This window comes from Corvus moneduloides, chromosome 6, assembly GCF_009650955.1.
Source record: "Corvus moneduloides isolate bCorMon1 chromosome 6, bCorMon1.pri, whole genome shotgun sequence".
Taxonomy (NCBI): Eukaryota; Metazoa; Chordata; class Aves; order Passeriformes; family Corvidae; genus Corvus; species Corvus moneduloides.
In genome coordinates this window covers 50,885,346-51,136,777 of record NC_045481.1, presented here as the reverse complement: position 1 = coordinate 51,136,777, position 251,432 = coordinate 50,885,346, and the positions used below count along the sequence as shown (strand labels likewise).

The 251,432-nt window shown below is 39.3% G+C and overlaps 3 protein-coding genes across 6 annotated transcripts; 2 read left to right on the top strand and 1 right to left on the bottom strand.

Moving 5' to 3' along the window:
• Positions 1-3,354: 3,354 nt before the first annotated feature.
• LOC116445488 (vitamin D 25-hydroxylase) lies at positions 3,355-9,313 on the bottom strand. The gene is made up of 5 exons (XM_032112106.1): positions 9,053-9,313; positions 6,906-7,047; positions 5,985-6,617; positions 4,652-4,981; positions 3,355-4,044 (listed from the first exon to the last, which is right to left on the bottom strand). Exons 1-5 carry the CDS (start codon positions 9,311-9,313, stop codon positions 3,869-3,871), a joined length of 1,542 nt encoding a protein of 513 aa, XP_031967997.1. The 3' UTR covers positions 3,355-3,868.
• Positions 9,314-18,463: 9,150 nt separating this feature from the next.
• CALCB (calcitonin related polypeptide beta) lies at positions 18,464-23,714 on the top strand. 3 transcript variants are annotated; one of them, XM_032113296.1, is made up of 5 exons: positions 18,464-18,568; positions 19,535-19,630; positions 19,893-20,024; positions 22,753-22,937; positions 23,245-23,714. In XM_032113296.1, exons 2-4 carry the CDS (start codon positions 19,545-19,547, stop codon positions 22,910-22,912), a joined length of 378 nt encoding a protein of 125 aa, XP_031969187.1. In that variant the 5' UTR covers positions 18,464-18,568; positions 19,535-19,544; the 3' UTR covers positions 22,913-22,937; positions 23,245-23,714. The 3 variants fall into 3 exon arrangements, with proteins under 3 accessions (XP_031969187.1, XP_031969186.1, XP_031969185.1); XM_032113295.1 differs by having other exon boundaries at positions 22,750-22,937; XM_032113294.1 differs by lacking the exons at positions 22,753-22,937; positions 23,245-23,714 and adding an exon at positions 20,821-21,366.
• A 17,336-nt stretch (positions 23,715-41,050) lies between these two features.
• On the top strand, positions 41,051-172,467 carry INSC (INSC spindle orientation adaptor protein). 2 transcript variants are annotated; one of them, XM_032113159.1, is made up of 15 exons: positions 41,051-41,329; positions 46,749-47,198; positions 47,285-47,469; positions 81,662-81,755; positions 112,865-113,210; positions 113,713-113,765; positions 115,372-115,495; positions 117,691-117,804; positions 122,964-123,089; positions 151,602-151,773; positions 153,922-154,100; positions 164,990-165,056; positions 166,899-167,054; positions 167,709-167,785; positions 169,141-172,467. In XM_032113159.1, the coding sequence occupies exons 4-15, from the start codon at positions 81,703-81,705 to the stop codon at positions 169,267-169,269; spliced, it is 1,596 nt and encodes a 531-aa protein (XP_031969050.1). In that variant the 5' UTR covers positions 41,051-41,329; positions 46,749-47,198; positions 47,285-47,469; positions 81,662-81,702; the 3' UTR covers positions 169,270-172,467. The 2 variants fall into 2 exon arrangements, with proteins under 2 accessions (XP_031969050.1, XP_031969051.1); XM_032113160.1 differs by lacking the exons at positions 46,749-47,198; positions 47,285-47,469.
• The last annotated feature ends 78,965 nt before the right edge of the window (positions 172,468-251,432 follow it).

The following is a 251,432-nucleotide window of genomic DNA, read 5'->3' as shown; positions in this document are numbered from 1 at the left end:
AGGGATAATCTAGAACTGGGAGAATCTGCTGATGCTCAATTTATATTGTTATGAAAGGACAGAATAAGGCAGCAGTTTTCCAGAGCCATAGTTTAATTTGATCTTGATTAGACAGAGGGTTTGAATTATCAGGCCCGGTGCCAAAAAACACCTGGGAAAACTTGCTGGTTTGGAAACTCATGTCTGCACCTTCACAGAGCAATTTGTACAGAGAGTTCCTCTTTCAACCTCCTACTGAATAGTCCTCTGAACTTGGCCACGTTACCTTTTTTCATCAGTCTATCTCTCTCAACCAAAGACAAATTTTGATCTGGTATCTTCACCATTATGATTTTTCCCCCCCTTGTTTATCCCAAATCCTTGTTTTCATATCCAATGCATTACTACAAAATTTACACAATCTAATTTTCACTCATTTTTCAAAGGGATTTCGCTATTTTTTACTGTCTTTTTCTCTGAGCTTGCTAATTTTCTCATGAACTCACTATCTTCATGACAACATAATCTGCCTCATCTACTCTCTAGTGCTTGCACAAACCCTTAAGCTCAATTCAGGCTAAAAAAATGCAGATTAGTCATTATTTTCACTAATCAGACAGCCTGACTTTTAATTAGATTAATAATCTGTGTAGCAGAACAACACATTAAATCAAGAAAAGACCTGTTTGCTATGTGAGCTCAGGCTGCTTTAGCACTGGAACAGTTAACAGAAGTTCTCTAAATAGTTACTAGCTCCCAGTTAAAACACTTTTCTGTGTACATAACATCAAACATGTTATATTATAATCACTGGCTATAATGTTCTCCTTTTTACTTCTTTCTGTGTCATCATCCCTTTCTGAAGAGAAATTGAGATCTGGCACATGAGAAATTTTTCAAGGAAAAAAATGTAGCTACATCCTTTTATATAGTCTGAGTTAGGTGAATTACTTCAAGTAAGCACTGACAAACTAAAAAAACAAAGCATTAGTAAAATTCTCTAGGTTATTCTCTCACAACACATTCTGGATACACATAAAAGTATATCACAGTAAGATTAAACCATTTGCTTTCAGAGAAGCAGTAATGTTTCTTGAACTTTTATGAAATCTCCCTTTGTATAGTTAATTTCTGAATTCATTAATTAATGAACGTTCCTGCACTCATTAGGTTCACACTTAGGATGTGTTCACCAGTATCACTGGAACTGCTGGGAGCTCAGGAAATTAAGTGGTAAGGAGTGAGCTTTTTCTTCAGCATTTATTCAGTGTCATATATGACATGCTTATAGTGCTCCCTTTTCAGTCTTTGGGGACGCTGACATGGCTAAAAACAACCCAAAAACTTAAAGGTAAGGATAGAGATTTGGAAAGGAGGATTTAAGACACTCTGGTGGTACTACTGCAGCTCCTGCAGCAGTGTTAAGGAGATACACTGGTTAATATATCAACCTTTAATCCCCAAACAACGTTAAATAGCAGCCAGCTGCTATCTATCCTAGATATTTCAGCTGGAAATATCTGAACATCCCACCAGGAAATTCTGAACATCTGGCTGGCTACTGATGTTCGTTACTGATCAATGTTGATACAGTGGAGAAATTCCAGAGGACTAGAAAAAACTACTATTATGTCAATATTTCAAATTATTAAATTGGATCATTAGGATAATTCTAAGTCAGAGGGAAAAAAATGAAAAAGTTGATGGAGAATGAAACATGTAAATATGACTAATACTGATACAGATTTATAGAAAAGACAGTTTGTCAAATGTATTTGATTGCTTAAACGAGACCATAAGTTGGCAGATAATGGTAAAAGTTTGGATTGATATTCTGAGGCTTTTATAAGGCATTTTGATTTAGAAACCAGAACGACATATAATCAATATGGTTCTCATTAAATGGATTAAAGACTAGTCAGGAGTTAGATCTCAAAATACCTCAGCAAAAGGGAATTATAGCTGGTCAGCTGCATTTTGAGCATGGGTGCCTGCAAGAACTGCTTCTTGATGTTTGTTAATCTCCCCCCCCACTTCAATTGGCACTGTTAGAATCACATTTTAACCAAAGGATGGCCTAGAGTTCTTGCAACCCAGAAAGCAAGACTGGGTATTAACATAACTCTGGCTGTCTGATCTAAGAGCACAGGGTTGGGAACAGAATTGCCATGAGTCCAAAACTGCAGCGCTGAACTCTTCAGGGCTGCTTCATACTGAAGGCACCCAAGTTCAGTAGATTCCACAATTTTTCCTTGTGCACATTTCACAAGCACACAACACCTACTTGGTATCCAGAAAAACCGTGACCACGACTCCTAATCCCACTGTCTGCCAACATCTTAGGAGTGGCTTATTCACAGCTTTCATGGTGTACCCAATGCACAGCAATGAAGTTTGCCTCCTTCCTCTCTTTTCTGAGTCTTAAAATCTTCTCTGCAAAAGGCACTTAGTCGTTCAGGAGGTGGAGTAGCCTGCCCAGCCCCTTCAGAGCAACATGGACATGTGTTAGAGCTGCTCTCTCTGAGACATGGGTAAATTAACCTGGACCTGCTGCATCTAACAGGCTGTTAATGAGTGGACTGGTATTAGCTCTCTTTGCTTTTTCTCTTTTGCTGTTTCAAAAGAAAGGAAGTATTTCTCCTCAGTATAGGCTGAAAACATCAGGTCAGCAGAGAAACACCAATTCCTGCCTTTCAACTTTCCTGCAGCTCCAAGTTTTGCAGCACTATCTGTCCAAAAATCCAGGGCAAACACTCAGCCCTGTCCTTAAATAGCTGCTTGCTCAGTGCATGCTTTGTTCTGAACCCTGTCCTGAGGCCCTCTCTCCTCACACAGTGGGCACTAAACATACTGTGTTCGAAGTTCCAGCTTCTCCTGCAGGGTCTGCAGACACAAGTCTTTATCTACCAATAACCACAAAGCAGGAGCTGGCAAGAATAATAAATGAAGCTGCCAGAAGTCAAGTGTAGACCTTACACCTAAAATTTGTGCTTAAAATTAATTTAAAATGTTTCTCCCCATCCTATTGAGCTTGTCCCGCCCAGAAATCTCTCCTCTGGCCAGAAGGGCGGGCAGATTATTTTCTTTACCCATAGTATAGTTGCATGTGACTCTGGTAACACAAATACTGGATTTTTCAGACTATTTAAGCAGAGATTAATCATTACATAGTACTTTGTATTGGGAGCCAGCAGAGCACAGGTGTTTGGAAATGCAATATACTGGAGAAAAAAAGCCCAGTGATTGTCAGGAGTATGGCAATACTTGAACACTTTATGTATGGTGCTAAGTGAGAAGCAAGCCATAAAAGATCTTAAAAGTGAATTCACAGTTATCTGGTTCACTAGAAAATTATGACCAGCTGGGAAGATAGGGCAAGGAGAAAGAAGGATTAAAATGCTTTAATAGACAAACTGTTTTTCAAGGCTGGAAAATACAGTTTATTCTTGGTTACAGATATTTAAATAGATACCTTTTAAACCCCTGTTAGCTATGAAAATTTAATGGAGAATTACAAAGAATGGCTTAGCTGGAATAATGTAAATGGTATTTCCACGGATGAATTCAAGCATAAACATTTTAAACCATATTCTCCATGCTTATGAAAATATCCTTTCAAAGTAAAATGGCTTGCTAAGTAATTAAATATTTAGAAACTGTATCAGAAGGTAGATTCAAAATAGTCTTCTGGAGTGAAAACATCAGTTTCACACAGGATGTGTTCCACACCTTTGGTTCAGGTTTGGTTTTTTAGTGTGAAAACCACGTAAAAAGAAACTATTAGTCCTTTAAATTTTTGTTATTCTGACTTGAATAGAAGGAAGGCAAAGTGGATCCTGAGCTGTAGCTTGGAGCACTGTGCTCCACCTGCCCATCTCAACCCTTCCCTTCATCGCCTTTCGGCGCAGATGAGGTACGGCTGTGGTTGTAAGGTCATCCCTAATCTTGGCTTGAGCTCTGGGATCACTCCATGAGGAAAATGCAGGTGAAATCGTTGTAGCAACGAGGTGAAAAACAGAAACATTTCCATTCGAGCCAGCTGTTCTCCAAGACAATGTCTTCTTCCTGGATTGAAAAAAGGGTTTTAAAAAGATTTAAGGTATCTTCAGTTGCATTTTTGCTCTTATGATGAATAGGAATGGCCATTTCTGTGTTCTAAGAGTGCTGTGTGAACCTGGTCGTAGTATTTTGTAAGAAGGTTAGGTGATAACTTACAGTAAGAAACTGATTTTAGAGAATTTGTTGCTCACAAATGCCACTGGAACTTATTCTGTCAAATTGATTTAGATACACTTGTTACCTACTGTAACTTGTCTTGAAGTGCCAATCTAGACAGAAAATGCTTTAAAAAATGATGCTGTGAATTTCAGCCTTTTTCCCTACTATATTCTTAATTACATCTACTGCCAGTCATTATAAACTGGCAATTATAACAACTCTATAAGGTGGATTTTTACTAGTTTATATAAAATACTGAGCTCATCTATATAAAAGATGTCATGCTAAAATTTGTTTTCTCTGGAGCGCATGATATTGAATATCTTTAAATTGAATTATATTGAATATCTTTAAATCAGAACTGAGGACATCATTCTGTCCATTTATTGCCATCCTTTACACGTTACACATCTCTGGATTTGTGAAAAGCAACAGTGGAAGGAATTGCTCTTACCGAGTGAAAATGGAATAAATGCATCTTTCTTGACAAACTGCCCATTACTGTCCAAAAATCTCTCAGGAGAAAACACTTCTGGATTGCTCCAGTATTTTTCATCAAAGTGAACAGAGTAGAGGTTTGTAATGACTGTGGTGCCTTCAGGAATCGTGTAACCACGCACAACAGTGTCTTTGGAAGTTGCATGGAAAATCCCTAGGGGGACTATGTTACAGAACCTCAGAACCTCGTGTAGAACAGCCTCAGTGTAGGGCATCTTGCACTTCTCTTCTAAGGTGGGCATTTTGTTTGGGCCAACGACAAGATCGATTTCTTTTTGAACTTGCCCTGTTAGGAATAAAAGCTGAGGTTTATTTTGTAATAGCCTTTACGTTTCAATTTAAGCTAAAGAATTCGTGTATACATGCTTTTAATAGAATACTGAAACATGAAATACCTTATATGAAAACCAGCAGCCCACAAGCTTTTAAATTTAGACTCTTTATTTCTAGCCACAGGTAGTGTTATTATCCCCATTCTGAAACAATGGTGAAATTGATATTAGAGCAATATTTTTCGGGTCAAAGCACCAGTAGTAACTTTCCAAGTTATCTGGGCTGCTCTTCCTCCAAATCCTGGAAGTCTCAACTGAACCAAGCACTGCTAAGGTTTTGGCAGGAAAAGTGAAGTGGAGGCAGTGAAAGCAGAAACATGACTAGAATCACTTCTACAATCCAAACTTCTACACAAAATGTCTGGGCTGACACTCAGACATCTACTGCTGTCTTACTTCAGAATGACTGTAACACATCCTTTTATTTTTAAATGCCATTAATGCTCTTCCAAAAGTGTAAGTATTCCTGCCTATAATATGTAAATCTGTTGTGAACTGGGGCACTTAAGATAAAAAGAAATTGTACTTAAATTGTTAACCACAACCTGATTTACATTTTTGCTGACACTTGTACGTTTTTAATTTAGTTTATTACTTTCATATTTAATTACATTTTCTTATTATTTATTAACTACATAGATTAGTATATCTGCCAACAACAGATCATGCATCACAATGCTAAACTTAAATATATTAGAAATACTTAAAAATATTAAAACTTTATAAAAATGTATTCAGAAAATAGTATGTTAACATTTTCTCATGACACTTGACTTTTGATATCCTCTTTGTCTGCATTTAAAACAAGCTTTCCACCTCTGTCCATAGTATATTTGATAAATGATACAATAGAATAATATATAGAAACTTTTTTTTGGTGATGACTATGGGTCAATGCACCATTTTAAATTTGCAATAGGAAAGTGTATCAGTTCCTCAAAATGTCAGATTTCTTACCTTGAATGTTTGGATAAAGAGCCATAAATAACACTGCCCATCTTAAAACGTTTGTTGTGGTTTCTGTCCCAGCTATGATGAGTTCTCCAACAGAGAAAATTAAATTTTCTCTTGAATACGTAGACTCTGGGTCACTTCCATTGCAATCCATCTCATCTAAATATGCATCTACGAAATGTCGAGGTGACTGAGGCTTCCTATTTTCAGAGACACGTTCAATAAGCTCATGAAGAAACTCATAGACTTCAGCTGCATTTTTAAACAGCTGCCGGTGTTTCCCAAATGGCAAGATACCAATCCAAGGAAAAGCATTATATAAAAATACAGAAGCACTAGCAGCTAATTCAATGTTTTCACTAAAAATCTCAATCATGTGTTGAAATTCAGTATCTTCGTATGTGAAACGTTCTCCAAAAATAATCAAATTAGTAATGTTTGAAACAGCATTTGTTATCAAGTGCTTAAGATCAAATGGTCTGCCTTTGTATGTATCAATGGCATCAAGAAAAAAGAGAGATTCTTCTGAAATTTTGTGTTCAAAGGACCTTTGACCATATCCAAAAATTCGAAAGGTATTTACAGCTAATTTGCGGTGTTCTGTCCATCCTCTGCCATATTTACTGTTCAGTAAGCCTGAAAAAATATTTTGACATGGTATTTTATGCAATGCTTTGTTTTCCTTCCCCCATAAGACAATAAAATCATTTAACAAGATAAAAAATGGGATAAAATATTTCAGACATCTTGCTATGGAACACAGTCCACAAGTGACAATCCTTTCCAAATAATATCTTTAAAGAAGCATCAAGTATTTTATGAAAGGACATCAAGTAGCGAAAACGGCTAAAGCAGATATTTCATGTGATTTGTTCATCTATGGGACAAAAATTACATTTTTATACGAAAGACACTAGCACTCACCTCCCATGTTTGTCAGCTTCTTGAACAAGGGAAGAGAGGGCCTGTCTGCAAAAATTTCACTTTGATGGACAAGGCACTCCTTGACTGCGTCATAGCCATTCAGCACAACAGCAGATATACCCCCGAGATCAAGGCTGAAGATCTTTGGGGGGAAAGGAAAGGAATAAAAAGTGTCAAATGCTATTACACCCCAATCTGGAGAACAAGGAATGAAAAAGTGAAACAACACTAAACACCAATGCAAAATGCAGAGTTGAATAACCTTCAGCAGGGCATACAGGTGACCAGAGGTGGGACAGCTGTGGCATTACACAGGAGAGTCTGTTGTGGGCTAATTTGTTCTGTCAAAAGATAAAGTAAATTAGCCCACACTACATTCTGTGCTTTGCTGTGCACCTAAAGCAACCAGCTCTCCAATCTAAGGACTGGGGACACTTTCATATAGTCCTTGGAGAGCAGTGAGAGCTGTGGTGACAGCCAACAACTGAGAGCAGAGCCCAGCTAGGCCCAGCTCCTCCTTCCTCAAGTGGTTAGCCCTGGATGCTTTGCAGAAAAGTACAATACAGCCTGCAGAAGGCAGATACAGGATAAAAGAAAAAAAAAATTAAAATCTGAATCTGCATTTTAAAAATTAAAACTGAGGCTAAACTCAGGACTGAAATCTTAGATCCCTTTCCATACATTCCCTCAGGATTATAAATCTGTATTTTTACCGATACAAATCTCTAGATTTTTCTTCACGTCAAAGCTGTTGACCTCCACAACATGAAATTGTGTTAGCCTAATGATACATTCTGTGACAACTGGGGTTGACACCCAAAGAATTGTCAGGTGCTGGAACAGGCTGCCCAGGGAAGTGGTAGAGTCACCATCCCTGGAGGTATTTAAAAGCTGTGTAGATGTGGCACTTGGGGACATGGTTTAATGCTGGGTTAACAGTTGGACTTGATGATCTTAAGGGTCTTCTCCAACCTAAATGATTCTATGAGTCTATGACTATTTTATTTTAGCAAACTTGGTATTTTCACTGTTATAATGGTTCTTCTTTTTTATGTGACAAGAAGACACTCCAAATATAATTCTGCTCACATCTGTGAGTTTTGTATACTTTGATCTAGTTTATTTATCTTTATTACTATGATATACATTATTAAAACAAAAATAAAGCCCCTTTGATTGTATTTTTCCACAGTCCCCCAAATCCTCATATGCTGTTTCCAAGTTCCATCAAATTCTCCGGGATCCTTTCTGAGAGCAGCTGACTAATCTCCATACAGCATTCCAGGCAAGTAGAAAGCTTGGTTTATTTGACAACACATTTTCCTTTCTATTTCTGATCTGTTTGTCCTAGTATTTTGCTTGAATAACATTTACCGTTTTTTTTTCTTTTTTTTCTATTACCAAAATACACATTACATCTAGTTTGGAGTCAAGTTTTATGAAGCTTGTAAGAGGAGATTGGCAGCTTAAAACTGGCTGATGAAAAGAAATATCCGATATAGAAGAAAGTAAAAAAACCCAAAACCAACAACAACAAAAAACCACCAAAAACCAAAACCAAAAAAAAAAAAAAAAAAAAACCATTTTTACATAGTTACACTAACACACTGTATCTCAAATATTCCGCTGAAAGTACTTTCACTGAGTGTAACAGATAACACCTATTACACTCACTGAAAGTACTGACGGTACTGAAGGTGTTTTCAGCGAAAATTTATTATTTATCCCAGTGCCCGCTCACTGACTGTTGTAATTTATCACTTTTAAGCCCAGGACTTGTGGATATGGAACAAGGGAATTCCATTTGCGGCAAGACACCGGTTTCAGCATTGCAGCGAAGTAAAAGAACTAAGCGCAGGAGCCTGAGAGAGCGGCAGAGAGGTGGGAACCCTTCTGTCCCGGTGCTCGGTCCGGGCTGGCCGCAGCAGCGGTTCCGCCAGAGCCCCGCGCTCCCGCTCCCGTTACGGGCGGGGCGCTCCGCCCTCCACCTGCGCCCGGGGCTGCCGCGGCCACCGGGAGCCGCTCGGGCCGGGCCGGGCCGGGGCAGGGCAGGGCGGCACATCCCCCCGGCCGGCTGCTCGCCCCCGGGCTGCGCTGCCCGGCCCTCCCCGCTCCTGCCGCGCCGCGGGGCCCCGGGGCGGCGGTACCTGCCCGTGGATCTGGCTCTGCCGCCGCATGTAGACGTGCGGCTGCTCCGCGCCCAGCGCGGGGATGTTGCCGAGCAGCGGCAGCCCCGCGGGACCGGGCGGGAAGCCGGGCGGCCGCCGCTGCTTCAGCAGCTGCCGCACCACGGCCGTGAGGAGCAGCACCAGCGCCGCCGCCAGCAGCAGGAGCCAGGTGCCGCTGCCCGCTGTCGCTGTCGCTGTCGCCGCGTCCGGGCGCGGCCCCGGCTCCGCCGCCGCCCGCATCGGCCCCGCCGCCGCCGCTTCCTCCTCCCGTCCCCGTCCCGCCGCCCGCCTGGCGCCGCGGATTGGCCCGCGGAGGCTCCGCCCGCCGCGTCAGGAGCGCTTCTGCTTCTCCGCTGGTTTGCTGGGTTTTCCAGGAATAATAGTCAGAGTTGGTCCCGCGGGGTTTGTGGAGCGTGTAAACCCGCCGCCGGCTTCACGCTCCGACCTCGGCAGCTGAGGGAAGGAACCAGCGATTCTTTGCTCCTTGTTAGGTCTCTGGGGAATCTCAAATCCACAGTTTCGAGATGTCTTTCCCAGAGACGCTTCAGGCTGGGGGAGCCTCGGGCCAATGAACCCCGCTGTGATTCCCGCTGGCAGATGTGTGCCTTAGAGGTTCCTGGTGCTAGGTGGGCGGGGGGCAGCTCCCCGTGGCCAGAGCCAGCCACGGCCAGGCCGGGAGCAGCAGCAGGAAAGGGCCCGGCGTCCCCGCGCTCGCAGGCAGCGCGGCGGGGAACGTCCCCGGCCGTGGGACCAAGCAGCTCGGAGATCGCATCCATGGCGTGCAAAGGTTGTTGTTACCTAGCGGGATGATGGCTCAGGAAGGAGGGCTTGCGCTGCACGAGAGACCGAGATCGGTGAGGCAGAGGGCAGAGAGCAGCGTTGCTGCGCCACGTGGCGTTCTTGGCAAAACGCTCCATAAGCAAACCCAGATTTGCTTCCACTCACACTGGTTTTGCTATTACATTGCTACTATTTTACAGGCAATTCGAGGCGTAACAGGAGCATTCCTGGCCCATTACAATTTCTATGCCATGTGTTTCTAACTGGAAATGTCTTTCTTGTTGAATTAATATCTGTACTTAGATTTTTAAGAACATTGATAAGATCTAAACAGATAAGGAATTTATGCTGATGGAGTTCGTTAATAACCTGTGTCAATGCCAGCATCCTATATCAAAAATCTTACGAAGTTTGTCAGAATACAAAGAAGTGGCTTGAGCCCTGCTGGAGGTTTGTTTTTTTCATTCTTCCAAGTTATTTCCTCATCCTTTCTTCCAGTATGATACTGCTTGGTGTCTTAACAAAATTACTTGGGCCTGAACTGCAAAAAATGTCGGTATTTTCAATGTCAGGGCCTAAAGAATTTTCACCAAAGGACAGGAGATTCAGAACCTCAGCTTGGCTCCAGCCAGAGGAAGAATGAGGAGAAATTGCCAAGGAGTAAAGTAAGACATGCACACGCTCAAGTGTCTGAGGAAACACATTGCTGTGGTTTATTTTTACTTCTTATATTCTATATTCTATTATTCAAGTGTGTAATACCCAAAGTTGTAGATGGTCATGATTTCCACTGCATCTATGTAAGAAAAGAAAGGCGATTAACGGTTTTGGCAGCAAGCATTTTGAAGGGGAAAAACAACGCAAAAGTAGCATAGGAAAGACCCAAAAAGAGGGAGAAAAAAAGATACAGAAAAAAAGACACAGCAGAAAAGTCCAAATATTTGACTAAAAAGGAAAGAATAGACTTGGGGGGGGGGGAAGCCAACAATATTTGACACTTATCTTCAAGCAGAGGAGAGAACAGTCAAAACTGACCTTACCATAGTGTTTGAGCCGTGGGATGGAGAAGAGATGGTAACAGAGGAAGAGAAACTGAAGAGCATGATTGCAGGAAAATGAAATCCATTTTGGTCAAGCCAAATGCTAAAAGGTGGTGAATCAACCAAGATTAATGATCTGAGATCCTCTAAAAGATGCGTGATTAAATGGAGGTAAAAAGCAGCAGCATGGACAAAGATGACTGAAACTTGTCAAAAGTAAGAGATAAATAAACCCTTGAGGACAGATGAAATCACCTAAGAATGCAGGTTTAGGGATGCATGACTCCAGTTTCTGTCCAAGGGCAGGATTCCTTGCCAGTTTCTGATTGATCTTTTTATTTTTAAATTTTTTTTCATTCATTCATTCCTTCAGAAGTGTGTGGGCAGCTTGTGCTGAATTGCTTCTTTGGGGATGTTTTACTCATCTTAATCATGGATGATCAAATGAGCAAACTCATAGGATGAATAAAGGGGTTTTTTTTATTTCAATTATAAAAATGATGGCTGAGTAAAAAAACCCATTAAAGCATATATCTTTATTAAATTCTAAAACATTCTAGTAATCAAGTTTTACAATTACTTTGCACTGGAAATTCTGTAAGCAGAAGTTGGAGTAACAGGAAATGATTGTGTTCCTGTCCACTCAAGAAAATCAGAAAGCAATTATTTGGCTTTGTATTCTTTTGCTACACATACTTATATATAGCTTTGACTTTTGAAGAAATATACTGACAGGTGTGGCTGGTCTTTTAGTAGCAATGTTATGATCTTGATGATAACTCTGGGGAGAAAAATTAAGTTGTTTCCAAGTTCCATTAAATATCTCACAAACTTGGATTTAGCTGTAAGTTTGAAACAGGCTCTGGTTTTCTTATTCTTCAGAGCTGACATTGTAGCTGCACTTCTGGAAAACAAGGTAAACCTTTATCAGGTTAAAGTGTTTTCCATTCCTATAGTAATGTCTCTTGTCCAGTGAAATCATGACATTATTTATAAAATGCAGGGAAACAACTTCTTTATAGACAGATTTGTAACGATTTTGCTCCTTGCCTTTGATGGTGGGTCAGGGAAAAGAGGGAGATCTGTACAGATGTATGTAAAACAGGCATGCTTGTCATGAAAGAAATTAATTTCATAAGCCCACTGACAAGTTGAGAGTCATGTGCAGATGTTACCTATTACACTCACAAAGCTCTTTTTAACCTATGTCATCATAGTGAATGATCAACTTCCATGTTACAATTATCTCCTGGGCTAATCCTGTAATGATGTTGGTGCTTTACGGATTATCTAAAACACAAAAACACATCTGATGTTTTCCCTTGTGAATTTGGTGATTGACTGCTGAGAAAAAACCCACCTTTTCCTTCAGTCACATCCTTTTCCTTCATCGCAGTCCTACTCTGCCTAAACATTTCATGTCTGTCAAGCAGACTCAGAAAGCTAAGAGACTGGCTTAACTTCAAAAATAGTTTTGGCATGTTGTATTTTCTGGTTCTTTCAGAGTGTACTTAGGTCAATTCTATGCATAAATTTAGAAATTTATCTTTTTAATTGATGGTCTCGTATGACTATCGGTTCCCAGAAACTCTGCTGAAAGTAAATTAGCAAATATGTTGTAATAGCCTTTGCCTTCACATACTGTTTACCAGCACTGAAAGGAGAGAGATCTTTTTTAGCCCCAAATTTCACTGATGGCAGAGGCTAAATCAGTGCTTTAGGACCTAACAATGTCAGGACAAGTGCATGGCTGTGGGAGGGACTGAGGAAAATACTGAGTTACCCTGTGGCTTCATCACACCTCAGTACTGGCAAGACAAAGAATGAAATGATGACATGAGGACTTCCACTCTTCTTACATCCTGTAAATAACAAGCAAGGATTAACGTGAGGACTTGAGAAACAGTTTCTCACCCTATTTTTGCTGACATGCTCTGACAATACATAAGATAGTATCACAGCACTTGTGCAAGCAACGAAATCAAAGTTTTATAACCGTGCTATTGCTTAACAGGATTATTTTTCTGTTCTGCAGTTGTTTTTTCAACTCTCATTTTACCTGCAGAATGCAAAAAACTGAAGTCCAAATGGGTGCTGATTTTGAAACATTTTCAGAGTGAGATTTTCCTCTGTAGTGCATCCCCTCAGTGTTACCCTGGTAAAGCTGCAAGTCTGACCCTGCCTCTGTTTGTTCAGTGTGGGGGGTTTTCCTTGTCAGCCTGCTGGAGGTGTAGCTTGGGACAGAGCTGGAATTTTGCCAGTTGTAGAGGGTGGGAATGTGTTTCCAGGTGGCAGGAGATGGCTGGAGCCTCTGTAGACCTGCTTGGAGGCTGAACTGTGCAAACGCAGCACAGAAGATGACAAAGCTATAGCAAACTTCCTTGTGGTCTGCCCCTTCTGCCTGGCCAAGCAAACCTCAGTGCAGGACAGTGTGGCCCAGTCTGGTTTAAAGGATTATTCCAAACTGGATTTTGAATATATCTGGGGAAATTGCCACAAAACCTACAGAGGCTTTTGGGTTTTTTGTGCAATAAGAAGGTTTCAAGGAGATTAAACCAATGCAACACTGATCTGCTGTTTAAAATGTCTTTCATAAATCAGTCTTGGAGCTTTTCTAAGGCATTTTGGAGGAAAATTTGCTTCTAGAGTGATTCATAGATTTTTCACTAATTAGTTCAACAGCAATTCCACTTACTCAAAAGTAGGCACTGAAGCAGCCTAAATCCAGATTTAATGTCCATTGAAAAGGAAATGCTTTAGTGTTGGGATTTATATCAGTATTCTGGTTCTCAGGAAAGTACTGCATTTTTATAAAAAAGCTTTCCTTTTTGGGCCAAATTCAAATGAAGCTGTGAGATAGATAGGTACAATGTTATTTGTGTGGATAAGCTTGGTGTGAGCTCATGCTAAATCTGAATGTGGTTTTTCAGAGACTATGGGAGCAGGATTGAGGAAATAATTTGACCAATTAGGGATGTAAGTTTTGCAAATCCAAATGCCTACAATAGTTACAGTGTAGGTTTCAGAGTTTAAGCCACTCTCCAGCTGTTCAAATTATGGTCACAGAAACTGGAGGTGAAAGATATGAAGGGAACAAATGAAATGGATTATGTTCCTTCCCCAGAGCATCTCACCTATATTTGTCCCTCCTGACAGATGTTAGAGTAACATGCCATAAAATCCTCCACTGAAAGAGGTGCCATAACTGCAATGCAACCCATTCTTGCATGTCATTAATCTCAGTTGCAGAAAGCTCTTCTCATGTGTGGTGTATCCTTTGTTGCCCTTCAAGACTATATATATATATAATATAGCACCAGATTGCAGATTGTTATTGTTTCATGGCAAGTAGTTATATTTTTGTTACCACCTTTCTCCATAGTCTTTCCTTCTGTTATGTTTCCTTGATCTTTGTTTCCCTAAATAGTTTTATAGGATCTCTGATAACTCTTACTGGCATTTTTTGGACTTTCTCAAACTTGCCCAAGTCTTTTTGATCTAGATCTTAGCAGCAGCAAGTAGAGTGTAAGGATTACCTCCCAGGCCTCAAACAAGATACTCCTGCTGACATACAGCTTGCTTTTACAGCAGCACACCACCATTAACTCTGGCGTAGTGTATTTCATTTTCTGCAGAAGAAGTTACATTGAAATGTTAGAATGTTAGCTCTGCTCACCTTGCCCTACATGGCTTGTAGAGTCTTCTTAGGGAGCAGTGTTTGCTGGCTCTTCATGGAGACAGGATCCTGGATCAGAAAGACCAGGCATCCACCAAAAACCCAGAGAAGTGACTCCCCCAGGAGAAAGAGCATGTGATTTTTACAGCTGGCTTTATCATGAATAGTCTTTACCTGAAAAATCTTGATTAGTTGTTATGAAGAACAAACTCAGAGAGAGCAGAGACCTGAATCACGCTCACCTCCCTCATGGAGAACCTACTGTGTTTGTGGATCGTGGCCTCATCACTGTCTCCCCTTTAATTTTTGTAGGGTCCACCTTTCTCTGATATGAACTATGGGAATGGAGATTTTATCTGTGCAGCTCACAGTCTTGTCTTTCTTGAAGAATTACATTTTAGTATTGAACAAAAATTGCACCATACGATACAAATGTGATATTTTTGTTTACCATCGTGTCAGTTTGTAGCATTGAAGAACTTCACTGCAGTGTCTGTGGCTTCTTGGCATAATGGCAAAATTTACGGTAGGAAAAATAGTCATACTTTTAAATGTATTTGTTAAATTATATCAAAGAGTGTAATTTTGTAAGAAGTTGCATCTGGTGTAGAGAAAGTCACTTTAAAATAGCCCAGATTTTTCTTATCCTCTACAAATTAAAACAAATTTATTTGAAAATGAAATTCATTTTACTTGGAGCTGGAGGTTGCATTAGATCATCTGATTTCTTAAATTAAAAAAAAAAAAAAATCCAGTAATTCTGTGGCTTTTTATTTAATCTGCTTTGAACCTATACCCAGCACTGAAAAAGGCAGAACAAGTCCCTGGAACAGATTGTTTCAGTAAATGTCTCTCTTTTTTAGTGCAGTGCTGCAAAGTACCCCTCTGTGCTAGATTTTCCACGAACACTTAACCTCTAGTTTTGGATTTATTAAGCAACACAAGAACGTCATCCTGTGAAAATCCTGTATCTTTTTTACAGCTTCAAAACTAGACAAACTGGTCAACTGGCCTTCTTCTCCATCTCATGTACAAGAGAAGAGAGATTTGCAAAAAGAAAATAAATTTGGGGAGACTAGATGACATATAGCTAAGCGGGGGGGGAAGTAGGACAAGCGTTCCAGCTGGGACTCCCTCCATTAGCGCTGGCTAGGAGCAGCCAAAGTGCCTGCCAACATCCAAGTGCTACATCATCTCTACGTGCACAAGAGTGGATCTATTGGCATTCGTACCTGTTGGTTTAAATTTACACTCCTTCCTGTGAAAGCTTAAAGTAGAAATGTTGGCATCTGAAATCCTGTAATCACCGCATCCCACAGGCTCCAGCCCGGGACCGAGCCACACTGGCAGGAGAAGGGCTTGAGATGACTGGAATCAACCACAAGGCAAAATTTAGCTTTATCCTCCTCAAAGGAGGACACTGAAATACCCTATTACAATAGAATCGTCTGGAATTTTATTGTTTTAACTTTGAACACGGGAATATTCTGTGTGGACAAGGAGTAAATAATTCCCCAAAGGAAATGGGAACGATGAACTGTTAGTAGAGAAAAAGAAGAGCGGAGTTAGAGAGAAATATCAGTCTAGCAGCCTAGTCATTTGAGTTCCTAAATTTTATTTCTGTTGGTGTAACTGTATAAATCACATTAAAACAGTAAAAGCAAAGCCGAGCCGCTCCTTTAGGTACTGCCTAATATTTGTAAATGCATCCTCAGAAAAGCTACCTTAAAACCAGAACACGAGTCGTGAAAACGGAAGAGGTTTTAAATCAAATACTTTGACTCCTTCTCCCTGGGGATTCCCTTGGTGAGCATACGTGCGAGGGAGCTGCTGTTTAAAACGAACTTTCAAATTTGGCAGAGCTGGGGGGGGAGGAGGAAGCCTTCCAGGGAGCATCCCTTCTGCCACCCTCTCGACGGCTGCAGCTCGTGAAGGGCTACGAAGACGTGTTAGGGGGAAAAAAAAAAAAAAAAATTCAACCTCAAAATCGCCTCAAACAGTGGTTTGGGTTTTCACCTGGAAAAAAGCAGAACCCAGACCCCGAGAGGGTTTTGCAATTGTCGTTCTGCAAAACGAGGGCGGCAAAGCGCCGCAGCGCCCGCCGGTGGCCGCCCCCGCGCTGGGAGGGGAGGGGGCCGGGGCATCCCGAAAGGCGGATGGCGATGGACACAGCAATCCCTCCCCGGACGGCAGCCACTCGCGGGTGCTTTCTGTATGTCCGTGGGTTTTCTTCAAACTTCCCACCTAAAATCTCATCAACAAAACATCACCCGCCCCGCGGCTCTCGCAAAATTTATCCACCTCCCGCTGAACACACGGCTCCTGCCGCCGGAGTGACCCTGTCATTGGCGGCTGCAAAAACATGAACGAGGAGCCGCCGGGATGTTCCCAGGAAAGCTCCCTGTCCATCTGAACAGCGAAACGCGCCATCCAGCCACGCTGGTCACCTGCTCCCTGCGCGGCCGCGCAGTGTGAGCGCCGTGTGAGCGCAGTGTGCGCGGGGCTCTGCTCGCCGCCGTGTCGCCGCCGGGGACGGCGACAGCGGCATAGGCGTCTCTCACCGCTGCCGCCGGCGGTGCCCGCAGCCGCCGGGAACTGGGAAGCGATGCAGGGGAGCGAGGGCAGGGGCGGGGATGGGCGGAGCCGCGTCGTACCGGGGGTCCCGGGGACGGTCCGGGGCCCTGCGCATCCCCGCCCGGCCGTCGCCAGCCCGTGTGCCGCGGGGCTGCCGCTGCCGCCGCGCTCGGCAAACGCCCAGCGACTTCGGGCGGGCAGGAAAGGCGCTCCCGGTCTCCCGGGAGGCGGTGGAAGCGCTCTCTGCGCCCAGGCACTGCAGAGCATCTCGCCCGGGCTGCTTCTCCCCCTCCCCACGCCCGCTCCGGGCGGCAGCGCTGTTGTGTCCCTCCCCCGTGTCGCGTCTCCCTGCGGTCGCCCCCGCCGGGCCGGTGCTTGCTGCGCCTGGGCAAACACCCGTCTGGGCAAATACCCGCCTGGGCAAACATCCTGAGCGGGCAGGTGCGGCGGCGGCCGCCGTGACAGAGGGCCCTTGGCGGGTGATGCATGGGCGGAGGGCAGCTGCCCGGTAATCCCCGCCGGCGGCGCTCAGCGCCGGGCAGCGCGGGGGCGAGCCCCCCTCCCCAGGCGCCTCTTCCGTGCGCGGAAAGGCGCTGCACCTGCCCCTGAAGTTGTGTGATGGAGACGGTGGTGATGCTGATGGTTTCCTCTAGGAGTGCGGAGTTACTCCGCGGCCCCGGCCCGGGGGCGGTGCGGGCGCCCGGCAGGGCAGACCGCGGGAGCCGCTCACTGCCTCCATGGGGCTGCTCGCAGGTGTCACTCGTCCCTCGCCCCGGGGAGGAGCGGCGGGTGCCGGCGCCAGCGCTCTCTCCTCTGCGGGGGAACCGAGGGGGCTCTGGTGTGCTCCCTTCGGGCAGCGATCAGCACTGTCGTCCGCCCTGCCCCTGTCCCGCCGCACATCCCGCCCGTGCCCGCCAGCGCGGAACCCCCGCCACCCACCCACACGCGGCTGCTGTCGGGGCGCCGGGAGAGCACCGCGTACACCCGGCTCCGCGCCGGAGCCGTGGCGGCGGCCGGGGGAATTCCCGGGGAGGGTGGGCCCCGCTCTGCAATGCGGTCCCACTGCTGCAGAGGTCGCCACGCGTGAGCGGTGCCGCGGGGGCGCGGCGGGAGCGGCCCCCCCGCCCCTCCGTGCGCAGCGCCCCAGCCGCGCCTCGCCCCGCGCCGCGGCTTTTTTTGTGAATGGGACGCTCAAGGAGCGGGCCATGACGTCACCGCCGGGCCCAATTGGCGCCCAATGGCGGAGCGGGCCCCGTCGGGCGGCCGGCGCGGGGATTGGCTGGAGGGCGCGCGCGGGCGCCCACGCAGGCGGCGGCGGCGGCAGGTATAAAGGGGGCGGCGGGCAGTGCGTGACACCGCGGATCGGCGGCGACACCGGCACCGCGCCCGCTCCTCCGGCCGCGCTCCGCTCCGCACCGCACCCCGGTAAGCGCCGCGCCGGCCGCGGCTTCTTGCGCGGGGCGGGTCCCGGCAGCGCCGCGTCCCTGCCAGAGCGCGGGGCCCTGGTACCTCCATTCATATGCTCGTGTACGCGGGGTAGCGAGAGCCGAGGCGGGGGGGACAGTCCTTCCCCGGTCGGTCACTTCCTTACCCCGCCGATGCGACGTGGTGTGTCCGGCCAGGACGAAGTGCTGCGGCAAAGGTCACGGCCAGAGCGCCCCGGGGAGCCTCGGGGAAGCGGGGCGTCCTTTGGAAGGAGGCTCGCAGCTCCCGTCGAGTATTGGGAGCTGGCAAAAATGAGGATGATGTGGTGGTTATGATGTGCTCCTTGGAGTCCAAGACACTGACGCTGTGAGAGAGCTGTATCTCAGATCTTCAATAACAGCAAATTTTACAGGTTTTGTGCTTATGACTGATTTTTAACTTATCCTCTTCTCTGGTTTCAGAGTAGAAATATTTATTGAAATTAAACTACTTAATTCTTAAAGTGTAATCTGAACTGGGGTGTTAGTGTGCTGGCTGGCAAGAAGCAAGCAGCTTCAGGTAAAGTGCTAAGGGGGCACTTCTTTCTTAAACATGTTAAACACTTACTGTTTTTCCTTTTGATTTGTATCTGTCCGTGTCAGACACACTGTCTGAGACATTGTGTGCAGTTGTTACCGGAACGTATTTTCTGCCAGTTTGAGGAAAGGTGCTTTAAGTTGACTGCAAACAGCTGCATGTCTGAAAAGCCACATTTTTCTGCCCTGTAATAGTGCTAAGCTACCATAAAATTTTGAGAAAATGAAAGCATAATAGCAATAATCAAAATAAACAAAAAGGTGAACTTAAAATGTAAAGCTCTTCATATTTGTGCTACTTGTGGCTAGGAAGCAATGACCTCTTTAGTGGAACTTGCAGGATTGAGAAGGTTGGAAAACAGCCATTGCTTGATGTACCTCTTTGTTGTAGAGAGGAAATCATGGTTATGCTGAAGATTTCACCTTTCCTTGCTGTTTATGCCTTGGTTGTGTGCCAGCTGGACAGCTTCCAGGCAGCCCCAGTCAGGTAAGAAGCTGGTCCTGTTGCTGAGTGCTCTGTCTGAATGCTATGAAAACGCTTAATATTCTTTAGAGGTCTGTGAGGGAAACAGACCACAGTGAAGGAGAAAGGTGGCTGCTTTTTGTGCTGTGGCTTTTTGATCCCACCTATGAGTGCCTAACGGTGCGCATGAGGGGAGCGCAGCGGGCTTTGCGTCACACTGTGGAAGGCACTGTCAGTGACATGCAGGAGTGCCTGTCAAACCCCTGTTTTCCTTGCCTCTGCCCAGACCTGGCTTGGAGTCCATAACGGATCGAGTGACTCTCAGTGATTATGAAGCTCGGAGGTTATTAAATGCGCTGGTGAAAGAGTTCATACAGATGACAGCAGAAGAGCTGGAGCAAGCCTCTGAGGGGAACAGGTAAGGACTGCAGTCCTGGGCAGCAGAAAAGCAATGTGGGAGTGTTATGTGTTTGATATTTAGCCAAAGTCATCTGAGAAGACCCTCTGCAGGTCAAGGTCTTTTTATTTTCTTGGGGTTATGGCTAACTGGTAAAGGATGATACTGCAGAGACATCCTAGTGTTGGTGTCAAGAGAATGGCTTCCACCTAGTTAACCTGCCTCTGTCTCTTCTGAAAGTGGAGGGCGATTTGAGCTTGAATGAGTGGGTTGTGTTAAAATATGGCAGCAAAAGGTACGTCTTCCCAGTGGGAGTGTTAGGGGATTACTCAGTCACTCTTGGATTCTCTGTTGTGCAAGTGCATGCTGTTGTAAGGCATGGAAAGTCCCTGGCAGGAGGGATGTGTTCCTCCCCGATGCACGCAGCGCCACTCTCCCTTGGACCAAAGGCATGCAGGAGCACTTGCATTATCCTAACAGGATTTGCATTGCAATGCATGGGGATGGATGAGGCACTGAACAGCATGCGGAATATAGGGGAGGTTCAACTTCCTGACCTCTGACTATATGGGCATCCAAAAGGCTAATGGACTTGCTTGTCAACAAAATTGGATTCATTAACAAATAGTGTTTTCCTTCTGACTGCTTATGTATGAACTTGCCTTGCATGGAATGTGATGCTGAGAGTTTGGATTTATTTTGAATGAATTTTTAAGTCTCCTAACAGTAGATTTTTATGTAGGGAAGAAATGCATGAATGTGCATGTTTGAGGTTACTCTTCCTTTGGGCATGTTTTTATTTTTTTCCCCCCTGCAGCCTGGATAGACCCATTTCCAAACGCTGTGCCAGTCTGAGTACTTGTGTGCTGGGCAAACTGTCTCAAGAATTGCACAAATTGCAAACTTACCCTCGCACTGACGTCGGGGCTGGAACTCCTGGCAAGAAGCGGAATGTGCTGAGTGACCTGGAACATGAACGCTATGCAAACTATGGGGAACCCCTAGGAAACAACTAGACATGCTTATTTCTCCCCCTCTACCTTTTTTAACCTGATGCATGTGGATCTAACTTTGATTGCTAACTTTGCTGTGTTCTTTTGGTTCTGTTTTCGACAGAGAATGTTTGAGATGGACCTAATGGTAGGAAGACAGAGAACATAACATGCATACCAAGCTAGGGGAGAAAAAATAAATAAAAATGATCAGCACTGCCTTGACATTCCAAATGATTTTCTTAGACACTGATTAAAAAAAAAAATTGAAACAGGGTTCTTCATTTCTGGCTGCTAAATGTACAAGTAGATTCTTTCTTTTGTGCTTGCCCATGCACTTGTTCAATAAACCTATTTTTCTATAAGGATTAGATCTGCTTGGTTTAAGAGTTTGTTTTAGAATGTGAGATTTCTAGGTGAGGCTAGAAACATTTTACAACTTAATGTTCAGGAGAGGCAATGCTAGTAACTTCTAGAAAAGTTGAAAGAGAGCTTAGAAGTCAAAGTTCTACGTATACATTGATATGTACTGCTGTAATCAGGCATGCATGCAATCCTGTTGGTAGGGACCCTGAGAAGCAAAGAAATCAGGAAGACTCATACATATTCATTCAAACAAACTAGAAATGTAATCCTGTTTAAAACTGGGTACTGAACATGTCCAGGTAAGAATTTTGTGGTTTTTTTTCTTTTCTTATTTTACAATAGGTCTTTGCACTATATTTGAAACATATGTACCTTTAAAATATTTGTGACGATTTACAATTCACCTACATTATGTTGTCTTGAATTAAGAGCCAAACCCAGATTTCTTTACAGTTCTGTTGCAGCACTGCATCTATCTTTTAATCAGAGGCCTCTTTCAAAAACTTGGCATAGATGTTAAAAACATTACTCTTCATTGTTAACATTAATAAACTGCCTTGTGATGCTTAGCTGAGAAAAATCCCTCCTACTGCAAGAAAAAAATCATTGCTTTAGTAGAAAACTCTTTAAGCAAGGATTGTGTGAATGCATATTCCTTGCAGGTCCCCATCTGGCACAATTGTTAGCTGTAGGCTGAATTGTGAGCACACAACTAATGCTGTCAAAGTCTGAAGTGCTCCACGGTGAAGTGCTGTAGTAGAAAGAGGTCTCTACTACTGCAGGAAAGAGAGGTTCTCCCATTCCCACTAAGTTCCTGGAAGCAGTTTGTGTGTTTGTGTGGTTCAGCTCTGAAAGCAGCTGGTCAGCTGCTGAGCAGGTACAGCCCTGTCATAGTCACTGACAAAGCTCCTGTAGTCATCAGTGATGCTGCAATTCCATTTGTTTTCTGGCTGTTAGGGAGCACAGGTGTTGGAGTGAGAAGTGAAGACTGTGTCTGCTACTGCCTTTCAGGAGCACCTCAAGCTAAATACAAATGTGAGCTTTTGGAGGAAGCAGGGATTGTTTAAGTGCTCCAGACCTGAACCTCCTCAGCTTCTCTGTGGCCATAATGCCTGGCTGGAGGCAAGGCAGTAGCCCAGGTGCTGCTGAAAATCTGGCCTGGATTTAGTCTTCAGTCCAGCTGCTTCTGTAAAGTGAGCCTGACACTGAGAAAACCATAAAGAGGCATCTTTAACAGATGTAAGCTGTGCACACGGAAGGCGCAAATGCCTTCTGCACAGCCAGCCTGCTTTTAATCCTACAGAAGAGTCTTTGCTCGTCATAGTGATGTTCCACTGCGTGCAGGGTTCATGCTGTGGGATCTAACTCTTCCTTTTCCTCCTGAAAAGCAGTGTAACAGCACAGAAGAGGGCCTGCAACACAGCCACCTGTGTGACCCACCGCCTGGCAGACTTCCTGAGCAGGTCAGGGGCAGTGGGCAAGAACAACTTTGTCCCAACCAATGTGGGCTCCAAGGCCTTCGGCAGGCGAAGAAGAAGCATCCAGATATAAGAAGCTGAATGGTGATGTGAACACGGTAAGTACATGGCACCAAACAGAACCTGTGGCATCACCAAAACTTTAGTTTTGCTGGGGGAATAACAGAGCTGCATGGGTAACGTCTGAGAAGGCAGGCCAAGTAACAGTGTAAAAAGAAAAGAGATGTTACAAATAGAATAAAGACACCTAGACTGTGAAGAAGAGCTTTTGGAGATGTTGTGCTTAGGTAACTACCTTCACTGTGCATTAACTAAGCACAACAATTTGTTTGGAATTCTTTGCTTGTTTTAGCACTAACATTTCATTATCAACATATCAGTAAACTCTGGTTTTCTTTCTTACAGATCTTGAAACTGAAAACTCGACTTTAATTTCTAATGGAAGCAACTCTTCTTCATAAACCAAGACCGCCAAAAAGATTAATTTTTCATCCTACTATTGAAAATGTTTTATTTAATACAAATGAAAACACTTCTGTTATGTATAGTAAAAGAGGATCTAGTTATTAAAGTTAAATTATTGTATATTCTTTTTATATGCAACTCTATTTCAAATAAAATGTGACGGCATCTATTATTTATTTATCTTCCAGCTTATGTGATCCATGCTACTTATCCTGGCCCTACTGCCAAATCTCGGGGATTATACTAAACTGCTGCCTGGCAAGGCATATGAGTATTATACAGTGTGCTGTGCCTTGATGTAAAACACTTAACTATCCTGATTGTACAGTATGTTTAAAAAAAAAAAAGAAATCACTTCAATATTGTATTATTTGTGAATTTACGCAAAATTAAAAAAAGTATTTTAGATACACTTGGATTGAGAAACTGATTTTTCATTTGGACACGCTTATGGATACATGTGGCACTAAGCCAACATCATGGCAGATCAGCTAGTCCATTGATCTGCTCCAGCCTTATTAACTATAAATACTAGGGTTTGAGTCAAAAGTTCAGGACAGAAAGAATAGCTGCTTTTTATATATATTAAAAAACCCCAACTGAACCAAGAGACACTACTTTGACTTCTGCAAGAAAAATAAAAAGAAGCCACAGATACATTTAGTAAAAAGATGGAGATAAATTTAATCATGTGTAGTTTAAGACTAAATATTTTTATACAGGCTGTAGTTCAGATGAAATGGCCTGACATCTGCTGTAGATTTTTGTGTAAGGTCAAAAAAGTGAATTCGAAAGGAAGGGAAAGAGAAGCTACGGAAATGTACATTTCTTTGAAGCAATCCTGAGGCAGAGTCTATTTAGGGATCAGGGATAAATAATTAGAGTGAGTGCAGAAGAGGGTAGCTGGATGCATTCCATGGACTTATAAGTGGTGCTGCCAACTTCCTTCTCAAAGCTGCTGCTGTTTCAGTTTAGTAGCTGAGTCAGATATTTGTTTAGATTTGTTTCGTGCTTTACAGCCTGACCCTAAAATCTGCTTCATCAGTTCAGATGAATCCCAGAATGGGTGAGGGAAGAGGCCACAGTGGTCATCTGCTCCCACCTCCCTGCTCCAGCAGGGTCATCCTAAAGCACACGACGCAGGATTGCATCCAGAGGGTTCTGGAATATCTCCAGTGAGGGAGACTCCACCCTGCTGTGCAAAGCAGAGGTGGGGGTTCTCACGATGTCTCTGCGTGTCTCTGCTGCAGGTGTAATGCAAAAGGGGACCTTGGCCAGCCTGGTGGAGACAGTGATGCTGCCTGGTGACAGTGCTTCCAGACCATGCTTGTTCCTGGCTGTGGGTTCACTCCTTGGGGAACACCAGCTCCGGTAAGTCAGTGTACAAAGCAGGCCTTGTAGGAGATGAACCCAAGGATCTGCTTGGGTTAGGCCAAATTGCCAGTTTTGGAGCCTGTAAGCATTTGTTCCCATGTTTCAGGTATTTTTCCCCATTTTTCTTTACACAAAGTGGGGGTCATATGCTGGGATCACCTGGCTACCTCACCTTTCCCTGTCACTGCAGGTCCTCTTTCCCTGCCACTGCACCTTGTCTCTTTTGTTTCTTATTACAGCACTTAATGGCTTAATCTCCAAGATAAAATGCAAGCACAGTTTTTGGGGTGAATACTTACAATTTAGTGATTCATATTCAACAAGAAGCCAGGCAATGCTCATAGGCCCCTCCTGGCTTTAATGTCTAAATTGTCAAGCAGTTTATTTTTCCGTTTCTAGCCATTCTCTGCTGAGACACACCTGAGGCTCTGTGTAATTGAATGATAGCTGTAGTGTCCATCTAGTTTAAAATCTATTAGCCTTTCTTTTCAGTTTAACAAAGTTATGCATTTTTCTGTCAGACAAAGGGATTTCCTCAGACCAACATTGTACAAAAACCTAACAAGTAAAACATTCTAGTAACCTTGGTGCTGGCTTTTACATTGTCCTGGGTGTAGGAAATTTGGGTGAAACTTTTGATACATGGTTTTTGTGTTGATTTTTGTTTTCTTTTTCCTTAGGAAGAACTAGCTACTTTCCTGTTTCAAGATCTATTCCTGTTCTATCTTCTGTCTCATTTCTCCTGAGAATCTGTCTGCACATCAATGCAATACACTTAGCAGTACATATCCCTGTAAAGGATAGAGGGCTGAGCACTGTGGAAGCAAGGGTGAATACAAAAAACCTTTTCCATGATGTGAAGGGAGAGAAGCCCTTCACCACAAAAACGGAGCTGCTCAGAGCTTTAGAAGAAGCAGATTGTTACTGAAACTAGAGAAAAGCAGAGTTGTAAGCAGTAATATTTTAAATAAAAATTTTTAAATTTTAAGGTAGTAAGCATAGTAGAAAGAATTGCAAAGCTGCTAGAAGGTTGCTTTTACTGACTGTGAACAAGTGGAAGAAATTGCTTCCATTTTTAAAAGGTACTGTTCTGGGTAATATTACCCAAAATTTTCAGCTCTCAAGTAAACCCCAAACTTCCACCCAGGAGAAAATCTATTTTGGAATCAGCATTTAAAAAGGAAAAGTGTGGTTTCTAATGTACTTGTCTTTCCATTTTGATTACACTGCCATTCTAAGAATATTTGAAGCTGGTGGAAAGTATAACATTGGTGCAGTATACCTGAGTGGCACCAAACCCAAATTACTTAGTATTCTGTATTCATGCACGAGTGTCTATGTTCTTGTTGATGAGGCAATGTCAGCCTGACTATAGTTTGGTTCTAACATTTTTAGATGTTTGTCTGTGTGTGTTTTCTTTAACCACTATGTTTTTTTAAAATCTGTGGGCAAATGAAGTCTTGGGAGAGTGCTTTGCAAGTAAAGGCAAAAGTGGAAGAAATTTCTGAGAAGGAAAAGAATATTATCAGAGGATAATTTATTGTAGACTGTTCTCATGTAACTAGAGTTTTGGGGTTTGAATTTGCCAATTGTTTTCCAGTGGTTTGGATTTTCAGTGCCAATATGGACACATGCATCACTGAGGGCCCATGAAAGGTTATGAATTTTGCCCAATCCTCTGCTCTGAGCTCATGGGGGGATAAAAAAGCCCCATCTTGTGGCCAGTGAATAAGCACAGTGAGAGCACGGCATCCAGGGATCCCTCAGATGCTTTTGCCTTGCAGGTGGGTGCAGCTTCCAGCTGGATGTGAACAGGGTACGCAACCTGGGCTGGTGACAGGAGGCAAACTCCTGCTCTTGTCAGGAGCCCCCAGAGGCACTGTGCAGGGCTGTGGTGCCACTGGGGGGTATCAGGCAGTCCTGGGGCAGCTGGTGTGGTACCAGGTGATGAAGAACAGGAGCTGAAACCGGTATGTGTCCTCATGGACCTTTGCAGCTGCCAAAACAGAGATGCAGGAGCTCTTCAGCTGTGTGCTTTTTCCCAGGAGACAGGTGGTGTTCTGCTTCTAGATCTGACTCAGTTTTTGGTTCAGGATTGGTCACCAGGACATTGCTGCACGTCTTGATAGAGCATCATTTTGAAATAATCCAAGCGGACTTCCACCGTGGCAATTTTTTTTTCTTCTTCTGTTAGTGAAATTTAATTCATCTTCCTGAAAGCTTCCATTATCTGCAGTGTGAGAAAGGAGCAGAGCTAATGTTATTGCTTCTGACACTGAACACTGCCAAAAGCAACTTATATCAGGCAGTAGTAAATTTTGGTATTGGTTGTCTAATCCAGCATTGTCATGTCTAATCAGCAGATTGAACATCTCTAAGAGGTGAAGAGTTTAAAACATGCTGGAGAGTTCAGGCCTGTGCATTTTTCTAGACTGAAATGTCTCAGAACAGGTGAATACTTGTTAGAGATAAACTGGGTGCTTTAAACCTGGCTTCGCCCAGGCTGAGCACTGGCAGCTTGGTTCCAAACTGGTCACAATCACTGCCTCTGACAGTCAGCTGAAGGCTGCCCTGGCAGCTCAAAGGGCTCTGCATGGTGCACACATCTGCTGTCTCTTTACTGTTCTAAAAGGCACCACATCCTTCCCCTATTCTCCACTTTGGATGCTCCTTATGCCTTCTAAAATTGTTCTTTTCTGCAGGTAATGTCCAAGTAGTATAGTACCCCTCTTTTTTTTTTTCCCCACAGAAAGAAAATAATTCCCATTTCCAAATTACCCCTAACGTTGTCATACTTTCTCTGTGAACTTTCCAATCTCTGTGAGATTTCTGATTCAATGGAGTAATCAGAATCATTGCAACATTTATCTTTTCTTTCTATTCTTGGCTTCACCACAGCTCTTATTTTCACCAATTACTCTTTTGGCTGGGGCTGAGCTGTGATGCCAGCTAAATTATTGGTTTCACCTCCACGAAAGCAAATAATTGCCTTCAAGTCTGACTGCTAAGCCACGAGGGCTTTAAACATGGAACAATGTGTGATTCCGAACCGTGGGCGCAGAGGCAGCGATGAGGGGGAGCTGCCTGCCAGCCACCCCGGGCGTCTCCCTGAGAGGCCACCTATCCCACTAGAGCACAGAAAGGAGGTGGACAGGACAGCCAGGTTAGTGTTTTTGGTCACTAGCTCCTGTCCTCCTGCAGCAGCTGTGACCCAGAATGCTGGGCATGTTGGAGAGTGCCTCCTCCTCCTCCTTCTCTGCCAGGGTTGATGGAGACAGCAGGCTCCTGGCAGGACCTGTGGAGCCATGGAAAGAGGAGCCCACACTGTAGCAGGTTTGGTGGCAGGACTTGTGACCCCACGAGGGACCCACGCTGGAGCAGCCCCTTCCTGAAGGACTGCAGTCTGTGGAAAGGGACCAATGCTGGAGCAGTTCATGAAATGCAGCCATGGGAAAGACTCACACTGGAGAAGTTCCTGGAGGACTTTCTCCTGCTGGAGGGAACCCACACTGGTGCAGGGGAGGAGTGTGAGGAGTCCTCCCCAGGTAGAGAAAGGAGCTGCAGAAGCAGCGTGCGATACACTGACCACAGCCCTCATTCCCCATCACCCTGCACTGCTGGGGGAGAACGTAGAGAAATTGGGGGTAAAGTTAAGCCTGGGAAGAAGAGAGGTGGGAGGGAGGTGTTTTTAAGACTTGGTTTTTCTTATTATTTCACTGTGATTTGTTTGTAATAAATTAAACTGATTTCCACAAGTTTAGTCTGCTTTGCCCATGACGGTGAGTGCTGAGTGATCTCTCCCTCTTCTTATCTCATCCCATGAGCCTTTCATTATATTTTCCCTTCCATGCCCAGCTGAGGATAGAGAGTGACAGAGTGAATGAATTTGGTGGGTACCTGGAGTCTAGCCAGGGTCAACCCACCACACTAAAGGAACATTATCACATGGCTATTTGGACCCTTTATAGTTTCTTTGCAGCTTTGCAAACACTTTGAATGTACAAATATATTGTGTCAGACACATTAATTTGCATATTATTCTGCTGACGTGCTTGAAAGACTGTTACAGGTCTACACTGTCTCTTGTGGAGGGAGCCAATTATTCTAGTTAGCATATGTTCCTAAAATAGTTGAATAAATAGTTTGTAATTCCATTTGTAGCTCATTAAATGACCGTGATTTTATATGGAATAATGTCATAGTTGTTATTTGTGGTGGATAGGAATGGCCTGTTGCTGGAAATGAATCCCAAGAAGGTGCATCAGGGGAAGGATGACAGTCCTTGTAGTTCAAGCAAATTTTATCTATGGAACAGGCTGAGGGGAACTTCTTAGCATGTCAATCCTGCTAGAGAGGCAGAAGAAGACAATGTTGCCAGCGTCATTCCTGTGTGTGTACATTTTCCAAGGAAGGTTTTACTCCTTGTTAATGCAGTCCCTCTTTATCATTCCGTAGTTAAAGATACTATCTAAGAGTTAAATTAGTTATGGAAATGAATATTGATTTGTGTTCTTAATGTAATAGAAGTAGAGAATTACATAGAAAAAGGAAATAGTTTTGATCTTCAGATACTGGAAATACAGAGTTTTAATGAAAACTGCCATAGTCTTTGTTTAAAATGCCTACAGATAAGCAGATGAGAGACCAAGCCATTTGAAGCACTTTATGTACATTGAAAGTAAAGTCAGCCTTTTTTCATAAAGTCTGTGCTGTGGCTTTCTCTAGTTTTATCTTATTCTTGGTAAGGTTATACACTTCAGTGTACAAAAGGTTTGTTTGCATTATGTGAAGCTTCCATTTGCTTCTTTTCCATGGCTTAGGTTCTCAGAAGAAACAAAACGTCTTTATTGCACCTTGTTCTGATAAACAGTGGCAGAGCTATGTGTTACCTTGCTTGCCATGTCAAAACACTGGATTTATAACTGTGTGTTCTAAAACTACATGCATTTAGTATTAACTTACTGAAGTGCCTTTGTGACTGCAGTTTTTGATAGGATTTGTGTCCCTGTTCTGTTATTCCAGTGACTTTCTCAACAAAACTTTCATTGCTTATTTGTTATCGCTTGTTAGATTTGCAGAAGCTGCACTTCATAGGCTGCCACTGGTGCCACTGCAGTGATGTGGCAGGTAGGATTGGAGGTAAAGCCTCTACTCTTAAAGAGGCTTGTAATTTGGGAGGTGAAAGTGAAAAACACTTCTAGTTCAGGTGCTTTTGATGATATGTCAAGATAAAAGTAACTTGGGTTGTCTCTCACAGCCAGCCAGCTTCAAGCTGATCATGCTCCATCAGCCTCCTAAACACCAAGAAAACTGCTGTCTCCATCAGGCTGTGGGTTCTCTATGGACACCAGGATTATCTTTTCTTTTGGGTGATTTCCCTCCCCAGCCAGCAGTTATTCTCTTATCAGAAGTTCAACCTGAAACCTGCTGGGCGTCACAAAGTACAGCCCTCAGCCCACCATTTGTGCATCAAGTGCTTTTTGCTGTATACCATCTAGTGACTTTATTTAGTATCCCTTATGTCTCACAACTCACCTTTTCCTCAATATTGCTATTTCCAGTTCGGTTGGCATTTCTCTGGTGAGCTGAATCTCCTTTAAAGCACACACAGAGGACTCTAAATTGATACAAATATAGTGTGTACCTTTAAATCCCGTTTATATCACCACTGAAATGCCTGTAAGGTAAACAAGGATCTAGACTAACATTTCTATGTCTTTATTTCAGTCTCAGGTTAAAGTTATATCCAGGAGCAAGAGAGGAAAAGGCGTTTCACTTTCTGTTTTAGCAAGTTTTTAGTGACTGCATAGAAATGAGAACTCTATAAACCTGCTCAAGTTGAGAGTGATTGGTAAATACATCTTCTAGAAGCTAGAGGGCACAGGAGCCACAGAAAGCCTCTGGTATAACTCAGTTACCAGGAGGTGTGAGTGAGTCAGAGTAACTTTTGCTTCTTTTCACATAGAATGGCACTTGCTACTCAAGTTCAAACTGATTTTGTTCTCTTTCTGAAGAGAAGTGACTGAAAATCAGAATTGTCTTTCTGGATTTTTATTGGTCTTGCAGATGGTCTAAAGGAAAATCAATTATTCGTATTGCTATTGATATAGGTGAAGTTGCCAATATATGCTTTCCATTTTTAATCCAGATTAGTTCAGTAATAAGATAATTTTCTGCAGGAGATCCTGCCATTAATAGAGAACTGTTTTAATGGAAAAGGTCAGACCTGAGTTCATGGGCATAGGAGTGTTGCTATCAAGCCTAATAACCACACATTTCAGATTTTCAGTTGTCTAGCTGGTCTGGTGGAAGTATTTGATAACTTTTCTCACCCTTACAGAGTGTTTCTGTGACAGTCCTGATGTATTTTATGTTACAAGCCAAGTGTCTACCAGTGCAATACCTGCATGAGAAGGACACTTTGTGGTACAGACCAATCCGTATTTTGTTTGCATTTTGAAATAAAGTTCACAGGGCTTACCAAGTGTGTAAGTGGAACAGAATATCCTGATCTGCTCTTTGGAAGACCTCCCCAAATTCCAGTGTGCTTTGTTTTCAGTTCCAAGTAAGCCAGTGAGAGAACTGCCAGTCTGCAAAGGATACATGTATGCAGTAATTTATGCTGAGTTTCTCAGGGCAGTTGACTTCCTCACTTAAACAGAAAATCAGAGGTACTATGAGTTTGTAGGGCTCCAGCAACACAGAAAAGATTCCTTCCAGCCTTTGGGGATTCTACATTTTCCACAGGCTTTATGCCTAAAGCCAGATGGGTGCTGAACCATGGGATGATATTCCAGCAAACAAAACAGCACTGGTGGAGTAATGAAACTGCTAAATTATTCATTGGGTCCTGAATGATGCAGGGAGCGTTTTCTTAGTAAACAGCCCTGAAGACTAGAGCAGTGCCAGGCACAGCCCTGCCTGTGCTGTGCACCTGGCCTGTTTTCCCAGGAAGGCACCTGCAAAAATCCATTTCTTTGCATAAATGGACTGGAACAATCATGTTTATCAGCTGTCAACCAAACTCGTCTTGGAATTAATGACTCATCTTGGAATAGTCAATCTAATTAAAAAAAAAAAAAAAACCACTTAAGTGCATGCTCAAGTGCCATGGACATAAAAGCATGTTTGAATACTTTGCTGCAAAGCAATGGACTTCTACACATTTTTAAAGAGAAGCACATCTTCAGGCTTGTTGCCTGAAATCTGATGCTGCCTTGTAGTAGTCTCCCATAGCTACAAAAACACAGAATACATCACCCAGGTTCCATCAACTGGTTCCAAAAAAAGAGTATTTTATACCAGCAACATAATTTTAGGCCACGAAGCATTTTCCCAGCTGGCCTTTGGAAGCTGAGGAACAGCACAGCCTCATCCCAAAGTAGGTATCTTGAGGTACTTAACTCCCACTGCTGTCATGGTTTAAGAATGACCAGGGATATGTTAATATGAGTAGGAAATTTAAAGGAGGGTGTCCAGCATGGGCAGAGAAGCTGGAGTGGAGAAAATTATGGTGGTGAGACCAACTGTGTCTATAAAACTAAACTGGTCTTTCAAATAAAAAATATTGGGAGGTTTAATTTTGGATGATGCTGAGAAGGAGTGTCTGCTGAAGCCTGCCAGTAGTAATGGTGTGTGAAGCAGTGCTTTGCTCTACAGCTCTGGAGGAAAGATTACATTGGGTAGGGGGAAGGAAGAAACCTCTTTGTGGAATGAATTTGTAATCCAAGCCTCTTGCCTTCCCGAAAGCAAATTAGTTTTCCAAAATCCCACTATAAACTTTGGAGGAAGCAATAAATGTGCAATATTAGCTCATGATAGTCTGGTTGCTGGTATCCACTCATGGCAGAGAAGCACTGGCAAGGAGAATCATGCTGTCACTTCAGATTTGTGCTGGGCTTGAACATGGTAGTGATGACAGGTGCTATGAGAAAATCCAAGAGCAAAATAGTGGGTAATACCACAGGGTCTGAGAAACACGAGTTATAAAATGCTGTTCTTTGGGTGCCATCTGTACTGTCTGCTCAGTGAGGCAGAATCCTGCAAAAAAATAAAAATAAAAATAGAGTATGAGCATATAAGCAGGGCTGCATTTTGAACTGGGCGGTAATGAGCCAAGGAAAGGCTGGTGCACTCAAGCTTTCCCCTGTGTGACTTTGCATGTAATACAATGTCTTTTAACATTATATTAATATAAAATCCTAGTATATAGTAATACACAGACTAATTTAACTCAGCTGATGTTCCATTTTAGATGTCTGGCTTGCTTCTGATGGTGGTTACTGCTAAGAGCTGTCATACTAGTTGAAATTTATCAGGGACAAGGTACAGAGTTTGGTTCATCATCAAGTGTCATAGAATAATTTCTTTTTTTCAATCTGTAATGTTTTAAAAAAATATAATTTACAATTTATTAGAACATTTGTCTTGTTCATTAAAGAGGAAGTAAAGCTTATTAGGATGTCCTGTAATCTTAGAATAAAATGCAGCAAATTAATCTCATACTTTATCATAAGGATCCAAAAAAGTTATTTGTTTTGCTACTGGGCATCAAATCATATGGCTGTTGGAGAAGGTGACTCTGCTTAAAGGCATTTTTTTTCCTGATAGTAATTTGTGGGAGACTGAGACATAGCTTGTCCTACCAATGCAGGTTTAAATTTAATACAATATTATCAACTTCATGCAGTATAGGGCTGCTGTCTTTGCCTTTCCTATAGGTGTGCATCCCACCTTTGACAGCTCTGTTTGGTGAGACCATGTTGCTAGACAGAGGCACGGAAAAGTTTTACAGTTGTTTCCCTGAAATTGTACATAATTTTGTGCTGCCACTGCAAGAGGCCTCCCCTTTCCTGCCTGCTGACTGGGGCTATCTGCCGTGTTTGGCACTTTATTCTCTGAGCTTGACCTGCAGGAGATCATAATTTATAGGGTGTGGACAAAAAAATGCTGCTAGCAAGGATTTTCTTGCTATTTTCTAAGTCTGTGAGAGACTTTTCTCTCTCACAGAAGAGGTAGCAGAGTATGTAAACAACCAAGCCACCTGCAACCTTGAAAAGTCTTGTTTATGGTATAGTAGAAAAATATTTTGACAATGGATGTTTTAGGATTTTAGCCAATCACCCCAAGGGGTGGCTGATCCTTTGTCCAATTAGACTATGAAGAAAAAAGTCTATAAAAGAGTTTGTAAAATAATTAAATCAATCAATCTTGCTGCACAATTCCTGCCTGCTGGATCTTCTCTCCTCCTCCTCCCTACGGCTGCAGGACACGGTGGTATACCCTAGGGCCTAGGCCTGCTGTAATAATAGGGAGAAGGGAAAACAATGGGAAACCATTCACTCTAAAAAGTTAAATACTCGTGACTTCTCCTGCACAACGGGCTTGAAATTTTTGACTTGATCTTTTGTGATATCTTTGCCTATAGGGCTGAAATAGGATGAAGTTCAGTTCCTGCTTGTCTGAACTTTTCACACTCTCGCTGGCTGTTTTCTGTATGTTATTCCCTATCCAGTCCAGATGTTTCTGCACATGAGCCACACAGCCATTCAGCTTGTTTCTTTTGGAAGGCAAAGCCTTGATTTTGTCTTGTGATGGAGGACAGCATTAGAACGTGGAGAGTACCCATTTTTTGTGGAAGGACTTCAGCAGCTTTGACATTCCTGCATGATTGGATGTGGTTACTGCTCAACTGCTGCTTCCAAGCTGGCCTCAGCAGAGGCTGTGTGATTTCTGTAGTGTTTCTTTGGCCTGTTTTGGGTGCCCTGTTATGTGTTCCTGAGACTGTAATTTGAGCTTGTGGAAATCCCACGGGAATGGTCCTTGGGTCACTGGCCCTCCTCTCAGCCTGTGCTCCACTGGTTCCGCCTGCAGCCTGCACTCCCAAGGGACCTTGATGTCTTAAACCCAAATTTGGATCTGTTCCTCCTTTGAAACATATGTTTACTTGTAGTATTTCTAAGAAAAGATTATGTGAAAAACTGGTTGATCACTCTTCAGGCCAGATTTCTAAACTAGCTCTGCATGAGCAGGTCTCACTAGAATGACAGAGCCTGGCTGAGTGCTGCAGTCATACATGAGACAAAATTTTGAAGGAAGATTTATCAGAAAGCTGACTTTGGGCTATCTTGGCAAGACCCTGATTAAACATCTTGTTTTGGGACACAGTGCTTGTATGGGTGGGAAGAGTGTATGGAAACCTGGCCTTCCTCACAGAGCTCTTGGCCTAGGCCAAGCTGTCTGGGAAGTGAGAAGCTGGGTTTCCTCTGACTTTCTCTATGTGTAACACATTTTACATTATTGAGTTGCTGGAATAAATCCGTGAGGGAGGCAGAAGAGGAGAAAGGAAGTTCGTGTTTTCTAGTCAGAAGATTAAGAACAAACTTCAGTGGTGATAGTATGGGGATTTTGGTGCATGCCTTGCTGTAGGCACTGCCCAGTTACTGCCAGGGGCAACACAAAGCAAAGGCTGAGCAGAGGCTGAGAGCACACAGCAGTGAGAATATATAACAAATGAAATGAGAAAAGATAAACCAGAAAGGGCTGAAATCCAAACCTTAAATTCAAAGAGCAAAGATTCTGCTTCTTCTCCCCCTTTCAAGTTTTTGGGAAGTCACTTTTGACTTTTCACTAAAAGGTGTATGGAGGAAGAAATGTGTCCTAATCTTAAGAATTTGGTATGCTGTTTAATCTGCATTGGATTGTTGGGGTTTAACCCAGCAGGCAGATAAACACCACACAGCCACTCATGTTCTCTCCCCCCACCGCCAGTGGGATGGGGGACACAGTTGGGAAACAAGAGTAAAATTCATGGTTTGAGATAAAGACAGCTCAGTAGGAGAGAAATGGAAGGGAAAATAACAACAATAATAATGATGATAAAAGAATTAGAATATACAAAACAAGAGATGCAGGATGCAACCACATCCAGTAGCCAGGAAAAGAATATTGGTGGTACCAGTAGGAGTGTTAAGGAGCATTGGTATCTATGCCAGTGCTCACTGAACGGTTTGAGCACTTACAATGAGAATAATTAATACCAGTTTCCTGAGAAGGTGGTGGAATTTGCCAAGCATCCAAAAAACAACCAGACCATTTTCAGGTCCTGATTATTTCCTGATGAACTGCTTGACCCCAAGGGCCTATAGCAGCCATGACAGTCTGCCTTTGCAAAGCCCCTTAGAATAGCTCCATTCAAATACAGACATAATTACACCTCTCCTCACAATATTATATTTCAAATATCTTCCCAGTAATCAGAATCACTGCAGTGTGTGAGGGGTGAAGAGCCCCTTTATCCTTACAGCAGAAAGCGCATGAACTGTTATGAGCTAAAGAAGGTTTGTAATGGGAAAGGCTAATAGAAAAGGCTTTGAGGCATCATCATAGTCACAAAAAAGGCATGAGGAAATCTGAGAGCGAGTGACAATGCTGCCCCTTTACCAGAAAATGCCCCGATGGTGTGTGAGTGAGAACAAGAATCCTCTGCCTCCCCCACAGAAAATCACAGCTACAGAGGAGTTGTTGTATATTTCTGTTTGTTCCCATGGTTTTAATCTTCTAACTTACTCTAATTATTCCTATTCAAGGCTGATTTATGTTTGGCAACTTTATGTTAAAAGAAGTTCCCTTCAACAGAACAACACATGCTTGCAGGCAGGATGGGGGGAATACGATGTGTTCAGATGCAGTGTGAGGCAGTTATTTGGCCAAGAAAATCTCTCTGACACTGCCTGTGCAGGCAGATTTTTCCTTACTTGCAGTAGGCCCTCGGTTTTCTGTCTCCCCTTGATGAAGAGCAGCAATGTTGACCTCATAAGGGATCCCTTCCAGTTTGTTTCCCAGGGCTTTTTTGGTACTAATACATAGTTGGTTTTTTTAACAACTGTATGCTTTTTGCATGAGCAGTACATAACACAATAGGAAATCCATAAGAAGTTTCCACCAGCTGTGCTGTGTTATGCTGCAGCATTTGGAGCTCTGCTTTCCAGAATGGAGCACGAGTTTTTGTCAGCCGTCCTCACACTCACACTGGGATGGTCACTTCACAGGAGGGAGTGGGACACACCTGACAGCTGTGTAACCAGGAAAGTCTGAAAAATTCCAATGTGTCGTAGATGCTAAGTGTCTACAAGTTGTACCAAAACTGGCTTCCTACTAAGGGAAACGTGAGGAATTGGCTGCTCTCTCTTTTTTTTTCAGGAACTGCCTGTCATCTGGAAATGAGCTTGAGGGGCCTATTAGAAGGAAGCAGGGGAGCCATAATGGGTGTAATCTGGCACATGGCAAGGAACTGAGAACAGAAAGTTTAATAAACCTCACTGAAATCTCTGGGAAAACAACCTCTGCTTGTTCTGCTGCCTGTACAGAGATGTGGATTTACAGTTCCTCCTCAGTGGGAACAGGTGTCAGCTGGGGAGGTGACCATTTTTCCAGATAAAAAGCAACCAGTAGTAGTGAATTGGTCATGAGACAGACAATGGGATCACAGAGCAAACAAGGAGCTGGGCTAGAAGAGGAGCCTGAAGTTATGGCCAACCACCCCCAAAGGCATTGCTTTGAATTGCAGAAGGTGACTGATGTGCCCACTGTCACCTACACACGAAGATATACAAGCATATGAATCCTGGGGAAAGAAGTGTGGTAAATTGTATTTAAAATGGAGGAGTGAGTGAGCTCTACACTCATAAGTGTTACTTCAAGAAACTTTACTGAAACAGTCTCCAAAGTCTGTGGACTGCAACCATACACAGTGAACAAAGTGTGCTGGTTTGACTGAAAACCTGTAATTTGTTAGATTAGCAGTCTGCAGAGATACAGTTTAGCACTAAGTGAGGGTTGCTAACTGAAAAAAAAAGAGAAATAGATAATGATTTGTCTAATTATAGGCAGGGTTTATTTAAAGTGGAGATTGGTCTGCTTTAAAAAAAATGTAGTAGTGAGTAGATGTATTATGTGCCCAGTGCATTTATTGTTGGAAGCATGGGATTCCTACATGGGGTATCGTTTATTTCCTTCTAAAATGTATAAGAAGAAATGCACTTCTTGATACCAAATTGTCTTATCTTTGAAGAAGTATAGGTGACCCCAGGTTACATCTATGGTGCTATCAAAGTAGCATTTGTCTTAATGAAGGAGATTTTACATGCCCTATGGCCGTTGGTGTTTCTGAGGGGAGTAACAAGGATTTTGATGGTTTCTCTGTGAAAAGTGTACTGGATCTGCATGACAAAATGAGTGAGATGAAGCTGTATCTCTGTGGAAGCCATGCAGGGGTGTTTTCCTCATCCCACTTGGTCTCCATGAATCCTGGGGAATGAAGTGTGGTAAATGACAAATTCCTGCTGGATTTTTTCCCCCCAGTTTTCATTAACCTCTGAATAGATATTATTTTAATTAAAATAATCTTGACAGCACCTATGAAAAAGATGTGGGGGTTGTAACAGCAATTAAGTGTGTTGTCAAAGATGATAAGCAGCCTGGTATCACAGGAAGGAAATTAACACTCTGACCAATAATGGAACAGTAATCTTAATCCAGTGCTTTTTGCCTCTCAGGAACTCTTTAAAATGGATGGATTTTGGAGGCCAGGCAATTTTAGAATAAGACAGTTAAGCAATCAGTGCCATAAAACATCTCCATTTTAAAAGTCAATGTCATAGTGGTGTAATAGTGGCTGATGGCCAGCCAGCAAGAATTGTGATGTTAATTAGACATTAATAATGCAAGGCCTTGATGATTTTCCTATATTTTGGATATCAGAATGATTGGGAATTGTATTCAACATCAGGTGCCGGTGGTGGAGCTTAACAGTGATCTGCATCAATGCCAGGTGTCTGTTTGGGCTGTCCACTGCAGAGAGAAGGCATGGGAATGCTGGCAGCCTTTCTCTGCTGTGAGGAACATAAGGTTTGAGGGCCTTGCTTTCTAGGTTATGTCACCACAAGTCTTTTATTACTTAGGAGCTGCTCTGAGCACATAATTCACGGGTCTTTTGGTAAATTGCAAGCTCTCTAAATTATAGGATTTTGCTTGTCTTAAGAGCACCATACATCCTCAAGATGACTGGCATCACATTGGGGTAAGCAGAATTAAAATCAAACTCTCTGTGCTGGCCCAGGTTGGGAGGCACTGTCCTCTCCCCAGGAGGTGCAGGTGGAGCTGCTGTGGGTGCAAGGACAGGATTGCTCTGCCCCACACACTCACAGGGGCCTGGAGAGAAAGGCTGCCCAGGAAGGAGAAAGCTGTAAAAACAGCCACAGTTTTGCTATGGGAGAGGATGGCAAGGGGTTGAACTAAATATTGGACTCGGAACCTTGGAAGAAGAGGACTGGGACTAGTCCATCAGTAGGTGCTGGAGCAGATATGGGCAGGCTTGTAGGATATGGAATGGATGAAGCTGTGCTTATTCATGAAGTCTGAGGTAAAAAGGAGACAGAAGAAAGTTTATGGTTTATGGTTTCCTGGGTACCCCTGTGGCACTTCCTGAGGTAGATGCGTCTCTACCTGTCACCGGTGAAGGATTTCCAGGTATCCTGTATCTAAGAATTAAATGGAGAAATCCAATCCTATGTCAGCAAGGAAAGGGCTGAAAAGTTTCATAGAGACCCTGCCTTGTCCTTATCCTGCCTTCCCAGGTATAATTCAAGAAGAACTATGCCTTGGCATCCAGGGCTCATTTTACCCTTCTGCTGCACCCCTGTTCTCCAGCTTATGCTTCTTTCCTTCACATTTTTTTTGTCCCACTCTGAGCAAACATGAGAATTCAAGAATGGAATGATAGCATGTCATGTTCCTGGTTAGAGAAACCTGCACTGTAATGTGCCTGAGATGTTTCAAAGGGAAGGAACTTCCTCATCCTGCTGAAGCTTTAATAGCCCTTTGTCATTTCTGGTAACGTGTGGGTAGCAATCTAGAATGTGCACCCTGTGCATCTACACAGAGGTTTTTTTAACTCCCTTTTTCATCCCTAAAACAAAACCAAATCTCTTCAGTTAGTTGAAAGCTGCATCTCAGAAGACCTGTGATTTGCTGAAGAAGATAATAAGTAACAAGATGTTAAAGAAAGAGCTTATTCCTTGTTTGCTTTGCAGTGTGAAAAGACTGGATCCTGTTACTCTAGAGACTACTTCAAAATGTAGTGTGAGAAAATTCCTATCCCAAGGACATTTACATTGTAAGAGAAATTAAAAAATCCAAGCAAAAAAGCAACATGTAAGTTAAGAACCAGGGAACAGGGGGACAACAAGGGCTTATTTTCTTCTCTGTTAAAATATGTATTGTTTGTTCCTTGCAACCCTCCAACTTACTACTGCATGTGGATGAAGGCTTTAGCCTGAGGGATGATGACAGCCAGGACCAGCTCACTTCTTGGACTAAATCAGGAGGGAGATTTCTTTAGGAGCAGTGTGTAAGGTAGCCCAGCAGGCAGCTGTGGCTGGAGATGCCCTAAGACTGAGGCTGGGCAGGACCTTGAGACAGGGACTCAGACCTGCAAAGAAGACTAAAAATCAGTCCATAATGGAAAAGGGCAGTGATGGAGAACATCAGAGGAGGATGGATGAGAGCAGAATAGCAGCCCCTGTGAAAGGGACAGTGGATGAGGAAGTTGGAGCAGAGAGCAGAAGGCAGCAAGGACAAAAGTCCAGCCTCCTCGATGATGACAGAGTTTTGGGGAATTGAACTAAAAGCTTCCCTTGTGAGGAAAGTTCAGATCTGAAGAGCTCCATGGATCAGTCATGATGTACACTGAGTTTCAGAGTCAGCTTCCAGACTGAATGTACATGGGAAATGGCCATACTTTCTTACTGATAGAAGAAGAGTAAAAATTAAATGCAATAGAAGCCAAACATAATTTCCAAAATATTTTCCTACTTTACAAAGCCAGAAGTTTAGAAGGTTTATTTTGTAAGACAGCAATAGGCAAAATGTGAAGTACTTCTCAGGAAACACCTGTGTCGTGTAAAACCAGTAACATACCAGACATAACATGGGTGGTAAACCAAATTTTTAGTGCTCTGCATTATATCATTAAATTTCTTTACTAAAATTATTTGATTAAAAAATATCAGCCTACGTCTGTTGAAACTGTCTTAGTGTCTCAGTACTGACAACAATCTTCTTTTAAAAGAAAAGGTTTTTACAACTTTCTTCCAGTAAAACACATCTGGATTTTTAACCTCATTGAAAGTTTTTAATGAGCTTTTATATCAGACTGTATTGTAATGGAATTGCTATTTATCTCCAAATTTATCCAGTTCCTCCTTTCTGGACTATCTTACATTTATCAGGGTCTTTAATTACATTCCTCTACTAGCTGACCACTACAAAAATTGAAATCCTCACCACAAATCTGTAAAAATGTTTCCACTTGCATTGGGAGACAAAAATAGAATAATTCCATGTCTTTTTGGACGGATGCCTAGCTGAAACTATGCAGGGTTTGACTGACAAGAGGATGTAGTCTTTGCTGAGAGAACTTTCTTTAAGGTCCTTTCTGTTCTTCAGGAACATTTAAGTAGATGAATGAAGAGAGGATTTATGCTAGTTTCCCTTCATTTTTGTTAACTCTGCTTGCTTTTTTGTAACTTTTGTCTCCTGCAACAAAATCTTTTCAGCTCTTCGGGCTTACTGAATATATAATCACAAGCTGGTAAGTAGTAACTTCAGAGAGTTTTGGTTTGAAATGGCACTCTATTCTTTTGTGTACAGCTGTGGTAGAGGAATAAAACCCCTTTGTGCAGATAAGAAAAAGCAGAATTATTTAAATGCTCAGTATTTGCCAGGGTTATAACTGTAAAGTGTAGTCTTTCAGTGGTGAATAAATACAGTTAACACAGAACTCAGCCTGCGAATGCAGTGGAGAGACTTTACTTGGGTAAGTTGGGAATTATTTTGCATCTGAGTGAGCTCTCCTCACTGTGCTGCACAGCACGTTATCCTTTTCCAGGGGAATGTGGATGGGAGCTTACCAAGCACAGCAGGTAATTGGCTGCTTCAGTTGGAAAAGCAGAGAAAGGGTATTTGTTGGTATATACAACAAGAAAATGAGGAGAAATGGTAATTGCTATTGGGTGATAATATTTGTCCATAGTCCTCTGAGGTGTCTGTGAGATTAAACCCATAGAGGCACTTAGTAAAGGCAGTGAGTGTGTTAAATGTGAAGTATAGGCAGTTGAGCAACTTTTGCTGTCAGTGCATTTTAGGCTGGAACTTTCATATGCTTTGAATATAAGAGAGGAGGTGAATGTGTGTGTGATAACACGGCTTTTTTGAATGATTTCTTCTGCTGTTCAGGGCTTGTGTTTCTGTATCTCAGTGTACATTTTTGTGTTGCTACTTTATTTGGAATGATACCTTCATTTTATGTGAATGGTCTTATCTGATGCCTGTGGAAAGTGAACATAGCTCAGCCTTTAGGAACTTTTTTCTGTATTTATAAACCTTGCATACGCTGTGGCAAGTATTTCCTCTTGGAAAGGAAAAGTTATTACTGGGTTAGGTACTTTTTCTCAGTTGCACATGTGGCAGTTTCTACAGGCAGACTAAAAAAAAAAAGCTGTAATGGTATATGTATGGCTTTTGTTTAAAGTGGTTTATGTCCAGATAGGGTGGGGAAGTGTGTTGGCAGTGTAAAGACAGATGTACCAGGTTCCTCCTAAAACAGGGCCCTTTTCATGGAAACCTCTTTGTTCTCTGCTTTTTCTCTCCCTTCTTTCTTTAACTAAATGGAGCATGTGGTTTAAAGTCAAGGCTGATAGATACAAGAATAACATAAAATCTAACTTAATTTTCATAATATTGTGTAAAACCCCACATATCTGGGGTTTGATATTCCAAAAATCTGTCCCTGTGGGTAAATATGTATGATGAATCTCCCTGGAGCTGACTGACACAAGAATATAATATTTACCTCAAAAATGTTTGCAGTTTTATGTTGCAGGATTCCAGTCCTTGGACAGTTTGATTTTAATTTGTTTCTTGAAAATCTCACCAGGAAAAATGTATACTTTGTTGGATGTTGAAATTGTGCTGCATGTGTAGAAAGAGACAAAAATGAAATATTTAATGGGTTTGGTAGGTCTACCTGGCTGTATGTAGGGAGGATACTTGGAAGACTGAAAAACAGATTATGCGTTTTTAGCATTTTACTACCTGTAACAAACAAAGGTTTGTTTCCTCCCCTTTGGTAAAGATGGAAAAGTGTTTCTTTTCTTCTTTTGTACACCCCTGTACTCTTTGAGGTGGCTTTAACTTTTCATCAGTGTCATATGAGGTAAAATGCCTATTAAAGCATTAAGGAAAATGGGGTTAAGACATGCACTGTCTAATAAAAGAAATTAGTATTTTTTGGCAGTCATCCTTTGGCCTGTGTGATTTTTTTCCAGAGGGCACTGACATTGCTCCTAGTTTCTTCAGGACTGTCATTCTGTGTGTGGACATGTTTTTTACCCATTGACCTTTTTTATTTATTTTCTCGAATGCCAAATACTTAATGTGTCATTTCTGGCAGAAAGTTCTGGTGATCAAAGAGGAAACAAAATTAGCTTGAAGCAAGTTGCTGGAAAGGCACACACAGGATGGCACAGCCATAGAAAGTTCTTTATTTTTCCTGCAGGAATTGCGTACCAGTCCTCATACCAACTTAATGAACACAGGAGGAAGCACATACTTTCCTGGGCCTGGAAAGCAAATGTGGTCTCAGAGTGCAAGGTTTACTACCAGGATAATCAGCTAGAGTGGAGCAAGCGACCGCCTGCCAACTTTCTTTTGCCTCCTGTGTACCTGGCCCAATTAACTCCATTCTTCATTCTTCAGTCATCTCCCCAGGTAGCTACCTGGTCTTAATGGGCCATAAAACCCATGGCACTGGCCCATATGGAAATGTTTCAGGGTGTAGGGGGTGTCTTAGCCCTTTGTAGGGGTCTCTGAGACTGTCAGGGGCAACAGTGCTGTCCAAAAGGAAATTCAGAGGATGTACCTGTGCACTGGATTACTGGAAGAGTCTCTTTGGGTAACACAGGTCATGAGATGAAGGCTGGATTAGTTTGGGAGAGCCACACAGAGGACCCAGTGGAGTAACTTCAGCTAAGCACAAAGGGAAGAACTTCAGCTGGGATTAGATACGGTTGTTCTTATCTCTTAAACAAGATTTCTTCTTTGCTTCTGCCTGCCTGCCTGCCTCCCAGGAGGGGGGATTAACCCTAACTTTTCTAATTGGACTTGTAAATGGATTGTGCTTAGTTACAGCAGCTCAGTTCTTTCCCTGCCATGGCCCCTGTGCTTCCTGGACTCCAACCCTCCATCTGCAGAGGTCCATGGGGTGGGAGGTAGCAGGGAGCAGATGGTCTGGTGAAAGACATTCATTCTGCAGACTTCAGATTCCAAAGACAAAGCCCTAGAAAGGCCTGAACTTCTGCAGGTGAAGCTCCGCAGGGAGAGAAAGCATGTCATGCTGTGATCCCAGCAGAAGGAAAGAGATCCACAGCTTTTGGGTAGGCTCATGCTTGAAAACATTTTAGCAGGCTTGTGACCTTTAAAAGAGATTAGAGCTAGCTATTAGTTTATTTTTACCTCCAATATTCAATTGAGTGGGCGCTCTATATTAGCTGTGAATAGTATGCAAGTGCTATTTCACAGAAACTGTGTAGAGCTAAGGAATGTATTTGATTATCTATAACTACTCCTTGGGGTCTTCCATGGAGATGTGCTTAAGATCAGGATATAATCCAGAGCATCAGAATTGAAACTATTGATTGAAACTGGAGCAGATCACTGGGACTCTGCAAAAAATTAGGGCTAAGCCAAACTTTTCTCAGATCCTGCCTTTCTTTTCATATTTCTGAGTGTACCCTTGGAATCCAGTTGCTCTCATGAGGACTGAGAATTGGAAAGGTGGATTTCTGACTCATATTTTTCTGGGAAAATTGAGACATATTGGGATAAGACACCTGCTCTGTGTCACTCTAAGTCACCTAGGAAATTTAGAACATTTTGTGAATTTAAACCTGCCTACCTCTCCTGTCATACAGAAAAAACCTGTGGAATCAAATTTACTTCTCAAACATTCTTATTTTTACACCTTCATCCTCAGTTAGCTCAAGTGACAAAAATCTTGTTTTGGTGGTTGTGAGCTCTTTCATGTGGAGCTGCACATGATAATTTCTGATACCAGAATTACAGCTTATCAAAATTGCAATAATTCAGAGTTACTGAGATTTTTTTTCCCCCCAGATCTAACAGAGACCAGGGAAAAGCTACTTCTAGAGAAATTATGCTGTTTTTAAATGCTCACATTGCCAGACACCGCATCCTGGCAGAGTGCCAGTGTAGTCAGTAGAGTCACATAAATTTGTCCTTGGTCAGGAAAAGCCCTCATAATTTTAAGTAAGTCATATCTACATGAAATAATACTAAAATCTGTGAACTTGTATCATACAAGCATGCCTGGAGAGGGATGAGATTAAAACTGGAGATGCTGGTACCTGTCAGATTAATTTAGTGACCTCGATTTGCAAATCCGAAGTCACTGACTTCTAGAATTCTTAGGGTAAACTAAAATGGTGATGGGTCTCTGAGAGCCAGAAACTGCTCACTCTGATGCTTTTCGTATTCTTGGTTAGGAAGGAGTTAAAACCAGTGCTGGACGTGAACTGAAATATTCAGAGTAAGAGTTTTCCAGAGGGGGCGGTGCTGATTGAGGGTGGACTTAGCACTTTCTGCTGTTTTCTTGCTCTCAAACTGTGAAAGGTGTAACAAACCCACTGGCTGTGAGGGCTCCCATGGAATGGCTCACAAAAAAGTAATTTGGTATTGGCCTAGTTCAAGAATTCTCAAAAAAAGTCAGCCCTGGCTTTGAGCTGGAGCACAGTCCCTGGTGGCTGACAGCCATCCTGCCTTGCCCATGCCAGGCTGTCAGGCTGTCCAGCTCAGGTCCATGGGGAGCAGCACCCAAATCCTTGATTTGACTTTGTGTGTTAGCTGGGACAGAGATATGCTGCCCTGCTCAGTGCAGAGGAGCAGGGCTAGTTAAAATGTTTCACTGCTGTAATTTCAGCAGAGAAAACATGAAAAGGAATAAAAATCAGATCATCTGGGCAGCATGGGCTCTATCTCCCATTAGGGATTTGCCACAGGAAGACAGTGCACCTTGTCTGAGGCAGGAATTCTGACTCTGGCCAGGGTTTAAACCCCCATTTCTTTCCATAGCTATGCACCAGATACACCCCCTCTCACCAGCTTTGTGTCTCCCCTTGTGAGGATGCAATCTTGCTTCTCCAGGCAGCAGCTGCCAAGGTCCCAGTGCTGCAGGGAGGTCATTTCCAGGGCTAGACCCGGAGAGGCAAAAGCAGGAGTACTGAACAAACCTTGGCAAAAACTGATCATCCCTTGGTTAAAGTCTTTATTCCTCTGGCCTGCTGAAGGTCTGCTAAGGGAGCCAGAGCACTCATGAAGATCTGCAGCTGCCTGTGTGTGCCTGGTTAAAACTCACTCAGGCAGTATGGCTGTGTCTGTTGTCTCATCCACTCTAAAATATGTCGTCCCATGTTAATGATCCTTGTCACATATGTCAGAAGTGATGTATGATTAATAAATAAGAATATTTCATGTGTTGCCTTTGATACTGCGTCAGTCAGACAGTGACAGGGCGCAAGCTGTGCTCACAGAGCCCTTACTGCAGGCGGAAACTGCACTGGGGTCCTCACTGCAGCACACCGAGCTGGTGACGAGGCATAAAAACTTGCATTCAAAAAGTGTCTTGGAAATATTTCTTGGGAACAGAACATATTACAAGTAGTGTATTTCCAACGTGCGAGGGCCACTTTAGTAATAGCTTTTCTGTTAGCTAATTTCTGTCCTTAGGAGGAAGTGGCTTCCTTCCTCTCTTCATCTAACTCCTTTGCTGTTGACCTTCACCTGTATGACTCGCTCCCTGAAATCCTCTCGGGAGGATCAGTGTCAGTTCTAATAAGCCAGCTGTCACTTTACACCAAACAGAAAGTAAGTGTTTCATTTGTTAAATGGGCCAGGAGAACCCAGTGGCTTTTCCTACCATCCTCATTTTTTTCTAGGGGAAAGCGTTTTGCTTTGACGTGACTGAAAGTGCATAAAGCGGATTTGAAGCTGCAGATTTAAGTGTCTTGAATGAAGACTGCCATGTAAGGCTTTTCTTTATTTATCAGTTGTACTGAAACACGATCAGCCTTACAGCGCAGGGTCTGGGCACAATGAGTTTTCTTGTGTTTCCAGGCAGAAGATAAGGGATACGCCATGAAAGGAACACACTGGGAATGTCTTTCCTTTAGAAAGCTGCACAGGAAGACACAGGAAAAGCAAGATTGTTACACTGAGCTCTTGGCTGCCAACGCGGGGTGCAACACTGCTTCTTGTTGGGAGTTTTGCCATTGACTTGATTACGAGCAGGACAGCTTTCCTCTGTCACAGCTGTTTATTTGTTGCTCCCCTTCCACTGCTTTTTGGTGCTGACAAGCACAACCTGTGCCTTTTCCCAGCTTGCACAGGTGGGTTATATTCACACCACTAAGCTTGGAAAGTATTTGAGAGTGGAAGTTAAGGGGAGTACTTTTTTTTTGTGCCTTTTACACAGAAGCTGGTGTCTGAATTCAGCAACTTGTGGAGCACAGGCTTTAAATGGTGCTTGACAAATGGGAAATTAGTGTATGTCACTGACTGACCACGACCGTGGAGAGCACCTTGAGACAGGAAGAGAAAGTGGCAGCTCCAACGTATGAGAGAAAGGCCATGGTTTATCTCTGTGAACCTGGAGGTTGTGTAAGTATGGCTGCTTCTGGGGATTTGATTCTGTGGTGGGGATTTTGAAGCTGAAAACAGGGCTGTGTGTGGAGCTAGATGATGACAGTGAAACATTACCTGCTGGCTCTGCAGTTAAGCTCTGTGAAGCCAGCCCCTCTTTGCAGGAGAGGCAAGGCTGCTTGGCCATGCTCCTGAGGGCAGTGGCTGCTTGGCTCTCAGGGCAGCTCAGAACCTTTCGTTCAGTATTGTTTGGAGGTACAGCATTGCAGTAACATCCCACAGGCTCTCCTTTCCCTGTGCACAGCCTCCCAGGAGCTCTTCAAATTCTGTTGTCACTGCTGTTCCACAGGAGCCTTTGCCAACAGAGGCTAAGGGACAGCAAGCTGTTTAGTGCGTGTTACAGGAGGCTGCCCAAGCTTTACCCTGGATTTCCTTCCTGGCTGCAGAAGTGGGGAGGACAACTTGCCTCTTGCTCCTCTGGGCATTTAGCTTGTCCTTGTCTCATGATCTGCATAGGCTGGAGGCTCAGGGCCAAAATCTTTCTTCATTAGCACTCTGATTTATACTCTAAACTAAGTGTTTGCAGTAACTGAAATAGACATCTGAGAATGATTTCAAGATACTTAAATCTAGTTAAGTATCCAATGTACCTTCCCTCAGGCTGAGTGAGCTTTGAAACTGTGTATGTATGACAAATATACATCTGTCTTCTTTGTGTCTTCCCTTCTGTGGGGAAAGGCCTTTAAAAGTTCAAACCTAAACCCCTGTGCTTGGCCCTGCTCTGCAATGAGCATCTGTAAATTGCGAAGAGGAGGTTTTGGCTTTGTTTGTTCAGATTTTATGTTGGATTTTTTCTTGGATGTGTCTGCTGGATGTGTTCCTAAGGCTATGACTTGCAGAGAGTGGTGAATCTGCTATCTAGTAGTGTTTTTTCTTGTGTTTTTGTTTTTCCCCTTGGTCCACTTCAAAAAACTACAAAATGGCGCTACCTAATCTTTAGAAAAAACCTAAACAACCTACCACCAAAACTTCTGTCCATAGCAATACTGCACCCTAAAAAAATACCCTGTAGCCACTAAGCCACACAGCTTTGAATAATTCACTTTCTCAAAGACAGCTGAAGTTTGTGGCTTTTCAAGTGAATGGAACTGGAGCCCACAGAATCATTGTCTGTTCAAGCCATTGCCCAGGTGGGAAGCGGTGCTGGGTAATGAGCCAAAACTTTCTATATAAAAAGAAAAAAGGATAGCTTCATTTTCAAGAGGTCTAGGATTGGATTTATTTTAAATAAAAGTGTGTTTATAAGTGTATGACTATACAAACATATATGGAAACAACAACAGATAATCAGCCTGAAAAATGCGTAAGCAACAGATGTCTTTCAGCATGTGCCACTTGGATGTAAACCTAGAAACACACAGCAGGTTCTTTTGTGGTTAGATTTCATCATGTAAGGGAAGTCAAGTAATTCATAGTCTTGGTGTAATTCCTTGCTGTTGTATTTGGAAAATAGGCAACACACAATTCAAAAGATGGTTCAGACTTTTTATCTTTGATAAAACTTGGTCCCTGTCATTCCCTGTGGATGTGAGGAGAGTTGTTACTTAGGAAAGTACAGTGTTCCCTTGTGTAGGTACAAGGCTCTGCTGCCAGTTAATTCAGTATGCTCTGAGAGTACTGAAACTGGGCCACTGAACACTTGTTGATGTTTAATCAAATTGTGATTTATGGACTCAGACTTTCTTCTGAACTTTATATTACTTAGAGCCTAAGTGACAGTTTCTGTCCTAGAACAAGAAGCCCATTTTGATGTGATATAGCACATTTTTCATACAGTGAGCCTATCCATTGCAGAATTTTGTCTTGTCCCAGGTGTAGGGGTTTTACTACTTGTAGTCTGCATATATGAATTAATAAAAATATAGGTGTCCTTCTTATTAACTTGTGGTCTAGATGTGGATTTAAGGCTTTATAATCTTGGACATTAAAAAAACGCCTTGGAGGAGAGGATTTAAAACATCAGCATCCTCAAATTGTCTCTGAAAATATTCTCAATGTTTTTGGCTGGAACACCACCTTACTCTCATCATTTACATTAGCCTTTCTACAAGCCAGTTGTGAGAAAGCTTTCCCGGACAGAAAACTACCTTTCTCTGTTCCATATGTTAAGGATTAACTGGCCTAGTAACTTTAGGAATGCATTTCCCTTTCCTAACTGTATTCTTCAGAAAAATGCTGTAGGTAGGAATCCATAGCAATCACTGAGTATGATGATCCTGAATGTCCTGCTGCAGGGGCACTACCTGTGCAAAAGAGTACAGCTCTTGGGAAATGAGTTACCACAAGAAAAGAAACAAAACCAAGCCTCAGCTGGCTGGACAGTCAATACTGGATGATTTGGTGGGCAAATCTAAATCACTGCTTTTTTAGTCCAGTGTAATTTTGAAATTAGTAATGTGTTTGAAGCTGGGATAAATCTTCAGTATGCTTCCTGGTAAAGTGTCCTCTAAGCTTTCACTGCTATTTTTTTGTCCTCTATAAATGGAGAGGCAATGAACTGCCTATGAAATGCAGAATTTGGAGACAAAATTGTGATTATGTTCTATATGTGCAATATGTGCTTTGCACTTAGAAGCTGCAACTGAACTTGTAATGAATGACCTATTGTCGTAACAAGGGATGCATATTTGCATTGAATCCCATTTAGCGTTTGGTTTTCTATGCTTTGGAAGGTGGGGTGATTTTTAATTGGTTTTTTTTTCTGCTCAACTAGAAATAGGTGTGCATGTTAGCTGGGTTTATTTTTAGGGATGAATGGAGTATGAAAAAAGAAGCTTGCCTCAGAATTACTGTGTGAGTGGAAAATGTTAGGTGTATGTTAGGATTAATACAGCCAACACCTGTGAGAGCTGTTTCAGTCAAACAGCAGATGGTGTAAATTCCTTAGTAAATAATTTGGAGTTAGTATTCCTCTTCTGAGTAGTATGAATCTGTCCTCTCCCCCACTTTCTTCTTTTAAGCCCTCCAAATCTGCTTTCCTTTTCTGTCTCTAAAATGATCCCCAAGCCCTCACTCTCTGTTGATCCAAAAAAGAGTACAACTTCCCGTTGAGACCTTTGGAATAGCTGTGTGCAGTAAAGATTATCTCCTGTTGGACCTGTTAATCTGCAGCAAAAGTTTTGATTTATGAAATTATTTTCACGATATTCTGCAGGACCCAGCACAAGTTGCAGAAAGGTCAATGATGAAAAAGGCCTGGGTACTACACACAGGTCCAAAACAATGTAACAGTAAATTGCAGTGCTGGTAAGTGTCTTGTTGGTTTGAAGGGTGGCAATGTGACAAAAATAGAGTCATTGTCTCAGTCTGAGTGTCATGGAGAGGGTTTTGTGCAGATATGAAAGCAAAGAGAGGAAATGCTGTAAATTTTCAGTACTACTATGAAGTCTTTTACTCACCTGTTAGTGTTGCTTGTTCATAATAAAGTACAAAAGTGGTGAAACAGTTTGGTCATAGTTATGAATGTGCCACTGCTGCATTTTTTTAAAAACAAAAATAGGGCAAATACGAAAAATAGGGAGGACAGAGGTGTTGAATCTCTTTCAGTTTGATCATTTAAATTTCTAATGCTTCTGGATCTTCCATGCTCCCATCATGGTGATGAGTGGAAGTCAAACCACCACTTTAATTCTGATGCTGATCTGGGCATGGCAATAATCAAGATGAGGTTTGATGTAGATTGACAGAAATGTTCTGGTTGCAGCACAAGTCCTTGTCCAAACTAAAGTCAAAGGTGGATGGCTGCTCTCTGGGCGCTGAGGATTTTGTTTTGTTACTGGATGAATAGATGAGAGAGGAATTTAGTTTCTTTATGAAGTTTCTTCATTCAGTTGTCTTTAGGGAGCTATTTTAAGACAAAGAAGAAAAGCAAAAGCCTTGTTCTAGAGGTGAAAAGAACAGTGGAACTTCAGAATCCTATAAACTGCTTTTTAAAAATGATCCTACTCATAGACTGCATGAAGTGAACACTATTTTTGCCTCTTTTGAGTTATAACTTTTAGTGAGAATGCAGCTGCCTGCTGTGCAGTGCTCAAGAGCAGTGCCAGAGCTCATGGACTAGTGCTCTGTCCCACCTCCCACTAAAACCCCACATGCACAGAAAAATGACCTCGTGGCAGGATGTGATCCAGATAATATCACTGGATTCAAGAATATTCTTTTCCTTCTCGTAGTTCCTGGGTGGTTTCCATGGATAAACATGCCATCTAAATGAGGTACTTATAAAAATGTGCATTTTCCTAGAGTGAGGTTATTTCACAAACACCTGGTGGCAGATTTTGGAGTTATTTCTGTGCAGAGGCTGGCAATAATGCCTCAAGGACAGACAGAAGAACAGTTTTAGATTTAATCAGGTTCCCTATACCTTGAGTTCCTCTTCATGGTTTCTGCCTTTATGATTCTAGTCGACAGCTCTTGCACTTAATGAGATAATTTTGGCTTTTCTCTTGAATCTCGCATTTTTTTGGATCCAGCTAGGAAGTCTCATTATTTGTTTCTATTTTCAGCAGAAAACGGAAACTGTCCCTCTCAAAACTGGAGCACAACAAACTACATCATAAAATAGTAGTAAATAAAACTTATTATAAACCAAACAAAAACTTTGTATAGTATTGCGAATCTCTGTACCATTTTGTCAAAGGCAGACCACAGCTTAATTGAGCTTTCAAAATAGAAAAAATAAATTAATCAAATCTATTTCTATGGAAAATAAATGAGGCACTTCTTATCGCATGAATAAATTGTTCCTTTAGAATATTGTTTTGTACCATTATGGCTTCAAGTACCATTTATGTTGTCTGCTAATGAAAGGTGTCTGTAGCAGCTAACACACCAGGTATGGAAAGGGCTCAAAATTCCCAATTCCTTTCAAAAGTGAATACAGTGTGTCAGAAAGGAGAGGAGAAGGGGGAAAAGAGTAAGGAGCTAGAACTCTTTAATAACAAGAACTAACCTGGGGAGAAAAGTTCCTATAAAAGTATAATGCATAAAGACTTTTTCACACTGCCTCAAGTTTTTGTTAAAAATGTATTCAAGATTTATAAAGATTTTTTCGATTTAAAATACTTTTTTTTTCCTTCTCTCTCCCCTCTAACAGTGTAGGTACCTCCAAAATAAGTTGAAGGAATGGGCACAGTGGTAATTGGTTTGAAGAAAATGAGACAGGGAGGCAAAAATTGAAAAATATTGCTAAAGAGGGATTTGCTTTAAGGAGGCAACTGACCCATCTCAGTGTTTTAAAAGTATTATTTGAGCTTTCAGGCTGTATTAGCTCAATGGCTTTATTAGTTGTTGCATATACTAGATATAAGTAACTATAACTCTAGATTTTGGAGAAATACTGACGTGCAACTCTATTTGCCAAATCGATATGTTCATTACTTGTTGCGGATTTGATTCCACAAACGAAGTGCCCATGGGTGGTGATGAGATCATATCTGAAATACCAGACGAATTCTGTCATGGCTCCAGGTCTCTGCAAAGCAATGCCTGACTCCCTTTGACCTGGCTGATGGCTGGTATTTCTGGAAAGAATATTTAAGTTTGTGGATGTTCATCTTTTATTTATTTTTTTTTTTCCCCTTCCCAGAAAGCCCAAAGGCCCCCAGGGCAGGGTCTTCTTGGAGGGGAGACCTGTAGTTTGGCTTGGCTCAACCTCTGATTTATTGAGGCTGAACTGCTTCACAGTTTCCAGTAAAAAACAAAAAAACACATTTGTGTCAAAGATTTTTTATTTTTATTTTGATTGCTGTGGAGTTTAACTGCCTCAAACTGGGGCCAGCCTTTGTTCTGTCTTGCAGTTAAGTAACTCGGGCATTTATGATAGCCTGCAATTACTGTACAAACTATCATTTTTCCCTTTCAAAAGTTAACATTTCTCCATGCTTGCAGCATTATCTCAGATACCACAATTATGTGCATCCTCAGGAGGAGGAAATGGCTGTGGCACATCACATACTGTGGTGTGGTGAGTGTAGGGAAGTGTATTTTGGGGGTTTCTCTGATAAGTGTTCTTGTGGAGCCAGGTTTTCATAAGTGTCTGATGAGAAAAGTTAGTTCACAGCACATACTGTAATGCCTTTCCGAGGAAGGTTTGTGGCTATTCATTCTTAAGTGATTTAAACATATAGGTAGGAAGGGTAAATACAAGGTAAATTACAGCAAAAATAAACTAGTGAATACCCAAAGCCTCATGTAGTCTGAGGCACACATGAGAACGTGATCCAGGAGTCAAGAAAGACCAAAAAGTGTTTCTAAGTAGGCAATGGTCTCAAACATTTGAAATTAAATCCAATGTGCAAGGAAACCACTTCCTACAGGAACTGCTGAAAGAGCAGGTTGGCTGTGGCAGGCCTGGGAAAACAGTGCTGTGCTTGATTTGTTTGTTCTGATTTGCTCTTTGGCTTCCTGGAATTTTTGGAGTTCAAGCTCAAATATGTGGTACCTACAAGCAAAGCAAGAATAAATCCCTACCTTGCCTTTTTGTCAGGGGTTTGCTATTTATTTTTTCAGGCAATCTGCGTATGACACAGAGCACGTGGGAAGGCAGGGATTTTCGTCATTGGTCTCAGATGAGCTGAGTTCCTGATGGCTTCAGTGCTCTGGAAACTGAGGGATATTTGCAGATGGATTTGGATTTATAAGATGTGCTGCAAAAATAGATGCAATTTTAACGAAACCTTTCACAAGAGGCATATAAATTCTTCTGCCTTTTGCCAATGTATTAACTAGGGATGTTGAAAAGTTGTGTCAGTCTCTCCTTTGCAAGAAGTTGTGGGGGAGAACTATGTTACAGCCTTTAAGTATGACAGCTTTCTATTCTTGTAGAGCTAATCTGTCAAGTCAATTTTTTCATGACCAACTTTTTACAGGTATGTAGATTAATTGTTTATTATATAAATGTAGTCCAAGGTCACTGTTAGTTTATTTTTCTTTAACATTAACATAGAAGTAAGTGTAACCTGTTCTAATGCTTTGATGGTTTGATGTACTAGGATGGCCAAATACTTCAGTTTTTCTTTTTGCTCTTTCATCACTTTGAGACAGCTGGTAAACACTTGCTTCATTCTGCATAAAGGATGGAATCAGCTGTGTTTATTGTTGAACAATGTAGTGTTGATTTGGTGAAGAAGAGATTAAAAAGACCCAGGGAAATACAATCCCAAAGCTTGGCTGACATCACTGTTTGGCAGCCCATTTAATATAGGAAGCCTTGTCTCCTCCTCAGAGTTCTTTGGAGTTCAGGAGAGGCCTGTCTTGTATTCACTCTGCTTGTCCTGGTCTGATCCATGGCTTTGCTCTTGTCTGGTGGAGGGAAGGCTGCAAAACCTTCCTGCTGCAGCATCACTACCTAAGGCCTTCTCTCCCAAAGACCACACACTGCATTTTATGTGGCTTCTGCTGTAATAAATCACATAAAGCAGCCCCTCATACAGGGCTTGTAAAAGCTGACTTTTTGTTTTGTCTAAATGGTGGTCTGAATAGTGCCTGTACTCCATGCACCTGTCGGGTATTAATAGGAGAAAAACAGGATACAGTTTAAAACTTATATTTTATAATGGTGTCCATTTTAGTGTTGCCATGGAAGGTGACACCACCTTGAAAAGAGAGATTTACTCTGATTTTAGTTTGTGTGGGTAATGATATGCTCACATGAGAAGTAATTAAATGCACAATGGTTTCTTAATATATTTATAAAAAAATAGTGGATGGCCAGTTAGGTAAATTAATCACAAAATGATGAAAAGTCTAGTAGAAATCTAATTATGAGTGAAAATAGATTCAGTTCTGCAGATGTGGGCAACAGAGCTGGTGTAGGGTAGGGAGCACAAGTCCTGTGAGGAATGGCTGAGGGAGCTGGGAGGAGGCTCAGGGGAGACCTTTTTGCTCTTTGCAACCACCTGAGAAGAGATGTGGGATTGGTCTCTTCTCTCAGGCAACTAATGACAAGATGAGAAGAAATGGCTTCAGGCTGCAGCAGGGGAGGTTCAAGCTGAACATCAGGAGAATTTCTTCACTGAAATGGTTGAGTGTTTGGAATGGGTGGAGTTGCTATCCCTGGAAGTGTTGAAGAAATGACTGATGTGGCTCTTAGTGCTATGGTCTAGTTGACAATGTGGTGATCGATCAAGGGTTGGACTTCATGATCTTGGAGGTGTTTTCCAACCTTGATGATTCTATGAAATATCTGTAGTCCCTTTAATATCTTGGATGGATAAAAGCTCTCTTGGTGCCATCAGAAAGGTTTTCTGCTTGATAAACTTAGCACAAGTGTCTGATGTCTCAGTTTGACAGTAACCTTGCTTGTTTGAGCAGGCAGTGTGATATCAGGGAGGGCAGTAACCTTCAATGTGTTACTAAAACAATCAGATTTTGCCTTTCTGCACAAGTACACAGCGTGTGTAGAGTGAACAAAGCCCTCCTCTGCCTTTTACTCTCAGTTTAATCTGCTAAGAAAGATGAGGCACGGCCTTTAATGAGCCCAAGAAGTAGCTATGCTCATTCTCATACCCCTTTAAAACAAAAAGTAGCCAGATGTGGCTCTGATTCTTATGGTAGTTGGGTGCAGTCTCTCCTTGGACTGTGAGCACTATTTTGTAGTGTTGCCCTCAAGTATTACGCAAATGGATCAAAACCAGTAATACAGTAAATACACTAAATATAAATATACTAAATACACTAAATATATACACTAAAATATAAGGAAATAGTGGGAAAACACTCGTTGTTTATGGTTTGTCCAAAATACTCTGCTGAAGTAAAAAAGTGATGCAGAATGGGTCTTCAGTGAGATTGTTTAAATGTTGAGCAGGTGGCCAAAGTTCTGTGCAAGTCAGCTCAGTTGACAGGGATCCATCACAGTTCAGAGCTGATCAGTATCAGTTCACAAGCTGAAAATACTGGTATGAAACTTGTTGTGTCTCACTGTATGTGGCTGTAACTTATACTTTTCTGCAACGGCACCTTGAAAGTCCAGCCTTTAAAGTGCCACTAGAAATTATAGGTAGTAATGTCATTAGATCCAGGTAGGTTTTTTAACACTGCAGTATCAAAGGAATATTCCCTGGTCCAACAAAACTTTGGTGAGGAATGAAGTGCTTGTGTTGACAAGAAGTTGGTAGGTTCACTTGATAAAGAATATCTTTTTTCTTTCTATTTTAATTAAAATGAGGGATACAATTTTACATCCTACCATATTGTTTTCCTAGTAAACTGCCTTTCAAATCACAGTGTGAGTTTTCAATTTTGATGTTCAAAATACCCATTTGTGCCAGTAATTTCTGTATGGGGAGCAGAAGCTGACTGATTAAGTTGCATATGCTTGTGAGCCACCATGCTGTGTCACCCCCACAGTGTGCTGACACAGTGTTCATGTGTTTGAACAGTCTTTTCCCACAGATATGTAGCTCTTGCATCACCTCTTTTTACTAAAAACAGGACAGTATGTGCACAGACTCTTTAGGATATTGGTAAAGAATGAAACAAACTTGCATATAACCAAAAGCAGCCTTTATTTTCCACCCTTGTTCTCTTTTCTTGGTTTTCCTTTCTTTTTTTTCCTAAATGATAAACTAATTTTTATCTGAGCTTGAGTTGTGATATCATTGTTCCTTGTTCAACTTGTTATTCACAAATCCTCTCCACTTGTGTTATTTTTTTCTACATGAATCCATGTTGTCATTTGCAAGACCATCGTTTGCCTACAACTACATTATTTTTGGTACTGCTTCTTCATTGAGACATATGTCTAAAGACTCAGTGGCTGTGTATTTTGTTTTGAATTTGAAAGCTGTGAAAGGTCTGTACAGCCCATTTCTGTGTCTTTTACTTTATCATTGGAAATAGATTGCCAGCTACAATCTGTATGTATTTAATTTGTCAAAAAAAAAGTGTTGGCCAAATTTTCACATTTTAGACTTATTCAATTTACCTTAATGGTCTTTAACTGAGAGTTATGTTCACACAGTAGAGGATAAAATAGACTGAAATTTTTTCTCAGAGCTATTAAATTTTTTCCACTTGATGAGTTCCCATCTAGTCCAGAAAATACAGGTTTTTGAGTGTGTCCAGTGTCCCTATCAATTCTGGCAGCAGAGAGCTAGATTGCTTAGGGTTTTTGGAAGATAAAGGAATAGTGCAAAGCAAGGAATGTGAAGAGGAATGTGGTTATTTCTGCATGGCAGAAACTTGCTTTATTTGACAAAGAACATGCTTAAGCCTTAATGAAATGGTTTGGCTTTAAGCACACACTCTGTATCTTCCTGGCTAGACGTGTATTTTGCAGAATCAGGGTGTGAGTGACTCACTGGGCTGCACAAGAACCAGTGACAGAATGGAACTTGTGCTCTAAGCAGAGAAATCCCATGTCATGGAAAGCATGTCACTTCCACATGAGCTACTGGGGGCAATAGCTTCCATGTAGACCTTAAGGTAGGTGGGCTATGCAGCCATCCTCTCTGAGGCATTAAAACAACATTCTGAATCTAAGCTATTGCATGAGGGGCATGTTCTATTCAGTATTGCTGTTACTAGGAGTTTCTGTACCAGATTTCTCTTGAATGTCTTCAAGAGTTGTGTCAAAGCCTTAGAAACCTTGGTACTCTAAGCATTTCAATGGTGAAACAGCAGCTGTGCTGAGACAAGCCAGAGGTAGCACATGCACAAACCGTGGGGTGTCTGGGGGAGTTAAAGGCAAGTGTCAAAGGACAACACAACCGATTTCAGTGAAGACTCACAAGCAGCTTGTCTGGGAAGTGCTGAGGCTGCTGGCCCTAATGTAGCAAAACATTTCAACAGGTGTCAGGTTTTAAGCATGTCAGATTTTTCATTTTGTTTCATATGAGCATCCTTAAGTAGTTTGCTGGATTGGGATCCTGGCAGGACTGAAACCTTAAATATCTTTGCACATTAAGCAGCATAAGTTATAGCAAGAATTTCTTTGAATTTGCAGCTTTTTAAAAAATTCTGTAAGATGGTTATACTGTTTCCCTATTGGTAGTTCCTGCTTCTTTTGGTGCTTGAAAGAATTCACTGGGTTTTATAATATTTAAGAGTCTACATTTTCTTCCTACTAGATATGCAAACATGTTTAAAGAGCTTGGAAAAAAAAGAGAGACCAATCAATAAACCCTGCAAAACTAATACTGATGAAAAATACACCTCTTGCACAGCTTTGAGGCTGTCCAGAGAAAAAATTGCAGTCTTGTCAAACAAGCCATCACAGAGAAGCACTCATTTGTTTTCTGGCCTGGCAAAAAAAAAAAAAAAGTGATTTTGAGAGCTATATTTGCACTTAGCATGGAGGCAAAGATAAAGCACGTCTAGCAACAGCTCAGCTGAGCTCAGCTTATCTGAGCTGTAAGAACTCACACTTAACAGCAAACCATCATAAATGATGGATTAGTTCTACAAAATGAGTGCTGTTGAGCTTGATTCTGCTTATGTTTCATGATTACATTGCACATCTTTGTGTTTCTCTGGTGATGATACCTTTCCCTTTTGTGAAGTTTCTTCATGCTGTTGTTGTATATTATCGAAGAAGGAATTGGGAGACTGGATGGCAAATACTGAATGCAATGCATTTTTCAAAAGGTGTTAGTTGTTTGCCAAAACTAGCTGAATTAAATGACTTTACAGCATAGAACAGCATATGTTTCTTTTGGCTGATGAGAAGAAAGCTGAAGGAAGGCTGGGAGAGCTCTCATGATTCAGGCAGCAGGACCTGGACTGTAGTTGCCCAGTTTGCACTATTGTAGCTTGCAGGTTTCCTGCTGTTCCTCTAAAACAGATTTTTCACATTGATTGAGGGTCTCTTGGCTTGAAAGGAGGGAGAATACAGCAGTTTTTCAGGGCAGAAGGGGGGTGTTCCAGCTGTAGGTTCTCTGTTTGCCTGAGATGGACTTCAGCAGTTTCCAATATTGAAAACTGGGACAAGCAAAAAAAAACATAGAGGACATGATTTCATAAAGAATTTTACTTACTAGAAAAAAGAAAAGTATTTAAATGCAGATCTTTTGGAAATAAGCACTATTACTGCTGTTCCTCCAGCTGGTTAGATTTAAACTTGTAATTACAGAAGCATACCCAATAAGCTGGCCCCCAAAATATGATACTGGTTGCCTCAGTCACATCCCAGACCTGACTATTATCTTGAGGTTACAAAGGTTTTCCAAAGGGATGAATTTGCCCTTTCATTTCTCTTCCAAAAATTCCATTCTAGTAATGAAACGTGATCTCAGCTTTTACTCCTTGTTCCAGTGGAAGCAAAAGGAATTAAGTCTACTTTCAGCATTATGTCAGCTGCTGGTCAAGGCTTTGGTTAATGATCTGAATCTATGGTGGTATCCAAGTCTGCAGGTAGGCCAGTATTCACAAGAACTGTGAAATAAGTAGAACCCTGCACCATCCACCCCCTTCCTGGTGACTCTATTAATTCAATGATGGTAAAGGTCTCTTGGAGCAATTCTTTGACATTAGCTCTGCTTGTTTGTTCAGGTTACTGAAGGGGGAGCATGTGGGAGATGTAGAAGTGTCTTGGGCAATATGTATGTGGCAGTTTTTAAAAATTATTGTTATTGTTTTTTGTTTGGTTTTTTGTTGTTTTTTTTCTCATGAGAAGTTTCTGCACTCAATGCAGTGTGAGTGCAAAGTATCTGTGCAGGGCTAAAGCATTTACTGCTTTCCAGCCCTCCACTCTGCAGGCGTGCAGCAGGCACGAATGCACTCAACAGTCCTATAGAGAACTTGAAAAAGTGCCTTATGGAATAAATGTTTGCTTGTTTATTGGGATGGATTAAAAGACAGAAAAGTAAATGTCATGTCTAAGTACTAAGATGTGCTGCTGTGCTGTGTAAAACAAATTGAACTTTACATCTAGATTGCATTAGTGCGCTGCCTTCTTTGCTAGTCACGATTTATAGTTTTGAAAAATACTTTCAAGCCCTAATTATGAGCATTTCTTTAGTCACATAATTTGAAGGAACAGTTTATGGTTTAAAAGGGAAGGATTTTTTCTTATTCATCTTTTGGTTCATGTCTTTACTTTTTATATTTCTTGGACTTAAGTGTTCTTGTAACTGGTACAAGGTGAAGTGAATGCCAGAATAAAAATCTCAGTCTTTGACTGGAAATGAACATTGCCTTCTTTCACAGTAATAAGAATATTTGTTCTTTGTTTTCCTTAAGTCAGTTTATTTTAATTATGATGGTAATTAATTTTTCTTTTAACTAATGAAATATCAGTTGATTTTAATAATAAGTTTTGTGTGGTCTAAGTTCTTTTAGTATCAGTTCACAATAAATTGTTCGTTCCTACAAGTTATGGATAAAGTTGCAAAATTTTTGTAAGAGCAGCTAAATGCTTTTCTGCTTTATGACATCTTTTCAAATAATTTTGATTTAAAAATTATTCTTCATGTACCTTATTTAATAGTGAAAACAAACGATTTTTTTAAACTAGCTTGGTATTGATAAATTCTTAATATTTACAGAATATAAATGTTATCCTTCTGGGTCATATACTTTTCGACAATGCTGATCGTACAGGAAAGCAGCTTTTCATTTTCCCTTACTGCTCCAATGCTGCGAAATAAAACCAGTGTACAAGGGAAAGGAAGTGTACCTTGAGTACACTGAGTGTGTGGGGCAGTGGTACCCAGAGGTGCTGCATTTTCCCCGCAGTTTGCTGTGTTGCATGTGCTCAATTCTGGTTTGTTGCCTACTTCAGAGCAGAGTGTAAAAATTTCAGAGAAAGTAGAATAGCTGTAAATTTATAATAAAATAACGGACCATAGCACAGTATTTTTAGATTCCAATTCTCTATAGCAAAAGGAGTGAGCCATATTTTCAGCTGGTGAAAGCTGGCACTGCTCCATGATTGCTCTCTTTTGTTGATATCCATGCTGTCCTCCAGTAAAACAGAAGCTGTTTACCCACTGTAGGTTATGTTCATAAAGAATCTATATCAGAACACAGCTTTACTTCGGAAAAGTAACTTTTTAGTTCATATGTCAGATGTGAGCTTTGTATTTATTCTGGAGTCCATATTTTACCCAGAAAATGAGTGTTTGCAAATTTGGAAAATATTTCTGATTTTTTTTTTTTTTGTGATGCTTCTTAATTTTAAAATCTGATCCTTTGAATCTGATCTGATTTCTTGAGGGTTTTTGTTCTTCAGCATCTGCTTTATGAGGCCTACTGGCATGTGGAGGAAAAAAATATTTTGAGACTTGTTCAGTAGAATGAAGTGGCCTGTTGATCATTAACCGTCTTCAAAAGACAGATGGAGTACCACCAACAGATTAAACAGGTGGAAAATGTCTACACAAGAACTTTGCTGTAATCAGAAACAAACCATTAGAAACTGTTGTGGGGAAGTCTTTGAGGGCTGGCTGGGTTATACACTTTCCCAGGCACTGCAGTTGGGAAAACCAACCTGTTGAGAGTCCAGCCTGCAAATAATTAAAACTAGGTCAATTTGTTCTCAAAGATCATGATCTGAGTAATTTTGAAACATGAGCTTTCTTCATCTAAAGAAACTGCACTGGTAAGCATACACTGCATATAGGATTTGAGCATGCCTTTCCAGCCCCAGTGCAAGGGAGTTGGAAGTGTTTGATTGTACCAACAATGGACTTACCTTTTGGTATTTCATTTTTTCCAGCTGCTGTTTGTTACAGGCCAGGTGAAGTGTTTCAGGATGGGTGGTTGATTGTTTTTTTTGAAAAGAAGTATTCACAATGTGTCACAAAAAATCATTTTGATGTTGTGTGATGGAGCAGGCAGATGAAAGGATTGACGTCAGTCCCTGCCACAGCAGTGACAGACTGAAACGTGTGCTCCTGTTTTTTGAACTTGTGTCTTTATCAGTACCAGTTCACACATTGATGTGTAAACTGTTAGAGGCAATATCCAGCTCCTGGGAGTCTGCAGTCACTAATACTAGCTCAGGCTGAGGACTGGGGGTTTATTTTATTTTAAAGCCATGGTATTTAATGTCAGTCTTTGTCTTGGAGCCTGAAGAGTGTGTATTGGATTCTGGAACTCCTGTTTCAAATAAAACGTTGAAATGACAAATTTACTCCCTGCCTGTTGGAACAGGGTTTAGTTTTGATTTGTTTCTAAGCTGTTTAGAACAGAAAGAAAATGAAGATAGAAGAATACCTAGCCTGTGCTGGAAACTTTGGTTTTCTTTGCTGTAGTAGTGAAGATGGTGATGAGGCTACTTTAGTCCCTCTACACACAATGCTTGCATACATCCACATGAAATCCCACCAGGAAGGTCTGAGTGGCTGCAATAGCTACACTGAGAAAAGAAAGGCAAAAAGTGAGCTTGAAACACTCTGTGTAGTGATTTTTGCATATTTGCTCTCTCATCTTAAGAAACGCACTTTGGTTTTTCTAGATCTGATTTCTGTCCCTTACAGTTTCTGCTTGCTCTCTCCCACAGTCCACAACTATTCTGCCAAATGAAAATGAGAAAATATACTAACTGTGTCTGTACTGAGGAAGTGGTTTGCCATATGAAACCTATAAATGCTGATACCAAAACTATAGTTGATTATACGGATGTGGGCCCTGGTAAAAAGAAAAATGGGGTCTGTTTGCTAGCTAAAGGGAAAAATTTTGCTGCTGCCTAGGCTTTTTGCCAAGGCACAGCTGAAGTAACAGTATTTTAGGTGTGTGTTGTGTGGGAGACTTTTGTCCCTTTGATTTTTATATAAAAGTTCTCGTATGAACACGGCTGTGAACAAAGAGCGAGTCTGGTTTGATCTCACATTGTCATGGACTTGCAAGTGAAAAGGTGAGTGCAGACTTTGACAACTGAGCATGGGACAGGGCTCCCAGTGCTGCCTTCAGCCCTGAGTCGGTGCTGCTCATCTCCCTGGCATGGCTGCAGTGGAGCATGGGGAGACCCAAGGCAGATGCTGCTCTTGAGATTGCTGTTGCAGTGCTGGTGAGGGGGTTTGACAGCTGGAAGTGGTCAGAGGAGCAATTGCTGGCAGCAGAGTGGGAGACAAAACTGTGGTGTGTGCGTACCTGCAGAGCTCCATCCTCTCTGCTTTCTCCAAGTGTCCATGCTATCCAGCAGGAATCTTCCTGCCAGCCCTGAGTTAGAGCAGCTATTTAATATAAACATTGGTTCTCATCCAGGGAAAATGTAGATTGGGGAACATGAGGTGGATAAAAAGTTGGATTTCCCTAGAAATATTAGAATAAGGTCATGATGCATGGCACTGTTAGATACCAGTGTAGAGTCAGTGAGGTGCAGAGCTTTACTCATCTCTCAAACTGAGACTTGCTGTTGAAATTCTGTCATCCTTCCAACTTATGAGGTATAAACTTTGTTACTTTTATACCCACATTATTTATTTTTTTTTTTAGCTGGGACCTGCACTTTGATGTAAGCTAGAAAATCAGTTAATCAATAGAATTTCTTTAAAGAAAAAAGTAGCAATGAATATTCAGCAGTTGTAAAAATGCTCTTGAGATTGCCATCTAATAGAGGTGAAATAAAAAGTGGAAGCTGATTAGAGTTCCAGAAAATGGGATATTCATCTATTTATAGGAATTTGAGGCTTCATATGCCAGGTTTTATAACATCCTTGATTTTAAGCACTTCTGGAAAAATCATTAAATGAAGGAAAAGTAAGAGGTATGTTAAAAGAGCCAAATTATGTTGATTTACAAAAGAAAAATTCAGCCAACATGAATTGCAAAATGTAACACTGTGCTGTGTCTGAAATGTGCTCTCATCATTGCTGAAACATTGCCCCATGCCAGGGACTTACTGTCTCCAGCACAGACTGATGTCCTAAGCATGAGATACAACGGGACTTTTCATGGTGCATCTTCTTTATTTACATGGTCATTTTCAATGAAAGTGCCTCCCCAGAGGAGACTTTTCTTTTAAATCTATTTTCTTGCACTCTTTTTGTGTTTGAATGCTCTTGCCTCTCCCATTTCTAGCTCCTCTCCTTTGGAGAACATCTGTGGGACTTGTGAAATTTGGTTGCTGTGAAAATGTAAAAAAAAGTTTCTGGACTTCCACTTCTATGGAGATGTATTAAAGAGCTCCTGACATTGTGGGAGACCTGGAAACCCTCAGGGAGTTTTTGTACCTTGTGTTTGGTTATATTAAAAATACTCTGCATATAATTTTTAAATCTAAACATGTACAAATTATGAAATTAAGTGCTGTTATAGGGTGACATACTCAATATCACATGTGGAAATGTTGCCTGGTTTTTTATTTATCTAAGTATTACTTCAGCTAGAAAACAATGTCAAGGGTTTTGAGAGGAAAAAGGGCTCAAAACAAAACTAAGCAGGGCTTGATATTATGTGAGCAGAGACGGGCTGTTCATGTTGCTTATCATGGTGCTGTTTTCCAGCTGATGTGTGTGCCTGACCCTTAATGTCTGTGAATTGTGATGTTGATGCAAATGCAGCGCACCTGCCTCAGGTGGAGTGAAATTGTGCACTGTATTTTGGTATAATTTCACTTACATGTGAAGGATGTTCAGGTGCTTTGTAAATAACACTTGCAAATCAGGTCTATTTGTAGCAGTTATGTCCTTGTACTGGAGAAAGTTGTGCACAGTATGGACAGGGCCCCTGCTTGGGACAGCAGGGACTGGCTAGGAAGTGGGGCTGAGGACAGGAGCTGTGAGCATCAACATTCCTGCCTGCACCATCTGAGAGGAGGTGATGTCAAGTGACTCATCCTAGGCCAAATCATTCCTTCCAATCGTTGCTCTTGTATTTTCTTGGCAGCAGTATGGCCACATTATCAGGCCAACTTGGCCGTGTTGTCACTGCTGGTGGGAGTGGCCCACTACAGCCTGGCCCAGGGGAAGGGAAGATTTCTCTGTGAAGAGATGAGGGAAAGCTCAGCTGCAACATGGGCTCCCCCTGCCTCCTCCACTTCAGTGTCTTCTAATTTTTGCTACTCCAAGCAGCATATTCTGAGCAACTGCTCAAAATCTGAGCAGCTGAGCAGAAATTTTGAACACTCAATACTGCTTGGTGGTGTTTTGATGTGTAGCAATTTTACTGGCAATGTACCTTGAATGTCTCAGTTCCTCTGAGCTTTCCTGTTTGGCTGTCTGGGGGGATTTTGGAACTAGAAAAATATAAATGTTCTCTATTTGGTGTAGAGAAGTCTATTCTGGTGAATTAAGTTATTAAAAATGTGGATCCAGGTTCATGTTGTCCTTGCATTTTGTCATCTGTGATTTTTTAGATTTCCTTTTGATAATTTCACCTTCCTGCGTGATTTCAAGCGCCACACAAAGTGTTTTCACTCTTCTTAACTACTAGATGAAGGATTGGCTTGCAGTCTATTTCAGTGCCTTTCAGGCAGGTGATTTTTCAGTGGAAATTAACTGTGGAATGTTTCAGAGGGTCATCACAGGTTTAAAGGATTTAAGTCCAAGCCACTTCCTTGTACACCAGAGGGAATGTCAGCAGATATGTTTAGTCTGAGAGCAGGAGGGTGAACAAGGAAGACATTGTATGAAGGGCTGTAGGTTGAGCAGCGCTAGCCACCAGGGACTGAAAGACCAGAGTGTTGCTTATTAAGGTCTAGAGCTGTTATTACTCTTGTATTGCCATAGCATCTGAAAAGTATTTAAAGGGGAGGGGATTTTCTGCAAATAATAATGGAGCAATCTTTGCCTAGTAAAAATTGGCATAGCTTAGATCCATTGAGAACCTTGACTAAAATGTTCTTAATGTGTTTGGTTCTGGTAGAGCTAGAATCTACAACGTACTAATTCATAAGAGGGTGAAGGTAGGTAGGAAAATGAGCAATAAGAATTGATTTGCAGAAAATAGGATGTGCAGGCCTTTCCTAGGAATTCAGGAGTTATGTGTAGGAGGCCTTTTGAATAATCTGGCCAGCATTGTTGGCTATAAGGCACCAAATAACTGTAAAATTTATAACAGCCTAGCTATGGTAAGCTGGTCTCTGGACTAAATTCATCACTGCAAGCAGCCAGCCTGGACTCTTTGCTCATGGAAGTGAGTTAATACATGCTAAGAGTAGGAAGGGTTTCATTGTGCCAGCTGCTTTAGAAGAATTGAATAAAATCGGGGAAAAAAAAAAGAGTAGTCCGTTGAAATGCTGCCTCTGAATAGAGATACTGGCAGCAGTTGTGTTTTCTGTAGCGTGCTCCTTGCAGTCCCCCAGCAAACCTTCACTGGCTGGCACAGGCAACTGCAGCTCCCATTAAGCTTAGCAGGAGCTGTGCTTGCTGAACTTGGCCCTCTGCCTGTAGAAAATTAAATGTGTTGGCAGGTTAGCCAGAGGAAAATGTTCTTCTATTTGGGGTGCTCGGCACTTGTTCTGAGGCCTTCTGGGCTTGTGGATAAGAGAAATTCTCCAAAATTAGGGCTAGCCACGAGGGCTTAGACAAATTGCCTCTTCCTTCTTTGCCTCTGATAAACGATGGGAGGCCTGAGAGCTGCACAAGCATGGTCACTGGCAGGCCCAGCACACATGGTGGCCTGTCCTGCACCTTGGACTTTATGGTCCTGCCTATAATAATGAGAAGCACTGCTTTATTTTCTCTTTTATATGTCAAAGGTTTGACAGGGGACAACAAGGTCACAACTTTTTTTTTTTTTCTCCAGGTGTAGTGGTGATTGTAATGTGTATGTACTCACACACCCCCTTCAACTCCTGGAGAAGAATAGATGAATGTGTGAAAAAATCCTCAAATTATAGTTCTGAGTTATTGCAGTGCAATCATTCCCCCCTTTTCTGGGCTCTGTTTTAGCCCCAACTTGTTCTTTATTTGATTATCCTTCTGAATCCCCCTCTTAATTTGTGAGAGTAGATGAGCTGTCCTGTCCTGGGATTTCATAAATTAAAAATACCCCACTCTTCAAATGTCTTGGGACATTGAGTCCTTGTTTTGGAGAGTGAGGTAGTCACTTAGTAGTGTAAATCCCATTACAGACAAATGGGATTCAGAATTGCTCATGCCTATTTCTTTTATTTAAATGGAAATTTGGTCTCCTGCTAGCATATGGTCACTTTGTGTGCTCCTTGAAATTGTGCCTAAAATAAAGCAGTTCTATAAGATGCTGGTATTCCTTGCATAGTATGATGACTTACTTTTGAAGTGGACAGAATTATATTAACTGGAGTTGCAACACTTCAGTCTCTCTTAGAATGTTTACAATAAAAATCTGATGCTGACGAATATTGTGGAGTGTATTTATTCTCCTGCTGCGGATTAAACAATTGATTCTGGAAGATTAAAATGCCCTACCTGCCTTCTTGCACACTTCTGTTTTGCCATGTCAAACAATATAAAATGAATACTGCACTTCCCTCTATCTAATTGAATAATTTACTGTAAATAGCTGTCATTTACTTTAGAGCAGTAGGGGATCATTAGCCAAATGGATGTGAGTAAGTCATGCCTTTAATGCGTTAGAGGGGCCTAAAATGGAATCATCTAAATGGGACCATCAATACAGCAATGCTGAATTAAGTCAGAGGCACTTAAAGCTTTAAGTCCTCTTTCTTGTAAATTACATGCTCCCTCAGAAGAAAGATAATCAAGAACTTGCATAAATATGGCATCTTTGTTTCAAAGCTTTATTTTTAATGAATAAAATAGTACAATTTAGATGACATGATTGGTAGGTATAACTGTGTTTTGGATTTCCCTCATTTTAATTACATCCCTTCCTTAATGATTGAAGCCTTCCTGCTTGCAAGCAGCTACTTGTGCTGACTAATATTGGCTCCACTGTGTGAATAAGTAAGATGAGCAGGTAATAAAATATATTTTCTTGACTTTTATGGGTATATGACCTGATAATTATTTGCAGAAGCTGGTATTTTGTACATGTAATTTGAGAAAGGTCCCAGTCATATCTTAACTCCTAAATGTACAATAAGTTTTTGGGTTCTTTTAATGCTCAAGTCAGTGGCAGGGCTGTTGGGAACTTAAATGAATTTGTTCCTCTTATTGACTCCTCCTGACCCTATCTACTTCTTGCATTCAGTTTTCTGTTATCCTGGAAAAGGTTGGTCTTTAAAAGTCTTCAATCAGAAGCCAAACTTTAAAGGACATCCTAAGAGGAGGATGTAATACAAGCAGCAATTGTCTTGAGGTATGACAATTTAAAAATTATTGTAAATAACTTTAACTTTGGTAGTTTGTATTATCCATAAGAATTTCCCTTTTGAAGCTGAGGTCTTTTCAACCTCAATGATTCTGTGGCTGTGTGATTTTCTGAGTCAGTGACTTTATGGGAGTAGTGATACATGTGCTACAAAAAAGCATTGCCTGTCTGAATTTTGACTTTGCTGTTTTCTTCTTCTAATTTTTTAGGGGCTCTAGGATGTTAAACTTCCTGATTTATTTTTCCATGTTTACTCCCTTCTGGATTCCCCTCTTAGTCACCTCCTGTCAGGATTCAACCATTTCACATTTTTACCAAAGTCTATTTTTGTGCCTTACGCATTTCACGCTCACATGTATGAGGTCTTCAATTCCTGGAATTAGATTTGAGATCATGCTTTAAAATCAAGTTGAGGTTCAAGGGATGTGAAAAGGCACCTTCAGCCCCCACCTTTGCAGACATAATCTGTCATTGCACTAAAGAGAGTAGAGGAATTTGGAACATTATCACTTCAGAACATGGAGAGAGGTTAAATAAGTTTCTGTGTAGCTGTGAGAGGATGGTGAGAAACCCTGTTGTGAAAAGCAGGGTGATTTCTGTATTTTCATTCCCTGGATGTAACCACTGCCCTATGTTTCCTGTAACTGATTTCTTTTTCTACCCCATCTTACTGAAATGCCTTTTTCTAAAGGTAAATTCATCTTGTGCTTTGAAACTTTTCAGAATTTGCTTATGAACTGCTTTCCCTTTTATTGGATGAGTCATGAGTCGAAAGCTCTGTCCTGTAGTTCTACCATGAGTAATGCCTAACATTTTCTTGGGTTCTCTTTTAGAAGACTATTAAATTAAAAGAAGAATCTGCTTTTTGATATCTTAATGGACATTTAGGTGGCTGGGTCTCAGAACTGATTTACATTTACCACTGCAGTAATTTAAATTTTTTTCCTTCAGTTTAAGGATGTCACTGTTTTTCTTGCATGTACATGTTGCTGATCATTCTATCTTTAAATAAATAAATGTATTTCAGGTTTTGGGTCTGCTGTATGAGTGCTGATTGTGCTTTTGGGGACAGTTTTCTCACTGAGGTCTGTACTGACAGTAGGTAGGAAAGCTGGGCCATGCACAAGAGCTTCAAATTACCTATGTGACATTCAAGTTGTGGTAATTAGTATCAATGATATGTGGCTTCAGGATCCTGTTCTTTCACCTGAGCACTGACTGAGAGAGGGCTATTTCCCTGAAACCTCTGCTCTGAGTCTTGTCCAGATAACAGGAATCTAAAAGAAAAAAGTTCTGTGTGCATTCTGTCCTGCTTTTGGGGCAGACTGTGCCTGACTGCTCAGGTGGCAGATCCTTCCAGTTGGATGCCAAGGCACTGGCACTTCAGTGGGTAGGCATTGGCAATACCTAGCAAGGTATTTGACATGGTTGACCCTCAGATATTTCCTGGTATAATGTAAGTGTAATTGGCACAGGCGGTTCCTTGGATCCAGCTGATGTAAGCGCTGGATTGTTGATAGCACCTCTAAACTTAGGCACGCTGAAAATAATGAAAGCCACATTTGCAGGTGGAATGTACACTCTGTCACCCTGAGGGGTTAGGAATGTGTCTGTTTTCTTGCTGAGGCCAATTATTGCCTAAGGGTACACTGGAAATATTGGGAAATGGATGCGTGTTTCAAGATTGGCAGAGCTTTCTGAGGCTGATCGTGGAAAATGGAGATGAAGGAAACTCTTGATCATGGAACTATCTCTAGAAGTGATAGATGGAAAATGCTGGTATTGTCATAGTGAGATGAGCTCTCTGGAGAGATTTTGAGTTTTCTCAGCTGCTCTTGCAAATGGGAGATGGGCTGCTCCACAGCCCACATATCACAGGTAACAACAGAAACAGGTTGGAAGACTGAAATTTTCGGGGCAGTGGATCAGCAGTGTGCCTTCCAAGTTTTGGTGCATTTGCAACTGAAAGGGTCAATGCCAAATTTCTGGAAATCGAAGTTCATGGAGAGCTTCTACACTTCTTTATTCTTACCAGTCTCACATGTCTGGTTAATAGTGCAGATACCTGCATTGGAAATGAGTGAACAGACTACTTTCCAAATGTGGGTCTAGCGTGTCTCTCTTTGATTTGCAGGGAAACAAAGTTCTATGGCATAGTCATAAATAACTGCAAAGCTCAACCTAAAATTATGGGTTTTTTTTCTATAGGGAGGAAAAATAAACTCTGGAATCTGAACGCTCCTAAGCCTAATGATTAGAAATTCACTGAATTTGGCTTCTAATAGCAAAATCTTGGCGCTGGGACCTTTCCTTCCAACTAATTCTGATGTATGTCTCTCTATTTGTGCCATCACAAACTGTTACAACCTCATGATAATGATGGGAAATATTTATCAAAACACTAGCCCTGTTCTGCAAGGAGACTTGTATAGGTTAAAAGATAATTTTTCTTTTCTTTCCATATCAGTTTTTAGAAAATCATGAGAACAAACAATGTAGCCATCCTGGAACAGACTGTGTAGCAGTTCATTGTGTACTCAGAACTTGTGTGCCAGTTCCTTGCATAATGGGTTACTGAACATCAGCTGATAGATGTGAAGTAGTTGGACTCCTGTAGTTTGCTGCATATCTGGGACTTACCAGTGCAAAAGAAGATACAGGCTGTGACTTGTATGCCTGCCGAATTTGGAGGTATAGTAATTAAAAATACTGTGACACATAGTACTTTTTAATTGAAACTGTACAGGTCCCTACTGAGCTACAATATTTTCAGGTGTGGCATAGTTGTTCACGCACTTATCAACATCCAAACTTTATTTCCCACCAAACAGTACTCCTCTCCTTATATTTTTCCTTATTATTTTGCCTGTGCTCTCTGCCTTGGCCCTTCCATACTAAAATTTCGGCCTGTAAATTGAGTAGGGGGGAAAGATTAAAAAAACCAAAACCAGGAACAACATCAACAAAAAACCCCCCAAACTCAAAAAGTTCCAAAGAAAGCTGACCCTGTGCAGGGCCAAAAGTTGGACTTGATGATCCTGATGGTCCCTTGCAATTCATCATATTCAATGATTCTGTGGACGTCATCATAGTCTACAGCTTCCTCATGAGGGGAAGAGGAGGGACAGGCACTGATCTCCTCTCAGGTGACCACTGGCAGGATGCAAGGGAATGGCCTGAAGTTATGTTAGGGGAGATTTAGGTTGGATATCAGGAAAAGGTTCTTCACCCAGGGTGGTTGGGCACTGGAACAGGCTCCACAGGGAAGTAGTTGCAGAACCAAACCTGCCAGAGTTCAAGAAAAATTTGGACAATACTCTTGGCACATGGTGTGACTCTTGGGGATTGTCCTGTGGAGGGCCAAGAGTTGGACTTTGATAATCCTTGGGGTCCCTTCCAACTCAGGATACTCTGTGGCCCTAACAAAAGCTGCCATTCCATCAGATAATACCACCTAAACTTCCTTTGTTTCGCCTTCCATAGCTCTGCAGCCAGAGACTCAGGAGTGCTCAGAGTGCACAGACTGAGTGCAGCTTGTTGATTTGAAGTAGGATTTGCACTTTCTGCTCCCACACCCAACTTGATCTCTGGTGCAAAAGTAATATGAGCAGGCTGGAAAGTCCCCCTGAGCCTTTAGGTTTGCTTGGAGTTTCCGGATGTGCTCTGCTCATGTTACACCCACCCCTGAGACACTGAATATGGGAATAATCCTGCAGAGCAGTTTTGCCTCTAGCCCTGCTGAGGATTCTGTGTCTGTGATGTTGTTACAGCTTTTTGGCTCCTCCACATTTTTTGTGCGAAGGGCAGAGGAAGAAGAAAATGTCTGGTGATTGGATACTCTTTGGCAGTGGTTCAAAATTATAAATGAAGTATTTTCTCCTTACAAACAGAAAAAAGCCCACTGCTTCTTTATTACTTGTTCTCTGTGTAGAATTATAATGACTAGGCAGCATAGTTTACTGACAGGCTGTCTGGAAGTGTTAATTGGAATTAATTAAAGGAAAAAGCAAGCAATAGAAACTATACTCAAATTTTGCTGCAGGCTCAATATTCTTATTTTTTAGTGAATAGAGTATATTGTGAAATTACCAAACTTTTTTCCAGCTTTCAGGAAGTTTGTCTACTGGATTTGCTGTGTCTATCTTGAAAAGGCAGGCTTGAAGGTAGAACTTGTAATGAGCATGAAGAGAGCTGGGATCTTTGAAAATACATAGATCAACCACATGTGTTTTACATTTTCTGTGGTGTGTTGGTCCATCTTGTATGCTTGTTGCCCAATTTGATCACCTGCTCTTGCATTCTGCTGAGTTATCTTATTAGCAGGCACTAATTGATCTCTCTCTTCTCCTTTCTTCCCTTTTAACTTTTCAGTGGCTCTCTGAGGTCCTTGTTTTTCTTTTCCCCAGTTTGTTGTAGAAAGGTGAAAAATTATGCTGAAGTTTATTAAAAGAAGTAGTAAGTTTATTAGCAATTCAAATAGGGAAGTGGTTTAAGGACTAAAGATAACACAATCACAGAAGGCCAAGAACAGCTAGCTTTTTGATAAATATGTGTATATCTGTACTGGTTTAAAGCTGATCTTAAGGTTTTCAGAGTTATGACCAAAATAAAGCAATTTGATATTAACTCTGTAAAATGATAAACTTAATCACCACTGGCAAATATTGTGAAAATACCACCACTGTTTGCCATGTAATGCCTTCTGATGCTAGTCCAATACAGCCTTGGCTAGTGTGGGCTATGACCTGAATTAATAATATTGTTTTGCTCTTCTCTGTTAAAATGTCAGATTTTTTTTTTCTTTTTGAGGAATATCAAGGTAAATAAAGATGTCTTTTAAACTTCCTGTCTGACTAACAGGAATGGCTATTAAGATGAAATCCTTTCATTACAGGTAATGGTTTGTACACAGAGATGTGCAAATATTTCTTCCTTGCAGTGAGTTATTTGTGTAGGTCTCCATTCTTTTCCTTTTGAAGTGCTTAAATACAGCCTTATCTTCTCTATGTACTTGTTTACAGTATTGAACACTGGAATACTTTGTTTCAGTTTGTACTTGCATCATGTTTAACTTTGGGTAAGTAACATAATTATTTTTCTTAATTCCTCAATAGGGAAAGGACTTTCCTTTATCTCTTTTCAGGTTAAGATCCTTTTGGAATTTTTGCATGTTTGTAGGGGAAATAATGAATCTTAGCTCCAATTTAATTATGCTTGGAAGAGTCATGTTAATTAATAACAGAAAATTGTGATAATCTGTAGGCATTTCTTCTGAGCAGCACAATCTGCACTTCTACGTTTGTTCAATCTAAGGTGCAAAAATCTCCTATTTTCCCTTGTGCCCTACACAGTGGCTGGTTGAAAGAACAGCCCTTTTATTTCTGATCTCTCTACATGGAGGCAAGATGAAATCCTGGCTATGGTGTCAGGGGTAAATGAAACCAAAACAGGGCAATCTAATTTGAGTTAATTTATTGTCAACACAAGCCTCTGACCTCTAATAACACACTGGGGTCCCCAGCACTGGAAGGATTCAGACTTGCTGGAGTGAATCCGGAGGAAGACCATGAAGACTATTAGAGAGGTGGAACACCTTTCCTATTAGGAGAGGCTGAGAGAATTGTGACTGTTCAGCCTGGAGAAGAGGAGGCTCTGGGGAGCCTTAGAGCAGCCTTCCAGTACTGGAAGGGGGCCTAAAAGAGAGCTGGAGATCAACTTTCTACAAAGGCACACAGTAATAGGAGAAGAGACCATGGTTTTAAACTGAGAACAAGTTCAGATTAAATATCGGGAAAAAATTCTTTACTGTGAGTGTGGTGAGGCACTGGAAGAGGTTGCCCAGAGTTGTGGATGCTCCATCCCTGGAAGTGATCAAGACCACGTTGGAAGGGGCTGTGAGCAACCTGGTCTAGTGGAAGGTGTCCCTGCCTATGGCAGGAGGCTGGAACGAGATGATCTTTAAGGTCCCTTCCAACCCACACCATTCTGTGTCAGGGGATGCGCGGGGGAGCCAGCCCCAGCTGGGGGCTCCCATCACAGGGAAGCTGGAGGCTCTCAGAACCATGGCTGAGGTGCTGAATTTACAGCTGGCATGCCCTTGATTGCTGCTTTGTGTCTAATCTTGGGGATGGGGGTGGGGGGAGAAAAAGGAGAGGCTGGAGTGAAGTTGTTCAGCCTGGTGGCAGCTGGGCATCTTGGAAAAGAAAGCCCTAATACCATGCACTGGCCACAGGTGCAGGCACTGCCACGGCTGAGAGAAACCCACAGTGAAGAGAGCTGGTCTGCAAACCAGGTGCTGAAAGCCTGTTTTATCTGTTCCTCTAGTAATATAGTTGAACCAAAGAGTCTGTGACCAGGAACAGGGTTGTCCCTATTGTGCACGTTTGAATCAACACTAGTGTCGGTGCAGGTGATGTCGAACTGGCCCTTTGGGTTAAGGGAATAGGAAAGCCCTGTGCTGTCTGTCTGAAAGTAAGGGAAGTGTAAAAACCTAGGAGTTGTACCCCTCAGAATGACGTGGTAGCAGCTTGCATTGCTGCTGCTCTGAGAACCAATAAACATTTTTATATGGTGATTATTCTGCACCGAATAAAAGGTAAAATATAGCTCTGGAGTGCACCAACCTGACACTTACTACTCAGTTCCTGGACCTCAAAAGTAAATTCTTTTCCAGTGAAACTGCCACTAAAATGCTAATTGCTAGAAAGGTGACCACTAATCAGACCACAATACTGCCAGCTATAGAAATTGGTGTGCTCCTTTCAGAAGGGGAGATTTTAAAGACTTTGATAAGATTAAAAAAACCCAAAAGATGCCAAGTGGCTGTTCCAGTGGCCTGCTGCCTGAAATGATTTTGAGGGGGAATGGATGAAAAGAAGTCATCAAATCTGTTGTGCCATTCTTTATCTCCTTATTTTAAATCTTTTCATAATATAGTCCATGATGATGGAAACTCAATTTTTCTGGATATTTTGCATCTAAATGGGAAAATTTGCTAAAGATGCATTGTAAGAAAACTCATGCCTTGGCACAAGGACTTACTGTAGTTCATGTGATTATTGATCTCCATTCCTAATCTTGGAGAAAGCTGGGTTACCTAGATAAATGTGTCTATGTTTTTCCCCCGATGCCATCAGAATTCTGGTTGCATTGCATATATTCTACTTAGTGCATTTCATATGATCCACTATCTAAAACAAAGATATGGAAGGAGCAATCCAATAGATCTAGCTTTCAAAGCAGGATTATGCCTTGTGGTGATCATAAACAATTTTTTCTTTGTGTTCAAGGAGGGCTTTAAAACCAGGAAAGGAATTAAGGAATTGAACTCTGTAAGCAGAGGAATGGTACTGGCTTCAGATTTCTTTGGTTTTTTTCTTCCACCCTGAAGGATCTACACAATAATGTTCCTTGTCTGTAATTTTTAGGATGGCCTATCTGACTGAGGTAGATTTTTATTTGCTTCTCCCTCTCCATCCCCCTGGATATTTCCAAGGTACAGATATGTAAAACAAGGCTAAAATGGGAAATATCCAGAAGGAAAAAGAAATAGCACAAACCAATTTGCATGAAAAACTACATTAGATGTATGTGTGTGTATACATATATATACATACACTCTCCAAACCTCCATATATATTAAAATTTATACTTAAAAAATATTTAATGTAATAGAAATTTATAACGAATATATAATAAGACATAGTTTTTACAATTATGAAAATATAAGTGAATGCAAAAAAATATTTAAATAGATGCTAATAAAAAATTATATATGTTTTTTATATGTGTATATATTGAGGGACCTGTTGGATGAGGATTTGGGTAACCTGATCTAGTGGAAGGTAACCTTACTCAAACCCAGGGTGTTGGAACTAGATGATCTTTATGGTTCCTTCCAAAACAAAGTGTTCTATGATATATTAAAAGGAATATTTTCAAAGACAGAGACTCATGTAAAATGAGATCCTCTCTCTGCAGAAAGCAGAGAGAAAAGAGGAAGAAACATGCAATAAAAATAAAACCCCTCTTTGACTGAAACTGGATTTATGCTTCAGATTGTACTTGAAGTGTAAGGCATAAACTGTTCAGCAGTACTTTCTCTGATTATTGGTTCTGCAAGAGCAGCTGCCATGAATGAATGCCACAGGCAGTGCCTTTTCCCACCTCTCCCTCTTAGTTTTAATTTTGCATTCTAGGAGTGTGGTCCATAGATCTGTGTATATGATCCCATGCTGATACAACCCATTTTAATGCATCGTTTGAAGGGCTCTTCATTATTTTTGCTCCTGGTTTTATGGTTTCTTAGATTTGTGACACCCAGCTTAATTTTGAGTTGGCTCTTACTATTGTAATTAATTCATGTCTATATAAGCCTCTTATAAAGCAGAATGACACAGGATCTTGAGTTCTTAAAGGGTTGGTGTGGAAAAACTTCTGATGGGCTGGATGTGTTGCTGAAGGACAGAATGTATGTATTTACTTTCTGACCTCTCACATAAATGCTGTCAGAATTTTGCTCTAAATTTGATTTGTGGCATTCCATTAACAGTTATTCTGCGTATAGGAGAATAATAACTAATGATTCCCAGACTCCCAGAATTGTAAAATAAGGGCAGGCACTGTTTGGCAGAAAAGAGACTGTACTTTAGTACAGACAGGAACTGTTCATATTAATCAAGTGATATCGGGTCTGAAATGACTTCTAGCTAATAACTTCTTATTCTCAGGTTAACAATATTGCTTACAGGTAACATGCTCTTCTAATTCAGATGATTATTAATGATCAGAGGCTAGATGTGTGGATTTCTATCTCTTTCTGAAAGAGAAATGATGCTCTTTATTGACCTTATTTTAAGATATGGTTAGTGTTGAAATTATGATGTTAGGGGTTAGAAAGGGCCTGGTGAAAGTTCACAGATTTGACTTTTGATTTGAGCCTTTCTAAGGGTGAACATATGTGACATGAATGAGCTCAAAAATTTGAATTTAATTGTGTGAAGTTTCAGGGCTTATTTATTAAGGATATCATTTTGTGATAGAGAACTTTACGGCTATCAGTAGTAGAAAGAAATGAGTCACACTGAGTTCACCTGAAAAACATGCTTTGTTAGCATGATACGTTTGGGCATGGATGTTATTCCGAAAAGAATCCTTATGCTAGAACCCTCCTAATTTCTAGCTTGTTAAATATAAGCTAAACACACTGAATGATGGAGAAGAAATTTAAACTGGGAGATTTTACAAGATACAGTTTGTTTTCCTAGCAGAAATAACAGGTTTTGCAGGGTGCTAAAAAGCCATCTGGCAGTGTAGAAGCTGCTCTCTGTCTCTAAACAGGCTGGTGCCAACAGGAGGCTCCCAGCAGGGAGTTCTTGTAAGGCCAGAGGAGTTTGATGTGAAAGAGTGGGATAACAGCTGCCAGCTGCACCACTCTGCTAATGAGGTGTTGCACAGGTTTCCCCCGTGCTGCCAAGCCTGGTGTAAGTTGGGATGAGACTTCTCCTTTAATTTACAGGTGGGCTGTTGGACAGTTTTTTAAGCTGTTTTTAGTTCTCTGTCAGTTGCTGGCAAGGCCTGGTGCCTGTCTATGAGCAAGATTCCCCTTCCCGCTTTTGTGGTTTTTGGGGCTTTTTCTGGCCATGAAAGTCACGTCCTTTAGTGACACGTTGCTGATTTCTGAGAGCAATGCTTACATGCTCTTTCAGGTGTGATGCATTATTCTCTTCTGAACTCCCGTTCTCTGAAAAAGCTTTTGGCTGACTGTCTTGGATGGGATTGAAATGTGGTTTGTGCTCTGCTTATCTACATCTCTTCCATGAGGAAATAACATCTCAAAACCTAATTCACTGTTGACATGACAAAGAGAAAAATGCAGGACACAGAGCCTGCTGCCTTGAATACGTGTAACTCCACATGCACCCACTGCTACCTACCAAAGGAGTCAAACAAATGATAAGTCAGCCTTTACATTGTGATACAAACCTATGTGCAGATGTAAAACCCTATATAAGGTGTTAAATAAAAGGCCTCATAATAGCCCAAGAATACAATTTTATTATGGCAGTGTGTCACTCAGGTTTCTACCGAAATTACCAGTATTGCAAACTACAAGCAATGGGGTTTTGGTCTTGTTTTTTTGTACAAATTTACCTAGACATCTCTGACCAGTTGTGGGCCTAATCATTGGTCATAGAAGCCAGTGGAAAAAAAAATTAGACTCTCTTACAGAACTCTACTGATGTTACCTATTATTATGTATATACTTAATAAAAGTGAGTGAGTGTGTGAGTAACATCTCCATAGTCAGCTAGAGTAGAGGACTTGGCTTTTAGGAGTGCTGACTAGAGCTCCTCACTGTGCTGTGGACACGAATAAAAAGCAGAATCAACTAAATAGGAGGACTCATCAGCTCTCTCCCAGTCTTTACTAGAAAGTGCAGTTGTCTTGGTCTTACCTGGAAAGAGGAATGAGAACACTGGAAACTGAACAATATCTGTCATGGGATGTTGTAATTGCCCAGCAGGTAGAGGGGCTGTTCCAAGAAGCACCAGAAGCCTGTACCATATTTCACTGGTGTTTCAACCTCTCTTGTGATCCTGGGGGTGCAGTGGATCCTCTGGCAGACTGCCAGGTGCCTGGGGAGAACATTTCCTCACATTGCCAATATTAATTTGGGATTAAAGATTTGAGCTAATATCTAATCATAGTCTCGAGCCAGACAGTTTGGTTAAGATATTGTTGTGGCATTATGTTATTGTTCCTGAAGAATAAGTAACCTCTAAGTAGGAGTTGATAATGTTTTTAAAGGCTCTCAGGCATAATATAAAAGTGTGTTTTGTGGGAAGACAGCATATAAAAACTTGCATTTTTGTCAGGTTTCTAATTTATGGGGAACAAGGACATGCAATAACCTAATTTGTCTGTGTACATTATGTCACTGATCACAAGTAATGGAGTACAAGCAGGTGCTTTGATTTGTATGTGTAGAAATTGGTAGTAGGCTGAGCTAATGGTGAAGTAGCTTTAGCTTGCCAGAGGAAAGCCTTTGATTTAGTGTTGGTAGCATGAGAAGGTAAATCCAGGTCTCATGCTGAGCAGAAACACATAGCTAGTGTCCATGAAATCTGTACTTCTGCAGGCTGAAATGGTGGGTTTTGGGGTCCTTTAAATGATAAGATTTAGAAGGGGAAGCTTCATTTTGGAGATTAAGATTTTATGCAGACGTATTCAGCTTTAAGGGTGTCTCCTCCAAATGAAGACAGTGATTATCATGATATTTGTCTCTTTCCAGTAAATGTGATTATATGATTATTTTTGTCTGGTAATCTTAAATGCCTTTAAAAAAAGACAAATTCTACTAGTGGAAATGAAGATAGCTGATTTATTCCATTTGTTAGTGAAATCAGTATATCATACTAAATGCTTTAAATTCCCCCTGTCCCCCAAAATAAGCTTGTTTTTCAGATCTTGGTGTGTCACAGGAGCAGAAGAATACATACTAATATTTTCATACTTGGGTATATGAACCTTCAGTCAAAGCCTATGAACTATCTGCCATCTTTTTAAACCAGAGATTTCAGTAACAATTAAACTATTTTTTAACGTGTTTTTTAACAGATTCTTTTCCTGTATTTCAATCTTCTTAGTCCATACATCTAAAGAAGGATTATATTGAGTTTGTTATTTCCAGGAAAACCTGGGGGGTAGGGAGGAACACTGGGTGACACCATCACCAAACCAATCTGGTGCTAACAGTGGACAGGACATGTGAACCCATTACGTTGGTTGTAATACTTTTATGTACTCAGGGCATGTTTGTGAGATCTTGGGGAAAAAACAAGGCCATGCATTAGTAATGAGATCAGTTTGCTAGGAAAGGCACTGAGGACCACTCTGTGTCAATTAAGAGCAATTTGGGGTGGCAAATATCTTGAATGCTGGCTGACTCAGCTTGCACAATGCAGCCAATAACCAAATAGCAGAATTTCACAAGCAGCCACATCAAAGACACTCTGCCTCAGTTGGTGATGCAAACAACAGTAATTTCCTGTGTAAAGTATTTTCTCTAGGAGTGAGATCCACTGAACCCAGTTTTTTCTTCACATCTAAGCATAATTTTCCCACTGTTCCTGTCTCCTTGTCCAAACAAATTCATTTCCTCCTTGTTCTTCCTGAGTCATGGATTAATCTTTTCCTTCAAGTATTTTGCCTTAGTTTTCTTCTAGCCTTGTGTGTGAGTGCAAAGGACTTCACCTTTTTTGGTAGAATAAATCCTCTATGATTTTTGATGTGAATATACCAGATTGACCTATTGTAGGTAATGGCGTAATATAAGGTGAGGTTAATTAAAAGAAGAGCACCCCTTCCTTTTGTGAAAATGAGACGTCTTTCTTCTCCTCTCTTGTCTCTCTCTAGTACAATAATGTTTGGATACATCTCTTGGTCACTAGGAATAAAGGAAAAACATTAGAGGAGAAAGATGTGTGCAGCATTTAAAATGGATATAAAAGGAAATTGTTTAGCACGGAACGGTCAAATACTTCGGTAACTTAGACATCAAGGACCTTTCTGTAAATGTAGTACTTAACAATCCTGAAATCATATCACAGAATAAGTAAGGTTGGAAGGGACCTCACTTGCAATCTTTCTCACAATAACATGAAGAATTATTATAATAATACATTTTCTCTAGCATTAGAGTTATTACAAAATAAATGAGGCTAAGTAATACCCCAATATTAACTCAGAAATGCTAAACCCAGATGGTTCTGACTTGTGCAGTAGTCCAGGATCTTCCAGCATATGCAAACCCTACACTGTTTATGCTGTGAAATGTTATTAATGGCCTTGGTTATCTGCTGGAGTTGTGGGGTACCTGTGGAAAAGGAGCCTTTTTAATTGTTTTAATGAGTTCTCTCCACAGAAGAGCAAGACAATGCCACGCCAGCCTGGGCTGAAGATGCCTGAGTTTCCCTAGGTTTACTAAATGACTGGTTTTTTTTTCTAGATTCCAGCCTATGGAGAAGTGCACATAAGAACTGGATAAATATGGCTTTTAAGGGCGAGGACCACTTAGATTCCCTTTCCTTACCAGTTCAGCGGTAAGTGGTGCACTCTATTATCCAGATTTGAGTGATTAAATGCTTCTGAGGCTGCAGCTGCACTTTCCTTTGAGGCTCTGAAGATTCTTAAAAGCTCACTTTTAAACTCAGTATTAGGTAATATTCCTACAGAATCTGGAGAATGAATACGGAAATTTGAGATAAATTTCTTGAAGCATTTGCAAATTTGTATACTTGGAGTCTGGTAAATCATAGCAGTGTTTCTGCAGCCATAGTTTTAAATGGATGACCATGTTTGCAGTGGAAATGTGACCACAGTGACTGGACTGGTTCTTAGTCATGATGGAAATGACTGGAACCCTCTGCACTCTGGGAAGACTGCTGAAAGTTACAAATGTAAATTATTTAGCATGGTTGACTTTGTTCTGGTGTAGGTATGGTAATGATATGAAGGTTATGATATAAATTCTCCAGTCTGTGGTGCCTTGTTGGGAGTGGAGACACTGGTGACTCTGCTAATCAACAGATTTAAAAAAAATCTGTTGGTTGCCATCTAGTAGCTGGATCTGTGTAGTGTAGTTTTGCTTATAGCATAACAGAGGTGCCATGAAAAGAAAAAGAATACAATAACCTGCAGTCATTATGTGGCACAACTGGGTTTGTTTTGTTTTGTTTAGGAGGAGGAAAGAGGGTGAGGCCTGCTGAATGCAGGAATAAAATCAGAAATAAAATGGATTTACATTTCAATCTTTTCCCTAGTCGTCTTTCTTCAGGTCAGACTGCAATTCTTTATTGTAATTAACTGGTTGCTGACATACAACCTCAAAATATGATGCTTTTCTTCATTAATAATTTGATATTTCTCTACCTTTCCTTACCTTGGTCTTCCAGCAGACACTCTGATAATGCCATTAAACTCACAGAGTAAGACCATATAAATGCATTCTCTTCTGGAATAAACACTATATAGAGGTATGCCAAGAACGATGGGTTAGTTAAGACTTATAGTTGTAGAAAACCAGCTGGAAAGAGAGCCAAGGGAACAGGTCCTGTGGGTGGCCAAAGGCTGATCCATGCTGATGATGGCAAGATTTGTTTACCAGTACGTAAATGGGGAAATAACCATGAGTCTCTCCATGCTAGCAATTGGAAATGTGGAGTAGGAATAATGCACTTAGAGGTAACAGCAGCACGGAACAGAAAAGCACTGAATTTCGTAGGCTGGTGACTTCTAGAAAAGGAAAGTGCCTGCAATTCACAGGTGTGCAGTGTTTGGGGAAGCAAAGCTCTGCCATGTTATGTGAACAAAACCACCCTACAAGGACTCCACTGTAACTTAGCACAAGAAGTGACTTGGAAAAGTCCCATATAGCAAGCATTATGTTTTGACAAAGCGCTTGACTCAGCAGGGAAATTCTCTATAGTGAAATTTAAAAGTAAATAAATAAATACTCTCCCTCAACCACAATAAAATATAAAGCTCCTATTTTTTTTAAAATTTCTATTTTGAAAAAGAATCCTTTTTCCTAAAGATGAGGGTTGTTTCAGGTAAAGCCCCTGTAAGAAATGGGCAGACTGAAGATGTTAGTTGTCAGAAAGGTGAAGGTACAGAGAAGGCTGGAACTGAAAAGAAGAAAAGGTGTTTTTAACTTAAGAATTCAGCAGAAAGAGCACAGTATGGACTAGATAAAGTTCAGGAGCTGTACAAAATGCTTTTCTTGATTACTAAAATAACCAACAAATCCCACTCAACAGCTTTTCCAAAGAAATGGAATTTTTATGAGATTAAGTAGTTTCTTTGGGTTAGAGAAAGAAGTGATATGGCTCCTGTAGGGAATTTAAAACGATTAAGGGAATTTTCAAAATAACAAGATTCAAATCTTATTGTTTTTATTGTTCCTGTATCCAAGGCTAGGATGTATGACGGTCTCAGGATTCCAGTTCCTCCTTTTGGTGAGAGGGGCTTGAATTAACTTCTTGTGTCCTGTCACAGGGAGAAGGTACCTCAAATCCAGCTGAGGTTAATCCTGTGTAGGACCACAGCCATGTCTTGGTTCATGCTGAGGTCATGATCTTTCAGAAGTAAAAACAGGCAGGTCCCTAAGCAAGAATATCTGTCTCCATAGGAAAAGTGTATCATAAACATGCAGATTCCAAGTGTTTCCACAGTGGTCATTGGGGTCAACAGTTATCTTGGCTGTATAAGGATTTTAAAACTGGGGCCTTAAACCAAGTCTCTGTGCTGCATGAGTTGTTTACACTCTTTCCTTAGATTTTATGGGAAATCACCGCTTATATTGGAGTCTCTAGGGTATTGAGTCACTGTGTTAATGGCTTCCTAACACACTGTCAGATCTGCTGGCTCTAATTGACATCTAGGCTTCTATGGATTTAAAACTATGCACTATCCTGAGGAAAAACACAAATTATTGTTACAGAAACATTATTTTCTATTTCAATGAGTTAGGAACTTAAATGAAGGTTTTGTCTCTTAGGAGAGAAAACAATTGGAAATAGATCACTTTTATAAAGGAGTAATTTAGTACTCTCCAAAAGTTGTACTCCTTTGTGAAGAACCTTACAGGACCATAAAAATTATGTTTTCATCAGTGAGGGCCAGTTCACCATAGCATGTGAAATGTGTGTGTATTCCTTAGAGATGCACATTAGCCCTATTCTGAAATAGCTGTTTTTAGTGTAACTTTGGGAAAATGTCAGTGCCCTTTCCTTATCTTTATACTGGTATTGTTTTTCCATATTTCTGGTGAGCTTTTACATTGGTTTTTCCATCTGGAATAAAACCTACCTTTCACTTATGCTCCCATCCTTCGTCCTGTGTCATGAGTGTTTGTTGGCCTTCTTGCTTTCAGTGGGTTAAAATTGTAGTTTGCACAGGCTTTTTTCATTGTAGACATGCAGATTTTTATACTTTCCACACTGGATGGTAAACTAAACTTAAGACAGTGCTGAATCTGAAGTCCTTCAACTAAAGAGAGAGTACTCATAACCAAAAGTTGAAATAGGATGCTGTTTTGGCTTCTTGGATCATGTGTTCAGTTCAGGGCTGCAATTGGAGAAATACAGTATAATTAGAATTTTTTTTTTAAGGAATAAAGAATTATCTTTTATCAAAATTAGGTTATAAAAACCAACCACAATTGTCATCACCAACTTCCCCTCTTCCCCATAAAAACCTCCCAACCCCAAAACAACAACCAAGTAAAAACAAAATAAAATTAACAAAACAAACTGAAGAAAAACCTAATCCTGAATATGAGTCAACAATGTGCACTAGCAGCTCATAAAACCAGTTGTATCCTGGGCTGCATCAAAAGAAGCGTGATGGAGATTTGAGCAATCTGGTCTAGTGGAAGATGTCCCTGCCCATGGCAGGTGGGATGGAACCAGATGATCTTTTAAGACCCTTCCAACCCAAACCATTCCATGATTCCATGAATTGTTTAAAATAGCTTGATGGTTTTCAGCAAGCAAACTAAGGCTACTTCCAGAACTCCAGGAGTGTCCCTGAAGGGCTGGGCACCATGTTCTCTTTCACGACTCTGTTGAGTACATTGCTGCTTGGCCAGTGGGGAAAGAAGTACTGATTGAAATGATGCAAATGATGCCTTCATGGAAATAGAAGGAAAAAAAGAATTGTTTATATTTGGTATTAATTGACTCTTAGATAATATTCATCAAAAGTTGAAAGTTGTGACTGGAAATAGAAGCAAGAGAAATTCAGGACTTTATACTGCAGGCACTGCATTGATTCTGCTTGTTACTCTGCCAAATCAGGATGGAAAAACTCATAGAACTTTATAGAAAATATGGACATATGAGATGAAAAATAGAGAAGTCTATAGTCCCAGAAGTGAATATTGTTTAAAAGGAAAAAAAAAAAGGAAAAAACCTCTTTATAAAGTAAGAGGATTTCTACTTGATTAGGAGCTGAATTTTTTCAGGGACCATTCACATCTCATTTTACTTCTACTTTTAGAGCTTCATGTGGCCCCTATACAGCTGAAAAGAGGCATTTTCAGGGGTAAGACGTGCAAATCCTTCAACATATTTCATATTGTGTTCATATGGGGCTGTCAGGAAAAGAATGGATCCATCCATTGATCTCTACCTGCAGAGTGTCTAAAATTTCTCAGTAGTCAATATATGATTTAGTGCTCTGAATCAAAGGCAGTGAAATTTTTTTATTATTATTTTTTAAATTTTTTTCCTTCAGCTTACCAATGATGTCCTGCCCCTTGTATTCTGTAGGTCATGGGAATCTGTAGGTATTGATGCTATTGTTTTTCTGGCCCTGAATTTTGGGCAGTGAGTTGTTTGGTTGCATGTCAGTTCATTGAAATGTTTGCTGTTTCATTATCTACGTGGTTTCTTAGAGATGAGTCCCCAAGTGGAGGATTTCTAGGGATTTGACTTCTGTGAATAAATGCGAATAAAGATTGTTCTCTTTTTTCCTCATTCTGGTCTATTTTTTTTTAACCATCTCAGTTCCTCTTACCTTTCTATTTCCAATCTGCATGGCTTCTGTAATTTGTAGCCACATCTCTTAGTGCTTGTTCTCACAAGATTTTCCTCAGTTTTTTATTTTTTGTATACCACCTCATTTAGTTTTCAGTTTTAAGACCATGCTCCAGTTATAATTAATCATAAAATCCTTTTTAAGTAAAATTGCTTTAAATGCTTTGTCTGATCAGGGTTTGTATATGTCCTATATTTTTAGGCATCTTCTGTAAGTGCTGAATTCTTCCTATTTCAGTTTCCTACAGTGTTCACTGCTGATAACCAAGGCCTTGTTCTGTATTTCTGGCTTTTCCCACCTGTGTCTGCAAACTGAACTTCCTGTCTAACAAGATCTTCATTCAAAGCAGGAAACAGCATTTATATTTCTGTCTTGTATTTTACAAGCTGCTTTCTGTGCATAGATCTTGCCCTGTTAGTTAGAATCCTACATTCCCTATGATCAGTTTTATTTGGATTACGTCAGGAATTTGTTTGTTGTGGCTCCTTGAAAGTAGTCAGATAAAGACTGTAAGAAACTCTAGAACAAAAAACCACCAAAAAACAAAACCCAATTTATTTGTAATACAAGAGGTAGAGCAGAAAATTTTCAGAGTTCCAAGTTCAGTGTGTTTACATGGCTCTATGAATCACTGCTTTGAGTTTTCAAAAACCATTTGAGAATTGAATGCTTTCTGGGGAATTGAAAATGTGTTTTGAAAAACTTCTTTTTGCGATAGGCTGTGGGAATAGATTATGACAGAAGAAAGGAGGGTGCTTTGGCAATAATGCAATAAAATCACCTTCTAGTGACAAGAAATAAAATCAGTTATTGCATAGCTCAAGGCACTCATGATACCTCATTTAATGACCTTGCATTTTTTTCCTTTCATTTAGTTTACCCTACAACAATTCAGCAAATAATTTTATAGCTTCAGAAATTGAGCTCACCTTACTATGAAGTATTTTTGACTTTAGTGATTTACATGGCACCTGCAACCAAACTGAAAACTGAGTTGTTTGTAGGAAGTTTTATGGTGGTTGTAAAACAGATTTGTTAATCTGTATGGTCCTTCTGGGAAGGATTTTCAGGCATGCTAGCTGACCAAGTCCAAAGGGTGATGTTAGTAAAGCAGCATGTATTGATTTGCCATCATTTGATGGCATTCATGAGGAATATGAACTCAACAGATTTTTTTTTTCACCCCCATGTGAATCCATGGGTAAAAATATCTCTGTTCCTCTATTTCAGGATGTTAGAATGTAGGTCAGCAGTTTAGCTAGCAAGCAGCAAAAATAATTGCATTTCACTTGTACTTTGGGCATTTTTGGGGTCTGTAAGTCTGCCAGAATGCAAGATATTTCCTAACCTTTTCCTTCCGATAGTTTTAGCATTATATCTTTATATTTAGTTGTATAATGCACTGTAGAAATATGTTATACTACTTCCCAGAGCTATGCTGTAAAATATTGTATGTTGAACTGTAGAAGTCACAAAAGAATTTTGGCTTTTAACCCGAAGGAAATTTGAGTTTGTCTGTTACAATAATTGTGAAGTTATGGTAACTTTAAAATGTGAACAAATTGATGAATTTAAACAATCTGACTGGCCTCACTAGACCTTTCCTTCATTAAACTTGATATTTCTTATTTGTGGCTTGCTGTTACTTGGAAACTACTTTTTAAGGATCAAGGACTGCCTTTCATCCTTAAAGACAGTTAAGAGTTTATTCTGAATCCCTTGTCAGGGTCAGTGATGTTTCCTAGCATGTGGCACACAAGCACTGTAAAGAGCTCAAAGTAGTGCTGGTGTAGCCTTTATTATGGAAGAAACTCTCCCTATTATTTTGAGAATGAGTATTTTTGAAATGTGGGAATCTGTAGAAGAGGCTCCTCTCTTTTTGTGTCTTAGATAAAAACCAGTTGCGATCTGCACAGTGAATATCTTGTGTTTGGGCCTTGGTATCCTTTTCAGAAATTAATTTTAATTAACCCTCAGATTAATGTCTTTGAAATCACTGACAGAACTGTGCCTGAATGTTTGGTTGCCTTATCTACCAGGCATAGATGATGGGTTCTGACTGCATCTTCACAACTGTTGCAGGAAGTTTTTATTGTGACATCAAATCAGTAGTCCTGTCAACTTTACACCCTGTAGCTTGCTCTTCTAGCCATTGGTTTATGGCTTTGACTCCACAGTTTGTGGTTCTCTGCTTTCACTGATCCTAGCAAGACCTTTTCAAACAATTCAAATATTTGTGGTCTGTGTTGCTTACTTGCATTTTGACTTTCATAAGCGTGTTTTCCTGTATCACATCTCAGAAGTGATGTTGATCAGGTTTAGACATCTGCCACCGCTCCTGTTGGAGTGCTCTGTTTTCAGAAGACAGACTTGCTAGTTATTTCTGTGTAAAATTAAAGGTTTTATCTTGCACATGGGAGCCTTCTTTCCTGTTTGTTAATCTAACAACATGAATGATGCATTGACACAAATGCTCTGATTTCCTTTAGTCTGCCAAATATTTTTATTGCAGTTTGATACTTTTCTGCTTTATGAAATCTTCTAGCCAGGTAGATGGATTCTTAGAAGTCTAAGATATTGTAAATGTACTATGAGAAGATCATGGAATTTTTTAAAATTGTAAAGTAATTCATATTGTCATCTTAGTACTTTTGCTCAGAATTTTATTTTGCCATTTTCTATTATCATAAGGGTTTATACTTTATATTTCCCTTAGCATTAACAGTATTCCTTTTTGGTTCACAGGTGGTGTCCCATAAATTCTCTCTCTGAAAAAAAAAGGGCAAAAGTCAAAACCTGAAACTGTTTAATTTTGGTGCAATCTTAAGTGAAGTATGTAGGTATCTTGCTTATTTGCCATACATCCTTAGAAAAAACCCCACCTAAAACCCTACTATAATGCCTCTTTTGGTTGAGTTGCTGTGCAGTAATGTTATGGTTTTTTGTCATAATATTTCAGCCATGGGTAGCTGCTAGAAACCACAGGCTTCACTGATGTATTGTCTTTGTGAGCTTCCTGGCATTAAATAATAGTGAGCCTGAGCTCCAAGTGTACACTTTCTGAACCCAGTGTGTTTGCTGCGGGGAAGACACATGCAAAAGGAAACCCTCCCAGCAAAAAAACATATCAAGTTATTGTAATGGTCTGATCCTGTCCTGCTCTGATAATTTGGTCATGCAGGGAAGAATTTGCAAGTTAGAGCCTTCAGGATGGCAAGGTTTAGTAGTATTGGTAAACAGTGCATTTTACAAGGAAAACGCAGAGCCTGCCATGTCTAATCTTTGACTTCTTTACTTTCCAAGTCTGAACTTTGCAAATGACAGAAAAGACTGTGTGTCTGCTCTTCCATTTACAATACGAAGTTATTAGTTATTTGTATTATTGAGACACTTTGACTTCCTATGCAACTTTATCTATGTCAGGTAATCTGAATTTACTACTCTTGCTGGCATAACATTGGAAACTATAGCATGATTTTTTTTTTGGCAGGGAAGTGTATGGGACACCACCTGTGAACTAAAAGGGAAAGTTGTTAATACTAAGGGAGGTAAAAAGTGTAAATTATTATCATAATAGGTAGACTAAGCTGAAATCAAATGGCATGCCATGGAACCAAAAGTTCCATAATTTTCTCTCCTTTCAGCAGTTAGACCGTATTACTGGTATTATCACGTTGGTAATGTAGCTGCAATTGTTCTGGTTAGCCCTGGAAGGAAATTAAGGATGAAATCCTATCTTTTTACTTCAGTAAATATCCAAAATACCTTTCCTGTACAAAATTGAAGCTGCTTTGAAGCATTCCAGGGTCCTTCACCTTTAGTGTTCTAACAAAGAGGGCAAAGAACCAAGTCGTCCTCCTTAACAGAAATACAACTCTGCATGAAACTTGAAAAAAAAAAGGTCAGACTAATGAAGGGATCCTAAAACTCAAGGAGTCAAGTTCACTGAGTTAATTATTGACTTATTCTGAGAAAATATGGTGGTGTCACCTGTCTTCAAAAGGGCACTGTGGGTTGTTGAAACTTATTTAACACTAGAGACATCACTCCTCTTGATTCTATTGTGGCTGTAATGCTGATTAATCTTCTTGCCTCAGGCAAAACTCTTTACCTTCCCCTGTCTTTGTGTTCCACCTCAGCTGTGGAAACACAGAGGAAGTCCTTACTGGCCTATCTCCGTATGTTTCTGTTGCAATGGTTCTTATACAGCACTATGCTATGAGCTCATGTGCCCTGTTATGCCTGCTGTGGGTGCAGCATCCTCCTGCACTGCGGCACGTAGGAAATGTTGAATGTTACCTACAGGCTGCTTTCAGTAAATGCAAAAAATATGTTTCTGTTTAAAAAACATAACTTGTTCCTTCCATATGTTACATTTTATCATCATTTTCACAGTGGTGTTTTCTGGCAAGTGAGTTCATTAAACTCTCTTTACAACCATGGCCATAACAGAGTATGATGAATAAATACCTCTACCTTGGTATTTCTGAGGTTTTCCCCACAATTAATTTTTTTTAAAATTAATTCCTTCATTAAAGATATTTTAATGGTCTTACTATGGCTTGTCTTTTCAGCTATGTAGGACAAATACTAGTACCATACTGAGTTAAATACAGTATTTTTCACGTCATTTCATGTTTCCTGGAAATTTCTTCCTTATTTAATTGCCTGGTCTCTCTTAATCTGGTTCACTGTTGCCTGGGGATGGTTGGGAGGATCTTGTAATCAGTTGTTCAGTAGCCAGTAATGAGCAAATTTAAGAAAGCTGTAAGGACAATGCTCCAACTTTGTAAATTTTTTTTTTTTGTTATTTTCCCTTTTTGACAAATAATATAATGATCTTAAAAAATGTGCTGGTCAGTGTGACCCCATTTCTGGTCTCATTAAATTGGCCCATGTCTGTTAGTGGTTGGGTTTATGAGCTCATATTAACCCTGAGGGATTTGGAGTGCAAACAGGAGTTTAACATTAAGCTGAAATCTGACTGTTAACAATTCCAGTTGTTTTGTTTTGCTCCTCACAGTCTTTCAGAGAATGTGGTAAAGTGAAAATATATGTACACACATATACAAACATATTGTTTTATTTAGGGCAATCTGCATAAAGGACTATATGTAGTTCCTGTTTCTAAACAAACAGCTTTTCATTATGTTGCAGGTATAAACTATGCTTCAGGTATTTGAATTTTGCATTTTGCTAACTGTGCATACTTTATTGCTGAATTTAGTCCAGGGCTATTGTGGGAGTATAGAAAACATCTACATCAAGAATGTAATATTCTCTTCAACTAAGGACATGGAAATAATTTTCCAATATCTTAAATGTCAGCAGCACGGATGTCAGGATAAAGATTAAACAAGAGCAAAGCAGGGAAAAGCTGAGAAAATTATTGAAGGAAAAAAGGAAGAACTAGGCAATGGTATCCAAGTAGTTGAGGCTGTTCAATGGATGACAAGATAGATGAAAGCAAATTTTTGGGAAGTGCTGTAGAGCAAAAAATATCTTGTTCAGTATCAGCTGCCCAGAAATAGCATTTTGATTTTGATTATTATGTGTTAGATTAGAGTATTGTGTTACACAACTTAACTCTGGGATAACTGTGATAGTGGGGTGGGATGAAAGCAAAGGGCAGGCAAATACTGGAATTGGGAAGCAGTGAAATCAGCTAATGATACCTACTCAGATTGTTAACCTTGCTTGCCAGAATCCCAAAGTAAGGGAGCCATAGATGTCCACTGGCTGACTTACAGGCCAGGCTTGATTTCCGGGCCAGAGATTTCTATGCTTTGTGCCATCAACGCAAAATGACACATTTTACATTATTTTAAAACTTTTTTTAATTTTAAAGAGCAACTTGCAAAATGAATTCACTTAAAAAACTAAAGTTAATATTTCAAGCATAAAATCTGCCATGCTGGCCTTGTGAATATTACAAGTGTCTAGTCTGCAGCAGTGAAGAGTCCTTTATCCAAAGGTGTTTGAGTTGGGTTCTCAATCTTGAGAACATCAAGGAAGTCCTCAGGCTTCCAGATTTCAAGTAACAATCCTTAAAATCAACTATTGTTTAACTCTTTCTTATAGTTCAGTGCAAGCAGTGGGAAGTCAGGAGGGAGAATTACGAAGAGCCATGTGTCTTCATAATTTTATTTTTATATTGTTTTGACAGAAACTTCTCTCCGTGATGGTTCAGGCACAAAGCTAATTTTTTCCATCTCATTTAGAAGCAAACAAACTTTTCTCAAGCTTGTCTTCCTGTGGCACAGTCCTGATGTGGAGGCGTAGGGGCTGTGTTTATGTTGTGAGGGTGAATCAGGAAGCGACTAGATGGGAACACTCCTGGCTTAGTCTAACCCCCTATTGGTCTTGGCTAAAGTATCAGGAGCAACCTGGAAAGCAATCAGCTGCTACTGCCAGGGACAAATAAGATATTTTGTTCTGCTCCAAAGGGCTGGGATTGTGCTGTGCTGGATGAGAGATTGATCTCAGTAACTTTGCAAATGTATTTTTTATTGGTAAAATGTGAAAACAGTCCAACTGACTAAACTGCTGCCCAGCTGCCCTGCTGTGAAAGAGAGGGTATTTCAAAGTGCATGTTTTTCCCAGGATTGTTCTACTGTAGTTCCAGCTGCTACAAATGCAAGGTGCTCAGTAGATGCTCAAATTGAACAATTTTTACCACTTAACAGCTTGATATAAATTTATATTCCTCAACAGATGACACAATTTTGATGAATTTTCCAGCATCTAAAAAGTGATACTGCTCTTTTCTCACCAATTAAATTTCAGTGTGCATATGTATGTGTTTGTGGAAGAAACAGGAAGGGTTTTTGGACAGATCTGATGTTCTTTCAATTAGAATTTAGCTCAACATTTGTCTATCTTTTTAAATTTGACACAGAATAGGGATATATATGACATACATTTAATAGAGTTGTGATAGTGCAAAAGCACAGAAAATTTGATTTCAGTTTACTCTTCTAGCAAATAATGTGCAGTGGTTTGTGTTTCCAGAAAGAAGCCTAAAACTATGTTTGGAAGACATAAAATGGGCTCCATGAATTTAAAAAACTTGTTGTCATTCTCTGTTTTTGTTGTTTATTTCTGTCTTTTGTAGGCATTTTTCCAGTGATCCATCCACTTTGAGGATTACAACTTATTTTTTACATATAGGTGTTTTCCTGCTGTCCCCCCAGCGTGTCTTAAGGAATGGTTTTGCATCACTGCCCTTTTCATTTTGTATACATGATGCTTTTGACAATGACACTTAAGCTGAGATTTTCTCAGAATTTCTTAGAGAGACAGGTTACAAAGAAAGCCAAAGCTATGTAGGGAGGTTGTCCTCATATTTATATTAGAACCATTGGAATGTCTTGGATTGAAAGGAACCTTAAGCATCATCTGGTTCCAGCCCCCCGAACAGGGACACCTTCCACTACATTGGGTTATTCTAAGCTCTATCCAACCTGGCCTTGAACACTTCCAGGGATGGGGCATCCAACATCTCCTTGGACAATCTGTTTCAGAGCCTCATCACCCTCATAGTAAAGAATTTCTTCCTAATATCTAATATTTAAACCTACTCTCAGTTTGAAGACATTGCCCCTTGTCATGTCACTACATCCTCTTGTAAATAGTCTTTCCCCATCTTTCTTGTAGGCTCTCTCCAGGTACTGGAAGTTCACAATTATGTTACATAGCTCTGAGTCTTGTATCACCTTTTCTTCCCCTCTTTGGCATTTCATTTGGATCCCCCTCAATGTGTGCTTGCACATGGACATGTGCTTGTGTTGTAAAATGATGCTTACATGGAGGCCCTGTATGAAGTCACCCTTTGCACTTTTCATATGTCTCTACCTGTTTCATACTCTGAAGAAATGCCTTCCGCAAATATGATCACCTCAGCATTAAATGAATCAGGAAAGAGGAAATGGATATGCTGGAACATGCATAATATTTCACAAATGTGATACAGGAACTGTACCTGCTTCCTGCAGGTTTACTTAACCTTAGTTTGATTTGAGCCTATAAAGAGCCTCCAATCACTCTGACTCCCAGAGTAAAACAGTGCTGCTCCTCAATTTAGGTCCTTAAATAATCTATAACTAGAAGTGAGTTTAGTTTTATATCTCAAAGAGCATCAGTGGTGAAAACAGCCCATTACCATCAGAGCTTTGTATACATCCCTGCAGCTCGTTAGGACAAAGGTTTTGACTTCAGTCAGAAAAATGTGGTACAGGTTAGCTTATTTACTACAGTTATGTAAGATAAGATATGCTAGGATTTCAGGCATTCTTTTATGTCAGAAATAGTAAAAATTTTTGCTAATAGGCAGCAGAATGATGCTGATATTGGTCTTGACACTATTCTCCAAGCTTTTTTCTTCTGGGTGTTTTGAAAAACATTCAGAAAGCTCATAATGCTGTCATTGCTAAGCACCTGTGCAAGGGGTAACCATGTGGTTCACTGAGCCACATGTTAAAAAGTGATGAAAGGATATCCTAACCAATGGTAGAGTGACACAGAGATTATTCAGCATCACCTAGAGCATTCCTCTGGGAAATTCTTCTTCAGTTTTCAGGAAATATGATGGTTGAAAGTTGAATGTATCTCGTATGCCTGTGGAAAGTGACTATTTCTCAACATCTTAGGTTTGAAAATTAAATAAAAGGGAAATGAAGTTTGTAGGACTGATTATCAAGGTACTGCATTTGTTTTTCCCAAAGCTGAAGTTGCAGAACAAATTAAATGGAGTTCTGAGTACAGCTGGCTGAGAAATGGTTCTTCTGTTTGAATATTTGAGATTGCAATTTTGTTTTACCTCTGCACAAAGATGTTTCTTACCTATTCCACTTAATTATTTGAAACCAGCAAAGGAAGACCTTCCACTGAGAGCTTCTATCCATAAGAACAACCCTCAAAATTGGGGCTTGAGCCCAAGTTCATTATAAATGTCCTAATATTTTTCTGGATAAATACATATATATGTGTTGGTAGGCAAACGGTTCCAGCAGGATTTATTGCATGAGGCAAACGTTAGAACAGCAAATATCTAGCAAATGAAATATGAAGTTAAAATATGTTAAAAACACAACTTAGTGATCTGAATGAGGAGATATATAACCAGGTATTCACCCACAGGTATCCACATATGCATATATGTGCACCCTTAATTGTGACTCCAACCTAAGTCTGATACATAAAAACTGATCTGATTGAAAAAAAAAAAAAGGGAGAATGGGATGGAGACAGAAGCAATAAAATTGCTCAGAAAACAGCCAGCTACTTCTAGATCTGATGTATTAAATAGCATTTTGGTATTTGGGTTGTAGTCTTTTCCATCTGGTAGTTACTTTTATTACGTGAAGTATCATGACATTTGATTTCAACTGTGTGTGTATGGACACAGACAAGATAATGACTTAATTGGCATGTGCCCTGTCATGGTTTCACTCCTGCTGTCATCAGCCATCATTCCAGGCAGCTGTGAATACAGGAAAATTTAGTTCCAGTAAGGTTATGCTTGGTGCAAAATCCAACAATACATTTAATATATCAAGAGACAAAGGTGATATTTCATGAATAGAGAAAGAGGATAGTCTCATCCCTCTCCAATCCCAGTGGAACCAATGACACTTATATCAATATTGCTCTTCAAAACCTCACTATGAGACTTTGACATGAATAGTGTAATCTGGAATATCTCAAGTCCTCCAAACTTCCAAGTTCAGGTCAGATGTCTGTGGGGTTGTAGTGGTGTAAAAAAGGTGGGAAGGGAAAAATCATAAGTACACAACTTTGGCCATCAGTGCACATCTGACAAAATACAGACAGAAGATATTTAATGATGTTTTTACTGGTTCAGTTGTTGGAGGAAGTTAGCAGCATGCAGCATTGATTTCCCTCCACTCCCAGCTTTAAATAGAGAACTGAAGGTAGTTTTAATGTGTGAAATTGTGGCGAACTGCTGTTGTTTTGCTTGTGCCTTCTTTCACACTGTTTTTAATGGCTGTTTTTTTTGATCAGCCTTAAATAAATTCATTGGCAATTCTTTTCTTCTCTCCACTGGAAATGGGCATCTTTGCCTTCAGTACACAGCAATAGTGAGAGGCAGGAAATCAGAGACATTATCTTGTTTGTTTTGGGGAACAGAGGTGCTTATCAGTGCCTTTTGAAGAGCATGTGTATTCAAATTAATAATTCTGTAGTATATTGAAGAGGAACAATGACACTTTCCCCAGGTAGGAATTGGATAATTGGATCTTGCCTTCTGATTTCAGGAGGAAGGTTCAGCTGCTTTTCTTTCAGTTGGATAATGTCCAGTCTAAGAATTAATTTAGTGAAATAAAAATTTTGGGGGAGAGGGACACTAGAGAGAGAAACAACATTTCCCTCCAAGTTAGAGATGGCCCAAAGTACACTGTGTTAAGCCTGTAAAATGTTTTAAATGTAGTATTTGGGTTTCAGGACGTTGTTTGAAACCTTCCAGGAACAGGTGTCAGGTGAGAAGTGGAATCCAAATTACACATCTTTTTGCTTGCAATTGATGTGACAAATTAGTGCTGAGATTCCTGCCTGAATTTTTTGTATTAGTGGCAGCTGCAGAAAAGTACATCTTGCATGAGAACTGGAGCTTGAAAAGGTGTTGAGCAGAGGCTTTGCAAATTTTATGAAGTGATGAAAAGCCTTTAATAAAGCTAAATTGATTTATCCTTGCATGCTGAATAACAGTAGAACACAGAAATCACATAGAAAACTGGATCTACTTTATTTGCTTCTCTATACAGTGAAGTTAGTTATCTTATTTTCTGTTTACATGATGGCAGCAGAAGAGGATTTTTAATCAGACAAACACAGAGCTTTTTTCCTTCCTACGAAGACTTTACTCTCATAATACGGCTGAAAAAGGGAAACTAAAAGACAATATTCAGTGAATAAATAACTTTATTTTGTGTGTGTTTCACACGTGTACTTTTCATTTCTGAGGAAATTTTTTTATTTCACAGTAATTTGTATGAAATAAATTCCTTTAGCTAAAGCTGATGACAATAAAAGACTTAATATGGGGCAATATATCCTTGCTTCCATTTCTGATATATTTTCAAATCCGATTTTCTTGATGTGCTGTGAGGTACCATAAAGGATTATAAGAGGACAAAAACCTAGTTCCACTCATCCTTTAATTGTTTTTTTAATGCAAAATACTGTACTCCCATAAAACATCCATTTATTTATATTTGGTGCCAGAGGCTAATTCATTGAACCTGGGATATATTATTGCAAAACAATGGTGTTCACTATATTTTACGCTCTGTTAGCTGTTTTCCAGGTTCTTTGATGGCCACTAAGAGTTTATTATTGCTAAATAAATAATTAAAAAGGGATAATTGGCTTATTTTTGTGCAATGATACCAGAATGATGTGGGGCTTTTTTTTTTTTGTGGGTGGGGGGGGGGGGGACATCATTGTTCTGTTTTTAATGTACTGCAGAATGTGGAGCCTGCATACCCTTATGAATCATGGATAACTCATTTGTGCCAGAGATTCACTGACAGTGACCTAAACCCTGCTCCTGCTAAATGAAGAGGAATAAATAGATATTCTGTTTCATTCTACTCACTAAGAAGGGGGAAAAAGAAGCAATCCTTATTCTGTCTTTTCTTTCTGTCATCGTTTGTAATATTCTCTCAGTCTGTGTAAAAGCCATTTGGTTCTATCCTCAGGGGTTTGTAATTCTTTTCACTTGCTCCCTTGTGAAGGTGGAGATTGACACCTGTGCAATGGGGCTCTTGTCAGCCAGATTTGCTCCCTCCCTTGCTCCTCTTTTACACCTGATATTATGAGTTGCTGTGAACAGTGGAGAGGTGAAAAGTCCTTGCTAATGAATTATTTCCCGGGAATGAGCAATCTGTGGGATTCCTAACCCACTCATCTTTACTTTTGCCAGGAAACCAGGCTTTGTTTGTTTCTTCACCTCATTCAGTCTTGCGAAGGACCCTCCTGAACTCTTGTCTATTTCAGGTCTTGGAATCCAATTGCTTTGGATTCTATGTTTTAATGAGAGTGTTCTAGTTCAGGCATTCTTCATACTTCAGCTGTTGCCCATCATTCCAAAGCAACTCTACGGTGGTAAAAATAACCATCCATTTCCTTTTTCCTTTTCCTATTTGGCCCTCAGAACTCTTCTCAGGATTGCTTGGAAAAACTTACTCTTTATTGTGTTATGGTAGCATCTGGAAGCTCCACTCAAGATGAGAACACTGTGTGCAATGCTCAGTGCAAAACCAAGGAAGTGTCACTTCTTAGGCTAAGCAGAGAATTTAGCAGGAGAGAAGGATGGCAGGAGGTAATTAAACTTCTCAGAAGATTAGTAGGAAAGCAAAGAGTGGAGCCCAACTTTTGAAATTTCTGCTTGAATGTATCCACTAGATTGGTCTTCTGCTCTGAGTAACGTTGTGGCTGGAGGGCACAAAAGCTTTAAGGAATTCAGAAAATATAAGTCTGGCTGTGTACAGCCTTCCACCACATCTGCATAGATAAGTGAGGCAAAATGAGAAAAATATTGTATTTCTTTTTCTGATATGAAATGGAGCACAAAGCTTACAACCTTAAACAAGAGTTATTCAGAAAACATTGTGGGAAGGGCACGTTGTTAACTGAACCTGCATGATCAGCACAGATCCCTGGAAAAAAGGGATCTGTCTGGGTGCTTCAGTCTGTTGGGTAGTGGTTCTTGCACCCTTCTGGCTATCTTGGAGCAATACTCATTGCTTATACACCTTCCCCATCACATGTGTTGTATTTGCTCTTGAAAAATAAATTCTGTGAAGAGCATCGCTTATGGAATGGAAAGGAATCAAACTTGGAAATAATCCCATTGAGATCTGCTTTGTTTAAACAGATGTACAACTTCCATCATGCCTGGGCAGTGCTTCCTTGCACCCCACAGTGCACCCCCCAAACCCTGGAATTTCAAAGCATTCACTATGCATTCAAATGTCCATTCATGCATTCAAGGAGTGAAAGCCTTTCTTAACTGCAAAGGGTAGGAAAATCTATTGACACCAGTGAAGGAAGTATTTCCCACAATTCCTTCCTAAAACTGTATGGTTTTGAGATTTAATGTTCAGTTTAGGGATGGGTTTGCCATCATTGTTTAAGTCAGCATCTTCAAACATATTTCAGCTTTTTTATTATTTACTCTCCTCTTTCTTGCCAGCATTGGATGACAGTATAAGACTTCATTCTGAACAAACAACTCTGTCTGCATTATTGCTGGAGGAAACAACGCTAAACTGTTTTTTCCCCGCGTTCCAGTCAAAATATCTTTAGCTTCTTTCTGAACCATCTTCCTCTAAGTTTCTGTTCATTTAGCATAGTAAAGATGTGCTGCACATCCATAGTATTGTTTTGCAAACACAGTCTCTATTTCTATGGTGTTTGTAGTTTGGCCTGTAACAGTAATGCACAATGCAAGGAAAATGCCAGAGTCAAAAGATGAAATGAAGCTGTTTGGTTGCAAGCAAATAATTCTGATAAGTTTATTCCTTTGCTTTAACCTGTCTTATTTCATAAACAGAAGTCTGTTACAGCGGGGATACTGTAACATGCCTATATCAAACCAGGAGTCCCGTGGAAAGGAAATATATATGTGGACAGATTCTCGGTAGATGTTTCAGAGATGTTTATTTCTCCAGCCGCATGGCTGGAGCTCTGCTGAGGAGCTGAGGCAATCCTGGGACCCGAGGGTCCTTCCCCGTGCTGGGAAACACAAACCAACCAGTGGGGAACGAGGCTGACCCAGGGGCAGGGAAACCCCGTGCCTCCTCCCAGGGCTACATGGCAGGGATGAGGAGACCCCAACAGAAGTCTAGAATTTATAACGATCGATACAAAAAAGAGGAAATTCTTAATACACAAAGCACAAAGTTATTGTTAGCGGAGCGAAGTAATTTCAAAGGTAATGGAACCAGTCTCCTTGTAACTAAACAAAGATTTGCTGCAGATCCGTCTGTGTGGATGTGAATGCCCCTACTTAGCACAAAGGGTCCTGTCAAGGGAGGCCGCTCCTTTCCATGCTTTCCCCAGTCTCTTCTCCACTGTGCTGACAAGTGACTTCCTAAAAATGCTATCTCCAGTGCCTGAGCAGCATGAAGGCAGTCAAGAAAAGGGCTTTGTATATGTACTGTTGGATCTTTCCCTCCGCTGCCAATGCAGGTGTTGTCAGAGCCTCCTGTCTGGCTTCCAGGTCTGCAATTTCCTTCTTCACGCGCAAATGTAGCAGCCGAAGGCTCGCCTCCTGCTCCTTCAGCCTCTGAAGTATTTCTTCTCTTCTTCCCTTCTCACGAACAATTCCCTCCTCTTCAGAGGACAAGAGCAGCTGGTCGATGTCAACAGCTGCCATCAGCAAAAGGAGCACCCAGAACAGTCCCACAACCATGGCAGATCCTTCCTTGAAAAAGAAAGAAAGGTGCAATGACCCAAGATTCAGATTCTCAAGAAGAAAAAGAAGCTTCACACTGGCATAAAACCTTTCTCATCTTTTCCAGCCCTGAAAAAAAGCTGGAAGCCAGAGGTGCTCCTCAGTCCATGTCTGGTGGTGCAAGTTCCAAACTCAGCTGCCCAAAGAGGCTCCATCAGCATGTAGTGATGCGGAAGGTGAGGAAGGTGTGAGACACCGAGACGCAAAACAGAAGTGGCCATGTTTGAGGAGAAAGAAGTCCAGAATTTTAGATGGAAGAGGAAACAAAGTCCTCCAAGCAGGAGGAGGAGAGAAGGGGCCCGACAAGCTGGCGGCAGGCAGATGGGGGAGACATTCCCCAGCTGTCTTGCTCGGCCTCAGGGTGGTTCAGAGCAGGTTGGGTACAGCAGGACCTTCTGCTGGAAGGCAGGGAACGATGAAGTGCTGTGAAGGAACTGTTGCTACGGAACTCACACGCTCTCACTTGTTCACAGGAGTTTTAAATCTTAAAAGTGAGAGTTTGTCAGGGTCTCCCTCTACTACTAAATGCCTAGAGATGTTGGAGAGACCTTGACTGAACCTGAGGGGCTGGTGGAAGGTCACTTACCACCAGCAGGTGCCTCTCAGCAGTAATGGTGGCTGCACCTCCCTCTGACACCTACGGTCTGTTGTTGCCTTGGAGACAGACCTGGGGTCGTTGGGTGCCAGGGTCAGGGAGTCCTAGACCACGGAATCCTGGGAAACCACAGATTCTGATGCTGAACTTTTTACCTGGAGATGATGCTAAGCCATCAGGTTCCTGAGAACATTCTCCATTAATTGTATTGGTATTTTCAGTGAATATCTTGTCTCTTCTCAATTCCAATGTAGGAATATGTTGTTCTTAAAATTCTTTATCCTTGATTGTTTCTCTTGGGGAAATATACTGTAAGCATCATCAGAAGAATCATGAGTGGCGCATACCCAAGCCTCGTCCAAAGTCCACTGAAGCCAGAGGGGGAATTTACTTTCAATTTTAAGGAGTATTGAAACTACACTTCTTTATCCCACTTAAAACTGGTGATTCACATTTGCTGCTTATGTTACAATCCTCAGGTATCCATGATTATCACCCAAAATCCTATGATATACTACATCGCTGTCCCACAGAAATATGCTTCATAGCAAGGTGGCTCAGAATTCCCATTTTCAGCTGAAAAATACTGGACTACTTTGTGAAAATATTTTTGCCTCAAGCGTTTTATGATAAAGCACACTGTCATCATGAGCAAAGCATGATGGAAAAAGTGATAGTATAGCCTGAGTCTCTGTTTCTAGATGTGGCCTGAAATGCAGATATGGTGTGAGTCTGGCTTTTCCTGTTGGTTGTAATTATTGAACCTGCTTTATTTGTGTTTAAACCTTCATTTAGACTGGCTTTCTTAGGTTCAACACCTGCACAAACGAAAATGAAATGCAGCCAGGAACACTAACCACCTAGTTTTGACTTTGTCTAGTAAATGGAAAGAGAAAGACGTGTCTGAGATAGAAGCAAAACATAACTTAATATAGAAAAGGCAGGAAAAATTCTCTACTTAGGCTGCTGAACTTACTAAAAAATTTTTGTAGTGACTCGAGGTGTAAAATAACAAAATATAATGTTTGTACCTAGGAAGTGAGAAAGGGTGGAATAAGATTTAATTGGAAAGGAAAAGGAAGACCTAGTAGAGTAGTTAAAGGTTTGGAATAAAGCAGGAAATGGGATGACAATAAATGAACGTACCAAAGATGCATAGTAATGAATAATCAATCATTCTCTAGGGCAAACAAAATTACCCCTTATCATTTTCCCTCTGAACAAAGGAAATTCAGTGGGTTATACACATGGTATTTACTATAAAATACAGAAAAGTAGTTATTAGACAAAGGGGTAGTGACAAAAGGTACTTTTGAAAGTAGAGATTTAGAAGTGGACTTTATTGAATTATTGAAGAAAAGGGGTGAGTAATTGAAATCTCAAGGTTATGCATTTGGGGGTTGGGAACTAGAAAGTCTGCAACAACCTGTAGTTCATTCTATGGAAAAAAAACAATAGGAGGATGACCTACATATGCTGGTTGATTGAGATGACTGTGAGTGCCTTTTCCAGTAAGATGTGGTGATGAAAGCAGAAACAGTCCTAGACTGTATGAAATGAGATTTCTGGTGGAGATAAGGGTGTACCAACATCACTGAAACTTACTGTTAGACTTTGTTTTGTATCAAGCAGGATATCAAGTCTTTCAGTAAAAAATTAATTTAACAAGAACTACAAATCTATTCAAAGCAGGGGTCTGGAAAGACATGGTTTCATAAAAGGAATCTGAAGAATTTTGCTTGTCAAGTCTTGCAAATTAGAAGCTGAGAACATGTGTTTGCTTTCTAGAAATGCATTCAAAGATAAAATCTTGTTCAAAAGGAAAGATTAAACCAAAAGGGAACAGACTGGCTTTTAAGAAATTTATATTAAAAATAAAAAACTTCCAACCAGACTTCCACTGTGATTCTAGAATAGCCATTTAATATAATATATTTGAGCCCTCTAAATTATTTTTGGAGTGATTTTTAAGCCATTTATGAACAAATTATCAGAAGTGTAGGTTTGATGGCATAAGATTTCCTTTTCCGTTTTCTGACTTCTACAGAAATATATAAACTTATGCACAAATATTCAATTTGTTTGAAACTGCTTCCTTTTTTGATTGAGACCACCTAAGATATTTTTGCCAACTCATTCCAGTATTTGTGACACTGTGTTGCTACTTTTCATCTTTTTAAATTTTTCTGTTGAAAGGTTAATATTCTGATGGGAATCTTAGAAAAGTCAATATCAGACAGTCATTTCCTCACCCCTTTTTTGACAGTTTTAGCTGGAGCTGATGTGTAATACATGTGAACAAGGGTCTCCAAATTTCTCTAGTCTCCTGAGTGATACTGATCTCATAGCTCCCTGTAAAATGCTTGTTGCTCCCTTCATTAAGTAATCCAGGCTTTACTTAATCAGTAGGGTTAGGACCTTAAATGAGTAAATAGTAGAAGGTGAAAGGCTAATGCTGCTGCTCATAATGCATGTCATAACTCCTTTGAATAAGGCACAGAGAGCTGCACTGTTTGTTATTAAACTACAAATTAAGGCAGATTTGGAGGAAGGAAAAAACAATGTTCAACGAGGCACTGGTGCTATTTTCATGGACTCTCATGCTAGTCTCCAAATTAGTCATTGCTTGTGATTGTATTTGAGCACTTTCACTATCCACGACCCCAGATTATGTCCAATGTTGTTTTTCTCCTTCTGACTTTCATTTCTGGTTCTCCTTCCCTGCCAGGTGTCTCTCTTCTGCAGCATATTTTTCTTATGAGGCCATGAGAAATATTGTCCCCTACAATTAAAAGTGTAGCCTGAGCACTGGGAAGCAGTGAACCAGGATGAGCTCTCTCGAGCATGTTCTCTCCTGCTGCTGGCCTTGTTGACTTTTATCCTTCACAATGCAGGAAACATGCCCTGTTATTTATGGGAGGGAGAACTATATGTGTACTTGGGAATCTGCAATTTAAATGTGTGCTGATGGCAACATGCCTTCAAGTTTATCAACATGCTTCAGTCACCATGTCAGATTTTAAACTCCTGGAAGAATCTGTATGGATGTTCTGAGCAGATCTGTCATGCAATGTTCCATGAGTGCTGTTCCTCTTACATTGGGCTAAATGAAGCCAAAAGTCATGGATTCTGCCATTGTGTAAAACACTAAGGTCTCTCAGCTCTACTATCTCATCTCTCAGGAAAACTATAAATGTTGCACATTTTTGCAAGACCCAGGCTGTCATTTGCAAAGAGATTGAGTCATGGGATCCTTCATCTTCAGCACTACTTTTGTCTGTTCACTGGAGAATAGTTTGTTACCAATCATCAGGTAACATGCTGAGCAGAAGAACAAATATCCTTCACAAAACTTGGTCAGCAGATTATTTTATGCCCCATCCCTTATGTCCAAATTTAAGAGTGGCTAAAATTGCCTGTTTCTAAATTTTCAACTCCTTAAATTGGGTCAAAGCTCATTAAGTCTGATTTGAGTCCATAACAGTTTGTTAAATCTAAACATGCTGATATCACAGGGTTCGGTAAGCTCAGTGGTTTTGACAACTTTCCTTGGTTTACTATCTTATAGCAACAATGCAGTAATATTAATTGTTAGCATGAATTAACGATACTATACAAATATAAAACCTACATATTTCGGTTGGTAAGCGCTGTGACAATATTAGCCTAGTCTTTGTCCAGCTTTGTCTGAAAAGACGCCAATTAACAGCCTTATACTGTCATTAACTTGCTGATAGTGGGGCTTTTTAGCATTTTCCTCCTTTCTTTCAGGAAATTATATTCTTTTACTGAGGTCTTAATTTCTGGGAACTCAGTGGCCTGTGTGTTTGTCAAGACAGCTACTGTTTTAGCAATGTAATGTGCTAGGCAGGAAGTAAAACTCCTCAAAGCCAGCTTGAACTGTGCTTCAGTATCCCTCCAGCTGATGGAGGCTGGAGATGACTATACCCATGTAAAGAAAATTAGTATATGATAAGTTTGTCCTAGACTTTCCATAAACTAATCAGCAAGCTGAGTTAGTCTGTGATTTTACAGAGTGACTTCCTTATGTTCTGTAGTGTCCCAGCAATTCTGGGCTGGTATCATATTTCCAGACATTTTTAGAGGGACAACTCACAGTGAGGATTTCTCAGAAAAACATAAAGATCTGAGGAGAACACTGGTGCAGCATTTACACTAAATTATTTATATGGCCCTTTAAAGAGGCCTGATGAAACAGCTGTAAATTCACACATCATACTATTATATATTACAAGTGATTACTCTGTTTTTACTTTCCTTACAGACTTTTCTACACTGATGATTTTTGAGTAATTCTGGTTTTGTTGCCAATATTTATATATTCTGCCCGTTGGCACTCTGCTTCCTGAGGCTAGTGGTCATATCTCTTTTATTTCTTTGCGGTTTAAACCCACTCCTAAAGTAAAGAGAAATTTTGAAACGTCCAAGGGTAATCACTACTGGCTAACAAAGTTCTGCCTTCCACTTCAGGACAGCTGGCTGAATGCAGTGCGCCTTTCCTTAAGTTGTTTTGTTTTGAGAAATATTTGTGCTGTAGTTTGCATGATCTGTTACTGACTTAATTTGGGGAAGTTGTTAGACTTTGGTAACTGTAACAATTGAGTAATCACTGAGGCAAACTAAAATACCATTCTAATATAGCCTGTTAACTTTTCAAAAACCTAGGAGCTAGCTTTTTATCCATGTGTTCTAAAGGTCTAAGTAATTCATGCTAAAGTCACCTTTTGTCACAGTGAAATTGGATTGCTAGTGCTCCACTGGGAAAGGAGTAAGTAAAATTAAGAGGGAAAAAGAACACCCTGCAAACCATTTGGCTGTACTTTTATCTTGCCACATCAAGTACAAAACCTAAATATTTGTAAGATTCTATTACCTTAGGAATGATCTACACAGCAAGTGCAATCAATTAAAAAACAGGAATCTGATTCTTATCTACTTTAAAGCTACTCTGTATGTTTTAAGCTATCTCTCCCGCTAGCTCTACAAAATTTTGCCAAAATCAGTGCAAATACAATATCATGTATCTAGAGGGCTCTTTTATGTGATTAATGTCATGTAAAGCAATTGAAGATAAATGAGCTCTGTCTCTATGGCTCTTCACTCTCTTCTTCCACTGAGAGTTGAGTTCTGCTGGCCATTGTATTGATGTGGAAATTGGCCCTGGGTATATTGCATATCCATGAATAATTTTGAAAAGATGAATTAGAAAAGAATTAGAGATTATTTATGTTCAAAGAGGGGGCTAAATTCATTCAGTAAGTTGTTTGTTGCCAATTAATTACCTACCACTAATTAGAATAATAAATTTGAACACTGTTGTAAGATTTGGCATTGACTTTTACCATAGGCTTATCTGGAAGCAGTACTAAATGCTCTCATTAGTATTGGTAATAAATCTGTCATATTAGCTGAAAATGGATAAAAAGGCTAAGAAGCCTTGAAAAGATAATTTGACTGAGCAGAAGCCTTTACACTTTATAAATATGACCACTGGAATTACTCACGTGAATTGATCAGCTCAGACTTCGCACAATGTTATAAAACGTGAAACTTTTGCACTTTAGTGAAACTCAGTGCTAAATTGGAGGTATAACTCTTTTTCATGATAACATTTGCAATTTAAAACAGGAGTGTATGGGCTGCCAGTAAAATGGTGGTAAAGAGCTTCAAGCTGGAAATTTTAGACAAATGATCTAGTTATTAACTCTTGACTTTTGTATTCATGTAACTCCAACAAGAGAGAGATCAATCCTTTTGTTATCAATCCATCTTGTCTGTCCTAAAAATCATGATTTTTTAGTCAACAAACTACTTGAGAAGATAGAAAATAGCAAAAAAAAATTTAAAAAAAGGAAAGAAAAGAGAAATGCTGGTAACAGAACTTTGAATATCACGTGTCTCTTCTTAGATATTTAAAATAGGAGTATTTTTTTAATGTCTTTACCCAGGATGAAATTTGCCTGCAATGTGCTATGTAGTGCAGAAACATCTATATGAAACAAGGTCCGAACATCTTTTGAAGTAACACACTTCTAACAGGCTGTTGCTCTAAGCTGGCCTCAGCCAGTGACACAAGAGGATTTTTTCAAAATTACACAATTTTTAAAAGGCTGTTTTTTTGGCAAGCACACTAGAATTCAGAGTATTCAAATTACTTGTTAGTCAAGTTCAGTTGAGTGCTCTTGAAAACTGTGTCAAATACTTTACAACCTCAATTAAAACAGAATGACTTTTAAGAAATATTGGAGACTTTCTCTTGAATTTTCTTCTTGCACTGAATTATTTTTACAACTGTTTTTACATTAAATGCTGCTTTTATAGTGTTGAGTCTACATAAATTGCTTTTCTGTCAATATGCCACGGCGCACTAAATTCAGTAATTTTAACTCGTGGGGAACCACTATCTATCTATGTATCTATGCATCTTCCTTTCAAGAAGGAAATCCTAAAGGCACAGGAGCAGGCTGTGGCCATGTGCCAAAAGATGGGGAAGAAGACTGACCTGGCTGAACAGAGAGCCTTGGCTGGGATTCAGGAAAAAAGGCAAGTTTATCACTTTTGGGAGAAAGGGAGAGCTACTCGTGGGAGCTACAAGGATGCCATGGGATTATGCAGGAGAAAATTAGAAGGCCTAAAGCCCAACCAGAACTAATCTGGTTACTGCAGTAAGAAAAAACAACAAAAATGTTTCTATAAATATATTGGCAACACAAGGGGGGCTAAGGAGAATCTCCTCCTTTATTGGATGTGGGGGGAAAACATGGTGACATAGGCTGAGAAAAAGGCTCAGGTAGCCAATGCCTTTTTGCCTCAGTCTTTAACAGTAAGACCAGCTGTTCTTCATCTTCTCAGCCCCCTGAGCTGGAAGACAGGGGCAGGGAATAGAATGAAACCTACATATTCCAAGGGGAAATAATCACAAAAGTCTATGGGATGGACGGAATCCACCCAAGAATACTGAGGCTCCTGGTAGAAGTGCTCACTGGGCCACTTTCCATCATTTACCAGCACATTTGGCTACATGGAGAGGTCCCAGGTGACTGCTTTTTAGCCAGTGTGACACCCGTCTTCCAGAAGAGCAGGAAGGGGCATCCGGGGAGCTCCAGGCCTGTCAGCCTGACCTCAGTGCTAGCGAAGGTCATGGAGCAGGTCATCCTGGGTGCCATCATGCAGCATATCCTGGACAACCAGGGGATCAGACATATGGGTTCAGGAAAGGCAGGTCCTGCTTGACCAATCTGATCTCCTCTGACAAGGTGACCCACTTAGTGGATCAGGGAAAGGCTGTAGATGTTTTCTGTCTGCCTGGACTTCAGTAAAGACCTTGACACATTTCCCACAGCATTCCACTGGAGAAGCTGGCTGCTCATGGCTTGGATGAACGTTGTGTCAGGCAGGACCAGGGCAGGGATTGTCCTCCTGTACTGGGCACTGGTGAGGCCACACCTTGAGTGCTGTGTCCAGTTCTGGGTCCCTCCCTGCAAGAAAGACATTGAGGGGCTGGAGTGAGCCCAGAGAAGGGAAACGAAGCTGGGGAAGGGTCTGGAGCACAAGTCCTGTGAGGAGTGGCTGAGGGATCTGGGGGTGTTTAGCTTGGAGAAAAGGAGGCTGAGGAGGAACATATCTCTTTTTATTACCTCCTGAAAGAAGAATGGAGCAAGGTGAGAGTTGACCTATTCTCCCAAGTAACCAGTGATAGGACAAGAGGAAATAGTCCCAAATTGCCCCGGGGAGGTTTAGATTCAAAATTATGGATCATTTCTTCACTGAAAATGTTGTCAAGCACTGGAATGGACTCTCCAGGGAAGTGTTTGAATCCCCATCCCTGGAGGTATTTAGAAGCTGTGTAGAAGTGACACTTAAGGATATGGTTAAGTGATGCACCTGGCAGTGCTGGGTTAATAGCTGGAACTGATGGTGTTAGAAGTCTTTTCCAACCTAAATGATTCTCTGATTCTATAAACATCAGGGTCTCAGCCAGTTAACCAGATACTTTTGCTAAATTAGAGAGAACTGTGGAAAATCACACCAGTAAGGTCTCTTATGCTTGAACAAATCTTGTTTAATGTATTTAATGACCTGAAAAATAGTTATAAAAGCAGGACAGTACAAGACTGTAAAATTCTAGAAGAATTTATATGTTAATGAACATAAATTAGTGCATGTGAGGAGGGAAAGGGAGCTGAAGCACAATTTCTTTCATCACAGGTATAGTGAACTCTACATTATGTATTATCACTCATGGAAAAGATTCCAAAATCAAAATAAGTATATTTTCAGAAAGGTAAAACTGAAACAGCCCTCTGGAAAACACTTTAGTAAAAAACAATTTAAGAATTGTTGCCAAGTAGGGACTGTGTAGAAAATGTGTTTCAAATATAAAAATTTACCTGAGTCTTGTATACTGTGTCCTGTTTCTCCCATCACATCTTGGGACACAGGGAAACTCGAAAAAGCTTTTTGAGAAGGTGGGGAGAGTAAGTGAATGACCAGAGGGTTGGAATAATGTCCATAAGGGGACAGACTAGATAGACTGAGTTTCTACACCATAGAAATAAAATAACTTAGAGAAGATGGGGTAGAACAAATAAAATAATGAATTGCATGAAGAGGGCAAATACAGAGCTGTCATCTCATTTACAGCATCTCAGAATATAGCAACTAAGGTGTTTGTGTTCATATCTCCAAGCAGCAAGTTTAAAACAAACAATAAGAAACACTTTTTCATACAAAAAATAAACAATGTGAGACACTGCCACTAGATGTTGCAAAGGCCAAGAGTTTAACTGAGTTCAAAAAGGGATTAATGGCTACTTTTGTTTCATGAATTGTAAAAACATCCTGCTCAGACACGACTTCTGGCTGAGGAAGTTCCTAAACCACTAATTGCCAGAAGATGGGAAGGAGGGATTGTTCAGCTCTTGCCACGTTTCTTATAATCTTTCCTTATGCATCTCCTAATGGGCATGTTGGGACCAGGATAATGGGCTAAACAGAGTTTGTTTGTTTTTTTGTCCGAACCATTATGGTTCTTTTTATTTTGTAGGCGTAGATTTTTATTTTTTTTTTTCAGTAATGGGAAGACAAAATGGAAATTTCCAACTTGATTTTGAGTTCAGTAAATGCTATCTGGAATATGACTCCTAATAACTAATTAGGGATGATCACATTCTTTTGCTTTCCTTATTTTAATATGAGTCTACAAATTAATCTGCAGAATGCTTACAAAGATTTTCTCTAAATACAGTGAGATTTGGATGAAGGTGAATCATTTATGTATTTCACAAATGTATTTCATCATTATCACTCGATAATGATGGATGTCTAATTTAAAGGACAATGTGTCAGAAAAGCTGACACAGTAAGCAGGGGGAGTTTTCTGTGGTCCTCTGGAAAGAGATGAATGGTATTATTTTTGGCTCTTGTTGTTAGTTAAGGAATACTAAGTTTCAGTAAAAGAATATCCTACATTCTGCAGTTGTACTTCTGGCAATTAGTAGGAACAGAAGCAAACAAGGAGATTTTCTTTAACATCTGTGCTTTTTTTTTTTGTACAACTCATTATTTTTTTTTCTCTTTAGAGTGAAGAATGACTTTTGGGACTAGAGGAAATAAGAATTTTTTGTTGGTTTTTTTTCCTCACTAACTTTCTATTCTAGTTTTTTTATCTATGTGAATTTATAATGTAGAAGTTTATTTCTACTTACTAAACAGAGATTTAATCAATTTTCACAGTGCACTTTGGAAACGAAAGATATATTACTCTGTGTCAAATGAGTTTATCCTGTTCTGCATGCAAACTATGCACATCGTCATAAATCATGGTCTCAAACTTCTAAAGTTGTTGTTTTTGTTTATTAGGAAACTTTGCTTCAGATCCAAAAAGGCAATAAGGAGACTACACATAGCAAGAAGAAAGTGGGCCTCAATCGATCATGAAATGCAATTACACAATATTCAAAACTGAGTGAAATAAAGACCTTAAATAACAGTAGCCTGTAAGGTTTGGAATTAAAAGTAGTTTCATCATATATTGTGAAAAGGGAGATTGGATCAATGAAACTGATCTCTTGTATCTTGTTTGCTGTCAATTTACATGAAATGATGCTTGAGGTGAGCCTCCTTTTCCTGTATATGTAAATACATTTTGTTTATTTATGGAATATTAGTGGAGTGGTCTGGCAGGAGATTTCTCAAGTTCAGCTGGTGCTCACTGTATAAATGGAAGCACAAGAATTGAAAAAGGCTTCCACCTGGTCCTCCTTAGCTTAGCTAATGTGATTGCAGATTTTGTTCTAGCAGTAAGGCTTTATATAACAGCATGGAACATGACTGGTGTGTTGCTGAGTTGCAATAAATCAGTATCTGAATTAAAGGAACGAGGACTATGATACAAACTTTCTTTTTGTCTGTTCTGGTATAGCATCATAAAAATCTGCTTATGCTCATGTATCCAGGGAGTAGGCAACAATCCACTACACTGTCAGACTAGCTCTAGGATACCAGTGGAAGTTTGAAAAAAATAGCTAAATCCATTTTTTAAAATAGTTAAATCCAGTCTTGCTTTCACTTGATCTAATTTCTTCTTTACCTTGCATCTTCAATTCTTTGGAAACTTTTAGCATGGTTAGGGTGAGGACTAAGGTATTTTTGTTAGGACCTGGGCACCTTATAAGAAAAAAAATTTAGGCATCTTCATCTCAAGACTTTGAAATTTGTGATCCCTCAAAAAATGAGCTCAGAATCAGTGCAACTTCTGCCTCAGGTACCACATTTTACTGGCTGGAGGGTGCAAGGGCACGAAATGTAGGCACATTGCCCTTGTGTCAGGGTACACTTGTCAAGGAGCTTGTCAGCCTTGCTCATTCACATCATGTTTTTTGTAGTGTAAAAAATATGCTTTGGAAATCAGTGTGCAAATTGTACAGAGAGCAATGAGAAATGAGGGGGAAGGTAAAGGTCTGGTTTGGAAGTAGAATCCAGCTCTAGTTTCAGGGATTATGACACGGAACAAATAGATGTTGCTGGCAGTATTGTTCACTGTCTTTGGCTGTGTAAGTTTGGAAGGGCTCTGGAGAGATACTGCAAAATAAAATCTTATGTTAAGTCCTTAATAGGCCAAATGTCTAGAAAAACCCAACAGTCCCATAAACAACAAGAAAACACATTCATAGCTTTGCTCCTACTCCACATTAAACTCTGAATGCACAAGAAACATTTTTCCCAAAAAAACGAAATTTAAACTTCTGTTTACTTCTCTAATATCCACTGATTTTTTAGATATAATTTTATAGCCAGGTGTGTGGTGTAAAAGTGATTAGAAATCTAGAACCTGTTTTTAGAATAAAGAGCTAAACATTTCACTGTGTTACTGCAAGCAAATTATTTGTTCAATTATTTCCTTTGGTCAATCAATTGCAACCTCGTAGTGGGTGCAGCTGTATGGTGTTGCTGGTGGTTATTCTAAGGGTTTTTTTGCTTTACCTCATTCTTCCCTCTCCTTCTCTGCCTTCCAGCATGCACTTAATCCAGGTGGACTCTGTTCAGCGATGGATGGAGGACCTGAAGTTGATGACAGACTGTGAATGTATGTGCATTCTCCAGTCCAAGCCCATCAGTATTGAGAAGGATGAACCAAATGAACTCATCCTTTCCTCACAGTACAGCACCTGTGATAACTTGCAGCTTCTGCTAAAGAGGGCTTGGATCATAAGCACAGAATTGACCAGGATTGCTCAGAAGCTGGACAAGAACAGATGGCAGAGGGTCCACAGCATGACAGTGAGGGTCAACTGCCACGTGCGTTCCATGATAAACGAGTACAACACCTTCACCAGGAGTTCTTCAGAAGAAATGCACCAGGTGAGAAGATGCCTTGATGGCATGTTTCTCCTGCTTTTGGAATTTTTATTTTATTGTAATTATTAAAACTTGCTTTAAACAATCTGTAAGAAATCCTTACGTACTGATACTGGTCCCTTGTTTAAGGCTTTCCTATCCTGTTCCAGCAATGGAAAGATTCTTGACTTACTTTGGATCCTATTTTATCGTGGGCTTGATTCTGAATATTAATAGTGTTGTCAAATTGCATATAAAAAACCATTTTGCTTTTGACGACTACAGGACTAAAGTATTTTGACAACCAACCTGTGAGTTCCTTTGCATTTACAATGTAGAAAGTGCTACTTTTTTATTGACCTCATTTTTATCTCTACCTGTTTTATACAGAAAAGTAGCTGAAGGGTGTTATGAAATATTATCTTTGGGAAGGTTTTCAATTAACAAAGAAGCATTACTTATTTTTGTGAGGCAACTGTGTGTATGGACATAACTTTAAAACCACTTTCTCTTTCTCTCTCTGCAGCTTGAAAAACTTTTAGTAGACAAGTGTTCAGAATTTACAGCATTCACAGAAAGGTAACTTAAATTTTGCAGTTGCAATATTAATTTTGCTGTTTTATTATGTTGTAGAACTTCTAATGAGAAGCACAAATCCATGAGCACCCTCAACTGTTTGAGCTAGGCCCCTGGAACTCTGCAGTGTTCCTACTGTTAATCTCTTGTGCGTGAAGTGAGTTGCTTTTACCTAAACTTCATCCTAATGAAAGATGGGATCTGCTGCTGCACAAAGAGCCTGACAAAGATGCAAAGCTGCATGCAAGTGTATTTTTTAGGACTTTTAGGCATCAAGAGAGAAAATCTGGCTCTACTGATATCAGTGACAAAGTTCCCTTTTAGTTCTGTGGAGTCAAGATTTCAGGTGGTGTGAAAACTTGGGTTGTGAGACTGTCGTATTACGTGTTCCTGTATGAACAGATCCATGTATTGTAAATCAAACCACAGTAAATACACATCCCTTTAAACTGTAGTTGTAGGTTTACTCATCTCCCTTCACTCTGGAATGCTGTGACTGGAAAATAAAAATCTCTGTAATTCTTCTCATGATAGTTACACTTTCTAACATAAGTTACCCATTTCCCCCAGCACAGTTCAATCACCCTTTTTAAATTAATTTAAACACTGTGCAAGTCATTCTGTTTTGGGGATATCATCAGGGAAAAAGACACCATCTGATTATCAGGAAATAACATTTTTTTGGTGCACTATTGCTTTTTGCCAAACCTGCACAGCTCAGACTTTAGTTTTATATTCTACTAGGAGACATGGTGCTTAAATAATGAGCTCCAATCTCAAAGTGCCTGCCCCAAATCAGCCCTCTCCCTTGTCTTTTTGACAAAAAATTGATATACGTGGCTGACAGACAGGTAAAGCTGAAAAGGTGACCTGTGTGCAGCTAGAGAGGCTGATCACCCAAACTATATCTTCCATTACAGTGGCCTGCCTGGGTGGAATATGTTTTGAAAACTCAAATGAATGCCTTTCTGTGAGGATGCATTAGTTATTTTATTTGAATTGTATAAAGTTTTCCATCTTTATCTCATTTCTTCAATTATAGCCAAACATCACTGGTTGCAGGACGACTATACCAACTCTGTAAAGATGCTTTATGTATCTTTCCATATAGAGGGCCAAATTTTATTTTTGATTATGCTGTTTAACTCATCTGGACACACATTTCTTTCTTCATCCTTATCCTGCTATCATTAAACTATGACAAAGAAGGTAAAGACATGAAAATTACTGAAAGCCCTTCATTGATCATGAGGGGTGGATATGGACAGCTGCAGTTGAAATGCAGGCATCCAAGAGTGATTGGAAAAGAGCAGTGTTACAACTGTATAAACACACAGCATCTGTGGCAAAATTTGGCCTGCAGTCTGTGAGGTAAATTGTGATACCAAAATTATTCAGTACTGTCCACTGTTATCCTTTCATGGTGTACTTACCATGTGTAGGCAAAGCTTTGATTAAAATCTGGAATGATGCCAATGGTACAAAGACAATGTCCTTGTGAACAGCTCAATTCCCATTATACCCCGTGATTAACATGGGCCTCACCTCTGACAATCAGCTCTGTTGCATCCTTTCTTCCTTCATCCCTATTCTTTCTCTTTCTTTTCAGGTGCTTACAGACTGAAGATGAAGAGATACTGAAGTCCATGAAATCTTGTGTTAATGAAACACTCACTACTGTTGCCCAGTATTTTGGCCAGTTGATAGAGCTGGTTTTGACACATGAAACACAGGTTTGTTTGTAGTAAAAAAAAAACCCAAAAACAAACAAACAAAAAAACCAAACCAAAAAGGTCTTCCAAAATTGTTGAATCTTGAGGATAACCATCCATTAAGGATCCAAGGTTGGGTTGGATGGGGCTTCTGAGCAACCTGATCTAGTGGAAGTTGTCCCTGCTAATGGCAGGGACATGGCAACAGGATGTCTTTAGAGGCCCCTTCCAACACAAGCCATTCTATAATTCTGTGATTAAGAGAAGGATTAGAATTACAGCTCTCAATTTTCAACAAACTTATGATCAGTAACTCACACATGTTGCAATGAGATTTAGGTATTCTTATTCTCAAATTCTGCAATAACCTGAAATTCTGAACAAAATGAACTTGTGGCTCATCATGTTACTTATTTTTCCTGATGTCTCTTTCTTGCAAGGCATCTAAATGATGACTTCTGGTTGTCCCTTCCAGCCTTACCCATTCTGTGATTCTGATTCTGTGAAATACACTGAGTAATTTCTCTGAGGCTTCAAATAAGTTAATTGTTTTTCCATTCGATCATTATTGAAACAGTAGTGAGTCTAGCCAACCTATCTTGACTTACACTGTTTTCTTTCTTTCTCAGTAGAAATCCATACTCTAATCTTCCTCACATATAAAAACCTCAAAAGTAATTCTGCTCAGTTAATGTGTCCATGTTTTAGACTGATGTTATGCTGAATTTTTTTGTTGTCCCTGCAGAAAAAGAGGAGAGGTTTAATGAACACAAATAGTTAAATAGCATTTATTACAGTGCCAAAACAAAATGAATGCATGGTATTGGTTAAAGTTTAACATACCCTAATCTGTTAAGACGGCAAAAAAATTTGTGGTTGTTTCAGAAACATCCCTTCTGGTTTTAAATGATTATTACCAGGAGGTGAGAATATCCCAAAAACATTTTTAGAATTACAGTCAAACTAACAAGCTACTTGCTAATGCTCTTCAGGTGGGATCTATGAGAGCTACATGAAATGTATGAGTTGAAGTGTGTAAATAATTTTGCATATTTCAAATTCAGTGAGTAGGTTGCCATTGTTAAGGTGCTTATTCTTTTCAGTCTGAAGAGCAGTTCTTCACTGCTGATATTTCTGCCTTTGGGCATCTTGGCACCTACTGATACACCTGAAATCCTACTCCATTTTTTTTAAGGGAATGGAATTATTGACTTCATGTCATCTTGTGTGTATTTGTGTGGCTGAAGGACTTGGATTAGAAGTCATTAATAAAAACAATTTTATGAAGAGTTTTCTGAGCGATTCAGTCAGGCTATGTGCCCACTTCTGCCATAAAAACACACTGTCTGGGGGTAGTTTGCTGCTCTGAAGCAGACTAAGTGTCTGTGTGAGAGGTTTAATCTTAAATTGTATCAAGAGCTTTTTCTCAAATCAGTGTATCAGGATTTTATTCAGGATAGGTTCATATCAAAATGTGAACTCAAGCTATGTTTTTTATGGAATATTCTTCTAATGCTAAAGGTGGAAGAACAGAGCCTCTTAGAGGGAAGGTAATTGAATTTTTTATAAATAACAGTGTAAAATGTGGGATACTTCCTTGCGCTTTTCCAAAGTTGGATTAAATACAAAAATGCTTACCTTCCTCCTCCTAGCAAATATAATTAATTCTTCTAATGAGTCTATGCCTTTTTTCAGAAACAAAATTAAATAGACTTTATGGTCTTCTCACAGCTGTGCTTCTCTAAAGCTGCAGCGGCACAAATGCAAAAGCAAGATAATTATTTACAAAGATAAAACTATTTAATCTATTTCATACATTGGAGAAACAAACTATGTTTCTTTATAAGAATCTCTATTTGTCAGTGATGTTTTGACTAAGAGTAGTGATGAACCCAGAGCCTTAGAAGGTAGTGTAAGAAGGGGTGTAGCAATATTCCTTATCAATAAGGTGGAAATCTTGTATGACCATGTGATTCAGCTTCTACACTAACTAAATTAGTTGCCTTCTGAAAATTCTGGTTCAATCCCAGACCAAAAGCCATAACAATTTACTAAATAGCTGAAGACCGTACTGAATGTTCTCACACATGTACCTGTTGTCTCACTCTGTTAATATTTATTTTTGAATATCACTATCTTTGGTTACATCTACTCAAATGCAGTGAGAAATGTGTGTTATCAGTCTGACTCCAAGTTTTTTATCCTGCATCCCCCAGAACCTGCTGAGGCAGATAGAGCTCTCGGGCAGTCTGTACGTCATGGAGTCGGCCATCAGCAGTTTATTCAGCCTTGCCCAGGAAGGTGCTCACCTCTGCCGCATCATAGCCAAGGTAAGGGATATATGGAGTAATCCAGTGCAAACTAGCCATACAAGAAAGTAATTTTACTGAAGAGCAACAAAATTTACTCAGAGAAACTACTTTTTTCCTCTTCTTGTGGTGCTTTTGCAACTCTTACTCTACATAATTTACCACTGCAACTATTGTATTAGAGGTTTTTTTTCTAAAGAGGACCACGTCCCCTCAGTCTTTAATTTAATAAAGGCCAGTACCTGTGCAAGCAGCTTCAGTAGGATGGTTAGCTCCAACAGGCTTCTCAGCATTGCTTCAGTTGCTGTCTTTGTGCCAGCTGAGGTATTATCACTCCCTTCATCATTTTGGGAACTTTTTTAGTGTCTCACCTGATAATACTTTTTAAATACCAGCCATGTAAACGGAGAAAAACTTTACAGTTGGCCTTGGCTGTGGCAGACTGTGCAGAGAAATAGCAAGACCTCTTCAGCTGTGTGTACAGGGGGGTTAGAGATATTATTAAAGATGCAAATGTAGAAATACTTCACACCCATAATTATCCTTTATCAAAAGACCATCATTGCAGTTACTTCTGTCAATGTGTGTTCTCATGTACTGAGTAGTTGGTGCTAACTTTTGGTATAAATGAGTCATTCTGCCAAGATCTGTGATACTGGAAATCCCTGCAGAGTTTGCACCTTTGAGGACACTTGGATCTTGAAAAAGTGAGAAAGGTGGGACATGGTGTCTTGATGAGGATGGGATAAGCACAACCACAGGGCATGCAGAAAGAGGAAAACCTCCCTCCCCCAGCTTCTGCTTGTGGAGTGCTGTGCCAGTTCCTTGTCCTACCCAGAGACAGGGTTAGACAACAGCATTTCATTACTTCTGATGTGCCTTTAGACGGAGATTTACACCACAAAATGTACTCCTCTGATCTGAAGCCTGAGAATGAGGCAGACTCAGAAACCTATAGTGGATTCTGGCAACAACCTGAGAGAGTCCGTTTTTTTCTAAATTGGTATTTGAGCTCCACTCAGTGGTACCCAAAAACAATGCTAAAATGTTGAGTATTGAGAAAATGCAGAACTAACAAATTAAAGAAAATTGGTCTTGGGCTTTTTATCATTTTACGACTTCCATAACAGTTTAATTTAGCAGAAGTGAAGTCTGACCTTTCATAAATCACTAAACCAATATATTTCTAAAACCTGGGCGTGTGTCACAGGTTTACAACTGAGGAAATGCATCCCCTTATGCAAAGAACCCTAAGTGGTGTTTGGCTGCCAAATTACAGCAGTGATTGCATAACCTGTCCCGTGCCTCTGTCTGCCCTGTGCGCTGGGAAATGCATTTGTCCAGACTGACCATTATCCTTCACCCTCTGTATTGCCTCAGTTACCTGCATCAGTGACCAAGGGGGCAGAGGAACTGCAACAGACCAGAATTTCAAATTGGTCAAATGGGTAAAGAGCTCTGTTCAGACAAAGAAACTTAATAGCACTGAGCTTTGCTTGCTTTGGAGGTTAACTTGCACCTTTCCAAAAGCTCCCAATACGAATAAAGTATGCTTTTATTTATGGTTTGCAGACTTTTTGGCATTTCCAGATTTTGACCAAGTAACACACAAATACTGTTTGTGCTGTAATTCAAGTTTCATTTGTGACAGGCATCACAATCTCTGAAGCAGAAAGGAAGAGAGGGGCACTGGTTTTAGTTAGCTATGACAGAAAAATTCAGGGTGATTTGAAAAAAAATAAACTAAAAAATAATCTGTAAAATCTGTAATTGTTCTCAGTCATTATGAGGGTGAAAAAGGATTGAAGTCATGCAAAGATCTCAAAATCTTTTACAGAATCTGTAGTACCCTTGAGAGCTGTCATAGTATTCCTAAAACTAGCCAGAGAGGTTGAATATTTGTTTACCGTGAAAGCAAACCTTAACAAATTTGTTCCTGTAACCTTGAAGTCTTACTCTCCATGACAAAGTGTGATCTTGTGGAACAGTGCTCTTAGTTTTATTCCTGTTCCAAGCTATAAATTACAGCTCTAAAGCACACCAATATCTAGAATGTGCAAACAAAAAAACCCCACGATACTGTTGCAAAGCTGCAGAATTACAGGAGCTGGTCTATTTCACACTTTGTTGAGGGTTTCAGTCTTCTCTCTCCTTCTCCCCCATCACCTGCTAATATTTTACAGAAACTAAGAAAGTCTATGAAATGCTGAAGCATCACCTGTAATTTTATTCCACCTACAGGCATTCTTTGACACTTTCTTTTTTAGCATGTAACTTTGTAATCTGCTGTGAAAAAATCATGTTGCTGACTCACCCTGGCAGGCAGTAGTAGTTCTCACTAGCTGTCAGAGACATAAAACCTAAGGTCTCTAACAAAAATGAGTAGTAGCACGGACAAGATAAGAAAATTAGCATTCCTTGGGGCGAAAGGTCTATAAATAGATTTGGATTTGTAACGATCAGAAGAACTGGTAGAAATCTGTTTCTTAGTTCCAGTAAATAGGTCATAGAGTGATAAAGAAAATAGTATTTTTTAAAAAATCCACTATACTGATGATAGAGTCCAATACCAACTGTACTGAACAGAGTGCTGTGATAATAAGCTTGTAAAAGAGAAAGAAGCCAAAATGAAGATATTCATACTTTCATAGAACCCCCTTTGGAGAATACTTGACTATCGGAATTCCTTACTCCTGTGCAGCAGATCACTTAGTCTGAGAAGCTTCTAATGCATCTTGCCTTACCTTCTTGATATGCCAATTCCTTTTCTAACAAGTATTTATGATGAAGATCTCTTTGGAGATCATCTATCAAAAGAATTATAAAAGCTGTCAAAGCCTTGATGGGAATTTACTGTGCTTTGTGTCATTTCAGTCTGAAACTGCAAAATATTCCACCTTAGAATTAGATGCCTTTTGCTTCCCCTCTTTTTTCACTCAATTCACATAGTTTTGTTGATTATGTTTCAGATGATTTCGTGACCTACACCTAGCCCTTCTGAACAGCATCCCACAAAATTGAATTCCTGTTAATCCAATATAGGAGAGACATAGGTCATCAAGTAGTGAAGCAAGTGTCCTTCTCTTCCTCTGAATGTTTACCCACTTGACCAATTTGTGTATATCCCTGTCAGATGGAATGGTTTGGCATCACTGCAAAAGATACAGGGGATGAATCTTGAAAAAGGTGAATAAAGTCTGAGAACTGCTCCGATCCCAGTGAGGGGACTGGTTTTTGACAAGCCAAAGAATGAGGCTCAGCATTTTCCACCCGTCCAATATTTCACTTACGGATCTCTCGGTTCATTACTCGTGGTCAATATTTTACAGCTTAGTAATGGCACATGAGGCACAAAATAAAGAGTACAGATCTCCTCCTGACAAATGCGGTGATAAATCACTTCCTGTCCATCAGAGGCAAAATCAGGGCACCCATTTGGCATAGAGAAGGCTTGAAGCAAATGTGCCAGCATCACTTGAGCATTACTAGATTTGTCCACAAACTTCTGCTTATTATGGCTAAAGCAGAGGATTAGATCATCCCTGATTCCTTTGAACTGTGGGAAAATTCAAATTGATAATGAAATTAAAAAAAAAAAAAACAAAAACCTGTTACCTTTGGCTTGAGAATGATAATGCAACACCTTTTTCCCTGTATTTTTGATAGACACTTTAATTACTGCTTGGGTGAAATATCGGTATCCTTTTGAGGAAGGAAAAATATGACTGAAACTTTTTTATTCGTGTACTGCCTCTTTTTTCCTTTAAAGGTTCAGAAATATCTTTCTGCATTAGACTATATATTGAGGTACCAGATAAAAAATAACAGAAACGTGAACACTCACAATTCCAGAAATAAGTTTTACTCCTAACAAACTTCAGCAAGCCTATTGTTTTCACTGATGTCACAGAAATTCCATATGCTTGTGCAAAGACATGATATAAAACTTCTATCTGGAAAATGTGTTGAATAGTTAACTTTGTCTAATTCTATATGACTTGGTGTGAGTTTTTTGTTAGACTGAACAGAGGGTTTTGTTCCTCTATTATTCTCTACTGTATTCAAGCAGACCTAGTACAGAAATATAGAATTCTGGAAATGAGTAAAGTCTGAATTGCAGCCCAGAGGTTTTAAGTGAGTATAACCTGTTGAGCTTTCAAATAATGCTTGGGGAAAAAATGGCTGAGGAAAAAATAGATGACTTATGTGAATCTAAATATATTTTTAAACAGAATCTACTGAAACAAGCTTAAAAAAAGGGTGCACTTTTAACACAGTCCATGATTTCAACTATTTTTGATTTACTGCTCTAATCCGAATACTTTAGTCTGAGAACTTTCATCCATCGTCAATAATTTAAATGCTTTCCTCTTCACCACGTCTGCTTTTGCATCATAAAAGTCATACGTAGTTTACCTGATAGCACAACATTTTGAAATGAAAAATAATTTAAAAAAACCCCACCACAGGAAGTGCAGCAATTGTTGGCATTTAACTATATTTCTATTTGTTATGTGAAATTTGCTAAAAGGTATGTTTGCAAGCTGTGTTGGAAATTAATTAAGGATAGCTACCCTAGTATATACACAAGTCTTTGTCACTATTGTTGTATTTAAAGAAAAGCTTTTAGCGATGAAAATTTTGTTTATTAGAGGATGAAGATATGGATTGTGTCTGTTTAACATTTGACTCCTAGTTCCACCTTATTTTCAGTAGCTCTTCAACCATATGACCTTCTGGTTCATAATTTTAGCAAGTAAGTAAATATAATGTGGAGCTCGGAAATTAGAGGAATGGGAAATATATGACAATAAAAATCTATTTTATACTAATAGAATATGGCTGAAGGATCACTTAAATGTCACTCTAATTGCCACCTATTGATGATTCTTTGTAACTTTTGCAGGAATGTCAGGTTTAATTTAAATGGAGCTTGTAACTGGTAGAAGTCAATCACTTAAGCACACCTCCTACTGAGGTTGTATTACTTTTCCATCACTTAGTGTACAAGCATTAATCCACTTGAGTTCTCTGTGTGAGCTTAACACCCTCTTTGTTGGTGTTGTTGCTATAGCTATTTTGGATAAACTGCTAAAGGAATCCACCCGTCAGCCCAATCTTGGTTAAGTACTAGGGGAACCTCCAGTGCTGCTTTCCTGATTTCCATTTTTCCCCTACAGGAAGGAGGTGTTGTTTCTCTCTTTAAGATCTGTCGCCAGGATTGTTTCAGGTGCCTTTATCCCCAGACCCTGAGAACACTGGCATCAATTTGCTGTGTAGAGGAAGGGATGCACCAGCTGGAAAAGGTAGGCACTTCAGGATTCTTTACTGACTGTGTCATAAATAGAGAAGCCCTGTCTTTAATCTCTTCCAGAAATTGATAATTTGGTGGTGTTTGATACTGTGTTCCATATAATGCTCCCCTTTTCAGTGCTGAACACATCTTCAGTCTTTACAAAAATAGTCCCAGCAATAGCATTATGCTATTATCCTTGCACAAATAAGCTTTCTAAGTAGGATAGTTTTATGAAGCAGGTAAACATGTTACTAACTACATCAAAAAAAGAGAACAAACTAGAGAAATTATAATTTCTGGACTCTGAAATGTTTGTTCAGAAACTCCACTGTTTCAAATCATCCTTAAAAGACAGAAGGCTTAATACCTCTTTAAATTCTTTCCTGATGCTCTGATAGGGCTCCTGCTTGTGCCAGTGCTGCAGCTTGTGAGAGTTGTAGTGCACAGAAAGAAGTGGGACAGATATGGTCATTAGTCAATCAAAAAATGCGTCTGCTAATCAGCAGCAGATTTCATAAAAGCCACTTTTAACTGTGATGGCCGACACCAAAAAATTATCCAGATAAAATTATATCAACTTCTTTAGGCTCCTTTCCTTTCTCACACTCACTACCTTCTGCTGTGTTTTGGAAAACGAACACTTCTGGTCACTAAATCATGATCTCATCCTTTGTATTTCATAAAACAGTCATCTTCCCCAGCTGAATTATGGCCTCTTCAAGTTAATGATAAATGATTTCACTGCCTCTTTACATTGACATGTCTTGTAATTTACTGCCCCGAATTCAAGCAAACTGTGACCGAACACCTGCAGCAAAAGCAAGTCTCTGAGTTTACAGTAAATGAAGATGACTTAAATTTTTTTTGACATAATGCTGGTTCAGATTGACACCAGAATCAGTCTAAAAGGATCTTTCATTATGTCCACTATAATGGCAGAGTTAATAGAGTTGGAAATGAAAAAGATTGATTTAAGTCACCCGGTCCAATTCCTGGCAGCGCCAACATGTGTTTAATGTGGACCATATCAAAGCTGATGGAACAGGAATCCCAGAAAAATTGAACACTCTCAAACTCATGTTTCTTTGATCTGCTTTAATGTTGGCCATGAGTAAAATTGGTTAGGGTAAACTTGATCACAATCGGCATTGGAGTAGTGTTTAAAGGATTCTTAACTGAAATCCCTACCTTCATGGAATTTCAGTTCTTAAAGCATCTATCTTTAAATATGAATAGATTTTTCTTTCAAAATTTGAAGCACTCTTCCAAAGAACACAAAAAAGAGGTAAAAGTATTAGCAATCCTGTAATTACAAAAGTTATCATAGGACTTCTTATCTTGCAGAAAGGGTGGCTTCTTTTCTCCAACTAAGTATCTGGATGCTGGTGAATCATTTAATTTCTCTAATATGAATATCATTATGCCACCTAGTGCATTAAAATATCAGTGCAATTTGAACTTGGTTTTTAATGACAGAAACTTCATTAAAAAAAGCAAACGTAGCCACCAAGCAATTCAGATTAGGCAAATCAAGATACAAACAAACAAACAAAAACCTGTGCAAGCCCTTCTCCCTGTATTCAATTGCACAGCCATTGCAGTGTTTAAAAGACCACTTAAAAGAAAGCAGCAAGAGCTCTAATTTGTTATGAAACACTGCTACACTTTCTGCAGTAATTGCGGTGCTTAATTGCTAAAGACATCAGGAATATTTATTTATCCAGTGCTTTTTGACCTTGCCAATTCAGTGCCCATTTCTAAAGATGCAGAAAATTGTCTATTTTAATGAAAAATATTTCTTTCCGTATAAAAAAAAAAAAAAAAAATTGTTCTTCCCAGCCACACATAAATATATCACACTGGAAAAAGCCATTATCACCTTTTTTGTCATCTTGATAAACAAGCTGATCTTTGCTATAATTGCAGTGATAAGGTAGTTGGTGCAATGATTAGCTCTTCCTCTTTTAAGTGAATCTAGTTGGCTCTGTGTACAATGGTGTAAAATCAGTTGGTTAAAATGCGAGTTTGGAACATTTATTTCACTTGCAAGTAATTTACTGAATTGTGATAACATACTGGTACTCTTACTTTGTTGTACATTGAAGTGCAGAGCTCCAGGAACTCAAGAGTAACAAATCAGGCAATTAAAGTAGAAAAATAGTGAAGAAATAGTCCCATTTTGTGCCCGAGAACCGCATAAATAAATGTTCTCTGTAAGCTATGCTCAACAAGTGGTAATTTTGGTGCTTCAAGCTGCTTTTTGGTGTCTGGTTGTTTAATACACTTTAATTTTGTAATCCACTGTGACACCAGCAGGTTTGAGATTATTATTTGGTCTCAGCTTCCCGACCAGTCCTACTTCAGAGTGGAGTGGAGAGACCCTGGAAAAGCAATCAGAACATATTATTCCTACAGCTCTTTGTACCCAAGTAAACTTTGTCATCTGTGTCTTGTGGCACTCAAGCATGCAAAGTTTTGTGGGGAAAACTCACTGCACCAGAAAAGACGGTTATTTTAGATTTGGGCATTCAGAGTTTATACAGAGGCAATGAGTAATACAGGTAGTTGGGAATAGAGAAAATAGATAAAATCCCTCAACCCAGAACTGGAAGGAGTTTGTGAGAGCTGAGCTTGACTGAAACTGAAGAACAATGTTAGTGCTGCACATGCAGACAGACCTGGTGGTGTGTCGTGCCTGAGGTTTAGGACAGAAATACAATGATGTAGTGGGAGATTGGCTCTCAAGATTTGTTAAGGGTTCTGGAGAGAAGACTATCTGAACCTTCATGAATGAGCTTTGCAAACTTAATTCACCTCAATGTAGGAAGGACTGTTGGAGGCACAGATTTGGGAGAGATTATTGTGTGTATTTAGTGACACTTAAGGTTCAAAAAAGTAAAAATTGTGATCTTGGTATGTATATCCTGGAAATTGAATTAGGAATAACTGTACTTCAAGTAATGCTTTCATTATCAAGACACACATAAAACCTAACAGATATGGTCTTCAACATGGAGCAACCTTGCCTGGAAATGGGATTTGTGTTTGAATTGACATGTTTTTCCTAAACCAATTCTTCAGCCCTTACCCCCCTGAGGCTGCATTAATTCCTTGTTTTGCAGAGCTCTCTGAACAAAGTGTCTCCTATACATTTGCTGACACACAGTCTCATTAAAGTCTAAAAACTGTGGCAGTTTCTCTGCTTCAGGGCTGTCTGTACAAAAGCTGGTGATGGTGGTGCTAAAAGGCATGGCTTTCCAATTTTTGCCCTACTGAAGCTCAGTTATGTGGCTTTCCATTGAAGCTTCTGTGGCAATGAACTTCCTGCTGCAATAAAAGAGCTGCAGAGCTGGTTCAGAACTAAATAGCAAACAGTGAAATGTACTGCAGCTTTTACTCTGCATGTGAAATGTTATCACATGAAAAAATGCATCTTAGGTGGGACCTAGATCACGGGTCAACTGCCACAAAAACAGGATGATTATACAAATAGTCAGCTGCTTAAATTTTCACAGTGTGCAGAGTACGGTTGCTTACATTATTTAAACTACTCCAGAATGCAAGACACCTGGAATCAAGTCATTAAGACGAGATAATCCAGAGACATGGGTGACAACAGCTGTTGCTTTCATTAGTAAAACCTTTTTAACAAATGACACAGCTTTTATCACTGTGCTTTAAGTAAAATTGCCTAGGAATAGATTACAAATTACTTTGAATCCTTCATTTAAAGCACACTAAATCAAATTACCTCCAGAAGAAGAAGGGTAAAGAAAGTATGAAGTATATATTTTTTTGTGGCTGGGAAACTATATGAATTCTACAAAGACTTATAAAACATGAGTGACCTAAAAATCTATTACTCATTGTGAACCCACTCTGAGTCTTAGAATAACCATATTCTTATACACAGTAATAATTTCTGCATGATGGGAATGTAGTCTGTCCATGATGCAGCTGAAAAAACAAGCTTTTCTGGGGAATTAAGTAAAATCTACATTACAGAGCTTCCTCCTACAACTTATTCACAGTTTTTGGGTGCATGTGTGTTGATTACTTAATTCAGCTCCAACCACTTTGAACTTTGAGTTTCAAACATGAAACTCAGTAAAAATCATGGAGTAATTTTGCTTCAGGTGAAATCTCATCTTCTAAACCCACTGAAGTTCATGTAACCGTACAATGAGATGGAAGTGAGAACTCTGCATTAGGAAGAAATTCCTCACCATGAGGGTGGTGCAACACTGGGACAGGTTTCCCAGAAAAGTTGTGGTGATGCCTGGAAGTGGCTACCTGAAAACAGAGGCTAGACAAGACTAAGAGAATAAAAGTAGGTATTTATTTGAAAGGCCTTCAAAGCTACACCTTGGGAGTGTAAACCAATGAGGGGCTCCACTCAAGATGGACCCTGGGTCACGGGTTCTTCACACTTTTATAAGTTTGGTCCATTTGCGTATCGGGGTTAATTCTCCAATTATAACTTCAGTTCATGATGTAATTACCCCAAGTTTGCTCCTCCTCTTCAGAGGCTTTTAGTTTACACATTTTGGGGCTTGGGACGATCAAGGTGTCCTTGGAGAGCAAACCTAGAGAGGCTTTGTTACGTCTAACCAGCACGAGAGAACAGCAGCTAACAGGCCACACGAAACTTCAGAGTTACACACTAGGCAGTACAGGATTTGAAAAATACAAAAGTTAAAACCTAAGGCATCAGTGGATGTCCCATCCCTGGAAGTGTTCAAGGCCAGATTGGACGAGGCTTTGAGCAGCCTGGTCTAGTGGAAGATGTTGGAAGTAGATGATCTTTAAGATCCCTTCCAACCCTAACCATTCCATGAGTTATGGAGAGGGCTTTCATTATGAGAGCTTGGATGGTATGAAAATAAAGTCACTAATTCAAAGGCTGAATGCAAAAGTTAGCTGGTGGCCTACGGATTTCATTGTCACAACATAGGAATGCTCCACAATCAGGAATGTTTTAATTTTCATAGTACCTGGCATACAATGGAAATAACTTTGTACAAGAGATGGAAAATTTTCCTGATCTGAATGAATGATATAGTTGCCTTCATATTTCATTATTCCAAATACAAAATGTCAAGGGATATTATTAATAATAGTCTTCTCGGAAAGGTATGTGAGATTGCCAGTTTAGATAGGAGAAACCCATAGGCTGCTACATATAAAAGCATGTCTGCAGGTTGTTTGCTTCTTTTAAGAAGTGCAATAGTAGTGTGCAGCTTTCTGAGAAGCAGTGAAATGTTGATTTTTATTGTGGCAAGTAGTGGTTGATTCAGAGGACTTCCAGCAATGAGAAAATCTCAGAAAGCACAGAGGTCTGCCTCAGCCTCTTAGCCTTTCTCACTCCTCAGAGAAGAGCTTTGTGTTAAAGTTTCTTTATTTCTTAGGTGAAAAATTCTCATGGCCTATTTTAGTAGTTTCAAAACAAGGGATTATATGGCCTATGAGATGAAAAAATAGCATAGTTATTTTATTCTAAAATGATTTGAATTCAAGAACTTAAATGATTGAGATTTTTTTTAAAGAAAAATATTTTCAAAAAGGCCATAATTTTCAAAATTTAGTTTTAATTCATGGAGAGTCAAACTTCATGTTATTCTGTTTCCTGAGTGAGACAGGACAAGGCTGGGTAATACCAACATAATATAGGATTCTTAGAAGCCATTAGAAGGTGTCAGGTTGTTAGAGACCCTTCTCTTGTCTCTTTCCCACAAAAACAGGTAACGTGCAGTGTTACAACCCTTTCTGAATTTTTCATGGGTCATGCTGGCAAACACTTCTTTAATGCTGTTTTCTAAAGGGGAGTACCATTCTTTTAGGTTCCCTAAAGCAGTGCTTGTTTACAGGAGAAACCTGTGAAGCTTCATGGTCAGGAAGAGCCTGGAAACTTACTTTGTGCATGCTTGAAAACACAGAGTGCTGGCTTGTGTGCTAAAAACATGTGAAATGATTTAGGTGGATAGGATTCAATGATGTATTGCTTTTACAGCCCTTTGACTGGAGAATCAACTCTTCTGGTCTGCATAACACACTTCTTTCCATCCTGGAACACTGTTTTGGCTCATCTTCCATGGCTGTTTGCAGCCAGGCTTTGAAATCACACTTGTGAAGTTACAAGTGGTAAGCAGGAATGGATAAAGAGGTTTCAGAACTTTGAGGGAGAAGGATAACCTTTTAAAGACTAATTCTGGCAACTTTTGACACGCAGAGCACAGCACGCTGAAAGTTGGTGGCATTGATAGCTGGAGCTGGGAACTGTGTCTCACTGCTGTCAGTGGGTAATTGTGCAAGTCATGTGAGAATGAAAAGCAATGAGAAAAAAAGAGAAGTCAAACTTCAGGAGTAGCATGGGGAACAACATTTTTGAAGCTGCTTTTTACATAGCCTTTTAGATAACCAGGCATATCTGTTTCAGTAGCTGAGTTTGTGGTACAATTAGATAATGTAAAGTTCTAGTCTTGCAGCTCTTTAATTTACTGGACACTTCTTCTGAGTAAGGCTGTTTAATTAATTGGCAGTGAAAAATGTGCTGTGTTTGGCAAATTACATTTCTGTCAAAGCCCCTGCAAGATTCATTAAATCACATCTGAGAGTGCAGGAGCTGCCCTTCCTCAAGTGCTGGCTTCATATGTGTTAGGTGGTTCAAGTTTTACCTCTGACTACACAGTTATGTACATGTAATTAGTAAATGGAGCCTCTTTCAGAACCTTCCCAGGCAAGAGTAACAAGACTTCTTAGGTCACTGCAGAATCTGACCATCTTAGATGCAACAGGCTGCAGTTCTAAGGCAAAATAAGGAAGTCATGGAAGTGACTTATTTGTGAACACTGAAAAAGTGTGTGAAAAGAGGTTTAAAAAACTCCCCCATCCCTCCCCCCAAAAACTCACAACAACAACAAAAGAAAAAGCCTAAAACCAACTGGGAGCCAATCTCTGAAGTAGCATTTGATTTATCGAAAACCTTCTGCCAGTTACACAGCAGATTCAAATTTGTTCACTTTGTGGGAGTACTCACTTTTTCATGCAAAAAGGAAAGCAAGAAGGTTTTATGCCTTATTCAAGAGATGTAGACTTGAATAAAGACAGACACATTGGATGTGTACATTGCCAGATGTCTGTAGGAAAAAAGTTTACACAAGCTGCTTTGGCTGAGGTCATGGCCATTATTTCAATTCTGTTAAAATGACTAATGAAATTATAGTGGTTGTGTTGTAGTCCTGATGCTCTGAAGAGATACATATCAATTGCTCTGATAAAAGATATTACCTCTCCTTACAAACCTTGCTTCCCTTAAATCATATAGATTTTAAAAGAGGGAGAAAGGAGCCAGCAAGTGTAGCACTAAAGATAAACATTCTGATAACACTGGTGAAGGAGGACAATGTGGAACTTAGCTGAGGAGTTGGTGAATACCTGCCTTGGGCTTTGGAGGACACAGATTCTAATTTTTATCAGCAGATCCTCATTTAGATATCTGGCCTTGCCCAGATTCTGCAAACATAAAAATGTGCACTCAGCCTTAAACCTGTGAGTAATTTAATTTAAAAAACAAGAGAACTACTCCCTGCTAAAAATTCCAGCAGACATGAACATCTGTTGGTCTGTTCAGATTTCTGATGGCAATAAATTTCACAAAGTAAACTTTAATTTGTTGACTACTGAACACAGTGCTGTGGCACAAAGGAAAACTTTTAGAGTCAAGTCAAACAGGTGCAAGATCTTTTTGATACACTTTTTCTGCCTTTTCAATGGAGTACAACACGCAGTCTATGAGTTTACATACAGATCTATTTGTAATTTGATAAATTTGTTAACAATTTATGGATAGATTTGTATGTCAATTCAAAATGAGATGTCTTCTAAACCAACAATGAATACTTTAAGTCCTTTCCCTCTAGTGTGAGTTCTTCCACATCATCCACAGATATAGGCTTTGTGAGGTTTGTCCTGTACTTGAAGTGATGTATTGCTTAAGCATGGATCTGTGATAATGTGTCCACATGCAAAAATTTTGTAGCAGACAAAGCAGCCCAGTTTTATTGGGTTTTTTTTTCATGTTTCAGCAAGACCTGATCAAGAAAAGGCATTGCAGTGGCATTCAGGTATTATCACTGATGTGCTGGGAGTAAATCTTGCTACTGCTCTGTTTTTCATGGCTTCAGAGCAGTGTTCAGCAGGTGAGAGCCGACAGAATGAGGTGTACTTTGGTATTTGGTTTCCATTCAAGATGTAGTTACTGAAGGAGGAGAAACCTCTCTTCTAATCTATCCCTCAGCTCTGTGTTTTTATACACCTCAATTTTATTAATTGAGATGCAAAGAGACTCTACAGATTTCTTTTTTCTTCCTGTTTTAAAAAGATAAATTTCATTGAAATAGATTTTAAAAGCTGAAAAGGAAAGTCCTCAGGCTATGCCAGGTTATTGAGGTGTACACTTCAGTGTGCAAGATCAACTTGGAGCAGTGCCTGTAGATTGCCATTCCCTCCAAGTTCATTTTGAAGCTTTGGACTGCTGCCAGGTTATTGCTCTGCACTTGTTTGGCTCCCATATAATTTACACATGGTTTTTGCAGTCAGTTCTGTTAGTATTTTATGCTATTATTGATTTTATATTTCGCTAAGTATTTTACTTCAAGCACTCCAAATAGCTCTAGATTTATGTTTCAAAAGTCAGGATGTTAAGAGAATTTTATAAATGAAAAATAATTTGGAAATCACCAGATGATTTTTCTGTAACAATTTAAAGTATTACCTAAAGTGATGACAGTGATCAGGGCAGCAAATGATCCACGAATGACGTCCGAAGGAACAGAAGCCAACACATCAAATAACAGGTGGGTTTTCCCTACCTAATAATAATAATAATAATCTATCGAGCAAATTTAATTTTAAGATGAAAGAAACAGCTTACTCAGCTCCTAAACTGAAGGCAGAGATTAATGAGAATCAATTGAAGCATTTAAAAAGAGAGAGCTTTTTTGGACCTCGAATATTCCCGTTGTCCCTGACAGAGGCAGAAAACTGGAAAGAGATGGCCTTACAGAAAAACCTAACAGATGAGTAACTTTCATAATCCTTTTCTCCTCACTCAGCAGGAAACTATTGCATCTCATATCTGCACTTGTATCCAGTTGTAAACACATGTACTGAAAGTGCTTTAGTTGCATTTTCTAAATAGCTTAGCTGTAGCCATGATAAAGGAGAGATAGGAGCAAAAATGCTTGTAAAAGGAGACAAATACATTAGCTATTTCCCCTCTATAAAATCTCTGCTGAATAAGTTGTGCTGATCCAACCAATTCATCCTGCTGCAGATTTTATGACTCAGTATTGTGGATAATTTTTCTGGCTCATTAGAAAAGTCCAAAGAGTTTACTGCTCAGAGCTTCCCTTTCTTGTCTGGCTGATCCCTGAGCTTACCTAAAGCCCTGCTGGTTTCTGAGACCTCTGCAGGAAGAAGAGCAGGTACCTTCCTGCAGAGATCTGGTAACATGTCAGGGGTTTAAATGCCTCTGGAGCCTGAGGATTCATTGCCAGCATTATTTTTCCTTCTAATTCTTCTGTCATGTTTATTTTCCTGCCTGAATTAACTATCACTCCTCAAGTTTTCTAGTGCTCTGTAGGGTTTCTTGTTCATCTATTCCTGCTTGCATAACATCGATTTTCAAAAATGTTAATACATATTTAATTTTGAAGGACTGAATTCTCAGATGCACATTACTAAAAGGCAAAAGGAGAAAATCCTTTCTTCATTCATCTAACTGCACCTATGGAATTCCTACTAAAACTATACTTTGAGAAGTACTGAATGATCAAAACTCTCAGGAATAGAGAGTTATTTCTCCTGGTTCCAGGTGATAAATATTTCTTATCTTTAGGGCATGACAGTTGGAAACAAATAGCTCTGTATGTTCATAAATGAGCAGATCTCTGTCATACATGAGGGTAACATGATGGAGGCTGCTAGATGAAGTGACTGGCTTACTTGGTCTGGAAATAGATATTGGTTGTATTTGGGGTGACAGTCAGGACATGAGAGCAGTGCAGAAAATTGGTTTTCATCACAAGAGCATCCATATTCTGAATCAACTTTTCATCTTGGCCGCTTCCTTGTGCTTGCTTTTTGGTAGTAGTTCAAACTAGCAAAACACATAAACCTCAGCTTATGTTCAGCTTAGAACTTGGCTCTTTTCCAAAACCACTTTTGCCATTCTCTACTCCCATGAGTGCTACTACCCCTCCTCCAGTTCAACCTGGGGTTAACAAGCCCTTGCATCACAGCACTTCCCAGAGTTCACACTTAGGCAGGGAGGCTCTAAGAGTCCTGCTGTGACACAATTCAGTCCAGGTGTAAGCTGGGAATCTTTTCTAGCTGCAGATACTGAGGAACCTTTGCAAATCAGGTCCAAGAAGGGCTCCCAAAATCTGAAAGGTCTGGATATTGTTATTGAGAGGGAAACACACAAGTTTGTATTTTGCAAATTTTAATTTTATACAGTTGCTCGTAGTTTTTGTTTGGTTTCACGCAATGTTTACTAAAATTACAGTCAAAATACTTGGTTCAAACTCTCTTCTCTTTCCTGCTCTCCAGCACCTAACACTGTAAGAAAGTCAGAAAACACTTTACAAAACAAGGGAAAAGTACATGCAGGAAAATTTTACAATATCAGCCTTGGCCAGTTCTAGCCCTGGCCACTATCAAACTTTCTACCAGTAGGTTTGCTTAGTTTAAATGAGTGCTTAGTAGTTTAACTTTACGCCTCAAACAACATTGTAGAAACAAAAACCAGTGTTTTCCTGTTGGTAATATTCTGACTCTGCTACGTGGGCCAGAAACTAACCCTTAGAGAAACTGAGTCTCTCCCCAGAGGTAGTTGTAAAAAAAGAAACTGATGAAATAAAACCCAGTGTAACCCAGCTGGTTAATTAGATGAAACCTGGTATCCTTTCCTTGTGATGTTCATTTTAAGTCAGGGCTGGCATTACTCAGGTGACGTGTCTTGCATGTGCTCCCAACAAACCAAAGGGAGTTAATTGCGTGAGTTTTTTCTTACCTCAGGTTTGTAATGAGCTCAGAGTTGCCCTGTGTCTTAACTGAAGTTCACCCATGATCTGTAGGTGTCTCCATGTATTTCTTAAAAAAAGGGAAGGTGAAATAATAATTAATGGCAGATGATGTAGAGATGTGTTTGTGTGTCAGTGTTGAGGATTTTTTTGCTTAGGCTTGTTTGCAGGAAACCACTTATGTCTGACGCACTGCCTGATTTACACTAAAACTTTCATGTTTCATAAAGCATCTTTGAAAACACTTAAAGGGCTGTTGGAAAAACAACCTCTTCTGGTAAAGATAATAATACTGTTAGACAAACATCTAACAGCATTGCTTGTATATTTACCTCACCTCTACCTTTCTTCTCTTGCCTACCATTAAGTTCCCAGACAGTAGTTCTTTCACTGACTATTCCTTCCCTTGCCAGTACTGTCTTGAGCTTTTCCTTTTCAAGGGCTTTCAGTTTGTTCATTTGCAGTCCCTGGGAATGGATGAGCAAGCTTTTGCATGGATCAGGGCACACTCATATGCTTGTCTGACAAGGATCTTCAGCTGAGATGAAGAAGGAATCCCTATGGGACCAGCAGGTTGAATTAAGAAGACGGAAATCTTTCCAGTTTTTGCAGGAACTCATCTTTGTCACTTTGTTCTCACAAAGAAGGTATTGGAAAGATTTCACAGTAACTTAAGCCAAGGGCCAGTCCTGCCTGACCAGCCTAATGGCTTCTATGATGGAGTGACTACACTAGTGGACAAGGGAAGATCTACTGATATAATCTATCTGGACTTCTGTAAGGCCTTTGGCATGATGTCTTCATACTGAGAATCCTGTCTTACTGGAAATGTGTGCACTTCCTTTATACTTCAGATATAACTGACAGATTATTTTGCTCTCACCAATTTTTATTTGAAACTAACTGTTAGTTTCAGTCTCAAGAAAATAATATTGAAGGAAGATAGTAAATGGTACTGGTCTGAATAGGGGCTCCTGAGGGACCCCACTCATCACTGCTCTCCATCTGGACACCAAGGAGTTGACTACTACTTTCTGGTTGTGAAAATCCAGCCAACACATCATCCAACAAAAAGTCCATGTCTAATCCCAAGCCTGCTGGTGTAACTAATGTGTCTTTCTAGCTTCTGTTGTGTCTCTGTTATGCCACACTTGTGTGTCTCTGCCAGAGTCCAAATGTCGTCTTGTCTGTCTTTGTTTAAAAATGGGCTTAGCTGGATTGCAAGAAATGGGCATTGCTGGCATGAACACTTCAGAAAACTGGATTTGGAAGGGAAGCCAAAGGTTTATTATAGATACATCCCATGAAGACTTGTTGACGCTCAAGAGGGGATCTATAACGTCTGTCACTGAAGAAGTTGATTTTTTTCTATTAAATGTGCCATGAAATTCTGTGATGTCATTACTACAGTGGTATCTGACAGTTGAGCAGAAACTCTCTTACTAGATTTACTAGTCCCTACACTGCTGTTCTTAGTTACTACTGGGAGGTCAGCTGAAGGTTCTCCCTCTGTCCTTCAGGACGTTATATCCTTTTCTCCCATATGTACATCCATCTTTTGTAAGGAGATATGTATCTTCTATGTATATCTTGAATTTTCAAAGAAGCCCCTTCTTAGAAGAGTTTGTGACAGCCTCAATGTGACTGAAGGCAGAGCTGGTTGCCCACAAAGCTGAGCCCTATGCCACTGGAGAGACCTTGTCACTTGCAGATGTCCAGTAAGAGCCATGAAAGATCTGCATGTGATGACATCATTTCCTGGTCATTCTATCTTCTACAAACCTTCAGCTATACTGGCCAGAGTCCTGATTAATTAAGGTTTGTAAAATAATGGAAAGAAATTAAACCTAAACCAAAAGAAAATACCAAACCCTAACAGATAAGTAAAAATGGAAAGCAGTGCTGAGGTTGAAGCCTTCTGATACCCTGACAATTGCCCAGAAAAATGCTGAAGGCAGAACAAGTCTTTAGAAAGTATTTCTGGTGGCTGTGTGGAGGCAGTTTCCTGAGCTGTTGGTGAGGTAGGAAAGACCATACACATTCTAGATTCCTTGAAGTGGGAATGGGCTCTCCCACCCAGAAATTTTTAGTTCAGCTGTTAATAGAAAGACAGGGATCACAAATTGATTTATAAACCTGAACTTCTTTGCATCTGTTATGTTTCCTTTGCATCCTCATGCATCTGTCTAATAGCCACACATCAGATTAAAGAGCAGGTAGATAGTTCTTTTGTCCTGTTGCTTTTTCTACCATGATTCAATAAGCAGGCATAATGGAGGCAACTACGTGGGTGATGGTCACTCCTGCAGAGTTTGCCATATCTGATGAACAGCAGCTGGAATGCTGAGAGAGCACTAGAACAGGGCTGCTCTAGTAGAGTGAAATTCTGCCTCTGTCTCAATCTTCTTTTGCAAGTGCTTCTGTTTCCTGCCCTGGGTGAACTTCTTGAATTTATTAGATTACCTTACCGGATGAATTGCTGTTTCTCCTTTGCCAAAACCACCACTTTTGAGTCTCCAACAATGCAAGAGCAGCCAGGCTTCAGGACATTGGTCTTCCTTGCTGCCCCCAGACCTGCCCCACAGATCTGTTTAGCTGCTGGTGTCAGTGATTTAGCTGACTTTGAAAAACTGTGGGTCAGACTAAGTTTCAGTCTGTTTGCTTTTGCTGATTTTCCTGCTTTGTTGTATAGTCTCTTTCTCTCTTCCTGCTGCATCTCCAGGCCTTAGAAAAGTCTATACTGCCAGACTACTGCTTACATGTTCTTTTTTTGCCCATCTCTGTGATAATACAACCAATACTGGCCAGTCACTTAAGCTTCTCTTTGCAATAAAACCTGTGTCAGAATACAGCAGATTTTCAAAGAAGTATTTTGGATCTCTGCTGGAAAAGATCCTTTCAAAGGCCAGGGACTATAGACATTTCTGTACTTATCAGTGTCACCCTATATGAGTGTTGAGAGGAGTGTGAGGAAAGATCAAGTTAAAAAAAAAAGACTTCATAAATGCTGAGACACTGCTTCCCCCATCTTCAGCAACTTGAAACAATTGTGGTTATGTCAATTCTGCCAACTGAGTAGGGCAATAAATTATTCCATGATAGAAGACTGGCATGAAAATCTCCTTCTCACAATACTTCACCTGGAAGGATTTTGTATGTTTTCTGTAAGGTCTCAAAGTATTCCATTGGGTAATATTTATTTATAGAATTATATAGATTATTGAATATAGTATTATATTTTTATTTATTATAATATAAGTTAATATTACTTATTTATCTATTTATTTAATTCTTCGAGGCCTGGGAAAAGGAAATAAAGAAAAATCCAAGAGCAGGGATAATGTGAAATAGACAAACAAAAGGTGATTAAATTGTCTGCCCAGAATTTGCAGAAGCGATTCATAACATTAAGCTTCAGTATTTTTGGGTTCCAGGTTGAGTCACCAGAATGATATTGATCAAGTTGTGGATATCCATGCACCATCAAATGGCAATTAAATCCACTCCATAAAACTAATACTTAATTTCTATTAAATTAAAAGTTGCCTGATAATGTATTTTTGGTGTTATTGTCATCCTTGGGATGTGCACACAGTTTAAGAGCACTGAGTGAGTGTTTTTAAGGTATCTGTGGGTCTGTGGTAAGATTTTACCCTTGTGCTAGTTAAACTGTCGTCAAAGCACTGTAGATGGAGACAGAGAACAATAGAATAGTTTGGGCTGGAAGGGACTTTTGGAGGTCATCTAATCCAAGCCCTCTGCAGTGAGATTAAAAAAGATAGGGCAAAATAGAGGGCTAAATTGATTATCAGTCAGAATGGAGGAAGAGATCCACACGTGGGGATAAAAGGCTTATACAAATACAAAATCAGGAACGAATCTGAGCGCTTTTGAATGAGAGCTTTTCAGCTGTAGCGATCTAGGAAGAATTAAATCCTCCTCGTATTTCTGTGCTAAAATGATTATCATGTGGCATTTTAAGGTCATAAAAACCAAGCGATAATTCTCTGCATATGGTCTGAAAACTTCACGAGAGTGAAGCACAAGTCGAAAGTCAGTTTTGCCAGGCTGTTGACTCCCGCAGCAAATGCACATTATGCTGTGCAATAGTGGCACCCAGTGGAGACTGGAATTACAGCAAAGTTTGCGCTGCTGCTGGGTAAGGTCTGCCCAAATCTATCCCGTGTTTAGGAAGGCAGCAGAGGATTTGAAAAGACAGGTTTATGAGGACCAAAGCTATGCACCACTGAAGCATCCGCCTAAATCAAGGCAAACCATGCCAAACGGGCTTTTAATCTGAAAAGTTTAGGCTCTCTTATCTATTCACAACAAACTGGATAGTGTGAGAACTGTTTTCCTACAGGATAGACGCTCTGCTTTAACTGCTTTAATGAATTAAAAAAAAAAAATAAAAATCCCTTAAGCAACATCTAATGCAAGAGAATCCTGGACAGTGGCGAAAAAAAATGCCTTCTATTCTAGCTGTCCTGAAAGTACTGCCTGGATAGTGACAGTATCGGCCTCCAAAGCTTGGAGAGAGTGTGAGGAGCAGGATGTGCTCATGGGGAAAGGGGGGATTAGAAGGAAAGCATGGCTTCTCGTTCAGTTTCTGTCTGGGCTAAGATGCAACAGTCTGAAAAGGCTGTAAGGTGAGTGAGAGAGGAGTTGAGAGCAGGAGGAATGCCAGGAGTGTCAGGTGGGTGGGAAGGAAGTATCAAGGGAAAATGTCTTCAAGTTTTAAATTCATGGAATGCTAACAGCAGCACCACCACCAAAAGTAAATGGTTACTAATAATAAGCTGTAAGCAGATCAACTCTCCTCAGTGCAGAGTCCTCAATATATTGCAGTGTGAAATATCAGATTTCTCTAAAGAATGCATTATTTACTATGGGGTGCTCCACTTGCTGCTCCGTGGGGAATGAGGCTATCTATACTTGTCATCTTCTGGTTTTTGCTTTCTCGGGCATTGTGTATTGCAAATAGTTGTGATGAGCAGGGATTTGGGAGTGACTGACACGTAGTGCTAAAGAGAATGGAGTGAATTAGAATAACCTTCCTGCGCACGAGGTGCTGCTGAGCTCAGATTTCAGTTCCTGTTATTTGTAGGCCTACTCATAAGATCACAAAAATGTGATGAATGAGAATGATGATCTGAGTTCCTAGAAAATGTCCATCCTTGAATGCTTTAGTACTCTCTGCCCTTTGCATTTATCTTCATTATAAGCACGGATGCTTTGGCATTTTGACCATGCTGGAATTATTCTAGGTCTGCAGAGGATGCAGGAAAACACCTTCCAGGACTTTCTGTTGATCTGGTTATTATTTGGTGTGAGAAACACTCAAATTATATCTGAAGAAATGACAGTTCATTTGGACAGTAATAGGTGGAATTATTTCAATGGCCTATATTCACATATTATGTGGTTGTAGGTAAGTTTTTATCTTCATTTTATAGCATGGGGCATGAGAGGGAAATTAAGTACTCAGAAGTGAGAATCTGCCTCAAATGTGTAATGTGAACTTCATGGCTGATCCAAACATGACGTTTTATTACTGCCTAGGTTGAGAAAGGAATTATAATGAAAGAAGAGGCAAAAAAGCTGTTAGAATAGGTTTGCAATTTATTTTTGAGTAATTTACTTGATTTGTTCTGAGCAAAATAATTAGAAGGCATAAGTCAGCTTTTAGTTACTAAAGATTGCTCCTGTCTCATCCTGTATCCTGGAAGAAAAACTGGGTTACAAGTCACAGGATCTCACCTAGGAAATATTCATGGATGAAGCCACATGACTGACTTCCTGCTCCTGTTAGCTGAATTTATTTATGTGTTTAAAGGCCGTGACAAATTGCTTTTCTCCTCACTCAGAAGAGGATTTTTGATGATTTGTGCCTCAGGGAACTGGCAGTGTTTGAATTTTCCAGCCCATGGACTTGTGTGTGGCTGTGTCAGATGAGGTTGAGAAACACACCCTGCACCTTTATTTTACCAGCTTTGCCATTGTATTAATGATATTGATGTTGCTCTGAGTAAAAATTATGTGTTTGCTGCTCTCCTTTGGTTCATCTTCCCTTCAAGCTCCTTTAAACATGACATAACACACTTGCATCTAATTTTTGGCACTTTTTTTTCCTCTGCTAGAAGAATTTCTGTCTTGTATGAGCCAGTAAAAATGAAGCACTTGCCACAAAATGTATGAAGAAGGTAAGGCACTCAGGACCTAGGGCATTGGAGAAGACATTAGGACAGAGAAGTCAATTAATCAGATCAGGACTTCCAGCCCAAAAAAAAGGACAGGTCATTGAGACACTCATGTAATTACAATTGATTCTTCTTACAGAAAAAAAAAAAAACCCCAAAAGACAAAGAATGACAATTGCTGAAAGTGGTAATGGCAAAGGAAGTGATTTTAAGTGGAGATGACACTGGCTTTTTTTCCTTCTTTTTCTCTCTTGTTTTTAAAGAAGCTATGAGTGCTGACTTCTAATCTTTCTAGTCCTAAAAAGAGCAGTAAGCCTACACCAAAAAGTAGTATTTTACAGTTCAAATAAAGAGAAAATAACAGAGAGGGAGAGATAGGAAAGGATATAAAAATCAAAGACCTTTTCAGTAACATGAGAGATCAGTTAAAACTCATTAAAAGCGGACTGATTAGACTGTTGGTTTTTATTTTTTTTTCCTTTAAGAAGAATGGTTTGTGGCCAGTTACTTTGAACAAAAAACCTTTGCACTTTCCTTTAAAATCCTTAAGGCTTTGGAATAGGTACTTGCATTTACTTTGGCCATTCATCTTTGAAGTGACTCCTGTATTTTCCTTCTGGTTAAAGTTACTCTTCCCTAAGACAACTACAGATCTAAGCCATGAGTGACAATAAAGCCCAGCCAACATCTCTGTTGCTAATGGGCAATTGTCCATAGTGGCTGGCAATGGAGATGAAAGAGATATCCTGCAGGTTTTGTGCATTAGGAATGGGAAGCATTAGCTTTCTGTCATGGCAAGGATCATCTAGAAGGTGGTTTGAATCTACTTTGCTTTAGAAATGTCTTTGCTCAGTGATGGGATTAATGAAACTCCAGAGTTTGTGGTGAATCTTTGCTGTTGGCAATGTGGAAGTTATTTTGATGGGAAGCAATATGGAAATAAATGCTATTGGTATTTGATATGGGTGTTAGGAAAAATCATAGCCACAGACAAAACTCCAGTGATTCACACTACTGTACGTTCACACACAGAGTTGCTTCAAAAACTGGCAATTCTATAAATATTTTGAAAACAAAAGCCAACATGTTCCATGCAGCAACTGCTATTTAGGTTTTCATACAGAACTTAAGGGATGATGTTGTGACTAGAACACCTAAGTGCCTAGGCAGTCTGAGAGTGTTCATAACTGTTTAGGTGCAAGGACTTTTGTTGATGGCTCCTAATTTCACTGAAGAATGCTAAGAGTTCAGTTTGTCATATGATTAACGTGCCTCAATTGCAAGGCACTTTTCACACATTTTGGGCAAAACCAAGCCTGAGGCATGCTCTTTATTTGTGGAAAGTGAGAGAGCCAGCAGTTCTTAGCACACCAGAGACTCACTTCAAGACAGTTTTGAATCACCTTCACAAGAACATCTCTTCCTCTTATGCAGAGAGGAAAAGAAAACATGCAAGAGAGATTGGCCTGAATTTTTTATTTGGAGGCTAGTAATCTAGTGATAAACAATATGGGGGATATTTTAAGAAGTAATTTGCACTGATTATTCTTTTATTTCCTTCAGGATCCTTGTTGGCTTTGAACTTGATATAATTTGTTTATGTTGAAACTTGTTTTGTATGGTTTACTTTCCTCATCAGACATCAGTCAAAGTAAATTTCAAAAAATATGCTAAATTCATCTTCGGTAAAAAATAACGGGAGAGACATAGCACAGGCTTTGCAGTGGTTTTTCCCTAGCACTCACTATCATTGTTTTCAGTGGCAGCTCAGGCTTGTTACACTTTCCCAAGGGTGAGAAGGATGTGACTAGAACTCTGCCTGCTGCCCAGTGAAGCTGGACATATTTGTATTCTGAGACATGGTGCTAATATAAATGGAATGTCCACAGTTATTTCTTCCTTTTGTTCTTTGTCAGCTGTAGAGATGAAATATTAGAAAAATACTTCAACTGACATATTTTATTTACAATCTGAATTATTCTAGATTAGATTGCCCAGATAATGACACAAATTTTGTTTTTAATGCTTTTGGGAGTGGGGAGTGCATTGCAGGCAAGTCTCAGGAGAAAATCCAGTAAACCACGGTTTCTTCCTAGGCAATTGTGCTTCAAAACAGCAATTTTTCTTTTAGATGCCTCGAATTTGATTTCTTTCTAGAAGTTTGGTACACTTCAATCTAAAGTTACATTCTTTAGCCTCAAGGATTCAGTAGTTCTGTTTTCAGAGCGATATGTATATACCCCAGTTTCCTGGTCACCACACTTTTCTAGTAGCTCCTCTAGATTTCCTGTTGTGTTATCTCTGCTTCCCTCTGAAACAGAACAGGCCCTAATCCTGGGAGCTCTCCTGGAGCCAGGAGAAACCCTGTACTGTTCTGTGGAGACCTGCAGTGGCTCTTCTGTTCTTTATGGGCTGGCAGACGGCAGAGTGTAGCTTGGCCATGTGAAATTTCTAGTCCGGATTTGAGCTTTACAGATCCTGGAGGATTCTGTTGGTTTGGAATATGGAATGGGAATTTTCACTGCTTATGTGAAGTGAGCCTTGAGTGTTATTGGGGAAGTCTAATATTTAGTACTTTGCAGTTGTCACATTCCTTCTGTTATAACGTCTCTTGCATTTTTCTAAAAGTGAAAAAACTGGTTTATGGATTGGGGACAATATTAGAAAAACAGGCAGTGACTGGATGACAGAACCAGAACAGTATTTGGGACTTTCCTAAACTACATGTTTGTTTTCCCAGATCTGTGCAGCTAAAATATGACAAATTGTGATTTTATCTTTGCCATAGCATAACATTTACACACTTACCTATCTAAAATACCTGGAGAAGATCCTGGGCTATTGAAGCTGGAATCTGCTCACTAGGTAAATTCAATTGCAGTCAATTCTGACCTGTTTCAGTCAATTCTGACCTGTTTTTCTGTTGTGAGATCAGTTTATGAAAATAAGCTGACTTGGAAATATGATTTTTGAATGCAGATTGGAACTGCCTCTGTATCAAAGCTCTGTGTTGTACTTATCCTTGGAAATTTTTGTACTTGTCCTTGGATTTTCCAGTTTATCTTGGAAGAATAATCTCTATTGAAAGTGTAACAAAGTTTGTGGTTTTATTCCTCCTGGTTCAAACACTAGCTTAACTTTAAATACATGTGGTTATTATCATTCATAAGAGTACCTCTTTATGTTGAGGTCTTTTAAGGCAGCAAAGAATATTGACTAGAAGGAAAATCAAAATTCAGCTTGTAAAAATATTCAATTTTCTCAGCGTCTTAGGACTGTCCTTATTTCTTCTAAGATAGAATCAATGTAGCAACTGTATTTGACCAAAGAGCAGCACTGGAAGGTGCTAATGGAGAGAAAAACATCTGAGATCACTTTAACTGGTGACTCCAAGTAGATCTCTGACTGCTCATAAAGGTTGTATGCAAACAATTGATCTTAAACTTGAATTTCTTAGGCTTAAAGCAATTCTGAAATTGTTTTATTGCCACTGCAGTCATAGAAATAAATCAATGTTTGTAGGAGACCCAAGGAGATTTACCTAACTGTCAGGAGAGGGACCTTAGGACCAAATAATTTGGGTCTGCTGTAGCCAATAAAGTTCTATCAATTTTCACCAGATGAAAACTGCCCCTTTTTCACTTTTTAAAATTTTTTTGTTTAAATAAGGGTAGCAATTTCCTCTGTTGTTATTACAACGTGAATGGACTCTTATTGAGTTGTTCACTAAAAGTTTTATAGCTAAAGTACTGTGAGTGTTTTCATTATAAATGGGTATCATAAAACTCTATAACTTGCTTGTAAAAATTCTCTGCCAATAAAAATCTGGCACATCCAAGGTTGGTTCTGGAGTTAATTTATTTAAAATAATTTATTAAAATAATTGAACAGCCATTGTGAAGTAATGAATGTAGCAAACAATTCTATTAATGCCTGGTGCCTCATAGCACTGTTTTTAAAAGCAAGAAAAATTTGGGGAAGAAAAACATGGATGAAGCAGTGAGTCAGTTTTGCTAGCCATGTCAATTCAGACATAAGAACATTTTTCTGAGCAAGTTATATGTATATATTTAATACTTTACATTACGTAAGTGTTCTACTATTATGGTGCATTTGATTATGGTACATATGATTCAAACACTGCAGAAGCCTTGCATTTCGGAGACAGGATGTTTTTTAGGCTAAACTGACTGACACCATTGAAATGAGAAATATTTGCAGGAAAATTTTTTGCATAAGGATCTTTTCCTTAAAAGTGTTTCCAAAAATCTCTTATTTTGAATAACTGTAAAAAAAGGACATCGTCCTATGCAGTATCCATTGCTCAAACACTTTCTCTGCCTCTCTAATGTAACTCTGCTTTCTGCCTTGGTGTTTCCATTGTCATAATTTGAGAAGAGAGTAGGGTTGTGTTTGTATATAAGTCATGGTATAATGGTACACGCCTGGCCAAGGATTTTAATTCAATGAGAAGCTGTATGTGAAATTACAGTAATAACAACAACAGGGATTATTAAAATTATTAATTAAATTTTTAGCATAATCAAGTTAAGGTTTCAAAGTTTTGACTTGAACAAATCCAGAATTTTAGCAGGAAGATTATCAGATACTTTTCCTGAGAGAGTAAAGACTCTGTGAAGAGTTAGATTAGGTGATAATGAGTGGCTGTGACCTCCATGCTGCTCTTTTTGGATAGAGACCTTTTCTCATTATTGTAATAGAGTAAGAGGGTCCTCTAAAAATGTGGTGTGCATGGGATTTTTTTTCTCCTCATGAAGAGGTACACTAAGAGACACTTCTTGAAAATAAAATCCATGGTGTCACACCAAAACCTAAATGATACAAAGTAATCAAACATGCTGAAAGAGTGTCCTTGTTTTTAAATGCCAGGCACCAGGTGTTGGAGAATATGCCCTCACGCAATGAAGTGTCTGTGACATTATTTATTTAAAAGTAGGTGATTGGAGCATGTTTCTTTCAGGGAGCACATCTCATTTTCTGGAGTGCCCCGCTATGAATAACCCTGGAGCCCCTGGTTTTTTATAGGAATAGTTGAGGTGGGTACTTTTCTTTTTCTCAGACTATGATCCCCCAGGGTAAATAAAAATGAGGGCTATGTGAAAATGACTAATGTATGGTCTTTCCTTAATTCAGACTTCAGGTCCCAGTGTCTTGTTCAGCATTCTTGTACAACACTTGACAGCTCCTCTCATCTTGTTGACAAGTCCTTTTTTTGGGTCTGTGTGGCTTCATTTTAATGGATTTCAGACCCCAAAATATAATATATAAAGTCTTATCTATTATTTAAAAGAAACAAGTATGTACTTTCTGGAATTTGTAATGCAGATGCAGATACCAAGAAAACCCTACAAATAGGAATACATTCCTGCAGCTTAAAAACAAGCCAATGTATCCAGCCCTCAAAAATGTAGGGCGAAAGAACCTGAGCAACATTTGGTGTCATGCGTCACATAACTTCAAGAATTTAGTCTTTATCATATGTGAGCACAAATAATTCTTCCCTATTCTTACAGGATTCTGACACTACAGGTAACATAGTCATTTTTGGGATTGTTTGACAGAGTAGGAGAAAGAGAATGTAACAAATGCTGAGTACAAGGGTCATTGCAAATGTCTTTCCCCCCCTGCCCCCAAGCCACCGTACTCATTTGTGACCTGTGGTTTTCCTTCTGTTTTATCAAAGCATCCCAATCCTGTGAACACCAACAGTGGCTGAGTAGAAGCACCTGTACTACAGATGACTTCCACATAACTACAAGTGAATTCTTTTGCAGTCTCTTCTCCTGCCCTTTGTAGCCACTCTGTGTTTATCTTGTAGAAGTGGAGGGATATTGTATAGGAGGAGTAGATCAGGAAAGCCGAGTTTATCCTTGGGTGTTTCTCTTATGTTTGTAGAGAGCAGTTTGAAGCAATGTAAGCTGTGATTTATGGGAGTGGGAATATGTGAGTTGCTAGGCTAATAGCAGTGCAGTGCCTGGTTTCTTTTATCAACCAGAGAAATACTTTAAAAGACTGTCTTATCCTTCATATCAGTCCTCAACATTGAGGGAGTTCAAAGCCGGCTATTCTCTTATCCTTGAAGCAAAGACAAGAGAGAAGTCTGGATATCGATCTTACTGATTTGGTCCACCCTTTCTCTAAAATGACTTTTTCTCTATTATCTCTTTGACAAACAGTTGTACTTTTTATCTGCAACAAGCTTAGAGCATCTCTGAGTGCCGAGGAACATGAATTCTGAGGTGCAAGGCTGCTTCCTCTTGGTTTCATAGGGAGAAAGGGTTTACATACAATTTATCTTTTGACTCCTAGTCAGCCCAGAGTAAGGAACTTATTTCATCTTTCCCTGCAGTTTGTTTCTCCCTGCAATATGGATGTAAGGTTGCTACTCAGGCGTTGCCACATTTAATGCATCCTTCAAGCTGATACAGCCAAATGTCTTTTTTCTTATACCATACAACAGTATTCCTCATAGAAAACAGATCAGCTTTACACTTCTCCTTGATGGTTAAATGTCAGGAAGAACAAATACCTCTTCATCAATTTGACCACACCTGAAGGAGGGAAGTTTAAAAGGGAAGCTCTTGTCAAAGTTGCTGCAAACCAAAGCAGAACTCATTGCCTGTTTTGATACAAAGCTAAAGTTATGGACAGAAGTTTCAAAGGTACTGAGTTCAACCTCTATTGAGCTGTTCAACCTCTATTCAGCCACACACTATTCTGTCTTGTATGAAATAGGGCTTATAAATTAGATGCCATGGCCACTGTTGTAGAGCATTAGTTATAAAAATCATTGCAGTTTTTTTCACTGGTCACTGCTGCTGCCATAGAATTGCCGCAGTAGTTTGGACTGCTTGGGATTTTATTTGGGGATGTTTTAATGGCATCACTTTGTTACAATATCACTTTATTTTCAGAACAGCTGACCGAGTGTTCATCTGGTACAAATCAGAACAGTTCTCAGCTAAGGCAGTTTTCATCTGCAGAGCACTTGCAACGCAACTGCTCAAACATAAAAGATTGTTATGTGCAAGGTAGCATACTTTTGTCCTTTTCCATTCCTTTCTTAAAATGTAGAAATTAAACAAGACTTGTAGATCTTCTAAGAGACAGAGTAAGTTACAGAAATTTACACCGGATATACCTCAGCCTTGATGATCAGAAATTCAGTTACTCAGTAACAAGTCATCAAAATAACAGTATATGGGTTTTGCTGGATGAATATGATAATCCTCCCTCCCTGCCTTCTTTCTCAGTCACCCTCTTCCCCATCCTATAAATTTTGATGTGTTTGGGTTTTTATCCACCTTTTTATATTTGGTTTTCCTGCTAATATTCATGTCTTCACCTACATGTTTAACCCGTCCTAGCTTCAGGTAGGAGGTGCTATTACACAACATGTGTGAAAGGATAGAAGACACACAGCTCTGATCTATCAGTTCTTGACTGTTGGATCAGCCTCTGCTTTTGAAATTCTCCTTTGGTAAGGTTGAGATTGTTTAAGGGGCAATCCCCTTTGTGATAGTGTTTCCACATTTGCTGCCTTACATCTGGGTCTCAATGTCTCCCTTCTATTCTTCCATTAAAACTGCTTCAGAATCTGCTGGTTCTTCTTACCAGAAGCACACAGATTCAGGCTGATAGTGTTATCCATGGATTTGACAGTGGAAAATCAGCTGATAGCCTGTAAGATTTACAGTCTCACTAAACGACTCTGGAGATCAATTTAGAGAAGGCAAAAGAAAAATTTTGAGGAAATTTAGCAATATGTAAGGATCATCTGAACGTTCAGTGGGCAAACAGGAATGGTAGGGAAAGTCATGCTATGAGAAAAGGCCTTTGGCAGCATTTTATACAAATGAACATAGACATTACTGTAAGGAAGGCAATGGGTCTTGCTTCCCAGAGCAGCCTGGAAAAACTGCCATAAACCTCCTTGTGGAGAGCACAGAGTTAAGACTGCTGTTGTGTGTAATATTTCAAATCGTGAAGTCATTAGTGCAATTCATCCCAAGTTCTGTATTGGTGTCTTTAATGGATGCCTAGTTTTATTTAATATTTTTAGGAGGAAGGATAGGTATACTGAAAAAAGAAGACTCTTGCCCCAGAACTCATTCATTCCTGTGTAGAAAAAAGAAATTATTTCCCTTCAGAAGACTTGATCTATGCAGTAACATGGTCACACATTTATTTTGTCACTTGGATTAAGTTTCTACAACAGGGCTATGCTCATAAGGATGTAAGTTCCTGGCATTTTTCCAGTTATCAATACTGAAATATCAGTGATCAAGCGTTTACTGAACGCCATTCCTCAAATGCAGGGGCTCCTCAGCATCTTGTTGCATTCATGGAATTCATTTGTTTGCATTATCTGGCTAACTGGTTCTTTTGTATTGCCAAGGTGATGAACAGATTTGACATTTAGCTGATTACTTCACCAAAATTAAACAGAAAACAGGGCAGCCATCCAAAGTTCCTTTCAGTGTGAAACCTAATTATAAAAATGCTTTGAGCAGCAATTTCTTTTTGGATGTTAAAGTGCTTTTATTAGATTGTTCCCCTGTCATTTTAAAATTTATTGCTAGACACTTATAAATGGGGTTGCCTGCTGAAGTAGAGTTATTTTATTTTCTATATTTAAGATGAGAGGTAAAAGTGTATGGAGCAAATTTTAGGCTGAATTTGTTAGTATTTTACATGTTTCTGAATAAGAAGGAGAATAACTAGTGCTGGCTTTCACAGACCCAAAATATGTAATTTATCTTTGTGTCGAATGAAATCATTTTTTATTCACAATTCAGCAACTCCCAATTTCCAAAAACTATTACTTAGCAAATAATGAAATCAAATATATGATTTAAAAGTTGAGTACAGCCCTGTATTTTTAGGAGCTTGTATTATTAATGTAGATTTACACAATCACTGGTGATAGAAAAATCTAACCATGTACTTGTACCTGTCTTTCATAATCCATTACCTGCTCTCAAACAGCATAAAAGTAGTCTTAAGTCATTTGTCAAGGTCATCGAATAAGAGTTGGCCAAGTGAATTTTAAACAGAAAATTTAGAGCTGAAGACTGCTGAACAGATCTTAGAAGTCTTGTGAAGTATTTTTTTGAATGTCTTGGAATATGTTTAACTTTTTATACTGCCTGTTGTTATTAACATCCTTTGGACCCCAGACAAGGTGTGATCTGGGGAGATTTCAAGGTGACAAAATTGTGGGATTTTGCATATGATATTGTCTAGCACACTTTGGGTACTAAATCATCTTGTGAGGACATAGATTAATTCTTGACACTGAGATCTATTAATATACCTTGAAGCCCAGTGAATTATGTGAATCTGCTGTTTCAAGCTGTAGAATTCTGCCATAACTAGGAGGAAATATTTTGCTGTAGGTAGATTAATGTTGAAAGCTTGTCAAGAAAAAGTTTAATGTTGAAAATTTATTCTTTCTATTTTTGCCAGTACCAGAGCTTCTATAATAAATACCATTTGTGATCTGAGGAAAAATAGAGATATAATTTCTTCTATATTTATCTGTGTTATTAGAGTTTCAATGATATAGTCTATTCCCTATTAAAAACTGCATCCCAGTGAATAATCTTACAGAGGGTAATTTTTACTCCCACCTGAGAGCTTTTCTCGTAAAATAGAGTAACTGTCAGTGCTTATCAAATAATTTAATTCATGCCCTTTGCAGGACAAGTAATTAAGATAACTTAACATTCTGTATTAATAAATTTAAAAAATGAGAATAAGAGATTTGCTAAATACCCTTTTATGAAGATAATGGATAGATTTTAACATGGATGTTCTGAGGAAGCTTTGAGTTGACAGAGAACACAGTCTGAACAACAAAGCTAAGAAAGAGTCTAAGTGGTTGTACAACACAAATGTGCGTTTGGCTTTTGTTTGAGTGTAGAAGTATATTTCAGTACTAATCCTTCTCAACTCCTCTTTGTATCTGTGAAGTGTCCAGAGCTGGGGGTGCTTAGCCTGGAGCAAAGGAGGCTCAGGGGAGACCTTATCACTCTCTACAACTGCCTAGAAGGAGGGTTGAGCAAGGTTGGAGTCAGCCTCTTCTCCCAGACAGCCAGTGACAGGACAAGAGGAAATGGCCTCAAGCTGCACCAGGGAAGGTTCAGGCTGGGCATCAGGAAGAATTTCTTCATGAAAAGGATTGCCATGCATTAGAATGTATTGCCCAGGGAGGTGGTGGTGTCACCATCCCTGGAAGTGTTCAAGAGATGACTGGACATGGCACTTAGTGCCATGGTCTAGTTGACAGGGTGGTGTTCGGCCATAGGCTGGACTCGATGATCTTGGAGGTCTTTTGCATCCTAAATGATTCTGTGTTCTAACTACTTGCTTGTCAACATGATAAATTATTCAGGGCTATGTTAAATGGGGAGAAACACATTGGTGCTAATTTGAAATTTCACAGATTATGCCTCTGTGCATGGAGAACGTTCCCTTCCTGCACTTGGTTGCTAACAATGATCCCAATGGATGTGCTCTGTGGCTGCCTTTCATTGTGTCAGTGAGTCTCCTGTAATCTAACCAATATGTGTGTAAAAGATCTATCTGCCTGAACTGTGTAAGAACACTTCAAACACTCTAAAACCATAAACCTAAGTCATTTCTCATTTTTCTGTTTCTCTTTGAAGTAAGCAAGGAATATGTGGACCTGGCTTTAATTTAAGTGTTCTGCAAGCTCATCAGAAACATTTTGGCTAGGGTCATCTTAATAGTATTCTTTTCAATCCTGTGTTTGCTTTGGGACAATTTCAGGGAAAAGTGTCAAGTGTACCTGTTTAGAGCTTAGTGCATACTCAGGTTCAAGTCTTGTGGAAGACCTCAAATGAGGCATAGTAGCAATTAAATGCATTTGCTTATCAGAGCTTATTTTTGGATTCATTTTTAAATTAGGATGTCTGTCAGAAAAGATTTTGTTTGACCAAAATTAATTTCATGGAAACATTAAGGAAGAAGGAACTGCAAGGCTTTTGGCAGGTCCACAAACTCATGTGCTAAACTCATTTGTATTTGCTAAACTGAAGCTTCCTGCATCACAAAGGCCACCAAGCTTAGGTTATTTTTGAAAATAAGTTGAGTAGTTTAGTCACCGCTGAGAAAAGACAACTGGAAAACCATCTTTGGTTGCAAAAGTGCTTCCTACAGTATTTCTAACTTCTACCTATTGTTATTTCATAGGTTGATGGGATACTGTGCCTGGCTGACATCCTCACTGATAACAGCCATTCTGAAGCTACTCATGCAGAAGCAGCTGCAGTAATAGCCCAGATCACATCTCCACACCTCACGTTCACTCAGCATCTCAGCAGCTTTCTGGAAAATATGGAAGAAATTGTGACAGCACTTGTCAGTAAGTTTTCTGCAGGACTTCTGAATTCAGTTAAAAAAACAGAGCAGGACTCTTTCATTAGAAATATTCCCTAAATAAGGTTTACCATACTTCCCTTAACAGACAAAATAACAATTTTAAATTTTGAACCAGAGAATTCTGAAATTGTATAATATTTTTTACTCCAGTCCACATTTGAATAGAATTTATGCATATTTGTAAAAATAATATCTGTGTGAAAATCTACCTTAAGAGCCTCAGGAAAGAAAGACTCAGCAAAGCATTCTCTTGTCTGATGTTTGTCTATAAAAGAGCAATATCAAGAGCTGCTAACCTTCATGCCTGTTCTATTTTCCAAATTTGCTAGAACTCAAGCTCACCACTACATCTGCATTTGTATGATAATTCAGAGGAAAAGTAGTGTGTCGTATAATTTATAGGTATTGTTAAAAAGAAATAAAAGATCTGTCTTTCTTGTCTAGGCCTCTGATCCATGGTAAAAAGAGACAAAGGTAACAGGAAGATTTTTCTTAACCTAGGTCAGTGAGGATAGTTTAGAAAAACAAGATGACATTTCTCATTACTTCATAAAGAGAAGAATATCTTATTTCTGGCACTGTGCTCCCTCCCTCTCAAATACCAGAAGCTTTCATACAAGCATTCTCTTCTCTCTAGTTTGGAAATTCAGTTTCCCAGAGCTCCACATCAGAATTTACTGTTTGGGTTTTCTAGTTTGATTTCTCATGTATAATGGATCAGTACATTTGGATGTTTTTCTAGTGAGCCCAGTGGTTACAGTTAGACTGCAGCATTTCAATTTGAATGCATGTTTTTGTGTTTGGGGTTTTTCTTTTTTTAAAGAAGAAAAAAAGAGTAGTACCAGTGTTTGAGGATTCTGCAGTGGCTGGGAATTTTCTGAGATGTATTTAGGAATTCTTCAATAGGCCCAAACAGAACTAGCGATGCAAAAATCAAGGGAACAATTTATTCCTGATGTCTGGCAACAAATGGAGAAGCTTGTGCCGTGACACTGCCCTGAATCAAGCAGGTGAAACTAACCTGTGCTGAGCTTGATTCTGTTGTAGCTAGAGGCATCTGTCCTGATTTGTTTCAGATGATTTTCTGGGTTATTATAGTACCAGAGCCAAGGGCCTATCTGAACAGCCTACCCAGAAGGAATTAGCTGGTGGATCATTTCCTCAATTGTTGCTGTTTAAGTTTCACAGGAATTTTAGTGATATATATTCTGCCCAAGAAATGTAAGCATTAAAAATGGAACACGTATAACTTTGCAAGAGCCGTTTCAGTAATCACACACCAGTTTCCTTGTAATATTTATAACTCAGTAATTGAATTACTGTAATATCTTCAATTTTTAAACTATGCAGAAATCCCATTACCAGGTGATTCACATCTTAGTTAAAGTACATATGTACAAGAGATTAAAAGGTAGCTGTCTCTTCAGCACTTCTTATTGAAGTCGAAAAATATGCAGGATGATTTTCGACTACAGAGAATTAGATTTAGAGATAGGCAACATGTATATGTACCTTTCTCTAAAGAATTATTCTCTTATGGAGCATTTACTGTTAGCTTTCTGCGTCCTGTATTTAAAGCTTTATTTTGAACAACATGCAGTGAAATATTCCCAATAGAATGGTATATTAGGTAGAGCAAATAATTCATTAGAGGTTGTAGTAAAGTGGGTGTTGGTCTCTTCTTCCAAGTAACAGGTGATAGAACAACTGTAAATGGCCTCAAGTTGTGCCAGGGGAGTTTTAGATTGGATATTAGGAAAAATTACTTCATGGAAAGGGTTGTTAAGTGCTGGGAAATGCTGCCCAGGGAAGTGGTTGAGTCGCCATCCCTGGAGGTATTTAAAAGCTGTGCAGATGTGGCACTTGGGGACATGGTTTAGTGGTGGACTTGGCAGTGATGGGTTTGGTTGGAGGCGATGATCTTAGAAGTCTTTTTCCACCCTAAACGACTCTATGATGTTACATAATTGAAAAAAATCAACTTTATTTTTTGTTTCCTCTTTATCTCGATGTTTATGAACTTGATATTTGCTAATAAGATCACTATTGCAAGTTGCAGATGCTTAAATATTGCCTTTAAATGCTGCAATGAAGGAATGACTTTTATTCAGTTTATTTTCTGCATTCCTAGAACTGTGCCAAGAAGCCTCATCAGGTGAAGTTTTCCTGCTGGCTTCAGCAGCTCTTGCCAATATTACTTTCTTTGATACCATGGCTTGTGAAATATTGCTCCAGTTAAATGCAATGAAGATTCTCCTAGCAGCATGTTCTGACAAACACATAGTGGATACTCCATATTCTCGGGATCAGGTGAGGAATTTCTCAGCAAGCCACTGTCACATTTGTGTAAAAGCCAACAGATTTCAGCACTGTGTCTGTTTTGGCATAGTCAGACCTAAGTTTCTTTCATGTATTCCTTTCTTGGCTCTTTTCAATATATGCCTCTTTCTTTATCTGCTTCAGTTCCTTCCTTGATTTTGGTTTCTTGTGTTTTTTTTTTTTAATGAGCACTACAAAATATGACAACTTTAATGTGATTTCCAAAAAAAAAAAAAAGGTGCAGTTTCATACGTCTAAGATAGTAAATTTTTTTTTCCATCATGAATTTGGCCAAACAGTGACACAGAGACCCAGAGAGGTGGTCGATCTCTGTCTTTGGAGTGGTTCAAAACTTGACCGGATGGAGCTTTGAGGCAAAGTTATATATGGAGCCTAAATAAATGGTTGTCAGCTCAAAGAAGAATTAGCTCCAAAAGCTGAATAAGGATCTGATCCCCAGCCCATTGACGTCGGTGGGCTTTGGACCAAGTCCTCACTGCCTGGTAGATGGTTTGCAAATTTTTATTGGCAAATACTGCTAATGTACTTTTGCCTTTCTCTTTCCTTCTCACCATTATTTTAATTTTTTTTTTTTTTGTAAAGGGACACAGAATACTTAAGGTCTATGGTAATGCATGGATGAAATCAGAGGGAATTCTTTTGCTCCTCTCAGGAACTCCTATGCAATGGGGTGCTGCAGAGGCACTGCTTATTTGGCATCTCAGAGATTAATTTTGCCTCGGCAGAGTAATGTGCATGAGGCCTGAGGGTTCCAGCAGTCACTGCTGAGGGATGGAGGTTGGTACTCAGCTCCCTTAATCTACTTCTGTTCAAGAGACCTTGTGATTGTAACTAAAAGTCCATCATTCAGGCCTCACAACCTTCCCCTTCACACCTCTGAAGTAGCCGAGAGATGAATTATGGTAGATTTAGGATCTGCACTGCCAAAGAAGGCTTTGTTCACCCTTAACCAGGAGCCAGGCCTTGGAGATTAAGGCACAGTGGACCCTAGAAACTGATTATTGGTGTTCTACAGGGGTCACTAGGTAACCTAGCTCATATTAATAACACTTACTAGTTTTTCAGCTCAGGACTGTGCATAAAAAGATAGAATTAAGCCATAATTACTGTGCTGCTCTTTGGGCAAAGTCAAGGATACCAGCTGTGGTGTTGACATGGCTGTGTACTATTACATATGTAGCATTCTTCAAGTCCTTTTTGTTTTATTCCTCCCGTATGCTCTCATAGTTTTGATTTCCTTATTTCTTTATGCCCTCATCTGAATTCTGCTGTCACCTGTGAGTCTGCAGTTTGCTGTGAGGGTAGCACACCAAGCCCCTTCTTTTTATGAGGCAGGCAGACATTGAAAGAAATACCTATGACTTTTTTTAGGTGACAGACTAGTTCCAGGCCTTTTACAACCTGCAAGCTGCAAGTTCATCTCACTAGCTGGATGAACAGCAAACTGAATGGCATCCTTCCAAGAACTGATGAGATTTCATCCCCCATAACCCCTCACCTTCCATCTCAGAATGAAAAACTAGAGCAGAAAGGGTGATATTCTCTGTGGTGTGCTGCAGGAAGCTTCTGAGCCGACTCCTTGGCTCCTGCAGCAATGGGAAGTATAAAATCCTACCTTGGGGTCTTCTTTTATTGAGCACTGAATGTCCCGGTGGGATCTGAGTGCTGCTCATCTTGTCTTTTAAGAGCTGCCAGTCAAGAAGTTTTGGTAATGTGGAAGTCTTCCTTCAAATTCCTGAAGAAGTGTGTGTTTGACTAAATTGCTCCCCTTGTTTCAGTCATGTATTTGGGGGTGGGGGGGGGTATCTGCCAATTATGGCAGTCTTATGGAATACATTGTCTTTTAAATTGCTCTGTGCCTAGTTGCAATGAGGAAAATACTCTCAGCTGAAAAGAAAAAAACCAGTACAATACTATATTTTATAAGGGTATCATAAATTGCCATTTTGGTTTTTGATTGTACATCCTTTTAGGTAACTAATGTAGTCAATATCTTTTCCCAGTATATATATTTTTATGTCCCAGGCAGTAGACATTTGCCTAGGGAGATGTAGATTAAGGATGAGTAGGTTTGAAAACTTTTTGATTCAAGATTTTATTTTGGAATATGCAAAAAATGTGAAATGTATTTTCATGGACTAATGCCCATTCTGAATGATTAAGTCATCCTGACCAGTCAAACAGATGATTTGGAATTGAGTTATACTAGATGTTGAAACCATTAAACGAATTAAGAAGATTCATAGCAGATACAACAAAATATTATCTGAATTATAAAATTGTATAAAAGAGCTCCTCAAACTTAAATGCTATGTTTTTCATACAAAACTTTAATTGAATTAACACAGCTAGTTATAGAAAACCACCTAATATTTCTGAGTATATTACTACTTTAGCATTAATGCTGATTTAAGAAAGTTTAATTTGCTAGACTGAAGTGTGCTTTACTCTGTAAGCCAAAAATGGGAGAAAGACAGCTGAAATGCAGGGAAGGAACAGTGAACATTGTTTTCCTTTGTGCCATTTTATCTCATCTTAAATTCACACTATGTCCTTCTGTACAGGACATAGAATTATTATTAATTACCATCCTCTGTGCTGGTACAAATAAATAACAGTCTTCCCAGGAGCTGGATGTTGGATACATTGTGTGTTGTCTGCAAGAAGTATTTTACTGCTCAAGCACCTTTAAAAATGTTCTGCCTTTTGACTTCTGGAAAGCTTTTTTGTGTAAATGATAACAAACATTTCCTGTCTTCACTATCTGAAAACCAAGCTACTTCTTCTTTCAGTTCCAAGGCAGTGTTAGATTAGGTCAGGAAAGAAATCTAGAACTGAGAGTTGGACTTACTGATAAACAAAATTATCGTTGTCCATTTTATAGAAGCATGTGACAGTTTCTGTAGCCAGCAACATTATGCTGAGATTCCTCAGTATTTAGCAACAAACATGGCATAAGTATTGTCATAAAGCAATATTTTCCAGATTCCTTAGTTATTTTCCATGTTCTTTAGTCCCCTCTTTTGGGTCAAAATGCATATGAATGTACCATGTTATTTTTCTTTCTGCGGGCAGTTATTTTCTGAAGAGAGGGTTTTTTACTTCAAAGAAGTATAGAAATATCCTATCAGAAGGGCTCATGCCTAAATTCAGCAGTGTAGTATATACACTCTTAATGGAGTTTAAGCCCTGTCAGGAGAGGGGTTTAGCCAAACCCCTTATCATTCAGGGTCTTCTTGACTTTAACCATCATCTTAGACTCTACATGGAAAAATATGAAATATGTATGTGTGGGCACAGTATGTTTATATATAATAAAACTTTTCTCTCTGCATTCCCACTTGTCTCTTCAGTGTTGTTAGTATTCTCACCTTACCTGTGAAGTTGTGGAGGTATAGCCTAACACTTTCTGATCTTCTCTTATTCAGGCAGACAAAGAATTAATGTGCAGTGAACACATTTTAAAGTGGTTATTCTTAGGTCTAAAATCAGTGAATTAAGTTTCAAAACAGTTTGAGGTGGAGAAAGGCTATTAAGTTGGAAGGAAAAAATGAAAATGGTTGCTGCTTTTTTTTTTTCCTTTTCTTCTGATAAATTCTTTCCTGTTTTCTTGGTATTTGGGAGATGCTGCTGGTTTTGTCATTGAGATCTTCTCTCACTTAAGATTTTAAATCCTTAATACCATTTTTCCTCTAGGTTCCACATTTTTTCTCTGCTCTTCATCTTTCCTTTCCTTATCAGGCATTTGTGGTGTTTTTTTTTTACCGTCTTTCCTCACTTTTTTCCTCCTTAAATAGAGATTGTAGTGTCAAAAGGAGATTAGAGACAGTTGTTACTTTAATACAAAGAAGTTTTGCTTTTTAAATATTGTTGAACCCCAGGTAAAACACTTTTGAGAATTATGTTTCTAATGGGAAGAGTATTAACAGCTCTTTTAGATTTCTTTTGAAAATCCCTGTCTGTATGAGAGAAACTTGCAGTACTACTTCTCAATGTGAGGTTCTTGAATACTGGGGAGTTTATTAACAAAGCCTTCACATATGGACAAGGTCATAAAAGGGTATCTGTACCATTTTCTTGCACAGGTCTCTGTTAATATCCAGCTCTGACATTAGTACCATGATCTCTGAGAGGCCTGGCTGTGCACTGTGCTTGGTAAACTGTACATTAAAATTGTGGGATCCTTTCCAGTATTGACTAGATCACACTGAGAAAACATGATTTAAACTAATATAACTAGAAAGAGAACAGATAAATTAAAAAAAAATATTTAAAAAAGCTTAAGAAATCAAGAGAAACATGACTGCCAGTAACAAATGAAAGAATGAAAATTAGGCCAAAAGTCACCTATCTCAATTTTAACCACACCATTATATTATTGATATTCAAATAAGTTTCCCATGTAAGACTGTAATAATAATTTTCCTGATGTCTTTTTTTTTCTTTTCAACTGGTTATCTCTTTCTTTTCGTGCACTGTTGTAACTGCTAGACCCTGCCTAGCAGGCTGCTGCTCCCTGAGAGCTCAATGAGGGTTTCCTAGGGCCGTGCAATCAGTCACATCCCTGAGTCAATTTTGGACAGCCCCTCGATCTGGCTCTGGCAGCCAGCAGCATTACAATGCAGTGGTGGTAAAGAAGGCAGAGAAGGGTCTCTCATGAGGGTGTGAGATGGCTTTAATCACACCTTAACCCCATGATGTTCTGAGGTAGAGAGACCCCGTGAACTGGGTGTGGGGTGGTTTTGTCAGGGGCCCAAGGGCGGTCCCTGGGCGGGGTTGGGGTACAGGAACAAATAGGGAGAAACCGAGGGAGTGGCCAGGGCTAGGGCAGGGAACAGGGGGATCATGTGAAATAGGAAAAGCAGTGGGTTAACCGATCCCCACATCACACATGTGACCAGCATAAATAAATAACAGTACTGACTGGCATTATGTGGTCAGTGTTATGGATTGTTATACTTCAGGGGTATATCTCTATCTTAAGCACTAAAATTTTTGAGACAAAATTCCTGCTTAGTTACAATTCTGCCTTTCATATTTCAGATTCTATGCGGGATAAGACAATGTGCTCCCACTTGCAAAGCAAGGAGCTCAGTTGGAAGAATAAAATCTCTGCTAAGTTGAAGAACTAATTTGTATTGAAAAGCTAATTTGTACTCTGGGGAGATCAGATGTCTTGGGTACCTTTGGCTGGTTGAGCCTGTTACAAAACATGAGAGGCTTTTCAGCTCCTTGGAGGAAGTCTGAGAGATGGTTATTCTTTCCGCCCACCAGGTTTTAACCTGAAAGACAGAAAACTGTGGCCACTAACTCAATCACTCTTCTAGTTACATGCCCTGGTTTATGGGATGTGTTCTTTCACAATGTGACCCATACAGGGTGCATGTCCTATGTGCTTTTTTATAAACAAATAATGTGAGAACCTGGATATTCTGCCTATTCCTTATCTAGATTAGTCAGCAATAGGAAGTAAAGTAAATAAAAATGTAGTAAAGACTTCCTTTGTTCCAAAATATAAGTTTCCTACAGCTTTAGTCCCTGTTGCTATGCCTCAGCATGCCAAGAATACAGTTCCCTGGCACAGACTCAGAATAAACCTAGACTTTGCAAGCAGATCCTGTCTCCAGCCACTGTTATTATTTTATGGGGATGTTAGCTTCTTCTGCACATCTAGGTGTATTTATTTCCTGTTTTCAGGGAGAAAAACTAAATTCCCAATCACAAATATGGCTATCAGAAACAATTGAAATTATTTTCTCTTTTTAAGCAATATAATGCCCCAGAAAATATTTCTAGAGACTTCTTAGTGAAGTTTTTTCTCCCAGTAGATAATATCTTGAAAGGTTTTTTCTCCCTCAACTTGCTGTAATGCCTGTTCTTGATCCCTGCTATATGTACTCTTTTGCTGTCTCCCTGTGGATGGATCTTGAATTGTGATGTTCAGATGATTTTAATTTGCCTTCAGAAACAGAGACTCTGTCTTGCTTCTGAGTAGTTTTCAGGTGCCACTTTGTTTCTGAAGATGGGTATCTGGAACTTTGCAGGCACACTATCATTTATGCTTATGTCATTTATTTGAGTGAATTACAAAATGCTCCTATAATATGTACAAAAATTAATATTACTTAGCAATCAATCAGCCTTAAAGGAGTAATTAACTAAGAGAATTAGCAATTCTATATTGATCTACTTTGCCACTTTATTAAATTACTTGCTAATTCTTTTTTTGAGCTCGTGTCTTCCTTTTTATGTCAGGGCTGTTGATAAAAGCCTACTGAGCAGAGTGCCTTTATTATCAATAAAGGTATATTAGCATCACACCTTCCACCTCTGTAGACACCCCCCTCCCACAAATGAGGTAAGAGACCCTCAATTGTGTAAGATATTGGCCCTTTAACAGGCTAAAATATGTGCTTTCATCCTCCAAATCCTATGGCATCTTTCTTCCTGAGTAGCTGTTTTCACAATAATGGGAGATACTTTCAGATCATCTTAAATCTCCCACTAAGGGAAAGTTATCAGAGAAGCTTTCTGTTTCTTAAGTGTTCTTTAAGTTTAAATCTCTTTGATAGATTTACACAGATTTACACTTTCAGTGTATCTTATTTTATAGCAAAGCATTTGTGTCTAGTTTTCACTTTTGCATCAAATATTCAGTACCTCTGTGCACTGGTTGGTGAGCATTAGTTGCCATTAGTTGTTTAGAAAAGTGTTATATTATAGTGTTAGTAATTACATATTTTAGCAACAACAATTTTCAAGGTGACTGCAGTTCGAACAAAACTAATTTAAAGGTTTTTAATTAACCGTGGTTTCTCAAATTTAAATTGCTCTTGACAACTCAAATTTCTACAGTTTAGTGCAAAGCAGACTACAGAACTGAAAAGGAAGGTTCACCACTCATAAATTCAATATGTGTGAAAGTCTGAGGGAGTGGAAGGAAGCTGTGGAAATAAAAACAAATTTTAAATTATGAAATATATGTATAGAATAACCAAAGAAGATCAACACCACCAATTTTATAAAAATATATGATATTGTCATTTAAGAGAGGTATCTGTTTAATATCTGTTAACTTATTTTGCTTATAAAAATAGAGATATTAAATTAGATTTCAGACTAATTTCCAGGGCAACTGCAAGACTAAGAAGATGATGCTGTATTGACATTTGAAAAATATGAAATAATGACACTATTTTTAAAGTTAATTTATTAAATAGGGAAATTTTCCAAGGACCTAAAGGCACCCTTCCCCCTCAAATATGTCTTTATACTCAGTTCACCAAAAACTATTTAATGATGAGCCTTCAAAGCTTCTTGATCTTAGATGTGTTTTTTTAAGTTCTGAAGGTTAACTACTTAGTCTCTTACTCTTGTGAAAAATCTTACTACTCCCAGTGAAATCTCTGCATGTTGATATTTTGCTAAGTTGGTGCCCCTTCAAAAGGTGCTAAAAGATGAGCTGGTCTGAGAATTCCTTTCCTGAGTTTTTGCATTTTCCTGTGTCTCAGTGCTCCGTGGTTCAGGTGTGTAGAGCTGAGCACGCGGTAACAGGCAGGTGTTGAGCGCGGGATGAACCCGGCAGGCCTGTTCCACTGGTTGTTTTTAGCAGTGTGACTTGTGATGCTGACCTGAATCATCCAGCTTCCCTCTGATGGCAAAGAAATGTCATAGGCCTTCCAGGACCTGAAGGGAGCCGACAGGGAAGATGGGGAAGGACTTTTTACAAGGGCATGTAGTGACAGGCCAAGGGAGAACGGCTTCAAACTGAAACAGAGTAGGTTTAGATTAGATAGTGGGAAGAAATTCTTTGCTGTGAGGGTGGTGAGGCACTGGAACAGGTTGCCCAGAGAAATTGTGGATGTCCCATTTCTGGAAGTGCCTGAAGCCAGGCTGAATAGAGCTCTGAGCTACCTGATCAAGTGGGAAGTGTCTCTACCTATGACAGTGATTGGAACTAGATGATCTTTAAGGTCCCTTCCAACCCAAGCCATTCTATGTTTCTATGCTGATTATTTGTTGATCAAGTCTATTTTTCTGTGGTCTTCATTAGTACAGTGGATTTAGGGCTGCCAGCTCACAGAGAAAACTGCAGCAACCAGGTTTATCACACTGCTGTGTTTTAGAGAGGCACCTGCAATTCTTGATGGATTTGGATGGCAGGGAAAGGAGTGTGGACCAGCCTGGGTCAGTCTATCGGAGAGCACTGCTAAAACACAGATACTGGAAATGCACGGATCAAGATCAACCTCCAAAGCAAATCTGACTAGCAGAGATACAGATGCTGAGGTAGGGAATTATGCTGGATTCCCTGAACAAATTTGCTTAATAGCACATCTACAAATCCCAGAGGTTAAGACATCACTAGGGAACTGGAATTAGTGGGTGGTTTCAGCACATTCCTTCTGCATGGTAGGATGGCACTGGCAGATGACCAGGGCTCACATGTCCTGCCTTCGGGATATCCTCTTTCTTATACTTTGAGTTGACCACAAGTTCATTGCATGGCTTAGGAATACAGAAAAATTGCAAGAATCATAAATTGTGTCAGGTGCCAGTGCTTTGTAATCATGGAGTGTGCTCTTTTACAGGATCAATTACTTGAGCAAGTAATGAAATTGATATTAAAAATTGAAATTGAACGGTAGAGATTCCATGTTAGATGTCTTCAAGTCTTTCAATTATGTCAAAGTTATTTCAGTTCTAAAAGAGGTTTTAGTATCTTTTTTTTTCCCCAGTAATTTTCAACTATGAAATGAGGCTTAGGCAGTCACTTTTATCTGTATCTGTTTGTGTGCTCCATGTCTCACAATAACATCTGAACTGGTTTGCTGATTCAACAGGACTTTGTAGTTATTTTTGAGACTGCCTAAGGCTTTATGAGATTTGGAGCCAGATAACGGGAAGAGAGTCTAAGATAAAGATTGCACTGTAAGGCTGGGTATCATTAGACAAAAACCCCCTAAAAATCTACATCTAGAGATGTAGGGAGACATGCTACTGGAAAACATCTATTTATGTTTTTTGGTAAACTCTAAATCCAAAAGAGATGAGATTTCATTAATGCCAGTACTCAGGGACGTATTACTTTCTGAAATCAAGTCTACATTTGTTTGGGTTTTCCTCTAGAGTGTTTACCTTTAGTAGGAAACTTCCTTGAACTTTGGTTTGTATTACAGAGGAAATTTTCATGTAAGTTGCATGAACTTTAAAATAGGAAAGTATAAGGGAAATAGAGCATTCAAAGTCAACTCTTTATTCTGCTTGCCTATTATACCTTTACATTATCCTATTTTGTTACATTATTTATATCACAGGAGAATGAATTTTCTTGGGAAAAGAAAAATCTATCCATATGGAGTGAGCTAATCCATGCTTAACTACCATTTGAGTCCTACTAAGATTTTAAAAGATAATATAGGTAGAACTTGATGGTCATTGATCATTAGGGTCTTTTTTACACCCCTCTGAAGAAGGTTGCATACAAACCCATTAGGGTAGTCCATAAACCTTGCAAAATATGGGGGCCACATAATCAACACAAAGGAAATACAGCTATAACCTCAAATAATTTTTTGGTGTCAAAAGATGCACACAAACTATTTTTATGTATGAAAATACTTATTAGACAAAATAAGTTGAAGCAGTGGAATAATTGGCATGTATTCAAATTGTGGTTAATTGAATTCTTCATCTGTGGCTTAGAGAGCCACATGGGGTACAGATTCTGCACAGAGGAAGCAATTTTCATTAACGGGATATAATTTAGAATGAGAAAACATATACACTCTGCCTGCAACACAGTTAATAATTAATATGGAATAAATACATAGACATACACTGAGTTACCATATTTCTACCTGTCACTCTAGAGTTTCAGCAACTCATTTGCATGCTAAGTAAGTATATTTATTCAGAGAGATGACACTGTAACACTGCCTTCCAAAGTGGAAAACCTTTATGTCACAGCATCGGAAATGAGTCATCCTTGTTTTTAAAATGGCAAAGTGAGATCAGAATGATGATTTGATCTCATGCCTCCTTAGATCTAAGTTTGCTGGTTTCTGGACTGACACTGTACTGTTAAAAAGTTGATAACCATTTCCAAAACTGACCATTATTTTTGAGGCTGGTCAGTTTTCCTGAATTAGATTAGAGAAAATTAAAAACCTCTTAAGAAAGGATATTGTTTCTGTTTTGCATTCTGGCCATCTCTAGCATTTATTATTTGGTCTCTCACATATACTGTTAATATTGAGATGTGTCTGCATGCATAAAGCAAACTATTTGAAGGATAAAGAAGAATGTCTTGCCAGATGTGTGAGAAAGTATGTGATATCAATGAAGGGAATGGGGGACTGAAAGCCAACGGCACCACAGGGTCCAGGCTCTGTCAGTGGCTTGTTGCATCACTTTAAGCAAGTTGATTTACACCTAACTTCAAAAACAGTTAAAGCTATTTGGGATAAGAAATTCTGTAAATCAAGATCTCAGAATGTGCTTGTGCACATATCAACACAGAATGTGTTGGTACAAGCCTGACCAGGGTCTTTACCTCTGGAAAGGTATAAACAGATTTTTAAGTCTAGTTCCTTTTGTGATAGTGCCTTGACATGCACACCTTTCTTGACTTCAACAAAACTGAAAAATATTCCTTAAATATTCCCTTGAATCAAAGCTCAAAACTCCAGATCTCTTGTGAGGATTCTTAGCATTTCACCTGAACTGATTCAGCTCAATAACAGCACTCCCAGATGTTTGCCATATTTCTGCCATATTTATTTTATGAACCACAATGATATTTAATATTACTGAATTGTAGGACTAGACTTCATATTTCCTTCTCTTTTTAACAACAGGTGGTAACAATATTGGCAAACATGTCTGTGTTGGACCAGTGTGCTTCAGAAATCATTCAAGGAAATGGTATGTATTTTAGCTGAATTATATTTTTTTAATTTATTTTTGGAGAGTCTGAGTAGATGAGAATGTAGGGCTTACAAGATAAAGGAGAAAGGCTTCACTAATAAAGCTTAATTTTATATCCTATCTCAGCTGGATATTGCACATTGCTGCAGGGCGCAAAATGAGTCCTGGGGGTGGTTCTACATAACAAATAAAATGCCACTGGTTTAGAAAACTTTGCATTTGTGACCACATTGCTGGTGTTCTGTGTGTGTGACTTACTCCTAGATGCAAACCTAAGTAGTAAAAAAGGTTTCAACAACCTTTACTGTGGTAATTACACAACGTGGCAATTCTTACAAGCTGCAGGTCATCACCTGATGCTGAGCCATGCATACCTGCATTTTGTGTCACTTCTTTCACAGGTGTTCAGAAGTATTACATACTTATTACTGTACAGCAATTGCCAGTTTTTTCCTCACACTTCTTTGAATACCACATTATGCAAAATTCACTATGTTGAAGAAATCCTGGGTGTTACTGGCGCACCAGAAGTCCGAAAAGTTAATAATTCTGTGAATGAAATAGAGGAAGATGTAAATGCTGTATTAATACACCTACCAGCAAATTCAAGGCCAAGCAATATAGTAAGACAGGTGCCTTTTTTTTTTTTTTTTGGTGGGAAACATTAAATTACAGTGAAAATTCATATATATTGCTTTGCTAGGCCAAGTAACTTTGAAAATTCATATATATTGCTTTGCTAGGCCTAACTCATGCTAGGCACTGCAGTGGATTGTCAGGGACAATGACACCAAGTAAAATTGCTGTATAGACTTCCTCATGGAAGTTCACAAGAGGCATTTGCCCCCTGGCTTTTGAGAGGGTTTGACATTCATTCTGTGTGTAAAGTCTTTTTTGTGTCTGCCTAATGTTATAATAAGCAGGTGCTAGTCAGAAGTGACATTCTGAGAATGGTCTTTGAATGCTGGAGAATTTAGATACTTTCTTCTCAACTCTGACTTTTTTGTATGCTGATTGATTATTATCTAGCTGCATGGTTCTGATGATAATTCTCTGAATTATTTATGCAAATGTTCTAACAGTTAAAAATCCTCTGATGCTACCTGAAGTAATCTGAATGCCTAATAGCATATGGAGTCTAATAGCACATAATTGTCTTTACACTTAAAATAATCTAGAAAAGAGAAGTCTTTTTTTTTTTTTTTGTGGTACTATGAGAAGAGTACCAACTCCTGCAGGCAACAATAAGTTAGTGAAGCCACTTTGACATGGATGACATTGTCTCTTCTGGAGTGAAGAGTTAGTCATACAGTAAACTTCAAGAAACAGATATAATCATTCCCTTCATTAAAGGATTCCTCATTCTGAAATACCCTTAAACAGTTTGAAAAGGAAACTTTTAAAGGCTTGCTTAAAAATATGTAAACAAACAAAAAATAATTACTTTAATTGAGACTGAAACTTCATTTAGAAAGCTGAAATATGCCATTACAGGTTTTTCAGGTAGCAATTCCCTTCAGGTTAATTTAGAAGAAAATAAGGAATTGCATTTAGTTGACCGAAATAAATTTGTGAAATTTAAAATACCAACTTTTAGAGGAGGAAAGAGTTAGTGCATTTTCTAGTTCCAGAAGTTCTGTAGCTTCCTAGTGGAGAGAAACTTATGCACAGATCAGATGTGCCTGAGTGCTGACGTCCAAATTGCTGCCCTCCTTTTTGTATTCTCCATGTCCTACCTGGGCACTGACTGGTCTGTATTAACCCAGCTTTCTTTTTCCCTTTAATGCACTGAGTTTTTTTGTTGGAGAGAGGATAACGATGGCTCTTGTGTTCTTTTAGGTGTTCAGCTTTTAATGGAAATGCTCTTTGAAAAGTCCTCCTCAGGAAATCCAGCTGAAGTTGCCGCTTGTGAGCGAGTCCAGCAGAAATCTGCAGTGACCCTGGCACGGCTCAGCCGAGATCCCGAGGTGGCAGATGCAGCCATAAAACTCAGCTGTAAGGATGTGTCTTCTGCTTAATGGCACTGAAAGAGGGAGGAACTGCCAGTCATGGAGAAGCTCTTTTTAATTTTTAGCCTCACTTGGTAAACTTTATGAAAGATATTCCCTATGGAGTCTGTCCAGAGAATGACTGAGGAGATGGAGCTAAATGAACCTCTGGCTCATTTCCCAGAGGAACCTGAGGTGCAGCATCCACTCAACACGTAGCTGTGCCTTACTGTGCTGACTGACTCTGCTGCCTCCTCCACTCCTTTATGTAAACCCTTGTGCAGGATCTGTCAGGGCACAGAAAACCAGGACCCCAGCAGGTCCAGATGTGATGAATCCAACGGGAGGGAAAATGTTCTTTGGGTAGGAGTTTTTTAAGGGTGCATTGGAGGATAAGTAGGGAAGAAAATGGAGTTACAATTTCCACTCTGAGAGAGCAGTAGCAAGTAAACCCAATTTATTTGTTTATGCTTTACAACTATTAATTATCACTGCTCTGAACTGCATAGCTCCATGGAAAGTCCCTTAAGTATTTGCATATCATCTTTGCATTAGAGATCATATCTACTAAAAAAAGATAAATATGATGCATCTAAAAAATTCTCAAAATAAGAAGTTGTTTTTCTAAATTATTTCTCCTGACACTCTTTTGTGCACTCAGGTATTCCTCGCCTGATCAAACTTTGCAGATCACCAACAGAAAGAAATAACAGTGATTCTGTTTTAGTGGCATGTCTGGTATGTACATTTTAGTGTTTCTTTCATGCTTATACTGGAAAATTAAGAAAAAAAAAATCCCTATAGGTTTCAAAATGCATAAGTATTGCAGAAATGTTTTGAATTCATGTCAGGCTCTCCTGCTTTTCCCCTTAAGCATAATCCTGTACACTGTCAATTATTCATCATCTGATTGAAGATTTAACACATAAGGAAAAATGGCTTCATCTTCACATAATTGGGCACCAAAGAATTTCACTGGGACACTTTGGAATTTAAGGATGCATTAATTCCTAAATTCCATTCTGTGATGGTTCTATGTTTGTTGAAATTAGCCTTGAGTCATGGGGGTAGCAGCCCTTTATCCACACTCACAAGTATATATGAAAATATCTATGTAAAGCACCCAAAAAGGGGGAAAAGTATTTCTTGCTTCCACTTCAATTTTTTGTTCTATTAGTGTCTCCAAGACAATGTAGTGCCCAGTCAAGGAGTGGGCAACAGAAGAGTAACATTTTCTCTGCTGAGGAAAAAGATCCCTGCTGCTGGTCCTGCACCGCATGGACTGTGAGCCAAATGCCAGAGCTGAATGATTTCACTGAGCATTCTGTGAAAGGGCCCTGGGAACATGAGTGATCTAGGGTTAGGACACAAGCTGTGATGGATGAAGACTGAAGAATATTGTTTGACAGTGCTTTATGTTATTAATGTTGTTTTAAATGTGAAAGTAAAGCTCAGTTATTGCAGCTTGTTCGTTTAAAGAGGTCTCATTCAGGATGAAGGAAGTATAAATGTGAGCATTGAAAAAGCTGTGATTATTCTTCCTACATGCCAAGAAGACTTGTTAATCTTGTATGGTTAGAGCAGAGACCACAGAGCAATGGCATCAAACCAGACTATGATTTTTCTGTCTCATTGAAGTTTTTGCTGCACATTCCTTGAATCCATGCCTATTGCTTGAGACGTTACCTACCTCCCTGTCTCAGCAATTCTGCTTCTCCTGATATTTTAGTAACTGCCTGAAGACATTTTCTGATATAAATGTGGCAAAAATATTGTCCTTGACACATAAGATGCTTCAAGTTCTGACAGATATTCTTACTGGTGTCTGAGGGCTTGTACTGTGCTCAGAGCTGCTGCTTAGGTCTAGAAGTAATGTGCCCCAAAATAATTGTCATTTAATAACTTTGCTTGAGGGAAGTTTTATCCGACAGATGAAGACAGTAATGAGAGATTACCCAGGTAGCAGAATTCATAGACCTGCACAGTTCAGTTTTGAGTTCTGCCTATGATTTAGATATGGCTATTGTGGACTCCTGCAAAGAAGACTTTGCCAAACCTGTCTGCATGGCAATGATGCTGTTTTGTTTTTCTAGGCAGCCTTGCGGAGACTGGCAGTTATGAGTCCTGGTGGACTGGAAGATTCAGACTTTCAGCAGCTGGTAAAGCCCAGACTTGTGGATTCTTTTCTGCTATGCACAAATATGGAAGAGAGCTTTGTATAAATGGGAGCCAAAAACCTGTGAACAATATAGGATGATAGGTATACAGTTAGCTAACACATGCACAATTTTATTTTGTTTTAGTCCTATTGTTATTTATGACTTATTTATTCTAAACCCATGAACATGTGGTTTGTAGGAGCAAAGGAACAGAATAAGAAAACTTGTTTCAGTGGTTTGCAAAGGTAATTTTTTATTTTCCTGCCAAGACACACCAGACCTTATCATTGCCATCAAACAAAATGTTTTGTTTAATATAGTTGAATTAAGGTAATGAAGCCAAGAATTTGTTGCTCTGATGTTAAATGCTTCTAATGATGTTTTATCACTGATATTTTTCTATAGTTAGGACATTTTGTAGGTTTTTTAATAAATGTTTTAGCCTTATCTGTATTAGAAGAAAAATAATCCTAAAAGCTGCAAGTATATACCTTGAAATGAAAGGGATGTTACAGTGTGAGTCCAGTTCTTAACTATTTTTTAATAGAATTATGTAACTGAGAGAAAAATTTCCAAAAAATGTTCAAATACTGGTTTCAAATGATGTTAGAAGACATTCTTAGGCTGTATAAAGATGTGCTCTATTGGAGGATACAGACTTGTAGAAAGTTCTCTATTTATGTTGACTGAAATTTCCTATAGAAATTCATAGAATTCTAGAAAAATCTTTGATGGTGTGTGTGTTTTAATTCATAACATGAAATTTTCCACCTATGGTTTAGAATCATTACACAGTGATAATTTTTTCTCCTTTCCAAGCCTTACAAGAACTGGAATTGCTCGTGTTCAGACATGTTTTTAACATTCAAGCTACTGTTTTTGTGAAAAGCTGTTCACACACATGCTAAATAATCTGAAGAGTTTAATTAATTGTAACTTGAATTTTCATTTTCCGGATTTTCTAACTAGCCCTGTATTTTTTAAAACTTAAATGGGACTTTTAGGAGCTCTGGAAGTTGAGAAGTGGATGATAACCTAAATAACAGACATGATTTTAAAATAGATTTTTTTTTACCAACATTCTTCTTAATTCTTGCTTTTTCTTTTCATCGAGAAACTACATATATTGAAAATTACTTAACCAGCAATATCTTAGTAGTGGTTTTTTTCCTTAACTTCTCACAAAGCACTCTGTAGAATATGAAATAAGATATAATTTTTTCTTGATGGCTTCCAACCGTTGCTTTGGATCATTTTATGATCAGCAACTTTAGGGTACTAGGATATCTGCCAAACCCCCCCCACATTTCCTTCTTACTGTACTCACTTTGTAGATATATTAAGAAGCTTAATTCATCAATGTTTATTTAGTGTTATGTGGTGTTCAGATGAAAGGCACCAGGAAATTGTGAGCTGTGGTTGCCTTCCATATTTTCTGTATACATGAAATCTGTCTTGCTTCAAGCAGTGAGACAACGATGGCTACTTTTTTCTTCCTTGATTGTATGGGTTAAGAAGTCTCTGCCTTAATGTCTTTCTTGTGAGCTCTTCATTTAATAAGCTCTATCTTGACTGAATTTTAAAACCTTACAAAACATACAACGACCTCTGTCACGAGCAGCTATTCAAAGAAAAGTGTTGAATGAGATGTTCTAGCAAGCACAGAGATGAATTCTGCTTTTTTTGTTTACCTTGAGACAGCTTCTTAAGTTTCCAAGATTGTTAAAATGTGTGGTACTGTAAAGCTTTAAAAATATTGTATTAGTGATGGACTTGAACACTTTCCTTGCTAAGCGGAAGTACATATGTGAGCCATGGATGTCTTGGTATAAACAATAAATTCATAAATTTCATTGAAAACTAATTCAAAATAAGATTGTGTTGCTATCTTTCTGATAGCATGGCAATCCCTGATAAAACACATATCAAATTCTGTAGAGAATTGCTGTACAGAACCTCATTCTGTCAGCTTCAACTAACACCAGAGATATGAGTTTCTAGATGGAGTAGGGTTTATCCCATAATGGGTAAATTTAAAATCTCATTTAAAATTTTTCTCCACACATGCACAGCTCTTAAGAAAATGCCATCATGACTCATAATGTTTTAATGTCATTTCTAACACGTCAATCAAATATTCAGTGAGCAGGTTGGCAACAACTAATTTGCTCTCAAATACAGTCATGTGAACTGAATTTACTACCGATACTCTCAATCTGCAAATACATGCCCATAATTCTAGGCCCATTTTGTCCATTTATGTGTACATATTATGAATGTGTCTGTTTATATTACAGGAGAAAAGTACATTTAGGCGGAACTCATATTTGCAGCAGAAAATATATCTTGAAAGAGCCATTTCAGCAGACCTCTTGTCACCTAAAGTGTCCTCAAAACCATTTTAGCTAGGTCAGATTTTTTCACGTAGAGTTGTGCACTTTATTTTTGTATATGTTAAGGTTTATGAGAAAATAAACATACCTCTAACATTACCTCTTGATTCACTTGGAAATATGAGTCATTAAAAATATTGATTTACTTTTCTCATTACTTCTGAATGAGAATTCTGGATTCTGAATGAATTCTGCATTCTCAATGTTTGCTTTGAAAGTTACTCCTCAGCTTTTAAACAAAACGAGCCAACCAAACAAAAAAGAACTGTTTAAGCCAGAATAAACATTTTTGCTTTCAATGTAATATGAAACAAAATATTTCATATAAAGAGATTTTCACTAAAATAAGTATTGTGGTGGGACAATCTTTGGACTCCCTGTGTATATACATATACAGGTGGGAGAGAGAGAGGTGGAGAGTATGTGTAATACATTCACAAATCAGCTAATTTATGTGGACTCATTGACCTATACTGCATGTAGCTTAAGTATTGGTTTAATCTTCCTGGAAAATGAATGTTAAACTTGTTAGAAATGTTGTAGTTTCACTTAAATTCTTCTGAACATTTTCGATTTTGTGTGAGGTTAAAAATGCTTAACAAACATGCAGTGAGCTGCAGGATTCTTTGTAATTTTGATTTACACTCCAGCAACTTTGGACAATGTCTTCAAATTTCAGCTTTCGTTTCAAACTGTTTACAGATATTCAGGGCCCAGATGTTTCATTCATAGAACAAAGTTTGGTTTTTCTCAGTTTATTGTGTACTTGGTACATGAATCACTTATGTGGAATGTTACTTGTCTGACCTTTTCAGTTTAAAATAGTATTTGTATCTACAAAGAATAAAATAACGTCTTTGTAAATTGCGTATCTTAACTATTTTTTGGGGTTGCCTGTTAGTATACAGAAGACTGGATTTCAACTGTAGGGTTTTGCCTTTGTACAAGAGTGATTCTGGTATCTTATATGGCTTGTTCCAAATTTTTGTGTTGACCATCTCCTTTTAAATAACAGGAGTAAACAGTCAAAATAACCTTGGCTTTTGTATTTTGAGGAATCTGCTTTGATTTTAAGTTTAAATTTATATTAAATTTAAGGAATTTAAAGAAGCACTCTAGACACTGTAAATTATTCACCAGTGTTCCCATTTTTAAAGGGAGGGGAGGGAAGATGTCATTAAGCATTGAAAGAAAGGTCTAGGGTGAATTTATTAGTTGGAGTTGGAAGTGCAGAACTGGTGGGAACGTGCGTAAATAATTTCAGCCCTTTACAAGTTAAAGAACTGGGAACAAGAAAAACACAGGGCCATCTAATCTAGATAATTATATTCTTTGTGAGAGCCCTATCTCTGTTTTCTGGCTTGCTCTTGGATCTGAGTTTCTCTTTTTTCCAGCTGTGAAAAATTTCTTCCTCTTGGGGGAATATATTTGTATGATTGCTAGTTATCTAATAGAAGAGAGTTACATTCCAAGGTCTGGTCCTGCTAATTATTAAATTGATAAGGTTTTTGCTGAGAAACTAAGTAACAAAAATATCTTGTAAAATGGACGTAATAAGGATCACCTGGAATAGAGAGAAATGTTTATTGTTCTTATAACAAGGGGAAGGACCAACATATACTCCCAAAAGCCCGAGAGAAAACATAGATATGGTAGCTTACTCCCATGTTTTGGTACTTTTACAAGCAGACCTGCTAAGTAAGAGTTTATGAATTGATCACTTGTCAGCCAAATAATCACTGAATCAGAGAAATAAACCCACTAGACCTACAGACCAAATGCTAGAAATTCAGATTTTTTACTTTCATTTTCAACAGCCAATCAATGACTTTTAATATTTGAAATGTTCCTAGAACCCAAAGAAACCTATGGGAAACCAGTGGGGGAGAAAAACAATGCAGCAGGTAGTGCTGCTAATTTGCTTTGGAAAGAAATTAAAAAGGATCAAAAAGCTTAAATGATGTGAAGGACAAGGTGTGTATAATGCAGTGTCTCTCCCGTCACTGTTGTGATCACCTGTGTTACAAATCACTGCTCATACCCTCTTCTTTAAGCTTTCTGGATTACCACTGGTTTTTAACCAGCTATTGGTCATGTTCTTCACAACCTTTAGAATGTGACCTAATAATGCATATGTCTTCTAAGGGATCTACTTAGTCTGATTCATTTTTTTGTACCACACATTGTAAAAATTTTCTTTTTTTGATAGTTCTGAAAAGATAAAACTAACAAGATGTCTGTTACATATGTTCATCAGGTGAGACAAAGATTATGATAAATCAAGTAGATATATCTAAAAAGATCCAGAAACAGCCATGTGTGTTTTCACTTGTGTCAAAAGAATAACTATGGAATGGGCACAAATGATCTAGGGAATTCTTATTTGATGCTGCTTCTTCTGACTTCTTCTGTAAGTCAGTTTGTTTGCACTGAAGTAAAGAAGAGCCAGAGGTAACCTCAAGGTTTCCAGGATCCTGTAGAGTTAGGACTGTAGAGGTTTAACACATAAAATAAACATAAATAAAATCTTACTACATGAAACTAAGGATAAAACCCTTTTTTTTCAGTAATTAATACAAGTCAATGATTTTAAAAGCTTATTCTATCAGTAGAAGAAATCATCACATGCTTTATCTAGGGGAGAATTTTCAATTTTATATTTATCAAAATATAAACATCTTTGTATTATTACAAAGTTCAATTCTGTAAGCATAGTCCAGACCAGTAATTTAGGTCTTTTCTGTAGACCACAGAGAGAAGTGGGCAATACTTTTTTTGAGGATGACTGCCCAAGAGAGAGAGTATACATAATACCATGGGGCTGCCTTTTTTTTGTCCAGTGGCTATTGAAAAAAGGGCTGATGATTTCTATGAGGGAGTTGTCTAAACACCTTGACATTTGACTCTTAGTTCAGATCAGGGGAGATGAATTCCAGGCTCAGTCTGGAGACAAACTGGAGGCACTCTCTCAGCTAGGGTTTTACATGCTGTTTACATATCAAGCACAATTTCCCTCAAACCAGAAAATTTTGCAAGTTCAGACTCTTCTTTTGAAATGACCAAGACACCCTTTACTTACTTGGTGTGTACTAACTGATGACTTCTATTTGCCAGTATTTTAAAACAAGGAATAGCTAGAGCAACTCATTGATCTCATGATAATATACCAGGTCACACATTTCTTATTACAGCAAAAGCTCTTGCATTTGAAAAAAAAGGGGGGAAAAAAGCCAGGTCACGGGACATTAACCCAGAACTCCAAAGTGAGCTATCCTGGACAATATGCAAAATACCACTGAGCTGATCAATAGCATTTCACATGCCAGAAAAGCTATTGCTCGCCAGAAAGCAAGAAAAAAAAAAATCCCCTCAAACCCAGCACACCTTCTTTCCCAAAAAGTAATAAGCTGAGCTGGAAGAAGAAGAAGGAAGGACTCTTCATTACAAGGCAGAGCCTGGAACATAGCAACATCACAGGTAAGACCCTGATAAATGAGGACTATTTCCAGGTGGTTCAGGCCATCCCATAGGAACCCACGCTGGCTTGGAAGTTGCTTACTATCAAGACCATTGCTAAACTCTTTCATGGAAGTCTCAGTTGCTGTGCTTACTGTGGCTTAATCTTTGAGCTGTCAAACACTGAGAACCCTTTCTTAAATGTATATTCAAGAATATGCTTTGCATCAATGTTGCAGATGGTGGATGGGTGGTAGTTCCACCACTGTGTTCCTTTCTAAGTTTCTCTTGGTCTTTCCCCCTACTGTCAACTGATTGATGCTCCCCTTTAGAGTGAATGACAGCTGAAGGATTTTCATGGCTCAGTGCAAGGGAAAGCTACTGAAAGTTCAAAGCCAACATCTGTGAAACCCAAGATCTGTTTTACAGTGTATTTGCAGGTGCTGTCTCACTGCTCTGTTACACCTGCATCAAGGCAATCTCTTGGTCTAACATCTTGGCTAAAAGTTTGTCTGTTTCCTTGCTTGCACTGTTATCACCAGCTGACAACTGTTTCTCATCAAATATTATCTATTTTTCTTTTTTGAAAGCATTATACTTATAGTTACCAAAATGCTGGGTAGTGCACTCAGATGGAACTTCTGGATTCTGCTGCAAAGACCAGATGAATGTGCATGAATTGTTCCTACTCTCATGTTTTGTTTCTCTTTCCTGTGTAGGCTAAAAGCTACAGGAGTGAGGTGTTCCTTTCCATCCTGTTGTATGATACTAAGGTCTCTAAGATTGCTCCTTTCATTTGAGGCCACTTAAAGAGAATTTATTTTAAAAAATAATAATAAAAAGACCAGTTCCTTTGACAGTACCAGTATGGTCTTTTTGTTCGTGCCCTTAGATATTCCTTGTGTGGAAATGTCTTTGCAGCTTGTTTTGTAGTTAATAATCTGGCATGGCTGTAATAGAGATGTCTTTTGTGTCCAACCCCTGTACAGCTGCAGCTTTCATTCACTAAAAACAGCTGAATTCAACCTTTTTTTTTACCATTTATACTTCTATTGCTTGCAAACCCATCTGAGAGCCCTTTTCATGTGGCAGTACTTTTGCTGCTTCTCATACTCAAAGTTTTGCCTTCTTCATTTACCCATTGATCATCTTTATAAATTTTTTCACTTTTCTCCTTATGTGTATCAATAAAATATTGTAGCTGTTTTAATTCTGATTTAAATGTTATAAGTTGGTGTGGGCAATAATTGAAGAGGCTGCTGAAAATTAAATTACTAAAATGTGGTTTTGGTACAGAGGTGTTATTGACACCAAGATCTCAGGCTTTAAATATTTTGAAATAGTTCTCAGGTACTTTTGAGGTAGAGCATCTTTCACTAAAGAAGTATGGATATATTTTTCTTAAAATATTCTTTCTAAGATAGTTGGTTTTTTTTTTAATGAGAAATATTTCTATTAAAATAAACACAAATAGACCCTCACTGTCATTTTAAAAGCTAACTAGAAAATAAAAACTATTTTGTTTAAAGAAGAGTCACAATAGAATTAGCAGTTTAACAGTTAACAATTCTTTAGCCATTATTTTGTTTTCTACAGTCTTGTTGCATATGAATAAAGGTATCAGGTTATTCCCTGGTGATTGTCAATAGACTATATATTTTATTAATATTCTGAGGCTACTTTTTCTGATATAAAACTGTTTCCAGGCCTCAGTTGTAATCAGTAGAATGAAACAGGGCTGCTGTTAAGTAAAAATTTAAAAATTCTGCAATTATTTTAAAATTATTTCAGTTTAGCACTTCTTCCAAGGCCTGGAGGCTGCACTGGTGGAATAAAGTTCTCAACCGCAAATTGTCTTAAGGTCCCAAAACAATTCTTCACTGTCCAGTGACTGTCTATGATTCTAGAGACTCTGCCTTTGAGAAAGATTTTACCAAAGAAGTTATTACATGGCATTTTGCAGAGTTTTTATGTCCCTTTTTTCCTTGAGTCCACAAATTACACTGTTAGTAGAAAAAAAAAAAAAATTCTAGTTTCACTTAGGGGCTACTTTTTTAGGCAAGTGAGTAAATATCACATTTGGTTTTACTTGCAGGACTCTGGTAGTTCTACACTGCAGACTGAAGGTGTGTTTTGTGTGGGAGGCCAAGGGGCAGGAAATGTATGAACTACAAGCAAAAGCAAAGGTCTTGCTGAAAGTGCTTTGTCTGGTTGAAGTCTCAACACAGCCTTTGTCCTCTGGAGAATGCTCCATGGCCCCTATGGAGTTCAGGTGTTCATGGCCTTCACTCTGTATCCTGTGGACTTGTTTGCTTTTTAAAAAACCTCGAGTGGCAACTTCTCTCTGTTCCCATCATGACAGCTGAGAGCTGCAGCCCTGTGGATAATTCTGATTTTGTCTGCATACCTCTTTTTTTCTGCTTTATTTGCAACACTTGCCTGCTGAAGAATCATCTTCCTTACTATTTGTTTACTCATTGCAGGCTTTTCTGAAATCTAAAAAACTGCAGTCAAACTCACCTCATAATTAATATGCTTTTTCTGTGCAAAGACACCATTATTTTTGTCATGCTAGAGCATTTTCTGGAAAACTTAATCAGTTTTGTCAGGGACAGTTGCTCATATTATTCTCCTCCATTTACATACTCTCATCAATAAACTGCTTTTAACAGTTCAAGCAAAAAATCTCTCTTCAAGTTTAACTTATTTTCAAACAGGGAAAAAATTTCCAATGCCTGCCATGAAAGTTTGTTTTTTAAAAAAATAGAAAGCAATTAGAGAATCCTCTAAAAAGAGTCAACTGTCACATAGCAGCCCAAGGTTTTGCCATAGACTGTATTTTTCCTTTTTCTTGAGAAGGAGTACAATGCTGCTATTGTTCAGTTTAATGTTAGTTCTGGCTGCTATTCTACAAATCCCATGGACAATAGAGTTATTTAGAGGCCCCTTTGCAGCTGGGTGGGAAAGGAATTGCAACAATAATGTTTTAAATATCCTTAAAAAGTGCTTGATAGTTTTTTAACTTGTCCTGGTGACCTGATCCCATGAAAAAAGACATTTTAAAAAGTCTAAGGGATGCATTTGAATCTTATCTCACTTCCTAAAATACTTAAGAACCAATTTCCCTTGCATCTCTAATGTCTTTAGTCAGTTTGGCTGTTTTAAGCTGGGTGAAATCTGAATGAGAGTAAGTAATCTAGAGACCTGCAAATGAACCTTTCTGAAGTCTTTAGACCACTGTTGAACTCATCAGAAATATATGATCATTATACGCTGTTATGCATCCAAACTCTCTTCCAAGTCTTAAGGGGTGAATGTAGCCAGAAAATCAGCTTCCCTTAGGGCCACATGGTCAAGTGAAAAAAAAGTCACACAAAACATTTTCTTACCCTGGGAACTGTTGAGAATTAATTTTGTCTTCTAATGTCCCTTAGAAAATGTAAAATTTGCTCTAAAGAAAAAGAATATTAATACCTCTTCAGAAAACGAAGACTAAAAATTTTTTTCTGTGGCAGAATAAGTTCTTCTTAGTTTGGTTTTTCATATTATAACGTCCTGTGGATCTGAGTTGTTTTTAAAAGAACAGAGTAAATATTTTTTTGTTGTATTTCATATTACAGAGAAATAGAAAGGGATGAAAATTTATTAATTGTCAGATGTGAGGAGTCAAGGTCAGTATAAGCAAATGAATATACATTGATGTTGTTTCTCAAAGAAGCAGATTTTAGCTAGACTTGAATTTCATCTGATATTAGTTTGAAAATATTTTCTTGCATGGAGACTTAGTGTGCAAAGAAGAAGGGAAAGTACTGAGAATGTCTTTCTGGTGTAGCTGACCAGAAGTATGAGCCTTCTTCCATGATGTCAGAACCCCAGGCCTCATGGGTGCCTTGTTCCCAGTGGGAATGGAGAAAAATGTAGCCATGAGAATCAGGTGAACTGAAGCATGAGGTCTCATTTTTCATGAGAGGAGAGGATAGCAGCAAGCAAAAGCTGAAAAGAATTGAACCCAAACGTTTAGGAAGGAGACACTATTGGGGCTTGTTGAAACTTGGGAAACAAAAGCAAACGAAATGTTGCAGGGAATGATTATGAGCACTGGAAAACTCACAGTAGTGACAATCAGGGCTGTAGTTACAATCAAAGTATCATTTAAAACTTTGGTATTATGAAGTATCAAGTGACAAGGGAAAAAATTAATACAACACTAGGTACTGTTTTGTATTAGCAGCAACATCACAATCGACAGCTGATCTGCACGTGCCTTGGTTTGCAATAGTGGCACGAGTTCTAGAAGCTCATTAATTCATTGACACAGATTAGAAAAATGGATATATTCTTTTTCTGTCAGAACACAATGTAACCCAAAGCAAAAGGAGTCTCTGTGCTTTCTCAACTCATGATGAAGTGCAAACTGAGTTTTCAAAAGCTTCTTTTAGATGTACTTAAGGACTTGCTGAGGGAGAAGTGGTGACATCTACTGGAATTTTAAAACACTTCATCATATGTTTCCAAGGCTGCTAGTGAGACATATTTGGTTTAGGTCTAAAGTTGAATGAATAATGCAGAAACAATTTCTCCTTATATTTGTGCAAATTTGGAAGCAAATCTTCAGCCATCTTGGGGTTGCTTTTGGTGTCATTTCCTGCACACACTCACAGAGTTATTAAACTTTAATCGCATAACTGTTGGCAGAAAATAAATGTTAAGCTCACACAGGAATACTATGGAAAGTGAATTTCTAATGTGCTTTCTGTAAGCCTGTGTACCACAAAGCTGATTCCATGAGTTATGTTCATTAGACTGGAGGATGGAAACAATATTAAGTGATTTATGGCACTAACTGCAATTGAACAGTGAGTTTGTGCTTGGAGTAGCAACCCCTTACTTTAAAAGAAATTAAAAAAGAATTCAATGAGGAAGGAATATGTGAAGGAAATTGCAACCCGCTCCCCACATTTCGTGGTAAGAAGGAAGGAAGCTCATCCATCATTAAATGCATTCATTAAAAATTATTCACTCAGATCCATTTAAAACATGTTCTAACTTTAATCTCCTAATTTCTTGGGGCTAGATTGTGATGTGCCCTGCATGCCCAATGAGATCTTGAAGGCTCTTCCTGCATCCTGATGTAGGTTACTTGGACCTTGGCTCTGGGCCTGCAGGAGCAGCAGGGTTATGGTGCTCCCTTTCTCTCTTCAGAGAAAGCCCGTGGAGGGGAGGGCAAGGGGAATTAAGATTGCAGAAGGGGAAGCAATTCCCCTTGATACAGAAATCCCAGCTAGCTGGGTTTAGATGAGGGTCAGGGTTTGCCAAAATTTTATTACTATGAACCAGTTAATAAATGATTTGTGCTGGGACAAGGAAGATATAGGCAAAACTGGCCTTTTAGATGTACCCTAAAGATGTGTTTTCCAGTGTTAGCTCTGTGCCACTGCAATTTGCCTATCTTGTGCCCTTGAGTTTATGCCTTATTTTAATCTCTAAAGTTCAAAGACCTTATGACTTTACAAAGTTTATGACATGATTGTATGTTGTGATTGTGTCATACAATTAAATGTTGTGGAAAGTGAGGAGCAGGAGTTTTCCCCCCTCACCTTAAACTAAAAGCCAAATTACCAAAGCTTGAAGTACATTGGTACTTCACAGACTGCTCCACAGAGTTTCAGAAACTCTCTATTTTACTGGGCTTTTTGCATTTTCATCCTTTGCACACAATGGACTAAATAAATTGTGTGATTTTTGGTGGGTAATGTTAAATGATTGCTCAGCAATATTTAGAGTAACAGGCACAGAAATGCAAAATGGAGAATGTTGCTCATTTAAATCCCACCATCATTTTTCATTCTTACTAAGGACTGCTTCAAATATTACACTGGTAATATTAGCTGGTTCACATTACTGTACTGGGTTTTTTACTCAATATATCTATTTTGTTAAAAATTGTCTAATCTGTGAGAAACTTTCTGTAAGTCTTTCCACCAAGCTGTCCTTAAGGATTTTCTGCTGGAATGACAAAAGGGTACCATTTGCTGCTATTCACCAAGACACACGTTTACCACTAATCTTACCCTTAATTCTGAAAGTTTCAGATGTGTGGAGACTTTATGTGGATTTTTCCACCTGTGAGCATACGAGCTGTTGTAATATTCCATTCTTGCAGCCTTCAGTTGGGTCCTGGGAATCAAAGGAGATCCCAGCCACAGCTTTTCCAGGAATGAGATTTGTTTTGCACACCATTTGCAGTGTGCTCTGGTTATGAGACTGTCTGGTTAAAGAGCTCACAGGTGACAGTCTAACTTACCTGCTGCTAAATATTAACCGTTTGGCTGTCAGTATTATGGTGGGAAATGCTGACATGACTGTTTTCTGACTCTAGTAATAAGTTTTAATCCTCCAATTTTGTTAGTAAGTGTTGACTTTCCTGCACTGTGTCTCTGATTTGCTAAACTGACACATTTCTATCAATATATCACTCTTATTTAGCTGGCCTGCTGCTCACAAGTTTTTCTAAATTTATCCCAAATAACACATTTTTAATTGAAAAGAGATACCCTGAGTCTGTATGCATATCCACATCCATTTCTAACCATTTTTGAGGCTTAAACCTACTCCTGTTGCAGACCCTCCAATATCCAAGATCTGTGGACAAAGTCCTTGTATATTTTCAATTAGTACTTTTCATAATTACACTTTGGTGGATCAGTCATTGCTGAGGAAACACATCTGCATGTAAGAAATGCCAGAAGCTGCCTGTACAAGGATGCTGGCAGAACTTCTGGCACAAGTTCAGAGTATTTTAGTACTACGTCCACGTATACAAGCTGAAGATCTGGCTGAAGACATTAAAGCAAAAATACTTCTATGTTGAGCTAGTAAGACAATAAATGATTGAGGGTGCAGATACTAAAATCTTCCCCAGACAATAGCACAGGATATCCAATTAATAGTTGTGGGTGAATCTGTCTGAAATGTATTCCATATCATTTGTGGCAAGATTTGCTTTCAATCGGAGATTACAGAGAACATTTAAATTAGCAATGAGAATTACCCTGAATAACAAGCTCATTATTTACTATATTTGTATTTTGTTGAGTTTATTAGTTGCACTGCCTGGTTGGATTTTGTAGATCCTTTTCTATCCTTTCTGCACGAAAGCCCAAATATGGAACATTTCTGAAAGCAACAATTGTGATTTTATAATGAGCCACAAGAGGGGGGAGAATGAACATAAATGAAAGAACTTGATTTTAATGAACTGTTACATTTAGGACAATGCTGTATCAATGCTGAATTTAGGAATCTTGGCCAGGTGTTGGCTGTGGAATGAAGAGTTTGAGCTAATGGTGAAATGTTTTCCCTAAGATTCATCTTTTCAGGTCTCCTGATTTATTGCTGAGCTTCACTTAAAGCTGTGGGCAAACCACACTTCCAAAGTCACAAAATGCCATGCTGAGTGTGTTCATCCTTTTCTTTATTGCCTTGATCAAACACAAAAAAATACTAACGAAATGGTAAAATTAGATATCTCTGTGACCTGAATAATGAGTTTTATAGCTTCCTACCCTGCATTTTAATTTTTTTCCCCCCCCTTATACAAAGGAGCTCTCTAACTCAAGTAATCAAGGACTTCCTCCCTGGTGCATAGATGAGTTTTTAGTGTCAATATGAAAAATAAATCAGCTCACTCTTGTGATTATGGACTGACACAGGACTGGTGAATTTCCAAGTGGTTTCAGCCTACTCTTTAAAGAAGTCTCATAGTCCTCTGGTCATTGTGTGCAGAAGCAGCTACCCTGATGACAAAGCTGGGAACTCCTAGAGGCGGTACTCTGGGACTGCGGAGAGCCCATGTCCCTTGATCAGCCCTTGGGAGAGGATGCACAAGCAGCTTTGGCAAGGAATCAGCTTCCTAATCCCAGGACTGTGGTGGCAGTTCCTATAGCCAGCTGGAGGGCAAGGAAGGAAAACAGACTTCAAGAAGTCACCCACTCCACTGTCCGCTTTCTTTCATTTCAAAGCGGATACAAGGGACAGAAACTTTTCTAATATTTAGTCCTCTGTATCTAATGTTCCATGTTCCTCCCATCCTAGGGTGTCAGTCCTCTGGGAGAGGGATAGGAAAGAGAAGAATTCTTACTTCCCCCCAGATTAAGAAAGCAGCAAAGCAACAATTATCACAGTAATATGAGGATGGTGTTGCAGCAGGTGTTTGCAGCATGGAAAAAAAAAGAATGGAATAGTCAGCAAACCTCAGCTTTTTGCTGCAAGTAATTACAAGTAGCTCAGTAGACTGTAACTCTGAGAGAAAACCATGTAATATTATTAGGCAAAATGATAATGTCCTTAATTTCATGTTCAAAAGCTGAATGGTTCTGAAGGAGGCTTGCAAAAAGAAATTAAGATAGTTATACTAGAAGAAGACAGAATGTTGATTACCAGCAGTGAGGTATCCAGATTTGACTAATGGCACAGTTATTGTATGCATAAGCCCTAATGGTGTTTAAGTGGTTGCTAGAATGGATGCAATTAATGTAATTTATTTGTCAGCATCCAAACACTTCTAATACTCGGAATAGGATGGGAGGTCCCTTGCCTAGCATATAACCCTATGAATGTTTTTCACAAGTACACAAAACCAGTGACTGTGTGGGGGTTTGGGTTTTCTCTTTTTTTTTTCCTTTAATGATTCTCATGTTTTAAGGGGAATCATCTACATAACTTCACTGATTTAAACTGATTTTGTTTTGCTTCGTTTCATGGATTTCAGAGAGATATTTTGGGATGTTTTAGTTTGCCTTGCCACTTGAAGACAATAAGCTGTATCTATCCTACATGTCCTGAGTTTGTTTTTTTTTTTAGAGAGGGATCTTCCTAGTTTTTCTGAACTACTGTAGGGTTAAGAGACAATCGATTACTTTCTTAAATTGCTTCAGTGATTGATGGTGATCTATGCTTAAAAAAACCAAAAAAAATCCCATGTATTTCTAATGGGAGTTTCTTACAGCTGAAAGCTGGAGTTAATCTTCATCTGTGAGATCTTGTCATGCTACATCAGAGAACCTTGTGTTAGTGGAGAACTTTCCCTAAGTTTGACTGGGATGTAATCAAAATCTTTGAGTGGCAGAGATAAAGCTTCTGATGTTTCTCATTGTGTGTCTGTTGCTTTTGATTTCACATTTTTGCAACTTTCTAACCATTTCAGTATTTTCACTTTGCATTCTTTGGGGTTTTTCTTTGGTGGGGTTTTCTGTGTGTTTGTTTGTTTTAGATCTGAAGACCTCACTAATGTGATGTTTGAGAAAAAAACTCTTGTGGTGTTCTTGTTTGATATTTTCTTACTTACCCAAGGAGACAGGGACATCAATCCTGTTGAGAGATATTCCTCCCCATGGTACAGTTCTTCCAAGTGTGTATAGCAGCTCTGCTGCAATACTCTCCACTCTCCTTGCACTAATGTGAAAACATCCCAAGCTTTGGCATTGTTCCTCGCTGACTCAGAGGGAAAACAGAGTCATTATTCTCCTACAAATGAAAATTGATTGATATATTAGGGTTAATAGCAAAACTTTATCAATAGGCAAAAATTATCAGCTTACATTTCAAGTAAGTTATTCAAAAATATTGACAGGCTCTCTAAGCTACTGCTGCCCTCTGCACCGAGGACTGACATGGCAGGACTGAGGTGACACACAGTTGCCTTTCAGTCTGGATCCAGATCAATTACCTTATTGTGAAGCCACCAGCAAGAGAGCTGGGTTGTATATCAAAGTTCAACATAAGTAGCAGCTGTCAAAGCCATCAGATTAATTATTGTTCATTAATCATTTCTTGTTCAAGATGGAAAACCCTTCCAAATCAAGGCCCAGAGACTTGAAGTTGCCGTTTAGAGCAGTGGGTGTGTATTTTGAGGAAGGTTTATAGATTTGACAAATGTTTGTTACTTACCCACTAAATATTTTTTATTGTAGTATCTCCCTGCCATACTCAACAACGCAGTTAAAGATTTAGGAAGGGATACATCAGTGCAGTTCCCTTATTAATAGGGGAGCTATATAAATTTATGTAACTGCTTCCTCTTTATTCCCCCTGACCTGTATGGCTCGTTTGAAGGGACTGCCATGTTTAGATAAGCTTAAAGTAGCATGGAAATATTTCTCTTAAGATGTATTACTACAAGAGGAAGGATTGTCTTCTTTGTCTTTGTTTTTTTCTTTGTCTTCTTTTACTTCTTTGTCCTCTTAGGCTAGCAAAATGTACAGAGAGAGGAGCATAGTTAGTAGGGAAGGCCCTTGTAGTGGAACAAACAAACTGCTGCTTTTAACTCTCCTGTGAAAAAATGGAAGACTAAAATTTAACTCTGATTCAGAAAGAGTAAATTACTAATGTGTTTTATAACAATCTGCTATATTGAAAAAATATATCCTCATGCCTATGTGCCTCTGAGTTCCTCATGACCTCTCACAACCTTGGAATTGCTTTTTGTTGGTAGCTTGATCTTAGGAAAACCTGTAAGAATCTTGACTTAGCATAGTGGACAAGTTCTACTGTGCATTATTTCCCATGCCTGCAATCTATACAATGATAAACCTGAGGTGCCTGAGTTTTTACCTCCAATAATCACAACTAGAAAGCCACAAATGGGCTTTTCATTTCTCCCTTTGCAAGAGCTATAAAAACTAAGGTAAACCATCCTGCCAAATCATTTTTATGGGGACCTCACTTTCCTGTTCACTAGTTTTACTCCAAATAATTAAAAGCAGCACTCCCGCCCTTCACTGTGGTTTCCAAGGAATTCACAAGGTGCACATGCTCCATCCGAAGTCCTGAGTGAGACTGAATTGGAGGTCCTTGGTGAGTTCATAGCCCAGAGCTCCTACACCTGGGGATTTGAGCTACAGTGTCCATAAAGTCCCCTTCTCCAAAAGATGGAGGCTTTATAATGCTGCAATGAGTAGCCCACATAAAATTTAACACAGTGATGAAGATGAACTTAGTCCTGGTACTTTTATGTTTTGTTTCCTTCAAATAGGATTTATTATTTTGATGCCTCTGTAAGGAAAAGGCGAGCTGAATATTTCAATCTGTGGGTGTGTTGTTGTTTTTTGGTTTGTTTGTTTTTTTTTTTTTAAGAACATATTCCTGTCTGTAAAAGGTCTTTAAGCATTCTGCATTCTCCGTGCTTTCCAATTAAGTTTTCTGGGGTTTCTAATGTGGTCCTCTGGAGTGCTGGAAAGTAATAGGAACAAGAATGCATTTAATACCCAGCCTGGTGTCTTGGCAGCAAAGCTTAGCACTCCAGTGTGGGGAGTAGCGGGTTCAAGACCAACCCCAGGAGTCTCAGTACTTGGACTGGCAGAGGGCTGGTGTAATGCACAGACAGTGAGCTCATTCTGCAGGTGGAGTGTTCAGCTGCATTGATCTTATGGCAAACCCAGCCTGCTAAGGTTTTGGAGAAACATTGGCTCTGATCTAAAAGGAAATTGTGCTGCCTTTCCCTGTCTTTCCACTAGTTTAGCTTGCAAGCTCTAATAACATTAAAACATACTCTAAGCAAGAAGGCTGACGCAGCTAGAGAGACAAAAAGTAATTTCCTAGAAATAGTAAATACAATAAGCAAAACTCTAATCTCTCATTAGGTAATTGTATTTTCATGGGGTCAGCCAGCCTCCGTGGCCAGGTTGAGGTCAATTCTAAAATATGTGCATTATATACATTAGGCATCTGTTAATGAAGCATAAATTTCATCAGCAAGCTGGGTGCCAAAATCAACTAATTTGGGTACATGGTTTGCATCTACAGTGGAGTCTTATGGATTTGTTCCATAGCTGAAACAGCAAGTTTGTGTAGATGCCATGAATGGCATATAGCAAGGAAAAAAAGGAGCACCACAAGTATTATAGATGCCCAGGGAAAAAAAAAAAACAGACAGCCATAAAAAAAAAAATCAAAAGCCAAACCCCAAAAAAACCACCCCCACACTTAAATTCCACCTCCTCCACCCTCGGTTACCAGCCACCACCTTGTCTGTGGTGCCATTACAACTGCTTAGTAGAGTAGATCATGCTTAAAACAGCTGGATTGAGATGGAGGTGGGACAGTTACTTTGTTTGCTTCTTTCACTGAGGACGAACCCAATGTGCAGCATGGCCACACAAAGATGCATTGACACAGCTTCACTAAGGGCAAATCCTTCCTGACCAGTCTGGCAGGCACCTGTGATGGGTTGTTGAAAACAGATGACAAAGGAAGACCGACCGACATCATCTACCTAGACTTCTGAAAGGCCTTTGACACAGTCTCAAACATCCTTATCTCCAAATTGGAGAGAGATGGATTTTGAAGACAGATTATATATTGGATAAGGAATTGGTGGGATGGATGCAGACAGAGAGTTGTGGTCAGTGGCTCTGTGGTTAGGTGGAGGCCAGTGACAAATGCTATCTCCCAGGGCTTTGTCCTGGGACTGGTGCTCTTAATGATCTTTTTCAATGAAAGAGAGTGGGATTGAGGGCACCCTCAGCAAGTCTGAAGATTACACGAAGATGAGCTGTTCAGCCTGGGTAAGAGGAAGGCCCCAGGATGACCTTGCAGAAGGCTTCCAGCACCTAAAGGGAGCTTAGAAAAAATTACTTTTGAGAGGGGCGTGTAGTCATAGGACAAGGAGGAATGGCTTTAAGCTGAGAGAGGGAAGGTTTAGTCAGATATTAGGAAGAAATTATTTACCACGAGGGTGATGAGGCACTGGAACAGGCTGACCAGAGAAGTTGTGGATGCCCCACCCCTGGCAGTGTTCAAGGCCAGGCTGGATGGGACCCTGAACAATCCGGTTTAGTGAAAGGTATCCCTGTCCATGGCAGAAACTGTATGATCTTTAAGGTCCCTTCCAGCACATATACAAAGAATTGTATCACATTATCTAGAGGTAAATATAAGCTAGTTTATTCTTTTTCGGGACAGCCAAAATGAGGTAGTCTGATATAAGATTGCTACCCAGGCTAGTCTTCCAAGACTCCAGGCAGTCGCTTTGGCTCTTAAAGACAAAGAGCCCATATGCTAATGAAAGCAGAAAATATTGCCCTGCCTCCTCTACTGAATTCCTGCTTTGCTGAGTCTTGGAATGAAGATTGAAGACTATGTGGCCAGAACTGAAAGGTATAAAACTGAGCACCCTCATAACCAAGTACTTATGTATATAAATAATGACCTGGGGGGGCCGCCAAATAGTGACCCATTAACATCAATGGAAGCCACCAAATAGTGACCGCTTGACCCCCCCGCCAAATAGTGATCTATTGAAACCAATGGGCGCCGCCAAATAGTGATTCCCACCCCCCCCGCCAAATAGTGTTCTATTGAAATCAATGGGGCCCGCCAAATAGTGATTCCGACCCCCCACCAAATAGTGACCCTTAAGAATCAATGGGGGCCGCCAAACAGTGAGCCCCCCACCACCCCCGCCAAATAGTGGTCTGTTCAAGTCAATGGGAACCGCCAAATAGTGATCCCTCGTCAAATAGTGATCCATCGAAGTCAATGGGCCCCCCAAATAGTGACCCAAATAGTAACCCGGACCACTGACTCCAGGAGCTGTTTCCAAGGGCATCTTAGCGATGACGCCCTGAAGTTCCAGCCCCTCACACCTTCATCCATCGTCTGTTTGAGAAACAGAACCTGAATAGTAACCAAAGGCTTGGTACATTCAGTGGAGAATAAAGGCTGCGTGTTCAAATAGGCACTAACGTGCGTGGGTTGGTCAAATTTTCCCTACAGTTGTTTTATTCTGGGAACCTCACAATGGAGAAAAGAATTCTTTTGATATCCACATTTCAAAGAACACACTTTTGTGAATATTTTCAACAGAAGATGATAGCGGTACTGATTTATATAGACTCTCTATAAATCTACACATGCATATGCACAAACATACATGCACAGCATATACATATGTATATGTAGATCTATCTGTAGCAGAGGAGGAGATCTTTTCATTTTGCCTTTTGTTCCACTCACTCCAGGAATCTACCCTTGATCTTGGCAGAACTGATAGTTTATAATTAATACTTCTCCAGCTTTCATGGCTGGCATCAAGGAAACACCTGGGAGTAAGATTTGTTCACAGCAGTTTTGTACATTTCCTTTTTAAACGTAGTTACTGTTCTGTTTGCCTCTAATAAACATTTTTATTGTGTTTAAATATTTTATTGGTTCGGGAAAAACCAAAACAAATGAAAACTCATAAGTAAACAAGAGAGACTGCTGTGCTTCTGCAAGTGGAAAGAGATACTGAAAGGGTAAAGAAACTGGGCCAAAGGCAGGAGTTGTGCCATTGACTGAACTGCGGATTAGCCGATATTTATCAGTGCCTCATTTTCCCTTTAACTGCCTACGTAGAAGAGAGATGTGGGAAAATGGTGATGACTCTCAAGAAAGCCCCGACTCCTATTTACAGTGCATACGTGGTCGTCAGAAGCATGGCATTTACTTTATATTGTATTCATCTCAACAACAACACTGTGAGACCCAGAATGTGATATTCTCACCTAACAGAAGGGAGCCAATGCAGTAAGAGGCCAAATCATCTACAGAGGGTGACACCAGAAATTTCTGGTGAAGTTCTACGAATCTGACATAGAAGATTTAAAGTACAGCCTGCTTTGTTGCATTGGTTTAATACAACAGATATTAATCCCAGAAATAATATTTTAAGCAGGATAAAATGCCAGATGTAGAGCAGAGTAAACAGAATATTTGAAGTAGAGATTTAGAGACACAATACCCCATTCATTCTATTTTAAGGAACCAAGTCAGCATAGTCAGATAACATTCACATTCTACATTGATGTGGTCAGACTTCCTTTGTCATTATGACATTCCTTACTCCTTCCTTTCTCTGCAATTTTCTGCTTGAGGTTTGAAACATCCTTGACTCTAGGTAGTAGACTTAAAACTGCCTATTCTGAGATTTGAATTATTTCCAGTAACAACTTCTGTTCTAAGCAAGTTACAGAGATTAAATGGAGCTAGCTGAAAAGATGTGGTGCATCTTAGGGGATCTCTTTCCAAAGGTTTTGACTAGCTCTGTAAACTGAATAGGAATAAAACAAAATTGAAAAATCAGATATCTCAGAAAACCAAGAATATTTGCTTTGTTATTCAATTTAAATAGCAAACTTACAACCTAAAGGCATACATGCAAGAAATACAATCCCTGAACAGGGTCTTATTCTATCATCTCTTTGATAAAGTTTTGGGGTAGAAACCAGTGAAGAGTCAGTCCTTTTTCCACATGCAGGTTAGCAGGAAGAGGCTACTTCATGGACTCTGAAATGCTTACATGAAAGCCCTAGTACTTATGTAGGTAGTCTAAGAAAGCAACTGTGGAGTCTGTAAATCTCAGTATTCCCCCATACTCTACTGCTCCAGCTGAGCATGGAGAGGAATAGCACTCTGTGGGATATTTTTCCTTCCTGTGATACCCTGCATTTTAGTCTAGCCCATCTCTGGAAAGAAGCTTCACTGGAAGTTCAATCAATTCCACAGTGTTTCAAAATGTGTTCCAATGTGTTTCAAAACCAGCAGATATGAAAAGGGGAATAAAGGGGAGCTTCTAATTCTGTATCTTTATGAATACTTATGAAAATATGTGGATCAAAGCCTCTTCCTCTGCAAGTAAATTTCAAGCCTCCTGTAGGACTCAAAGGAAAAGTATTAGAGCTCATATTTCAGTTAGCATAAAGCATGTATTCTTGCAATAGGCTTTCCCCTAATTTGCAGGGAACTGCTTCAGAAATGGAGCAGAACAGCCTAAGCCAGGCCTTTCTTCTGCTTCTCTTTTCAGGGATATAACTAGAATGCAAGCTATCTGTGTCATTACCTTCACAACCAGCTCTAACCTACCTTACACATGTGAAAAGTACATCTAAAGAGAGAAAGGATCCCAGGTTAGACATAAGATCCTGAGCTCTCTCCCTGTTGAAACAAACATCAGCCAAGCTGGCACCTGCCAAGGCCCTTTTGGCTTCAGAGTGATCGATCAAACCGAACACTTGTTCCAACAACTTCAGGTCACAGCTCTTCCCTGTCACTGCCATTTCTCCTGGAGGAGCAAGTCAGTTGTTAAGGGACCAGCCACAATGGAGAAGTTCTACTTTCAATACTCAGCTGTAAAAAGGAGCTGTGAACACAAATTATTCTGACCTGAGATCTCCTCCCAAGCCCAGAGTTGCCCAGAACCCAAGCAGTAATGTTAGCACAGGGCAGCACATTTGCTGCCATGGCCGTTCACCTGAGGGGGAGTGAGCTCCTCCACAGGCTCCCCTACACCATCCTTTAGCTTTCCTACTCCCAAAGCTATTGAAAAATTCGGGAGCAAAAGGAGTTATGTGTCCAATGTTTGTTCCGTACAGCGGCTACTGAGGCTTGAGCTTTCTGGTGACGTTCTATTTCCAGAGATAGAAGTGGTACCACAACACAACAACCAGCAGAGGAACAACTACCAAAAAAAACCCTTTTGAAAATACTTTCTTGTATGTTTTTCAGAAGCAAGAAGGGAATGAAGATGAAAGAAGGTAAGTAACTGAGACTGAAGAAACTACTTCTGCTTAAAAGGAGGGGAATTTCTGCTGGTAGGAAGGAAGAAGTTCGTTTTGAAAAACACCTACACCCATTAAACAATTACTGCAAAAGGAGAACAGAGCACTGAATTCTGTTGAGAGAGCACTGCCCAACTTTCAAAACCTGCCCAGGTCCTTGGAAAAACAACTGATACCAGCAGTTTTGTGTTGGCACAAAACTAGTGCGTGTCTTACTATATCTACTCAAATATCACACGCCACCAAAAATTCCAACAACTAGCCAGGAATTTCACAAAACTCAAAACAGGAGAATTGCATTCTTTGGATTTTGGTGCATGACAGTCCTTTTTTTTTTTTTTTCACATTCACATGCGAGAAGAAAGAAATAACTAGGTGGGATCTCAAGAGAAAGGGAGCCGCTTCCCAGTTCTACCACAGACCTGATGCACCATTTAAAACAAGGCATTCAGTCTTTCCGAGTCTTCGTTTCCCAGCAGTAAAATCCAGGCAACAATTCATTTATTCTGTTCTTTTACTCATTTACATGGGTTGTGAATGCTGAAGGGCAGAGGCCATCACTTATTATGGATCCGTGTAATAGCTAATACAATAGAGATCTGAACACAGCAGGGCCTTTAAGGCCTATCTTGTGTTTGAAGTACATTCCAAAATACACTGTTCCATGCTAAATATGTCTCCAAGAGCTTATTACAGAGAGAGCTCAATAAAGATTCATGGTCACTGAGTGTAATTTAGTGTCAGAAATATGACACTAATATGACGGTGCTGAATATGCTGGCTTTTGTAAGAGATGAAAAACAGAGTCTGTGATCATTTGTGGTCATTAAGGATAACTTTTTTTTTCTTTTTCATGAATAGAGGTGTTAGTGAAGGTGTTCTGGCCTAATTCCAGCTCCAGTAATTGGATTTTTTTTAACCTACACACATTCCTCCAGCAGTTTCATTTAGCTCTGTGTGTTGGGCTCAGTTTAGTCTTGCTACATTGCCCTCCCCCTTTTTTTAGCTAGACTGATGCAAACAGACACTAAGACAACTGTAAGCTCTCTTTTCCCTCCCATATAGCCCTTTATCCCAAAAATATAATTACTGCTTAACACAGTTTCTTCAGATGTGCTTTCAGTGGTGTGTCTGTACCACCTCTCCAGCAATGTTTGGTAGGGGGACATTTCTAGAAGGCAAACTTCAGTTGGAACTCAAAAAGTGTATGGATTATCTATTAGGGACTGGACATTGGTGGCTGAGTCCTTCTGACACTGATTTTTAGCCCTGTAGTGGCACACAGGAACAGTCTCAAGTCAGCTTGTGGCAGGAGGTGCCACCCACTCTGTCCTGCACAGTTGGATTTGTAGTGATGGGTCGTATCAGCCAGAGATAAAGATAATTCTGTCTCTCTGTGTAATCTGGTAAAACATTTTCAAAAGTCATCAGGGAGGAGATGAGCAAACTGAAGGCAGAAGTACAGCGTTAGATGGAAAAGAGGAAGAAACATATGAGGGACATGAAACACATGAGAAGCTGAATCAAAATATTATATCTTCCACTCTGACAGATGTAAGGACATAATGGAAAGCAAGGTTGCTGCTTTTCTGCTGCTGTGCCTAATTGAATTCACAAAAGATGATCAAAGGTCAGACAAAGTGCAAACCTCTCATTTTTCATCTAGACTGAATAGTTTCCAATGGGCTGTATGCCACCAGCTTTAGCTCCTCTACCCTGCTTTTTAGAGGGGCTCTTCAGTCAGGCATGAGATGCCCCAGAATGCCTAAAAAGCCTGGGAGTGGTGAAGTTTGATGAATTTCTAAAAATGTGGGTTTTTTGTCTCTCCACAGAGATCAGCTGAGCTAATATGTAGCAATGCCACCAAGCTCAGAGATTTCCTCAGACATTCCTTGTCCCGTGTGACTCCACGCACATCACAGTTTAAAATCCACAGGTAAACCCTTCTTTCTACACCAGAAAAAGTCCATTCACCCATGGAAGAGTGACTAGGGATTGCCATATGTTTAACAAACCTGGAAATTCCCCCAGTTGTCCTTGGAATTTGTTATTAAACAAGAGAGAACCCAAATTGGAGCACAGTTAAAGGCCTGCAATGAAAACTTTATGTGGGGTGCACCCTCACACTGTTGGTGACAGAGAGTGCCTCTGTCCCCAGGCTGTGACCATCAGCAGGACTGGAGATCACGGGGAGGCAGTGCAAAGAACAGGCATCCAGGCTAGACAAGACCACAATACATCGGGAAAAAAAGTGTATATTTCTTATACATATTACTCTTTTCAGGAAAATAAGTGTGCTTGCTACTGGGAAACTTCATTGTAGGCTATTAAGGGTTAAAAAGCATTTCAAAATCAGCTTCTATTGGATTATTTTGTTTGGCCAATATCTGACATGGGTTGTACTGAGCACGTTTTGCCACCTGGCCAATTTTTTTTCCTGCCAAGCTATTCACTCAGGCTTGTGGTGTGAAAAATAGATGTTTAATAGTCAATGAAGTACTATAGTGGGTAATAGTTTATAAATTTCCATGACTTATTATGCTCAGCCTAAGTGACTGTTTATTAAGTGTATTTAAAGCCCCCCATCTCATTAACTTACAGTACTGGTGATTCCCTCCTCCCACCACTGCTGTTTTTAATGGAAAGTATTCACACATGTCTTTCTCCTAGGGCATGTGAAACAACCCTGTGGAAAAGAGACTGCCTGGATAAGAACAGGACATCATCCTTGGCTAGGTACAATGTGTTTATAATTTTTGGAAATAAAGTGAATCTGAAATCTGAGATATATATGTTGTGGACCAAAAAAAATCTATAAATGTCCTTTGTAAAAAATACAGCTGCCAATATCCCACCCTTTTCTGCTTTGGGTTCACAGTGAACGACACGGTCAGTGTTATCAATAAAGCATGTCTCATGTAAAAAAATATTAAACCAGCAACTTAATTATGAAATACTGCCTTATTTTCTTAATGGATTCCATGATACTTCAGGGAAATATTACATACTAAGGTTAAATAAATTCTCTGCTAACAAAAACCAGGCCCAGTCTTAACTTTAGGGATCTACTATTAGCTGTGCAATGGAAAGGTGAGTTTCTGTAGCAGGGAAAGACCGCTAATTATAAAAGAACATGTTTTGTTCCGCTATATTAACCTCTAGAATGAAAAAGGTCATTGCTTGCTCTTGATAAATTCTGTGAAATCTATCGAAAGGATCCTGCTTACATCAATGAGATAAGTATCCTTTTGTCATATATAATATTTTAGTAATGCTGTGTAAGTAAAACTCCAGATTAATCCCTGAGGTAATTCCGCTGAAGCTACTAGGAACGTAACACAGTTCAGTTTGGTCCTCTAACACTTGGCTTCGTTCTGTTTGCATCAATTTCCTGAAGGTCACTTGGAAGCTGAAGATAAACATGAGATAATGGCAATATGAAAACGGAAAAATCGGTAAGTATTACGATAATGTGAAGAGATGGCTCTAATAAAGGTAAAGGAAGTTGTGCATAAAATCCCCTCCAGTAGAAAGCATCTGAGAATACAGTTTTTCCGAACTGGGATGTTAAGCTGACACAGATGTTACAGAGGAGCCCTTCCATATAATCTCAGATGATACATATGGAAAGAGCCACAAACATCAGCTCAACCTGCAACAGAGACAAGTGGTGCAAGAGCAGGGCCACCTGTGTTGCAGAGAGTGAGCAGCTCTCTTCTGGCCTGCTCCCAGGTACTTCCAAACAGCAGATATAAAATACGTGCCCCCAGTGTTGAAGGAGTTAATGTGACATTGCAAAATGAGCTTTGCTATTTGCTGTTTTGTTTGGCCAATAGCTGACACAAGCACATTTTGCCACCTGGCTAATTTTGTGCTGCCAAGTTATTCATTCAGGCCAGTGGTGTGAAAAAGGAGGCATTTAATAGTCAACAGAGCACTATATAGGGTAATAGTTTATGATTTTCCATGACTACTTAGATGCTGCTCAAATTATTCTTGATTGAGCAAATTATTCTTTTTTAAAATCATCCCATTCATTTATTTACTAATGACTCTATCTCATCTCTCCCGTACACCATTTTTTTAAAATGGGAACAATCAGCCATTTCCATGTTTGAGGGGATTTAGCCAAAGGAAAACTATGAGCCCATTATAGCTCAGATCACAACTTTGAAAGACCTTTTGCCAAGGTATTAGAGGTTGAATAAAATCCTTTTCTGAGCTTTCCAGGGAGACCTGCGCAGGGATGAGGTGAGCTGGAGAGAAACCCTAACATCTTGGTTCAGCAGATGAAAATATTAATCCTCCCTGCCCCCCAGTTATTTTATTTTTTCAGCAGGTGATTGCTTCGTTGGTTGATTGTCAAGCTGAACCACAGCCTGATGGGCTCATTCCAGAGGGGTCACCATGGCTGAAAACCCTTCAGCCCTTTGCTGACAGGGAATCCTTGGCAAGGCTATCCAAGATTAGTGTTGGAACAGCAAACCCCTTCCACAGGAAAGCCTACCTGTTAACAGGCGAGTTATTTATCCTGCAAGGTGCTGGTGCAGGTGCTTAGATTCATGCCAGAGCCAAAAATGCCAGCATTTCTGGAGCAGATTGCTTTCATACTTGTTTGGTGCTGTGTGTACTTCCTAAGGTGTTGGAAGCAAGCAGGAGAGGCAACCCATTGCCCGTCACAGCAAACACACAGTGGCACTGTGTGTAAATTGATTTTCCTGGCTTTTGCTTACCTGTGTTAAACCAAAGGGAGGAGGACAGACCAAAGCATCCTGCTCTACAGATGTGAGTTTATGAAGCCATAACGCCAGAAGTTGTCAGAGCAAAATAATGCACACTTTTGTGAGTTTGTCTGATGTCATATAGTTTAGACAAACACCGGTGATAATATTCATTGTATGGCTTAATTGGTTTGATACAGAGTAGCAACACAAGTGTAGCGAGAAGCTTGTTATGTAGGTCTTCGTGTTGTTTCAAAGTCTTTATTATTATGACAGCAAAGTCTTGTTCATTAAAGTTTCACAATCCATTTTCATTAGGATGAAACTGATTCTGTAAATGAACAGTTGCTCTGAAAAATCAAACCCTTGCAGCTATCACAGGGGAGGTACAAAGTCTGTATTAATTATCAGGAATATGGTGTCGATCGAAGATGTTAATTGCCCTGATGGTTAGTTATTTGGGGAATTGCCATGCATTTCATGCAGGGATAATAAAAATGAATTTTTAAACAAAGAGATCTTAAAATAATATATAATCTGTAGAGAATACCAACATCAAAGGCTTATCTCAAAGCTTTGAATTTTATCTTTGTGGTCCAAAATGTTAAAGATGAACTGAGCAATATTTCAGCTGGTTCAAGTTTGTGAGAGGAAAACAAAACAAGAGTTAATTAACTGTTATTACAAACCTTTTCAACTTTAATTTGACTTTCAAATATTAGCATTTATCTATGAACTATGCTTCTGGGTTTGACAAATTAGCTTTCACAGAACAAGTTTAATTAGGCTTCATTGTGCTTTTATGTCACTTTGCACAGTTCCAGACAATGAATGGATTAACTTACTAAAAGTCATATGTTTAAAAGAATTTGTTGAATGCTAAAAAGGTTGACAAAGTTGCAAAGCTTTACCAGCCTAATGCAGAAAAGATGCATCCTGTTTAGCATGATAACACGCATTCTTTGCAGAGAACAGCTGGTGCTGACACACACAACCCTGCCTGGCTGCTCTCAGCACCCACGGGCAATGGCACCACCGCCTTCCCAGCCCACACCGCCCCGGGAAAGTCTGGGGTGTGTGTTTACTGCCAAAGCCTGATACCTGTGAAAAACAGGAAAGGGGAGAGCTACAGGTGCGCATGACATGACTAAGCATGCTGGTTCTCTAGCTGGAATAAAATAATCTCCGTGTGAACTTGTATTTCTGTTTTAATTTTTGATTTATTTCTTTTTTTACCAGTGGCGTTACGATGGCTCCATACTTATGCCATATTTATGAGACATCAAAAAAAAAAAAAGAAAAGTAACTATAAGGCTCTGAAGCAGTCTGGCAAACTGATTTGTCTCAACAGACACAGGTGAGAGTGGAGAGTGTTGCAGAAAAATATAAATAGATGTGAAGTTGAGAAACGTGTTGTTGCTTTCCATCACAAAGGGATGTGTCACTTTAGAACTCACTAAACACAGATTTGGTATTACAGTAGGTACTGTCAATAGGAGAGCTTGTTTGTAGCTGGGCATTAGACCTTTTCTGTTGTTTTCTGACTTCTCATCCTCCTCTCTAGCCACACATGTACTTCTCTGCTCTGTAGTGTTAAACCACTTTTGTCTAGACGAGCTAGCACATTCAGGAGACCCTGAAGAGATCTAAGAGGCAATTTAGAGAAAATTTTGCTTGATAACAGAAAGCCATGGCAATCTGTTCTGTGGAGAGAAAGAAGAACAGAATTCTTCTGGGGATAGAGCAGTGTTTCTGACCAAAGAGCATATTTGTGATGGCTGCATGTAGGGAGGCAGAAGTAAATGCTTTTAGAAACTGGCAGTGCTGATTCTAAATCACATAGCTCTTTCCTGGTGGCCAGTATAATTTAGGCTAACATCAGACTGTGCTGACTCATGGTTGGCTGAATGCCTGCAGATTCTTCCAGGAACGATACTGCACCAGGATTGTCCAGTCAGGACATCTACACTAAACATATCCCATATTCCACGGACAAGGAAGGCCCATACTTATGTATTGATATAGTAGCTCAGTGCCAGTTAAGGATTTTCTCCCTGCAGGAGCATTGCCTGGGAGGCCCTGCTGGTTTCCTGGCTCAGTGCTGAGGGTGTGTCCTGTTAGCTTTTGTGTAAGAGCGTTGTTGGACATTGCGGACCCTTTTAGGATGCACGCTATGTTTGATAGACGAGAAGAAAGGTCACATGTGAGAAAGTAACAAAAAAGGAGTTTAGGAGGATAAGGAAGACAAAATAGGGAAGCAGTGTGATGAACAGAGCCAGAGGCAACAAGGAAGCCATTATGAAGCAGCAGTGAAAACCAAGCAAAACTAGGGACCTTGCAGAGGGGAGAAGAAATCAGTCAAAAAGTACATTCCAATGCAGTGATAGCAAGCTGAAATGAAACCAAAGAAACAAGCAACAAGCATCAGGCTGCCACTTAAATCCCACTAGGCACCACGATGAAATATGCTGTAGTGACCATTTTGTAAAGGGTCCTATAAATTAAGGAAAGAGAGGCAATTTAGCACTCGCAGCACACCATAAGTTGCACAAATTCCTCTCTCCCTTCTAGCTGGCAAGTGCCAGTTACTCTGTTTTTCTGTATGCCCATTATTGGAATTTTCCAGTAATTTTGCACAATTCATACAAATATATAAAGCAGAACCCTGGATGAAATCAATGTAGGAAGAAAGTAGAGAGAATATACAATATGCTTTTATACTTAAAACTCCTATTCCCCTTATCAGGATTTATGAGTGTTCAAGAAAGATAGGCCCACACTAAACACCTTTAACATTATCTTATGTTTTCCTAAAGTTCTACTAAAAGTAAAGATAAAATCTATAAGGTTATATGTATAAGATCTAGTTGGAAAGTGGAAAAACAGTTTATGGAGTACTATAAAATATTTGACATAATTTCTGTTTTATAAAGTTGAAAAACACATACTGTTTTCAAAACACAGTCCCTGTTTTACAAATCAACTTTTTCCCTGTCGCTGGTATTTTTCCCTGTTGGTACTGAGTCCATTAAAATCCATACTGTCTACTTACTTCCAACTTTCCTTCAGCTGTCAGTCTCTCTTCTCTGCTTTATCTACGTTGGGAAAGCTATAATAAATAATAAAAAAAATCCCTTTCTTTTCTAAGCCCAAGAAATAAAGAATATTTTAGTTCTAGAGAACAAATTTACATGAGAATAAGCACCTTATTCTGCTAAGGAACTTTGACATGTAAGAATCTCAGATGTAGTATCTTGGTTTGAAAATACCTTCTGGTGCTCTGTTTATTACTTATCCTGATTGATTCCAATGAGAGATTTCTGAATAAAAGTAGTTTAAAATATTAAGTAAGGATTTCAGGATTTGGTATGCTTACACTGAGGTCCCCAGTGCTGGAAAGGTTTATACATTTCCTTTAAATGTGTACACTGTATGTACATCCTTTGAAGTCAGTGGGACAAATCCTCAGCTGATATCGATTGCTCCTCTTCCACTGATTTCAGTGAAGTGATAACATTTATTGTAGCTGAAGACCTATCCCACAGAGACTGAATGCTATTGTAAAGTTGCATGCTTAGAAGCTTTTTTCACATTTACCCCAAGACTATTTCCTCTCTGTTCCCAGAACCTTCAAGCAGCCTTTTATAGTATTTCATTTCACTGCAGTGCTGACACGAGTTCCATTTCAGTGAAGGAAGAGAATCCTATACTTCTGTGGAGCATAAAATGTTATAAACAAAAGGCAAGTGATAAATCGGACCCATATGCTATGCTTCACTTACCTATTTTTTGTGTGTACAGTGTGCTGCTTGTACTGGTATGGCATTCTTTCAGGTATGGTTTTCATATGTGAAAAGCTTGTACTTGTGTCATTTTTCACTCTTCTGAATTGTACATGGGTTCTGTGAAAACATGGTCGTTGAATTCTTTTTTTTCCTGCTGAAAGGTGAAATCAAGCAAGACTTTTTGTCCATGTTGTCATAGCTGACAAAAGGCTCAAAGGCATGATTTATACTCTCATTTTACAACTGTGCAGCCCCTTCTTTCAAGTGTTAGGCTGATTTTAGTGTGTTGATCTGAAACTGCTCTCAGAGACTCCCCCATATTTTCTCTTGTAACTTCTTGTATGCTCATACAGTGCCCAGTGGAGCTTGGTTGTGTGTAAGGCCACAGCCTACATGGTTTTTTATGGCTTATTCGTTAAGACTTTCTAGTATTTTTCCTCTGGATTCAGTGCCTATGGTGACATCAAAATGACTCTTTAGGTTGATATTCATGGGTTTGTAAATGGACCCTGGAAATATCTTGGGAGGGAAACAGAAAGAAAGACATGAAGCTGTTTTTGCAAATGAGCTCTTTCAGAAGATAGGATGGAGCATAAGGGTTGGTACTGAGGAGTTGTGGAGTTTCTGAATTTAAACTTTTCCATACTGAAAATCCTGACAGATGAACTTTGGGGCAACAAACTTCAGCTGTGTGTGAGACAATTGGGAAAAGACAAGATCATCTGACTTAGCAAAATCATTTTGACGTGGCAGTCCTTCCATAAGCAGAACACAAACATAAGGCTCAGAATAAGTCTTTTACTGCTGAATCAGGGAGTATAAGTATTTTCACACTTCTTTCCTGGAAAACACCAAAACGATCCTGGGTAATTAGAAACAGTAGCCTTACTTGTAGACTCAGCAGTATATGAACTCTACAGCTACCTTTTTTTGTCCAAAGCATGGTTGTCAAAACCCAGAAGACATGGCCCAAGGCCAAAACCCCTAACCCATCCTTACTCAAGGGAGGAATTATGGTCTCTTGCTGAGGGAGGAATGTATGCCTCTTGCTTCTGAGGTAGCAGCAAAGGGGACTGTACTTAATGCAGGGGGGAATCTTCCCTTGCATTTTTTTCTGGAAACTTCTCCTGTCAGCTTCAAATGCCAGGTCAAGTTGTGTCCAGTTACCTCCATCCAGAAACTGATCTGTTGGATGAAAATGGGCATGATAAAAGGGGCTAAATACAGATTCTCATATTTTATGGGGAGGAGGGTGAATTATTCCCCCAGCTTGTGTGAAAATATAAAGAATGGAAAGATATACCATTTGGAGATACTAATCCCTAACAAATGAGTCACTGCAAGAACTTTGGGAGGTATTTATGCTGCGGAGACAATCTATTGTTAGCAAATTGCGCGCTTTGCTCACTGTAACCCATTGTTACTGCAGATCTCGCAGGTAAATTGTCACCCATTTGCTGAGTTGTTTTGTGCAATCTCTAAATCATTGCAGGCCATCTATTTGAAAAGCGTTAGTGGAGGAAGCATAATGTGCTTTCATGGTAATGTAAAATGCATTAGAAATGAATTGCATGATGCTTACCTCTCAAATTACAGAAAAGACAATGACACCCATATATGCGAATGCAAATTATTTATAAAAATATCACAGATGAATCCCTGAGCTGTAACACTTGTTGTTCATTTCTATAAATATTAACATATCAGGATTTATTTTGACATACCACTAAGATAAGTGCTAGAACTGACAATAATAATGTATAATTTATGTCCTTCATATTACCTTAACATCACTGTGCTTGCATTATTGCATAAATTAATTTAATGTTTCTGACATGCAGCCGATTATTCAAGCATTTGTTCTTTTGTCTTCTACTGGTTTCTGTTGCTGTTTTCCAAATTACAGAATATTATTATACTCTAATGTTTATTTTATGGTACATACAATTCATAAAGTCACTTTAAAGTTCTGAAAGCTTTTATTTAGCACTCAGATAAACGTGTGTTGTTGTATGATGTGGAAAGAGCATTAAAGCTTTTGTATAGTAAATAACTTTATGCTTGTGATGCAAATTGACAATAGCTGAGAAATGCAAAGCTCAGGAGAAATTGAATCTGCAGCCTGTACTTTTAGGGTACTCAGGGAATATATGGCTACTACGGTGGGTGTCTGAGTGTGAGAATCTCTCCCAAATACATCTAAAAAGTCCTAGCTGTATCAAAAAATCTGTTGGTATTTGTTGGTCTGAACTACACTTCTGTCCTTACCTGTTCCATGTGATAACCTATATGTAATTAAGTGTGCATTTTCACACGGCCAAAAAACATAAAATGATGTGCCTATTGCATTCCACTGCTGAACTTGAGACTAGAATTCAACTTTTCATTTTGCTCCCCGAGAAGGCAGAATTCTCTGGACATGCAGTATCCTTTCTTTAAGTTAGAAATGTTTTTCTAAGAATTGATAATTCAGTGCCTTAATTTCCTTGCACTTAATAGAAATGAAAACTAGTTCCCTAAAAAAAAAACCAAACCCAACAAAACAAACCAAATCACACAACAGTAGCATATGCTTCATTTCCTCAAATGGTTTTGACAATGCGTAATTGAAAGCATTTAAAACACTCAATAACTGTTACTTGGTAGCAGTTGTGCATCTTCACTAAATCTGGAGAAAAGAAAGTGTGATAAAGCCAAGCTGTTCACAACCCAGCCCAGGCCAGTAGCCTGGAGAGCTCAGGGTGGAGGATTCCCAAGTTGATCCTCTCTTGCTCTCTCAGTGCCCCAGGCAAGTACCACCCTTTTCCTGGGGCTAAAGGAAACACAGCATCACCTTTTGCTGTAAGAGCTCCAGGGTGTGGAGGGCAGGATACACGTAGCACTTAGTGTTTTTCCTGGTAGATTTTTTGGATGGCTTCCCTTGGTTTTTAAGTCTTCATAGCTACATAATCACTGCTTGTTAGCATTTAAAAAAAATTAATCAAATAGGGCAACTGGCTTTGTTCTAACTCCACTTTGTGTGTACTCAGAAAATAAAGGTAGAGGAAAATAAATTCACATTTTAAAGGCCAGATTCATCTGTGCATCGTGGTAGTCTTGTGTGCTTGCTGTAATACTTAAAACTGGTATAAGCCTCATCAATACCCAAGTAGCTATTGGTGTGTTTAGCAAATTAGTTAATAACCTCCAAAATGAATAAAATTTTTTCAATGCCAATACTAAATAGCAAATAATTGGAAGCATTGCAGGCTTACTTCTTGTGCTTGTTTACTTCTTTTGTTTGGCTATTAAACAACTTTGGGGATTCGCTGACAAAATGCTGCAGAAAGGCAAAGCTAAGGTCAAGGTTATGTGTCAGCAGTTTGAAAGAGGCAGATGTAATATATGAGTATTGTAATAAACAAAAATCAAACAATAACAATCACTGGAAAGACCCACTAAAGATTTGGACATATGAAATTCCATTGCAGCAACCAATTCAGAGGCACCTGATCTTCAAGGTAGAATCCATAACCCTCATTACCTCTGGGTAATGACTAAGGAAAGTCAATTTTTTCAAAAAGACAATCTTCAAACTAACTGTCATCTGTACTGGGAGCTGCTAAAGCCATGGAAGGGAGTTTGCTAACATTCTGCAGCTATTCCAGTGTAAGGTCCCAGGAGATGGGTAGAGGCTTCCATCCATCAGGGATCCCCGTTGCAGAGTGGTACATCCAGCTGCCTTCAGGATAAGTGTAGCATTACTGAGAGGCTGGCTCTCCTTGCCAGTTCATATCCAGCTGATGTGTAAACACATCACTCATCTCTTGGGATATTATCCTAGTCATGGTGATAAAACTTGCATGGTCAGGGCAAGCACTATTCCATCATCTCTATACCCCTGTGCCAAAAAGGATGCAAGGTCCTTGGCACCAGAACTGAATTCCTTATCTTCTGGTGAGATTTTTCTGGCATTTAATTTTCCCTCTTAAGGAACAATTTTGTAAATTACCTACAATAATGCATCTGGGATAGGAGGAAAAAAAATATTTTTCTGAATTGCCATTTATTAACACTTGATATACATAAATTCTATTTTTCAGATCTCACTCAAGACTTTTATTCTTTCTCAATACAACTTGTTGCATTTGTTTGAGGACATCAGTAACCAAGGCATTAGTTTGCTGTGCTGAGGGACTTTAACAAAGCAACCTCTTGTGCATGTTCACAGAGCACCTCTAAAGCTGCTGAGTATGGGAGCCTCTTTGGAGGTGCTGGCTATGCCACTCTTGATGGTGGCTGGCACAGAACAAAATGCCCTGCTGGAATTTAATTGCTGCCTGTGTATTTGTATATGAAACCAAACCTAAAAGCAGGCATCCTCAAAGGATGCTAGGAATTATAATTTCACAGTGAGCTGATTATCAAAAGTTCAAGTTAAATGGCAGATTTAGATGGATCAGTTTAAATCACAAGAAAGAACAAAACAGCCTTTTAAAAGTAATGTATTTTGTGGTTGTTTAAATAATCTATATATAGAAGCATTAAAAATAATATTTCAAGGAAAAGCATTCAATATTTTAACAGTGTCATTGTTTTCCTGCTTCCAAGTTCTTGAGGTGCTGAAATCACTGTTTAAGACAGTTTCCCATTTTCACTGGAGTCTGCTTTTAGAAGTGGTAGAAAGTGGTAGAATAGTTGTTTTGATTTTAAATAATCCCTTACTTTATGATTGGTCTTTCTCCCTTACCAGCAGGAATAGTACCATGCTGGGTTTTTTTAACTGAAGGTCAAGGAGGAGGAATTATTAAGAAATCAAAATACTGTTCTGCAGATACTGATGTGGAACAACTTCGGATTTTTAGTGATGAAGAGGCACAGGGGGAAAATTGTGTTCTGTATCATCCAGCTACAAAAGTTGCACTCTGACTAGAGCAGAAAACTGTCTTAAATGTGCAGGGGGTGCAGTCCTTCCTGATATCTGGTGCAGGAGTCAAATTTGTTTCCCACAGAAAAAGGAGAGATCGCAGTTTGAAAGAGGACTACAAGCTGGAAGCAATAATGCTTGAGAAAGACAGAAAAGCTGAATAAGGGGATGTAGGTGGTAGTGGATCAGCACTTTCAGCAGCATATCAGAAACACCATGCTGCAGAAGTCCTTTAGGATGAGAAAGAGGCAGCTGTGCAAAGACCATAACTAGGTGATGGAACTGCAGCTGATAGCAATTATTAGCACAGGCATCAGCTGAAATCAGAGCTGAGCTCAGAAGCACAAAGACTTCCTGGAGAGTAAATGCAGCGGGGAGAAGGTGATGTGCTTGAGGTGGCCAGAGAGAGGGAATGTAATAGGATAATTTAACTTTCCTTCTAAATTTAGCTTAATGTTCTGTGCTACCCCTACAGCAAGCAGTCAGAACAAGAAAGAAAGGGAGGAAAAAAAAAAAAAAGGAGTGAGCTTCATGATCCTGGAAGCAGCACTAGAGGAGCCAGGTAACTCTTTTTTTTGGTTGGTTGTTTCCTTGCTAGATGGCCATGGTTGCAATGTCAGCCCAAGGTGCACATGTGTTGACAAACCACTGCTCTGCTGAGACTGAGAGTGTGCCTGCCCTTGGAAGTCAGCGATGGCAGCTCTGTAAATGTCTCTAATGCCAGTGATCCCGAGTCTGGACGCAGCTGTACTGGCAAAACTAACTCCCAAGAGAGAAATTAGCTATGCTGGCAAAAGTTCAATTTTGCCGGTAAAACCACATCTATGTTAGGGCCTTTTGCCAGCACAGCTGTGCTGGTTGCAAATCCCATGTCCTCACACCCCTGACTTTCTGCTAGCAAAAGTTTAGTGTAAGATTTGCCTCAGAAAGAAAATAATAGGGAGATTCGCTTGTATTGATTCAAAGCTACTTGTTTTAATATAGAAAGTGAGGCAAAATCTCCATAATGGTATAGTTTATTCAGTCTCTCTTTAGAGCTTTTCTCACTTGCATTTCTTAAATGCTTATTTTTTTGTATGTGTGTTGAGAACTTTAATACCAAATCATCAAAATGCAATCTGGTAACCTGAACCACATTACAGCTTCAATGCAGCTCTGCCTCATTCTGTGCTAAACCACAGCTCTTTGATAAAAAACACGATAAAGAGCTACATTGTACAAAACACAGTACAGCCAGCTGCAAATATTCCAGGGCTATCCAGTAGTAAATAGCATAAAGTACAGAATGTGTGGAGGCTAATGCTCTCATTCATTCCTGGATATATATATATATATTTAATGTAAGAATCAGATGAAGAAAACCATGTAAAATCTGCCTACCATCAGCTGAAAGCATGAAGAAAACTGAGTTTTTATCACTTATCTGCAAAATGGGAACACAGTGAAAATATAGATATATTTTCAGAGCTCTAAACTAGATTTAAGAGTGAATTAAAGCTCTAGATTCTTTCTCTTCCATGCTGCAAAAAACTGGTGCTGGTCCTTGCTTTTTGGAAGTTAAGTCATACTGATTTTACCGCTTTGACTGAGAAAGAAGAAGGGTCATAGAACCCTAGAATATGTTGTGCTGGAAGGGACCCATCAGGATGTTTGAGGCCAACTTGTGGCCCTGCACAAGACTCCCCAAAAATCACACTCTGTGCCTGAGAGTGTTGTCCGCTTCCAGTGTCACTGAAATACGGTTTATAAAATAAATCTTCAGAAAATGTGTGTGCATAAAGGAACTAGAAGATGTGGGCTCTCTCCTAGAGGCCTGTGTAACGGATGAGGTTGATGCACAGGACCTGGCTGCCCAGATTGCTTCTTGGTGTATCCGATGCAAATTCTCTTTCTAAATGGGAACACAAAACCAATGAAGTAGCTTTGAAAGTGCACAGACGTGCACAAGGACACCAAGAACAGGCTGTTTCTGAGCTCTAATGTTGTTGAGCTATGTTGATACAAAGAGTGAAAGGTAAAAGCAAATAATTGCAGGAGTATAAGAACTATTGTGGACTGCTTTCAGTGGAAGTGCATATAACGCTTGATAGTGAAATTTGACATTTTCCCATGGCTTGGAAGGATCTCCTGTCTTTACCCTAGGGTTATCATCCAATTTTTTTCAACCGGAGAAAACTATTTTGGTCTCCCCAGTGTAAACTTTTCTAGGGACCAGTAAGTGCACGTGCCCAGCCTGGAACTTTTCCTTCTATTGACAGCCTGTTTTCACTCAACATGTCTTTGATACTAGTTCTACTTGCAAATGTGCTGATGTGGGAAGCTTTGGTGAAAAACAGATAAACAAATGTGATTGCATCAGCCTTGTTTTCTGGGGAAACCAGGATTAAAAGTCTATTTGCATATCTTTATACATAAAGAAGAGTGCTTTGGGTGACCCATTCTTAAAAAAAAAAAAAAGGTTGCTCAGTAAGTAGAATATCCTTTTCCAAAACGTTACCTGAGTCTAATATGACGGTTGTAGGAAAACTCTCTCTTGCCAGAAATATCCTGAAGTAGTGCCAGAGGCTTGCTGGCTTTGAGACATGTTGGGAGTTATTCATAACTCAGTGTGGGTACCTACTAGCACCGGAATGTGCAAAGCGATTTTTCGAAACCCACACAGAATCTTCAGAAGATGGTCATATTTGATGTAGGCTTTTTCATGCTATAGAGACTGTGCATAAGAAATCATAGCATGCATAAATAGTGCCAAGACTTGAAGTTCCAACCTTTTCCTGAGGAGACAGTTCCCACAATGTTGGTTTTTTTTTTTTTCCTTTTTCCCTCTCTTCTTTTTCTTTTGTGGTCATGCTGTGGCCAGAAGATGAGTAGGAAGTACAATATTGTATTTTTGACATGGTGAAAATTATCCTTGTGTTGCTGTAGATCTGAGTGAACATCTGTGATATTTCATTATGGTGGTAGCACCAAAGCATTAAAAAGATCTTTCTGAGCAGTCACAACTTGTCAGGAAGAAAGCATAAACTCAGGTTTGTTTAACTGGTTTCTGATTTGTTTTCCTAGAGCTGATAACACAGTCTAGGCCTAAGAATGGCTCTCCTGAGAAACAGCCCATCTTCTGAAATTCCATTAAAGATATAGGTACTGTGGCCGTTCCATGGAATTTTAATGATGACTTCTTTTTCAGAAAAATAAGCAGCTTTGTGAGTAGATGCAAACATAGAAATTGATCTGTTTGAAATTACTTTTTGCTCTTTGTTTGTCATATTACAGTTTCTTAGGCCAACAAAGGAGAACAACCTTAAAGAAGAATCCCAAGTAATAGTGTGAATGGGATGGTAAAAATCTGTGCAGCATATTCGGAAGCACTACAGGAGATTTGAACTGACTCAGTGTGACAAATTACGCAGCAGAATACACAGGTTTCACACGCTCTGATGCAGACGGTCATGATACCTGTTTGGGACCAGGAAAGGATGATGATGGGTCATCAGCCCATCTGCAATGGGGATCCCTGATGGATGGAAGCCTCTACCCATCTCCTGGGACCTTACACTGGAATAGCTGCAGAATGTTAGCAAACTCCCTTCCATGGCTTTAGCAGCTCCCAGTACAGATGACAGTTAGTTTGAAGATTGTCTTTTTGAAAAAATTGACTTTCCTTAGTCATTACCCAGAGGTAATGAGGGTTATGGATTCTACCTTGAAGATCAGGTGCCTCTGAATTGGTTGCTGCAATGGAATTTCATATGTCCAAATCTTTAGTGGGTCTTTCCAGTGATTGTTATTGTTTGATTTTTGTTTGTTACAATATTACATATGTTATTTTTATTAAAATATTCTTATATTTTCAGTATTGGTTACTGAAAAAGAATGGCAGCTATGAAGGGTGAAAGTCTCTGATGTGGGCAGGGTATAAAGATGGCAGAAGAAAGATGAGAGACTGTGCTGTCAAATATTCCTGCCATGGAGTCTTGGACTACTGGTTAGATAAACATCTATTTTTTAAAAAATTAAAGTACGTGTGCTTTTTTTCTTCTTCTCTAAAAGTACTCAAGTAGTGAAATGGATTCTGAGAAGATGTACTTTCGAGTTCCTTTTGATTCTAATTTCCTGAAGATGGTTATAACCCCACACTGTCACTAAGTCTCAGGGCAACGGATCTCTGAATGCATTTCCTTCCATGGTGACAAAATAATCTCTTCACAAAAGCCCGAGTTTTTAGGGGACCTTTAAGTCACAGATTACTTCCAGCCTCTGATAACATTAAATAAATTAAGAATTTGCCTGCTCTTCTCACCACAGAGATACATCCCATATGTTTGTTGTGCTTATTGTCAGTAGAGAGAGAGGTCAAACAGCTATTCCTTCCTGTACTGTTTTGTCTCAATGCGCAGGAGATATGTCAAGGAAGTTTGGGGTCTTGCATTCCAGCAGTGAGGAAGTTGTCTGCTCTGTGACAGAAAAAGACTTGCTTGCTTGCTTGGTTTTTACTTTTGCTTGTGGAAGGTCCATTGAAGCAGCCTCTGTGTTAGGAAATAAATAAACAGTATTTTGGCAGTCTTCTCAGATTACACAGAAAATGTGAAGTTTACAGGAGATCACTGAGATAAAGAACTGCTTTTCTGCAATAATGTCTTTTCTGTGGTTCATTGCATGGCTGTAGACATGATAGAGCAATTTGAGCTGGCCTTGATTAAAGGTTAAACAGATGGCTCTTCCCTTACTTGCCTTGGGGCAGATACACATTTCCATGCTGTAATTTTTTGTTTGAATTATCAGGTATACACCAATAAGTGATGTAAGAAAAGATTCAACTGCCTTTTCCTCCTTTTTTCTTACCTGACAGAGTATGGTCTTGATTTATAGAAATTCCCTAATACCTGATATTTTTGATGCTTTTTCCCTTTAACCAGGGTGGGTTTCTACCCAAGCCTTGGCTCCTTTCTGTGCAGTGGCACCAACTCTGCCAGGCTGCTCGACAAGCTGGGGTGTGCACAGTCCACGAGGCCATGATCTGCAGCCTCCCACCCCTTTGGCAGGGCATGAGTGCAAAAAGAGCTTTCTTGCTCTAATGGTTGTCAAAAGCAAGCACAAGTGGAACGCACTCCGCAGATCAATTCTGAATTGCTGAGTGAATGCTTTCAAAAAACATTTTCTTTGTTGCCAATTTCCTATGCCATGACTTCCAACCCTTCTGGCTTGAAAGGCAAAGGCATTATTTCAAAACCTTTAGGGTTCTAGAAATCAATAAATGGGGAAGATTCTCTGCTTTGTTTCTGAGCATCACAAAAGGACAAAAGCCACCCCATCTGGATGCAGACACAGAAAGAGAGCATAGATGGGTTTTATTCTGTGTAAGCTCCAGTACACAGAGTATCTCCTGGTGACAAGAGGGGATATGAGAAGAGAGAATGGCAAAACAGTTGTAGTCTGCATTTGGTCAGTGATCTCTGGGGACTTCAAACAAGATGGCCTGAGACTGAAATCTGTTCTCAGTTCAGTGGAGCAGAACTTGGTGTTCAATGGAAAGGTGTTGGGTTTTCCTTCTCTTTCTTGGGCTATCCTCCATGGAAAAAAGTCCTAGTTTTTAATAAACACACTCCAAAACTCCTAATGAGCAGGTTGATTTGGGACCCCCTTATGTGGGCCGTAAGACCTCCGGCTGAAGAACACAACAGGAATGTGTTTCTGGCTCCATGTCTGTGGAATCTGTGGTGAATCAAAGCAGCAGTGACATACTCGCTCTCCTTCCTGGAAGAGAAGGACCTGGCCTGTAGGACCAAAAGTCTTTCTGATATCTTCACAGTGTCTGGGACACCCAGTGCTGGGAATATCTCCGGGTGTGGAGAGGGTCAGAGTGAAACCCAGAGGAGTGCTTTGTTCTGTGTGTGTGATGAAAGGTGGTTATCAGGCTGGAAACCCTTCCCTAAATGGTGGGAATGAGACGCTCCTGGAAGGAGGACTAGTGTGGGAATCGCTTTGAACAGAGAGAAGAGCAGGAAATGAGGTGGATCTCCAGTGAGATAGCACATGTCAAGGAAGAAGGTGGACAATACAGAGTATACAGTCAGAAGAAGAGTAGTATATGAGAAGAGAGGAAGAACTGAAGGAAGAACAAAAAAGGAAAAGCTACTGTAATGGGAGAAATGAGGTCAGTCTCAAAATGTAAAAGATACAGTCTTGTAATCAGATGGAGCTGCCAAATGCACTCCTTTCTCCCAAATTACCAGGATAATCTCTTTATTCTATTGCACCCCATCTGCTAGTCTAGCTGGCATGAGTTATAGCCCTTACAAAATGGGCATGTGTGGTAAGCAGAGCTGAACTGTCAAATAAGAGTTTTCTTAAATGGGATATGAGGAAATTATTTGGTTCCACAGACAAGTTTGCAGTCTCCTTTAATGAAAGTTTTGTTTTAGACTTTCCAAAAGAGACAGAGGGAGGCCTTGCAGCAATTGCATAATTTTAAATATTAAGGGTGTAAATTTCAAAAAGCCTCAAACCATGCACAAGGCTTAATTTCTCCATATTTTCAAGATGGCTTGCACACTGGCTAACGAAGTTCAGCTTCACTTCTGATGTTTTAAAGTTGAGTTTACTTTCTAGTACATCTTTCATGTCCTACCAGTTAGCTGCCTGGATTACAAGCAGGGAACACAACAGAGATATGGTTACATCCTGTTACAGATGCTTCTTTGAACTTTTGCCACTTTATAGATGTTCTTGTTTCCTTGTAATGAGTTTTCAGTATTTAGAGAAGAATGTACAGTCAGTCTCTGCTAATTTTATTAAAGGTAGTCCTCAAAATGAAGGATGGTGTGGGACTGACACTTATGTCAGGAACCTATTCAAAAACCTGAACATTGGCCCAATATTGCAACTGCAGTAAGAGCTGCTTGCATGACACATGCTGGGACAAATTAATGCTGTGTTTAGTTCAATGTGTTTTCTTTGACAATTGCCAGAAGCAGAGATAATTCAGAGAAGAGTCTTGCTTCTGTGACTCCACTATGGTAGGAAACCACCCTGAAAACAGACTTTGCCATAAACAGAACTAAGGCCTAAAAAATATTTTCTTGCCTTAGAGAGTGTAAGTGTTCTCACTGACACAAAAATAAAGTCTCTGTTTTGACTTGTGTCATGTTGAGCTGTTTGATAATTCAGTAACTAGTAACAATTGTGTGTGTTATATGTATACACATTCAACAGGATCCTTAAATAAATTACTTGCATAATTGTGCAAAATGGAAATGAATAATTTGTTGTCAAGTAGGTCCTTGCAAACAGTAATTTACCCAAGAAACTCTCAAGGACAGCAGGGAAACGGGAAGGAAAGAAGAGAGAGGGAGAAAAATTTAACAGCAGAAGGAAGCAGACTAGATAGAGGAAGTGAAGATGCAAGAAAACTGAACACTCGGGAACAAATGGGATGAGTTGCCCATGAGTACATTCAGGTTGAAAATCGGGAACAAAACTGTCAGAGCAGTGGGAGACTAGAACTGCCTCCCATGAGCCCTATGGATCAAAGGTGCAGTTTCCAAGATGGAGATTTAACCCCTTCTGGAAGACTTTACATGAAGTATACACCTATGAGGCCAGGAACTGATAGTCCAGGTAGCACCTCATATTCTGTGTTTGTGTAGGAGCTTCGTGCGTAGGATCATCCTGTGTCTGGCTTGGAACTGAACAGAAAATGACCATCTTATGCTTCTTTTCCCATGTTAAACTGAAAACTTGAGTATGAACAGTAGACAGGTAAGGGTTAGATGGAATGTTGCACAAAAAATGCCCCAGCATAGTCATTTATTTCCAAAAATATACTATTAATAATAAATGCCATAGCAATCATTATGAAGCTACAGCTCATCTTGCATTCAGAAAGTGGAAGCCTCCATTACTAAGTATTTCTGGGTTTTTGTCATTAGCAGTTGCTATTTTATATGCAGTCACATAGTAACTCTAGACAGTGAGTGGTAGTAGTCAAGCAGATTTAATTAGGTTTTTTTTAAAGAACTTTTCATGAGAGACCCAGTCTTCACCTCTGGTGGGAACTGGCAGAGGTACATGGGCAGAATCTTTATTAAGGTTATTATAGTTCAGCCTACAAAGTTGGTGACATTCCATTTGAGTCTTTGTGTAGACCCACATGTGAAAATTATACCGATTCCTTTTTTTAATAACAGACGAGTTTGCACACGAGACAATTGATTCCTAAATCCATCTGTTCAAAACAGTATGTTATGCACTGTAAATCAGGAAACTCATGAAAAATGAAAAGTGGTGTTATCATATTAGAGAATTTTGCTCTCTTTGGCAATCCATACGTAATACCAGTTCCCATAACTGACCAGACTTTTCCCTGTACTTTCAGAAGCCTGCAGGCTAAATGGAAGTGAATGCCGTGGGCATTATGGTCTTGATTATACGGTGTATCCATTTTCATATCCTGGATGTCTGTCCATAGCCTCTGGGCATCTGTAACAGAGGAGCAGGTCCTACTAACTCATGCATTTGTTACTTGTATCTACAGCTGCGCTTTATATTGGTATGGAGCACTTCTGCTGTTAAACCTGCTCTCAGAATATTTTGAGTAAGTCACCCTGAATGGCTAATTCTGTTCTGGCTATTAGGTTTCACAGGTACAGCTCCTCATTAGATCCCAACTATTCTTCCCTGACACTGCCATGCTTTCCAAGATCTATTTTCATTCCTTTTTTTTAAACTCCTGTTTCTCTAGTAATCAGTGTCTCCGTGGGCACCTAAAAGCTTACACAAGCTTGAATCACTCACAACAATGTCTCAATATTAGATTCCTATCATGAGAATGTGAGGTGTCATGCAGAAAAATGATAAAATGTGTTTTTATAGAGATGGAATTGGAAAGTAAGGGACAAGGAAAAGGTACAGAAAATTTGTATTTTACTTTGTCAGTTCTCTGGAAAATGGTATCTTGCTTTTCACTCTAAATGCAATGTTTCTTTTGTTGGGAGGAAAAAAGTAAAAGAAAGGAAAAGTTTAGTTTTTCTACTAAATGTACTAGTTTCAGTTTCTGGAATTTCGACTTCTTGCTCAGTGTTTCATTTTACCCACATGAATGTATGTTATTCAGAGTTCAAGAGGAGATAATTTTCCTCTACTTTTGGGGAAAAATCTTGGTGGTGCTAATAGGAGCTAGCCAAAGAAGCTGAGAAGTGGTTTACTGTTGTTTTAGGTTTTGGGGTTTTTTTTCGTGATGTGGTTTTCTTTCCCATCTTGAAAGTCCTGTTTACTGACTATCTTCTCCTGTACCTTGTCCCTGAAATAATTCTGTTTCTTCTCAGTAAAATGTTTTCCTCCAAAGCCCAGTGAAGCCCAGTTATTGATAGTGTCCCTAGTGTACACATGACAAAATGCTCTCTTGGGTCACGGCTGGTTGAAATTTTCATAAAGGGTTTTGTCCCTAGAAGTCTGTTTCTTGAGCCCTTGGGTATAAAATAATATTTAAACAACAGTTGTGGGGGATAGGATGATATTGGTGTGAAGTTTTATGTTGTTTTTAAATGGTGGGATGTTTTTAAGTGATTTCTCCTCAATAGTAGTATTTTTAAATACATGCATTTCTGTGTGGAGACCCGAGGCTATTTCCTCCGGCTGGCTTGCTTTGTCTTTGGTGGGCTGCTCTCCTGCATGGAAGCAGGGTATGGTAGCTCCATTTGCAGAGGTTGAAGATCCAGTCCTCCTGGCTTGCTGTGCAGAGGAGTAACTTTCTCGTCCTGGACTTCATCAGTGGTGGTGCTGCTTGGTGTGTGCTTCCCCAGACAATTCATCTCCTTTTAAAAAGACTTTCTGACAGTCCTTATTAGTGTCCCGCAACATTCTTAACCAGGCTACTGCAAAGGATGAGGCACGAGACATTCTTTATCTATCCTTGGAGAAAATTGCTCTCTCTGTGTGCCTAACTTATCTACCTGATTTTCCTACAAGGCTGTGGGGGCTTGGGAAACTCATGAAAAATCACAAGTGATTAGGCTGATTGAGTAAGGGTGAGAGATGAAAAGTTGTGCTGGAAGTATCCCATGGCAATACCAGAAATTTTGTGTATGAGTTGGAGCAGTTGCACTTGACGTGATCTATCCACAGAAGAGGCAGGCTTTGCATTGAAGCACCCTTCGTTTCCAAAGGTAGAAAAAACCAAAGGAAATATCCAGCTATTCCCATTTTACAGAAAAGAGCAAGTGAGATATGAGATGTTCAGCTCAGAAACGCCCAGGAAGCACATGATAAAGTAGGAGACGGAGCTCGAGGCTTTTGTGTCCCAGTCAGTGTTCTAAAGAAGGACCAGCTTTTAAGAGGCACATGTCCTGAATACTCTGTTATTAATAGTGATTTACATAACAGCTTGTAGCCCCATTTCAACATTACAGAATAGGACTTACTCTTCTTTTGTGGTAATGACCTGGATTTATATCAGCAGTAATAAAATAGTGTTGCAGAGAAGGGCTGTGAAGAGGGGGGAGGGAGTATGAAACTAAAAATAAGAAATATGTACAGTACATAATTCTAACAATGTTATCTGAAAGACAGTAAAAATAGACTCAATTAGATATTGTCAGAGCTTTTTTCTCCATGCAGCTGCCTAGCCAAATATGACAATTTTTCAACAATATAAAAGTTCTAACACAATGCACGATACATTGTACTGAATTCATTAACACTTTGCTACCTTAAACATCATTGTAAAGAAGGAAAATAATGTAAGAGAAGCTTGTCATTTTTTGTTGTTCCTTTTGTTTCTGTGACATGTTTGGAATTGCATGCCTGTGAGAGTTTTGTGATCTAAATTTAATGATCCTAAAAGGGATTTGGTAAGATATTGTTCTTTTCTCCTGCAGACATCCCTAGGCTGAGTGCTACATGAAAACTGTGACTCAATTATACAAAAAAATTTAATTTATCTTTAAAAATAAAAAGCCTTTTCATGCAGTATTTCCACAGGGATGTAGCCTTAGTGTAGAGCTTTCCTAGCTCTGCTTTGCAACAATGTAATTCCTATAGAAAGAGAATTTGCAGGCAGCGCATAGAATATCTATGTGCACATATGTGTCCCCCTTTTTGTGAATAAAGACATTATGATGACAGTAGATATACTTGGCTTTGATTTGGCAATGGAATCTGCAGATCTCTCCTCTCATTCAGAGCTTTCAATTTACAGAATTACTCTAGTGGACAGTTGGTCACAGTGCAGATATTAAAACTTTAAAATCCACACCTTCAGCATTAGACTGAAACTTTTGGTCCACTTCTAATCCAGATTTTTAGGTACAATACTTTTACAAAGTAATAAATTTGAGATAGAAATTTACATAATTTTTGGGGGTTAATTTGGAGCCAAAAGCAGGAATAACATGTTGAATATATAAAGTAAAATAATCATTGGTTTGGGCATGCCATTCGGTTTTAAGATTTTTTGTGGATGCAACGTGCTCTGTCATTTCCCTGTGGCTTGGCCATCACACTTGAACTATAGAGAAAGGAAACCCCCAGGAAAGAAGAAGAATCTGATGCATTTTTGAAAGGAAATAAGGCTGATGTCCTCTTATTGGGCAATATAATAAATTTATAAATCTCTTATCTCCTCTCTTGTTCCAGTTTAGTGTAAAGTGTACTTATATTATATGGAATAATGCATCCCAAGTTGGACAAAACTTAACCAGGGTTCTTTTGCTGTGTCCTTTAACCCTTAGCCCTGGGTATCAGGAAAGATATCTACTCTGTGTGCTCAGAGCATGAGCAAAGAGGATTGCTGTGATTACTTAATCAGGACATGGTAGGTGATAGCAGTTAGTTTCTGGGAGGTTAGACTAGAAACCTCTTCACTCCTAGCAAGGAATTCATAGCTGTGTAGCTCCAATTTTCCAATTTGAAATGTAGAATACCAGGCTGACATGGAGTTTCCATTGCTATAGATACATGTGTGTGCAAGTACTGGATTCTCTCTGCTTCTCCTTTCTAAAGTGAGCTTGAGAAAACTGCTGCTTCTTTCTGACCCTGGTCACCATCTCTCAAGGTATTTAAAGGTCATGCAGATTTGGCACATGGGGACCTGCTTTAATGGTGGCCTTGGCAGTGCAGAGTTAGTGGTCGGACTCAATGCTTAAGGGTCTTTTCCAACCTAAACAATTCTATGAAAATTGGGAAGGAGACACTGGAACATAAAGACTTTGAATTTACATATCTCTGGAAGGTTCTTTGCAGCAGTTAGTAAAAGTTTCATCTTTAGTTGTGGCATCTTGCCTTGAATTAAACTGAATTCTACATGGAAACATACTGTACCACTCAAACACTGAAGAGATTAAGAGAGCTGAAGAGAGAGTGGTGTACACAAATGACATGATTAGCATGAAAGAGCAAGACAATATTTATTAGGGACGCATTAGACAGTGCAGGCAATAAAAAGGATGCTGGCTGTTGGGAAACACCCTGTGCCAAGGCAGCGTTTTCATATTTTACCTCCTTACCTTCTACATGAATAAAACACCCGTCTGCACAAGGAAACATACTGGAATAGGTGAAGGGGCAAAAACCCAAACCAAATCAGAATCAAAACCAAACAACAGCATAAAACCACCCCTAAACCAACATCACCCACCTCCCCCTCCTGCAAAGTTGGCCTGGGCATCTACCTGAAAGCCCAGGAACAGGCTGGCCAAACTAGAAGTATTTCAGTCACCACCAATATCATGGGAACAAAATGACACAGTGACTCATCTAATAGCACATTAGTTAGAAAATCAGAAATTATGGGAAACATGTATTTTTACATTGTAGAAAACACATGACACATTCAACATTTGTGCCTAGAGCTGTAAGAAAATTAACTCTATCCCAGCCAAACACAGTGTGTCTCACTCTGGAAGAAGTTAGTTTATGCTATGTCTTGGTGCAAAACCACAGAAAGTCAAAGAGCAAAGTTATTTTACTTTTTAAAATGTAGAGGAACCATTTAAACTCAGTCATGTTCTGCATAAGCTTATTGAGTTCATTCTTTGTGTCATTCCCCACTGTGTAATGATTGCTTCGGTTCCAACCGAGCTGAAATTAAGCCTCTGTCTTCCCCTGAAGCTCTGTTTTCACAAAGTCTGTAATTACAATTAAATTTAAACCACATACATTTGTGTGTGTGTCCTTGTGAAGCCTCCTCTCTAGCATTGCTCTGTGGCCATGGCATACACCTAGAACCTGCTGACATCTGCTGAGGGCCTTGGCTGATATGGCACCCAGATTTTGGTTATTGTTTGTTAATACTGAAGTAGTCCAGTGCTCTTCAGAGATTAAAACAGCAACATGATTGAAGGTAGGTGCTACTAAATTATGTAAAGTATGGGTAGCCACTTCTGATTTGGGAATATGCAGTTTACTAATCTCTTATTTAGGGATAAAAGGCCTGATATCTTAGAGTCCAACAGAAGTAATTACACTTTGCCGGTCAGCCTCGATGGTTGATTTATTTACCTTATGAATTTTATGGTAAGATTCCATGGGAGCAAGAGGGAATGGGTCTATGTTGCACTGAATTCCGCTGATGTTCACTAAGGTGCTCTTTGCTTCTTTTCACAGCGTTGCTGTGGACTTTTAAACAGTTGAAGGATTTCTCTTCCAGGGAGGTTTGGGTTCAAATAGTGAATGAGTCCCTCATCGTAGTTACAAAAGTGTCTGTTTGTTAGAGCTCTCCAAGTTCTTTTCAGATGAAAGATGCTAATAGATGTAAGATAATGTGTACATGCAAGAATGTCGTCATTAATAAATATTGAAGGAAAAAAAGCTCTCTGTGAACGATGTAAAATAACACCAATGAGTATTTAATCTGCTTTTTAAATTGAATTTTCAGCTTAAAGAGGGAAACTTTTCTTCTTGTTTGAAAAATTAAAATGGAAAAATGAATATTGAAATGTATTGGCTTGGGATTTTCAACGCAGTTTAAATAACTAATTAAGAAAAAGTTGCAGGGAGGAAAAACATTAAAATATGCAATAATTTATTTTTAATAAGTGTAAAACAGATTATTTTAATTACCACATCTTTAAAAATATGGGGTAAATAAAATGCCTTAAATTGTCATTCATAGAGTTTTGGAATTGAAGTATAGAGATTAAAGCCTTTTATCAGTAGATGTAGACAAAAGACTTAATGAATAACGAACACAGAAATTAACTGAAATGACAGCTACATATTTTTTTGCTTGGTTTCCCATGTCCACTGATGTTTTCTTCCTTTTTTGGTTTTGCTTTTCAGAATAAGCTGCTAGCCAGGTGAGGTTCCATAGTATCTTTTGTATCACTATTTTCTTTATTTAAAGCTTTCAAGCTGCTTTTAAATATTTATCCTTGGCTTTAGAATAGCAGCTATATGGTTGACCTCTTCTGCTGCACAAGGACTTGAAGGTAGATTCTAGTCTACATAATTTTTTTTTGCATTTGATTTTCAGTCACCCAGGTTTCCATTAAAATCTTTGTAAGCAACTGTGCCAAAATCACCTAACACCAATCAAACTTTGGCAAAGGCTGTACACTCTGGCTGGAGTTAATATTTTATATTACTACATAAATGTTGGGTCCAAGTGCTCCCTATTTATTGTGCAGCTTTTTCAGAGGGGTTTCGAGGAGCCATCAGGCTGTCTGTCAGTGCATGAACTCTGTTCTCTGGACCAGGGTGTCTCTTGGAGAGCTCTGGCTGGTAGTGAAAATTTCTCCCTTTTGATGCAACAAATTCCATGCAGAAACAGAGCACAACAGAGCCACATTCGCTGTGTTATGTCAAGTGGGGGTAAGGTTCCCTTCTCTGTGCAAGCACGTGCTTTTTGTGGACTTGCTCAAAACCATCTAAATGACATGCACTCTGTGTTACCAGCCTCGTGTTTACCCAAAACCAGGGTCTGACCCTGAAGTGCTGTATTTGTCCTGGTTGTTATAAGCTTGTAGGTTCATTGTGCATAAATGAGTAATTGTCCTTTAGAGGCCTGGGCTCTAGTTCACCCTGTTAGGGCTGCTGAGCCAACATGCACAGAAAGAGCTGTACTTTGGCATCATCCCAGAAAGTTAGAGGTCGTGAGCCAAAAACCCCAGGAAAGCCTTTCAGCTTTCCCGTCAGCCCGGTGTGCTGGAGTTCAGAGCTGCTGATCTCACCTGGAACAGGACAGCAGCAGGAAGGTGGGGGAAGGGACAGCTCTTTCCAGGAAAGGAGTGTACAAACTCTCCAATTCTTCCAGCAGCCAGGGAAGTTGTCCTCCCATCAAGCAGGGAAACAAGTCATCTTTTGCCTCGAGTTTTTATGAGAAATATTTGTTCTCCTGTTGGCTTGTTCTATTACACATCTGACTTTCCTGCTTCTTTAAGGGGGAGAAGATGTGCCAAGAAACCTCTGTCAGTAAGCCAGAATAATTCTGTCATGTTCTCCTCTCATTTTAGCACTCCAGCTATTCTTCTAAGTGAGGAAAAATAATTTGGTAGTCCCTGGCAGTTTTGCTGTTTTTTAAGGAAACATGAAAGACAGGAGGATTTGGCCCGATGGTAGCTGAAAGCAGTCAGGCCATGCCAGGAATTAAATCCTTGTGAACTCTGACCTGGAATGAATACAACATATGTGCTACTGTTCCTCTATAATTTAGCATCCCTTTTCCCTGTGTGGGATTTTCTCCACACCCCCTTCCCCCGTTTGTTTCTGTTAAACCTGGCTGAGTGGTTTATCCTTTATAACTGGTATCCCTGCAAGGGAGAGACTCTCACTGTTTTTACAGGTCTCTCAAGACTCCCCCTAAAAGGTACTGGAGGTTTGCCTTCACTGGCGTTGGTAATGCTGCTGGTTTTGGATCCCAAGGCCTCCAGTTCAAACGCCCCCAGTAGAGTTAGATTCCTCACAAAGTAAAAAAGGCACTCCATGGATTAAAGGGACTGATTGAATGCTGCTATGTAGACCACTAATGTGTTACAAGGGTACTCAGTTCCTTAGCAGGAACTGCAGTGTGCTGCTAGGGGACTTCTCAGGCACTGCTACTTAGAAATTACGTGGTGCTACACCAGCTCTGGGACTTGTAGATTTGCATTCACTCTGCAGCTTCATTAAAAATTTTAACTGGGACATATTTAGACTACTCAAGCTGCTTCTATAGAGTTGATTATTTTGTCTTGTCCTTAGAAAACAGCTTATCCTTGTGAAAATAACATATAAATTGTACTATTATATTTAGTGCTGCAAGCTTTGCTGTTGCTGTTTAGTTTTCTTTTCCTTTTGAAGCTGTGGAATTTCTAACAAGTAATGTCTTCTGAGTTAAAATCCACCATAGGAAGAATATATTCTTTTCCATTTTTCTCAGTGAATCCTATGAACCTCTGTCATTTGTGTGGTTATTACCTAGAGAATAAAGAAAAGAGAGACAGGATGTTTCTGTGAGTAAGACACAAGATGCTTCAGACGTGCCATTTCATCCAGAGGAAGTATTAGATCCCTTTGCACCTCTGTTCTATCTATAAAGGACATGTAGTAAGATCTGCTCATTCTGGAGCATTGTTTGTGTCTTTTTCTGTTGAAGAAAACTGATTCTTTCCTTAGGAAGCTTTTCTAGAAATACAAATGCTACTCTCATAAGCACAAGGTGTTTTGTGGTTTTCTGAATTCTGCTGCAAAACACTCTCCTTATGGGGAGTTGTGGTCAAGTTTGTGAGATCCAGAAGGTCTTAAATTTAGAGATGCTTGTTACAGTCAGTTTCATGCAAAGCCTACAGTAAAGCAATCTGTCAATTAAAGAATATGCCTCACCAGTTCATCCTTTTCAAGTTTCCTATGTGTATGTTTAAACAAAACAAAAAAAAAAGTATAACTCTAAATGCTGTTTGCTCTCTTTTACTATTTTCTGGGAGCAGCAGGAAATTATTTTCACACTTGATAAAGCTCAAGCTTCATAAGGAAGGCAATGAAGAACAAACTATGCACCAGTGCATAAAACAGCTTAGAGTTAAACTTGCAATACCAAGTAGAAGCTTTTCTGAGAAAAAGACCCTGAGTTGTTTCCAAGGATTTTTGAACAAGCTTTTTGGGCTTCTTTTATTGCCTTTTCATTTTGTTGTAATTCTGTGTGCTGGAAATCTAATTTGGAGCTGCATAAAGGCTGTGACTGAGTAAGATGTCTGGGGATGAAGCTGTGACTCTACCTCTTCTTTGGGAATGGCCAGCTTTCCTGATGCTGCAGTAATGTTTGTTATCCTGTCTGAGAAATGGAGGAGCCATGGGAATTGTTTACCCCCTTACATTTGATTGAGGAGGGGGTGCCCAGGGCTTTTTCGCAAGGGGAGGGGGATTGGTGTTTTTTTTCCTTTTAAATGATCCATAATGTATATCATGGACTAAGTAAGGATTGAATAACACTTGCTGTGGCTAAGAAATCACTAAAGCCTTTTTTTCCTTGTCTGCTTTGAAGCCACCTATTTCTCTTTCCCTAGTTGCTAGAATTGATTAACTTTTACCCTTTACTCTGCAGTTACAAACAGTAGCTCAACTTTCCTGTCACAGAAGGCCTAACAGTAATTGCCATCTGGTTATGAGCCTTTATATCATAAGAACTGTGATTATTTAATGGTATTTTTAAAAATACAAATGCAGCATTCACTAACCAATTTGCTTTGCAATGGATTTTGGACAGCACTAAACTCTTTGCAAGAATCACATTCGTTGAACCAGTTTAAAACATGTTTAAGAGATGCCAGCTAGTTTTGAATAAATACCTGTTGATTATTTTTGAGAAAATACCCACTGCTTCTTTTCCCTAATATATTATAGGTGTTGCTAATTTCTCTCCTTCCATCTGGAAGAACTTCCACGTGCATTTCTGGTGGCTGCCATCGGGTGGTGCCAGGCCATCGGTATATACAGTATGAGACAATGGTTTGGGCTTTGAACAGATCAAAAACCAAACGAGCTTTAAAATCTGATCCCAAATAATTCACAGTGCAAATAAATGAAACAGCCAGTGCAAATAGTTACTTTGATGCATTTTTTTCTTATACTTATCATAAAGGAAGGGTCTGTCTGGTATATACATCTTTTAGTGTGCCTGTTTGTGGGTGTATAAATATATATATATATATATATATATATATATATATATATGCATGCACGTGTATGTGCGTGCATGCGTGTGAAGTTTGACCTGAAATGTGTTTTTGCCCTAAGGATACTGATGCCTTGTTTTTGATCACATTGTACTAACATGGCTTAATTAATAGCCCTCTTAGCATCTCTGCTAATGTTCAGGCTTCTGTTGCTTGTGTGTGTTTTTATTACAGACCTGCTAAATGTTAAAGCTGACTGGAGACAAATGATAGATTTCCAACTTTAGAGAAACAATATCTATCTAATGAACGTTTAAGGAAGGCTAATTTATTGCCTTAAACTCAACTCACAATTGAGTGCCCAATGAAAGCAATGAAATATTAATATTTTAGAGTCATGTTTGAAATATCTCCTGTCTATCTGGTTCAAAAATCTATATTATATTAATTATACAGACATACCAATTTATTATTTGAGCTATCTAAATCAGTTTCTAAAGTATTTGGTTTATAATAACTGAGGAGAAGAAATTAGGCCTGTGGTTAGTGAGAGGGATGTACAAATATTTATTGAATATCACATTTGAAAAAGCTACTCTCTGTGTAAGATTAAATAATAATAGTTGGAAATAAAAAAAAGAATATTATTGGCAATAGATTACATCGATCAAGTCTAAAATACTTGATTTCACATTTCTGTTTACATTCACATTTAATAAAGAGGTTGAAGGTTTGAAGGTTTATATTTATAGAAGCATATCTTTAGTGGGGAAAACATTGACATTCACAACTCATTTGCTCTTGAACACCTTTTGTTAATGTATGAAATGAAATGCAGCATGTGGCCTGGCAACAGAACAAGCTAAAATTAAAAATGATTTAACTTACATGCATTTGTAGAGCTTTGGAGTTACATGGAGAAAAACACAATAATTCTTCTGAGAAATCCTAGACGATGCTGTATTCTTTTCTAGTTAGTGGTAACTTCAAGAACACAAACAAACAAGGAAAACCACCCCCCCAAAAAATCCAAACCCAAAGCAAATAAAAAAATGCCCCTAAGACCCCACCCCACGATTCTTCTTTCATTCTAATTTAAAAATAGAACTAACCTAAACAGAGCCTACTGAGTTGAATAATTTCAAATTTGTGTGAATAACTTTGGAGAATTGATGTAAATAACCAACAACAGCCAAACATTCATCCTTTGTGAATCAGACTTTTTACCACACTAATTTTCCCCTCAGTGAATGGGAATAAGACCCACTTGTATCCAAGATGATGTTGTGAGTGACATTTTGAGGCTAAAAGCCTCTAAAATATTTGTAATAATTTAGATAGTGATTATCCTGTCTAGACCTTTTACTCTTTAGTAGACTTTCATTTAAATGTAGGACCTTTTTTTTTTCCTGACTGTAAATCAGTGGCAAATGTGCAGATTTGGACTCTCTGAAGTTTTACTTTGTGAGAATGTTTTCTTAAAGCATTCCAAAACACTGAAATCCTGGAATGGCAAGGGAAAAAAAAATTCAAGCCAAAGGTAAAATCAAAAATTATTTATGGAGCGTTTTGTCTCTAATCCTAAAACTGAAAGTACTAGTGGCAGCAGTGATGAGCTTAGCTGCTTCTTGTGCCTAATGCTTGTCGTGAAGTCAAATTTGATTGACATTTCATCATAAATTTCTATTTCACGTAACAAATATTTCTTTTTCTCTGTTTGTAAGAGCCTTTTTAAGAGGTTTCCTTAAAACAATGTAACAGTCATTTGCAGCTTTTATGGCATCTAAATCTATGCCTTTCTGCTGCCTTGGTTCTAACATTGTTAATAATCACTGGCCATTTGTGTGTGCTGCGTAAAGGCATAATGTGCTTTTATGTAAAACACTGTTATGAGGGCTCATTATCTCATGAGGCAGCAGTTATAATGAAAATTAAACAATTGCAAACTTGCTTTGCCAAGTGTTTTTCAAAGAAATTTAGCCGGGTTTGCTTCACAGCTCCTACCTGATTCTGCGGGGTTATATATCAGAGCTGCTGGAGAGTTGCACGCATAAATTCCTTCATGCAGTGGCGAGAGCTGTGCGCAGCCCGCTCCGCCGTGCTCTGCTGAAGCTGAGCAGGAAATGCTTGTTTCACAGGCAACGTCCTAGCAGGGCATGAAATAAGTGTAAACCTTTGAAAGGAGTCTCTGTGGTATCGATGGTTAAATGGATGTTACAAATGACCTTTTACTCACAGGTAGCCACAGAAGTGTTAGATCGGCAGACTGCAAGCTACTCCTGCTGTTTTGGAAACCACTGGCTATCTACAGCCGTGTGGTTAAAAACTACCAAATTAGCTGCACTGCTCGGGCTATGAAAGGGTTGAGAATGTAAATATGGGCTATTCAGTGTTTTGTTTATAGACTGCAAAGTTTTACTAAATGCTATACATAATGGGCTTAATTTTTTACAACTTCTTCAGTGTTTTAACGTAAAATTATTTGCATGGGAAGTGCTTTAATAATAAAGTAAATGCATGATGAGGAATTCGGGTAGGCTTCTCCATGGTGTCTGCATTTTAGCAGAGTTGGTCTAGCTGAGGATCTGTACATCTGAAATTCACTTCTAAAGTGACTGTTGCTTAGCTAGACAGGGTAGTTTGTGTCATTTCTGTCATGCTTCCCTTCTGGTATGTATGCAACCATATTTGTCCTTATAGGACTTGTATTCAACTGCTCCTCTGTCTTTTATTTTAATGCAGTACTTAGAGGCAGATTGTTCCAGTAGTACAGTAGAAAGAGAACCCAAATTTCCATTTTCTTTTTTTTTTTCCTTTTGGCACATGTTTAATTTTGAAAGCTACAGTGGCATGAAAAAATAATTCAGAGGGGCTCTGTTTCAAATTACCTTTCTTCATTAAAAAATAAAATAAAATAACCAGGAGGTCTAGCATGTTATGTCACTAAGTCACACAGTAAGAGGGACTATCAAAGAATGGTGGGAATTATCACAGCAGCTTGCTCCTTGTTAGAAGCATTTACCTCATGACCCTTTCATTTGCCTACTGCCACTTTAGTTTAAGAGTGACAACACTGTATAGCACTCTGCACTTTCCGCCTCCCCCCCTTGCCCTTTCCCTTAGCACCAGCTGCCTTTGTAAAGCAGCCTGGTGAAGGAGTGAACAAAACCTTGTGGGATAAGTCTGACACTGGAAGTTAATGATTATCAGTCGAAACAAAACACTTGTTTACATGTTGTAGTCATTAGAGGTTCCAGTCAGTCATACCTCGGCTGGGATTCCTGCCAAATGTTTTGAGGGTTCTTTCACAAGCTGTGCAGTTTTGTAAATACAAAAGCACTCTTATTAAGCCTTTTTAGTATTAGACTGTGCAATTAAGACTACGGGTAATTAGATTCCTTTATTTGGAGTAGAATGGTCCAAGACACACACACACACAACTTTCTTAGCCACAGGATACCATCGTATCTCTATTTGGGTGTTCCATTACAGATCAATGACTAAGAGAAACTCTCTCATATTGTGCACATTTTTTCTTTATTAAAAATTGTGCTCAAAACTTGGGGCGGTATGGATTTTTCCTCACCTTATTGTCAGCGCCTCTGTTGGAGCCATAAAACTTTCTTTTTAGATTAGCTTGTCTCAATTTGCTGGAAACATTTCGCTTACATCTCTTTTAGTATTGCTGGCTTTTCATTTCAGCTTTATTACATCTAGGATTAAGGAGGTGATTTGACTATGAAGGAATTTAGGAAAATTTCCAGTAAGCTAAGGATGATTTTAAGTAAACTGCAGGATAACAGAGTTGTAGAAACGAATGTTTCTTTTAACACCTGTGAATTAGTCCATACCTGAATAAATAAATGATCCCTTTGGTATTCGAAGTTGATATAAGCCAGCTCAAATTTCAACATATTCTTGTAAAAACTCTAATCATGCAAAAATGCCTGTAATACAAATAATCATGTGAGCTGATGAACCTGTTTCACGTACCCTTCTGCTCAATTCTCTGCATTGAGCACGACGGTAAATTATTTAAGATTTGGGAGGCCATTTTTTTATAACTGTGAATTGTAAGACAACTGAATCATCCATACATATTTTATCTCTATTTTTTTCTTTGCCAGAGAAGATATCCGTTTTAGTTGCTCCAGTGCAGGACTGCTCGCTTTGACATTTCCCGGTTGTCTGTAGTGCTAGGCAATAATTAAATATCAGGTGCATAAGCTGCTCTTTAATTTGACATGTGTGCTCCAGGCAATAAACACATGCAGTGCAACGTGGGAGTGTAATTGCTAAGGAATAAAATCTTGTACCAAGTGAGATCATTGTATCAGGTACTGTGTGACAGCTCATTTGATCATTATGCCCAGGCTAAAGAGGTTGCCTAATTAGTTTCCATTAAAACTCACCCTTTAATCAGGAATTATTCTTGCATAAAGAATGTCACTTGGTCCAGATGAATGAACAATGGTTCCCCCTTGAGATTCAACTATCTGTTACACTTGGGATGCCATATGTCTTTCCAAACAATTCAGCTACCACAGTACTCTGAATCTGGATCTTGCAGCATGATGTGGTATTTGCATTTCCTCGATACCAGCTTGTGTTCTGCCGAAAAATCACAATGATGTTCTGTATATACTTCATCAAGTCATAGGAACTATGTTCAAGCAGCATGAACTGTGTTGTAAACACAAAAATGACTAATGGGCCTCTCTTAACTAATGTGTCTTAGTTGTTGTATATATTTCATTGGTGACATATATAGTATATATGCCATTACCTGGAGCTAGACTTTGGTTTCTCACCTAGAAACGTCAAGGTTCATCTAAATTTAAGATTTTGAAGAGAAAGAATTCCCTAGCTTTTTTTCTTCTTGTGACAATAACTTTGTCATCTGAAGCTGATCACAGAAGTAGCTGTGCTTTCTTTTTCTCTCTCCTCCCCAAAAAATATCTTTTGAGTGCCTTCCCCTTGCTCCTACAAGACATGTGAGGTTTGTCACATTACTGGCTTCATGTACAGAAGGGGAGCTTAGTTGTTGGGTATGTCTCAATCTGAGCCATTTCTGCAAATTCCAAGTTGTCCAACTGAGTTGACTCTTCTGCCACGTGGAAACTGCAGTGAGTGGCTCATTTGAGCCATCCAGAACCTGCTCCTCAGGAGAGGCTTCCCCCCTGGGGCTGTACAGACTGTGGTAGGCCAGGCGGAGAGAAAGAATCTTTCAAGCCAAAGCTCAGCACTTGCAGTCAGTGGCCTCATTCAACTCCCTCGATAATCTGCTGTACAGATGGGAACTGATTTAGTAATGTTTGAAAAATGCCATGGCCTGGCCTGGCCCGGCAGTTCGAAGTCTAGTGACAGCAAGAACATCTTGGTGCTCTTCCTTTCCCCAGAGGTGTCCTGGGACAATGAGCTGAGCCTCCCTTCTGTAGTGGAGGGATGATCCTACAGCATGTCGATGTCTGCGCTACCTCCCAGCATGGTGTCCAACCTTCTTCTAATCAAATGGTTTATGAGGTACCCAGGTATACAGGTCTCAAAAAAAAAAAAAAAAAAAAATCCCTAAGTGTTTTTGCAGCTCAGGCTGTTGCAGACCCTTGTTGTGTTGGGAGGAATGTAAAAATGTTTTGTGGGCTTTGTGCACCTGGAGGCAATGCCTTTTACGGAAATAACAGCAACCCAAGGTTTTGTGAAAGATCAGCACAAACATTAAGTACCATGCAGGATACCTGCTCTAGGTCCATATTTGGTAAATCTGAATGCTCTAACCTTCATATTTAAACCCGAGGTATATGAGCTCTTACATTGCAAGAGTATTCAAGGCAATGGAAGGACGTTGGTGCAAGATGGAATTCAAATCCTTAATGTTTCTTGCTGCTACTGCTCTGAGTGCCCCCATTCTCCATTCCCAGTATACGATGTGTCACAGCCACAGAGAATGAAACAGAGAGGAAAGTATCTAAAGCACATGATTAACATCTCGAATCAGGAGAAGATAAATGGTTTGATGATCTAATGTGACTCTCTAAATAGCAGAGGCTTTCAATTTATTGGTTTTTATATCTTGAGCTACGTGTCTAGAAAAATTAGTATTCTGTGTTGTCTAGGAACTGTCCACCTTTACCTAAGACATTCTTTGTAGTTGTGGTCAATCTCTGATACATCAGAGGAAGATGTAGAAGAAAGAATAAAAGCTTCTTTGAGCACAGAAACTGAATTCTGATCTCCTCTGGCCTCCTCTTGTTAATCCATACTATTCTGGCATTCACGCATATATTTCATACTCCCTTCTAATATTTTCAGCAAACATACTTCTCTTTCATGTTCTCAGTGCCATTCCTGATTTCTTTCCACGTCCCCAGATTGTATTTGCCCAGGCTTCTGGAGAAATCTGTTGCATCTGATTCAGTTACAGACATCGATTGGTGTCAGTTGCTGTCTCTTGACTATTAGTCAAAGAGGATTTTTTGCATCTTAGATACTTCAAACCCAACAAATGCCTAGAGGGGCTCCATGATGATGATTTATGCAAATACTTTAGTGAAGCTCCTAAATGGTATCCAGACTGCTCTGGTGGTATGCAGTGATAAAGATCAATTATTGCTAGAACAATCTGAATTATCTGATGATATCTTTATTTTTGAAGAGGTTATTGATAGCTCCAAAGCAAGGAGATATATCTAGTAACCATGAATGAAGTGCCTTCTCCAGTTCTGCAAGGCCTCTCTCTTGGAAAGCTGTGTGCTGAAGAGCACACACAATCTTTGCAGATTATTGACCTCGGAGCAATCCTTTGGCAATAAAAATTAACAACTAAAACTTAAATTAAAACAATTGTAAGTTTAGTAGCCTAACGGGGAAATAAAAATGCTGAATGGGCAAATCTACATTAGTAATAGTAGTGGTACTATTTGGTACAAAGCACAGCCTGTCCAAGAGGTGAGTTTTGTTTTGTCTTGAATCAGGTTAACCTCTTTAGCCAATCAGTTTTTGTGCTAAACATCGTGGTTTATATTATTGAGATTTTCAATGTGATCACTTGTATTTTCCCTAACCAACTAAGGCTTTTCATTATAACAATGAATTCTACAGGTTATTTATAATATGTTAAAAAAAATTAATAAGAGAAACTTGAAATTACAGTTTTAAAGGAGTGTTAGACTTTAGGAGTATTTTTGCAATCTTTATTCTCATATATTGATAGGGGATATGGGAACATCTGAAATCCCTCAGACTCTGTGTTCAGTGCAGTATCTCTGGCATGTTCCCTTCCTCTTCCCCCTGTATTTCCTCTGAAAAAAAAATCTTAATATTTCAAGCTTTCCTTCTGCAGATGTATTTTTAGGACTGCAATCTTGGCTGCTGCCTGGTTTTTAGTCCTGTCATCGACCCGTGTCTCTCTCTGTGTTCTTTTCAAAGTTGGATAGGCAGAGCATAAAAACTTATTTCATAACAGGGCATCCCATTGATTTATAATATTGAGACTGTTGTTTAAATTTTGAACTTTCTGAAGATAACAAGATGCTTCCTTTTTAAATGCAGTGCCATAAATCAGAGTTCATTTTAGAGTTGACCCAGTTTTACCAAAAGGTTTATGAACTTAGCAAACTTGGCTCAAATATGGCTGAAGATCTGCACTGAGATGCATCATAATATGATTAAAATCTTGCTGTAGCCCTACCCTAAGTATTAAGTATATCTAAATATCTTCAGTAGCAAGTTTAAACCAGAAATGACCTAAGAAAAATACTTCTGCTATAAACAAATATAGGGGCTAAAACCAGTTTTGGGTGACCATTCAGGGCTACTTTTATTTTCTCTGAACCTGACTGCCAAGATCTAAATTTTATATCTTTTCCATAAAACGCATTTTCCCGTTACAAATACATATGTTTATCTTTGTGTTATAAAGTGGGGACTATCTTTATTAGTCTTGTTATTAATCCAAGTAATCTTTAGTGTTTCTATAAGAAATTCACTAGAGTGGAATCAAAACATCGTTCAGGGTAGAATTAACCTTTCCTATATGCAAAAAGCAACCTAAACTGCATTCAATGTAAATAGAGTAAAGACCATCAGCATTACTCTATGTAATATCCTGATACTTTACAGCCCTTTTGGACCTGAACATATCAGCCATACTTCAGAAGCCTCCATAAACCTGTATAAATGTTTTCTTTTGCAATGATTTTTCAAAGTTTCCAGTAACAATCATTTATTGGTCTCTTGTGAGTTGTACTGCATGGACTGAATATTATCAAGGAAAACAAACTGGTTTTGTTTTATTTCTCTGACGTGCTTTCTAAAAGAATTCTATTCAAAATGTACATGTTGGATCATATTCTGCCCCTAGCTATGGTATCTGATAAAATGCCATTGACTTTATTACTGTCCACTTTGACTCTGGCCTATTTCCATGTGCTCCAGGCTGCCAGTGTAACTAAGGAGGGAAAACTTGACCTAGGGTATGTTTTGCTTCAGAAAGAGCTGCATTATTTACCCTCAGTGAGGCAAGTACAGTAATTCACATGTTACACACACTAAGACAGAATGAGTCCTAGGGTCCTGTTGTAAAAGTTCCCCCTTGCAAAGCTTCCCAGTAGGGTATTTCCCAGAGCAGTCGGGACTTGCACGTGGAGAACAGTGCTCAGCTTTAGGTCAGGAATGCTCAGGGGTGTGGAACAAAAATTACTGTGCAGGGTGAGTCCTGCTATGAGAAAGAGAGAGGCTGGGCAGGGACCCTGAGGTGCTGGACTCACTGATTCCATGCAGATGGAAAGGATGAGGGCAGCAGTGGTCTTGCTGCAGTGAGGAAGACCATATGTCCTGATCCACCCCAGTGTCTGTGCTGGGGCTCTTGTAGGACTGAAAAGAAAAAGTAGAAATAGGTTCAAGGACAGCAGCTATCCTTGACATGCAACCTGATTGCCAGCCTAGGAAACGGCCAAAATTCCTAACACTTAGATCTGGCCAAAATTGCCTTCCACCTCCAAGAAATCTTGATAGGGGAAAAAAACCAAAAAACCCTTTGCATCTAGACAGGTTTCTCCATTATTTCCAGGTGTAGTCTGGAAGGCCTAGGTCCAATCTACATGAGTATAAAGAACTGAAGATGTTCTGCAAAAAATGTGAAGTGGCATGCCATTTCCTAATTGCTGTCTCTGTGTGGCTGCTCTATCATGAAACAAACCCCATTTTTGCTTTGGAATAACTACTGTGGGAAAGGCAGTTCATTTCAATTGGAATATATTCTTAAAATTTTATCTGTGTATTTAGTTAATGCTTTCCAGCATTTCCCTCTTACCATGAAGTTAGAGTTTTGTGGTTTTGTTACTTTTGAAATGAATGCTGCTTTCAAAGTATGTCATTCTGGAAGAAACAGCAAATATACTGAAATTCAGGATAACTGAATCAGGAAATCAGGATAACAAATTCAGGAAAACTGAATGTTTGTTTTTTGAAATATACAGAATTTAAAGCATTGACAGATCATCCTTAAACACTGAATTAGTACAACTAGAAGTATACTGAAAAATATAAATTTAGCAAGATTATGATGTATTAATTTTTGTATTTGCTCTAAAAATATGGCAAATTTTTATGTGTTATACCTTCATTTTTCAAATATAGTTCTCCAACTTTTTAAAAGGCCAACTTTCAGGGGAGCTTATATCTTAAGTTCAAGGAACAGTATGCATTTACAGCTGACTAAATTTTGAAAGCTTTTGCTGTTCATTCTCTCACACAGAACATTGAACATGTATTCACAGCCCTCATGATAATAGGTTTGTTGGGGCAAGGAAGGTATCTTTTTCTTGTTCCATCTGAGTTATTACGCTTGGTTTAGTCACTTGAGAAATAAAGATGGCATCTGCAACCTCTGATTTAGAAGATGTTTAGATCCCATCTTCTGTGATCCACCAAAAATGGTTATGAAGGGGTCTTTTGAGCTTTGAAGAAAAGGTATTTTTATTCATCTCTTAAACTTAGTTTAAAACCAAGTAGCATATATTACTCTTATTTTTTTTCCTGTGTTTGGTAAAGATACCAACTGCTAAACCAGTACAGATGGACATGCTAAATAGGATTGAGAAGTGAAGCAGAAGCACACAGATTTCACAACGGAGACGTGGAAGATCTCTAATGATTTTCCTTAGAAAAAAGGCACTAATACGAGTCCTAGAAAGTAGACTGTAAGCTTTCAATGGCAAATGACTGGAAACCCATTTTTTTGTTGGCCCAAAACACTGCAATAACTAACATCTGTAGGGAATAAAGGAAGGATCAATACGTGCAAGTACTTCCGTTATTTAAGCATTTGGTAAAGTGGTATGTTCCTCTTAAACCATGAGAAGACACTGCCATTATTTTACCTGGAAAATAATGTAAATATGGATTTATATCTATGTATGTATGCTTAAAGAAAACCACAAAGTCATGCACATCACAATTTTAATGCTTACTTATGTTGGCAAATTTTAAGAACTTGTTTGACATGCCTGAAGTTTGCACATTATAGCTACAGACTGCTTGGCTGGAAAGTTGAACCAGGAATAGCATCTAGGCTGGCTACTGCCACAGTGCAAGAAGAAGTTGCGTGGGTACCAAATGGCCCTGCTGCCACCCCGTCACTGGCAGGTGGCCCCAAAAGGCTCTGTCTGGCTGATATTGCCAGAGAAGTTAAGAACATGAGGTTCTCTGTGGTTATGGCTGGCAGGTGGCAGCTGCACCTGCTCCTGGCAGCACATCTGGCACCAGAATAGGCTCTCCCCTGGGAGAGCCAAGGCTCCCAGCCTCCTTGATAGGAGTAGCTTAGTCCCTTCTTCTCAGGCTGGCAAATCTGTTTCTGTCTACTTGAAAGAATTCCAAATTATATTCCAAATATAATGCTTTAAATTTTATTATGTTTTGTTAAGATATGAACTGCCTGGGTGGGCTCTGAGGTTGGTGGGAAACTGGCTGCACCAACAGGCTTAAAGGGTTGTCCATTCAGGGTCCAGCTGGTGGCATTTTTTAAGAGTCAATTCTTGGGTCAAGCTTTAATGTCTTTTGTTACTGTGCTGGATGTGAGATGGAGTGCACCTGCACTCAGTTCGTGGGTGACACTGTGTTGGGAGGCAAGTCCAGCAACCCAGAGCTACCTTGCCTTGCTGGAGAACTGAGGCAACAGGAACCTCATGAAGTTCAACATAGCTGCACCTGGGATTGCAGGCTGTTGGGGATGCACTTCTGTGGGAAAGAACTTGGGGCCTTGGCCAATGACAAATCAAATCTGAGTCAGCCGTGTGCACTTGTGTCAGGAAAGGTCAGCAAACTACTCCTGTGTCAGCAAGAGAGCTGACAAAAGGCTGAAGGAGGTGCATGTTCCCTCTGGTGAAAGGGAAGAGTATTTTAAATGCTGTCTCCAAGTGTGGGGCTTGCTGGGAGGCAGTAGCAGAAAGGCACATCCAGCAGAGTTCTGCAAAACCATTGTGGAGGCTGAAGCACCTGAGGTGCAAGGAGCGTCTTGACAGCTGGTTCAAACTGAGGAAGAGAAGGTGCATCATAATGCTGTCTCCAACTGCTTAATAATTTTATAAACAAGATAGAACACACTCCTTTAATGTCTCCAGAAAAAAAAGGGGGGGCAATGAACACAGGGTAAAACATATGAAATCCTGTTTTGATATTAGGGAATTTTCCCACTGAAGGTGGTTGAACATTGGTGCAGGAGCCCAGAGAGGCAGTGAAAGCTCTGCAGAGATGGTCAAAACACGACTGAGCAAGGCAAACTTGTTGTAATTTTTGAAGTTGTCTCTATCTCTGCCCCTGCATTTTGTGGTATGCTTGGACCACAAGTCTTTCTGAGCTCCCTTCCAAATTAAATTATTGTGTGCTTCTGTTTCATATCCATTTTCACATCACTAATAGCAGCCTCTGCAAATGGAGAATGTTACAGTAAGTTGTAAGCTTTAAAATGCAGATCTGATCTGAAAATCAGTGCATTTTTTGTGCATGCATATACATTTGTAATGTAAGAGGCCCCTGATGGATTAATTTTTGCTATAGATTATTTGTATTGAGCAGTTTGAACTATTTTGTCAGATATCCTGTTGCAGGAAAATCCCTTTCTCACACCTTTTTTTCTGTGGTGTAACTAACTGTTTGCTAGAAGCTATGGTCACTACAATATACTCATCCGAGGCTCCTGTCAGTGACTCCTCATTCTTACTTGAATACAGGTCCCTTCAATTTTTATTATGAAACTTTAAAAAATATCTTTTCTCATCTACCTGCTGATCTTGTAGTTGGCTGCTTTTTGTGTTGCTCCAGAGTTTTGCTCTTGTAGGCAAAACTGAGTGAATGGATGTGCTGGACCACATAGCTTCCAAAAATCAGAACCTGTTTCTGGTCAGGTTAAGAAGATTGAAAATTGAAGAGAAAGATTTGTTGTTCTGAATGTCCTTGAGTACATAAGTACCCTGAGAACATGTCCGAGAGAGAGAGAGAGAAATGGAGAGACCACTTAAGGAAAATGTGCTATGATAAGACGTGGACATCATGTGGGATACTTTTATTCAGATGTAGCTTGGAGAGCTCAAAAGATGCATGAAAAAACATAAAGACTTGTTTGGTACTATTACAAAGATATAGTTTTCTGTAACTGTGAGGGGTTATAAATATTTTGTGCCTTTACGATCTGAAGTGTCTTCCCTAATTGATTTCCTTCATCCGAAGACACACATCTAGCTTGTAAAGGTACAACATTGGTATCATCATTAGCTCACAGCTGGGGAGTATTGCAAAATTCTCCTTCCAAGTCAAAGACTTCAGCAGAAGGTCCTGTTGACTTGTTGTAGAATGTAATTTTGCCAGGACAAATCCCTGGGGATTAGAATGTTTGTCAGCTGAATTCCAACAGCGTATGGCAAGTCTAGCTTCAAATTCTTAGAAGTAAGAGATGAAATTTTTTATTTCAAGCATGTTCATTTTTACCCCCATGAATTCTGTATTTATCTTGTTTTTCCTTGTGCAGAGCTCTGAAATTTCTTTGCCCTCTTCCCATGTCTAGAGAAATGGAAGCAAACAGGAGTGATAAAGGGAAGGATAGACATTGTTCCCAATGGTCTAGCCTGAATCTTGAGCTCTGCTGTCAGAGCAGCTCTCCATTGCACACTGCTATGTCAACATCTGACCTGGAGCCTGCCCTGCTGAAGTCAATGAGTTAACCCTGTGCACCTTCTTCTTGCTCCATTTGGGAGTAAGATAGGGAATAAAGGGACAGAGAAGCAACCCCATCTCAGTGGCTCTTCACTGTGGGAAGAAAATGTTAAAATAAGCAGAACTTATGCAGAGACCATGTTACTCCCTAAGGCTGCAAGAGGCAAAAATCAGAATAGCTGGAAAGCAAGGTCATTGGAGGGACTCATTGCAGAGCTGGAAACAGGCCCCAGGAACTGAAACTTTCTTTGTGTTTTTCTTTGCTGAGAAATTTTGCAAGGAAGCTTATTAGAAACCTTCGAATCTCCCCATCAATGACAATAGCTGGCAGCTACAGAGAAACTTAAATTTTTGCATTTCAGGATTCATGCAAATAGCTGTTTCAATGAAAGAAGGGGAATTAGTTCAGGTCTCTACAAAGCACCTCCTGAAGTGAAGATCACTAATGAGTCATTTGGAATTGTTGTCAGATCACTGGCCAGATAGGAATTTGCAGTCAGGCACTGATACTGCTGACTGTTAACAGCAATCTCATTAGTAACATTAGTTCTAGGCTTTGTGTGTCATCCCCCCATATGAAGAAGTTTTCTGGAATTATCAGGTGCATAGTCATTATTGTCAAAGAGCTAATATATTTTTGAAACTAAAATATTTTCTGAGTTTTTTCAGAAACTGATTTAACAGAGGTTTGTTTTTTTTTTTTTTTTTAATGTTTCCACTTCTACTTCTGTTAAAATTGACTAAGAAATTATGGTACTTCTTTATCTTGAGCTATGAAGCTACAGGTCGGATTCTAGCTAATAGGACATGAAAGAGGGAGCTAAATTGTAAGTGAATGAGCAAGCTGATGTTATAATAGAGACTCATGGAATTAAAGTTTTCAGTCACTCTTTCTTAAAAAAAGAAGATAAACCTTGGTACCTACCCCTCAAAATATATATATTTTTTTTCTGGCTGCTGATCTTCTGTAATGAAATAGTTGTTTATGAACAGTCTGAAATGCTTTTCATTTGACTTCCAGAGGGAGTCAAATGCACAATTTGCAGGCTTTTACAAGCAAGCCTTGGAGAATGGTTGAAGAGCAGTTAAAATATTCAGCTAAGACATGTAACATTAATCTTCAGGAAGCTGATTTTTCTGGAGTGAATAACAATGGACCTCTCAGCCAGCACTGAGTGCTGACTTTCATGAGTGCTGTGCATGTGTGTCTGTGCATCAAACCTGGCCCAGGAAACCCATGGTGGTTAACTTGCTGTTTAAAAAGATAAAGAGTCTATTCAATTTAGAATAGAATAATAGTAATTTAACATACTTGAGCCGAAGTAATTACCTTCAACTGTTTCCGCAGCATGAAATTACAGTCTACAATAATTTTGAAATATTGATCCTTTCAGGCATCTGATGTTACAGTGTTTCTTGAATGCTTTGGGCTCACTGGAAGAAAGTGAAGTTTTTTGCATGCTGATATAGATAATTTGACTTCCTAAATACATTGTCTACTGTGTTTGAGACTGTCTAGCAGGTGCAGAGAAGTTGCCACTGAAATTCCTCACACATGTACCTCAGGTACCATCAATTTTTGGTTATAATTTAGAAATTTCTAATGTGTAAAGTGTACATGTCCCCAAGAAAAGCTTTCTTTCCTGCTTTTCCTTTGAGTTTTTCTCTTGTTTCTGTATCTTATTGAAAGAAATCAGTTTTGCATGGAGAACACCATTAATAACGAAATGCAGTCTGTGAGCTTTTTAAAAGTCTATTTCTTCCTTATAAATAAATGGTAATTTGTTTTAAAGCATCATTGCACACAGTGTTCAGCTGGCTCTCATGCATTCGATTATTTTAAATAAATGTACCATAAATGGAACAAGTTCTTTCTAATTTGCAAACGATATGCAACATTTTTCAAAAAAAAAGAGAGAAAAAACTGTAAAATTTGTTCTTAACTACATCTCATTAATGTGAAGCTGTTCAATGACCTGTAAAGATTAAAGAATTAGTGAATTGGTAAAATTATCAGAATGAAAAATCTGTATAATTTTGATTTCAATTTAAAAATCTGCTAAACAGTCTGGGGGCTTTAGAAAAGTATATTACTTTTTAATATCGGTTCCACAAATGTCCTAGTATCAGTGTTACAAATGGACTGAAATAAAGGCAACAAATAGTATGTTTAAATGTACAGGGTTACACATTCTGTTAAATCCTTTTTTTTTTCTTTTCATTAAAACAACTGAAGACATTTAATTAAGTGACCACTCTGCTAAGTGGAGCAAAAATTAATATACATAAATGAATTTATGTGTGGGCAATGATGCATAATTAAAAATATGCTTCAAATAAGGAGTTGAGAAGAAAGAAAACAGTTTAACAAGAATCTTCAAGACTACTGCCTCCTGAATTTTTTAAGTCAGACATGCAGAGGATTTACTTATTTGCAGCATTTCAGCTAAAACACATGACAAAAGTGCCTTTAAAATACTGGAGCCTTAGTACTGTGGGACAGTGCTTTGCTGAAAGCTGGTCTTGACCAGAAAAACCATCTTAGTGACTTGTAACTATGGCATGTTACTTAGCTTGCTGAAAAGGCTACTTTTGGGCAAACCCCATCTTTGACAGACTTTTATTCTAAACTTTCTGAAGTTCTTCTTTTGGCAAGATATGTTAAAGCTGGAGTGATAGCAGACATTTATATGTAAAGTGGAAGATGATGTGGAATTTAAATGTTAAGTTTCAGGAACATTCCTTTTGACGTGTGATAATTGTATTGATTATGCTGTCTTAGTTATAGGCTACCTACTTGGGGTAGAACTTCAACTTTATACTGCTTAGTAATTGGAAGAAGTTGGAAAAAAGAAAAGTGAGCTTCCTTTCTTAACCAAAAAATGGAGTAATTCGATTTACGGATCCTCGAATGTTTCATGGTAATTTATATATTTGTCCTTTGCAGGGCATAAGTTGTGGTTCCTTTTTTTTTTATGATGCAGTTGTCATAAGACATGCTTTGAACAGCCATCATTCCATTCATCTGGGATTTCAGGCAGATTTTCCATATTTTCTCTTGTCTAGTGAGCAAATATCAGACTGTTGAATGTAGAGCTTTTTTGTGTTGCCAACCTCTCATTTCTGTTAAGGAAATATATAAGGTATGTGGTAGTGGAAAATCAGGCTTGTTTTGCCCAAAAGTGGATTTGGATTTTGGTATTGTGACCTTTGTGAACACTTGAGAGTGTTGCCTTAGGAAAGCCCCATACTTTTTGTGTTACAGACTTCTGACAATTAATTTAATAAGTCACAGCTGACTCCAGCCCTTTTTATTGTTCTTGACGAGAAACAAAGCAGGAGGAAAACTGCAGCATCCACCCACACACCTCTTGTGTCACGGTGATGCTGCAGCACTAAGGGTAGGGGAGAGTGGCACAGAAAGTCCTCTCTGTAAGGATTGCCTCTCCCATTCCAAGAAATAAGCACCTGCCGTTCTGGTGATGTTCAGGTTCAGCTGAACTCCCACCCCACTGAAAAAAAAATAAACTCCTTTATCCCCTGTAGTATTTTATTGGCAAGTTTAGTCCAGTAATGAGAGGGGACTTTGGGGACTACAAAAGGTAGAGTCCCTAAGGCCACGTATAAAGAACAGAAAAGCAACAGTCCTTTACTATTTTTTACTAATAAACACATGTAACAGTAACTGCCTTTACTTAATTACTGCAAAGCAGTTTTAAACAACTGGCTTAACACTGTATTAACACAACGTAAAAACAACCACACCAGGAGTATCACTCATCATTATTGGATATGGCCCTGTTGAAGTCAGTGGCATGAAATTAATAGGTGCAGGGTTTGGGGTTTGGCCCCTTAGGCCCTCGTTGGCCCAGGAATTCATTGCCTCATGCCCAGGTTTTCCATTGCCTTATAGCTCCAGCAGTCTTATTTTCATGAACTTTCACAGCATTTCTATTTCTAAATAAGTGTGTGCAGGTTTTTTTCACGATACCTATGGAGTAAGAGCTGAATTTCTTTAACTAGTGTGTTTGTCTGCTTGAGACACCAGTTAACCCTGAGTGGGTAACTGTAGAACAACCTCTGCCTCCAACGTGTAAAGCTATTCCCAGAGGGTAGATTAGATCTCATTGCTTGGATTTTCAGATACACTTAATCAGAGCCCTATTAAAGCTGCACTTTTTCTGTGCAGTTCTGTGTGCTTCCAGGTTATTTCAATTTCTCTATATCTGTGATATTCTTCTGTCTGTTTTCTTCTTCTACTAGCTCAGTTCTGGAAGAATGCTGTGCCTTGCATTTGTGTCTCTACCAAGATACTTGGTTCTTGTGAGAGCAATGGAGATGAACTGAGCAGGCACCTCTCTGTTTCATCCTCTGTGCTCTTAAGGACAATGAAATGGGGACTGCACAAAAAAAAAGGGCAAATGCTTAGGAGGTAGAGTATTCTTTTCCATGGTAGACATTGCTTTTAGGGTTGTGTGCGATACAGGGGTGAAGAAGAAGAAAGAAGGGCTTGTAATGAGTGGCAGAAGGAGAGAGGAGCTTTGAGGCCATACAAAACTTGAGTAGGAAGCTATTTGTTCAGTGTGTGGCATTTCCATTGTTAAAGAGATTGAAATAACAACAAATTCCCCCCCGCTGGCTGCCAAAAGCTCATGCAGCTTCCCCCGTTAAAAATTGCTGTATAATCTTTCATCCTGTAATGCTGTTAGCATTCTTCTGTTTGCATTTCCTTGCTCAGTGTTTTGATACAGTGCTGCACAAAGGGCTTTTCTAATTACATGCAAATTTTAGAAATATTGTGAAGGGATCTACTACACAAACTGACTTTTTTTTTTAAAGTGCATTGATACCAAAGGTAAAAAAGTAATTGTGAATTAAGTCACTTCAGGACACAAGAAGGTAGGGAAAAAAGGAAGTGCCACAAGGAACAGTTTTAGGACTAGTTCAATTTACTTTATATCTTAATGATCAAGACAAAAAAACCATTTGGCAAATGATTTAAGATGCCAAAGATACAATTAAGTCAAAATAAAGAAAGAAGGCAGTTTAATTAAGAATTGTTTGGATAAATTATATTAATTTCTATTTCTGTGGCTACATTTCTGGATATTGAACTGTATAAAGCTAGAGACATATATAAATGAAATGTAGTAATGAGAAGTTATGCTTTTGTTTTGTGTTTTAAGGATAGAAAAAACTGTAAATGAGAAGTATTTGGGAATATGCTAAATATTTCTAGCAGCATAATACTTTGAAACAGGAAACTTGCTCCCTGGTGCTTTTTGTGCTGCTTGATTTACAGATGAAAATTGGCTCTATCCAGGTGTGAGCACTTCCTATTTACGTGTTTCGTGATAGCAGCTTGAACCTGCATGCTGCCATTCTCCCTAAGCCTGTGCAAAAGAGAGAGAGTGTCCAAGGATTACAAGAGCTAAATTACTTGCTTTTGACTTTTTTTCATAATTCTAGAAAATAATTTTTCTATTTCTAATGTATTTAGAAGATTCCAGTCTTGTGCTCGCCTTCCCTGACTGTACTTGCAAGTTCCCCCATGATCTTTACAGAGGTACAGAGAGCAAGTAAAGCCCAACATAGTGTTTCTGTCAGTCCAGTTTGGACAGTAGATTTCTCACATGGAATCCTGAAATCCAGCTAATGTCCCTCTTTCCTCATGAACAAGATCATTAGGAAATGGTCTCATTTGAGTGCCTCTCACAGCCAGTACTCCTACACATAGAGGGCCAGGCTTTTTTCTAACATAACACTGAAGATTCTATCCACTGACTAAATGGAGTGTTTTTCCTCTGGTTCTTTTTAAAATGTCCCAGTTAGAAGGGCAGGTGAGAATTAACAGAGTTGTAAATACCAGTCATGGGAGTACCAGATAATGACACTCTGATGAGATACCACAGCTTCTGTGTTCCTCTTGAATTGAAGGTTTGATGGTAATGGGGAAAAGAGAAAGCACTGGGCTCTCCAGGCTAATGAAGGGGTCACTGCAATCACCAGATCAGCTGGTGTCCAGCTGTGGGAGTGAGCTGACACTGTCACTATGGCTTCTGTTTAACTCCACTTTTCTGGTGCAGTGAAGTCTGGTCAGAGGGGAACCTTGACTGCATCTGAAGTGCTTGTGGGAGGTGCACTCTGATCACCATCTGGCTAGTGCAACAAATTACTGTGGAAAGCAGGTTCTTAGGAGAGTGGGAAGGAGAAAGGTCAGAAAACATTTCCTGATCTGAGCATTCAGATGCATATCTCCATTCAGGCATCAGCTCTGCTTTGGCTTCGACCACATCAGGTCACTTTAGTTACTCTGGAAATGATTACTCAAGTCCTTCTTTGAAAAAGGCAGTCTGATCTTTTTATTACAGAGTTATGTATGTAGATCTCAAGGGAAAGGTCCTATAAAAATGTTTACATTGGTTTTTAATAGGGCAATCTTACCTTTTTAGTCAGAATCACTCACTTGGTGACGTGCCTCCTTTGGGGACTAGCCCACTTTACCTGGTTTCAGGGTAGCAACCAGTTTTCAGGGTTTTTTGTTTGCATTACGAGATGAGCAGATAAAATTTGTTTAGCTACCACTCTACACTGGCTTAGCACACGGTCCTTTTGGACTTGAGTTCCTCTCTTGCTTTCTGCATGTAAAGTATTATAAAAGACTTAAAAATATAGGGTGGTGCTTTTTCCTCTTGGAATTTCACTGAAATTCTCTGGACGTTTTTCTGGGCTGACATCTGGCAGCTGGAGGAAAGGGACTTTGTACTTCCCCAAAAAGGTGAAATTCTATGAAGAGAATTAGTTGGAATCTCTATCAGAAATAATTTGGAAAATAATTTCCTCCTTGCCTAATGTAATTCCACCTAAGCTGCCTTTCAAGATGAAGGTTGCTGCAGGAAGGTAAACTTTTCATCTGTCATAAAGATTTGCTGCTCTATTACTCTTGTTGAAATGTTCACATCAGATTCTAGCAATGAATATTTAGAGATCCAAACTCTGTAAGTCAGTTTGTATTGTAAATTCAGTATCAGTCTTCCAAAGCTGGCGAATGGAAACTCTTAATTATGAGAAATATTTGTGAATTTTAGATTTAGAAGCTAAATTTGCATTTTTGCCATAACTCTCTATTAAAATAAAGCATCTAGAGGAGACCAATTTTTGATTGCTGGTGTTTTGAATGCTTTCTTTTCCCACCCCTCCCCTTCCCACACATATTTTGAGAGTGCCTTTGGGAATGTGACTGCTCCCAAAGGTGAAAATTGAGCAAAAAGAGAGAAGATAGCTGTTCAGCAGTAGTATTCCAAATTGTATAAAACAAAATGGAAATTGTATGCAAAACTGGATCTTCCTCTTTCCTCTCTCCCTCATAAGAAAGAAAATTTCTCTTTCTACTATTCAGCCTTTCACTCACATGAAAGACAAAGGTGCTTACCTATTACTGAAATTAAAATACTCTATTTAATCCAGAAATAATTGACTTTTAAGCTAATGGATCCATATAATATGTTTGGTGTAAAAACATTAGGAGTGAGGGAATGATTTGTTTTAGTTCTGTACCAGAGTAGGAGGAAATTGTTTTGGGGAATTTACAACCAACAAGAAAAAAGTAACTTTTTTTAAAATTTCAGCTCTTGGTTTGCCTCTATCTGTACCCCTTGTAGTCACTTCTTCTGCAAGGGTGGAAATATGAGTGAGATCACAACCAATGCCAGACACAAAATTTTAATTTGCTAATATTTTCCTGCAACACCTCACCGTTTCTATTTCTTCATAACACCCCTACTGTGGGAAATAAGGTCACACTACACACTGGTACTTATTTCACAATACCTCCTGATGAGGAACATTTTACTATTCTCACATCTCTACCCCTTTTTCTCCGCCTCTCTCTGCCCTCCTCCCTCCTACTCAGCCCCTGCTAATAGCTGGTCTAAATTTCCCAGATTAATCTAATGTGCAAGAAACAGTGATACAAACTTGCAAATTTAATATACACAAAAGCAGAAAGGCTACAGAATACGTTCTACTTGACTTGCTCTGGGACAGACAGACTTATAAACAGATACACAGCTTTGCCCATAGCCACTGTATTCCACAAACCCTTTGAAATATTTCGGTTTCATGTCTGTGATAATTAAAGAGCAATGACCTTCTCATTAGCGCCAAGAGGGCTGATGATGATTGTTCCCCATTTTTCTTAATGGATGCAAGCTACACGCGTGATCTTAGAATATCAAAGCAATTCTCCAAGATATTTATTAGAGTCAAAATTATGAAAACACATAGCAAACCTTTAGTTTGAATTACAAGTGTTAATATATGCAGAACCAAATGAATAGCTCATCTTTCTTCCTCTCTTGTATCTTAAATTTTTCATTACAAATTTCCAGGGCTTCAAAGTAGTATCTCACAGTCGGTCCCCTTTTTTCTCTCTTGCATGACAAAGAGCTGTCAAAAATTGTTCCTGTGTTTGTTAGTATTTTTCTCTTTTTTCTCTCATCTAAATGTCAAACAACTTAGCTTAAATAAAGCACAGCATTCTTCATCTGGTGCTTCTCAAAAGAAAAACAACACCACAGAAGGCGTCTAAAAAGGCCCTAATTAATGTTTCTCATTGATTTTGTTTTAGTGTGATGTATTTTATGAAAAAAATATGAATCCAGAAGGCACTCTCATTAAAATCATTAGTGGCTCAATGTTAGCAGAAAACAGCTCATTCTTTGGTGCACTGTAGTGCTTAAAAGCACGTTCACACACAGAGTTTCTTATTTAACATCACAAGCTGGTTCTGGATGAAAACTGGCATTAGTTTTGTCAGGTACCACTGAACTGTGATGAGCACAATGTACAAAAGCAGTATCAACTTGAATAATAAGAATCTACTGTCGCCAAAGCTTGCATATCTCTCTAAGACCTCTTTCATGCCCAAGAATGAAAGTTTCTGTAATTGATTTCTCTGTTACCCATTTGAGAAAAAGTAACAGCCAAAAGAAGAGGAAATAATAACCTAGGGCCTGTTACAGCAGTGAGATCTAGAGTTCTGTTTTTTAAGCAAATTCCTGCAAGCTGATTGCCAAGATAAACAGAGATGTGTTGCTGTCTGCAGAACAGTATTCACAGTTCCACTGTGGTGCAACCACACAGTGACTTGCAGCCATGTGTCTCCTACAGCATTACTCTATAGTTAATTCTATGTGTACCTTCCAGAGGACTAAAAAAGGGAAAAAAATTATTAGCAGAAATAATTAAATGGGTAAGATGATGTTTTCACAGTTTTAAAAGAAAAGCCCCCAGCCAGCATTTTTTTTCTCTAATTTGCTGCAATCATTATTATCTAAACAGGGAAAAATGAGCTTTCCACAGAAAATATGAGAGAATTCTTTCTAAGGCACTCTCTGATGGGAAACCATATTCAGAGCAACACTGCTTTGTTGTGAAATTTGACTTTTGCAGACAGAATTATTTCCAACGTAAGAAAGGAAGTTTAATGGCTTAAATCTGCTGTGTTCAAGTAAAACTGACCATCTTTATAAATCATGTGATGTTTATCTGAGAATATTCCAGAAAGCTGGAAAAATTCTGTGAAGATCCAGTAGAATAGGCTAAGAAATGGGAACTGTTGCTCTTGCCATACTCTGACACAAGGCATTAGAAATTGCCTTGGGGTTTTTCAGATTTAGGATGTACTGAGCTGTGAGTTAAGCAGAAACACATTTTTGCATCAAACATATGCATCTCATTTTAAAAAATCATGAAACAATAAGTAATGTTATTCTTTCTGCTGCCTCCTTTGGATTTTTATAAGAATCGTTATGAGCTGCAATAGTAGAGCTTGTAACAATATTTTTGTGTTGTGGAACCATACTAACAAATGGGACTAGTGAGAAGTAGTGTATAAGGGGAACAGAAACCTCTGGATTGAACAGGATAGCTGTCTCAGCTGATTAAGCTTTGTAACACATAGTGCAATGACTGAATTTTCATTAATTTGTGTCTTGGTTTTTAATGTGGCATTCATTATAAAACTTCACTGAGAACTGAATCGCTGATGGATGTGTACTAATATATGAGATACTTTGCCAAAGAAGTCACATTTTTAGTAGAAGAGGTAACATTTATTCTGGTCTGATCACTGTTAATGAGGCTGTCAACAAAATTTTCTTAGAAAAATAATTACTCTGCAAGTAAGGCCATTTAGATCTAGATATGAGTAGTAAACCTGTATTAATTTAGGATTCAGACTATTTTAATGGTTTAATATTTTTTCTTTATGGAGATCACAATAGTGAGGTCATCTGTAATAAAGATGATAATATTGAACCTTGGTAGTTTTCCTTCCTGTATCTATAGGACATTTATGGCTGAAATATGGTTGAGAGAGCCTTAAAACGTTGTTTTATGGCAACCTCTACGCAGTGCTATAAAGCACTTTCTGTTAATGATAAATAAACTATAGAAGATCTATGTCTTAGCATAGGGATGTGCTCCTCCCCTTGTGAGTAGCCTGACTTTTTAGCAATGTTTAGATTATCATGGTTACATGAGCTCCAATTTAATGCTGTTGCAAGGAGATGTAATTCCAGTAGCATTGGATGCATAGGCAGGCACAGTGCTCCTGAGTTCAGCCCAAGAAACAAAGTACACATTAGAGTTGCTATGATAGAACTCTGGCTCTTAAATGGCTTACTATCTCAGAAATTACCTCATTTAAAAGAATATATAAAATTGTCCAGTTTGTCTGCAAATAATTACTTTAGAGGTTTCTTCCGAAAGCTGTGAGGATGTCATCAGTACAGTACCAAGTTCCTTAAGAGGCCATGAATAAGAAGCATGATTGACTTTCATTATTTACTGAAGTATTGATTGAATTTATTAATGCTAATGAAGTTGTGGAATGTAATAGACATGGCACTGAAAAGATGGCATAGACATGGCATTGAAGAGATCAGATCAGGTTTTGGGTTAAAGCCCCTGTGTGTTGCTCTGATGGATGGGGATATCGGGCTGAGCAAGCTCAGAAACAGACTCAACTACAGTTCGTAACTTACTTTTGATCACACGACTGTAAAGCTGAAGTAATTCCATCCAATTCAGAGTGAATTTAGGTCTTCTCTAAACGAGAATTTTTCTAAGTTTACAAAGTCTTCCTTTTTTCCCATTTTTTTTTCCCTTTTTAAGGATGGCTGGTAATGAAGTCTAGGTTCCTGCAATCCCTTTACCCATTCAGTGGCAACAGTGAGCTTCCTCATGTCAACTTTTGGATGGAGAAATATTATTATGACCTTAATGTCACAGACTGGAGAATACTGTTCTTATTTCACAGCTTGGTTACTCTCACTAAATGCTGTTTACCACTCATTTTTTTTGCAGCTGAGCCTATGGCTAGGTCCTCATGCATTTAGACCATCTCACAATACAAACCTATCACTGACTTTAAAAGTCTGCAATTACAAATAGCTAAAACAGCATAGAAAAGAAAATAGAGAGAGAGGGATGAAAGGCATTGCTTAGACATTACAACAGCAACCCAAGGAGAGCCCGGGCCTCTGCCAATAGCCCTGTTATAACCATTATCCCATGTTTTTGTGAAGGTGTGAAGCATTACTTCTATTCCTAATATTTGCTACAGAAGTAGAATGTAACTTGGTTGCACAAGCTGCTTCTTGCTAAAGAAAAACCTTCAGGGACATGGATTGTGACTGATAATTTTCTCAGGTATTTTGGATGAGCCAAGAATCTATTGCCTCTGGGAAGGTGAAAAATTCTAACATTAAGAAGTTCCTGGCTCAGGTGAGTATAACCCAGTATATTTGTTTCCATTCTGCACGTTATGTCTGCATGTTATATGTGGTTTCTGTCAAAGTGCTGTGTACTCTGACAGTACCAGAATATGTTTTTTATCTCTTTTGAATTAAAAAGCTTTACTCTGATGCACAATCATTAGGCATTCTTCAATATCTGATAGATAATATTTTGACAGCTGTAATTTACTACAGCTGCATCAGAAAACTGACTGATGGATGGAGAGGAATCAGAATGAAGAAATTTGCCTCCAGATTTAAACCTAATCAATGCTTGGAAGGTTCTTGTACATGAGCTATATGTGCAGGATCCCCTCCATGGATTGTATTTTGCACCAGTTGGACTAAAAGTCATAAGATCCCTTTGAAAACATTTAGAAAAACATTTTCTCAACATAGTAAACCAGTTGTCACTGCAACCAGCCCATAAATAAAAGAAGCAAGTGACAATGTGCCCACCTAAGATTGAAGGGAGCACACAGTGCTCTTTCTGGATTATCTCAAATCCCAATTAGAAGAATAGATCTGTCACATTAAGTAGCTGTTTTGTGCTTACTTAATAAATTGCTTGAATTCCTCTTGGAATAGAGTTCGCAATTTTTTTTTAAATTATAGTTGTTTTGTCAGTCTTCTGACACCGAAAACAATTTCTTATAAAACGTCTGTCTCAGATGATAACCTGCATTGATCTGACTTATGTATGAATGCTATCCATTAAAAAAAAAGTTTTCTTTACAAATCAGGGAATTTTTCATTAAAAAAAAAGTTTTCTTTACAAATCAAGGAATTTTTTCCATCTTATGAAGCTGCTCCTTTATTTAATCACAGCAGTACATTGGATTTTTTTTGTACTCTGAGAATTCCCTCAAATTCACATTCTCAATTCTTTTTCTGTTGCATTTGCAGCCCTGAATATGTGTCCTGTATTGTGCAATTCTTTAGTAAGTGTATCAACAGTGAACAGTGAGTAAAGGGAATGTATTAAGCAACATGCTTCAAACCCATGGTTTTAATTAGCTAGGGACAGGATTTAGCAAGTCACAGCTTTTATTTAAACAGTCTTGACATAGCTCAAGACAGCAACAGCAAATTTAACACTTAAGGCCATATTAACAAACACAGATGGTTTCAGATTCTCTCTTTAGAGTGATACTGTGGCTTAGATGACACAGAGCAGTCGGAAAATTTTGAAATAACTTCTAGCTGCGAGGTGCAGGATTTAGCTGTGAGTTATGTCCACTATATTCTATCCATGCAAATGTCTTGATTTGTTTTATATATTGCTGTAAGAGACCTGACACATCACTGATTATTTGGTGTTCAGATTTTTTGCTGCAGGCCTGATTTGTCTTTAAGTAGAAGTTTACGCTGCCTGTAACATCTGCACTATAATATTCTTTTATTTTCATTCAGTGAAAATATCTGAAACAATAACCTTTTTGCCTTTAAGAATGGGATTTTCTCTTACTTTAAAGCTGTGGGCCAAGAAGTACATTTTTAGCAGCATGTGTAGCTGAATGAACATACATCTCCCATTAGTGCTAATTGGAGTTAATATTCTACTTTGCCCCTCAAACATTTAAATAGTTATGCCTAGCTATTTAAGAAACAGTAGGAACATGCCATTTGAAGCCACAGAGCAGTGCCAGAACTTCTGGCACAGAATAAAACTTTAATGTTGAAGTAGTTTTAACATAGGCTTATGTCTAACTTACCCTTCCAGACTTTTATTTTTTCTGCGCACGTGCGGCTTTACTTACACTCATTTGTGATGTTGTTCACTGCTTAATTATATTACCAGCTTGAATTACCTGTCCATGAAGAGATATTCAGTGAGATGTGCTTTGCTCTTGGGACTTTTGCTGTATTGTTCTCTATATCTTAACTATGGCTTTAGTTAAGGCCTGATGAAGAGTGGGGTTAAAAAGCAGCTGTGAACACTGTTTCTGTAAGATGCTTAAGGAGATTTGACTGTGCGTAACCTTAAGAATAGCTCCTTAATTAAATGGGAACTCTTTATTGTCTGTAGGTGTGTTCTGTATCCCAGATACCCCCAGAAACATTTAAAGCTGTGTATATTCAGGAAATATAGCTGTGGAGTCTCCATTTATACCTATAATGACATCACTAAATAAAGAAGAGGAGATGATACCATAAGCAGCTTTCATTGACTAAAAGTTGGAAGTGAAATTTTTGAGTAAGGGTGTGTACAAAAGTATCCCAAAGTAGAGTGATTTTTAAAAATCACTCTAATTTGGTCTTTTATTGTGTGCCGACGAGGTGCTTTTCAAATCTGCGTGGTTCCTTTTTGGTAAGGAGACAGAATAATTTGAGGTTTCTTAGGTACCTGAGAGTGAGTTTTTCATTTCTTGAACTTGAAAGAATTTCAAATATTGTTTTATACTTTGAATTTTCTAGCCTTAGTAATATATGTCTATATATAAGTATGCACATACATACACACATATGGATAAAATTCCCCATATACCAATCTCCTTTAACTTTCCTTTGAAATTACTTACGTCTGAAAATGCATTTGGATCTGTAGTTGGTTTTATTCCTGCTGAGAAGTTAATTCCTGTCTTTTTAAAAATTCTCTTCTCTTTTTTCCATTGCTCTTTTCTTATTTCATCACTAAACCAAACATGTTGAAAATGCAAATATCTATAAGCACAGAACCTCTTTGCTCAAGGATCCATTATGATCAGCAAAGGCCCACTGAGGAATTTGTGGGGAATAAGATGTACCTGGGGACATAGTGTGGTTGTGTCTAGGGAGTGGAGGGGACAAGGAAGAAATGAACTACCAGCTGGAGCATATGAAAGAGAAGATTGCCTAAAAAAACCCTGAAAGCTCCCACATGACAAATAGGAGGAAAAGATTCTCCTGTTGGCATTATGGTGTTCTGTCAAGTGAGCAGTGAATGAATTGCTTTGGCTTAGATCTTGGACCCCAACTGATGTTTACTCTGCAGATAGCAACCCGGTTGGTCTTCTAAAAATATCTCATTCAGATTGCAAATATGCAGATTGCACCAGCCCAGAAGAACATATGAGACCAAGATGTTGAAGAAATGGTGAAAAGTCTATGTAACACTTTCTTTTTTTTTTCCACCCTCCATAATTTGCTCTCTGCTAGTTTCAATTACTGCTTGGTGACATTTTGTGAGCTGATGCACAATTTCAGTCTCATTTTTCCCTTCCCTTTGCCTATTTCCCACCTGTTTAAGCCACTGTTCATTTTCATTTAGAGTCCTGCATGAGGGAGCCCATTTATTCTG

Coding starts and splice junctions, on each gene's coding strand:
- LOC116445488 (XM_032112106.1), bottom strand. CDS start 9,313: ATGCGGGCGGCGGCGGAGCCGGGGCCGCGCCCGGACGCGGCGACAGCG. Junction 7,048..9,052: donor AGAGCCAGATCCACGGGCAG/GTACCGCCGCCC, acceptor TTCCCCCCAAAG/ATCTTCAGCCTTGATCTCGG. Junction 4,045..4,651: donor ATTTATTCCATTTTCACTCG/GTAAGAGCAATT, acceptor TTTTCAATCCAG/GAAGAAGACATTGTCTTGGA.
- CALCB (XM_032113294.1), top strand. CDS start 19,545: ATGGTTATGCTGAAGATTTCACCTTTCCTTGCTGTTTATGCCTTGGTT. Junction 19,631..19,892: donor TTCCAGGCAGCCCCAGTCAG/GTAAGAAGCTGG, acceptor GCCTCTGCCCAG/ACCTGGCTTGGAGTCCATAA. Junction 20,025..20,820: donor CAAGCCTCTGAGGGGAACAG/GTAAGGACTGCA, acceptor TCCCCCCTGCAG/CCTGGATAGACCCATTTCCA.
- INSC (XM_032113160.1), top strand. CDS start 81,703: ATGGCTTTTAAGGGCGAGGACCACTTAGATTCCCTTTCCTTACCAGTT. Junction 81,756..112,864: donor CTTTCCTTACCAGTTCAGCG/GTAAGTGGTGCA, acceptor TCTGCCTTCCAG/CATGCACTTAATCCAGGTGG. Junction 123,090..151,601: donor GGATGCACCAGCTGGAAAAG/GTAGGCACTTCA, acceptor GTTATTTCATAG/GTTGATGGGATACTGTGCCT.